Source organism: Nicrophorus vespilloides, unplaced genomic scaffold (genome assembly GCF_001412225.1).
Source record: "Nicrophorus vespilloides isolate i.1.1-1 unplaced genomic scaffold, Nicve_v1.0, whole genome shotgun sequence".
Lineage (NCBI taxonomy): Eukaryota > Metazoa > Arthropoda > Insecta > Coleoptera > Silphidae > Nicrophorus > Nicrophorus vespilloides.
In genome coordinates, this window is record NW_017100104.1 from 76,000 (window position 1) to 359,819 (window position 283,820).

At 31.3% G+C, this 283,820-nt stretch overlaps 41 protein-coding genes and 1 long non-coding RNA gene across 63 annotated transcripts in view; 24 read left to right on the plus strand and 18 right to left on the minus strand.

Moving 5' to 3' along the window:
• Positions 1–2,380, plus strand: part of LOC108568178 (titin homolog) — a 3,626-nt gene extending 1,246 nt beyond the window's left edge. Inside the window, exons 7-15 of one of the 5 annotated variants that reach the window (XM_017929115.1) lie at positions 1–55; positions 120–387; positions 440–609; positions 681–741; positions 830–1,065; positions 1,327–1,505; positions 1,559–1,614; positions 1,739–1,786; positions 1,972–2,059. The exon at positions 1–55 is cut by the window's left edge and continues 8 nt beyond it. In XM_017929115.1, the coding sequence (XP_017784604.1) occupies positions 1–55; positions 120–387; positions 440–609; positions 681–741; positions 830–1,065; positions 1,327–1,505; positions 1,559–1,614; positions 1,739–1,773 (1,060 nt within the window). In that variant the 3' untranslated portion in view covers positions 1,774–1,786; positions 1,972–2,059. Of the gene's footprint in view, positions 56–119; positions 388–439; positions 610–680; positions 742–829; positions 1,066–1,326; positions 1,506–1,558; positions 1,615–1,738; positions 1,787–1,971; positions 2,126–2,258 lie in introns of those variants that run through there. The other 4 variants (XM_017929114.1, XM_017929117.1, XM_017929116.1 and 1 more) reach the window with 4 other exon arrangements.
• Positions 2,381–2,766: 386 nt separating this feature from the next.
• LOC108568172 (cytochrome P450 4c3-like) lies at positions 2,767–6,191 on the plus strand. The gene is made up of 8 exons (XM_017929107.1): positions 2,767–3,049; positions 4,411–4,611; positions 4,667–4,849; positions 4,912–5,282; positions 5,342–5,410; positions 5,470–5,647; positions 5,782–5,961; positions 6,031–6,191. Exons 1-8 carry the CDS (start codon positions 2,890–2,892, stop codon positions 6,189–6,191), a joined length of 1,503 nt encoding a protein of 500 aa, XP_017784596.1. The 5' UTR covers positions 2,767–2,889.
• A 5,455-nt stretch (positions 6,192–11,646) lies between these two features.
• LOC108568173 lies at positions 11,647–16,034 on the plus strand. Its single transcript, XM_017929108.1, is given in 12 exon segments — positions 11,647–11,818; positions 11,869–12,252; positions 12,309–12,685; positions 12,744–12,984; positions 13,041–13,223; positions 13,282–13,443; positions 14,238–14,396; positions 14,447–14,830; positions 14,891–15,273; positions 15,326–15,566; positions 15,619–15,801; positions 15,862–16,034. Coding segments are annotated over 12 exon segments (3,030 nt in total). The 5' UTR covers positions 11,647–11,658.
• A 9,134-nt stretch (positions 16,035–25,168) lies between these two features.
• On the minus strand, positions 25,169–26,992 carry LOC108568195 (cytochrome P450 4V2-like). Its single transcript, XM_017929137.1, has 5 exons — positions 26,834–26,992; positions 26,399–26,782; positions 25,981–26,348; positions 25,687–25,927; positions 25,169–25,629 (listed from the first exon to the last, which is right to left on the minus strand). The coding sequence occupies exons 2-5, from the start codon at positions 26,727–26,729 to the stop codon at positions 25,280–25,282; spliced, it is 1,290 nt and encodes a 429-aa protein (XP_017784626.1). The 5' UTR covers positions 26,730–26,782; positions 26,834–26,992; the 3' UTR covers positions 25,169–25,279.
• A 2,868-nt stretch (positions 26,993–29,860) lies between these two features.
• Positions 29,861–31,484, minus strand: LOC108568196 (chromobox protein homolog 5). 2 transcript variants are annotated; one of them, XM_017929139.1, is made up of 3 exons: positions 31,354–31,484; positions 30,518–30,982; positions 29,861–30,462 (listed from the first exon to the last, which is right to left on the minus strand). In XM_017929139.1, exons 2-3 carry the CDS (start codon positions 30,968–30,970, stop codon positions 30,037–30,039), a joined length of 879 nt encoding a protein of 292 aa, XP_017784628.1. In that variant the 5' UTR covers positions 30,971–30,982; positions 31,354–31,484; the 3' UTR covers positions 29,861–30,036. The 2 variants fall into 2 exon arrangements, with proteins under 2 accessions (XP_017784628.1, XP_017784627.1); XM_017929138.1 differs by having other exon boundaries at positions 29,862–30,462; positions 31,167–31,483.
• Positions 31,485–31,807: 323 nt separating this feature from the next.
• Positions 31,808–34,524, plus strand: LOC108568194 (transcription initiation factor TFIID subunit 5). The gene is made up of 7 exons (XM_017929136.1): positions 31,808–32,012; positions 32,069–32,642; positions 32,691–32,898; positions 32,953–33,072; positions 33,130–33,286; positions 33,527–33,847; positions 33,906–34,524. The coding sequence occupies exons 1-7, from the start codon at positions 31,941–31,943 to the stop codon at positions 34,422–34,424; spliced, it is 1,971 nt and encodes a 656-aa protein (XP_017784625.1). The 5' UTR covers positions 31,808–31,940; the 3' UTR covers positions 34,425–34,524.
• A 26-nt stretch (positions 34,525–34,550) lies between these two features.
• On the minus strand, positions 34,551–38,273 carry LOC108568191 (MLX-interacting protein). Its single transcript, XM_017929132.1, has 16 exons — positions 37,651–38,273; positions 37,494–37,600; positions 37,307–37,380; positions 37,123–37,245; positions 36,923–37,070; positions 36,774–36,866; positions 36,605–36,720; positions 36,239–36,551; positions 36,062–36,189; positions 35,840–36,002; positions 35,603–35,775; positions 35,304–35,540; positions 35,128–35,255; positions 34,948–35,071; positions 34,744–34,873; positions 34,551–34,685 (listed from the first exon to the last, which is right to left on the minus strand). The coding sequence occupies exons 1-16, from the start codon at positions 37,974–37,976 to the stop codon at positions 34,567–34,569; spliced, it is 2,502 nt and encodes an 833-aa protein (XP_017784621.1). The 5' UTR covers positions 37,977–38,273; the 3' UTR covers positions 34,551–34,566.
• Positions 38,274–41,693: 3,420 nt separating this feature from the next.
• LOC108568192 (glycine--tRNA ligase) lies at positions 41,694–44,718 on the plus strand. Of its 2 annotated transcripts, XM_017929134.1 has the most exons (10): positions 41,694–41,814; positions 42,164–42,228; positions 42,284–42,630; positions 42,686–42,851; positions 42,903–43,526; positions 43,585–43,838; positions 43,895–44,019; positions 44,068–44,232; positions 44,291–44,478; positions 44,539–44,718. In XM_017929134.1, exons 2-10 carry the CDS (start codon positions 42,169–42,171, stop codon positions 44,647–44,649), a joined length of 2,040 nt encoding a protein of 679 aa, XP_017784623.1. In that variant the 5' UTR covers positions 41,694–41,814; positions 42,164–42,168; the 3' UTR covers positions 44,650–44,718. The 2 variants fall into 2 exon arrangements, with proteins under 2 accessions (XP_017784623.1, XP_017784622.1); XM_017929133.1 differs by lacking the exon at positions 41,694–41,814 and having other exon boundaries at positions 41,821–42,228.
• Positions 44,719–44,819: 101 nt separating this feature from the next.
• LOC108568198 (prostaglandin E synthase 3) lies at positions 44,820–45,904 on the minus strand. The gene is made up of 3 exons (XM_017929140.1): positions 45,796–45,904; positions 45,429–45,521; positions 44,820–45,366 (listed from the first exon to the last, which is right to left on the minus strand). The coding sequence occupies exons 1-3, from the start codon at positions 45,807–45,809 to the stop codon at positions 44,961–44,963; spliced, it is 513 nt and encodes a 170-aa protein (XP_017784629.1). The 5' UTR covers positions 45,810–45,904; the 3' UTR covers positions 44,820–44,960.
• On the minus strand, positions 45,893–63,734 carry LOC108568175. The gene is made up of 2 exons (XM_017929109.1): positions 63,095–63,734; positions 45,893–45,928 (listed from the first exon to the last, which is right to left on the minus strand). The coding sequence occupies exons 1-2, from the start codon at positions 63,407–63,409 to the stop codon at positions 45,893–45,895; spliced, it is 351 nt and encodes a 116-aa protein (XP_017784598.1). The 5' UTR covers positions 63,410–63,734.
• LOC108568190 (nostrin) lies at positions 46,333–61,995 on the plus strand. 3 transcript variants are annotated; one of them, XM_017929129.1, is made up of 12 exons: positions 46,333–46,495; positions 48,828–48,872; positions 59,183–59,268; positions 59,332–59,688; positions 59,902–59,974; positions 60,033–60,121; positions 60,223–60,358; positions 60,724–60,888; positions 60,948–61,100; positions 61,167–61,319; positions 61,381–61,528; positions 61,589–61,995. In XM_017929129.1, exons 1-12 carry the CDS (start codon positions 46,469–46,471, stop codon positions 61,831–61,833), a joined length of 1,677 nt encoding a protein of 558 aa, XP_017784618.1. In that variant the 5' UTR covers positions 46,333–46,468; the 3' UTR covers positions 61,834–61,995. The 3 variants fall into 3 exon arrangements, with proteins under 3 accessions (XP_017784618.1, XP_017784620.1, XP_017784617.1); XM_017929131.1 differs by lacking the exon at positions 48,828–48,872; XM_017929128.1 differs by lacking the exons at positions 46,333–46,495; positions 48,828–48,872 and adding an exon at positions 56,033–57,607.
• A 378-nt stretch (positions 63,735–64,112) lies between the features above and the next one.
• LOC108568193 lies at positions 64,113–74,622 on the plus strand. The gene is made up of 7 exons (XM_017929135.1): positions 64,113–64,883; positions 64,942–65,236; positions 65,294–65,516; positions 71,370–71,530; positions 73,307–73,723; positions 73,787–74,053; positions 74,437–74,622. Exons 1-7 carry the CDS (start codon positions 64,289–64,291, stop codon positions 74,603–74,605), a joined length of 2,127 nt encoding a protein of 708 aa, XP_017784624.1. The 5' UTR covers positions 64,113–64,288; the 3' UTR covers positions 74,606–74,622.
• Positions 74,623–77,006: 2,384 nt separating this feature from the next.
• Positions 77,007–78,414, plus strand: LOC108568201 (probable dimethyladenosine transferase). The gene is made up of 6 exons (XM_017929146.1): positions 77,007–77,225; positions 77,281–77,467; positions 77,519–77,822; positions 77,872–78,093; positions 78,146–78,252; positions 78,318–78,414. The coding sequence occupies exons 1-6, from the start codon at positions 77,168–77,170 to the stop codon at positions 78,358–78,360; spliced, it is 921 nt and encodes a 306-aa protein (XP_017784635.1). The 5' UTR covers positions 77,007–77,167; the 3' UTR covers positions 78,361–78,414.
• LOC108568199 lies at positions 78,360–81,592 on the minus strand. The gene is made up of 6 exons (XM_017929141.1): positions 81,273–81,592; positions 80,124–80,256; positions 79,972–80,047; positions 78,660–79,913; positions 78,564–78,606; positions 78,360–78,509 (listed from the first exon to the last, which is right to left on the minus strand). The coding sequence occupies exons 2-6, from the start codon at positions 80,174–80,176 to the stop codon at positions 78,445–78,447; spliced, it is 1,491 nt and encodes a 496-aa protein (XP_017784630.1). The 5' UTR covers positions 80,177–80,256; positions 81,273–81,592; the 3' UTR covers positions 78,360–78,444.
• A 1,032-nt stretch (positions 81,593–82,624) lies between these two features.
• On the minus strand, positions 82,625–84,112 carry LOC108568202 (gonadal protein gdl). 3 transcript variants are annotated; one of them, XM_017929148.1, is made up of 5 exons: positions 84,080–84,112; positions 83,897–83,976; positions 83,669–83,829; positions 83,089–83,225; positions 82,625–82,856 (listed from the first exon to the last, which is right to left on the minus strand). In XM_017929148.1, the coding sequence occupies exons 2-5, from the start codon at positions 83,974–83,976 to the stop codon at positions 82,719–82,721; spliced, it is 516 nt and encodes a 171-aa protein (XP_017784637.1). In that variant the 5' UTR covers positions 84,080–84,112; the 3' UTR covers positions 82,625–82,718. The 3 variants fall into 3 exon arrangements, with proteins under 3 accessions (XP_017784637.1, XP_017784638.1, XP_017784636.1); XM_017929149.1 differs by lacking the exon at positions 84,080–84,112 and adding an exon at positions 84,040–84,058; XM_017929147.1 differs by lacking the exon at positions 84,080–84,112 and having other exon boundaries at positions 83,897–84,072.
• Positions 83,538–87,402, plus strand: LOC108568200 (1-acyl-sn-glycerol-3-phosphate acyltransferase delta-like). 3 transcript variants are annotated; one of them, XM_017929145.1, is made up of 7 exons: positions 83,538–83,653; positions 85,485–85,684; positions 86,153–86,325; positions 86,397–86,558; positions 86,608–86,937; positions 87,000–87,219; positions 87,274–87,402. In XM_017929145.1, the coding sequence occupies exons 2-7, from the start codon at positions 85,507–85,509 to the stop codon at positions 87,366–87,368; spliced, it is 1,158 nt and encodes a 385-aa protein (XP_017784634.1). In that variant the 5' UTR covers positions 83,538–83,653; positions 85,485–85,506; the 3' UTR covers positions 87,369–87,402. The 3 variants fall into 3 exon arrangements, with proteins under 3 accessions (XP_017784634.1, XP_017784633.1, XP_017784632.1); XM_017929144.1 differs by lacking the exon at positions 83,538–83,653 and adding an exon at positions 84,156–84,227; XM_017929143.1 differs by lacking the exon at positions 83,538–83,653 and adding an exon at positions 84,519–84,951.
• Positions 87,403–88,034: 632 nt separating this feature from the next.
• LOC108568229 (osteopetrosis-associated transmembrane protein 1) lies at positions 88,035–89,263 on the plus strand. Of its 2 annotated transcripts, none has more exons than XM_017929191.1 (6): positions 88,035–88,188; positions 88,243–88,417; positions 88,468–88,582; positions 88,635–88,861; positions 88,918–89,080; positions 89,140–89,263. In XM_017929191.1, exons 1-6 carry the CDS (start codon positions 88,139–88,141, stop codon positions 89,181–89,183), a joined length of 774 nt encoding a protein of 257 aa, XP_017784680.1. In that variant the 5' UTR covers positions 88,035–88,138; the 3' UTR covers positions 89,184–89,263. The 2 variants fall into 2 exon arrangements, with proteins under 2 accessions (XP_017784680.1, XP_017784679.1); XM_017929190.1 differs by having other exon boundaries at positions 88,036–88,188; positions 88,240–88,417; positions 89,140–89,262.
• A 50-nt stretch (positions 89,264–89,313) lies between these two features.
• Positions 89,314–90,935, minus strand: LOC108568230 (chromatin modification-related protein MEAF6). Its single transcript, XM_017929192.1, has 5 exons — positions 90,852–90,935; positions 90,234–90,346; positions 89,976–90,179; positions 89,883–89,919; positions 89,314–89,677 (listed from the first exon to the last, which is right to left on the minus strand). Exons 2-5 carry the CDS (start codon positions 90,309–90,311, stop codon positions 89,433–89,435), a joined length of 564 nt encoding a protein of 187 aa, XP_017784681.1. The 5' UTR covers positions 90,312–90,346; positions 90,852–90,935; the 3' UTR covers positions 89,314–89,432.
• LOC108568227 (peroxisome biogenesis factor 2) lies at positions 90,311–92,522 on the plus strand. The gene is made up of 2 exons (XM_017929189.1): positions 90,311–90,853; positions 91,804–92,522. Exons 1-2 carry the CDS (start codon positions 90,743–90,745, stop codon positions 92,515–92,517), a joined length of 825 nt encoding a protein of 274 aa, XP_017784678.1. The 5' UTR covers positions 90,311–90,742; the 3' UTR covers positions 92,518–92,522.
• Positions 92,523–93,190: 668 nt separating this feature from the next.
• LOC108568226 (DNA-directed RNA polymerase II subunit RPB1-like) lies at positions 93,191–95,657 on the minus strand. The gene is made up of 3 exons (XM_017929188.1): positions 95,277–95,657; positions 93,763–95,163; positions 93,191–93,564 (listed from the first exon to the last, which is right to left on the minus strand). The coding sequence occupies exons 1-3, from the start codon at positions 95,289–95,291 to the stop codon at positions 93,358–93,360; spliced, it is 1,623 nt and encodes a 540-aa protein (XP_017784677.1). The 5' UTR covers positions 95,292–95,657; the 3' UTR covers positions 93,191–93,357.
• A 12,598-nt stretch (positions 95,658–108,255) lies between these two features.
• Positions 108,256–109,797, minus strand: LOC108568184 (adult-specific cuticular protein ACP-20-like). Its single transcript, XM_017929123.1, has 3 exons — positions 109,105–109,797; positions 108,847–109,035; positions 108,256–108,791 (listed from the first exon to the last, which is right to left on the minus strand). Exons 1-3 carry the CDS (start codon positions 109,114–109,116, stop codon positions 108,501–108,503), a joined length of 492 nt encoding a protein of 163 aa, XP_017784612.1. The 5' UTR covers positions 109,117–109,797; the 3' UTR covers positions 108,256–108,500.
• Positions 109,798–113,720: 3,923 nt separating this feature from the next.
• LOC108568180 (diacylglycerol O-acyltransferase 1) lies at positions 113,721–119,202 on the minus strand. The gene is made up of 9 exons (XM_017929119.1): positions 118,919–119,202; positions 118,682–118,824; positions 115,318–115,446; positions 115,169–115,263; positions 114,955–115,113; positions 114,747–114,899; positions 114,384–114,688; positions 114,055–114,327; positions 113,721–113,995 (listed from the first exon to the last, which is right to left on the minus strand). The coding sequence occupies exons 1-9, from the start codon at positions 119,045–119,047 to the stop codon at positions 113,762–113,764; spliced, it is 1,620 nt and encodes a 539-aa protein (XP_017784608.1). The 5' UTR covers positions 119,048–119,202; the 3' UTR covers positions 113,721–113,761.
• Positions 119,203–123,261: 4,059 nt separating this feature from the next.
• On the minus strand, positions 123,262–125,385 carry LOC108568181 (protein slowmo). Its single transcript, XM_017929120.1, has 3 exons — positions 125,160–125,385; positions 124,914–125,079; positions 123,262–124,007 (listed from the first exon to the last, which is right to left on the minus strand). The coding sequence occupies exons 1-3, from the start codon at positions 125,189–125,191 to the stop codon at positions 123,537–123,539; spliced, it is 669 nt and encodes a 222-aa protein (XP_017784609.1). The 5' UTR covers positions 125,192–125,385; the 3' UTR covers positions 123,262–123,536.
• A 3,536-nt stretch (positions 125,386–128,921) lies between these two features.
• Positions 128,922–147,349, plus strand: LOC108568223 (myosin-VIIa). 2 transcript variants are annotated; one of them, XM_017929182.1, is made up of 15 exons: positions 128,922–129,226; positions 135,084–135,126; positions 136,395–136,655; positions 136,719–137,068; positions 137,229–137,442; positions 137,495–138,896; positions 138,952–139,372; positions 139,432–139,628; positions 139,679–139,896; positions 139,967–141,583; positions 141,639–141,864; positions 143,306–144,099; positions 144,163–144,476; positions 144,540–144,807; positions 147,007–147,349. In XM_017929182.1, exons 2-15 carry the CDS (start codon positions 135,109–135,111, stop codon positions 147,211–147,213), a joined length of 6,507 nt encoding a protein of 2,168 aa, XP_017784671.1. In that variant the 5' UTR covers positions 128,922–129,226; positions 135,084–135,108; the 3' UTR covers positions 147,214–147,349. The 2 variants fall into 2 exon arrangements, with proteins under 2 accessions (XP_017784671.1, XP_017784672.1); XM_017929183.1 differs by having other exon boundaries at positions 139,432–139,619.
• Positions 147,350–150,463: 3,114 nt separating this feature from the next.
• On the minus strand, positions 150,464–152,835 carry LOC108568179 (suppressor of hairless protein). Its single transcript, XM_017929118.1, has 2 exons — positions 151,658–152,835; positions 150,464–151,550 (listed from the first exon to the last, which is right to left on the minus strand). The coding sequence occupies exons 1-2, from the start codon at positions 152,501–152,503 to the stop codon at positions 150,897–150,899; spliced, it is 1,500 nt and encodes a 499-aa protein (XP_017784607.1). The 5' UTR covers positions 152,504–152,835; the 3' UTR covers positions 150,464–150,896.
• Positions 152,836–158,599: 5,764 nt separating this feature from the next.
• LOC108568188 lies at positions 158,600–159,699 on the plus strand. The gene is made up of 4 exons (XR_001891292.1): positions 158,600–158,776; positions 159,020–159,082; positions 159,262–159,349; positions 159,527–159,699. It is a non-coding gene; the product is annotated as an uncharacterized LOC108568188 (long non-coding RNA).
• Positions 159,700–161,065: 1,366 nt separating this feature from the next.
• LOC108568209 (60S ribosomal protein L4) lies at positions 161,066–163,607 on the plus strand. Its single transcript, XM_017929157.1, has 5 exons — positions 161,066–161,140; positions 161,640–161,820; positions 162,276–162,646; positions 162,701–163,231; positions 163,403–163,607. Exons 1-5 carry the CDS (start codon positions 161,138–161,140, stop codon positions 163,517–163,519), a joined length of 1,203 nt encoding a protein of 400 aa, XP_017784646.1. The 5' UTR covers positions 161,066–161,137; the 3' UTR covers positions 163,520–163,607.
• Positions 163,608–170,327: 6,720 nt separating this feature from the next.
• On the plus strand, positions 170,328–174,137 carry LOC108568207 (fibroin heavy chain-like). The gene is made up of 4 exons (XM_017929154.1): positions 170,328–170,453; positions 170,518–170,577; positions 170,636–173,845; positions 173,903–174,137. Exons 1-4 carry the CDS (start codon positions 170,393–170,395, stop codon positions 173,950–173,952), a joined length of 3,381 nt encoding a protein of 1,126 aa, XP_017784643.1. The 5' UTR covers positions 170,328–170,392; the 3' UTR covers positions 173,953–174,137.
• Positions 174,138–174,278: 141 nt separating this feature from the next.
• LOC108568208 (F-box-like/WD repeat-containing protein TBL1XR1) lies at positions 174,279–176,175 on the minus strand. Its single transcript, XM_017929156.1, has 5 exons — positions 176,010–176,175; positions 175,387–175,955; positions 175,181–175,333; positions 174,928–175,119; positions 174,279–174,872 (listed from the first exon to the last, which is right to left on the minus strand). The coding sequence occupies exons 1-5, from the start codon at positions 176,065–176,067 to the stop codon at positions 174,372–174,374; spliced, it is 1,473 nt and encodes a 490-aa protein (XP_017784645.1). The 5' UTR covers positions 176,068–176,175; the 3' UTR covers positions 174,279–174,371.
• Positions 176,176–176,460: 285 nt separating this feature from the next.
• LOC108568183 lies at positions 176,461–177,248 on the plus strand. Of its 2 annotated transcripts, none has more exons than XM_017929122.1 (2): positions 176,461–176,566; positions 176,617–177,248. In XM_017929122.1, exon 2 carries the CDS (start codon positions 176,635–176,637, stop codon positions 177,079–177,081), a length of 447 nt encoding a protein of 148 aa, XP_017784611.1. In that variant the 5' UTR covers positions 176,461–176,566; positions 176,617–176,634; the 3' UTR covers positions 177,082–177,248. The 2 variants fall into 2 exon arrangements, with proteins under 2 accessions (XP_017784611.1, XP_017784610.1); XM_017929121.1 differs by having other exon boundaries at positions 176,461–176,553.
• A 2,987-nt stretch (positions 177,249–180,235) lies between these two features.
• On the plus strand, positions 180,236–242,632 carry LOC108568224 (diacylglycerol kinase eta). 3 transcript variants are annotated; one of them, XM_017929184.1, is made up of 14 exons: positions 180,236–180,887; positions 183,047–183,157; positions 213,893–213,973; positions 223,675–223,817; positions 230,669–230,864; positions 231,249–231,340; positions 236,334–236,536; positions 237,858–238,054; positions 238,125–239,134; positions 239,198–239,613; positions 239,672–240,547; positions 240,609–240,981; positions 241,039–242,014; positions 242,081–242,632. In XM_017929184.1, the coding sequence occupies exons 1-14, from the start codon at positions 180,744–180,746 to the stop codon at positions 242,381–242,383; spliced, it is 5,121 nt and encodes a 1,706-aa protein (XP_017784673.1). In that variant the 5' UTR covers positions 180,236–180,743; the 3' UTR covers positions 242,384–242,632. The 3 variants fall into 3 exon arrangements, with proteins under 3 accessions (XP_017784673.1, XP_017784674.1, XP_017784675.1); XM_017929185.1 differs by lacking the exons at positions 180,236–180,887; positions 183,047–183,157 and adding an exon at positions 200,540–200,787; XM_017929186.1 differs by lacking the exons at positions 180,236–180,887; positions 183,047–183,157; positions 213,893–213,973; positions 223,675–223,817 and adding an exon at positions 224,300–224,322.
• A 4,262-nt stretch (positions 242,633–246,894) lies between these two features.
• Positions 246,895–247,935, plus strand: LOC108568216 (calcium and integrin-binding protein 1-like). Its single transcript, XM_017929172.1, has 5 exons — positions 246,895–247,057; positions 247,187–247,221; positions 247,283–247,530; positions 247,578–247,776; positions 247,831–247,935. The coding sequence occupies exons 1-5, from the start codon at positions 247,007–247,009 to the stop codon at positions 247,850–247,852; spliced, it is 555 nt and encodes a 184-aa protein (XP_017784661.1). The 5' UTR covers positions 246,895–247,006; the 3' UTR covers positions 247,853–247,935.
• Positions 247,936–247,963: 28 nt separating this feature from the next.
• Positions 247,964–248,682, minus strand: LOC108568217 (putative oligosaccharyltransferase complex subunit CG9662). Of its 2 annotated transcripts, XM_017929174.1 has the most exons (4): positions 248,611–248,682; positions 248,451–248,552; positions 248,320–248,393; positions 247,964–248,260 (listed from the first exon to the last, which is right to left on the minus strand). In XM_017929174.1, exons 2-4 carry the CDS (start codon positions 248,491–248,493, stop codon positions 248,024–248,026), a joined length of 354 nt encoding a protein of 117 aa, XP_017784663.1. In that variant the 5' UTR covers positions 248,494–248,552; positions 248,611–248,682; the 3' UTR covers positions 247,964–248,023. The 2 variants fall into 2 exon arrangements, with proteins under 2 accessions (XP_017784663.1, XP_017784662.1); XM_017929173.1 differs by having other exon boundaries at positions 248,451–248,676.
• Positions 248,683–248,974: 292 nt separating this feature from the next.
• On the minus strand, positions 248,975–252,472 carry LOC108568215 (zinc finger CCCH domain-containing protein 13-like). The gene is made up of 2 exons (XM_017929171.1): positions 250,103–252,472; positions 248,975–250,045 (listed from the first exon to the last, which is right to left on the minus strand). Exons 1-2 carry the CDS (start codon positions 252,342–252,344, stop codon positions 249,045–249,047), a joined length of 3,243 nt encoding a protein of 1,080 aa, XP_017784660.1. The 5' UTR covers positions 252,345–252,472; the 3' UTR covers positions 248,975–249,044.
• A 390-nt stretch (positions 252,473–252,862) lies between these two features.
• On the minus strand, positions 252,863–254,124 carry LOC108568185 (deoxyribose-phosphate aldolase). Its single transcript, XM_017929125.1, has 4 exons — positions 254,046–254,124; positions 253,642–253,989; positions 253,335–253,564; positions 252,863–253,276 (listed from the first exon to the last, which is right to left on the minus strand). Exons 1-4 carry the CDS (start codon positions 254,077–254,079, stop codon positions 252,923–252,925), a joined length of 966 nt encoding a protein of 321 aa, XP_017784614.1. The 5' UTR covers positions 254,080–254,124; the 3' UTR covers positions 252,863–252,922.
• A 390-nt stretch (positions 254,125–254,514) lies between these two features.
• On the plus strand, positions 254,515–256,651 carry LOC108568187 (protein regulator of cytokinesis 1-like). The gene is made up of 6 exons (XM_017929126.1): positions 254,515–254,653; positions 254,794–255,126; positions 255,180–255,729; positions 255,785–255,957; positions 256,022–256,298; positions 256,363–256,651. Exons 1-6 carry the CDS (start codon positions 254,586–254,588, stop codon positions 256,576–256,578), a joined length of 1,617 nt encoding a protein of 538 aa, XP_017784615.1. The 5' UTR covers positions 254,515–254,585; the 3' UTR covers positions 256,579–256,651.
• A 1,268-nt stretch (positions 256,652–257,919) lies between these two features.
• On the plus strand, positions 257,920–261,449 carry LOC108568231 (menin). Its single transcript, XM_017929194.1, has 4 exons — positions 257,920–258,922; positions 258,979–259,143; positions 259,200–259,783; positions 259,846–261,449. The coding sequence occupies exons 1-4, from the start codon at positions 258,036–258,038 to the stop codon at positions 260,199–260,201; spliced, it is 1,992 nt and encodes a 663-aa protein (XP_017784683.1). The 5' UTR covers positions 257,920–258,035; the 3' UTR covers positions 260,202–261,449.
• Positions 261,450–263,706: 2,257 nt separating this feature from the next.
• On the minus strand, positions 263,707–267,589 carry LOC108568218 (DNA polymerase delta catalytic subunit). The gene is made up of 11 exons (XM_017929175.1): positions 267,448–267,589; positions 267,124–267,388; positions 266,584–267,070; positions 266,398–266,531; positions 266,155–266,336; positions 265,866–266,099; positions 265,642–265,807; positions 265,373–265,581; positions 265,056–265,317; positions 264,337–264,993; positions 263,707–264,280 (listed from the first exon to the last, which is right to left on the minus strand). The coding sequence occupies exons 1-11, from the start codon at positions 267,504–267,506 to the stop codon at positions 263,756–263,758; spliced, it is 3,180 nt and encodes a 1,059-aa protein (XP_017784664.1). The 5' UTR covers positions 267,507–267,589; the 3' UTR covers positions 263,707–263,755.
• Positions 267,590–267,680: 91 nt separating this feature from the next.
• On the plus strand, positions 267,681–270,847 carry LOC108568219 (GRB2-associated-binding protein 2). Its single transcript, XM_017929176.1, has 8 exons — positions 267,681–267,882; positions 267,993–268,436; positions 268,725–269,197; positions 269,263–269,500; positions 269,565–269,675; positions 269,736–269,882; positions 269,941–270,078; positions 270,140–270,847. Exons 1-8 carry the CDS (start codon positions 267,802–267,804, stop codon positions 270,371–270,373), a joined length of 1,866 nt encoding a protein of 621 aa, XP_017784665.1. The 5' UTR covers positions 267,681–267,801; the 3' UTR covers positions 270,374–270,847.
• A 797-nt stretch (positions 270,848–271,644) lies between these two features.
• LOC108568176 (aspartic and glutamic acid-rich protein-like) lies at positions 271,645–274,175 on the plus strand. Its single transcript, XM_017929110.1, has 3 exons — positions 271,645–273,591; positions 273,647–273,811; positions 273,866–274,175. The coding sequence occupies exons 1-3, from the start codon at positions 271,645–271,647 to the stop codon at positions 274,118–274,120; spliced, it is 2,367 nt and encodes a 788-aa protein (XP_017784599.1). The 3' UTR covers positions 274,121–274,175.
• A 119-nt stretch (positions 274,176–274,294) lies between these two features.
• Positions 274,295–277,210, plus strand: LOC108568233 (G patch domain-containing protein 2). 2 transcript variants are annotated; one of them, XM_017929197.1, is made up of 5 exons: positions 274,295–274,507; positions 275,998–276,198; positions 276,259–276,515; positions 276,571–276,751; positions 276,813–277,210. In XM_017929197.1, exons 1-5 carry the CDS (start codon positions 274,393–274,395, stop codon positions 277,109–277,111), a joined length of 1,053 nt encoding a protein of 350 aa, XP_017784686.1. In that variant the 5' UTR covers positions 274,295–274,392; the 3' UTR covers positions 277,112–277,210. The 2 variants fall into 2 exon arrangements, with proteins under 2 accessions (XP_017784686.1, XP_017784685.1); XM_017929196.1 differs by having other exon boundaries at positions 274,299–274,516.
• A 2,190-nt stretch (positions 277,211–279,400) lies between these two features.
• The window catches only part of LOC108568222 (serine/threonine-protein kinase SIK2), a 22,064-nt gene continuing 17,644 nt past the window's right edge, over positions 279,401–283,820 (plus strand). For all 3 annotated transcript variants that reach the window (XM_017929177.1, XM_017929178.1, XM_017929179.1), the window contains exon 1: positions 279,401–280,119. In XM_017929177.1, coding sequence (XP_017784666.1) covers positions 279,994–280,119 — 126 coding nt within the window. In that variant the 5' untranslated portion in view covers positions 279,401–279,993. The remainder of the gene's footprint in view (positions 280,120–283,820) is intronic.

Here is a 283,820-nt window from a genome sequence, read left to right on the forward strand (position 1 = left end):
ATACAAAGTTGTTATACGAACAAAAAAAGATCTAGAAATTGAAAGAGCGACTAAGGTAGAATTTATTTAATTTATAAACGTTTAATTTTAATTTATAAATATTGAATTTTATTCATTAGAAAGCAGAAAAGGAAGCAGCGGTAGCTATGGAAATCGCAGCAGAAGAATCTCGGATTGAAGCAGAAAGAGCAGCATATGAAGCAACATTAATTGCTGAAGAGGAGACTTATAATGAAATAAATGTTGAAATGAAAGAAGCTAACAAAAATGAAAGAAGAAAATTAGAAGAAGAAGATGATATTATAAATAAAGAAATTACAGTTGAAATAGAACCCGACTACGATTCAGTTTCCGAGAAAAGTGAGGAGAATATGACATATATTACTGGTGAGTCAATTAACGTTATATTATTTTGTAAATAACATATATTATATCGTAGGTACGAAAAAATCAACTTTATCTATAGAACAGCAGCTATCGCAAGTCAAAGAACAACTTTCAGCGCTATCTGATTTACCTCAGACGATTCAAATGACTTTGAGTTTAATAACGCAACAATTACAAAAGATTGCGCATAACAGTCAATCGCACGAAGAAGAGATGGAAAACGTAATTTATTATAAATAGCATTTTGGCACTTGCTAAATAGTATCAAAGATTACATCCATATTATTTTTTAGGAGTTCAGTTGCGCTGAAAACACAGACACGGAGGATGAAATTACTGAACTTGTGATTCTAGGTAAATGTGATGAGTTTGATTTAACTATTTTTTTAAGACTTTAAAATTTATTTGAACTTATTTTAAACTTAATAAATATTTTTTTTAGAATCGCAAGATGCATTAAGTATCGTTGAAGAGGAAAGTGAAAATAGGGAATCAATACAAGATTTCTTAATAGAAGAACAACGGTGTTTGCAAAGTTCTGAATTGGAGGCAAGTGTTCTTGTTAAAACTATGAGCCTAGAAGAGGATATAATGGATCAAGAAGACATTGATATGAAACTTATAGAAGAAATAGAGGAAAAGAAGAACGCACAATTGAAAATTGATAAACAAGCCAAGGTAATTTCAATGGCAGTACCACTATTTAAAATAAACTATGTTTACTATCGAAAATCCGAATTCACAAGGTAACATTTTTGAAGGGTATCCAAATTGGAAAGGATTCAAAACGTGTGAACATTAAATACATTTGCTGTATTTGGAAATTATTATACTCGGTGCTTTCTTTAGTACCAGTCGTTAATTATTGCTTTAACTAAATTTATAATTATACTTTTGAGTATTATTAATTTTAAGCTTGAGGTGGAACATTTTTTGTAGGAAATGAACGAGTTTCGACCCCTGGCACCTCTGGAGCGACCAATAATTTTACCGGGAGGTAGAAAATGGTCTCAACCCGATGACGCAGTTCGATCATTCAGACAACCAAAAATGTCTGATGACAAGATCGATCAAACTATAAGCTCTTATTATGAAGTTGTTACAGGACACACGATTGGGTAGGAAAACAGTTCATGGGATATTTGCTTACAAGTTGTTTTGTTATTTTCAGATTAACCATTGGAATCACATTTGGCCATGGACACATGTCACCCAGCCCATATATAGGTACTGTAAACATGCATCAACTTTAAACACAACACAAATAAATTTTCGTAAAATGCAATACATTTGCTTATTATGCAATATATAAACAAAACAGCATGCTATTTCTAGTTGATCAAATTTTCAGAGAATCCAATTGTTGTTTGGTTCATAGTAAAGTAATCGAAACTAAAAAGTAAGTATTAAAGCAAACAAAACTGTAGCTCTTAATCTCATAAATATTCAATTCATGAAGGTAATTTCATATGCTGTTCATTTTAATTTATTTGAGATTTTTAACAATTAAGAAGCGTATTATTATTTTAATTGTCAACTGAATGTACAAAATAATTATATTATTGTTATATATATATTCCATAGAATTAACTTCTTGAAATTTCAACCACCTCCGAAAAAAATGGATCACCTTCAGCATTCAGAAGTTTATAAAATTATACATGATTTGGAACCACCCGCTAAAGGTATATTAGCCAGACCAGAAATGATTTTATCTGAAGAAGATTATTTTACTAAGGTAAAATGAAATATAAACTATATTATTTTATGTTATAATAATAATATGTATAAACAATAATAATCATTAACAAATGAATTAATTAAAGTAGTCTTAAAAAATATTATCTTGAAGTAATCTTTTTATTTTACAGAAAAACGAAAATAATCAAATATCTCCCCAAATGGAGCGCTGAGATCATAGTTAAAATATATTTTGAACTTACAATGTCAATGAAATATGTTATAGAAAATTGTGTGTAATTAAATAATTGTAACAACCAATATTTTTTTCACTCCCAAAATTTTCCCATAATTAATTATATTGTTTTTGATTAAATGTCAATTTAATCAAAATGTTTTTAATACAAAAAAAGTATTGAAAAACACGTTGAGAATAAAATAAGTATAATCTACCGTTTGTCGTTATAATTTATACAATGCTTTTTATTGATTTTGTTTTCTTTGGATTATGAAATTAATTAAATATACTTAGAAACTGGGAACATTTCTATGTGAAAGTAAGAAAAACATTAAAAAATGTATTTAATAAAGTACAACAAAAACGCCATCTGTTGAATTAAAAGGATAAAATAAAAAAAATCGATGATGTTTACGTTTCATTGATTTTTAGATAATGAACTATATTTAGAACATGTTTCATATAATTAATCTGTATTTTTCTGGTAGACTATTATTTTAAATAATATTCGTCAGTTTGGCGTTGCTTGACACATATAAAGTATCAGTCATTCAAGTTGGATCCAGTCGCTCCCAGTAACTATAATGGCATACATTATCGTATACACGCTCATCATTATCGCAGCGGCTTGGTTTGCGAAGTTTTTATTTGACGTGTTCAGCGTGAGGAGAAAACTGAGGAACGTGAAGACACCACCAGACAATCTGTTGCTGGGCGAATCTTTTAAATTTACATCTACTGCACGTTAGTACATTTTTTATTTCAGAAATAAAGCAACGCTCAAACAAGAAACGAACAGTCGTAGTCCTTGAAATCACAAACGGAGCATCTCTGGTTAAGGTCACTTAGCTTATCAAATTCATTTATAACATTGAATAATTCACTGGTGAAATTGCAATCATGGTTAAAATATAATGTACATTTATATCATGAATTATAATATATAAATTAACAAATGCAATTCGTATTTCATTTATTAACATTTCTGTAATTAATGTTAATATAAGCTGACCAATTACTTTTTGTGCAAAAAAGTACTGATTGATATAGTTACGTCATAATCAGTGGCGAAACTACAATGTTGCCACAAATTCCTTAATGTGAACCAACACTCCATCCCCGGCAACAATTTTTGTAACTGTTATTCTCAAATAAAAAATTGCCTTTAAATTTATTTTTTTTATACGGTACTTTTTCTACCCCCTTTCGATAAAATTTTCTTTCAGTAGCGTACATGTCCGAACAATTTAGTTGAACTTTACTGTTAAAACTGAGACTAGTGTCTTTACGGATGATTGCAATCTTGCATGAACATACTCATCCACAGTTGCATAAGTACCAACTCCTTCTGCCCACGTTCTTTATTAATTCGTAATTTAATAATATGTATAGTATTGCTTCATACAGAAAAGTGAAGGAAGTTGGCTGACCATACTTCAATATATATATTATTTTTATTGTAAATTATATAAATATAAATCTTTAATCTAAGGATTGGCTCATCTGTAATTATAAGTTTATTTAGATATAAACAATTTAAAATATTGCTAACTTTTGCGGCTGAAATATTATCAATTTGTTGAGTAGTTATGTAAAACTTATTTTAATATTAATTAATGTTTTGAATTAAATTTAAACATTTTGGAGGGAGGGGGTTCAGTTGAGTGCATGTGTGTACCAGAAGGGTTTCAACTCTTGAATTATTTTTAAACTAATTGCTTATTTACGACTATTATTTGAATAAATCAATTGTTCCAGTGAAAACATCGGCTGGCTCTCATATGCACCGATAAAATAAGATAAAGTGCGGTAAAATGTAAATTATCTGAGTGAAATAAGCTTTATAAGCACTAAAATACAATTATTGTATAATATTTTTTACCGGTATATATGTTTATTACCAAGGATAGACAGTTTAAATAATAAGTATTTTTAAAGGACGTTTTTTAAATGAAAAAGCAGTAACAAGTCCACAAAGTAGTACGATTGGGTACCTTAATTAATATTACATTTTTTAAATAATGTTTGCAAACTTTTTTTTATTAAGAAAATTAAAAAACATATATTTCATTATTGCATTTTTTTGTTTATATTTTAATTTTTAGATTTTATACCTGCTCTTACAAAGTATTTTAAACATTTCGGAAACCATCTGAACATTTACCATGGGTTTCTATTTTCCTTTATTTTAACTGCTGATACAAAATTTTTGGAACACATCTTGACTTCTACAAAAATCTTGAAAAAATCTGAAGATTATGCATTTTTTAAGCGTTGGCTTGGAGAGGGTCTCCTGACATCGACTGGTAAATAATTAACTCATGTATTCTTAGAGCATAATAATAATTACAGATATTTCAGGGCAAAAATGGTTTCGATCGAGGAAAATTTTAACACCTGCTTTTCATTTTCAAATTCTTGAACAGTTCATAGAAACGTTCCACTCCAAATCGAATATCTTACTGGAAAAAATAGAGAAGATGAATGGAAACTCTTTCAATATTTATCCATTTGTAACGTCTTACACTTTGGACGTTATATGTGGTATATTTACAAATTAACTAAAAATACAATTTACTTGAATTATTATTTCGTTTTCTTTTTAGAAACTGCTATGGGAACTAACGTTAACGCACAATTAAATGCCGAATCTGCATATGTGAAGAGCGTGAGGACTATGGGAGAAATTGTTGCTCGTAGAAGTTTCAATATTTTTACACAGAACGATTTCTTATACTTTTTCACTAAAGATTATAGAACGGAAAAGAAACTTGTTGCAATAATCCACGAATATACAAATTCCGTAATCGCGCAACGTAAGAAAGTGTTAGAATCACAGAATATCGATACAAAAGTTAATGAACTCGGCAGAAAAAGACGTTTGGCGTTCTTAGATTTGATGCTTCAATCTTCAGTTGATGGGCAGATATTAACCGATGAAGAAATTAGGGATGAAGTTAATACGTTTATGTTTGCTGTACTAAGACAAAAAGATAACAAAATATGTTAATTATTTACATACATTATTTCTTTTAGGGTCATGATACAACTGCATCAGCTTTAACCTTTACAATGTTTTGCTTAGCTCAAAATACAGAAATTCAGGTATTACATTGAATATGAGTTTACAAGTATTTATTATATATTTGTTATAATAATTACAGAATAAAGTCCTTGAAGAGTTAAAACTAATTTTTAGAAACGACGAAGATAAATATAGACCTATTGTTTATAAGGATCTTCAAGAAATGAAATACTTAGAAATGGTCATAAAGGAATCGTTGCGATTGTTTCCACCAGTGCCAATTATTGCAAGAGAAGTCGATGAAGATATTAATTACGGTAATTAAAGTGTCCATCTGGTATTTGGTGTTTTGTAGCTTAAATATATTAAGAAAAGATATCACGAAAACTTGACCTAAAAATACACAAGACTGAATTAACAATTGTGATATTATTATTATTTGTTTTTTTAGATGGAGTGACTTTGCCGCCAGGAGTGCCACTGGGAATGTTTACGTATGGTCTTCACAGGGACCAAAATATTTTTCCGGATCCAGAAAAATTTGATCCCGAACGTTTCACCGCTGAAAATCAATCTAAACGGAATGCATTTAGTTATATACCTTTTAGTGCAGGACCGCGAAATTGTATTGGTATGATCATTAGACATCTGAAATGATATCCTGCTCGAAAATATCATTAAAACTTGTTTTTCTTTCCAGGACAAAGATTTGCCATGTTCGAAATTAAATCTACACTTGCTATGGTTTTAAGACGCTTTCAACTACTGCCCGTTGAAGATTTTGAAATGATTCTCTCTTACGAAATTGTTTTAAAATCTAAAAATGGGGTATATATAAAATTTGCAGAAAGGATATTTTGACATGTAAATAATACTTTGTTATCTGGTTATGTTGTTTATACATAATAAAGTGTTCAATAAAATAATAATAATTGCCGATTAATTACTTTCTAGAACAAAACCACTTCTTCGAGGATAAAGTTTTTGAGAATTACTACTATCACCAATAATCAAATAATTTATAACACTAGTATGTACCACTGATCTAGATATCGTGTTTACTTCCTTAATAGATAGTAAAGTGTATTCTCGATTTTAACACAAGTTTTTGTTTCTCGACACGGTGTTAAAATCATGGCTGGATATAGAATTTGCAGCAGATTTACGATTAAAATTATAGCAATATCGATATAGAGGCTGCTTTAGTCTTAACATTGTTCCTAACACTAAAAATATGGAATTTATTGCAATACAGAAAAAAAGCAGATCTATTAATATTAGTAGATATGGTCAATAGCCCTTTGTAGCAGTTGAATTTTATTCTTATTATTGTTTTTTTTTTTCATTTAATGGTTTATTGTTGATAATGAAGAAAATTTGGCAATAAGTAAACAAACTTTAATTACAAAAGTGTAAAAATTTAAAACCAATTAAAAAAGATATTACAAAATCTTGTAAAATTGCTTTCTATTATATATGTAGTATATTTCTTTTTATCATTGGTTATTAATAAAATGTAACCTTTAATTTATACGGTTCTGCCAATATTTTGCGTTATTTGAAAACGGACTTATCATTAAAAATATAATGGCGCAATGTGTACAAACAGATAATTGGATATACAAGCAAGTTAGCGACATTGGCAAGTACTTACGTATCTTAGTGAAACATGAGCAACAGGGTAATCGGACAAAAAGAACACCGACAACACATTTGCTCATTTGGTAGTTATTGCCAACCATTTTCTTTCATGATAATACTTTGTATATCAGGGGTGGTCAAAGCGACGACCGCGTAACTATCCTAGTCATTCGCCTGTCTTATATCTTCACATCTCTTATAACTTATTTTAAAATTAAACTAAAACATTACATATAATTTCAGTTTTCATTTTTTCAATTCACGTAACAGAGACGATTTTGTGTCATGATTCTTATGTTTTTAATTAAAACAATTCATTAATTTTTATATTTTAAGTCTAGGCTCAAAAAAACGGGTTTTAGTTGAAAAAAAAAACACTACTGTTCTATAATAAAAACATTCAGTAAATGATCTGGCGGTTGGGTATGGTAGGGTAGGTCCAGTTGCTTGTGTCACTTCAGTAGCTATGTTGTTAGTCTATTATCCAGAAGATTGACAGCTAATACGTTTGGATGTCTGTCTAGTCTATTTTGGTATCGGCTACTGTTTTTCGTAATTGTTTCTTCTACTGTTTCCATTTGAAGGTCCTCATGAATTCTGTTGTTTGTAATATACCATGGAGCACCAATGATCCATCTTAGGCTCTTCGACTGGAATCTTGTATGGTCGCAATATTAGATCTGCTGCTGACTCCCCATAGCTGTATTCCGTATGTCCAGACAGGTTTTAAAATTATTTTATAGATCAGCAACTTGTTTTCTTTCGAAATTGGAGAGTCTTCCCGTAATAGCCAGTAGAATTTCCTGAACTTAATTTAGTGTTGTTCTCTTTTTGCTTGGATGTGATCCTTCCAGGTCAATCTTCTATCCATATGCATACCCTGATATTTAACTTTATTAGCCGACGGTATTATTTTTCCTTTAAGCGTCACTGGTGGGCATGAGTCCTTTCTCATGGTGAAGGTGACATGTACTGATTTCGATTCATTGACCTTTATTCTCCATTTTTGTAGCCATTCCTGTATTATGTTCAGGTTTACTTGCAGGTGACGTGATGCAACTGCTCAGTATGCATCAACTGATAATATTGCAGTATCATCGGCAAACGTTGCAGCAGTTGTTTTGTCCGTTAAGGGCATATCTGCGGTATATAGTATATACAGGATAGGTCCTAACACGCTACCTTGCGATACACCTGACGTGATTGGATACAAATTCTTCACCGTATCGAATATTTCACTTGAAATAATCTTCCAGTCAAATATGTATTATTTTTGTATTATTTTATGAAAGTTGTATGGTAAAATCTTCTTTAATTTATAGTGCAGTCCCGTGTGCCACACTTTGTCAAATGCCTGCGATACATCTAAGAATGTGCCTGAACAATTCTCTTCCAGGTCCTGGCTAATTATATCTACCATTCTATTAACTTGCTCGATGGTACCGTTTTGACAACGAAATCCAAATCGGTAATTTAGTATTAGCACATTGTTGAGCCTATTCATTAATAATTTTTCAAACAATTTTGATATTATTGGAAGTAGACTTTTAGGTCTATAGAATTTTATGTCTACGTGAGTCTTTTCTGGTTAGGGTATAAGGACGATTTGTCCTCATTTCCTCTCTTAGGATAATTGTCAGGAAAATTATCCCCTTCCTTAATAATGTACCAAGTATAAATTATTAATTTTACCCCCTAAAATTTTAGGAATCACTGATATAGATATATCAGTTATAAAGATTTTAATCTGATCAACCAAATAGTCTATAACTATTTGTATTAACATCAGTGGCGGAACTTTAATGCCGCTGTACCAAATAATACGGTGGGATCCGGATCTACAGGGGGGCCTAATAAAAAAATCATTTAGGGCCCTCAAATACTAAAACTAACTGCTGTCTGCTGGGGTCTACAACTTTTTTAATGTGGCCCTAAGAGAACAAACCTTCGTATTTTTTTTGTAACTTGTTTGGGGCTTTATGATTTTCTGTATTTTAAATCAAGAGTGACCTCAAATACAAATTTGTGTCGCTACTTAAAAATTCCTGAAATTCCTTAGAGGCCTGAATAACATTTTGCGGGAGAGACAAAGATTTGAAGTTCCGCCATTAATTAATATTAAGTTTAATAAAAATAAAAGGAATCGATAGGTCAAACAATTTTGCGGAAACCTCTCTTCGAAGATTGCACATGAACTTTGTCTACAGCACGAATCATGCACATATGATTACGAAAGAACGAAAGCCGGTTTTCGCAAACATAAACGTTACTAAACGAAGATGATGATATGATTTTGAAAGAAGTTGGTGGCCAGTTATTTTCGTACCTCTACTATCTAACATTGACAGAACTACAATACATAACATTTTAAATTGTAAAACACTTTAGGGTAAATAATACACTCACAAACTTAAAACATTATATTTATATAAACCACATTAATTTGAAAATTATTTGCACAAATTAAAATATAAATGGTAAAAATTAAATATTGAGAAAGGTACAGGAAGGATGTTTACTCGTATACGTATACTCGATTTACCTAAGTTACACTTGTTATTACGACAATAATATAGAAAAACATATTTTATAGTGTCTATATCGCAAGCCCGACAACCGAAAGACCGTCTATTGAAAGCCCGATGTTCGAAATCCCGAGTGTATCGAAATCCCGATGTTCGAAATCCCGAGTGTATTGAAATCCCGACGTTCGAAATCCCGAGTGTATCGAAATCCCGACTACCATAATCCCAACAATCAAAATCCCGAATATATCGAAATCGACGACTAGCATAATCCCGACAGTGTCTTTTATTATTATACTATATTTTAATAGGTACGATGGATACTGAAAAAAATATTTTTAAGACCTAGGTCGATGGCTCTTTTGCCAGATTATTAATTGTTGTTATTTATTCTTAATAACAATAAATAATTTTAATTATTATTGTATTTTTTTTTCGTTGACTTATTCATTATAAAACTTAAGAATAAGTAATATTCTATAATAAAATTAGTTTATGTTATTAACAATTAATAATCTTAAGTTTTAGATTGTCGGGATTTTGATATAGTCGGGATTTTGACATAGTCGGGATTTCGATATAGTCGGGATTTCGATACACTCGGGATTTTGAACGTCAGGATTTCAATACACTCGGGATTTCAAACATCGGGATTTTGATAGACAGGATTTCGGTTGTCGGGCTTGCGATTGCCACCGATTTTATACTATACAATGAATGAGAACGTAACGTCATTTATCAGATTGTATGTTACTATTAATAAACATATCCCTTATCACATCCGTTTTGTCTTACAAGAAAGTAATCTAAAGCATAAAAAATACATGAGAGGGGCCGAGGGTCGATAAATATATTTTTAATATTACATAATAAAAGAATAAATATTATTATATCACATAATTCAACACTAACATAGTTTAATAATCTAAATCTTAACTCAAACTTAATTGTATTCTATATTTAATATCTTATGATAATTTAAAAATAACTGTTCGATTATTATATAATGCTCTATGTATTAAATAATAAGTGAACAGATCGCTCATATCTTGATAGTCTAATTTGTATTTTGCGTATGTGGTATTTCCGTATGTAGCTGCGCATATAATTATAGATGGGTCTTGCAATATTGTAATCAACAATTACTTGCTTTGCTTATGGGATCAGCACTATTGAAATTTATATTTATTTTGTTTCTTTTAAGAGCAAAAAAAGAAATATCTGTTATAATAATTTCAACAAATCTGGCTTTAAATTAAATATTAATTATTGTTCTATATACAGATATTTAATTGTATATGTTTAAACCACAAAACGTTTTAACAAAGTTTGAAAAATTGTAGACACTGTATGCGTGTCATAATGTCACTACCATAACATATATTTTATAACGTTTATTAAAAAAAATTAGAAAGAAAATGTTCAACTACATTTTTCAATTTTGAAACATTAAAAAAAAATCAACGCTTATCTCGTATACCATTGATTATTGAATTGGACTATATATTAAATATATAGTGTTTATCTCTGATATATAAATCAAGTGTATGAACCAACTTGTTTTTTAGGTCTGTTGTGTCTATAAGATAATAATGATTTCAAACATAACACGCTAAATTAATTATTTAATTTCAATAATTAAAATGAATTAAATGTTGCTCAATAATAATATAATTTGGATTTTACTTTATCCTTAATTAGGGCTGCCGCAACTAGGTGTGCAAATTGTGCATAAGGGCGCCATGTCAGAATTCAAACATCTGTTACTAAATTGGAAATAAATATTTAAGAAAAACTATATTTCCTTTAAAATCTATGAAATTAAATTATTTTATTATTCTATCAAATTGGATTTATTCTTTTAACATTTTTAAAAGTCAATGTTCTAAGGTTACATACTATCTAATATATGTAATTTAGATCTTAGAAAATACTGTTCTATTTCTTTGGTGGATTATATAATTTTCGATTTTATGTTATCTTAACAAGAAACTACTATGTAGTAAACTGATGTAATTGAAATTATAAGATACTATAATCTCAATTGATCGGAAATGAGTACGTGTTATCTATTACAATTAGCAGATATTGTTGTTATATAAAAGCTAGAGTCAAGTGACGAATAAATTTTATTTAGTAATGGACTAATACCTAAACACACGATGATCTTGGAAATATTTACTATATTGGTGGGGGGTCTTATATTTCTTGTAGCTTATTGGTATTACACATATTTGTGGTACAATAAACATTTGAAGAAAATTGATGGACCAACACCAATACCACTTATAGGAAATGCATTGGAATTTGGAGATTCAGACAGTAAGTTCGTATGAATTCATTATAATGTCAATACAAATTTATTATTTAAGCTTTTCTGCCCATCCAACAAAAACTTACGGAGAAGTATAATGGGATTGTGAAAATCATGATGGGTTTTGAATTTATTTTAATTGTAACCGATTACAAAATGCTTGAGTTCTTCTTGAGTTCCACCAAAATTATCGAGAAGAGTAGATCTTACAGGTATATGCACAAGTGGCTTGGATTTGGTTTACTTACAAGCAAAGGAAGAAAATGGAAGCAGAGAAGGAGGATGATTACTCCAGCATATCACTTCAATATTCTTGAACAGTTCATCGAAGTATTTGATAAAAATGGGGTCATCTTATTGGAAAAAATTAAGAAGGAAGTTGGAAAGAAGTCTACAGATATTTACCCTTACGTAACATTGTGTGCATTGGATATCATCTGCGGTAACTATACATTTACTCCGGTTTACAGTAATTGTTAATTATTAATGAAATATTAGAAACTGCGATGGGAACATCCGTGAATGCCCAGATTAACGAAGATTCAAAGTATGTAAAGTGCGTGAAAACAATGTGTAGAATTATCACCGACCGTGCTTTCCACCCAAGTCAACAGACTGAATTAACTTACCGTTTCAACAAAAATTACCGCAAAGAAGAAGAAGCGATTGGAGTCCTTCACAATTATACTCTGTCAGTTATTAGAAATAGGAGAGATGCTCTTGTCAACAAACAAGAAAACAAGAAGGTGGATACTGATGATATTGGAGCAAAGAAACGAGTCGCATTTTTGGACATGTTACTTCAATCCACAATTGAAGGACAGCCCCTCTCCGATGAAGACATCAGAGAAGAAGTTGATACATTTATGTTCGAGGTATAGTATATATGAAAATGCAAATATGAATATAAACAACAATACGATATTTAATTAGGGCCATGATACTACTGCGTCTGCAATGAGTTTTGCACTTTATTTCCTTGCTAACAATCCAGATGCCCAAGAAAAGGTGATTGAAGAACAAAAATCTATATTTGGGGATGAACCTAACAGATCAACTTCCTACTCCGATTTGACCGAAATGAAGTATTTAGAAATGTGCATCAAAGAAACTTTACGTCTTTGTCCGTCCGTTCCCTTCTTTGCCAGAGAATGCGCCGAGGACGTCAAATATTGTATGCTCGTTGAAAGGAAACTTATAATGAATATTTATTTTTTGCAATAATTTTAGCCGATGACATAATAATTAAAAAGGGTACCACTATTGACATGTTCGTTTATGGCATGCATATGAATGAGAAATACTTCCCTGAACCAGAGAAGTTTGATCCAGACAGATTCTTACCAGAAAACTTCGATGGAAAATTGCCTTACTCGTTCCTTCCATTCAGCGCTGGCTTGCGCAATTGTATCGGTAAATAGTTTTCATTATATGTTAATATTATTATTTTCTAAATATACTTTTAATTTAGGTCAAAAATTTGCAATGTTGGAAATGAAGTGCACCGTATCAAAGGTGATTAGAAACTACAAATTGCATGCAGTAGTTCCCCATCATAAAATATTGTTAAGAGCGGAAACCATTTTAAAATCAGGAAATGGTGTTTTCGTAGGAATTGAAAATAGGCAATGGTAAACGTTCATCTTTGAAGTTATATGTAATGTACACAAAAAAATAGAAAAAAATAATAAATCCAATGCAAATATATATAGCACAATTTGAGAAATGGCCTTATCTTATGATCAAAGTTTCTAAAACAAGAATAACTTGTATTGTTCAACAGTATAGCTAATAAATTAAAAAAAAATACGAAACACTATATTTAAATATCATTATCGTCACACAGTTATAATAATATTAATAACTTTAAAAAAATCAAATAGTAATTATCAATTAGATATTTACGAAGGTATTGTCTTAGGTTATTGAATTAATTGTAAAATATAAATCGTAACACTATATGAATTACTTTTTATTATATGAGTAAGACAAAATAAACACATGTATTAAGAAAATATTTATTTAATAAATAATGAGCATGGAGTATTTATGCAGATAAATTCTAAAAAAATCCATGTAATCAATATATGTGTGCTAAATAAAATAAAACATAAACGGTATTCCGGCACATATACTGGACTTCGATCTCTTGATGATGTCAAACCGGAACACCGGCCTCTAAATACCCAGACAGACAAGCCCACATCTTCAGCCAGTAGAAAACATAAACAATATTATCAATCGAAATAAGGCACAAAGAGCGTGTATACATAATAAACATATTTTCCTTTTTAAAATTTTATTTTGCAATGTTTGGAAGATTATATGAGCATTTATCAATATATAGATAAATGACCATCCGATTTACATATATAAATACTGGGAGGTGTGTCAAGCACCAGCACTTGTAGTTTAAATGATTCAAAATGATCGTTACAGCAATTGTAATAATGGCGACATTCGTCGCTTCCATTATAGCTCTTTGGTACATAAATTGGTATTATTATACTAAAGGTATCAAAAATTGCGTTGGACCAAAACCGGTTCCAATATTGGGCAATGCTTTGGAATTCAAAGGATCTAATTGTAAGTAAAAAATAATAACAAAGTATAAAATTAATTTTGTCTGTACTTAGCTTTCTTACCTTACCAAATAAAATTACAACAAAAATATGGAGGTTTTGTTAGGATGATAATGGGCTTCGATGTAATTTTTGTCGTTTCTGATTATAAACTGTTAGAATTTTTCTTCAGTACGACAGTAGCTAACGACAAAGCGAGAGCATATAGATTTTTTCATAAGTGGTTGGGATTGGGTCTTTTAACGAGCGGTGGCACAAAATGGAAGAAGAGGAGGAGAATGATTACTCCAGCGTACCATTTTCAAATTTTAGATCAATTTATAGAAACCTTTGATAAAAATGCCAGCATTCTTGTACAGCAGTTGAGACAAGAAGTTGGGAAATCCTTTACAGATATTTATCCCCATGTAACATTATGTGCTTTGGATATCATCTGTGGTAAATTAAGATCCAAAATGTAATATATCAAATATATTTATATTTTATTATAATTCTTAGAAACTGCCATGGGATCTTCGGTTAATGCTCAACTAAATAAAGAAACAGAATATGTTCAAAGTGTAAAAAAGATGTGCAAAATTGTTGTTGAAAGGTCATTTTCTGCTCTGCAAAGAAGAGATTTCTACTATCGCTTCCATGAAAATTATCTGATAGAGAAGAAAGCTTTAAAAGTTCTTCATGATTACACAATGTCTGTAATTAAAAGTCGTCGCGAAACGATAATTGAAAATCAAATTGAAAATGAGAGTAATAATGAAGCCGATGATTTGGGAAAGAAAAAACGTTTTGCTTTCTTAGATCTCCTACTGCAATCATCTATAGACGGGAAACCTCTGACTGATGAGGATATTAGAGAAGAAGTCGACACATTCATGTTTGAGGTAAAGTATAAATTTATAGTTGTTTATTATATAATTTATTGGCATTTATTAGGGGCACGATACGACAACATCTGCTATTAGTTTTGCTTTATATTCGATAGCACAAAATTATGATGTGCAAAATAAAATCATTGAGGAACATAAACTTGTATTTGGAGACGATTTTGATCGTATCCCAACACACAGAGATCTCCAGGAAATGAAATATTTGGATATGGTTATTAAAGAAACCCTTAGAATGTACCCATCAGTTCCTTTCTTTGGCAGATCGATTGCGAAAGATTGTAAATACTGTAAGTATTTAACATAAAAAGAAGTTCAAGTATACAAATTCATTTTTTCCAGCTGATGACCTCCAATTCAAAAAAGGAACTCAAATCAATCTGTTCATCTACGGCATTCATTATAATCCAGAATATTATCCAGATCCCTATAAATTTGACCCTGAAAGATTTTCTCCAGACAGATCGACAGGAACTAACCCATATGCTTATGTTCCGTTCAGCGCAGGTGCCAGGAACTGCATTGGTAATAATTATTTACTTGTTTTAATCTACATACTAATTTTAAGTATTTATTCTATTTTAGGTCAAAAATTCGCAATTTTGGAAATGAAATCTACAATTTCGAAGGTCGTTAAAAATTTCATTTTACATCCTGTTATCCCTGCACATAAGTTGGATCTCGTCGCAGAAACTATTTTGAAGTCAGCTAACGGTATTTTGGTACGTTTAGAAAATCGGTATTAAAATATAAAATAATGAATTTCATATATGTAATATATTTTTAATAAATAAATTTGTGTATACATTTATGTTTTTTTTAATTTAAATATAATTTCGATATAAATAATAATAGTTATTGTAACAATAAATTACAAAATAGGAAAATAACTGAATACAATAATTAAAATAAAATTCAACTGTTGCAAATGGCAATTGATTAGAGGTCTTTCTGTACTAATGATATAATTAATATTGTGTAATTAATATTAGGAAGTTTCAAATGTTTTTATTTATATGTGAAATGGGTTACATATTTGAGTTTTACATAAGTAGTCATACTACTTAAGCCTAAGCTCTTTCAGCATGGAGTTTGTGGGTTACAGATTTTGATAAAAAAAAATTACATTATAAGGATAAGAAGCACACATTTGTAGAGTAAGTCAGAACATTCTTTAAACAGGAAGAGATTTTGAACATAAATAGACATTTTAGAGAAACAGATTTAAAGATAAAGTACACATTTAGAGAAATTTAGAGAGATTTAACTGTTTTAAGAATGTTTACTATTTGCGTACATAGATTGAGGCTCCGATGAAGAAAGATGCCGAGATATTTAGTGGTGTCAGATTCTTCGATGTCGACATTCCAAAGGTTGATCCCCAATCTGACGTCTTTGAATCTTCTGCTTCTCCACCTTCTCATCCATAACTCCAGCCGCCGGCAGGCCTCTTGAAGGGATTCGATAGCAATGGCAGGGATCCGGTGTGAAAACCAAATGACCGTATCATCGGCGTACTGTTGTAATTGAGTGGAATCATCATCATGGGTGGGAATGTCAGCAAAGTATATATTGAAGAGTGTCGGAGAGAGAATAGTGCCTTGAGGGACCCCGACATCAATGCACACCGCCTCCGAGAGCGTCGACCCTATCTTGACTGCAGCGCTTCTTTTCTTCAAGTAGCTCTGTATGAGTTCGATTAGATATTGCGGGAAGTTGTCTCTCTCCATCTTCAAGAACAAGCCGTTGTATCAAACGCTAGGTGAATATCGAGGAAAAGTGCTGGTGAGTAGAATTTGGAGTTGATGTTGTTGACTAGCTGGGTGGACAGGTTCAGTAGAGCGTGTTGAGTTGAGGTGTGTTTGGTGAAGCCATATTGATGTTCTGGAATGATGTGGTGTTCAGCACAGTGATTGAGGATCCTTTTGTGTATTAGTTTTTCAAGCAGTTTTCCCAAGACCGGCAGTAAAGAGATGGGTCGGTATGATTCCGGTGAAGTAAGATCTTTTCCTGGTTTGGGGATCATGAGGATGTTGGCACGCTTCCAGTCACCAGGAAAGTATCCAATCCGAAGGCAGGCGTTGTAGATAGAGAGCAACCATTGGAGTGCAGGATCTGGGAGTTTTATAATTATCCTCCATGTAATGCCGTCATTTCCCGGCGAGGAGTTTTTGTTGCAACACGACACAACATCGGACAACTCATCGAAAGTGATGCACTCGGAGTCCGGCATCCTATGAAGGCCACGGGGACGAGAATCCATTACTTCATCAACCTCCCTCCTGAATTCCTCATCGAAGAGAGGATCATCAAGTTGGGTTGAAACTCGGAAGACTTTGGCAAAATTTTCTGCTTTCTCCAAAGGTGTAATTGGAGTAGGATCAGCTTTAAATGGGTAGCTGCAGGCAGGGCGCCTGGAGGTGAGATGACCAAACAGGGACCAGAACTTGGATCCATTTCTGTGGTCGAGGGAGGTGACCTCAGTCCAGGACCTCTCTCGATGTCCAGAGACCCTCCTTCTGACCAGCGCAGCATTGAACTCAGTACGTAGTGTAGGATCACCATTCCTTTTAATATTTCTGTATAACCTTCTCTTCTCCCGAATGAGCGCCAGCACTGATTGGGGGAGACGAGGAGGGCGATGCGTGGAGATTATTACAGGAACATTATTTTCGATGGAGTCGTTGATTGTATTATTAAGTTTGGCTACAGCTAGGTCGACGTCTTCTGTGGAACGTAGTATTCCGAGAGGGGTTGTAGTGTCATCGCTGATATGGGAGGCTGCCCAGTTTCCATGCCTCCAATCTCAAATCCGTTTGACAAGCAGCGGGTCTGGTGGAGCGGCAGCAATGGCGACTACTGGAAGGTGGTTGCTTGCCACTGGTGTACCAACGATAGCCTCTGGTTCGAAGTCGCCGGCCAGGTCCTCCGTGACGATGATGTGGTCGATGATAGACTTACCCATGGTGGAGATGTATGTGGGATTTGGGAATCGGATCCGGATTAAGGCGCATTCGCTGAGGACTGGTCAGAATTACACAGTTTGTGTTTGATCGCGTGTCTTCAAAGTCGACGTGTCGGGCATTTAGGTCTCCTAATATGATGGCTGGAGAATTGTTGGAGTCATACCTGAAGAAGGAGGCTGGGAGTCGATCTTGAGCACAATTATAAACACAGAAAAATTGACAATTTTTCCATTCCAGAGAATGGTAGCAGCTACAGTGTTAGTTAAATTGTGTTCAGGAGGTAAGTCATGAGACATTAATCACCGACGCACGCGCGCATGAACATCAAGTGAGGTTATGTTAACTCCAGCTCCTTTGTTTCAGAATATTGTTCTTTATATTTTTATGGTGCAGTGTTATTAGAGTTCAGTTCAGTTGTCACCCAGTACTATTGTTTTCCCTTCCCCCACGTGTGGGGCCATCCCCAAGGATAAACATCCGTAACGATACAGCTCACGAACCCAACGGACCCGGACCAACACAATGGCCGACCGCAGTAGGAGAGCACAATCCAGCTACCTCAAAACTACCACCGGTCCAACATCGAAACCAACCCGCAAAGCCGCTGCACCCTCGGCCAAAAAGACCGCCGCAACTCGGAGGTGCCTAATAGCGTCGTCAACATCGCCTTCTCCAAGTCCCCCAACATTGCTTTCTCGGAGGCCCCCAACATCGCCACCAACCCGCAAAGACGCTGCATCGTCGGCCACAAAGACCGCCGCAACTCCGAGGCCGACCACACCGCCTTTACAAAGGCCCCCAGCATCGCTCTCTTCGAGGCCGACCACTCCGCCTTCACCACGGATCACCAAGGCCAGCAAGTCTTCCGACCAGTCCCCGCACCTTCCAATGGCGCATCGACGGGCTACCAGCGGAGGCCACTAACCACAGGTACATGGTTAAAATGCTTGTAACCAACGAGTTTCGGATGAATTTCAACCGGGAGGCCGAGACTATCAAAATACGCGGCCGAACCATCTTCGTTAGTTCCAAATCTCTTTTCGCCGCTATGCCGCCCAAAACCCTCCAGAAATTGTTTTAGGCGATCTAAATGCCCGCCACGCCGACTTTGGAGACCACGCCACCAACACGAACGGGAAGAATCTGCTGCTTGCTGGACACCTGCCCCTGATACGTCTTGGGTGCACGGATCCGACCCTCATCAACCACAACGGCCATTCTATCATTGACCACATCATCCTCACCGAGGACCTGGTTGACGATCTGCTCCCAGACGCCGTCATCGAAGGCCCCCCTCGCAAGCGACCATCTCCCGGTCGTTGGAAAAGCAGCACTCCAGCAGTTCCCGCTTCCCGAGGCGATGCGAGCCTGGAGCCATGCCAAATGGGAGGACCTCGTCGCACAGGTGCAACGAGCTACTGATCGCCGTCCAGAACCCATCACCAACGCCCAAGAGCTCGAACACCGAGCCTCTGAACTCACTACCTTCATCGAAACGGCCATTGAAGACAACGTGCCCTACAATCCCTAGGATCTACAAACCGCGACCTCCAGGGCTACCACCCGACATCATGCATCTTGTCCGGGAGAAAAGAAGACTACCGTACACTGAAGGACGAACGATCCGGTCATCCGCACCACCTGGAACTGGCTGGTCGCAGTCACCAGAAGGAAGATCAGGGAGCATCGAGAGAGGGGGTGGAGGAACATCACGGCGACACTGGACTACAGGGACGGTAGAAAATTCTGGGCCTTACTAAACCGTCTCACCGGCAGAAAACCCCCGCCCAAATACCCACTACAAGCGGACACAAAACCGCTAACGGACGCGGAAGAATCGGAAGTCTTCGCCAACGCCCTACTGGAAAGCAGCCGACTAGAGGATCAGCTGTTTGACGAGCCCTTCCATGGGGCCATCAACGACGAGGTGTCCAGTCTACAGCTCCCAGACTCCCGACTACCAGTCGCCGACCCCATCACAGCCGAAGAGATCGCCGAAACCATCGCATACCAGAGGAAAAACACCGCACCGGGCAAAGACGGCATCACCTGGGTGCTGATCCGGAAACTTCCGGAATCGGCCATCGAGTGGCTGCAAGAAATATATAACGCATGCCTAACGCAAGGGCACTTCCCGCGCTCATGGAAAGAAGCCGTTGTACTCATGTTTAACAAACCCGGAAAAGACCCATCCTTCCCAAGCTCCTACCGCCCCATCTCCCTCCTACCGGTCATCAGTAAGCTATTTGAAAAATTCATTGCCAAAAGAATTGGCGACCACTGCACAGCCAACAACATCATTCCCCCTCATGAGTACGGCTTCACCAAAGCAACCTCCACGCAGCATGCCATCCTCAACCTTTCCGCACATCTCTCCAATGCATGCAACTCCCAGCAATACTCCCCAGCCCTCTTTATTGATATTCATCGTGCTTTCGACACCGTGTCGCACAACGGTCTATTTAAAAAACTTGGTGACGCCAAATTCCCACAGTACATCATAAAAATCATTCACCACTACCTCCAGAACAGAACCGCCACAGTAAAAATTAATTCAGCTTTTTCCCAAGCGATCATCCTCAATGCGGGAGTCCCCCAAGGAGTCATCCTCTCTCCAATGCTTTTTAATATCTTCTGCAGCGACATCCCCGCCCCCATACTAACAGCATGCCATCTCCAACAGTTTGCCGACGACACTGCCATCTGGTCCTCACATCGCCGTCCCGCGCAAGCGATAGCCACACTCCAGGATGCCAGCAACAAGCTGGAAAAATGGATGAGAAAATGGCGCGACAAGCCCAACCCCCAAAATTCGCAACTAATCGGCTTCCGACACCCGCGAACTCATCGATTCCGCGACACACACATATCCATTAAACTCTGGGGCGTAACCCTCAACGAAACATGGTGTATTATCTATCTAGGCATCCAACTCTCCCACACGCTTAACCCGCTTCCCACAATAACACAAACCATCCGCAGAGCCAAACAGCGTCTAAACCTAATAATCCGCCTCCGCACATCCCTCGTCGGCTGCCACCCCAAAACCCTGTTCCACACCTACAAAGCGTTCATCCGCCCCGTCCTCACCTACCCCTCCACCATCCACTCAATTGCTTCCCAATCAAGCCTTCAGCGAATTTACAGCTTTGAGAGAAACGTCATCCGTAAAATCCTTAAACTACATTACCTTCACTCCAGCGCGTACCTCCATGACCTAGCCTCACTCCCCAAAATCCCCGATTTCATCTACAAACTTCAAGGCCGACATGCCGCCAAAACCTTCTCCCTGAACCACAACACCCGCACCCTATACACCCGCCCACCAATCTCCACCTGCACCCGCAAACCCAAAAACAAAATCCCCTTCCCACTGGCAGTCCTCGCCCACAACGCACCCCCGCATGACGACTCCGACATAACTCACTTCCTAAACACCATCAAACCCATGTTCCTCCACCCAGACCCAAACCTCCCCCAACCAAACCCTGCCAACTAACTTAATGTCTATGTTACGTATCATACACCACTGTTCATATTTCAGCTAACTTATAAGCACATTCAATAATAACTAAGTTTTTTTTAATTTTTTTCTATCTTATAAACATCATGTATATATTTTATATTTTCTGGCTAAATGAGCGACAAGCTCACATATACGCCACCCCTTAACAATTACCATTCTCTGTATTGCATATTTACACAAATAAAAGTCTTTAAATCGTAAAAAGTCATGAGTTCTGGAGGGATTTACTGCAATGGCAACTCTACCAGAAAGTGGTTCACTGTGTTTTTGGTAAATCCGATGGGTGGGGATTTTCAGTGTGTTGCGCTTAGTAGTGAAGGTCTCCTGAATGGCGAGGACTCCAATTTTGTCATTGACAAAGCTCCTGAGATCAGACAGCAGCTCCTTCTTGTTTCGCCATTCGTTGATGTTGGCTGTTGCAATATTTATTTTTGCCACGGTGAAGTTGTTTGTGGTAGTGGGGGACCTGGGTCGGCGTCCAGTACGATATGGATGTACTGGCTGCTGCTGAAGATGTGCATCCTTCTGCCCGTCGAGTGGAAGATGGCCTCCGGAAGGATCCTGTAAAGGTGTTCTTGAGCTTGCGGGAAGCCGTTGAGGAGGGCGTTGACCAATCCGCTGATCCATTCCACTCTGGAGTCGACTGGACGGCTGGCGAGTTTGAGGGGGGCTGCTAGTTCCCGCTTCCTTCAGCGTCTCCGACAACTCTTCAATCCCTTGAGGACGCTTGAATAGGAAAGGCGCTTACGTGTAGGTTGGGCTGGTCCTAGTTCGCTACGAGGACGGTTGTTGATGGAGGTGATTACCACTGGATATCCAAGTCGTCCGGGAAGTTATTAAGTTTGTCATCAAATGTTGCGTCGGTTGTGGTGATGAAAGCCGTGGTGCCTCTCACTTTCAAGTCCTCTGGCGCCTTGCGGAAGGTGAGTACAAACTCATATGATCTGAGTAGCTGGGTCAAATATCGGAGATTTGATTCTTTGGGTGGGATATTATCCACTCTCCACTTGTAGGATCGGACGGTTGTTGCTGGAGGAGCGTTGCTTCTGTAGTTACTCGATGGTGAAGCCGGAGATGGATGGTTGCGGGAGGCGACGGAGGAGATTGGTGGGGATTCGACAGCGGAGCGCTGCAACGACGTGGAAGGCGTGGGTGTTATATGAGAGTCCTGGTTTGGAGATTTATGTGGAGGAAGGCTAAGGCTAAGAGCACGATTCCTTTGTTCTTACGCGTCACTCGTTTTGCTTTGTAAGTTCCTTGCTTGTCGGTGGACGGCATATTGCTGCGGTCGATGCTCGCGACGGGTTGACTTAATATTACCGACATAATAATTGCATGTACATAAGTGTATAAAAGGATAAAACGTTCATTTATATATAAATAAATGTATTCTATTTTTTTTAGATTTAATTTTACTCAATTAAAATCTAATTTGTTTTCAAACCAAACTATGCAAGGTATTGCTGTATGTGTAAGGTCCCGCGAAGTTTTAAAAAATCCCCCTTTTTAGGAAAAATATTTTTTTCTGTATACTGCAAAAAAAAAGTATACACATAAACCTACTACTTACGCACAAGGTTCTTCATAAATTATGTTGCATACGTATACAATTAAGAATTGAGACTATAAAATTCTTATTATGAGTAAAAAATAATTTAAGTAATTCATATGAAAAGACTAACATATGTATTTCTAATAATTACGTACAAAATGAATAATGACGGGATTCTATACAATGACTGATGCGGAACATGGAAAAATATGATTAGGGCTAGTAGCACGCAATCTCCGAGGCGCCGTAACAAAGAATAATCGCCTTCTTTGTTACGGCGCCTAAGTAATTTTAAATATTTATGTGCTGGTGATTATGACCCTACATATTGCCAATTTACTTAAAAAATACTAAAATTCAAAATCGAATTTCCGAAGAAATGAAGACTTTTTTTTAACTTTTTATTTCTAATAATTTTAAGATCTTTTTTTGATCCATATTCAAAAACTTAATAACTTAAATCGGAGTTATTAAAAATTACATTTCACACAAAATTTCACAATCATAAAAATGTATATTTTATAAGAAGTATATTTTCACCAATATTTTAATATATTTTTTAATTTGTTCAAACTCAAACCTTTATAGATCTTGAAACAAAAAATATCTGACCACTTTCATAATCACAGCCAAAATTACATAAAAATCATTTTAACTTTATTACCTGTTATTGGTGCTCGTGTACTGCAGTCTTTGATTTATGTTGTATTAGTTTGCATATTGTAGTTGTAGTGTTTCAGGAGTTTTTTTGTTTAATTTGATAATATCGTTTTATTCTTATTTATTCTGTAATCTTATTATATTTGTTGATACCATGAGCATTTGAATTGTTTTTTTGTCACCATTTGTTATAAGTTTAGATAATTTTTTATTTTTTTAAACGACATGCACATGAACAAAGATAAGGGTCAAATCCCCATTTTAAATAAGCGATACCAGAACAGATACCACCTTTGACTACCTGTTTAGAATTTATGATTGTTGTTAAAATTTAATTAAGTTGTATTTTTTAATCTGGAAGGTTTTTATTTTATGTATTTCTTACGGTCAAAAATATTTTATTATTGCCAAAATGTGGCATATCGCGAATATGTTATTTGTAATACATATTTGGGTTATTTTCTAACATTATTATTTTAAATTTCGTTTATTGTCAGCGAATTTATGTTGTCTCTTGTTGTATTTCCCCAAACCCCGTGACCGTAACCACAACCTTGGCCATGTGCCATTCTGTATTTCTCTGAGAATTATCTATTTACTTTCCAACATACCCAATGAAAATTTATTTGATTCAAAATTTGCTTAATTAACAGACGATTTTATATTGATGCAAAAATCATATTTAAATCCAAAATTTTCGTCATTTTGATATTTTTACAATATTACATGATTAAACGATAAACTGGAGAACAAAGAACTGAAAGACGTTACTAGAGACGGTTTTGAAGTGGATTTATAATTACAACCTTGAATAACTTTTCCCAATTACACTTATTGCATTGATAGTTCTATTGACTTTACCTGTTTTAGTTACTAAGAGTAAGATGGCCTTGCCAAGTTAAAAGTAATTGAAAATTACCTGCGTTTAAACATTATCCAAGAAAACTTGAATGGTTTTAGAATTATTTTAATTGATAACGATATTGTACAATTAATGAACTTATAATATCAGTTATTTATTTATTTTTGAAAAAATGTAGGCCAAGCATTTGTCGCACAGACAAGAAAAGAACACGCGCTGGGCCTGTTTATAGTAATATATTGTGATAATATATTACTATACTATGTTATTATTAAATATTTAATTGAATAGATAATTAAGATGAATTGATATTTTATTTACTATTTTCTAAACACATATGCAACTAACAAATATGAACTAACAACTATATGTTTAACCTAATAAGGAAAAAATAATTGTTATAAAATATAAATTTATACATCTTCATATTATGTCTATCATTGCCATTTTCGATCGATCAGTTTAATGTATACGCCGTTTGCTGATTTTAGGATCGTTTCAGATATCAACTGTAAGTGGTGTTCAGGATGTCTAGGCAATAATTCATATTTTCTTATGAACTTGGATATTGTTGCTTTCATTTCCAACAATGCAAACTTTTGTCCGATGCAGTTTCTCAAGCCAGCGCTAAATGGGATAAAACTATAAGGATACTTTCCAGTATTATTGTCATGTGAAAACCGTTCCGGATCAAATGAATCTGGATCCGGATAAAACTGTGGATCTCTATGAATTCCGTATGCAAATATATTTATAATGAAACCTTTTGGTAGCTTAATATCGTTCGCTTAAAATATAATAATTAGTATTAGCATTTATGTAATTAAATTCAATGTAATGTTACTCAGATTAATTTCTTCCATTGTTTGTCTGGCATAAAAGGGAACTGATGGATATAATCTTAAGGTTTCTTTTAACACCAACTCTAAATATTTCATATCATTCAGATCCTTATACGTTACACTTCGTTCGGGAAAATCTGCGAATAAACATTTCTGCTCGTCGAAAACTTTATTTTGTACCTCCACATTTTTAGCAAGTTCGAATAAAGCAAAACTCATGGCTGATGCAGTTGTATCATGTCCCTAAAATACTCATTGATAGTAAATTTAAAACGATTTTATTAAGTTAATATTACCTCAAACATAAAGGTTGCCACTTCTTCACGAATGTCTTCATCGCTTAAAGGTTGCTCATCGATCTTAGCTTGTAATAGCATATCTAAAAATGCGACTTTTTTCTTTTCAAAGTTTTCAGATTCTTTCTCATTTCCTCGACTTTTTAATTCCTGTCTGCGTTTTCTAATTATTTCAAAATTATATTCATTCAAGACTTTCAAACAACGTTTTTCATCTCTATAGTTTTTGGTAAATCTATAAAGTATATCAAAATACTGAAGCGGTGAAAATGTTCTATCCATTACTATTTTACACATTTTTTTCACGCTCTGCACATATTCAGAATTTTTATTTACCTGTGCATTAACAGATATTCCCATTGCAGTTTCTAAAACATGCACAATTAATATAAATATACATTTTTCTTGCTTAACCTACCGCAAATTATATCGAGCGCGCATAATGTTATGTACGGGTAAATATCAAAAGATTGTTTGTTACATTCCCTCCTAACTTCGTTAACTAAGATGTCACTAACTTTATCAAAAACATTAACAAATTGTTCTAATATTTTAAAATGGTAAGCGGGTGTAATAATTTTCCTGCGTTTTCTCCATTTATCACCGCTGCTAGTTAACAATCCCTGGCCTAACCAATTATGAAAATAACGATACGGAGTGGCTTTATGCGATAATTTTGTTGAGTTCAAAATTATTTCCAATGTTTTATAATTTGAAACAGTCAAACTTGGCTCCCAGCCTACAATCATTTTTACCAAAGCCCCATGTTCTTTAGTGACTTTTATAAAAGACGAAAGTAAACCTAAAATTATATAATATAATTGACAAAAAGAGATATATAAAAAAAACTTACATGATTTATTTTTAAATCTTAAAGCATTTCCAATGATTGGAACGGGTCTTGGGCCTGAAATATGTCGAACATACTTTGTAGAACCCAGCCAAAAAATGTACCATGCAACAACTAATGTCAAAATTAGTGTAAATAGGATTGCAACTGCTGTTAGAATCATTGCTTGCTGTGTACTGAAGGTTTTCAATGTAAAGCAATAATTAAATTGCAAGGACAACTGTTTTGAAAGTCGTTTTTATTATGTTTCGATTAGCATTGAAAGTGTATCCCGTGGATAGTGAAATATGGAAATATTAAGAAAATATTGCATTATATCAGTTATTTTCTCACAAAAAATCATCATATAAAATAAAAGTCATATATGAAGAAAATCTGTGAAATTGTGTTATTATTTTCTTATATATTTTTACATATATTAACTATATAAATATTATAAAAACGAACTATATAATAGATAATAAAATGGTTTAAAGAGAAAATAATTTAAAATAGAATATATGAAAAATGTGTTGTATTAAATAGGTCCATTTTTAGATACTTTTTTTCTAAACTTTAGCTGCACTCAGTAACCAACCGTCAAATTGAAAGCGGTCATGTTTGAGAAAATACATTACCTTCAAAATACTTATTTTATCGGAACCTGTAAAAAAATCAGAGCTTGAAGGTTCATTGTTTTATTTTTATAGTTATTTCATTTTTATCATAAAAAAGTTCCTTTAAAAGTGGAATTACAGTATCTTATATCATGTATCTCATCATGAATATCTCATCAACAGCAGTAAATTATTTCTTAATAAACAAAATAAAATTTATTCAAAGAGACAATGATTAATAATAAGAAATACAAAATAAGTTTACTATATTAACAAAATAATAATCAAGTCACGTAGACTTATTCAAATTTTAGAAATATTGTCCCTGCAGAAGGGAAATAGAAATTTCATTTCAACCGGTCAAATTGATTTTAATAAGCAAATTCATAAATAACATTATTTGCATATTTCAGGAAAAGTTATAAAAGATCGGTAGATTTAGTTCCTTTACTAATTATTGGAATGAATGAACAACAAGCAGGCTTCATGAAATGGATCTCAAGAGCTAGCACTATACCATACTTTCTGTAGGGCAGTGTTCTTCTACCGGTTTATGACATGAATTAAATTAAAATTTTCGAAAAGAATAATTTCATAATATTAAATTATTTATTTATTAATATATATATTGCTTTTAATTTCTATATAATAGACGGTTATACCGGTTCGCGAAATATTTCTCATATTTTTGCCGATGCAGGTATAAAAAGATTAATAACGCTGATCTTCTTTTCCTGCGCCCGACACAGATACACGTTAGTAAAAAGTTTAATATAATAATAAATTTTAAAAAATAAAATTTCTTTGTACAGTCATGTCTCTTTGTGTGGTTTGTTTTCGAATGTATTTAGTTTCTCGATGGGTGTACTTTCTATATTTATATCATGGGTTTAACCAATTACCCGCACTATACTTGATACTGCTATACTTTCTCATTTATGACCAAAAGTATATACAAAAGTCTAACAAAAGTTCACTAAGTTTGCTGGAAAAAGACAAAATAAATACATTTTTTTTAAATATTTTTAATGTTCATCCTTTTGTAATTTCTCTACTTAATTTCCATTTATTTCGATACATTTCTTAAGTCAGTAGAGTCATCTTTCTAAACATTCCTCAAAATCGACTTTATGTAGCTTTTCAACTTTTAATTAATGATCTCTTCATTGGAACTGAAAACTCTTCAATTATTTTTTATTTTCGGAAACAACCAGAAATTACAAGGCTCTACCTCGGTATAATAAGGTACTGAATGAATTTCATTAATGCCAAAGAGCGCAAGAAAGCTGTTGGTGTTGTTGGTTATTTCAACTAATACTACTTTTGCATTGCTAAAGTAAATCGATATCATCACTTTTGTTGTCTTGATTTAACTGGGGGGATTTGCACCTTTCCATGGACTGCTTGGTTTCAGGGTCGTACTTATAGAAGGAAGATTCATCATCTGATACGATTTTCCTAAAGGTGACAGAATCTTCATTTTCAAAATTTTCGGCAAAACGAACACGTGGAATCCATCGAGCAGATATCTTCGTGTAGCCAGATGAATTAATATTTGCGAAAAAGCCATGACATTCAAGCCCATTTCATCAACTACAATTTCCTGTGTCTTTCTCTGATCTTTGTCAATTTTTGACGTCACCAGGGCTACATTTGTATCATCGGTCAAAGATTTCGGGCAACCTTTACAAGGTTCGTTCTCCACAGCAAAATGTCCGGTCTGAAATCTTTGAAACAACTTGGAAATAGTCACAAGGGATAACGCATTCACTCCATATGCATTTTGGCATTCCTAGAAAATTTGCATAGACTTGTGTTGACGTCGAAATCCGAAGAGAAAGGCAAAACAGACATAAAATAATGTAAATACTTCTCAATACTAAAATTCACAAAATCAATTAGGTAATATAAAAATATAACAAACAATTTTGTTAAATTTTCTCTTTGGACTTGGTTAAGGATGTCCCCTTATCAAAATCTGAATTACATCGACCGAAGAATTAAGCGCGCACCATTTGACGAGTCCAAACAGATCGTATATCAAGTTGGACTTATTCCAAATATGATGTATACCGATGTTTTAGTAAAAGTACTTCATAATCAGATTATTGACTGAACGTAAAACATTTTTTTTTAGGAAAAATATCAGATTACTTTTTTTAATTCGGGGTTTGAAAAGGATAAAATAATGAAGATATAAACGAATTATACTAATATAATAATTATAATAATGTGAGTAATATTAAATATTATTCGTTCATTCTAATCCTTATGTATAAAAATATTATTGTTTATTTCTTCTTACGAACACATGTTTGGTCAGCAAATAGGATTTATTTTTTTATATATATAAAAAATAACGAGAATATAATAATTAAAACAATGGATTACAACTTTTGAACTTAGAATAATATTTTCGAATGTTTAATTTCACCATTAAACATTCGAAAATATTATCATCACTAAATTAATTATTAAATCACTTAATAAAAAAATAAACTGAAAACTAGAAAAAAACCCAATAACTATTTTTGTCAAAATGAATGAAAATTTGACATCATTGGAATTGAAGTCATAGTGAACGGTACTTGTATATATAATTAAAAAAAATTAATCTTCATCTGGTGAATGCCATGCTAATCTTTGCTCATAAAATGCAATTACTACTTGTGGACAAACTACATTAGCTTCTTTAGCTGGTACTAAGTCAGCTTCATCTATGCCTTTCCACTTCATTAAAAATAATAATTCTCCTGTTGTATCAGAAGCTCCAATAATTTTCTCAGCTTCGTAACCCTTATCAAATCCATTCTTTTCAATTGGCTTTTTTGTAATTTTATTATTAATCACTATTTCTGCATCTGATTTTTTCTTTTTCTTATCCTTCTTTTCTTCAATATCACTAGAGGATTTCTTCTTTTTTTCAACTTCCTTTTTATTTTCATCTTCTTGCTCAACCTCTTTATGTTTATTATTAATTCTCTCTTCAGTTGAATCATCAGAATCAATTTTACTTTTTCTTTTATGTTCTGCACTCTAAAACAAAATATTTAATGATTAATTGATTCTAATTATTTCTTAATGTGAATACCTTTTTGACTTCTATTTTAGCATCAGATTCATCTGAAGTATCAGGTGATTGTTCCCGTTTTGTTTTTTTTTTTGACTTCTTACTTGATTTAATGTTAGGTTCAGGAACATCGGATTCTGTTGGAGAAAGGGACCTCTTTCTCTTCTTTTCTTTCTGTTTTTTGCCTTTTTCAGAATCAACAGAGCTTGTAGGTGATGGTGATCTCAGTCGTGACTTTTTTTTTGTAGCTTCTTTAGATCCCTTTACTGTTTTTTTATCTCTAAGCCTTTCAAATTCTTCTATCAATTCAGGGCAATCCAAGTTATCTTCAGGTTCCCATGTATTATCTTCATCTGAATAATTTTTCCATTTAAGTAGATATTCTACATGGTTATCCTTTATTCTCTTATCAATAATCTTTTCTACAGAGTATTCCTCCTCAGATTCTGAATCCTCAACTTTCTTATTGCCCATAGTGGATAATGGCTGAAACAAAATTTAAAATAATTAGTTTTAGATGTTCTGCTGTATATACAAATAAGTAAATATACATAAATTTATTGTGGATAACCTCAAAACAATCTGAAATCAATTAATATAACAATTAAAATACATATATATTTGACATAAGATATCTATAATATATAATCATCAATATATAAATTTATACCTTAAAGTTATTTGGAACTTGATACGCTAAAGTTGTATTTAATATTGCCGGATTTTCGTATCAAATATGGCGATCTTTAAATCACTTAGAACTTACAAATTTAAATATGAAATTGAACACGTATAATTGTATCAAATAAATTAAGATATAATACTGACGCTAAAACTTCAATCACAAATAAACCTACATTTAAAAAATATACCAATAACTGCTTAACAGCCTTTAATAACAAAAAGACCGGGAAAATTGACGGTCAAATCGTCAGCGCCACCAACGAACACTTTAAAAACATGAAAACAAGCACATACAATCACTAATAAAAAAAATAAATACAACAGTGGAAATGCATAACATTTTCTGAATAATGCTATCTTTGTTTGGCACTGATATTACGGTATAGCACTATCTTATTCTAAATGATTACGATAAATACAACGTTGCTTTTTAACTTGTGTAAACTTCTCGTATTTAATATTGATTTTTTTTTAAATTACTATAAAGTTTATGTTTATTATTTACAATATTATCTATTATATTAATAATTATAATATTATTAATTATATAAAGTTTTTAGCTATACATTTATTTTACACTGTTGCCATGTTTTAGTAAAAATGGTTAATGTACCAACCTCACGAATTAATAATAGACATATTCACTAAATATATACATGTTTATGATATTTCTCCGTTTAACCTATTCATTTGTTTACAATATTTTTATCGGTGTAAAAGTGCAAAAGTGCTGGTGGGTTGCTGAAAGAAGTGTAGAAAAATGCATCCACCAAATCCAGATAAAAATCAGCTTCTAGCTGTTCTGCAAGTCCTAAAAAAATATAATTTGAAGGTATTTCTACAATTACTTTATTTGTTTACCAATATTTAATAATATTACTATTTTAGGGAACTGAAGAATTATTAAAGAAGGAGGCTAATATAGATGAAAGTGTAGAAAGTCAAGATTCTGACGTTAGCAGTGTTTTAACTGGTTATAAAAGTGATGGTGATCCTGAAAAGTATGAAGATTGTTATATGGAACTTAAACGATTCATTGAATCCTCTCTTGATATTTATAAACATGAATTGGGAATGATTCTGTATCCAGTATTGGTTCATATGTATCTAGAATTAGTGTACAATGGACATACAGAAAAGGCCATTAATTTAATGAAACGTTATGGCCCTGAGCAAGATTGTTATTATCAAGATGATTTGAAAAAACTTGCACTTGTCACAAAAAGAGATCATATGAGTGGAAATGAACTTACAGATACATTTAAATCTAATCAATTCATTATAAGAATGTCCAGAGACACCCTTTCTCTCTTGAAAAGACATTTGCATGATAAAAAAGCATCTGTTCTCATGAATATTGTTCAAGAGCATTTATATTTTGATATGTATGAAGGAGTTGCCAGGAATAAAATTCAAATTAACGCAACATCAGGAGCAGTTATTGGTGAAGCTACACGTCAAGGTATTTTGAATAATTTATAGTGAGTAAAATTATACAACATAATTTTAGATAATAAGACAAAAGTATATTATGGATTACCAAAGGCACCAGATATACAATCTTTGGCAGCACCAGTAGAAGATGAAGATGATGGACTTGATGCAGATGCTCCAGATAAACCTAAGAAAAAGAAGCCCAAAAAAGATCCTCTATTTTCAAAAAAAACTAAATCTGATCCTAATGCACCACCTGTTGACAGAATTCCGATTCCAGATCTGTAATAATATATTTGTTTATAATATTCACAATACACATTTAATTATCTTTTTAGGAAGGACAATGATAAATTAGAAAAGGTAAAAGCATTGAGAGAAGCTTCTAAAAGAGTAAATTTAAATCCAGAAACATCGCCTTCCATTTGTTGCTATACTTTGTTGAATGCAAACCACACGTAAATATATATTTATTTTAAAGTGATATAAATATTAAGAATATGTTATTTTTATAGCGTTACATGTGCTGACATCACAGAAGATTCAAGTATGTTAGCTGTCGGTTTTAGTGACTCATTGGTTAAAGTCTGGACGCTTGTACCTCAAAAATTGAGGGCTCTAAAAACTGCAAATCAATTAAATGATATTAATATTGACGCAGAAGATGTATTGGTAACTATATATTATTTTGATGTACATATTTGTAGAAAAATGTATGAGACCGGCTTTATATACATTGCCTAGAACTTTATTAGTCCATATCAATCAATGGTCTATTCTTTTATCATAATGGACGGTATAAAAGTCATATAGAATATGGATTATATTTTACAAATTGTTTGAGCATTGTGTTACACAATTTGTTACATATGTAGGCTTGTTGTATAGGTTTTCATAAATTATTGAATTTAGGTTCGAATGATGGACGAAAGATCTGGTGAAACATCGAGATCTTTATTTGGGCATTCTGGAAACGTGTATTCAGTTTCATTTGCGCCGGACAGGACTTTGCTGCTGAGTTGTTCTGAAGATACGACTATTCGCTTATGGAGTTTACAAATTTGGACTTGTCTCGTTGTATATAAGGGACATATGTTTCCGGTTTGGGATGTAAAATTCTCACCGCTCGGTTATTATTTTGCTTCTGCTTCGAATGATAGAACTGCGAGATTATGGGCCACGGATCACTATCAACCTCTCCGGATGTTTGCTGGCCACTTTTCGGATGTAGATGTAATAAGTGTTGAGTAAGAAGTATTAGGAACATATTAATTTAATATTATATTTTTAGTGTATTCAATTTCATCCCAACTCAAACTACGTCGCTACAGGTTCAAGCGACCGAAGAGTTTGCTTATGGGATTGCACAAATGGTAATCACGTTAGATTAATGACAGGCCATAAATCGCCTATCCATGCATTGGCGTTCAGCATTTGCGGCCGATTCCTTTCTTCGGCTGGATCAGACTGCAAAATATTAGTTTGGGATTTAGCCCATGGCCATTTAGTGGCAGAATTGAATGGACACAACAAGCCAATACATACATTAACATTTAGTAGATGTGGCAACATCTTAGTTTCAGGTTCATTGGATTGTACAGTCAAAATGTGGGATTTTTCTAAATTAGCAGACGATAGTAGTTCAGAAGACGTTAATATTTCACATAACCCGGAGGTTAAAATGGGAGATAACTATCTACTATGGAATTACGGTACTAAAAACTCGCCACTTATTCATTTACATTTTACTAGAAGAAACTTATTGTTAGCAATTGGCATGTTTGACGGAATATCCCAAACAAGTACTTAGAAAATATTGTTTTATTTTTAGAACTATATTCATTGCATAATACAAAAAATATATACATTTGTTAAAGGGTAAATATGGCAAGACCTTAAAACTAAACCAATTACCATGAATAAAAATATATAACTCTGTATTACAAATTATGTTACATAGACTGTTGGTTTTGTTTTGAAAGTACAATTTGTTGTGCTTCATCTGGTAACTTTTCTGGTTCTGACAGAATATCTGTTTTTGTACATAAATATCTCAGCGAGTTAAGAACAACTAAAATTAAAAATAGTTAGTATATATGCATACAATATACAAACATAATTGTATTTACCAGGTCTAAGATCCACTAATGTACAATGTTGTTCAATCCAATTTAAAGTAGATCTATAGAGGTCCTCTCTACTTGAAGTTGATACAAAATTGTTGAAAGACGCTAACAATGGTCTAAATAATAAACTAAACTATATTTTTTATAAGGAATATATAGAAAGCTAAAATAATTTAATAAAAATATTTATATATAGGAAAAGGATACTATCCAAAATTTCCAGTCTTCCAGTGTCCTACTACGTACATATTCATCAAACATTTCTTGCATTTTATTGTCTCTTCTTCTTGAAACTGGTGCACCAGTTGCGGGCAGTAAAGACTGGCAGTTGCTAATAGACATTAAAAAGTTTTCAATGACTGTTATCAGAACTTTTTAGAAATTTACCTTATAGATGCATTCAATGTATCTATCTCCTGCCTGAGGTTATCCATCTCATTTTTTATTGAATTCCTTTCTACCCTAAGCTGCTTAATGTATTCTGCACCTTTTTGTAACATTGCAGCTTTACTTAACTAAAAGTATTTTTATATAATAATATTTCTAATAGATATAATATTTACTTTTGCGTTTGGATTCTTATTTAGTTGTGGAATAAGGGAATGGATCATATCGAATCCATTTTTTATGTTATAACGTCGTTTCTGTTCAGCGTGTATATGACCAACTCTTCGTTGATCTCTATTTTGAGGATCCCTAGTTGGTGAGCCCATTGATCCTTGTGACGAAGTTGGTGAATTCAAACATGGATTGTTTTCTAATATGGGACTATTCGATGCACTCATTGTATTCAATAACAACTAAAATATATCAATAATTATCATTACAAAAAAATTCATTATTTCTGGAAAAAAAATGTTACCGGATCATTTAAATTTGCATGCATTGGTGTTATATTAACAGGTGTGGTAATAATAAGTGTAGTTGCCGATGGTTGGGGAAGAATTGGAATTGGTTGCATCTCATCTTTTATTCGTATATTATCATGGGAATTTGTGACCCTCTGATTTTGCTGCATAAAAGAATTATTCTCTTCTGAAATATTAAATCAAAATATTAAAATAAATGTAATAATAATAATAATAGACGTATATCTTGCTTGTAAGTAATTGTGTCAATAATGCGCTATTGCTAGAATTTAAAAGAGATGGATCACTAGCTGCTGATATCAAGGGAGGCTTTTTCGTAGGTTCCCTAGTATTTGATCTTGATCTCGGTCTACCTCGTATTCCTCTTCCTCTTGTTGGAGCTTTATCTTCTTTCTGTATTAAGTATGATAGTAATTACTTATATGCTAAAAATAGCAATTCTTAAAACTTACTTGTGATGTAAATTTTACACTTTGTGATATAGAAGATGCAAATTTCGGATTAGGCGTAGCCGGAGGCATAAATTTGTAACCCATATCTTCAGTTGGGCTGTGATTCAATTTAAAGTCATGAGTTGGTGCTGCAAAAAGTCTTATAAGAAAAATCATTAAATTTTATTTTTAGCTTACTTTGTAATCGAATATCAGGTGTTAAACTATTAGTAACAACTTCAACACCTTGCGGGAAAGCTGAAAATGTATTCTGAATATTTTTTGTGGGATATGTTTGATCTAGTTTCTGCAAAGGAGTAACGTCAATCATTGGTTTCATATTTTTTGAGATCATATCAGATGAATTATATAATAAAGAACTATTTCCGTTATAGTTCTGAACTGATGAAGAATATTGCTGTATCTGTCTATTGTCATCTAAACCAGATTTTATATCAATATTATGAATGGTGTTTCCATAATCATCCATAACATTATTTGATGCTAGCATCTAAAGTAATGAGAATATATATATAAATATTCACAGAATAATTCAATACATACCTGCACATTTTGATTAGACATTAATACCATATTTGGATAATCCCAATTAACATGCTTATACAAATTGTAATTTGTGTTTTCTTCTGGTACAGTTGCTAATTTTCCAGATAGTAATTCTAAAACAGGTTGTAAAATATATACTTATATATATAGTTATGTAGATGCCTACCATGAAATGGTTCAAACGTGTCCATGTAATCATCTAAATTTGGTTGCAATGGTCCCAAACTAGGTTGAATAAAGTCTGCCAAACCTGCTTTAGCTGTTAATATAGAGAGTAATAATTAATTATGAAAATAAACTAAAAATAAGAAATACCAATTTCTCTTGTATCTGGAAATTGAAATGGTTGATTTCCTATTGTTGAAAAGAGGGTGTCACTCATTAAACCCATGTAATCTTCATCAACCATCATACTCTCATCTACAGCTTGTGAATGCCATACTAGAAGCTCCATTTCTGTTAGCTGAAAGTATATTATAGTTTTATTAGTATATTTAGCATTTCGAGCAGTTTACCATGTCTGTAGTGTCGCGCGAGTGACCAAAAGTCTGATTTCGATAAAACATTCGCCATTTTTTGTATTCTGCTGTAACGGCTGCTAATTTTCGTTTCCAATACTTTCCTTCTAAGACTACAGCCTAAAATAATAAAATGTCTTACTAATAAAGTAACTAACATTATATTAATATATTAACAAACCTCTGGTTTATTATGTGTATCAACATCTAGTGGAGAAGCAAATTGGCAAATCAATGTATTTTGCTTTTTAATAACTGTAAATAAAATATAATTAGTAATAATAAAAAAAATATCTTAATTTTATAAATGTTATTGTTGCAAGTTAAAATAATCATAATTTTGGTATAAATAGAATATAGAAACTTACACTGCATGTGCCAACATCTCCAAATAACATTATTTAATCTAATTTTATCTTTCCATCTCAATCGTATGCCTCTAAAACGGTTCCATTTAGGTGAGGTTAACTTTTGTCTAAAAAATATATTCATTAACAAATATCAAGTAATTTATTTAAATATTACCTATAGGCTAAGGACATGCATTGAAACAATTTTGATAAACTTGTATCAATCCCAATCTGGGGCCTATGATTGTTTTTACGTTGCAGCTGGTATTTTTCTTTGTTAGGTTTGATAGTCACAATTTCATGTTTGGGTTCATTTACTTCGGGTACAGGTACAGCTAACTCATCCTCATCATCTTGAGCCTCTGCCTCAAAATGTGAGACCATAAAATGTCCTGAATGAATTGCCTCCTTCTCAGGCTTCTCTTTATCTTTGTTAGCTTCTTTGTTAAACATGTTTATTGTTTCTGTTGGAGACACACAAGAAGGTGAACCACTAAACATTTCTGAAGTTTTAATCAGAGTTATGACACTATCAACAACACACAAAGATCAAGGATTGATATAAGGGTCAAATATAAATTGAACATTATAGCAATGTGTGTATGTATTTATAATTGTTATCAATTCTATTTTTTTTTAATATTTTCATTTTATTTCTTTTTCACCACACAAACACCAACACTGCATCAATCAATGCACTGTATTCTGTATTGGTCAAGTATGACGAGTATAACTATACCATACACTTCAACACTTATGTAAATTCTTGTACAACTGTCATTATTGTGACAATTTCTAACAAAATCGCAATAATAGTAAAATCACTTTCATAGACATTCATTTCATGTTACTTTTACTAATGAATATCGCACAAGCAAAATAAAAAAACTATTGTTGAATTATTTAAGCTGTCACAAGGTGTAAATTAATATTCTTAATGAAAAAAATCGTAAATAATTACAAAATAATCACCGCAACTCTAAATACAAACATAGCTAAAATTGAAATTGTAAATACACAGTATTTGATATAAGACTTAATACAAATAATCGAAATTTATATATTAATACTGTATACGAATAAATAGAAATTAAAAATATTATCTTTGTTATTGGATTGGCAACCCACATTTCATATATTCCAGAAAATTCCATGATACACATGCAAGCGAAGATAGTGCGCAGCTTCTTTTACCGTCAATCACTTTGCCTAGTCATAGGTAAACAGTGCGTAACTGAAAGTATAAACAGCGTCAATTTTATGCTATAGATTTTTATCACTTGGTGGAAAGTTATTTTATTATTAAGATTATATTCACTAAATGCAATGATAATTTTTAGTTTTAAATTCAACAACTTCGTATCGCATAAATGTATTATTGCGATATTATTTCAGTACATAATAGTTAAGACTTTAATCTTATAGACAAGAATCGAAGAAATATATTGAAAATCTATAACTATATCGATAAAGTCTAATGTACATATCATAACCATCATAACTATCAAAAAATGGTTTAATGACCTTTCAAGGAATAATAACAATATATTTTTACATTATATTTATTGGCACAGGAACATGTTGACGATGACTCCGTGTTACAGATTATAATTAAGTTTTATAATGAATAAAAAATAGAATAATAATTAATATTATTTATTGTTATTAAGAATAAATAACAACAATTAATAATCTGGCAAAAGAGCCATTTTTCAGTATCCGTCGTACCTATTAAAATATAGTACAATAATTTAAAAATGTTATTGTAGAAATTATTATAATAAAAGACACTGTCGGGATTTCGATTGTCTTCATTATTTTTGATTGTCGGGATTTCAATACACTCGGGATTTCGAACGTCGGGATTTCAATAGACGGTCTTTCGGTTGTCGTGTCGTGGCCGACCAATTTATTGTCATCTATTGTATAACTAATATGTATATTTGTTAGGGCCATGACTTTCCTGTTAATTATTACAAATCATATTTAATGTATCCATCAAATATACATTGTACGTGATTATTTAGAATAACTTGTGGAATATTCCAAACCACGGTTACACATTAAATCGTATAGTTGTGTCTATTGCATAACCACTTAACAGCCTTCTGCCTTCTGCCCCTAAATATTTGGGCAGGATCATAAAACTTAGATAAAGAAACAGTTGTGTTTTCTACAAAGTCAAACCCTTACTTCCCATGCAGCCCCTTTTTGAAATGAACACATTTTTGTATTATATAATTTAGTCTTAGCTAAGGGGTCGAACTGGGAGGAAGTCTTAGTAAGAGGGTCCAACGTAGAACATGGTCTTACTTGGGAGAGTCCAAGGAAGAGCACTTACTTCATAAAAACTAACTTAAGAGGAGAATGTAACTCTTAGTTAATAATACCTGAGATCAACTATTGTTTAGTTGACTTTTCAATAAAAACTCAGATGTACACAATAAAGTTAAATAAGAATATTGCATTTAATATTCATAAACCCCTCCAAGACTCCGCAACGACGTAACAACGAGATAATCCACGGTGTCCAAGGATTTCTTAACCCTGGGACACGACAGTCGGGCTTGCGATATAGACCCATTTTAATATTGCCATAGACTTGGTTTAACTCCAGTGTTATGAAAAATGAACGAAATTAAGAAATACAGTAGGAACACCATTTTTAAAACTAGTGTACACATATTATGTGTATTTTTGAATATGTTTCACTATACGAGTAAAAATACGGAAATATTGGAACGGATTAAACTCGTTAAGCGAGGTTTCACTGTATATGAGAGTTTGGAAATTAAATTTTATGAATGTTATTTTTAATAGCAATATTTAAACATATATTATTAAGAATAATATTTATTTACGAACATTTTAACATATTCATATGTATTCATTCTTTTCTTTGGGGCAGAGCGGCTGTTCACTTCTATAAAAATATAAAAATCCGCAAACTTTCAGAACCACCACAGTAATTATCACCGACGAAACTCCTGCAGCTAATGTTGCATTATATATCTTCTGATTTGCGTCGTGTATTGTCCTCCAACAACCTCTGGGATGGGGTAGATCGTTATAATTTGTTGTCAAAGGAGCATCCAAGTTGAAGGAACTGCTGTTTCTTCTTTTTTGTATAATCTGCAAGCAGCGTTGTACAATATTCTTTGGAAATGCTCTCATTTTATTTCAAAGTATTATATTTTCAAGTTTATTTATTTTTTTGATTAAGTTGTCATATCAACGTAAGTATATTTTTATTTCATAGTATACGTGATTAATTATAAATAGAAAAACTAATAAAAATCGAAATTATTTATAAAACAAAAATGACAATCAGCCTCTTATTTTTTTTATTATTTACATAAGTTGTTGAGCCGATATAAATAACATTAGCAAATATGTTATATTCAATGAATATTAAACAAATAAACTACATCAATATTTGGTTATTAGTAGTTGGAAAACTGATTTGTCTATATCATATTCCAACAACGATTTTTTAAACCAGGGTTCAGTACAAGGGTGAAAAAGAGGCCTTAGGATGATTATACAAAGATGTAAATTGGGAAGAGCATATTTTGTGGATCTAAGTAGTTTTAACTGGCTATGGTCGCCTGTATCACGAAAATCTGATATGGAAGGACGTTGGTTCGATTCCCAAAAAACCAACAAAAATTTGTGGTGGCTGTTAAACCACCGAAAGAGATTTATATCTATAAATAAATTGATATAAATCTATTTAAATATAAGAAACCAAATTATGATGATCTGTCGTCTTAATACAAATAATTTCATCCTTCTCCATTGATTGTAATGAATGTTATTTATAACTTTTATTTAAACCGAAATAATTTAAAAATGTTATTGGAATTTTTTTCTATATAATCGGGATTTTGATTCAGTCAAATCGGGATTATGGTTGTCGAGATTATAATACAGTCGGGATTATGGTTGTCGAGATTTTAATCTAGTCGTGGTCGGGATTATGGTTGTCTGGATTTCGAACGTGGGATTTCTATAGACGGTATTTCGGTTTTCGGGCTTGCGATATATACTCAATAACAGCATATGAATTATAAAATGTTTTATTTTGCCGCAATTAGTGCTTATGGAAATTCATTTTTAATGATTCATTTATTTCCCAAGATTAAATAATTATATAAAGAAAGATTTTCTATGTCAGCTGTTTCAATTAATAATTTTTTTTTTCTGTGCGAAATTTTGATATGATTTTCGTGTTCGCTTTTTTTATGGAACCAGATGCAAACAGTAGATCGATAAAACGGACCAAACGGACATTGTTGGAACTACTGGAAACTGCTTTCAAAGTGTATTGGAAATTTAGGTTAAGTAATATATTTTAGCTTTTTTTTCAAACTAAACATTTTGATATATGAAATAATGAAGCACATATTCATAGACTAGGACACGGTTTTACTTATAAATTAATATAAAATATTTTTTAATTATTTCAATTACGTTACGAATGCCACGCGGCGTTTTCGAACCAATGAAATTGCTAAGAAGTATACATCATTTGTGCAGACTTTCAAAGACCACTTCTAACTGTACTTTCACGCCTCTTACTATAAACTGCAATTTTGCAAAGCATCTGTGTCTACCAGCTTGCAGCTATAGTACAAAGTGGGGAACAAAGAAAAATCATCGTACAGTAAAATTAAATATATTTTTAGATAGCATGGCTGATCCACAGATTGAAGTAATATTAGCCCCATTGAGAGCTAATGTTAAAGAACAGGTAGGATTTTCTACAATGTGTTTATAAGTTACTATAATTATTTATAATGTCTTAGGGTGATTTGGTTAGGAAATTGAAAGCAGATGGTGCACCTGATCTGGATATTAAAAAAGCAGTGGCTGAATTAAAAGCTAGGAAAAAGATTTTAGAAGATAAGGAGTTAAGTCTGGTTCCTGATGCAGCAACATTTGATCGTGCTAAAATGGAAGATCTGCTCAAACGCAGATTTTTCTATGATCAGTCTTTTGCTATATATGGAGGAATAACTGGACAATTTGATTTTGGCCCAATGGGTTGTGCTTTTAAGGCCAATCTTTTACAAACTTGGAGGCAGTTCTTTGTTCTTGAAGAACAAATGTTGGAAGTGGATTGTTCTATCTTAACACCAGAAACTGTTTTAAAGTAGGGTACTGATATCTATTATATGCACTTTAATATTATAATAACAATTATTTAGGGCCTCTGGACATGTGGACCGGTTTGCAGATTTAATGACAAAAGATATGAAAACAGGTGAATGCTTTAGACTTGATCATTTGATTAAAGCACATTTGGAAAAAATTTCTGCTGATAAAAAGACAAGCAATGAAACCAAAGCTGACTGTTCAGATATTATAATCAAGGTAACAATTTGTCCAGTATGATATTTTAAATTTTAAATATTTAATTTGTAGTTGGATGGTATGAATAAAGCTGAAATGGCTGCTGTAATGGTCAAATTCAATATGAAAAGTCCACTTACTGGAAACGATTTAACAGAACCAATTGAATTTAATCTTATGTTTGGAACACAAATTGGCCCATCTGGTTTGATTAAAGGTTTCTTGAGACCTGAAACAGCCCAAGGTATCTTCGTCAATTTCAAGAGATTACTTGAATTTAATCAAGGCAAATTGCCATTCGCCGCTGCCCAAATTGGAAATGCTTTCCGTAATGAGATTTCGCCCAGGTCAGGTTTGATCCGTGTTCGTGAATTCACCATGGCTGAAATAGAACACTTTTGTGATCCAGATGATAAGAAACATCCTAAGTTTGTCGATGTTGCTCAAACTGAGATGTTGTTATATTCAGCATGTAATCAAATGGACGGTAAAGCTGCTGAAAGAGTAAAAATTGGAGATGCAGTTGAAAAAGGATTAGTTGCTAATGAAACTTTGGGATATTTTATGGCAAGAATACAAATGTTCTTAATTCAATCTGGTGTTGAAACCACCAAACTTCGTTTCAGGCAACATATGGCTAATGAAATGGCCCATTATGCCCAAGATTGTTGGGATGCTGAATGTTTAACAAGTTATGTGAGTTTATGATGTAATCCTACAACAACTAACAGTATTTTAATTTATAAAATTTAAGGGTTGGATTGAATGCGTTGGGTGCGCAGATAGATCTGCATATGATCTTACTCAACATACAAAAGCTACAGGAGTACGTTTGGCCGCAGAGAAAAAATTACCAGAGCCAAAAGTAATTGACGTCGTCGAAGCCATTCCTAATAAAGGCCTATTGGGAAAAACATTTAAAAAGGATGCGAAGATTATTACTGATGCTCTAAATCTATTGAGTGAAAGCGCTGTTGATGATTTTGATAAACAATTGCAAGGAAAAGGGTAAATTAACGATGTAAGTGTTAGTTAAAAAAATTCAATATATATGGTTGTTGCAGGTCTTATGATTTAGTAGTTGATGGAAAATCATTTAATTTGACTAAGGAAATGATTGAAGTTAAGAAATATCAAAAAACTATTCATGTTGATGAAATAACACCAAGTGTCATCGAACCATCATTTGGTATTTATTCAATTAAATATATATAGTTGTTTTGATATACATTTTTAGGTGTGGGCCGTATAATGTACGCAATATTTGAACATAATTTCAAAATGCGTGAAAATGATGAGCAAAGAACTTACTTATCTTTACCATCATCTGTAGCACCACTTAAATGCAGCGTTTTACCGTTAAGTTCCAATGTTGAGTTTCAACCATTCATTAAAAAGATATGTAAGTATATGTACAATACATACTTAACAATATACTAATAAATCTCATTTGAAAATAGCTGCGGCTCTAACCAAGGTAGATGTTTCGCACAAAGTTGACGACAGTTCCGGATCGATTGGAAGACGTTACGCTCGTACCGACGAAATTGCAATTCCATATGGGATCACAATCGATTTTGATACTTTAAAAGAACCTCATAGTGTGACATTGCGCGAAAGAGATTCGATGAATCAAGTCAGAATTCCGGTAAGCTTTTTAAATACTAATACAAAATGATGACTGGTCGTTACTAATTTATTATTTTAGCTTGAAGAAATTGCTCAAGTAATTCACGAATTGTCATACAATAAGACAAAATGGACAATTGTTGAGGGAAAGTATCCAAAGTTTGATCAACAGGAAAATAAAGCCACCTAATACAATGATTGCATTTAAATAATATTTATGAATATGTGAAGGCATTTAAAAAAATAATAGTTTAAACAATTGGTTTTATTTATTGTTCATTCTTAAAAAATAATATAAACCTAAGTTGACAAAACAGAATATGCAGTTCTTATACTAAAGAACAAATCATAACAAAAATCTACAATTAATGCTCTTTATGTATTAACCACAAGAAAATAAGTTACAATGTATTTTTGTTTTATAAACAATTGGGTTTATATTCAAATAATATGAATAGAAATAAAATGATTATATATTAAGTTAATAAAAGAAAGCACAAACTACTCAAGATCTGGCAAAGGTTCATCATCAGAATCAGCTTCACCCATATCGAGATCATCCAAGGAAGGTTTGCCATCACCACCATCATAAAGACCTCCCATCTTTTTCATCATGTCTTGGAAGTCACCATATCCCTGGCCTGCACCTTCATCCTCAGAATCATCTTCATCATGCCACTTGTTGAAATCAGATTTCAACCAGTGATGTTTCACAGATCCAGTTGTGAGTGAAGGCCAATAAGAATCTTCTGTGTTTGCTTTTGTCAAGACAATTTCAATACATCTACCCCTGTTGAAACTGTTGCTCTTCTCAGGATCTATATCTTTATATAAAGAAATTTTGATTTCATAGTTCTTCTTATCTGCACCTCCAATGCCTTTAAAATATAAAGAATCTTTCTCAAATCTAAAATTAGATTTCAGACATTAATACTTTTTGTTGAAAACAAATCAATGTATGATACTTACTTAATAATAGGATCATTTACATCTTCTAAATTTATAGTAAGAAATACTACTGAAGACCTTTGGGCCCACATTATTGGTGGAGGTAAGGTATTCCTGAAACATTTGAGGTTATATATAAATTATTAACATTACTTGCAACTATTTACATTTTCTCGACAAATTTTATAGAGGTAGCTATAAAAACAGTGCATGATGATGTTTGTAAAATAAGTGGAAGATTTAAGAATCAATAAGCATTCGGATTGTATATTCAACATGGCCGAGTGCCGCAAACACGAGATTTTTATGTAGCTACTGTTATAAATGCTACCGATCTCTTTAGGTAGATCATAATTACATTGAAAACGTAGAATTTCACAATACTTACGATTGTTCAGTCATTTTGATGAATTTGTATAAATTTCAAAAAAATGAATAGCCGACACTCGACTCTGGCAACGGAATAACTGAAGTGAATGTAGCCGCTACACCCCCAATGCAGTGTTGCCTTTCGAATGTACCTATAGATAACAATATAAAAATAACTAGAAAGATTACATAGTTTAGATTAAATTTATAATGTAAGTATATGCAACTATCAACTATAAATAATAATTAGAGCATTACCTTTACTGACCGTTTGATATAAATATTTTAATATGTTTTCGTTTGAGAAATACCAATAAATATTTCTATTCAATTCGTTTTAAAGACATGTCATCAACGTCAATCAATTAAATCAATTTGTTATTTTATTTGATAAATAATGTAGCACTCTAGATCTCGTATTTTACCACTTCCATAGCTATTCAAATTCGACCAATTTCCTACTTCGGTTTGCGTACCACGTGACTCCAACCACCAATCGTAATATTGATGTCAGCTAATTAACAATTACGCGGAAACTTTTCCTTTGAAAATGTTATGTTTCAGTTGCATTACAACCTTTCGAGCAAGCGCTTTGTTTTTATTTGTTACAATTTAAACGTCCTATAAGTGTTTTAAAAGACTATTTGTGATGATATCAGTGTAATTATGTTAATCTAATTCTATGGGATACCATGTCTATTTTTAAGGATAACAGTATGGTATGTATTAAAAAATACTCAATAAATGTTATTTAGTGCTATTATAATAATATGTTTTAATGTATATTTGGGTAAATGTTTTAATGTAACATGTTATTAAAACAAAACATTGTACATAGATATAAATAATATAGTATAAATTATAAGTATTATGGATATGACTAAAATAATGTGACAAATCAAGAAAATAGTTTTCTACTCTTATATTCGTTTGGCCTGTTGCATTAATTGACAAATTATATAATTTGCGACCTGATTTCATATGAACCTTGAATGTCTTTACTTTTAAATTGTTTACCTCCCAACAAACTTGTTTCCTTTTATGTTATTTGGATTTTGAGTTTCGACATTTATGCAAGGTTTATATCTAAAAAAATCTATTTTTATCGAAATCATGAGATGAAATTAAATTTTACATATGGTTTACAATGAATTGTTTTAGTTTGCATTGTTAAATCGTTCAGAATGTGACATTTTAAAATAATTTACTTGATATAGCAATAAATTCACGCACGATGCGAAAATGAAGATTGAACATTTTATATAATATTAATGCTAACAATAAAATTCGTGACTTTTGTTAAATGCATATTTATATAAGATTTCCTGTTAATGCATAATGTATTTTACTTTTTCACGGCAGCATTCGATTGTAAAGCTCATTAACATTCACATGTGGATAAGAAACACTAACATAGGCAGTTGATTTCACGCTTATAATACTATATTTTTGGATTTATCAAACTATTCACTGTTATGTCAATTGCATTTAATTGCATTTAATTGATTTAGAACATGCACTTTTATTAATCATAAATATATAACAATATTGCAATTCTAATATTTTAAAAACTTGATATTTTTTTACCTTCATATTTGTATATGCTTATTATGTAATTGATTGCATTAAAATATTGACGTATATTAGAAACGGAATATGGGAATGACCGTGTATAACTTTAAATACGTAGTTATATGTCGGTAATAAGATACTGAAAATTGAGAACGACAAATTACATTTTTACGCTTTCTTGTCTATGCGAAAGGTATATATCTGTATCGTAGTTTCCCGCAGTAGAAACTCAAAATCTTATAGTAACATAGGAGTACAATTTTATTGATATTAATATTGATACAGATCAAGTGACGGGAGTTTTCACTCTGTTAATTAATATGTATACGTGCTATTTTGCAAATCTAATGATATTTATCCAATTAAAAGTAACGACAGCATATGCACATCAAGTATTTGAATAAGAATTATTTCTGACTGAAATATGCTTAATTTGCACGACGAGGAGAATTTAATAATAATAACGCAACCTTCTTGAAAGGTGAAAACTTCAGAATCATTTCAATTGATTTTTGCACGATTTTGTGTTTAACGAAGATCATTTACTGCATGAAAATGTCTTGAGAAATTAATTGATGTATGAACTAAATATACATTTATAATAGTGTTTTGATATCTAAAGAAAACATATTGATGTACAGATAGTCGTTTTCACAAACGAGGATATCTTAAGGTATATATTTGTATTAGAAAAAAAGAATAGGAATTTATATTAATTCTTTTTGTGTAATATTTATACAATTTACAATTTTTTTTTGCAAATAAAGTAGTACAACGACTGAGTTACATTTTCGTTATATTTTGCGCATTACATGCAAAATGTGTTATGTTTTTTTCATCCCTACTTCAACGTCAGCAACGTATTTTGGTGAAGCTGGGTCACAAAGAAAATGCGTAGGGTCGTTATGTACAATGTTATTATATAGAGAGAAAAAGTTGAAATTTTCGAATAGGATATTATTATACTAAATCTATTAAAAAAATATTAATTTGGATTTATAAACATTCAAAATTCCACACTTTTCCGTCCGATTATTCACGTCTAAACAATTTGTAATATAATAGAACAGACATTCTTTGCTTAATCACCACATCAGTTCAGTTGTGAATCATTGACAAACAGTATGAAATATTAATTATGCACTTCTTATAGTGTTTGAAAAAGGCAATTTGCATGTTGTTGACTTTTAATCTACTTCTTTCTAATTTATTCCGCGCATTCTACAATGTTCGGAGCAGCAAAATAATTAGAGCTCTCGCTAATACAATAATCATGATATATTAAATAAACATCTGCTTTTACTTCGAGTAAAAGTACTCTCAATTATCTGTATAGAAGTAAATAACAAACATATATTGTATTACAATATAAACTTTTTTGTTTTTAATAACTTGAATAACAGTTTAAAATTTAAAATATTTTGTTGTTCAAAAAATCGTAAATGAGAATTTCATTTTTTTTCTTTGTTTAATCTGCAGCCAAGTATTAAAAAACTCGGGGGCTTCAAGCAATCGGGCAGCAAGGTACGTCTGATATTTGTCTGTTATAAATTTTGTTTAAATTTGAAATATAATACTTACTTTTTTCATTAATGCAAGAGTTAGTCATACGAGGAAAGGTGAACGTATCTTTTCAATAAATATAAACATTTTAATTACATAATTCCTTTAACATGTTCAAATAGTATACAACATTTACCGTATAGAAGTATTGCAAGCGGATTACTTTTTTTTGATCATAAATGTTCTTTCACTGCGGTACGTGAATGCATAAAAGTATTGTTCGCGGGACCGCTACATTTGGTTAAACTCAACAATATGCGGATTGAATTAATATCCGACGGCTCTCGTAACTTTTAACGGAAACGGAAATAACAATATAAGAGCTGGCAGTTGCGCCCGTTTTAGAGTACTGAAAATAAACAAACGAATTGTTTTTTGAATTTGGAAGTGTTGAACTACTTTTACTCGATCCTTAATTGAGTCTCGAGTTAAAGGCTAGCGGGTATTTTGTTAATTCACATTTGTTCGTATATTATATAATGAACATATATTCTGAATAAATTTGAAAACAATAAAAAAAAAACACGCTATTAAAAATTCACTTTCAATTTTTATAGAATATCAAAATATTGAGTATACTTTTTTTTCCGAAATGTCATTGAATACCATCACCTGCGATATCAACTTTCATAATTACTATGACTGACCTTTCCTTACGTAACCGTATTCTAAAGAAGAATTAAATATATTTATTTATAATTTTTACCTTGACATTGACATAAACACTTATAATATATAATAATATACAGTGGAACCTCGCTTAACGATCACCTCGCATAACGAGCATTTTGCTTAACGAGCAAAATTAATTGTAAGAAAAATGACGAGCGATGTTTCGCATAACGAGTGACGAAAACTTGTTCACACATATTATGTGTATTTTTTAATATATTTCACTATTTGAGTATTTCACTATACGAGTAAAAATCCGGAAATTTTGGAACTGATTAAACTCGTTAAGCGAGGTTCCACTTTATAATATATGTAATTAAAAAAAAGAAAATTGTATAGTTCCTTCGCAATTATTTTATTTATATTAAGCAATTAAAATGCGTGATACAATTAGAATGTATAAGAACTAAGAAATGGATTTGTTTAAAATTAAGAGATGTATCAGTAATCAATACTCACAACAAGAATGTGTATAGCTTAAATAAAGTTAAAAAATACATCAATTATCGTTAGCTGTGCTATTTTTAATAAAGATTTAGTGCATTCACTCACTCAATAAGACGTTTTTTATATTTGCAATATTAATGTTTTGTACCTAAAACTTTCACTCGTACCAAATAAATTAATTCCATCATGTTGCATTCACAAATCCACACTGCGCACACGAACATGCATAACCGCCAAGTTACACAATAATTAAATAAACTGAGCTCTTTGACATTTAATATCGGATTCCGTTTATTAACAAATTTCTTACGGATATTTGGCATTTGCTCGCTGTGTGCATAGCAAAAGTATTTTTAACTTTAAAGTATCTTTTTGCACTTTCATTTCGTTTCGCACCATTTATACTAGAAACACATGCACAAGGACATTGCTTAATTTTACGTGTTTAACAAACTAGGCAGCGCTAAAGCCCATTTCTTTCTCGAAAGAAAGTTCTTCGGAAATTACTTGAATTCTAATTGAATTTAGCAACTTGTTTTTTTATCAACACGCAATTCAACACACGTTTGCAGTTGCTTATCGATTTTCTATATTTTGCAATATTAATTTGAGTTACATCTTTCTATACTTAGCAAGTTAATAAGAAAGGAGAAAACAAAATAAAAGGTTGTAACTGTATTGGCTTGGGAAGTTTATTAAAAATATATACAAAAAGATAACTAGAAAATATGCTTATGATGAAATATGCTTATAAATGGTCAAAAATATATATTCTGTAGCACGCTTAAATTATGTAAACCGAAATTAACCGGAATTTTTAACTGAACCGTAACTGTAACCGGAATGAAAAATTGCTCAATTGAAAATTGAAACCGGAACAAAATTTTAATTACGGTTAATTTTGGTCCAATTATTATTTTTTCATTAAATTAATTCATAATAGCATTCTTTCATATATGTTCTTTGATGGTAGTGTGCTGGTGCTAGTGTTTTGGTTTATTTATATAGTCATTCGAAAAAAATATTTTTTGTAATATAATGTAATATAAAAAATAATTAAGTATTAATAATCAGTGTCGTAGCAAGGAAATCTTGCGCCTGGGGCCAAACATTTTTTTCAATTTAAGAAAACAATACTATTATACTGTAATAATTACAGTATCTAACAGATTAATTGAAACAATTTCAGCTGTTCTCACATTATTCAAACTCTCTCAGGAAAATATTCTGGAGGTGTTTCTCGTATTATGGACCAGGGCCGCTTGATCCAGTGACTGAAATGATTTTAAAAACAATGACAAATAAAAATATTTTTCTTTTTATCTTGTTTCAATTCATTTATTCGATAATGCTTTTGTTCTGTTACTGTTATGTTTACCTGTCTGCTTTGTTCATAACAATTATCAACTTCAAGTTATTTATCATTTTTTATATTATTTTGTCTATATAATTCTTGTGATTTTTGTCACTTGAAATGTGCGTAACTTATATATCGTAACGGTAACCAAGCTTTAGAAAACGCAGTGGATATTTTTTATTTGATGTGCCGCGAAACAAAGTCTCCTCATCAAGTGTGCAGCCGTAAAAAAGTTTGGCAGACACTTTAGTGTCATTTATGGCATGAAAATTCTCACGAACATTCCGGACAACCCAATATTTTCTGTTAAATTAATTTTGGCGAGTGGTAATATTCTAATTTATTATTATAAAATATTATATTATAAAAGTATTTTATATGTCCAATGTCGCGACAATTAAAGGTGTGCAATTTTTATTTTTTTGTCTGAAACTAGTTTTCGTAATGAGAACATTACCAGCTACAAAATCCACATTAAGATATTCTTGTATTCATAAAAAAATCATAAACATAATACAATTAAAATATTTGTGATTGAAATAATATTGAATATGTATCTTTTAATATTAAAACGTATAGCATGTAAATATATTCAATAAGTTTTCCGCTTTGACACATGGTAGGATTTTGCCATTTGGAAACATACGTTACATAAAATATGAATATATCTGTTTTCCGCATGAATTTATAGGAACGTTGCATGTAAAGAAGGATGAAAATAAAAAAAAAACGAATGATAGGCGTATAATGTAATAAGTAGTTTTCGCCATAAATGTTACAAACAAATACACTTAGGCTATTCCAGATATGGGTCGAAATAATCAGCTTTTATGTAACGCAGTTTCCTAGTTCTATACGAAAATGTACGAATACAATTAATGCATACAAGACACGGTTTGTGTGATAAGTTTAAAAATCCACTAGGCCGTTACTGTTGTTTTGTATACGCAGCTAGTCAGCATAATAAGTAGAACAGTTAATGCTCTTGAACTTGTGTTATTGTTAAAACCTAAGTCGTTTTATTTACTGTAATACATCATAGAATCGTCACTGTGCAATTGAATTATAAATAAATGAAATATGTTGAAACCTAAGCTGACTTTTTATAATTAACTACCATTCAAAAGTTTCGAATAATTAATTTTTTTTTCTGATATTTCCTATAATCTTATGTAATAAGACTAACCTTATTAAATTATTATTTAGTATATACAGGTAAACGTCGTTTTACGCCGGGGTTCTGTTCCTACAAAAGCCGTCGCAAATCGAATCGGCGTAAAATGAACCCATATTTACAGTGAGGTAACTATAGGATTTACTTCTATATAAGTGTAAAATTAGCAATAAGCGTTATTTCACAGGGGCGTTATAGTGAATCGTCGTAAATCGAACCGGTGCAAAACGACGTTTACCTGTACTAATAAATGCTCAAATTACTAAATAAACTTCTTTCTAAGACTAGGTATCTATAAATAATTACCATTTAGTTTTTTTAATATATAATTTTCACATATTTTGGTAATTTTACTCATTGTATAGATATGTTTATCCACTAAATTCTATTTTATTTATGAACATTCTTTTCCTTCTTAAACAAATCCACACTCAATGTTTTTTTTTGTGTATATTATAAATATTGTTGTTAGTAATAAAACTGGTTTACCTTAAGCAAGGTCGAAAACTAGTTTATATTTTGTACTAAATAATATACAGATTAAATGGGCGGATTAGTTAAATAATATATTTTTAAACTTTGGATAATTATTATATTTGTATATGCTTATGATTTTGGATAATAATCCTAATAACCGAATCAACATGTTAATATAAGAAAATAAAATTAAAATATCTCCTTGAACACGTCAAACGAAAGTTGCAGATAAAATTTGAACGCATTAATATGAAAGAACCTACTCAAAACGATGTTTCGAATAAATGTGTTATATCATGTAATCGATTTAGTGGAAATAATGCCATAACAGTAATGCCGAAAGTCCGTTAATGTATTTAAATTACAAGTAGCTCCGATTTGTTCTTTTCTAGTTCACATATTTTTGTTTGCACTCAATTACCGAGTGAGGTTTCACGTAGGCCTCTTCCGAGATCTATATCTGGTTTAGCAGGAAGGGAATTTAAAACGTTCTTATTGTAAATATCAACGGAGCATGGCCATAAAGTTCACTAGACTTCTCTCGCCAATAAACTAATTACCTGCAGCGATAGTACTCGCCGATAAATATACAATATCGTGTTCCTTTCTTTTTCACGCAAACTTTGTACAACAATACCTCGCATAGTGCGGCCCAATCAGTCCGATATGAACATTTCGAAAAATAATAAATTAAAAAAAAATACTACACAAAATATATTTTTATACAAAACTTATCGTTTTTGTACAGGTCAAGTTTCTTTTTGTGCAATTTATTTATTATATGCTTTTAAAGTCTTCGATTTGTCTGATTTCAAACAGTCCGAGATGTTAGTGTAACGGATTACCCGGATTATGCGAGATATTGTTGTTGTTATAAAAGTACGTAGTTTTTTTTATTTAAGACCCAAATAGCCCAAATAGCCTAATCTAATATCACTCATAGTTTTGTAATCCTCGGAGATCTAATAATCTTCATTGATTGAATCACTTAACTCATCCCACGCTGTAATTAAGTTCAGTTCATTAGATTATCCTATATTCAGACGAAGAGATTGTTTGTAATAGCCTATTATTTCTGTATTTGCAGAATTATTATTAATAATATTTTTTATAATATAAATAATAAATTTTCATAAAATTATATTTTGCCGAGCAAGCAGATGCTTTTCATCATAAAACAATCAAATCGCATTAACAATCATACATCAGTCCGATAATAATTCTTTACGTTTTAGAAATATTTCTTCGCTTGCTTTGCTTACATTTGCATCCTTTGATCAGGTCTATTATATGCACGTATGAAGTGAGTTTCACTGCATTGTTAGCATATGTCCAAAGCGCGCTAGCCATATGGTTCAGAATACCGGGTAGATTAAGAAGACAAACTATGGTGAGAACGAAACCTAATACTATTTGCGTCAATGGTTTCTTAAATGAGAATATTTTCATAGCGGATGTATGAAAAAAGAAACAACATAGATCAATGAATAACGATTGAAATTATTATAAGTAACGGATCAGTTGAATGAATTTATGTGAATATTTCAATTTTTTGTAACAGTGAATTAATAATAATAGTTATTATTGTAAAGATCGTACATAAATAAATTTAAATGAATACATTCAAATCATAAACCGATGTAAAGGGATGCTGATTATTGTTTTTTTCTGCCAAAAGGAATAATATATTTTTAAATGTTTTAAATAAATTCTATATAAATACAGTGGAACCTCGCTTAACGAGTTTAATCCGTTCCAAAATTTCCGGATTTGTTCTATATTGAAACATATTCAAAAATACACATAATAGTGTACACAAGTTTTAAAAATGATGTAGCAGGCGCGAAATCCGGGATTTATCTTCTTATCGTGACTCGTTATGCGAAACGTCGGTCGTTAAGCGAGTCATTTTTCTTACAATTCATTTTGCTCGTTAAGCGAGGTTCCACTGTATATGGTTTTTGGTTTATAAACGTATGTGAATGGTTCTATATCGAAAAGACGACAATCAAATTTCCGATAGTATCAAAATCCCAACAGTATCTTTTATTATTTGATATAGAGTTATTCATGATAAACCTAAACAATAAGAAATAATCTAAAATACAATTATAATATAGATTTTTGTTATTTATTGCTAATAACAATATATTATTGTATTTGTTTATATTGACTTATTTATAATAAACTTTAACAATAAGAAATAATCTAAAATACAATTAGATTATGAATTTTTGTTATTTATTGTTAATATCAATAAATTATTATTATTTGATTTGATTTTGTTGACTTGTCCTTAAAATTAAGAAATATTCCAAATTAAAATTAATTTATTGCAATTGATAATAAATAGAAATAATTAATAATCTGCTGAAAGGCTATCGACATAGGTCTTTCCGTTAGGGAATTTATTTTTTATGTTATATTATATTCTTTCATATAAACATATGCAAGGGATTTGACCCGGGCGAATAATAAACAAAACCCTACTCCTAATCACAACTCCCACCCAGTAATAATAATAATTTACTTCGTAAGTAGAGGATTTTGATATAGTCGAAATTATGATTGTCGGGATTTTTATACTGTCGGGATTTCAATTGTCACCGTATGTGTATATTTATGACTTGCTAATAATTGAAGAGATTTACCTTTTATATTTTATTTTTTTATCGCTTCTTTTATCAGTTCTTTAGAATCACTGGAACTGGTATTGCGAGTGAGCCGATTGGATTTTTTACTATGTTATGTAATATTATATTATTTTATAAACGAATGCATTAATGTAAATAATTATAGTAAATAAATAAAAAAATTCAATAAAAATAATATAGTATAAATTGATAATTGTTAGTGATTAAAATATGTTGTTAAATAATGCAATTTATTTTGCAATGAAACATAATGATCGAGAAAAAAAGAAAATATTGTGCCACGTGAAAGAAGAACCTACGCAAGTAAAATACGTACTGATAAAAATAGAGGCAGCATCTTAATTTAGTCTGTTCTCTGCATTGGTATAGTGTGGTTCATAGTGATCGCAATTAGGGCTCCGTCAGTGAACATGTCTTAAATAAATTATTCCGCGTATTAATTACCACTTGCATTTAATATAAAATGTTATAAACGAATCTAACGTTCGGTTATGCAAACATCCGCGAATTGTTCGCTAATTATTTGCCGCTTTTACGTAAAAGTTAAACAAGTTTTTTTTTATTATTGTGTTCGCTCGTCCTTGGTAGGTAACAACCGACGTATTGATAATGAAAAATATACACAATTTTACACGTAACCTTGTATTTTGATCTACCTAGTTTTTGAACTACAAAAAAAAAGTTTAAAAAAGATGGTTGCTCAGTGCTAGTATTCTCGCATCAGTGGTGTGGCGCATTCGAATCAAGAAAGTGTAATAATAAAATAATCATGAAGAAGTTTTGCAATAAAATTACAAATCAACAATGGCGTGTAACAGTACCGAACATCACTTTTAGAAAATCATTGACGCACCTTGGTTCTGGCGATAAAATCAACAGAATTTCAAGCGGAAGTTATGATGTGCAAGCGGCACAAGAAGAGTTTGATGCCAAGGGTACCATAAACGCTGAAACAGTATGCCTAAGTTCAGATTCAGAAGAACACTACGAGGATGCCAATAAAGATTCGGAAATTTACACAGAAGTAATCAAAGTATCAAAGAACCTAACCGAATCTAACAATAAGTATGAATATGATGTGCCAAGAATTTGTTTTTCGTTCTTCGAAGGCAAACGCATTGAAAATGAAGACTACGATATCGTGAAATGCGAGTCTATTAAACACAAGAGTGAAGTTAAAATTGTCCTCACACCTCCGATTCCATCATCGAGCGAAGAGTCATTGACAATAAAAAAATCAGACAGTGATCCAAATTTATCCCATTACGAAGATGATGTCGACGACGGTTTCTATAAAGTTCCTAAAAAAATCAAAGAAAATAGATTATCCAAGTCTTTACATGACTTTAAATGCGAGGAACTTGCTAAATCCCATGAAAGCATCGAACATATTTCATGCAGTCAAGTTATCAACACTTCCCAGAATTCCCTAGGCTCTGATTGTAGTAAACCCAAGATGAAGAGGGGCAGTTTACTAAACCTCCAGAAAAGTAGAGCCGTAGATACATGGTCGAATTTCAAAACAAAGTTTAATAAAATTATTGAAGAACATTCTACGCACCAAAAAGTAGGATCATTTCCTGATAAAGAGAAAATCGCTTTAAACATAGAAGAGATGTATAAAAATTCAAGAGAAAAATGTAAGAAAATGTTGAAAAGTACCGGCAAAATGTTTAAAGCAAAAAGGGACCAAGATAAGGAACAAGTATCGGAAAACTCGTCGCAGATTGTTAAAAACGATGCGTTCTTTGCCAAAGTCGAGTTAAAAGCCAGTGACATTGAATATGTTTTTGAACAAATGCCAGAAAAGGACAAGCGGCCGGAGCATAAATTTAGTGAAGTGAAAATTGAACCTTCTGAAAATGAAGGAAAACTCACCAAATTGGGATTCAGAAAGAGTAAACAATATTTAGAGGTAATCTAACTTGTTTTCCATTTAATGCTTTAACTAAGTTTATACGTTGTCATACTTGTTTGCTTCAAATGAAAATATATGACTTGAACATTATTAATAGTTTTAGAATTGTATTTATGGTTAAAATGTTTACATCTATATTTTTCAGATGTTGCTGTACGCTTAGAAAATTTTAAAACAAACTGAATTTAAATGGTGCGAACATAAATTCTAAAAATTTATAAAAAATAAATTTTGTGTACATAACTGATCACTTATCTATGCGGTTATAAAGTCATCGATTAGTTCGGTTTCAAACAGTGCGAGATATCTATTATCCGTACTATACGAGGTGTTATATACACATTTACAAAGAAATCAGCCAACAGCCCTTTGATCCATATAGGATAATACATATTATTTATATTAAGTAACTTTCATTGAAAGAAATTATAAATACTTATAATTCTTGTACTATTTTTTTAACAGACCGAATTATATGAACTTAGAATGAAAGTTTAAACTTCATTCCAATCTGAACTTGACAATATATACATTTTCTCAATACATGTTTAAACCTAAAATGATGATTTTACAGTAAAAAGTAGAAGGTAATTTTATTGTGCACTGGTGCTAATAACAATATAATTGTGTGAAGATTCCTAACGAATAGACATAATTGGTTTAACCTCGCCCATAACCTCATTTATACTTGTTAACGTGACAATTTCGCACTATAAAAGTAAATAACACTCTCAGAAGTTCATCAAACTATATATTGCATTATAATAAGCATGTTATATTTAATATAAACATTTTCAATTTCGGGTCGAAAATTTGTTTACAATAAATTATTTTTTATTAATATTCAATTGTATATTTTCAAATTGTAGTTACTCAGACTATTATTACCTATTATTACATTATATATTTAGAATTCACAATATCTATTTTCAGTTTAGAACTATAAATAAAATCTGGTCAGAAAAGATATGTGTGTGGGTCCCCGAATTATTTTTAGTACATCATTTTAGAAATGGAACTATGTCATTTATCATTTCAATTGTATTATATACAGGTTGAATTAAATGTAATTACATTGTCCTATATGTAAAGTGTGATGATAATAATGATTAATGAATCATTTGTTTTAGTATTTTGCTATATAAATTATATTTTTATATCAATTGGTTAATTAACAATAAAAGTAAATATATTTGAATAAATATAAAAATGTTTTTTTTTTGTATATTTTAAATTGAGAAAATTATCATTATCTTTATTATCTACTTTGTATAGCAGCTATTGATTAGAAATACCTTAATCAAAAGCTGTTAAGTAGATTAAGTAAATAATATCAAAAAGCGATGAAAATAGTACACCTTGGAAATAATATAGTGGAAGTGTTTTTCACAGAGCACCAAATGTATTTAAATACTAACTTTACTATGTGAGTAAAATAGTAATATGATGTTCTTGGTAAGCCTAAGATGTAATAATATCAGTACAATGAAAATATAAATATGTTAAATTGATAATTTCGCAATACATTTAAATAAAAATGTATTAAGTAATAATTTGTATATATTGTTTTAGGGACAAAATGGTTTTGAAGATCTAAGGCGGTATATTAAACAAGGGGGAGATTTTTGTAAAGAATTGTCATATATTCTGCAGGAACGGTAATTGAATTTAGACAGTTAAATTATAAATTTTGACTAATAAATATTCTATGAATGTTGCAGCTCAGAAGCTGAGATTCAGTATTCGAAAAGTTTATCGAAACTCAGCGGGAAATTGTCCCGAATTTGCCGTGAAGGTGTTGGTGGGTTGAACGAAGCATGGAAGAGTATAGCTTTAGAATTGGAGACTAGGGCGGAAGCACACTGGCAGATTGGAAACAGTCTACTGGAGGAAACGGCGAAACCTTTGAGAAATCTCACAGAAAATCAGCACAAATCTAGAAAAAGTGGAGAAACTGTTGTTGATAAATCTGCTAAAACTTTGGCGGACTGGAGAGCAGCTGAAGCCAAAAGCAAGAAGCACAGCCATGCTTGCGCCAGGGATAACGAAAAGTTACAGGACGTAATGATAGAAAATAGGTAAGTTTTTATTAAGCGAGTCACGATTGATTAAGATTCTCATTTATTTTAATGTGAACGATTTGAATGACTCATTGCCACTATTTCTTATTTGTTTTATATCGAAAATAATTGCAAAATATTTCATAAAATTTAAAACAACAATATTTATTGCCATTATACATCTAAAAAGTCATAATTTTAATTTTTTAATCAATGTTATTTATTTTATAGACTATCCAGAAGCACAAGTGTAATACAGCTTCCAAATATAAATAAGCACAATACAGATAAAGACAATGCAAAGGTGAGCAAATATTTGAAATCAGTCCATTCTTGTGCATTAATAACATCTATTGTTGCAGCTTGAGGGAAAGAAAAGAAAGGCGGAAGAGGCGGTCAAGAAAGCAGACATAGAATATTATTCGCATTGTGTCGGATCTGAGAGAGCAAGGTAATTTATTTGCAACATGATTTTAACATCCAAGTTCATGCTTATATTCACTTTAATGTCTTTATTTTTTTAAATTATTTATTGATCTGTTGGAAATATAGACTAGAATGGGAATCGGCTGTATCCCGTGGCGCTATCACCTTTCAAGCTCTCGAAGAAGAAAGACTCAACAACCTCAAATCGATCTTATCGTGTTATCTCAATCATAGTACTACCCTAACGCCCAAACTCACAGATGTAAGTAGTTTGTTAATTTATGCTAACATATATTACCCAATACTAGTATAAATAGAATATTTTGTTAGTTATACAATATAGCTAATCGTATAGGGTCTTACATTGGAAAAATCTGTCAATATTATTTTTAGATTTGACCCGTTTTTGCTTATTTAAAAAAGCCGAATTTGTACATAAATAATAGAATGTTAGTAGTGATTAAATTTTATATAATTGTAGTAATGATATGTCATTTGAAAGCATATTTCATTAATAGATCAATTAGAAATACCAATTAGGCTAACGACGAAACGGTAAATTCTAATTATAAATTATAAAAAATATATCATTTTTTTTCTTAACAATAATTTATTTGCAATTAATAGATTACAAATAAAATTCGTGGACCAATTGAGAGTGCAGAAGCGTCGAAAGATTTATCAACCTTTCTAAGCTTAAGACAGTCTTCACAACAAACAGCAGAACAATTGCTGCCCGATTTTTACTGTGAACACATTACACTAGCGATGAACAGAGAAAGGCGGAAACAGGTGAGTCCTTATTTCACGAATCATTTTTTTTAATTTAATAAAATAAATGTACTTTATAGGCGCTTATTAAATTACTACAATCGATACAATCGGATATAGAACGTGAGACGAAGTCCAAAGATGGTCTCGAGAATCTCTCGAAAGCCATCAGGCATCAGCCCAATTTTGGGTCGGAGGATTCTCAGCAAACAGTAAATGAAAAATTGTATCACGTAAGCGATCTATTTAATATCCATTTAATTGGGATACATTGTATATTCAATTACGATTATTTGCAGATGAAATCTATGCTGCAATATTTAGAAGGGGCAAAGTATAAAGTTCACAATGCATTGGCGGAATTGGATTGCAAACCGCGAGATGTTCATCCTCTGGCTGCTCACATAACAGTAACCAGGGATAAGGCTGGATTGCAACAGAGCATTTTGAAGGTACGTTAGAAAATTTTCGCTCCGTTGGTTCCGTAAATGAAAAGATTCGCTTTTTGTCTAGGTGCCCCAATATTTGCGGGAACAATGGATAACCGCGGACAAAAGCCAGGTCTGCGAGAAACGTGACGATTTGGATTCGGATACCGAGTCGAATTGGATTGACAGAGGAACGGCTGATGGGAATTCTAATCAACCAGACTCCGATTTCGGTACATATATAAATTGAAGTACTTTCTCCAATCTGAACCAATAAATGTTTTGTTATTTAGATGAATTCTCGTCGCAAGGCAGCAGCATTTGTGAAGGGATCTGCAACACGGAAGAGACTCCTGTACAGCCGATAGCTCAATGCAAAGCGATTTATTCTTACACTCCAAATTTGGCTGATGAATTGGCCATTAGACCCGGGGACATGGTTTCCGTCTATAGGAAGCAAGAAGACGGATGGTGGTTGGGCGAGTGCAACGGTTCAGTGGGCATTTTTCCCGCGACATACGTTGAAACGATGAAATGAAATTACCAAAAAACAAATAATTTTGCAGTACTAAACAGAGGATATAAATTATACTTATATGTGATACTATTTAAAATTATATAAAGATATTTTATGTATGTGCGTGTGTCTGTGTAAGTGTGTGCATGAAAGATAATAAGTAATAAATGTAAATATTTTTAAGTTATATTTATCACAACCTGCAAGGATTTGAATTGATATTTTACTTATAAATGGTATTTATATCAATATTTTTTATATTTATTTTGTCTGTAATAAGATTTCAAAAGAGATTAATTTGTTATTACATATATATTTAAATAATTATTATAAAATCTGCAATATTTTTTAATCAATGAGTTATAACAATAATAACATTTATTACAACAAGTTACTAAATAGTAAGTAAATCACAATCATAAATCCGATTCCCAACAAAATGAAGTTAGATGATTTTTGTTCGCTGTCAGAAATCGCTGTGGATATGTATCATAAAAATCCGATTCGAAAAAGTTGGTTCGCATCTCAAAAACAAAAAAAAATGTGGGGGCCGATAAACCCGAAAGGGGGTAGAAAAATGGCCAAGAGAATTGATATAAATCTCTATAGAAAAAAATAATTCAGAAAGACTAATTTGAAAATAAGTATAAAATCACAATGTATAGCAGTAATTTTCAATCAGTTAAAAAAAGTTGAAAAACAAAATTAAACGTTTACCCAGGATCAGGTCATGAAAAGCTAGATCAAAAAAACAAGTTTTTCTTTTCTTAGATTAGATTCTTTTCTAACGATATCTCAACTGTGAGAAGTGTGAAAATAATGTAATATGTTGAGAAAAGTTACAAAAACTCTGAACTAAATATAATAATAATAATCAAATTTATTCACCAAAAAAAAACGGGCATGCACAATTAGCCCATAAATAAAAAGTAAGTGAAACTATAGTAAATAAACAAGGTAAAAATTATATAAATATATAGACAAATACATAAACACAAAAATATAAAATATATAAAAGAATAGCTGCTGCATAAAATCTTCGATAATTGAGCAAAGGTACGGAGGACCTCCCAGCGAGAGTATCCCGAGGTAAAACCACATGCAGTCGTCTTCTACTCCTCATGTTCAAAATTCCCTCACTAATTAACTTGGATGAGACGTGTGCTCGTCCATTCAAGCCATACACAAAAGGCGCACAGGAGTTCTGAATCTTTTGAATTTGGTAAGCATCCCCATAATTAAATACAGATAAGATAAGAGACTCACACAGAACATATCTCACCTCCCTGCTCAGGACATCACGATGCATATATAGTAGACGCAGACCCGCGAACGCTCTCTTGATCAACAGGGAAGTATACATTTTGAATCTTAAGTCGGGCTCCAGTTCGAAACCCAGATTCCTTAACTCACTCGTGAACCCGACCGTCCCATTGTTCATCACAATTTTCATTCCCTCAATTACTACGCGTCTGGACCTGATAGGTCCAAACACCATTGCAGCAGTTTTAGCATGATTCAGATTTAAACAGTTGGACTCACAGAACCTCTTGATTGCTTGCAAATTCCCATTGATCTTAGATTCAGCGTCTCTCATTCATTTGGGATCAAAAGAAAAATAAATCTGAGTATCATCCGCGTAGAAATGCATTTTGCAGTGAAGGACCACCTTAGGCATCTCTGAGACATATATATTATATAGAAAAGGGACAAGAATTGAACCCTGGGGCAAGCCGGACACAACATTTACAATGCCAGACTTCGATTCTCCAGATCTAACCCTGAGTTCTGCCCCTCAAGAATGAGCACATTAGAGCGCAAGCTGACTGACCAAGACCGAAAAATCTCAAAATGGACATCATCAACTCGTGGTTTATGCTGTCAAATGCCTTACTGTAATCCAGGGCTATCAACACAGTAACCATGCCCATATCCGTTGTATATATGTTTAAAAGAAACTGCATGCAACCACATAAACATATAATATATAAATAGCATAATTGAGAATGCCATAACATAATTTTTTTAAAGCATTGAATAAATCTAACAATGCCAAATGCTTCTGTTTGTAGTAATTATTCATAACAAAATTATTAATACATTTATCTTTAAAAGATATAATGTCAAATATAAAAATTATTGATTATAACAACATTATTCAGTTGTACAGAACTGCAGAGTCCCGGTTTGGAAATTGTTTATATTACTTTCCTATGTTATATGTTACATTTAGTCCCTACTGAGCACGCGGCGGAAACTGGCGAAATTGTGCGCGGCACAAGCTAAGTGAGAAGGGTGGTGGAAGGAAGATGAAGAACAGGATTATTGATCAAACTTTGAAATGTATTGTGTAGTGCAATTTCATTTATTAAGGAAATAGTAAAATATTGTATCAAACGTTGTAAAATTAGTGAATATTTGGACAGAAAGATTTACGGTCAATTGCCCTTTGCAGCAGTTAATTATAAAAGTTACAATGTTTTTATCAAACGACCATGAAAAATTGGTATCAGTACCAAACGATTTAAAACCGGTACATAAAAATTATGATATTTATACCAATTCAGACGAGATTATCAAGGACTATCAATTGGATCCGAATCTCAAGCCGCCGGTATACTTACCTCAACCTGAAGATTATTTCCCAGTTAAACTGAACGACCAATTAACACCTATTGATAACTGGGCTACAGGTCGAGTTGAATATGCATCGATTGCAGGCTTAACTGGCATCAGACCAGTCGTTGATAAACACTCAATTACAAGATTTTGCGAAAGGGAATGGAGACATCATAATAAATATATATTACAAAAATGCGACAACGAAAGAGAAGAAGCCAAAGCTTGCGAATGGAAAGCTTTAAAAAGTGTAGAAGATATCATGACCAATTGTGATCTGAACCAAATAGATAATACTAGAAAATTGAAGCAGAGAGAATTGGAAATTTACAAATGGAAGGAGGAATTTAAAGGTGCAATTTCTGCAATCATAGAAGAAATTGGTCTCATGGAAGTGCAAAGACAAAGATTAAAACAATCAATGGAAATTGTTCTAATTCCAGCTTCGATAGGTATATCTCATATTGCTTATTAATGTGATTAATATAGTTAATGAATTTTTAAATATAGCTGGTGAATGTTTAACGAGACGAACAGGACGTTTAGATCGAGAATTGGTACGAGACCTAGTAGAAGACGAATTGACGAAAGAATTGTCGCTTACTTCATTAATTAAAGATCGTTTTGAAATTATATTACGTGATATCGAAAGCCAACAAGCGTCGAACATAGCTTCAAAAAAAAAAATGGAATATGAATGGAGCGAGAAAAAGCAATCTCATGAAATAGAAGCACACGTTTCATCGTTAAGTAATAGAAGTCGGACAATATTATTCAAATCTGGTACCGCTATTTATCAGAATGGGTATAACATAGATTTACAAAGATAGTATTGAATTCACAAGATTTATTTGTTTCTCAGTCAATCGACGTTGCAGTCTTGGAATAGCTTTGCGATTGAAGTTTTAGCAGAAGCTGAACAAATTCGTAAGAAGTCTGTAATACACAGAGGTACTTTGGATGCAATTTTAATGAACGTAGCAAGGGATTTACGAACTCAAGCTGACAGAGTTGATATGGCAGTTAGGAATAGGGTGACAGCTACTCAAGCAATTAAGCATGAGCTTGAAATGGAAGTTAAAAAGGTTTGTATAAAATAACTTTATTATGCTATTACACCACAGTTACAGTGTGGATAATCGGTTCTGCCAATATCCCGGACGATTTGAAACCGGACTAATTAAAGTAGAAATAAACTACAAATAAAATGTGACTTGACTGCAAAAAACAATCATTTATGAATACGAAAATAATTTTATGTACTAATTTTTTAGAATTTATTTTAATTTTGCTGAATTAACATTTAGGTATTGCTTTATATTGGTGTCAATTATTGCAGGTAATGGCGAAAATAGTTGAAATGGAAAGCCTGATGATCAAAATTAAAGAATATATTTGCAAACTAAACATGCCGATGAAAAATGCCCAGACACGCCTATATATCAGAAGACAAAGACCGATGATCGAAAACGTTCGCGATACTCCACAATATGGGTAAAATTAAGTCGATGCATGAGAAATAAAACATTGTTCACAATTATATGTAAATGTTCTCAATTTTCAGATTGATAGAGGAGATTAAATTTATAAATGAAAGTGTAACCGAGTTGAAAGAGCGATTGAAACAAACGGAGGAAAGTCACAGCTCGTTGATCTTGGCTAGAAATGAATTGGAGAGAGAGATTCTGGTGAAACGAAACACCTTGGAAATAGATGGTGGTATTGTAAAGGAAATTCGATCACATTATCCTTCGACAAATGCACTAACCGGATATGTAGATTGAGGCTACAAAAAAAATATACAATTGCAAAATCTCAATTATTTTTCCGATCTACAGGTTTTTTTTTGAGAGAGAACAATCGACACCGAATCTTTCCGTTATGCAATTACACATTACCATATTCAGTTTGAAATTTAAAAACGAAATAATTATAATATGTATTACACAATTCTCTAGCAATTTCTCTTATTTTATATTCATGTTTGTATTGTACATCTTACGAATTAAAAATAAATATATTAATATAGCGGATACACATGCTTTATGATGAAAGAAAGTTATATTTATGTGTGTTCAATCAATTTCTGAGTTCCAGTTAAATGTATTTGTCAATAGAATAAATATGTATTATGTGTATAGAGTGAGTTTATTTCTTTCTTATTCTATTATATCGAGAAATTTTAATATTATTTGAACGCTTGATGTAATATTTTACCTGGGCATCCAAAATTACTGAGATTTTCTTTTATCGATAAATGGTAAATATTTAATAATAATTTCCAAATTTCTTGAATTGTTCAGTAGAGCATATGTAAGATTGTGAACATTCGTGTCTTGCTGATATTGTTTAGATCAGAATATCCGAATTTATTCCAGCCATTTTGTTCTTGAGAAAACAAAATGCATGTCTAATAAAATAATTTTGATAAATGAGCACATCCATAAATCCATCAATTTGTTTCCTAAATGTCTTTATTAAAATGTTTTTGTTTGAGACAGAATACTTAATATTGGTGTGGGCTTCGGGCTCTTGGCAATAATCTCTTTTTCATTAAACGAGAGAGAAGCAAATCTCCTTCAATTAAACAATTTAAATTAGCCTCAGCAGTCCACCTTTATTAAGAGCCACAATAAATTATCATTTTAACACGCATGTGATGAAACAGTACACTAAAAATACAGTTAAACTAATTCGAGCAGATTAAGCTCTTTTGGAAGGTGTCGAGGTGCAATTATGGGACATTCGTCTGATGGCATTATTGTTGTGTCATCTGCAAATGTGGAATACCCGATTCGATGGAGCTCAGTTTGTGCTTCCTCCAATTTGATAAAAAAAAACTTTAGATTATTTAGGTAGGATTTCAACACTTCATAGAAATTATGTGAAAGTTGCATTTTCAGCTTGTAGAGTAAACCTGTATGCCAAACTTTATCGAAAGCCTGTGACACGTCAAGGCATACAGCTGAATATTATATTTTCTCTTCCAGATCCTGGTCGATGCCAGTAACTAGTCGATTAACTTGTTCTATCGTACTGTGTTCTCTGCAAAATCCAAACTGGTGATCATGGGGATGTTGTGTCTAACCACTAAATTATAGGACTAGAAACCTATAAGACCAATATGTAGAATAGACAGAACCCACGGAAGGCTGTGACCGTTTGTAACGCTTCTTCCTATTTTCAACTGATAACCAAACTGCAGAATAGACAGATCCCACGGAGGACAGTAACCTGAAGCGGGGCGACTTCTCAAAACCGCTTAATACGACGGGTGCTATCGCGTACGAAAATGCAAATTATAAAAAATCTTCAAAGCCCGTTTGGGCGTGAGTTTCTGACGTGGGAAGATTCTAGGCGCCACTTCCTCTTCTAAAGACGAAGAACTCCAAATACTGCTTCCTTATTCTATAGCAGGCTCCTTAACCGTATTCTTTCACGGTTCAGGGTTGGCAAATATATATAAAAATCTTCTCTACTGGAGACCTCAACCGTCTCTCTTCGCGGTTCGATTCGGTCTCCCCGAAATTCTGGAGACATCGTTGCACCGTGGAGCGTTGTTTTCAGTGTTGTCAACTTTACCACGTTACAGTGCGATATGAAAATGCTTTTGACATTTTAAAATTTTAGGGATGCGCCGCATCCACATCATCCATGGACGGACGGCCACTGCTATGTTGAAGCTTTCACAAATTTTAGTAATAATAAACAATATTAATTAAAAAATAAAGTAAAGACACTTTGCAAGTAATTTACATTTTAATTATATATTTCAAACTATAAATTGAAAAATAGTTCCATTCTTAAGAGAAATTTCATTTTCAGGGGCTTTTTTCGAATATTTTTTTATTAAATAAATAAATTTGACTCTGAAGTTGATAGTTTATATTGCTAGAAGAAACACAACTTTGACAAAACGTGTTACGATCAGTAGGATATACCGGAATACTGTGTTTAACAAAAAAAAGCTTTTGTTTCAAAAATGTGATTAACAACCAATCAGTAAATAACTCGTTAGTAACATTTCTATTTGCTTTACATATTACAGGTAAATATATTTTTTTCCTGTGTTTATACTGACCAATTGAATATGTAATAGTAAATGAATATTGCATAATTGATTTATTTATAAAATTAGTTATTAAGAAGAAAAATTTTTTTTTTGCACGAAACAATAAGTAGGAATATTTAACTGATTTGTTTGAATAGTAATTTAAAAGGATCTTTGGCTGAAGGAATAGGTATACCTTGAAAATATAAATTATGTATGCAAGGATTTCATCATTAAGTTTCCTGTCTATGTACAAAATAAAACAAAATGTCATTTAATAATTAATCAATTTGATGTGGAAAAGAACAAGCAAACACACAATTGGAATTGACCTTAGACTTTCTTTCGGCTTTTATGATTCATTGACGAATTAAGGCGGCATCGAACTGTAACGAGGACAATGATGTGTGTCTTTTTTTGTGCAAAGGGTGGGTGCAGCTTATAGAACGGAAATAGCTGCAGAGATTTTTGTTTTATTTTTGTTTTTAACAAAAAGGCTTTCGCCCTCAAGATCGTGCAAACAAATTTTATATGATGCGACCATGACCTTAACTCTATACTAAAAATATTCTTCTCTCGTGTTCGCTTTCTAAAAAGCAAAACTCCGAAAGAAGTGTGTGGATGAGATATTCGAGGTACAATATTCACCCATTCACCTGCCAGTAGTAGGTCGTTCTATGAACCATAAAATCCCCACTAGCGCCAATACATAACGCATTGTCTTTTGGTGGATGCGATGTCTGCATGTAGGAAATTGTTATATTGTTGTGTGTCTGGTGGCATGTGTGTGGTTCATATCACGCTCGGGACTTATTTAGCCATGGTTCTGGCTAGTGTTTAGTGTACACAGTTTAACTTCTCGCTCTTACGAACTACACATTTCTAACATGGGATTAACATTTATCACACAAGTAATGTACAGTTTTCTCTTTCGTTTCTTTTCTTTTTTAATAACTTTAACACCACAGTATTACGCAACTTTTAAATATGCAATTAAATAGTTTGATAGTTTAAAGTTTTCAGTAATAGATTATTATATAATAATAAATTACATGATAAATTATAAATAACATTCTTTATATAATAATTTAAAAATATATAATTGTTAATTTCAAATATTTAAAAGAAATAAATCTAAAATTAAAATTATTTTTGAAAGTGGTATATTTTCATACATTTCGAGATATTTAAGGGTTTTCTTTTGAATTTATTTAAAAACAAAATAATAAATCTGTTAAATTTATGATTATAAACATAAAATATCCTATTTTTCCTCTATATCTTACTAAAATTACCATTAATTCATTTTTTCCAAAAGTTAAATTCATAATGAATTAGAAAATAACAAACACTTTATTATATAATATATCAAATATTGTTAAAATGAATATTTTTTTATGTATAATATTATAGCCATTAGAATTTCATTACTTAATATTTTTTTCTGCTAATATTTATATACAAGTACCGGTTCATATTACTCCTCTATAATAGTTCCAATTTTAGTATATGTATTGCCGATGCAAATACTGTATAATGTGTAGATTATTAAATATTTGTGAAACTTAACTTGTCTTAATCAATTAATTAATGCATATAACATAATTCTTAATATTTTTCTTTGCTAATTACCATCTGCGTCATACGCGTTGCATATTACTACATACATTTAGCGAATATTTATTGTATAACAATATATTAAATGTGAATATTTATGTCACAGCAGTTTTAAATGAGCAAAAAAAAAACTATATTACCATATTATAATACATAAATGGTTAAATATTTAATTCGGCATTCTATGCAATGTCTTAGCAATCCGTAGAATGACGAAAACTTTTAGGCGTTGCCTAGAAAGAGTTGTACATTGTGTATCAAATACTCTTTAATTGAATTGTGCTATATGATGAAAACAAATGCTCCGCATAGTTCCGCTTGGCTCAGTACGGTTTAAAACAAACTAAATTTTAATTGAGCAAAATTAGTAAACAAAAAGATATTTTTATATATAAATTATTAGTTTTTTTCTTCTATACAGTTGTCCCGTTTTCTACCGTTTATGCGGTTTATAGTTCTCAATTAGTTTGGTTTCAAACAGTGCTGGATATTGGCGGCACCGATTACCCGCAATCTACACAAAAACTGATTATTTTTAATTTATATATTTCAGTTCGTATCGATATTTAAGAACTTGATTATGTTATTGGAATATTAATAATTTTACAGATCGCGATCAATTTTTCAGTATAAATTTCAACAACAAACAAGTAATTATACAGAATGCCAGATCTCGTGGACATTTTTTTACAGTCCGATAATATCTTATATAGGAAACTATTCACAATGAATATTTTGGAATGTTCAGACCTAGTTATGCACAATTTTCGTATGATGTAATATGAAAGTAAGAGAGACAAATAAGTCAACCAAATAATATTTGTTAAATGAAAACTTCATTTACTTTTTGATTAAATTGTTTAAATATATTTATGGATTTTGCGTTTTCAAACTATTTTATAATATTTTTTTTTAATTTCTCATTAAAAACTAATGGATATACTTCAGGAATTTATCGAAGTGATCGTGCATAATAAAATGTAGATTACAAAAGATTTATTACAAATACAATATTTATAACATGTTTTCTTCGCGTATTCTTAGCATAAAATAATAATAAATATTTTATCAAGTTACGCACACGCCTTCTTGATTTCATTTCGATTGAAAAATATACGCCTTCTTGTAAATGTATAATGTAAAGTGTGTCGTACTTTGTGTGCAATTGTCCGACAGGTTTCTAACATACTTATTCTTTATTCTTTGCTTTTCGTATGCAATAGGAATGTCAATAAAAGATCGACATAACACGGCGAGGTATTGCTTTCAGGTACTTCTGATACTGATTGCTGCACCGATCTGGGCTCACGGCATATGCTCTTCCGTGTATGGTGCCAAACCATGTCCGTTCATCCCTTCGCCGCCAGGAGAAACACCTCCCTGCGCCAAACCTGGACTCACGTACTGCGAATACCCTGCACACTATCCAAGGTAAGACTGAACAGAAAGAATACGTCCAAAAAAATTACAATTTCCTCAATGTTAATTAGTTAATACATGCAATGTATTCCATGAATAAAAATAAAATTACAAATGCAAATGTTGAGTTCGTGAATAACATTACTAACGTGTATATAAATAATATATATAGCAATATACTACATATTCCAATCAATTTATTTCAACATGCAATAACATCATAAATGCTGCTGTTATTGCAACTATTTCACTATTAATATTTATATAATGCAAACCGCAAATCATGCTCTATTGACTCAATCAATCATATTGCAAAGATTAATGAAGTAATTAAGGATATATATGAAAATACGATAAACAACAGTTATTGCATTTTCATAGTATTATGCAATGTATATTTTTACAATTTATAAAATTAAATCCATACTCAATATATTATCTCCATACAATTAAAATATGAAGCCCATAAATTACTTTTTATAATCCTTTTAATAAATGTATAACCTAAATTCATTAAAACTTAAATAATACATAATTTGTTTGTTACATGTCAATCCAGTTTATTGATATTACTTGATTCAAACAAACATTTGAATTCGATCATAGAAACAACTCTGATTAATATAATTTAATTCACTATATTATGATTGTGAAATATAATTATTTACAAATTAAATATATTTTTTAATCAAAATCACTTTCATTTAATTGTTAAATAAATTATTTTTTCTTTATATTATTATCTATATATAATTTATTTTATTTAATAATCATAATTATATCTGTTAATTCGTAATAATCATACTTTTTTTATATTGAAATGACTAGTGCTGTTGAGCTATGGATATTTTAAACAATTTTTTTTTCAAATAGTTTTCTTTTCCTTTCTTGTAAATAAATAAACAGTTTTTTGATATTTTCTCGCTAATTGCGATGAATTGTATTTTGTATTAAGAAACAATGAGCTTTCACTACTTTAAAATAATCGTATAATTTACAACTGTTCTTTTTTTGTTCAGAAAATGAAATTTATCATTTACTTTCTATAAACTGTTTAGTAACAAAATAATTTACGTTTTACTACTGTGGAATTACTCACTATTGGACATACTTTTAAATTGTATTATACAGAAAAAAGAAACGATTAGAAATCGAAATTACCATTTTTATGGCAGCGTCAATTGAATAATAGATGACACACGAACACAAACATACATAAACCACCTGGTTCGATCGATTAATTCACTAAGTAAATAGGAAACAACAATTTAAAATTAATCTTTGTAACATAGTTTGTTTTTTTAAAAGTTATCAATAACTCTATATTATTATTATTATAATAATATGTAAATGTGTATTAATACGTTATATAGAAAGTAAAAATAATATCTCATTAAATTTTATTTAGAAAGTGCATTGAATATAATGTGAACGTCAATAGTGAAATTAAATATATATAAAGAAATGCCATTATATAATTATGTTATTAAAAAAACAAGTGGTGTATTTATGTATGTAATAAATATACTAACTTAACAAATATAGTTACTATTGGACAGTTCTCTCGTCTGCATTGCATAATAATAGTAACTACATGTTAAGAGCATATCCTCCCAACTGACAACTGGTCTCAGATTTATACTCTTAGAGATTTTATGCAATTTCTTGTATATACTATTTTTTATTTTTCAAAAATGTTATTTATTTACTTATTAGCACAGATGCATAAATGTTAACGATCAAAGACTTTCCGCCAGCTAAAATATTATTAATTACATTATGTTTCAGGGAGTTGGTGTATCATTTAATAGAGAGTTGGAAATTTGATCATAAATCTTTACTGATTGATGAAAGTCATCGCGAGATTGGAAACTATTTTATGTCAAGTGATTCGAAATACGGTTTTGGATCATACGGATCAACGCAAAATAACATTCAGCCTAATGAAGCATATTATCCGGATTTAACTTATAGACAAAACCCACAAACGAGTTATACGCCCAATAACAACTACCCATCAAATACATATATACCAAGTCCAATAAATTATACGCAATATCAACAGTACAACGTACCGGCGCAAGAAGGCTACAAGTATCCAAATAATTATGCACAGAACAGCAACAGATACAATGAACAGCAGTATTACAAATCAGTAACACTGGCCGATCTCAACAGACATCCTTTGAATCCTTTCATTAAATGGTATGCAAAATATTATTTTTTAATATATTTATTTTTTAATATTAATAATTTACACTAATTTAGGCATGGTAGGAACGAAAAATACTATAAAAGGAAGAGGAGATCTTTGAACAAACTTGCAAGGTGGTCTAACACTAGCACAAATCAAACAGAAACTAGAAATCGAAAAAAACGACAGGGAAACGTAAGTGGTCAAACATTGTGTCAGTCTCGATCGCAATACATAATGCCCAGAGCTGCTCTTAACGATAAAGGAGATTGGATGTACGTAGTCAACTTACCGGAAGTGAATAACAGATATACGCAGCTAGTTAAAAGTGAAATTTGCACGTAAGTTTATCGACTCAGTTTATAAAATATTCATCGGCAAATATATTTATTCGTCTAATGGGATGTGCTTATAAATAATCAATAAGCGAAAATGAGAAGAAAATATGTAAATGTCGCGCTAATTTGAGAAAGCGCATTTTTTATCTACGCGTCGACGTATCATCATCATTGGTTATTGGCGTTACAACATTGAATCACTTTGGAAAAAATATATTTAAACCTTTCAATTGCTTAATTATTGTATGCAATATAATTAACACCACTTAAAATTCAAATTAGTTAATTGCAGAGTCAACTAGCTTGTGTTTTAAGTGTTACAAAGTTATATAACTGCAATGGATGTACACTCGGCAAAGATATTATAATATTTGTTTCATTGGCAGGTCTCAGCAATGTAACGGACTTTGCAGTCTACCAAATGGATATACATCAAAATGCGAACAGAAGTATGTCCAAAAACGACTAGTTGCAGTTGAACCTGGCGGAAGCAACCTGTATTCTGACGTATTTTGGTTCCCAAGTTGCTGTGTTTGCACAATCACTAATAATTAATTGTTACATTAAATTATTGTTTTAGTTTTTTTTTATACTTCTCGAAAAGTTATTTTGTAATAAATTACACACACAAAAATTCTATAGAATATTAGTATTAGAAAATAAATATACATTTTCTTGTACAATTTCCAAGCGTTATTACATCTAATTTTTTATACGATTATTATAAAACTTAACAACTAAAACAGTAACAACTTTCCATTTCCCTCAAGAAATAAATTATTAACTACCGAGACCGGTCATTTGGATTTGTTTCCGACTATACATTCGGAACAAAATAAATAATTTATGTGAGTATGGCATGATCAAAAGTAGATTAAGTATCTTTCTTAGGAGATTACTATTAAACTCCGAAAGGAAAAAAAAATATAAATAGATCTATTGAAAGTCATGTTGTCACATTGTAGAAAGGAAAGATGCAATTTGATTCCTGTTATCTAAATTCCAAATGTGTTATTAAGGGAAATTAAATTTATGATACAAATATACAAGGTAGGACAATTAGCGTAGCTGAGAAGATTGGAATGTAAGAAACTGGACGTTATATAAATACACGAATTAAAGAAATATATATAAACAAAGATCAAATATAAATTATTAATAAAAGTAACTCGACTGATGAGATCAATATTCACGAAGATCGCCAAAAAGTGTGATTGCGTGAATCTTGTCGTGGTTTATTGTTACTTAATTTTGGTCAATCTGGAAAATTACATATACGTCATGTGCAAAAGATAACAAAAACGAAACAGGTATTTGTCATATATTATTATTATTAATAACAACCCGTTTTACCAGCCAATATTTGATGACAGAAATATTTGATAAGAAATCTTTTGAATGGAAAATTATTTCGTCTGTCCCCAACAATTTTGTTCTTTAATAGAACGTCAATAAGTAATTTAGAAAAAAAATATCTTTGATTTTGGAACTATATGGTTAAACGATTTTATCAATTTAAATAATGTGCTATCAAAAGTCTTTTTGATATAAATATTGAGATTTAGTTTTTAGAACATGAAATTAATATTTGATAGTTTAAATTTTGTCATAGTACAAATTAACCAGATTGATGTAAAGTATGTTGAAATGGTATCTGGTCATTTACAACTATGGTATGAGGCCAAAGAGGTTTTAAAAAGTATGAAATTTATTAATAATACGGCAATAAATAAACGGCGTCGACAGGACCCAGCTAAATGTAGAGGATTTTCCAAATTGTCAGAAGAATTTCTATTTATTAATATGTTTTCATAATATTAATTTATTACACGTTTATTGAAATTAACAAGGCTTAGACAAGCTATTTTCACTATAAGGAGTGAACTAAATTCCATTATTTCTTAGAGATTATATTATGGGTTTAGTTTGTAGAAAAAAAATAGTATCAGAAGAAACAGTTGTTTATTATAATTTCAATCATAATACTACTTTTTGAAGCATCAATGAAATAAGCTTAATATAAGTTTTAACATCCTCCCAATTCACAATTAAGGTCTCATCATTCAATGTATATTTTACATTTTTAGTTAATAAATTGTTCCTCATACATTAATAATATGACACACATCATATAGAGCAGAGATCCCCAACACTGCCCGCTGGCACCATGGCGCCCGCCGACCGTTTTACGTGTGCCCGCCGCTGTGCGGAATTAAATTTTATTGTGTATGATTGACTATGTCAACTATAAATTTACCTTGAATGTGCTCTTCAGTGCAAAAAGGTTGGGGTCCCCTGATATAAAGGAACAATTTCACAATTGCCAATTCTTATAATATTTGCCTTAGGTATTCATCATATATTAACGTAACTAGTCTATCTACAATATTACAGTATTCATAAATGTGCTGTTTCAGTTTATTGAAGATATTATCATTTAAACCAAGATCGATTCTAATTTGACTATCAAATCTCGTAAGTGGTTGATTCTGATGGTAACTTAAAAATATTTGATAAGAATGTATAGCATATCTTACTTTGCTTAAATATACCAAGCGCTAATAACTTATCATTGTAAGTATAAGATTCTCCCTTTTTTTCATGTCAACATTGGATATTTGAAATCTGACAAAATTTTGAACTGTGGAAATGTTACTTACTTGCTTCTGTTTACTTCTGTTCTTCACAATGGCGAAATGGGCGAAATAAGACAAAAGATTTGAAAGTTTTATTATCGCAAAGTAAACATTTGAAACAGTTACCATCGGAACTGATCAGTTCCGAATTCAACTGATTTTGGTTGAAAAATCTTCTTCTCTCCACCAATGTAAATATATATATATACATATAAATAATTCATTGCGCGTGCGTGTGCTGTATAGTTATTTTTCGTTTTTACGTTGGCAAAGAGAATCCCCGTATGTGGCATCACTTCATAGCACTTGATAGCAACTTCAACTTGCGAGCAATTAATGGCATGTGGGGGTATACTGATTTTGACAAATGTAAACATAACCTCATATAATGCAAGTGTATGTATTCAACTGACACGTGCTTTTAAGAATGAAAAATTGATTATTTATGTAAACTATACATATTAAAAATAATTATTTCAACATGCCTAAAGTAAAAGTTGAGAAAAAATCCAGAATTCACAATGAAGTGGCCAAACAAGGTATTTGTATTATTATTTAATTCATTCTCATTTTTTTTCTAAATTTTACTTGTAGGTATTATGTTCAATAAGGATTTTGGTCAACATATCCTCAAAAACCCGATGGTCATTACAAACATGTTAGAAAAGGCTGGCCTGAGACCTACTGATATTGTTTTGGAAATTGGTCCTGGTACTGGTAATATGACAATGAAAATGTTGGAACAAGTGAAGCAAGTAGTAGCATGTGAAATTGATACAAGGTAATAGATTTCCTAGAGTATTGTTTAATTACTTATTTATATAACTTTTAGGCTTGTTGCTGAATTACAGAAAAGAGTACAATGCACACCATATCAATCAAAATTAAAAATTATGATTGGCGATGTACTAAAAACGGAATTACCTTTTTTTAATTTATGTGTAGCCAATATTCCATATCAAATTTCATCACCTTTAGTTTTCAAACTGTTGTTGCATCGGCCTTTTTTTAGATGTGCTGTGCTTATGTTCCAACTTGAATTTGCACAACGACTTGTTGCTAAACCAGGGGAGAAGTTGTACTGCAGATTATCAATTAATACACAATTGCTCTCCAGAGTTGACATGCTAATGAAGGTTGGTATTTAAATTTGGTGTGGAAAAACAATCTATGTTCATCTTTTAGGTAGGTAAAAATAATTTCCGACCACCACCAAAAGTTGAATCTGCAGTAGTTCGAATTGAACCAAGGAACCCACCACCACCTATACAATATACAGAATGGGATGGACTAACAAGAATTGCGTTCACCAGGAAAAACAAAACTTTGGGTGGCGCATTTAGGCAAACTTCAGTTCTAGCAACATTGGATAAAAATTACAAAATTCATTGTAGTCTTCAAAATAAGGTATGTGAATTGTACTTTTGTGTATATGTAAAGTTAACAATATATGTTAAAGGAAATTCCAAGTGATTTTTCAATAAAAGCTAAAGTTGAAGAAATTCTAATTGACGTGCAGGCTGAACAGAAACGAGCACGGACAATGGACATAGATGATTTTATGGAGTAAGTATTTCTATAATAATTTGTATAGGTCTGAAATACTTATTATGTTTGCTTCTTCTTTTCAGAGTTCTTCATGCTTTTAACAAAGAAGGAATTCATTTCTCGTAAATAATTATTTATTGTTATTTTAATTCAGAATACTATATAATAAACCGTTTTGTATATAGCTACACTTTTTTCATATTCTATAAATTACTGTTTCATATTTTCATAGAATGCTATTCTATTTTGAGCATTTGGCCATATATGATTTTCATCTGCAAAAATATACTTTCAAATATTTTTAATAATAATTACCACACTATACAAACCTTCATTGCATTCTTCTTCGTCACTTTGATTACTTGATTCAACCTACAAAAATATATATATTACTTCTATTAAATTATATATAATATTTATATTACCGTGGTACTTCTGTTTTGAAGTGTTTCAGAAAGTTTCATAACATTTTTAAAATCTATTCCAGTATTTGTTAGAAATATATCAGCTGCATAGTCTAGTGACAAATTATTTAAATCTTTGTTGAAGGAATTTGATGTTGTTTCATCAGTTTCATTAAATTGATTAGGTGCTGAATTAACTTCATTTATATCAACTGACTTAGTTTCTTGTGCTTGTTCATTTTTTAAGTCACTTCTGTTTTGAAATGTTTCAGAAAGTTTCATAACATTTTTAAAATCTATTCCAGTATTTGTTAGAAATATATCAGTTGCATATTCTAGTGACAAATTATCTATATCTTTGTTGAAGGAATTTGATGTTGTTGTTTCATCAGTTTCATTAATTTGATTAGGTGCTGAATTTACTTCATTTATGTTGACTGACTTAGTTTCTTGTGCTTGTTTAGCAACTTGATCAATTTTTAAGTCAGTAGATTCAACCTGTTTATGCACAATTTGATTTTTGTTAAAGCTGTAACTTTTAACAAATCTTTCATATTTTTTGTTCTGTGTTTCTAATTGCGGAGCTTTCCAATTTGGAGAATTACTAGATTTTAAAGTGATTTCTTTACCAAGCTTATCATTATGGGATATGCTGTTATTGCTATCTACAGTCAATGAATTAGCTTTTTTGATTGGAGATCTAATAAACAATGGGGTTTCTTGAACACTGTTGCTTCTTCCATTGCTAGTTAATTGCGGAGCTTCCTTTACTACTTTTTCTTGTGAAAAATTCAAACCAGACGTGGATGGTAAATCAATAGATATATAATTTGTGTTCGGCACGATAGTATTAGTATCATCCAGTATCGTTTTTTGATACATGTTCTCATTTAAGTTAATTCTGTCAGGTTTACTTTTTGCGTTGTTATTGATCTGTTGATTGGTATCAAATATTTCATTATCATTTAATTGATGACTTGTTGATAATGATTTTGTTATTTCATCAACTGAGTTTCCTTGAAATTCTGTGTCATCAAATGAACACAAATCATTTGAAATCCACCTTTTAAAATTACACTGGTGTAGATTAGATAAATTCCGAGGTTTGTTGATCACCGGCGTACATTCTTTAACAACCGATTGTGAATCTAGGTATTCTTTAGAATTTTCTTTTGTTTCAAGAGAATTTGGTTCTGATTCATTTATTTCTACAACTGCGGGCACTGCTTTAACAATAATACCTTCTTCGTCTGTAGAAATGCTTCTAGGAAATAGCTAGAAGATAATGAATTGTCGATTTGGGATGCATACGTAGTATACAAATTATACTTACATTTTCATCTTCTAGTGTTTTAGTCTTTGCACCATGTGAACATGCAGCGTCTCTAATTATTTGATTGCGTTTTGATCTAAATTTAATATTAATAAATTTATATGTATTAATTAAATATTAATAACTATTTTTTTTAATAATTTCATACTTACATTGGTCGCTTTTTTTGTTCACTAAGTAAAATATCAAAATACGTTTGGGCCATGGTACTTTTGTGCGTGTTTCGCTCTCAATTAAATCACATTTCACAAATGTGTGCATTGTTTCTCTTTATCGTAAAAAAATCTTAAAGTATATAGATAAAAAGGTAATGCATTAATTAAAAAACAAGAATTAGATTAATTTATCAACCTTTCGCCAAATGTGATCCGATAAGATTGACGTATTTATAAAAATCAATTTTAATTATGTGCCAATACAATACTACGATATTATTATCAACAATCCCATGCAATGGTTAATTTAAATTTATAACAAACATATTTTTATTGTGTATTCTTTAACCCATACTGTATATGATATTTTGACCATAACAATACATATATTTTCTATAATATAAGGCAATAGTGTTTATAGAAAAATCGACTTTTTTTAAAATATTTATAACTAATTTTGAAAACTTTTCAATTTATTTAATAATAAAAATTTCAAAACATAACGGTATAAAACCTTCCAAAGTCTACTCAAAACTAAATTTTAAAAATGCTAGAATATCACATAAAACTATAAAAATAATAAAATTCGCTCCAAAGAAAACTAAAGAGCCAATAACAACGAATTAAATTTGAAAATGCACACAAAATTGCCAGAAATTAAAAAAAAACTGCTTTGCAACTAAGCAACTAAATATTTTCGTTCTTCTCTTTGCTTTCTTATACAAAAAAATATATTATGCTCCAATTTTTTTCATCATAGCAGATAAAACTATAACAGCTCACAGACTTGTGTTGATATTTTTAATCAAATAATTAATTGTTATATTGTATGTTTACACTGATTTTAGAATGATATGCATTTCTTTAAAAATTGATTGAAGCAAAAATTATCGTCACTACCAAAACGGTGGTGTTACTTTTGCTATTCTTTTTATATGTATGTACTTCTTAATGACTTAGTACCAATCACACTTAAAAATATTCCACAATTAATCATTGTGTAAGAATTATTGTACATCTAATATATACATCACTTAATAATTAAGTTGAATCGCTCAAATACATTTTGGAATTTAATACTAATAATGTTGTTAAGTAACTACAGAATGGATCTCTATCAAAATCCCGACAAAATTATTAGTTTACCCATTTTGTATTAGTCTGCTACTTTGGCTGCATAACCATATAATAACAAAGAATGATTTCGTTCCAATAGTACCAGTTCCTCCGATCCGTATCGAATGTTCTCTAAGCCACTGGTCTCATTTGCAGAGTCCTCGGCCTGGTCCTTCCTTACGACGAATCCGAATATCTACCGCAACTGTGGCATATGGCGTCGACAAGACGCAACTAAATGTAGAGGAGCTCTATCAGACTGGGGTTTATTAAAAAGAAGAGAAGTACCACTGTTCATTCAAGCTGCTGAAAGCAAAAATCCAGATTTCACTCTCGTATTTATGTCTGTTTTGAAACTAGTAAAATTGTGCTGTGCTCTGGCGTGAATGCGTGGTTGCATAACTCTTTGTGTAAATCAAAACAAAAAATATCTAAATATTTAGGTTACTTTTTTGAATCCAAGTGAAATAAAATAAATAGAAATGGCTAGTAATTCAGATTCGGATTCAAGTGATTTAGATAAATTCATTTGTAACGGAATCAAAAAATTCAAAAACAACTATACTCAGAAAAATACATCCGATGTGGATTCTGATGATCCCTTATTAAATGAAGGTACGCAAAAGAAAGTTACAAGATCTTCATCCAAACTTACCATCAAAGATATTGATTCAGACAATCCAGTGCAGTGTAATGACTCAAAGAAAGATGAAGTAGTGCAACATTCTAGTGATAACAATAAAAGTGCAATTCATGCAACTAGTACAGAACTACTAAATGCCCGTCTAGATAAATTGATACATGAATGTAATGTAATTGCATCAACAAGCAAGAAGAAAAGGTGCAGAAAGAAGGCTCCATCAAAACGCCAAGCAAATACTACAAACACTAACATATATGAAGTTTCAACAGATGATGAAATATTAGAAGTCAAAGAAGATATAAATCCAATAGTTTCTATCAAAATATTGTGGAAATCCATAGAATATAAGGTTTTTAAAGTAAAGAAATTTGATAAACTTCAAGTTATACTTGACTATTTTGTTAATAAATGCAATATTGATGAGAAATTACTTTTGTTTACAATAGATGATAAAGAAGTAGATTTGAAATGTAATACTTCAATGTCACTTCAATTGAAGGAAAATCAAATTATTGAAGGAGGCATATTACCAGAAGAATATTTAACTAGAACTGTTATTGATAATACAAAAAATACAAATGGAATAAAGTTTAAAGTACAATGCATTAATAATAAAACATTTCATATTGTTATAAGGCCAGAGGATAATATGGATATACTGTACTCTCAGGTAATTAAGGAAACAGATTTGTCTATTGATAAATTCAAAATACTATTTGATGGTGTAATTGTGAAACATGCTGATACAATTGACTCATTGGGACTAGAGGAAGGTGATTTATTTGATGTAACATTATTATAATTTTTTTTTTATAAATCTTAAAATGTTTTTATTAATTTGGCACTGACATTTTACTTATTCTCAATATAAAATCTAGAAGATGCATTTGTACTTTTATTTCTAAACTGTTTGTTGTTATATAAAATCCTGGAACTCCAGCAGTTTCAAGTGTATTTTGTTGATCAGCCACCTAAAATTATATATATATATATTGTAAATATTTTCGTTAATATTCTTGTAAAATAAAAATAAATATATTGAAAGACTGTGTTGGTATTGATCCAACTAGTCAACCCCTCAAGGGCAGTGCAGTATTGATTCCTAACTTCCCCCACTCTATGAACCACTTTGAACATCAGCCAACCATGTTTATATAACTTCCTTTTGAGACCCAACAGGAAAGTGATAACCTAAAATCTTACCTTTTCATCTAACTGAAGAACTAGAGACATGTCAAACTGTTTCAAATCATTCTTTTGTGTATCCTTTAATTCATTCAAAAGTGCTACCTTCTGTTCTGCCCCAATATCCTTTCTGCTGAGAATCTCCTGTTCATCAACTTGAAGAAAAAAAGTATTCAATAAAAGAGATATGATAAATGCATTAATGCATGAAATGTAGTAGATAAAAACAATCCAGTTTTGAGAAATAATAAATCAATACAGCTGTGATATATTTAAATGCTTGTGTTCAAATTATAAATGTATGTGTTTTAAACATAATTAAGTGTTTGGTGATATACAAGTAATAATAATAATAAAAAAAATAATACACTTATAAAGTCTCAAAAAATCTTTACAGTTGCCATGGCAATAATGGCTTAACCACTAAATACACACATAGAATTGTTTTGAAACATGCTTGCAATAGAAATTTAAATATTAGTGTAGTTTTCTAATACATAGTGCAGTGAAAAATTATCATGCAAATTTAGGAATATTAAAGTGACAATATTTAATTTATAAATTATATATATACATATAAAAGGTGAGTTTAACCTACTTTTTTGCTTGTTTATGAATTGCAATCTTTGTTGCAACAAATGTTGCTCTGTTACATGCTGGATTTCCATGAGACCTTTTGCAATCTCAAAAATGGTATCATTTAATAAATAATTTGCTAAACTGCATAACAGCTCATAAGGAATCCTCATTTGGTATTTACTTTAAAAAAATATACGAATTTATGAATATTCCAGAGCATAAACATTTATATCATAAATAAACTTACGGTGGTAAATCTCTTGCCATGTTTTGTAGTTGCTCCACAAGGAAGTACAATTTCTTTTGGATATCTTCACCACCCTCCATCTATATTAGTATGCAAGACAAGTTTTTATTTATATACTTATTATTTTATTTCAAATATCTAACTAATTATAGAGGTACTGAATTCAGATCGAAGTAAACATACATGAAAAAGTATCTAAACTAAACTGTCAAACTGCTTTCTAAAAACATGCAACGTCTCGTGGGTTGCCTAACATGATATTTAGTCCGCTATTTTTTTTTTTATTTTGTAGTGTTTGCATTTGTTGGACTTCAATTTCATAGCCTTCTTGGTAAGTCGGTTCTACGATTATAGTCATTTAAATGTTGTTGATTTGATCTCACAAGTTAGTTATGGAACACATACATATTGAAGCGTTTCATATCGATAGTAATGTTTTTGTTTACATATTAATTTATATCAATGAATAAAACAGATAAGTTCCAAATGTTCCATTTACTAATGCTATAATTTAGAGCTAGCTAGTTTTAGTGAATCAGTTTGATTGATACATTGTAACATTTTCGAAAGATAGCAATTGACTGATTTTGTATACTAAATAAATATGTATATAATCGGTAATCTATAAATAAATATGGTTTGTTAAACACACTGTCCCACTGGCGATTAAACATTGAAACATTCATTTGAAAATTTGAAGTAGTTTTCTGTATTTTTGATCACTAATCGTTGACCTCAAATAGTGTTATACAAAGGCTTGATTAGAAATCGTGAGTATAGAAAAGTGACTGCAGGAAACTTGCTGGTTCATATGTACTTTCTGATACGCACACGTTAGTCGCATGTAGGCTAGCTCCTGCTTAAATATATATCGCGTCGAGTTATATTTATATCAGTCTTGTATATACAATTCAATAACATTGTAATAGTCAAGGATCTATACAATTAGATTAACGTGACCTATCTCAAGCGTCGAATTGATATGTAATTGTGCCATTTTCTTCTATTCATTTAACAAAATTGGCGCAAACTCCTTCAAATACCATTAATTTTAGGTGAGTAGAACAATGAAAATATATTATTGCTGAAAATTAAGTTTTTGATAAAAAAAATCGGTAGTATATTTTGTTTTCTTAAACCTAATACAATAAATACGCTATATACCTAAAAATATGTCCTTTCAATATGTTAAGAAATGTGTTTAGTTTAATGAAAAAAACAAAATATAATTAGGAGTATCTATATTATTTTTTATATTCAGTATGTACAAAGTCCAAATAGTTAATTAGAGACATGCTTAAATTAAGATATTTGTAAAAAGCGTTAATAGGAGTATAAATAAAATATATTACATTCAAGTATGGCTAATGAAAAGTAATCAAAACTAATTGTGGTATTGTTGTAAAGTAGTTATCAATCTATCTCTGAATAAAAAAATACTCATAGAAAAAGTTTAAATGGGAAACAATCGAAAGTCTTATCTAAAAAAAACCTTGAATTTAAATTCATGTATATTAATAACAACATCCTGATTGATTGTGATCAGTTATAATAAATATTGAACACTGTTTTTAATATTTTATTTCAGTTTGGGAATATAGTATAGCATCATGGAGGTCAAATTGAAACTACGAAAGATTATGTATCTTTGTTTCGCGATTTCCTTCTTCGTGAGTGCTGTTGTATCCTGTGGAATTTGCATGACGGCAATATTGGTATTCGTTTGGCCCTTCAACAAGAAAATGTACAGAAAACTTACATCGTATTTAGGATACACCATGTTTGCACGTAAGTTTCAACAGATGATAAAATACTTTAGTCCATTTATTTTTAATATAAATGTACATATAACAATTGTCAACAATTTTTCAATTTATTTTGTAAATAATGAAATCTCATTATTTCGGTTTGCTGGCAATTCGTTTTTTCCCTTTTAAATAGATCAAATTTCGTCGAGGTCATTCATACTTTTAAGTCCCATTTACTTAAATTTGATATAACTGCGCTTTTCTATGTTCATGGAAACCAATTACCAACACGAATACGAAGAAGAAATAATGTGTTTTTTATAGCTAAGAGTAATGGAAAGAACAATGAAATGTTAGTACAATCTGACACGAGAATTGAAAAATGCGCATGTATAGCCTCAATGACCTGATCATTGATAATGTCATATGCATGATATATTCACTCTTCTTTTTTTAAATTAAAAATATGGATGCAACTTGCAATTACATTAATCGCTTTAATTTACAGAGGCTGTTTTTATGTTACGTTGGTGGGCTACAACTGACCTCAAGTTGTATGTAGATAAGGAGGTTTATATGAAATATTTGGGCAAAGAGCATTCGCTGTGTATTTTGAATCATAGCGGAGAATTGGATTGGATTATTGTTTCGTCTTTATTAGACAAATTCAATATTTTAGGGGTAATTATTTTGAAATAAATAGTAGATTATTTTGAAAAAAAAAAAAATGTTTTAATCTGTATTATTCACAGAATGTAAAGGCTTATATGAAAAATGCTGTGAAATTCATACCATTTGTGGGATGGGGCTTTTACTGCTGCGAGTTTATTTACTTATCTAGGTCCTATGAGAAAGATAAGATTATTTTAGAAAAGTCTGCCCGAAATCTATCCGAATATGAAGATCCGATATCGGTGAGTAATTATTAAGTTTTTTTTTCTTACGTTTAATAGAATGTTTTAGATTCTTTTATTCCCGGAAGGTACTAGGTTCAGTCCAAAGAAACATGAAGCTGCTTTGAAGTTCTCTAGAGAAAGAGGATTGAGAGAGCTTAAGCACCATTTGGTTCCACGCACGAAAGGCTTCACGACAAGCGTGCCTTATATGAGGGGCAAAATCCCAGCTGTCTACGATATTGAAATTGCCTTCGATGGAGTCAAACCAACAATCACAAACATGATCAAGGCCAGAAGATTTATTGTCCACATGTACATTAGACGGATCCCCATGGAGGAAATTCCGGAAACGGAAAAGGATCAAGAAGTATATTTACATGATATGTTTTATCGGAAGGTAACGTAAATGCTGATATCTGTAGTGAATACATAAAAAAAATTAAATATATTATATTGCAGGACAAATTGATCGACAGTTTTAGAAATACTGGAGATTTCTTTAAAGAGTCTGGAATTGAACGTTACGAGCCAATTACTATGGAACCACACATAAATTCACTCTATAACTCAATATTTTGGTTTATATTTTCATTATCGCCGATCATCTATTTTCTTATCAAACTATTTCTGAATGGTCAGTTCTTATACATTTGTCTATTCGTAGCTGCAATTGGATTTAGTAAGTCGTTTTAACAAAGTTATTTTATTCAGTTTTATCTAATGTATATTTTAGGTTTTAACGTACTTAATAAAAGTGTGGACAACATGGAAGTTAAGGACACTAAGGTCAAAAATAACAATATGGAAGTAAAAGCCAAAGCCAAATAAAACGTTTTAAACAATATAAAAACATTCTGTCCAAAAAAAATAATTCAAGAAGTAAAATTAAAACAATAAACTTACTGATATTACAGGAAAACCAAATATAATTTAAGTTTAATTATTTTTCGATTTGTTACAATTATATAATCGATACATTTTCAATTTGAGTTTTCACGTAACACTTTATTGTATTAAAAATATGTAGTATGTGAGGAATTGAAGTTATTTAGTTTCTAATGCATATTTTCCGTGTAGAAACATTTATGATTTTATTTATTAGGTATAAATATATTGTGTACTTATCGACTATATATCAATATAGTTTTTACTTACTTAATATTTTTTAAAATAAATACAATATTAATTTAATATAATATTAAGTACTACACTATTTTTAATATTTTCTTATATCTTTATTTGTATTATAATTCTATAATTTAGTTAATCATGGTTGTTGAACAATAAATATATAAAAGATTGCAATATTTATTCCGTAACTGAACCAAAATTATCATTTTCCAAACAAATGCTAACCTTTTACAATTGCAAGTAATAATAAAATTGATATACGAATGTTTTCTATTAAAAAAACGATTCAGCAACAAATTGAGCTCGGAAACCAAAGTACTGTATATGTTTGTACCATGGTGACATCTATGGTTAAAAACAACAAATAGTATTATAAACAATGGGATTGCATACTTGTATTTATTAGTATATTGTTAGTCATCAAAATAAATCTATCGGGAATTATAAAAACGATATAGTTCTTCAAAATGCATTATTCGTTATTACTGCTTATTATGTTAAATGCAATTAGGAGAAGGTTAGTTTTCATTGCAAGATGTTTATAAATTAATTATTATCCTGTGTGCAGTAGTCAGACTGATGGTAATAATACATCTGTAAACTGTACAGAGTATAAAAACAATTTTGCGGCTTACATATCGAATTTCACTGAATGTGCTATAGTACATGCCCGACCAATTACCTTTTGTGAATCATGTGTTGATAAATACATAAATGTCCTACAAAGTTATCACAATTTATCAACAGTAAGTAAAATTTATTAATACTGCAATCAGTGTAATACATATGTATTTAGTTTTCAGATGAAGCAGGAATATGTATAAATGATTATATTAATTTAGATAGACTACAAATTATAGACACTTTATATCACAACAGTTTTGATCTTTGGAATAGAGCAAAGTGTTATGGTATGCAAGTTCCCCTGTTTTTTAAGCAATCTAAACTATTTATACTTTTCAGAATGTTTTGTGATGATCAATGACACAATAACAAACATGCCTTCAGAGGAAACAACAAAATTCAATATTTTATTAAATGATACATCAAATTGCATGCAAGCAACATATCAAGATGAAAACATAATGTGTTTTACTTGCATGGATGTTTACTTAGCTCTGAACGAATATTATATAAGTATCAGCAATATAAACGAAAAAATCGGCATGTGCATGGACATTGTTGATTTGGTTAGTTTATTTTTTGGAAACTGAGTTAATATTGCATTACACGAAATATTTTTCAGATGAATAATACTCGTTCTCAATGGAGCCGGCGATGCTGCGAGTATCGTAAACGAAAAGAATATGTTTTTCTTATCTCGACAGGCTTTGCCACCTTCCTTACATTACTTTTTTATATTTTAGCCAAGTTCTGTACAGATATGCGCACACCAGAAATTTTCCAACGTACGTTGTTTTTTATTTATTTATTCACGTGTCATTTCACAATCAATTTTATTTTGCAGAAAGTCGATTTGCAGAATCCTTGAATCAAAACAATGCGACGTAGGTGAAGACTATTTTTTAATGGAGTTAGTTTATTGAAGTTGTAAGCTTGGAGTCTAATTATATTTTATCATTGTTTACATTAATATAAAATTATGATTTATTTTATATTTATAAATGAATATTGCTTTATCTTAACACACAAAGACAAATAAAATATCCTGAAATAGACCATATAAATGAAGAGAGAAAATGGCTTGACTGAATCAAAGCTACACATCTTAAGCTTTAAATTTAGCAAGTTCATATAGTTTTACCTATGCCTTGCCTTTTTGTTATTCTTTTTTGCGCTATTGTTAAAACTCTTCTGTTTTGCAGAAATATCACGTCCAGGACTAGATCTATCTAGTCCATTTTGTGTGCCATTGCTGGTAGGGTTTGTTGAGTGTTTACCAGCCGTTTTAATGCCTGAATCTATGTGATTTGCCAAAACAGGCGCAATATTAGTATCGCTGGAGTCTTCATTAGTTTGTGACTCTGTATCACTGTGTCTATCATCTATAAACAAATATAAAACACATAAATGGATATATTAAGTTTGATAATATTCTACATAATTTATTTCTTATAATATGATATATAATATTTCTCTAAAATATTTATAACAATCATAAATATTAAATCATATATAACTAAAGCTACACTACAATAAGTAAAGAATATAACAAATTTTAAATAAATAACATAATAATTTAACTCTTACTTTTTTCTGGATTAGAATCAACAATTCCACTGACAGCCTGAAATTGTATAGTTATTAAATAAAATGTATAAAAAAATAATGTATATTACTAACGGCCATAGAAGTGATGGAAGACTTTGAAAACAATCTTTCAGCTTCCTTAAACTTTCGATTACGTTTATCAGCTTTAGAATTTGTTGTTTTGTTACTTGACAAGTATCGATCCCATCCTCTAATAATATTTCCATGCAGTTGTGTGTCCTCCAAATAAGATCCTTCAAATGCATATATTTGCTTCTCTAAGTTAGCCAGGGTTTCCTAACAAAAAATATTGAAAATTGAGATTAAAGCTTAACAATATGCATTACTTACAGCAATTTCGGCTTTACGTTTAACCAAGTCAGCAAGTTCATTTCTTGCATCAATTGTTGATACTCCTTTAGAAGACATTTTAAATTGCTCTGATTAACAAAAATATAAACAACCTACAAAATATGTTTGTCAAAATGTAAATCACAAAATACCCATTTTTGAAGTTTGCAGGACTGCCAACTATTAAATAATGAAATATTAATATATTGAAGAAGAATTATAAATAAATGACGTAGCTAAATGCTAAATAGTGGATGCTCTTCCAGAGGGAAGAAGCAGGAGGAAGAAAAAAAATAAATAAATGTAAAAATGTGTACATTGTATACATAAACACTTTGATTATAATTTTTCAAACAAAATGTTTGTTGATTCATAGTTTTCGTGTATACTTTCCGCCATATTTTATTCCTGAATAAGTTTAATGTAATGTTATTCAGTTATCATTACTAGCCATTATTAAAGTTTCAGGTTATGTTGAGAAGATAATATAGTGTAAATTATTGTAAAAAATGGCGAAAAGCAAGTTACTACGTGTAACACAAATTAATGCTGTTTATTTTGATAAGGAAGTCTTTAAGGAATTTAAACACCATCTTGAGGAATGTTTGAAATATTTACCTGTAAGTTAAATTGCAACTGCACCAAATAATATTACTTTGCATTTTCTTTAGCTTTTATTGTTTTATACTCATTGTTCAATCTAAATTTGACTAAATGGTCATATACTTCTAAATATTTACAATTTTTTTGTAGCAATTGCAGCTCTGATTATTCAATTTGTTAAGTTAGATTTTTTCACTTAAATATTTTTTCTATTTAGTCTTATCCAGATTTAAATTTACCAATTTAATTATGAATTTGTATAATATAAGTTCCTTGTTATGATACATATATACATGTGGGTTAATTAGACCAGCGATTCTCAGAATGGGGGTTGAAAACTGGTGACAGGGATATTTTTCTACACATACCCATTCTTTGAAGGGTCCTTTAATTTTTTTAGGGGGGTCGCGAACTAATAAGTTTGAGAAACACTGAATTAGACAGATACTTCAAATTTTCATTCATTTCCAATATGAATAATACATTTTGTTATAAGCGAGTTTCTTAAAATTGTATCTTTAAATTCTTTTAAAGTAGCTAGGATAGAGATTTTTAAAGTGGGGGTCGCAAAAAATACTGTGGGATCGCAGAAAAATTGATGACAGAAGGGACGGTATGTTTTTTTACACATACTATTTTTTCGGGGGGTCCTTTAAATTTTTTCAGTGCAAAAGAGGGTCGCGGACCAAAAAGTTTGAGAAACACTGTAGATAGCTATCACAAATTGACTCATGTTCGTTCAGAAAATACCTACTCTGATACAATGGTTGTCGAACATAATTCCATTATGCCCGCCATACATTTCACGTATCACTAGATCTTACACAAGTTCAATTATATTAAAAGTTTCATGTACATTTGTAATATAAATATATAAATATATATTTTATATATAGAATATAAATAGGTATTGATTATAATATCGTTTAATCCTTTAAGACACCGTATTTTTTTTTTGTAATTTTAGGTCGACGTTACTTCAAAATTTGAACCGGAATTAAACTTCCTGCTACGAATAGGAATTCTAAGTTATTCAATCCTTAATCATAATTGCAGTTTTGGACAAAAGTTACTTTCAATCAAATATGATAACCTATCGTCAACGAAAAAATATTTTTTCGTATTTGCTAATGTGTACAATTACATGAAAGAAAAAATGGAATCATCGACGCCTTCCCATTTTATTAATACATATTTCCACAAAATTGATGTATGTATCCAATTACTAAGATTGATCAACATTTCCTTATTTCTGAGGGGCGGAGAAAAGCCGCAACTGATTGAACGATTCCTTTGTCTAAACCAAGATTTTAGCAAAAATAACGTCCAACGTCATTATGAAGATAAATATATGACAAGAGAATTAATTTGGAATGGATTTATTGAAATTTTGGTGTATTTGCTGCCATTGATTAATTATCAGAAAATGACAAGAATGATGAGACATTGGAACCCTGTACATAAGAAGCCTAAAGTGGCAAATGTGCACAGAAAGTTGACATTGGAAACGAAGTGTGCAGTTTGCGGACAATTTCCTATTCATCCTTCCCACATGGGCTGCTGTCATATATTCTGTTATTTCTGTTTGAAGGGAAATCAAATGGCGGATGTGAAATATGAATGTCCTACATGCGAATTTTCTACATTAAATCCAATTTGTCATAAAATGAATTGTAAATAAATTATACTTGTATTAGAAACAGATTTTTATTTATATTTCCAAAAAAAAGAGTCAATTGAGCATCGTAACTACAGTTAAAAGTAAAAGACTTTTTCATCATAAAAGTATATTATATAATATTTATATACCGAACGGAACGGAACACAAAATGCGTTTGTAGATCACTTTCTAAATTGGGGCCTCCTTTGAAAACTTGAAATAGTAACAAAGTTATGTAAACTTCAAACCAGTCCTATTTTTATTCTACTTCTTTAATTTAGGGGTGGAGGTGGAACCGCTAATTGTATTATCGAGTGGGCGATATCGTTTGGTTAGAAATCGTTATTTTTGGTGTGCAATGATCATAATTTTGAATGTAAAATAGCGATTCAATATAGAATTTTCATAGGCAAGGCATGCGGAAATCCAACTTTAATTGCAATTTATTTAATGCGGAAAGAGACAATTTCTGCAAAACCTACAAGGAATCGAATTGATATTTTTGTAAGACGCAATAATTAACACGAGCTGAGATTATGTAAAAAGAGGATAGAGCGTCCAATAATAGACGTTATAGGAAAGGAAAGAAATTGAATACTATATAATATTTATTAGTAGATATAAAACATATATAACATATCACATTCTAGTATATATATACACATTCAAAAAGGTAAAAAAATATAAAGTCGTTATTATATTCAATATACATAACAGAGTGATATGAAGTTAGACTAGTAAAGAATAAGATAATAAGTACGGCAAGAGAAGATAAGAGGGAAATGAGAAATGAAGTGCTTAAACTAATTTGTGATGGGGGTGACTTATTGGACTACAGAATATAATCGATGTTTGACATTATTATTGTTTCTTGGAATTCGTGACCTCTGCATGAAATCCAGTTTTCCAGTCAGCATTGTAAGTTACAGTGCGAACATTGCCGTCAGGTTCTACCAATGAATATTGTCCAGTTACATTGTCACCGTCGCGTTCTTCCTTTTGTTCTTTAATGTCACCGGTGTGTGGGTCGTTCACACCATATTTGAATGCGTAGCGTGGATGAGCATCCTAAAAATATATTATATTTAGCTAAAAGTATTTTGAAATGATCGAGAAAATTCTAAAAATAATTATCGAAATACTCAATATGTTCATCAAATCTGGAGCATTTGAAAGCAGAGCAGAAAGTAGAGACCTAAATTTGTATGTCTCGTTTAGAGGTTTCTGCGTTTAAATACTGTAATTATTTTAAAATTATAGTCTTACGTAATATTGACTTTGTTCCTCATGATGGTTGTTATAATGACTGGATCCCGATGAACTGCTGGATTGGGAAGCGTAGATTCCGGAGCTAATTGGAGCTACTTGTACAACTTGTTGTTTTGTAGCAACTGGAGTGGCAATATATTGAGTGGCAGCAACAGGAGTAGAAATTTGCGCGTAACTACTTGGAGTGTAACCGGAAGAATGATGAGAAGCGAATTTGTTTGATTCACCTCCTGATTGAGAGCTTGAAATTCCGTAAGACACTTGAGTCGGAGCTTCATACTTGATTAAAGTTGGAGCTTGGTATTTGATCACAGTTGGCGTTTGGTATTTCACAAGAGACGGAGCTTGATATTTAACTACGGTTGGAGTTTGATATTTGAGAACAGTAATTGGTTGATGTTGTATTTGAGAAGTTGAAGATTGATATTGAACTACTGGAGCATGGATATTACTAGCAATAGGTTGGTATTGAGCAACCGGTGTTTGGATATGAGTAACTTGCGCTTGATGTTGAACAAGTGGAGCTTGAACATGAGATACTGTAGATTGATATTTTGCGATCGGTGCTTGAATTTTAGCATATTGTGGTTGATATTGATTGACTGCTGATTGGACGTGGGAGATAGTAGTTATAGGTGCTTGGGAAACTTGGGTTTGATATTTAACTACTGGAGCTTGGTATTGAATAGCGGCAGATTGGTAATTTACTACTGGAGCGGGATATTTAATAACGGGAGCGGCGACTTTGATGGTTGGAGCATAAGAGGCAATAACAGGAGCGGACTTGATACCATAAGAGCTTCCGTATAAAGATTGAGTTGAATAACCAGAAGAGGAAGAAGCGTCGCTTGAAGAGTATGAAGATTTAGTGTTGATAAAGGACGGTAAGTATCCACGGTTCAATGATCCAATGTTTGGGGTTGTCGTATATTTGATTATAGGATGAGCAACTGCTTGCAGTTTTGTGGCTGGAACGTTATAGGTATATCCGTCAAAATTGGAAGACGCGGAACTGGAGTAGCTAGAACCAGAGTTATAGCTGGAATCCGAGGAATAAGAAGAAATTGATGGGGCTAAGCTATAGGAAACTTTATTTAGACCCAATGAAGCTTTCGCTCCATACAGGCCCAATCCTTCGGATACGGCATAATTTTGTGCGACGATCTTAGGTGTTGGCACCGCGGCTACTTTGGTAGCTGGGGCAGCAGAGTAAATGATTCCAGATGATTTGTAAGCATTTTCAAAACCATTTGAAGCATGACTAGAGGCAGAATAACCACCGCTATAACCTTTAGATGGGGAGAGGCCAAGTGCCAACGCTTTGGCATCACCATTGTATCGGATTAAATCGGGGTCTTCGAGTGCCCAACTGGTTAAAACACAAAGTGCTATAAATACCTGAAAAAAAGAAGAAGATGCTGTATTACAGATTTGCCACTAATATCACTTTTTTTTAACGAAATTCGTTTATAATTCACTCGGATGGCACTTGATTTCCATTTCGTACTTACCAAAGTTTTTGCCATGTTCAATGCCTGGGGGTGGTTTATGTGGCTTTTATTTCAACGATACGCGACGAAAAGTCGCTGGTAGTAAAACTATACTACTACTGATGACTGAATTGGATCTAGTCCGCTTTATATACTAGATCGACTGGTCCAGATATGATAGGTTATGTCCAGTACATCTGACCAGATAATTGGCGGGCGCGCGTATCACTTTCACCTGTTTACGGATTTCAAATGGATTTGTTTGGACCGTCCATGTGCAGAAATGAGTAAGACAGCGCGCGAGCAAGTGGTGTCTGCGGATTTTTTGGAGAAAGGAGAAAGACGGACGGACTGACGACGGCCGATTGCGGTGCATAAAAGGGCCCGGAACAAGTATCCGAAAAAGAAACGATTAAAAAACAAAGCAAGTGTGAAGTGAAAATACAAGCACCGGTAATTGCAAATTTTCGTCAGTTTCTAAATATCATTCCGCTTATTATGCCTATTAGCGATATACATAATTTACATGTTTAATTAGTTTTCTCGTTTTATTTACATATTATTACACTACGTTTCCAATCCCGTTGATACATTTTGCAATAGTTCTTAATATTTCACATTAATCTAAATGTTATTGATCATTAAACTTAATTCTATTGTAGTTGTAAATAACATTTAAAAAAAAGAAATAATAAATTAGGCCGTGAGAGAAAACAATCGAAACAATAAAAATAATAATTACAAAAAATATCAGATCCATTCATGCCGCAGAATATGAAAAAATGATGGTATAAATGTTTTTCCAGCTTTAAAAAGTAAATTTCCAATAGCAAATATAAAAGTCTATCTTCAGTAACGACAAACCCCATGTTATTATGTACAGTTATGTCTTCGCAAAACAAAAAAATATTTGCATTTTTTTTTCAACACACTTAAATCAAACATAAAAACTGTAATGTATACTAAAAGATAGGACAATTTTACATATCTTCTTTAGTAGCTCGTATTACTAATAATTAACTTTAATTAATGAAAAATGAAACAAATATGTCATGTTATAAGTTCTATTAATTTTGGCAATGTTATTAATATTATATGTTCACATTCTTCAATTAATTAAACTATTTTTCTATTGAATTCAGGATTCCTTTTCCTGTTGGTTATTATTAAGTAAATACTTAATTTCTATTAGCATTAATGATTTCTATTGCCGTTAATCCTTATTGAAGTAGTGCAGTTGTATTTTGGTTATTTTTAATTTGCTTGGAGTTTTGTAGATATTTTTCCAGATTTTCATTTCTTCCGTTATATTTTTTTTGTCATATTTCTCGCTTTAACTTAACGAATTATATTATTAATGTTTATTGTTACATAAATTAATGAATAAATCTATTTTTGTTAAGTTCATTAATATGAGAAAATATTTCAGCAATCGATTCTTTAGAATCAGTGATATATTAAATAATATGAGTAGTAAACAAAATTAACAAACATTACTTCCTGAGACTTTTTCTTCTCAATATTTCTATCTAAGAAATATTTATATTTCTCAAATACAAATTGTCGAACAAATTTATTTTGTTTTTTTTGAAATATTAAAACCGTACTATAGTGAAGCAGCACTGTACGAGGTAATGCTGTAATTAAAAATTCCATTATATTTTCATATTATATATATACTAATTATTTAAATGTGTTATCAAAAGAAGAAATTCTTTTGATAACACATTTAAATGGAACGAACTTAGATTGGATGACGTTCTAATATATGCAAAAACTTATAAGTCAACAACTTAATTAGTCAATCCAATATGCCAAAAATGAGGCGGCAGTAAAAAGGTGTTATATTTATTTCTTTTTTTTTTCAATGTCAGTTCGGTTTTAGTAATCTAGAAATATTTAAATGAAAGTTTCTAATTATTGTCAACGTGTAATTAATAAATGACTAGATGGAAAGGTTTTGATAGCGCGTTTGTGTTTCTTTGTCTGGTGCAATACAAAAAAAAAGTAGAAAACAAATCTCGGTCCTTGTAGCCGTAGAGAAGACTTTTTCTCAAATATGCGTTACGACACAAAAACTCGTACAAAATTTGTATAATTATTGATTTGCGCCGGCTTTAATAAATAATAATAAAATGAAGCGAGAGTTTTTTTTAATACGAAGTAAGAGCTAATCGCTACTGCCGAATATCCCGACCCGTCGCAAACATAATTAGAGAAGTAATTTAAATTAGACCAGTTTTGATAATAGGAACTTTCCCTGTTATTTAATGTTAAACCAATATATCAACAAATTTATGTAAGTTGCCTGGAGGATATTAGAATCCCACTACACTAGCATATAAAATATACTTGTATACATATCTAAGCGTCTATTAAAATCTCAGTATTATTAAAATTACGTCGGTTATTGTTTATTTTTATTGCAATATTTCAAAAGGTTATTTATTTAATCTAAATTGATACGTAATATTTTTTTGAATCAAAATATGTTTTTATACAGAAACCAATTATTATTAAAATTAAGAAAATAATATAAATAATTTAAAATTTCTATTTAATTAATTCATTTATTCATATTCCTAAACACCAACTGACATACTACATTCATTAACTAATGAATTCATTGCATTGCATTTCATTTCAAAATTTCAATTAGTTCATTCATTCAAGAGATTTCACTGATGCGTAATATTATATTTACGTAATGTATAAAATAGGGCAAAAAGATCAGTAGCAACTTGAGTTTATTCATGATTCTTTTATTTTTAAATATTCAATTTATAATTATATATGTAATTTTATGGTTTAAGAAGACAATTTCATTTATAATGAATATTTTATTAATTTGTATTATTGAATATACAAGTAGAAACTATTTAAATTCGCAATGCTGTAATGCGAACAGTTTCATGATCAACACGGTTGGTTGGTTGGATTAACGGAGCGTAACATAAATATAATAAAACCTATTCACTACTGACCTACCACAAGATGAGTAGTTTTTCATTGCCAGAATCAATGTCAGATAGGAATATATTAACGAAACATTAACAAAAATCATTAATTCAATAATTAATGAATCATAATTGAATTAAGTTACAAGCGTATAATTATTAATTTCTTCATGTATCTTAATAAGACATGTTAAGTGGACATTTGAAAGTTTAATTTGTAGAACGTTTTGTTAATATACAAAATCAATTCGGCTTTAAAAATTATCATATTAGTTTTTAAATTGTATACATTCTTAGATTTGTATAATTTGTTAGAATTGTTTTCAAAAGTCTTTGAAAGAAAACAGATTTTCATACTTTTATATTACTGGAAAACCAAAAATGCTTCAAAAGAAATAACTAAGATATGCACTGTTTAGTTGCTCTCAAACTGTGGGGTGCGTCACTTGACAGGGGCGGAGCGTCAAATAAATAAACAAGACATATTTAACATTATTCATTTAAAATATAATTTCAATGAAAGCATTATAATAAAACATTTCCAGGGCTAAGATCTAATGACTAAATACTTGACTTATATCGCGAACTACGAAAAATTGAGAACCGGTGCTTTAGTTGAATTAACTCTGCGAAAGCAATTCGCTAAGTATAAATAATAAACCTCGTTATGTTTCTTTTACTATCCTACAAACATTATTAGAGTTAGACTGATTTGTATTAATAACCTTATAAAGATTTGACGAAAAACCTTACAAATTCTGGGAGGATGAATAATTTGTTCTGGGTAGAAATACCATCTGCCAAATGTAACTGGTAAATTGTTGATTTTTTTAATACTTTTTATTTTATTTTAAGTTTTATATTGAATTTATGTTCATTTTAATCAGGCCAATAAATTAATATTATTAAAAAATTTAATTGGGGTAACAAATAGTCAAGAAAACATAATATTATTGCTTGCGTTGCAATAATGGAAAATCTATAAAACTTAAATTGATTATAGTTCACAGAATTGCGAATGTCGATTTTATAATAATATAAAAATAATGGTTACGAAAACCTCGAGTGAAACCGAAGTATCTTATGGATTAAGATAATTTCAATATTTCAACTTCTTTATTTGCTCGAATCTTTATTTTAAAATAATTTATGGAAGTATGGAATGCGTTTTATCGGTTCAGTATAAATGTGGCGAACACTTTTTCCATTTACTCTGTGCTTCTACTCAGTTACGTAAGGCCCCTTACACGTTGCTCCAATTTAACCTACATACACTCTTTATTAAAAGGAAACTGAAATGATTATGCTATGAAATATTTTAAATAAACCTAAAAGTGCTAATTATTAATAAATTAAAATTCTGCAGATTTATTTTTAAATTATGAAATGGATATATTTGATAGAGAATCAATATTTTCAATAACAACCTTTAAATCAATTATACTTTAATTTTGTTAATCTATATGGAGAGAAAATGTAATGATTTATAGTTAAATTAATCTTCAATATAATTTGATTAGATTTTTTCAGGTTTAAGTAGAAGTGGGTCGAAGTCGTTATTAATTTTTATTTGTATTTATTAATAAATAAATTAATTAAGCATAGTTAAAAGCTTTTAAATAGTGCAGAATTAGAACAAACACGCGTTTTATTCTTTTTTTGCACGCCCAAGAAAGAATGTCGACCGTTTCTAATGCGCCCAATAAAAAAGAAATGGAAAGAATGTTTGGAAATATAATATATGCAATACGCTTGCAGTGCCATGTAAGAATTTATCAATCAATTTATCTAAATAAAATGTGTAATTGATTTTAAACAATTCTCATTAGCTCGTTTCCTTTCACTTGGTTAATAATTTTAGGAGAGTTGCTACACCCACATATTCGTTCATCTGTTTTCGACGAATAATATAATGCGACTAGATAGTTTGACTTTGTATAAAGGAAATATATAATTATAAATTTTAATATCAATTAATCAAATTAATTGCTGAATATTTCGTTAGCAACAGTATACATGGATTATATCATAGTTTATAATTATTTATGAAAAAGGCTAGAAGTATGGATGGCTAGTGATTAAGAAAAAATAACCCTTTCACTTAAAAATACCGAAGGTTGTAGTTTACTTATATTTGAAGAAATCGGTCGTATGTATGCAAATATGTAAATGCAAATACATAATAGAACAAGAGCAAATTGATCGCGTTTTCACAATACAATTTTGTAATAATGTTAAAAGCTCATTTGATTATTCAGTTGAATTAGGCTTATCACCAATATATATATATGGAAATAGGACAGAAGGACCAAGGTCGTTAGATCATATGTTATTTAGTAATTATATATTTAATAAATTATTAATATGAAAATCTAAAAATACATACAATATTTTTCTTATGGAATATTATGTACTCGTTATTGTGGTTCATTGCGCAACGTCGAGTGAGGAAAAAGAGGTGCGATTTTAAACATGCTGCCATTGGGGATCTAATGTTGAAGTAAAGTAAAAATATGCGGAGAAAGTATTTCGGTTGATCCGTGTATAACGAACGAACGAAGGTGTCTGAATGATTCCGAGTTGATTAGCGTGGAAAGAAGAAAGCTTATATAATTACACCTCAATTCGGTGTTATTACATGAGACAATTATAATGTAAAGAAGTTGTCGTTGCTCCAATTAGTTGTACAGGCAGTTCTGTTATGATGAAAAAAGAAGATATATACAAAAAAATAAACTTAACTTATTTACAGATTAAATTCGGAATCTCTTATTTATGTAAAATTCTATTTATAAATTTTAAATCAAATTTATTTTTTATTGTTCAAATTTACTACAGTCACATAATTAGTTATACATTATATGGATATAGTTAGCAGGTCACAGAGTTGTTGTTTCTTTATGACAATTTCAAAAATATAGGTAATATATTATAATTTAGAAATTAATTTTAATTGAATTTACATAAAACTAATATTAATGATGATATATGGCATATTATAGGCGCCAGTATGTGCACTTTACACAAACGCAATGAAATAAAGTTTAATAAATTAGTTTACGTACATTAAAAAATGAAAACTAACTGGAGAACCAAATTTGAAAACCTATAGAATAGATATCAGAGAGAGAAAGAATCGTCAAATATCGAGTGTGTCCTTATTAGATATTGAAAAACTTGAGACTTTACAATAACGTTTTACTTTTACTTTAAACCGTTTGTTAGACGCCAACTCCGAACATACACCGGCTCGAAAGTAATATATCACTTTATTTGTAACACGCTGAAAATCGAGAATCGAGATCTAGACGAGATTATTCGCGTCCACATCATTCTTTTCATTCTATTTTTTCCTGTTTCCTTATAACCGTTCGTTACATGAAGCAAACTCGATTTAAATTTCTAATACTAAAAAGTCCAGTTCCAACTAATTAATTGGTCAATTAAATGAATTGGTTTCGTCGCAAGTTAGACATGCATTTGCACAGCTATTAAATTTTGATAAAGAGCCGGACTATCTGCTTCTATACGAAAAAAACTTAATTGCCGAACTCATTTTATCGGCTCGATTGTTGTTTTATTCATATAAGTATTCACTGTCCATAAAAGCAGCGTTATACGCTTACGGAACAAAACCAAGTATTTTACGGGATTAAGTAGATGTTACAATGTTTATTTTATGATGCTAAACAGTTTCAGACTACCAGAAATTGTAACGGTTGATATTGAGATATGATCAATAACCCTTTGCAATGGTTTTTAATAATTGAAATTATCAATATACAGTGGAACCTTGCTTAACGAGTTTAATCCGTTCCAAAATTTTCGGATTTATATCGTATAGTGAAACATATTCAAAAAATACACATAATATGTATACACAAGTTTGAAAAATGTAGCATGCGCGCAATCGGGGACTTCTCTTCTCATCATCACTCGTTATGCGAAAAGTCGCTCGTTAAGAGAGTCATTTTTCTTACAATTTATTTTGCTCGTTAAATGAAATACTCGTTATGCGAGGTTCCACTGTAAATATAATTACATGTTATTTTTTATAACTGTTGCAATAGATATTGTTTTGAATAATAACAATGATTTTTTTATGTCGTATAATTTTATTCACAATCTGTTCATCAACATTCTGTTCAGTGAACATTGAGTAAATTTAAGATCGCAGTTGAAAATAGATGGATAATCTTTCCTGGTGGATAGTTACCATTATGATGATTTTAACATTAATAATTACTTAAATCTATATACTAAATCTAGTGGTTTGCAACGCTTCAGCGAGTACACCAATAGCCAGAACAGCCAGCCAGCCAGCACCCCACAATTGGATACCATACGTCCATACTGGAATAATAACAATGATGAAGAACTTTTTGTTTGAGAATATTTCAAGAAAATGAAAGTAGAAGGAGCAAATTATATTTATACAATTGCTATTTCAAAATGATAAAACTTTTTCAAAAAATAGATTTGAGAATGGTGAAAGTGATCATGTAATATTTGTTTTTGTTCTTTGCTAAGAAAACATTTTTTCTATATTTACAATCTGTCACAATTTGGTAATATGTAAATTGTATATGTTATCTATTAATATTGAAAGGAAATGTATTATAAAAATATGATGATTTTACTTTCTTAATTTGTCAATAGAAACAATATAACCAGATGATTAAAAAAAAACGAAATGATGCCCGCATGATTGTCTTTTTTTAATTTCTATATTGTTTATTTTTATTATATAAGATTATTGTTAATTTGTATATGACAAAAAGCTGCTGTCAATAAATACGTACATAAAACATGTACAATACGTTTTGTTTATTATTATATAAGATAATTTTATATTTCTTATAAAGTTAACATCATGAATATTACCAAATATGCCAAACTTAGTGTTATAAATACAGTGGAACTTCGCTTAACGCGCATAATTCGTTACAGTATATTATTCGCAAGGCGAAACATTTTTTTCCGATATAAATGCCGAAAAAATACTAAATTTGTGCATAAAGAAAATTATATATATATTATAAATTAGGGTGATTGATGATTCACGAGCAATTTTTGTTACAATTTGTTTGCTCGTTATGCGAATTACTTGTTATGCGAGGTGCTCGTTAATCGAGATTCTACAGTACATATTAATATTTTTACTTATTAAATTCCTCAACGCAGAAATTAATTAATTTAAATTTAATTCGTGTAATATAAAACTTGCATATTAACTATCAACTTCGTACGGTTATCTTTTCTTGTTAGACTTGATTTTTGAGATTTCTTTATTCTATAAAAATTTGATGTCTTTCGGCTATTTAGAGTGATTGTCATCTTCCTGGTCGATGCCGTACAAGATTTTTTTTTAATATAAAATTATATGTCAGGGTTTTGCTATATAAGTCATGTGAATAAGAAAAGTGTTCATAGTATGGGGAAAAGTTGATAAAGATTAATATTTTGAAAACCCCTTCTTCATTTTTTCCTGTCTCGCATACTGTTGAGAATTTGCTGAGTTCGGCTGCAAGTGGTTAATTATATAATTTTTATTACATTTAGTTATGTATAATGTCTTTATTCTTGATTATGATTTAAAACATATTACAAATTTGGCTAAAGTTTTGCGGAAACTGTTCGAAAAGTTTTTTTAAAAACATTTTTTTTTTAAACATTATCAAGCAGAATTGTCGAATTTGGGGCAATGAAAATCCTAGAGTTATTAATGAAAATACGATGAACCCACAAGGACTCACGGTTTGGTGCGGATTATGGGCTGGAGGTGTAATTGTCTCAAAAAATGTGGGATCAATTGGTCGAAATGAGTCTCGAAGAAATGTGGTTTCAACAGGATGATACCACATGAGAAACCATCAATTTGTTAAGATAAACCACAAATAATTCCTGAAGTGAAAAAAGAGATCCAACGTGTTATTTCTGAAATTGAGTCAACTGCCTTGCAAAAAGTCTTATAAAATTTTATCAAAAGGGTCAGATTATGCCAGCACAGCCAAGGCCAAACAGAGTATTCCATAATTAATCTCAACATGTCCACTTTATAAATCACTAAAGATTTGACAATTAAATAATAATTTACTTTTTCAAAATTAAATCCGGCGTATCCGATGGGCCACCCTATACTTCTCTACAGCAGTCGTTTTGGTTTCGGCTGGTATTACGAGCATGCTTTGTGTTAATGTTATGTTGTTACTTGTAACATTAATGTTTGTATGGGCAATTCGTCAACATAACATTTTTTTAATGAATTACAAATTTTCCTGTGACGATATCGACTTTCACATGGTTTTATTCCGTTGGATAGATGAAATCTATCCTTAAAGAACGCCTGCATAACGTAAAGATTATATTTTTCTATAAAACAATGGTTTTTCATAGATCTTTTTGGTCCGTATATTTCAGATATTGATTGTGTCATGATATGTATCTATACTACTGTTGTTGATTCTAACTGGTTCTTGATAACATGAGTAATTAAAACCTTTTAATGTTGACTTTATACATGTAATTACATCCCTATTTTTGCACCTTTATGTTGCAATATTTTGACTTGGGGTGCTGTGGAAAAATTCGCTATTAACAAATAATTCAAAAACATTTTTATATCTTCCTCTTTACGCGGTTTTTCCAAAGATCCTTTTTATTTTTCACTTAAAACATATTTGTATATATTGGACAATACTCATCAAGAGTATTAAATATATTTCCGTTCAGGCAAGACAACAAATAAGTTGTTGCTATAAGTCATTTTTATTATACCTCATAAGCAAAGCATTTTATTTTATTGATTCATCAAGTTGACTCAAATATTTTTTATCCTTAATCCAACCCCTTCTTGTAAATGGTATCCGAATCCAATATAACATCTAGTTTTAAACAAACCGCAGCGTTTTGAATTTTAAGTAAGAAATTTCCAATACAGGTCAACATAACATGTTATATTATTTAATACAAACTTGAGATAGGCAACTATTCCATCATTGCCATAATAACGTTAGCATATATAACATAAGAATAACTCTTTTTTACCTTTGGTATGCACCGAAAGGTTGATAGAACCTTTAGCGCATAAAATTTGCATTTAGCTGATTTTTTTCTGTTCCGAAAATACTAGGGAAATCCGTGATATTAAAATATACAAGGTAAGACAAAGTGTATTTTTATAGTACCCTTGAATCACCAATTCACTTAGTTGACACAGCAATGCTTCATTATTAACGCAACAAAGCAAAACAGTAAGGATATATAACATTCTAATTATCACGGCCTGAGATTGTTTGTGGTGTAGGCGTTTATAGCCATTTGGATGAGCTTGAGAAAACAAATAATTTAAAATACATTAAATCATATTACGCCGTACTCTCATAATGTGTTTTTCATATAATTCGGGACAAATTTGCGACAGTCATTTTATAATGCAGTTATAAATTAGTTTGTACTCAACTTAACATCTACTCAACATCTAATCATTAGATTCTAATGCAACATTACTGGTATTTAGCTTTAAAGCTTCTAAAGAATCACCTTTCATAGATGTAACTGTCTATCAGGAAATCTCATTATAAAACCAATGTCAATAAATCCTTTAAGCCCTCTTGTAATGAAAAAACCTAATAATTTACAGTTACTTGTTTTGTGGATATCTAATAAAAAAAGGTTGAATGACTTAAAATTATGTTTGAAATCTGGTTTTATAATTGCTTTGTCCGTGTAGTAGATTATGATGGATGACATCTTATAAAAAAAATGAGTTTTGAAGAACTGAGTCAAATATGTTTGTTTCTATCCTAACTGTACATTATTAATACAATCACTAGACCGAGGAATCATCCGAACTTTAAAAATGTACAATAACAAAAACAAACCATCCTCGGCACATTAGAAAATGATAAAAATCTTTATATAATTTACTATTTTAGATAACATTAGAACTATAAATGCATTTTCGAAATCTCTTTTGCCTCAAATGACCCGGAAATTATATCTCGGTCATTTGGTTGATAATTTAAATTTTAATTATGTGAAATCGGTACATAATAGAAAGATTGACTATAAATCATGTGAGCAAGGTGATGCAAAAGGAGCGGCTATTTATCCTTATTTGTATATTTATTTCATGGAAAATCGTAGTTATATAATAACAGATATCAACAAAACTTTTCAATAAGTAAAGAATTCTTTCAAATGCACAGTAGCAAAATTGTGCATAAATAATGACGCCGTTGCGCACAGTTTTGGAACTCCTGATATAGCAAACATTAAAAATGAAATAATATAGACTATATTTAAAATACCCAGTCTAAGTCCAAGACAAGATGCAAATTTTCATTTATGTCTGCAAGAAGTTACTATCAAGAAGCAATATTTATTTAAAAATTAGAAAAATAATACATTCAACATCGAATTCCTAATATATTGGAAATTATAATTTGATAATTGTAATTATTATTAGATACTTCATACATATTTATAGATACATTTGCTTTCGCCTGTATTGAATTATAAGAATCGCGTTAAATCAAGACTAAAAAAATCAAGTAATTGGCCCAATTACCTTGATGCGTGTATATTTGCCAATGTGGAGTGTTGAAATATTGTGTTTAAATAAAATTTATATTTTACATTTGCACTCCTTAGAAGGAAACTATAAATGGTGTCGTAATGGAATGTGCATGGACTATGCCTACCGCGATGCAATAATAATGGTTTATAATATAAACAGTTATAATTTAGCCAAAATATTTAGATAAAAAAATAAGAGGTTATTATAATATTAATCTTTTAGAATAATATGTTGCTAATATGTTAGAAAATTATGAAATAATTATTGATTCAACTGAGTCTATTGCGCTTTATAGATTGATACTAAATATGTAAATTAACATGAAATTAATGATTAGTTCATAATTGCTGTTACGTTTAAGGCAATGTACAGCAAACTTTTTCTATAGGATCTATAGGAGCCTATATAAAAAATAGTTTACGACCATCAAATAGTAAAACTAACTGGTGTCCGAGGCACACGACTTTCTTAATGTGGTCCTCCGAGGTTCTCGGAGGTTCTCTGTTATTTAAGGCTCTATGATTTTTTTATATTTCAAATAAAACATTGTTTGGTGCCATCAAATTTGTCTGAGTATTCCAAATTCAAATTTGCATCAGACTCGCTACTTAAAAAATCTCGAGAGATTTAGGGGCCCGAATAAAATTTTCCAGTGGGACAAATGGTGAAAGTAAGATGCAAGATGACGAGGAACCAATAGATTTTTGCTATGAAAGTTATTAAAGATCATTAATAAAATAATTTTCGATGGAAATTCAATGCACAATATGTGTTCATATCAAAATTTGGAATCATTATAATTTAAGTGTGCCTTAATTAGGGCGACTAATAGCCGAATGGTTAAGTCGCCTTACCCACGTTCGAATCCTGGTCAAAACCAGGCCCTTTGTGAGCCCTCTCTGTGGTTACAGCAATAGGCCATGGACATCGGTCATGGACAGTGAAATTAATGAGGTTCAGCGTATGGACCTTCAACCAAGTCGATGGACAATGACAGTGTTAAGGATAGCAGCAGATTCACAGTGAAAGGAAATAGTGGAATCGCTGAGCATCAATATACTACTGAAGTTAACCTATAAGACGACAGCCAACCTACATATTAAAAATCATCATAATGGTAACTATCCACTGGGAAAGATTACCTACCTAATGTCAACCGCAATCTTAAATTTTCTCAATATTCACATAGATGAACAGATTGTGAATAAAATTACACGACATAAAAAAAGTGTGCCTTAATTATAGGTTAAAATTTGCCGCAAGATAAAACAAGGTTGAAAACACTAGTTTCAATCTAATGCCAGTTAGAGTTTAGGTATAGGTTGTTAATTGTTGTATATACATTTTTTTTGAATCAAACATTATTTGTATATTGGTTTTCTTCATTTACTTCATTTTTATTAGAAAATCTGATGGTGTATGTGTTTTGAAGGGAGTAAGTGTGAAGTAGAGTAATAAGAGAAAAAGAGAAGTTGTATCTTGAATTCAATATTAATTCAATAAAATATTTAAGAAAACATAACTAGAGTATGTACACATAGTGATAAGGTAAATATAGTATAAGAACCTTTACAAAATAAACATGTCACACAAAATGGCGAATATAACATAATATAATATAGGGTGAGAGAGATGAATGGTTGTATGTGAGATGGAATGTCGATGACTTGATGATTACATGATGATGGTATTTTTGGTTGCAATATTTTAGTGGTAAGATCCAGTACCATATGCGCCAACTCCAATAGAATAGGCTTTGGGCACAGCGATAACTTTCTGGACGATCTGCGGGTGGACAGCGTGACCGGATCTAATCACCTCGGCATTGAATCCGTTCACCTTATCAGCCACATACTTGACAGTACGGATGGTACCATCGGGTTCCACAAGGGAGTATTGTCCCTTTACAACATCTCCGACGCGTTCCTCGGACTGTTCTTTCTTGTCACCAGTCTTCGGATCCTCAACTCCATATTTGAAGGCATATTTAGGCGGAGCCTTCGAGAGGGTTAACTTTAGTAATCTAATAGTAGAATGCATTTGATATACTTACATAGTAGTCGATTACGGGTTCTGCTTTTGCATAGGCTACTGGGGCGGCTGTTAAGATGGCACCACCATATCCGCCTCCATGAATACCCCCAATGCCGCCTCCCAAACCATGAGAGCTTATAGATGAGTAAGACTGCGCACCGTACTCTATCGAATAGGCTGAAGCCGCTAAGACAACAAGAAGAATTACCTGAAACATAGGAAGAAATCGAAAAATCAATTATGTGTTGATCTAATTGTATGGATTTGCTGTAGTTACTTTAGTGAACATGTTGTATGTGTTTTAGGGTAGTTTGGTGTATTTGTTTGAGCTGTCGTTTGATCACTGACTAATCAGAGTGGCCAGGTCCATTTATATAGTCATAGCAACGTTCACTTTGGGATCAGAACGAAAAAATCGTACGGCTGGGGCATGTTTCGTTCCGTTGCATTTATTATTAATTTAAATGAAAAACATTGGGCAGAATAGGGGCAATTGGAAAGTGCTCAGTACTTGTCTGTGCGTTTGTGCAGCAATGCAGAAAACTGGAGCGCACAATTCTGATCCACTCACTCTCTTCCGCGCCAATCCTCAAACGCCCTTGCATCGCGTCAGGCCGGTCCGCAGCGCGGATTATGTAACATGAAAGAAATCGTAGCATAAACTATCAAGGCGCACTTTTATCTTCACTAACTAGTTCGAGGTAGTAGAGTGGTAAAAAAATAGCATAATGAGAAGTGCCGGGACAAAAATCGGAAAGCATTTGGGCCGACCGCATATCTGCACTATAGGAAAAGCTTGCGAATAATTTATGGGAACCATAGACAATTATTTGCCACTAGCACGTTTGTTCTGTATATGTGTGGGTTTCGAATAAATTTCTCCCAACTATTGCAGAAAATTGCATCATGCATGGCAAGTCTTCAGAATGCGGTTTCTGAATTAAAAATTATATAGAAACACATTATTGTTAACGCATCTTCATATTCATTTGAAATCTGAAATATTCATTTCAGTAATATAATCATAAAACATAAATAATTCTAAATTGTTATTAATAATATGGGCGATGATAAATGTTCACAAAAAAATAATAATGTTTACCATTATTTTTAAAGCTTTACCAAAAAGAAGTAATGACAAATGTTTACCAAATTTATTAACTCTTTAAAACAAAGTAATAGAAGATGTTTACTAAATTTATTAAATGTTCCCAAAAAAAATGGACAAAGTTTACAAAATTTAATAAATATTCTCAAACAAAATGCAAGATGTTTCCCAAATTTATTAAATGTTTAGAAAAAAAATGAATTTTTCTATAATCAAAATTCTTATTTTTTTAAAATTTAATATATTAATCATTTATTCTTTTCACTATTTTAGATATTCAATAAATGAAAGAAAAATAGATTTCTGAAAAGAAAACGATTCAGATTAAATAATCGTTGAATGGATGACATTTTATACATTTTGAAATCATATTTCCTTGAGAAAAATACTATATGATAAAAAAAAGTATTATAGTATTAATTTCAGTTATTAGTAAGCAGTATATTTTATCTTAATATTTCTATTTAGTTATAAAATATTAAAAAAATATATATTTATATTCTTTCAATTATATTTTTTGTGTAAAAACAGAAATAGTAGAAATCGAAAAACGATTTGTTAAACCCGAAGTATTGTGTAAAAACACATTTGAGAGTATTGATATTAAATTAATATTTAATTAATATCATTTTTTTCTAAATAATAGATAATACCATTAGCATAAAGACAATTATGTAATATTGGTTATCATTGAGCTAGATTTATTCGAATCCGCAGATTATTATTCAAGTGTGTCAGTCTTATCGAATTCCGTGTTAAGTGAAACGTAAAGCCCACAGTTCGGCCGGCGTACATGCTAATTATTCCATCTAAGACCTCAAAATATTATAAGATGATGAAATTTGCAATACACATTGCAGTTATAAGTGGCACAATTTATTTTAATAACAACGTGCTCCAAACGTTTACTTAAAAGACCGCCTATTTTTTACTGTATCCAAATTCACTATAAAATATTGCCACTAGTTTTATTTTTTCACATGGTTCGACAACATTTGTAAAATATTTATAAAAAAATAACGTACCAATTAGTCTGAAAATCCATAAAAATCATAATCACTTAATTTATTTTGATAAAAAAAAACTCAATTCATATAAATAATTTATAATTCAAGAATATAACTTTTTTTAAATTTGATGATACTGATGTTTACACGTTGAGAATATTCGCACAACTGAAGCATTATAAATGAGGACGAAGCATAAAAGATGCGGCAAGTAAATCGTTAAGTACAACTTTTGTATGTGCACACGATTGCCTTCTTGCATAACTTGTTATAATGCTGCAAACCGTAAATAAAACCGTGTTACCTATGTACGGGCAATAATTTAATTATTGCAAAATTACGTTTCTTCGGTTTTTCAAATTAAAAAAGGTGTTTTTATTATAGTCATTACGATCTTGACGCTATTATATATTAACTTTTTGTATTTCCCGTTTTCTATGAAACAATAAAAAAAAATACTGTGCAAAAAAATACAAATTTCAATTACGATAATGATTAAGTGTATACTTCAGATTTCTTTATTTGGTCTCTTTTATTTTTTATATTTCGTATTGTAAACAAAATAAACATGGTTTTGTGTATTTTAACCATATTCCAAGGAAGTAAATGTGTTTTGTATTCAATTTTAACTTTGTAAATGTATGTATCACTATTATATACTATATTTTAAATAAATTAAAGAGTTTTTATGTAGTCTATTCGACAGAAAATTTAGAAAATTGATTTTGCAGTTAATGTTGCATTGTTTATCGTTGTTATATCTGAAGTATAGAAAATGTAATTGGACTCAAGGCACACCCCTGTGGAACGACCGTTTTGAGGGTACTCAGCTTAGTTTGTATTTCCTCCAATTTAATAAAAAAACTTTCTGTTAATTAAATAAGATTTCATGATTATATAAAAGTTATGAAAAAGATTTATCTTTTTTTTCAAAAGCCTAAGAAATACAACTGAGCAATAGTTCTTCTCTTCCAGATCCTGGTTAACTAATCGATTAACCACTATCAGTAAAGGATTATTTGTTGAAACCTCTTTAGGAAAAGTTTTTCAAACACTTTGGATATTAGTAGCAATAGACTTATCGGTATATAAGATATAAGTTCATCTGGAGGTTTTCCTGATTTTTGAATTATTATTATTTGTGCAACTATGTAGGTCAGAATTACACTTTTCTTCGGTATAAATAAGATCGTATCCAAATGATTTAGTTTGTTTAATGTGCATATTTATGTTATGTATGTAACAATTTCTGCTAGTGATATTGGTTCTATTGGAAGAGTATTCTGCTGAGGTATGTATAATTAAGTTCTTCTTATTTTGGGGTCTACAATTATAGTGGCCTTAAAACGTTTGTTTGTCGAAAATGTTTGAATTGGAAGGAATTAGTATTTGTAGATGTTGGAGCTCCTTTGTAGACTTTCATAATGAATAGAATGTGTCTTCCAACACAGAAATATAATTACAATTTGTGTTGTTTTATTCTGTCTATTTTGTATACATATTATTTCCCAATTACAATTTTAATTTATGTACATACGATTTATATATATTTCAATTATTCATCTCATTTTATTTCTCATCATTTTCTCGAAAAAAAAAATCAGAAAAGTTATCAGAAAGTGTTTCCCAAACTTCGGTTTTCGGCGCTCAAATTCAAAACATTGGTCTATCTCAAGGCGAACTTTATGTTAATAGTAGTTTTTCTTTAATTTTCTCAGAACACCTGTAGCACAGACGCGACTACAATATAATTATTTGCAATTAAAAAACTCTTTTGTCAAGGTTGGATATTGTTAAAATAATCAACAACTAATAATATTAATAATAAACAGAATATATTGTTACTTACATACAAAGGGCTGTCTGTCCGCGTTAGGGTTTATAATTTATATATTTCTTTTTACTTTATTTATAATTCATGTTTCTGGCCAAAACTAATTATTTAATAAAAGAAATGAATTTGTATAAAAACTACAATTTTAAGTATTACAAATTGTCGTCTGTAGATAAAATAAAAAGTTAAGGCAGAAAGACAGGATCTATAGCCTTTGTAGCAGATCAATTTGTTATTTTAATTTTATTATTATATATTTTGTTTTTTTTGAGTATGTATTATGATTTGTTACAATAAATATTGTAACGTGGTAAAATAGACAACGCACTTGCAGCTCCACGTTGCAACTATGTTTCCAAAATTCGGAGAGACCGCAGCGAACCGCGGAAGAAGACGGTTGAAGTCTCCAGTGAAGAAGATATTGATATATATTTATAATCTCCAAGAGGACGGTGTTGGTGCTCTAGAGGAGCTAAGGCCCACCGTCGGAGAAGAAATGTGCTGATCTGAGAAAGCAATTATAAGAGTTCTTCCTCTCGATAAAAGGAAGTGGCGCCCTGAACCTTCCCATGTCACGGACTCACGCCCTAGCCGGCTGAAAATTTGTATATCTTATTTTTTATATACACGAGCGCTATCGTGTTACAATATTATATCTTCTTTTCTTTTAATTTATACATAATGCTTATGTTTTTTTTTAACAATCTTTGCATTCTTTATATTATGGATGCATTTTTTGTTTTCTCTCATTTTTTTATTTAAAATATGTATTATCTTTAATATATAATTAAAGACATCTTTTGAATAATGTTATAATACAATATAAGGTGTCAAGGTAAGGTTAAAGTCTAAAAATAATATAAAACAGTTTCCTTAATTTTATCGATTAAGTTAAAAATATAACATGAATAATATAAAATATATACATATACAAATGCATTAAGATATATTATATAATGTATAAAAATATAAATAGCCAATGCAATTATACATGACTATAATCTTCCATTAAAGCTTTTCCATAGTGTGTGATAACGTAGTCGTGATAGTAAATCATTATGCACAGAGGCTGTCCAATGATCAAGGAAGCCCAAACGACGACGTTTCCCCAACGTGGACCACATTTAATTTCCATAAATTTGGAGATATGTGACAAAGGCACTTGAGCCATCATTCCCATGAAGGCCCAAATCTTGAAAGTTTTTAATGGAACGCTCACCTACGTCAAGTGTTTAATTAATACATTATATAGTAATATTTTTTTAATATTAATATTACCAAGTATTCATGGAAAAACGCACTAACGAAGAAAACTGTTAAACCTCCTACAGTTTTCGGATATCCCATTCCAACCAGTGGGATGTATAAGTGACGTACAGCCCATCTATGGACCGGTAAATTCCAAGAACGCCAGAAACTATCAATGTTATTAGCGTTCCACCAATCGGAATAAAACTTTCTATCGGCGAAATGCATCAATTCGCCAACCAAATTTAAAAACGAATGGAACGTTATATAGAACATGCACAGCCATAATAAATGATTTGGAATCTAAAAAAAATATATTAAATTATATGAACTAAATGTTGAACTGAAGGCAGTGTTACAGCTAATTTCAATAGTCTTTCAGTTGCTTTTGTCACATCCATATTGCTGAAAGGAATCAAAGAGTTTTTGACGGATGGGATAATATACTGTTGAATGATAACGAGCATCAGTTGACTGCCAATAATCACTTCTAGTATTCTCTTTAACAGGAAACGCTTCCTAATTCTTTGCGTTCGAGGGAAATTTAGTTCGTAGCACAGGGTCGGAGCTGCGATAAAGTAGAACAAATCTTTTAAATTTAGATTATCTGGGTATTGCACTAATTGCACCTCCATGTGCTCACTTTCTCCATCATTATCTGACTCTGCAACATAGGAATAATTAATATAAGGTAATCTACGCTGCGATAAATTTATTTTTACTTTTAGGTAAACTACTGAATGACAATGATTGACGCCTGAGTGTGTTATTGTTAACTCCGCGCTGCTTATTTCTGCACCAACTGTTAACTTGAACGTAAGACCACAGTTTCAAAAATATTACACTGTACAGGAAACTGACCATGGAAGCACCGACTAAAAAAGTAATTATTTTTAGTTGAATCTGAAATCTCCTGTTGCATATAATTACTTAATCCAAATCCGTCTCGAACATGGATGGAAACCATTGGAATTAAAACCAGAACCAATAAATTTACGACGTGTGATATCATTCCTAAAGAAACAGGGATTATTTCAACTGCCAGACCTTTCTCGGTAATCAAACATAAAGTGATAGGAACTAATATGTCTAAAAGAGAAATAAACTGTAAATTCTGGCAACAAATAAAATTAATGATTTATACATAAGAGTAAAATTAATGTCGGATGATCGGAACTTCCGCTGTCCATTCCGGTGAATACATAGAACCATTGTATCGGATCGACTCGGATGCCATACCTATAAGAAAAATATTTTTTCTTTTTTCTTCTTTTTTAAGATTTTCGATATTACTTAATAAAGTTTTCTAGAAGTAGTCTGAATCCACCCATTGAGAGTAGAAGGAAGGCCCAGTTGACAAAACCGGTAAAATTGTCGAACCCGGAAGTCCACGAAAATAGCGAATCTTGAGGTCGATGGCATCTAAAAATATAACAATATAAAGTAATATCACTAATATAACTAACAATAATAATTTATTGCAACAATAAAAAAGAACAAAATTAAACTTTTTTATATAATAATATAAAAATAAAACAAAATCAAATGCAATTATAAATGAAACCAATTACAACAATTATAATAATAACTAAATAATACTTTGCTCTATTAACATTATTTCTACTACAAATGCCTGAAAGTACGATTCATTTAATTTATCGAATCACATTGTTCAATAGAATTGTATCAAATTACGAAAATCAACCATTATCTAGAAAAATATGTATGAAATGAACAATATTATTCATTCATTGCTACACAAAATAATATTAAGCATATAAACTATGACAATTTGAAAATCCAGTTATTTCATCAAAATTATCAATTCGTCAAACGACAAATATTAGATTGTTTTAATATTTAAATATTTATTTGAAACATTAAGTTGAGGTACATTCTAGTGAACTTTAGAATTTTTATTTGTTAATAAAAATGTAAATCTAGTTTCATTTTTTGTATTTACTCTTGCTTGATATAAAGATTTATTTTATGTGAGGGTTTGAATTTTCTCTGGAGTTTTCGCATAAACTTTATCTTTAAGAAAAAAAGTCTAATTACTATCTTGAAATTAAGCACATTATTGTTATGCCACACAAATATGGTCAACGACGTAATGGGAATGTAGTACAAATAACCAGTGGCAGCTGGTGTCAATCAGGGCCGTCCTTTGGATTTTGAGGCCCCGGCTAAAAACATGAGATGAGGGCAACTTAATAGAATGTGAGAGTGGGGGGTCTAATATCCGAGAAAAAAAAGTGAAAACGGGGGAGCAATATGTCAGAACGGTTGTGAGAGCGGTTGAATTAAATATCTTTTTGGTAATAGGTAAAAAAGTTCCCCGGGTATTATTTATAACAAAAACTTTTCCACTCGACTTTAAATACGACATACCTGAAAATATTGTATCATTTAAATTTCCTAGACACAAAAACAAGTACACAATGTCCTTTTTTAATTATGGCACTTTTTCGTTTTACGGCCCACAATGTTTCGTGATATACGAAAAACTGCAATGTATCAAAATAATTGATTCGATATACAGTTTTCGCATTACGGGCAACTTTTCCGGAACGTATCTAGGACATAAAGCGAGGTATGTCATTTCTTTAATGGTAATATAGTAGAACGACGATCCTCGACAGCTTTAAAATTCGTCAAATTTTGTATGTAATTAGATGTATGAAGCTACTATACTTCATAATATTATACAAATACATATACAGTGGAACCTCGCTTAACGAATTTAAACCGTTCCAAAATTACCGCATTTTTACTCGTACAGTGAAATACTCGTATAGTGAAACATATTCAAAAATACACATAATATGTGTACACAAGTTTTAAAAATGATGTAGCAGACGCACACTATACAGTGGAACCTCGCTTAACGAGTTTAATCCGTTCCAAAATTTCCGGATTTTTACTCGTATAGTGAAACACGTTTTCCCATATAAACTAATGTAAATTACGATAATGCGTTCCTTTCCGGAATAAAAAAAAGTATAACTTGGTCTCGATTTTTAATGATTTTGCTTTTCATATCTATGGTTCTTTTTATTCTTTGGCTTTTTATTAGGAGACATGCAAATGCTATTAAATTTTGCACAAAAAAACATAAATAACATGTTTGAACACAAGTTTGGAAATTTTATGATCACAAACTGTTTTCCAATTCACACACGGTGAAGTGAGTTCATATTTATTTATATTACTTGCACCAATTCGGGCACTTGGTGGAGTATAATCCGCTTTAAACAAAGATGACAATGAAAATTGAAGATGGTTAATATATTCAAAAATACACATAATATGTGTTCACAAGTTTTAAAAATAATTTCTCTTCTCATCATCACTCGTTATGCGAAACGTTGCTCATTAAGCGAGTCATTTTTCTTATAATTCATTTTGCTCGTTAAGCGAAGTTCCACTGTATTTACATGGAGGAATACGTTTCTTACGCATTATTAAAAATATTATTTAGTACTCATTTTTGCTGACATAAGTTTATCTATTTTTGGTAAATTTGTAACGCTTTTTAATAGTTATATAAATCTCAACTTAACCAATTAGAAACACATTGAGAACTGGAACTCTAATTGAACAAATCTGCATACATTATTTCATTCGTTTGTTAATAAACATAAAATAAATGATTGAAAAAAACTGTCTTGAAATAATTATTGTAAAAGAAATACGAATATCATTCAAAATTCAAATGTTCTGTACTCCAGGGGTTTTCAAAATGTGGTGCACGCCGTAATTTGACGAGGGAGCGTGAAATAAACGAAATGAACGACATGGCATAAGACATATTTTTTTGTAAATTTAAAATATAATTAAAACACACTGAATTACACAGACTGTCCAGGTTTGGTTTTATATTCGAGATAGTCACTCTGAGCTCCCTTTCTATTGGAAGATTATTTCTATAAGAAACTACAGTAAAAAAAAACGCAAAGGTATTCAAGTAAGAAAGGGGGACTAAAAATATGAAATATTGAGAACCGCTGCTGTACTCTATGTACTGTTTTTATTTTAAAGTATAATATAAAGTTTTATCCTTGACCGTAGATTAACGAATGCATAATTATACAATTACATGCACAGAAATATTGCAATTTAATGAAATAATTAATGTTGACACATTTTCCTTCTTGAATTAAATTACATTTCTAAACTTGACTTTATTTAGATTTATTTGAACTTATTATCATAAAAATTAATATAATAATTAAATATATTAATTAAATTTAACATAAAAATCACAAAAAAAAATATTTCAACGTATTATTTGTTTGTGATAGCATCAAATAAACACGGATGAGGCGCAGACTAATTTATATAATCTAATCACAGCAAGTGCACAGGGTTCGAGTGACTTTTCATGTTTCTGTCATGCGTCCAAGTTCAAAACAAAATATGGACCCCTATCCGTTCATATCTATATAGCACGATACCAAACGTGTATGATTGAACGATGGACTCTTTGATACCGCAAAATACGAAGAATCGAACACTATTAAATTTGTGTATAATAGCGAACCACGAATTTATTTGTTTGTTTTTTTTTATATGAAACGTGCCGTAGGTTATGTTTATTTTTAATTAATATTTTTTAGAAATTTGTGGTACCCTTGTAAAATGACCTCATACTTACGGTTTGTCTGGTTGTGATCTTCTCGCTTTTTTTTCTTCAGCCTGTATTTCTTCTGCCCTTGTAACACTTTGAGCACGACGCAAACGTAGACCGTCGCCAGCGTTTTCTCCAATCATTTTAACTTCCAGAACAGAGTTTGTGGTCTTAAATCAAACAAACCATGACCGACATACGCGTGAATTAAAATTGTACTGAATCGACAAAATATATAAATGTATATATTAAAAAATAACGTACATTCAATACCAGATAACGCACTTCGAGATAAGACCACCGACGATAGCAGCCGATAGTATTTAGTGTTTGAATTACAAAGAAGTCGGCGGGAGTGCAGTAAGTATGTGCTGGGAAGGGATAAAAGGTCATTAAACAAGGAGAGCTTTATTTGTTTAATTGGATATTGGAAAAGGAAGCTCGCGTGTTGTTTGTTCGGTAGAATAGATTTTATTGAAATCATATCTGTATATTTGGACCTTTATCTAAAGTGCATATTGACTGTCGTATAGTATTTATCCTTGAATTAATTATTGGCATAATAATGCAAAGAGTAGAGTAAACCAAAATAATATGTAACTATGTAAGATAAGATGTAAGTAGTGACATCACCGTCGTCATAAATTACTTTTCTAATACACATATGCAACCGAATATACAGGTATCTAGTGCAAGGTTTCCCAATCTATGTTTCGCGAAAAGTTAATAAACCTGATATAAAATAATTACTAAATAAATAATGATTAGTCGCCTGTATCACAAAAATCTGATACGAAAGTCGTTGGTTCAATTCCGAAAATCAACAAAAATTTGTGGTGGCTGTTAAACCCGAAAGGGGTAGAAATAGAGCCGGAGAGATTTATGTCAATAAATAAATTGATATAAATCTCTTAAATAAAAAAAAAATAATGATTGTTTTTCTATATTTTTTAAATTTTATTTATTATGTGTTATTACTTACCCCACAAAATAAACATAATACTTTGTTTATTTTGTGTGAAAATTTCAGAACTTACGAAGTGTTTTGTTGCAGGAAAAGTTTGAGAAACCCTGATCTAGATGGTATGGTTAAATCCATGATAATTATAACTGTGCTTCCTGTAATTTCTATTGATTACTCGAAGGAGTCTCTCGAATTTATACAAGGAACAAGCAAATTGTTAAGAAATTAGTTTAACTCTATAATTTAATTATAGTTTATTGCATAATTTCGTATATATTCAGTAGCAAAGTACAGCAATTGCGAAGTAATCCCGGATAACTTGAAAGGAACTAAATAAAATTTAATTAAAATGACGTCTACTATGTTTTTAGAAAATCTATTTTTTTTTTCAAATCGGACTGATCGGAGATTACGTTTTAAAAATTTCTTTATTGTATTTAGTTTCGTACATCGTTTTAGTATTAGATTTGAGACTGTTTGCGAGTTCTCGCTCTTTGAAAATTCCATTGATCGGAAGTGCACTATGCGAGGTATTGTATATTATATTTATTGTGGAAAAATGAAATAACAAAGAAAAACAATAAATTGAATAACTGGAAACAATTACTGAAGGCAATCCTACATCTGGATGCTAGCGTTCAAAAATCATAGAGCTTTCTCGGGAAGAATGAAAGTTCTTCGATCTATTTAATGCTACCACTGTACTGAATAAATTAATTAAATCAAAAGTTGTATGTGGCAATAGCATAAATAATTGGCTCTTAATATAATTATTTAAATTTCGTAATATCTATATTTAGTTCAGATCTACATGCATCACATGCATTAATTGGACTCGTCGTATGGTTCATTAATACTAATTGAAGATTATAGTAGATCGTTTTGGCAAACTATCATCTAGTTGCAAATGTCCAATTTATTTGTAACTTTAAATTTGGTCATTCATTAGATAGGAGAAAAGATATAGAAGTTAATTTATAAATAATAACCTATCAATATGAATATGCTATACATTTTTATAAATTTACTATTATTGTGTATTAAAAACCATTTTCTTGGACATGACAGGATCATTGTTGAAAAAGCTAGGAAGTTTAAACATTAATTGAAATCATGATTTTTTTAATGAATTATATTTTTTTCGATGACAATAACCAATCTACCGTTTTTCAAAATTTAAAAGAATAGCGTAATTTTGTAATTATTGTATCTTGAAAATAGCTGTGTAAAGTTTCTTAACCTAGTTCTAAAGTTTTTCGTATAATAGGAAAAACAACGATTTTGGTCCCATTTCTGCCGTTTCTTTGTGTTTTTAGATTTCCTTTTTATTTTTTTTCTTAAGAATTTCCACATTTGGAAATGTCTTATAGACATCTGAAATGGAGTAGTAAAATTTGCATAGAATAAAATAGAAAAATTGGATCGTCAATTCAGGACAGGAGTATTATTATATTGAGTAATTACATATTTTGGTGGGCACACGTTGACGCCCATTGGACGGTGATTTTTTATATCGAAGTTGTAGTGTAATGTTGTGGCTACATTTTATTTTATTTTGCCATTTAGTTTGTGAACTTATGTAGAGCGAAATAGAAGAAAAAAATAGAATGTTCAGCATTTCATGCAGTATTATTTTCGAAAGAAAGAAACGCAAGCGGTCAAAAAGATATGCGTTGTCTAGACCAGAGGTTCACACACTTTTTCGGTTTACGGTACCCTTAATATATCAGATTTTTTCCGCGGTGCCCCAAATCAGAGATTGATCTATCTCAGGGCGAACTTTATGTTAATAGTAGTTTTTTCTTCGATTTTTGCGGCGCCCTTGTAGCACAATCATGGAGTCCCTGGACGCCGCGGCGCACAGTTTGGGAACCCTTGATCTAGACCAGAGGTTCCCAAACTTTTTTGTGTTGTAGACACCTTGCCCATACTTACCTGATATTGATTTTTTGTAAATTTATTATTAATATTGGGTCATCCTTATAATTATTAAGATCTTTGCGCTGAGACTGCGCGTTTGCTTGTAACAAGATGATACTGGTATATCATTATGTGCAGGTTTTTACAAGTTCATACTTACACAACTTACACAATTTTATAAACATATATAATATTTTTTTACTTCATAGGTACTTTTATAAATAATGTATATGTCTTTATATTATAAGATAGTATAATGTAAGTAAATAGGTTGGTAGGTACTATCAGTGTATGTTGAGATCCACTATCATCGACCACTTTGGGAATCTCTAATCTAGACTCTATTGCAGCGATTCTTAACCGGGGTAATTTGTTAGAAATATTTTAATTACTAACAGAGTAGTTGATAAAGTAGTTTTTTGTTCATTGCATTTCACATCTGTGCGGCATATTGCCATGAAATATTGCTAAATGATAAAAAATCAAATTTGGCCATTTATTTCGAAAAGAAAAATTGGATTGCAAAACTTTTTGTTACTTGGCAGACATCTTTCCCATTCTAAACCAACTAGATGTATACAAGGAAAGAAACACATGTTTTCCATGAGAGACAATATCAGAGTCGATGATAATGAAACTTCGTAAATGGATTAGAAAAACAGAATGTTTTCGAAATGTTTCCAAATTATTATCAAATTTAACAAATATTTTCCAAATAATGAACTTGATAGCAGAAAATTATGAATTGTAGATCCTTATAATAACAGTGATAATACCAATTTATCACCAACCCACGATGACACTGTGATAAAGGATTTAAGTTTGATTTTACTTTTCAAGACAAAAAAAATGGTGCAATTTATTGCCATTTGCAATGGTCAACATTAAAACGAATAGCATTGAGTAAAGCAATTGACGATTATATTAAATATTATTATAAATTTAGTTTTCAGATTTATTAATAATGATTATACCTAGTAGTTATATAAAGCGATACCTTCCCTCTCCGTAAAATTTAAATTCAAAGAATCCAATATCGCCTCCCTCTCTAAATTATGTGCCCCTCGAAACCCACATATCCATCCCATCCCATGATTAAAACCCTCCTAGTTCCAACCCTGCTGCTTCTTTTCTTTCTCACTCTTCATAATTTGTTTACATGTATTTTTTTTTCATATAATTAAATTTATGTTCCTGGACGATAGCCCTCTTAATTATTTTTGTTAATATATGTTAAAAAAAATCAGAATTGTTATTATATGCTTATTATTATTATTGATATTACATTATAAAATATACGTTTTTGTTGTTTATAATTACTGTCTGGTCAATAAATTATTATTAAAATGAATATTCATGATTATTATGATACTAGATGATGGGCCAGCAGGCCCCGAAAAGTAGTAGTTAACAACAACTACTCTATAGGGCATCTGCAACTACGGGTCGCGTCATACAAAAGTGGTATACCCGGTTCAGGAGCAATGAGTTGGAGCTCCCAATATAAGCGTTTGTTCGCTTCTTTGATCAATGATTGAGAATGGTGTGTAGATAAATGTGCACTACTTGCATTGAGTGTTTTTATTTTATTATTTGCATTTAGTTTCAAACTATTTTTTTTTAATTTATAAATTTCAACATTCTGTACATTATATATTTATAAAGGAATGTTTTTTTTTTCTCTTCTTTTTATAAAATAGGTTCATAGCATCTAAAATTGCATTATAAAGTATTGTATTCTGTTTTTAATTTATAAATTTGAATTATATTACACAGAAAACAAAAGGTGGACAATTTGAAAACATACTACATACTCTGTGAAGTTTTTTTAATAAATAGTACTAAACTAAATAAATTAACATACTCTTCACTTTTATTGCATTGTACAATTTGCCTTGGGATGTTGAATAATTTATAAATGCTAAAGTACTCGATTTTGTTAAAGGTATGAATGAAGAAATTGTTTATAAAGGGATTGTCTAGAAAATTCATAAAAACCTAAATCTCTTGATGGTTAGGTGAATTCGCCAAGTTGTGTATATCGTCTAAACTCTTCATAGCCTTCAACGAAATATCGTCCATAGATTTTTTCGCACTAGTTGTAATGTCATCCAACGATTTCTTGGTTTGATGGATGAGATTGCTGCTGGCAATACCTTTCACTTCAGAGTCCAGTTTGCTTATCACCCATTCCATAGCCTGGCGACCTTTACCGGCGTTAAGGGAGATTTTATTTGTAAGAATGTCCTCCATGTAATTATTTAATGGTACACCTTTCACTGTAACCACTGCTTCCTGCTTCAACAGCGTCTTCTCTGGATCTCCGGGGTGAGGGACGTATTTTAGAGTCTCGTTCACGGCTATGTGTCGGCAGAAGGTCAAATTAATTGTGTTCAGTATCATTTCCCTGTTGTTTGGATTCACTTGAGACTTTTCACTTGCATAGCAAACTTTCGCAGAACCGATCAACTATAATATAAAAAAAATATACAGAAAACTTAATAATAATTAAAACTTTGCTTTCATTAAAAAATATTTATACCGAGGTCAATGGCCAAATCAAAGGTCATAATTACATAAAGGAACTGTCTGAATGAGATATAAATCCATACTTTTAAAAATATCGCCTAATAATTTATTTATCCTCTGAAAATGTGTTACTTTCCTATGGGAATTACATAAATTTCTTTGGCAAGCGCATCAGAAATTTCCGACCTTCTAATGAACGTCACTATGTAGACAATATAAATAATTATATACACGTTTTGGCCGCTGCCAAGGTTATAGCCAGGCCAGAAATTTTTTTATAAAAAGAGTCAATCACACGTAATAAAAAATAATGATTGCATTAATATCCAAAGTATGAGTTCGTCATAAAGTCCGTCATAGTTCAAAGTACATTATACAATGGAATTTGATTTGCGCGCAATCCAACCACATGCGCAACATTCAAACGTGCATCACGAGGATAAGATCGGTTTATAACAAAAATTGCAAAAGATAACTTGTGGGCTATCTGTGATGATCATTAAAATTGCAAAATTTTAAATTTATCAAAGTATGTTCATAATGCTTCAAATTATTCATTTAACTGTACTGAATTAACAATAAGTAACAGAGCTCCTGACAGTTGTCCTCAAATAATATTTAAGTACATTCTACAATATTCAGTTCATGGTAAAAACCAATATAATTTGATTTTGAGATAAAACAATAATCAAAATATCTTGTTTAATTGTTTTATAAATATAAATAACTTCTGCTATGTAATATACAATACATAGAACATTTAACTGTTAATTATATAACTATTTTTTATTCAATTATTACTATTAAGACTAAATCAATTGCATTTAATAAAATATATATACTTACAGCTTGTGTCCACTTAGGAAAGTACCACTTTGTGCTAACTAGTCTATGTGTGTGAAGTACCCCATCAACAACTGTCCTTTCGACAACATCAGTTCCTATCACAGCTGGGTTATGTGGGTTGGGGTACTTCCTCCATGCTGCAGTGGCAACTGTTTCCCATGGATGACTAAAACACAATACTTATTACTATTTGGATGTACACAAGCATATTATCCAACACAAAAGGAAATTCCAATTGTGACTCACTTAAATGTATGCTCACTAGTCCAAATTTTCATTGTCAGATATAACGTAACAAAACAAAAATCAAAGATTGGAAACTACTCGTACTATTAACGGCAAAAATAAATCGTTTTAGGACCCACAAATATCCAGCCTGCTCGAAACTAAAGCCTTCAGACCATCAGACCCAATCAGACCGACAGAAGGATACAGGATAGCTCGTAGCGAAACTATGTTTGACGTTTTAGTTTTACAATTGCCTGCGCATGGTAGCACTGCGAATTCCAAACTCAGAAAAAAAAGCTTAATTAACTAATTGACATTATCATGTAAATTATTTCTTAAAACTCAATAAAATGCATACCGTAATTTTAAATTATAATATTTTTTTTTTAAATTTTAATATTGTACACCATTTTCTCGTAATTTTAATACGCTACCATCTATTGGCAATATATTCTACTGAGCTTATTATTACTGCGACATCTGCAATGACACTTAGGAACTAGAATAAAGAAATCTCTGTTGTTTAAATTTATGCTATAAATATAAATGTATGTACTTCAAAAATACATATACTGAAATTGGAACGATGAAGATAATAAATATAATATACTTTTATATCATACTTAAAATGAAAATGTCAAAGTTGTGCTAAGCAGGTCCGGGTGCTAGTTTCCAGGCCGCTCGGTGCACGATATGAATTTAACATTAAAAAGACCTGTATTAATTTATTAAAATTTGCCCGGACATATGCCAAATTTTCCCAACGATACAAGACACGAGAATATAGGACAGGCAGTAAAATATGAAAAAATAACATTTTAATAATGATATAAATTGAAATTTAAATATTTCTGGCACTAAATATTCCAAATATTGGGACAATTAGTTATTATTATTTACTATTATCACGTTATTATCTCCGATTTGATGAGAAGAATGTTGGGTAATTTGAATAGAATATGGTTAATTAATTTACTCTTAATTTTATGATCTACCAAATCAAATGGGTTAATTGTTACAAATCGACTGCATTTGAACAAGAATCTTAACGTAGAAGCCAAAACAAATGTACAAATCATTACACATCAGGCTTTCAATCGACAGTAAGTAGTGTTTATTTGTTGTTGATGAAAACTTTACAACCAAGAAGTATTTCGTCTAATGAAAAATAATCGCCTGATATAAATAATTTATGGATGAGTAAACCATATATCAACTCGGGTCAAATATAATCATACATTAAGAACAGAGACAATTTGTCCACTTTTGAACTCGTCAATGGCCAATTTGGAAAATAAGCAAACATAGTTAAGACTAATGTATACAATTTTGCATAAATCACAATAGGAAATAATGATAAAATAATGTCTAATATAATATGTATTTTTCAAGCTGATAACATAAGTAAAGTCAAATTCTTTTAATAATACATTTTCCTAAAAAAAATCAATATACTAAATTTAATATAAAATATAATGATCAATCATTCAAAATAATTTGTGAATTAATAAAATTATCATCCACTATCTACCTTGATGTTTGAACTATCAAAATATGATACACCTATATACCTCGCTATACGACCGCCTTTTATATGCTGTTTCGCTATAACTGCCTTTTTTAATTTATAGCATTTTTTCAAGTTACGGCTCACAATATTTCATTATACGACCAAAAACACTGGGGGGTTTGTTTCATAACAATTGATTCCAATACTAGGCCGTAAAAAAGGCATGCATTTTTAAATTGCGTGAGTTTGGGATAAATTATAAAGAAATATTGATTTCAATTGATCAATATTCGTACATTCACTTGCGTTTTGTCAGTTGTGTATTGACTCACATAATATAATGGTTTAGCGTTATCTTGCTGAATACAGATAAACTTGTTTTTTTTTATTAGAAATTTTTAATATAATATTTTGTTACATCTTTCTTTTTTTAAACTAATGTTTCTTTTGTTAATTTTTGTTGTTTTTATTATCTAATTCTTTACAATCCTATTTGATATTTATACTTGGAATATTTCTGTTGTTGTGTCCCGGAATTAAGAAAGCTCAGGACACTCGTAGTTATGACGTTATGGAGCCTTAAAGGGGTTTATGAATATTAAATGCTATATTCGTAATTCGTTTTATTATACACATCAGAATTTTTATTGAGAAGTCAACTATACAAGTGTTGATCTCATGGATTATTAACTAAGATTTACATTAGTTAATAATTAGGAAGTGAGTGTTCTTCCCTGGACTCTCCAAGTATGACTTTGTTCTTCCTTTCTTCTTTCCAACTAAGATTAAATTATATAATACAAAAATGTATCAATTTCAAAAAGGGGCTGCGTAGGAGTATTATTTCGGGGATAAGGAATCAGTTTTCATCTTGTGGAAAATACAACCTTTTCTTTATCTAAGTTTTATGATCCTATCCAAATATTTAAAGGCAGAAGAAGGCTGTTGTCAAGGTTTATTGTCAACATTTTTTGAAAATATTGAAAAATAATCAATAAGCGGATGCATTCATCAACATTAAGTATGATATACAGTGAAACCTCGCCTACTCATATAGTGAAACAATTTTCCCCATATAAACTAATGTAAAATACGATAATGCGTTCCATGCCGAAAAAAAAGTATAACTTGGTCTCGCTTTTTAACGATTTTGTTTTTCATATCTATGGATATTTTTATTCTTAGGCTTTTTATTCGGAGATATGCAAATGTTATTAAATTTTGCACAAAATCACAAATAACATGTCCTAACACAAGTTTGGAAATATGTTTTCCCATTCCATACGTTAAAGTGAGTTTACAAGTTTGACACCATTTGTATATATTATTTGTATTGATACGGGGTTTTGGTGGAGGTTTCTTTATACTTTTAATATTTATTTATATAAATAAGCGTACATAGTTAGTTTATATATTATTATAATGGTTGGACAGAATACATTTTTTTTGCTTACAGTAAACACAGATTATATTAAAAAATACACATATTTTGAAAATAATGTAATAGGCGCACAATCTAGGACTTCAAGTAATTTTTCTTACAATGTATTTTGCTCGTTAAGCGAGGTTGCACTGTATACTATTTTATATATCCATCCCTAATAAAAATGTCTTTAAACTGATGTTTTAATAAAAATATTTTGTATTTTTTGATTATTGTATTACACTATTATCATAATCTTTATTAATTTTAAAACATATTGAAAAAATATAGGAAATCTTTTGCATGAATATCACATATCATTGAATTTGAATTGAACCTACTATTATAAAAACAATGCATAAAGTTGAATGAGCTCTTCTTTGAAATGATCTGATGGTACTATTGAATTCCAATCCCAATCTACACAATGGTACTCCAGATTCAATTGAACATTGCATACATTTTTTTACGATTTTATTCGATAGCAGTAGATTCATTTTCAAGTTGTAAATAGGACATGTTTATTTTTTTACTTATTCATTGCAAAATTAATAAATAAATTACGAAGATGATGAGCACCAAACTTAAACCAAAATAAAAAAAAAATCAATGAGTGGAATTGTCAGCCGTAATAATAATAAATTGCAATTAGTATATAAAAAGATGAAAATAGTCTTTGGTAACAAGTATACTTGATTAATATTGTTTCAACTATTACAATATATGAAATATTCACATCGGTTGCGATTAATGCGACTGGTTGCGTTAATAATTTTCGCTCGCGTCCTCTGAGTGTTTCTCCGGTAAATATGAACTGTGTTAGTACAGGTGAAATGTAGAGGCGCTGCGTACATATACACAGGTGGAAACTGTTGACCGAAAGAGCCACCACTTGCTAGAATTTGTATTATTATGTGCGTGCGTGTATGTGTGCCCTATCAGCAGGTAAACTTAAACCGGAATGTTTGTTAAGTGACGTTGAGTGATATTAGTGTGAATTAGTGCCTTACTTAGTGAAGCTAAAATTTTTGAGAAAACGCAACGGCAAAAAAATATTTACGAGCGGGCAGAAATTCCATTCCTCGACAGAAATCTCTAAAATGTATTGGATTATTTGAATTTCTCGAGGGAAATTTTATTTTTGAAATCAAAGTAAGTAGCAATCACATTGTACTCGGTCGGGATGAGATCTTGTGACTTCAGATGTTTCCAACATTGTTTAAGTCTTCATTAGTTTTTACACGTAGCCGTTTCGGTTCCAGTATATAACTGTGTAAACTAGCCACCCGTATAAAGCAAACTCAGACACCGATCACGAAACTATGGCAATATAAATAATACGATAGAATGTTTTTCTTGTTACCTGTGAACCGAAATGAAAAAAGAAACAAGTTTCACCCTAAATATCTGATCGTGAAAATCTTACCGAAAAACATCGGACGATTTTATTGCCAGCATGAAGATTCTTCTTTTTAAGGTCAACGCAACCAGCCAGCCACAGGTTCACTCATTTTACGTCCATCCAAAAGCAGATTTTTTTTTAGTTTATACGAGGAATTGCATCGGGCCGAGATAAACAAGAAAATTTCTAAAGTGAAATCGTTAAAATATGGGGAAAAAAGTAGAAAATGATTTTATCGTGGTGCAAAAATCAGCCGTACGAAGTAAAATATGAATTAGACGATTGTGTTTTGCCAATAAAGTTGGAAAATTGATAAACTCACTAACTTGTCGTCCTTGGAGAAGTGTTCGATCATGAATTGAAATAAAATTGACCACAAATGTATGAGAATAGAATTTTTGTAGCTGTCGACCTTTACAAGTACAAGTTTATTTTAACAAATTTTATTTTTTATCTGTATTAACAGATAAAACATAACATTAACAGTGTTATACAAACTTTTTTTTATATATATATATACAACAAATGGTATCTTCTCTACTATACATTTTCTACTTGATAAGACCAGATTGGAAAGTTTATAAGTTATTCAGCGTCTAATTAATGTTGACGATTTTACTGTTAAATGGAAGAAAATCGATATATTTTCACCTTAATTAATGCATTCAATTAAATGAAACTTAAGTGCGGCGGTGAATCATTTTCCTCTAAATTAATGTAGAGTGTAATATGCAGATTAAATTATTGTGTTAAATTAAAGATATTCAAAATTATCAATGACATATTTTATATACTTTCTAATAAGTGCAATAAATAAAAATGTTTAATATTACCAAAACAAATTTAAGAAATAAATTGAGTACAATCTGAAGAAAAATATGTTAATGACATTCAATTTAACTCTTTGAGGGGCCAGAAATTCTTCTAGACAACTGAATCAACATCGGACGATATGGCCTATCAAGATTCATTTATTCATTCATTCCTGTTTCCTATACATTTTTTAGAAAATTATAATAATGTCCCACTAGGCATGTTGAAATAAATAAATAATTTTCTATTATGTTTGTTTTTCATATCGTTAAATTTTATAAGAAAAATTTTAAATATAATTTATTCACATATAGAATTTTTCGAATTCTTTATAAGGTTAGGAATAATTTCAACAGCTTTTATCAATTCATGTGTTTTTATGGTGCTGTTTACTGTAATCGCTTGAATATTTTCACAATACGCGTGATAAGGCTAAACAAACCAATAAATGACAAGTTTTAATTGCATAATAAATTTGCTGGTACTACAATCTCAACTTTAATTGTTTAAAATCTACTTAGTTTTCAAACAATTGATAAATACAGGCGGAAAGACTTCCAAATAAAAATTATAAATAAATTGTTGTTTATTTACAATTCACAAGTTACTATTTTAACACTTTTGTTAGCGAAATCAGTCTAGCTAAATTAATTGAATGCCAGGTTGTATTTTGCAAGTATTGGAATGTTCTATAGACGTCTCAATAAAACGGTAAATAAAATGTGTAAAGAATACAGAGTTCAAGTAAACCTGCCTTCTATTTCTAACAAATCAAATAAATTCAAACATGTTTTTTCCAAGAAAAACAAATATCAAGTTTTGCATCAGTATTATTTGAAAAATTACACTTTTATTGTTGCAATTTTCTATTCTTCGTGTACAGTTTGTAATGGACCAATTTTCGGATTTTTTTTTAATTTACGTGCATATATAAATATTTATTTTGTCAATTAATAATCTAATTTATCATTTTAATATATTAAATTTCTTATAAAATTACATATTAAAATGAGATGAAAACGTCGTAGTCGTAGTGTGAATGTAAAATTATATATAAAAACTAGTTAAACTTTTTGCTCTGTCTACTTTGTCTGAATGAATGACTACTTGAATGAAAAATTAGCAAATTTAAATTATATTTGTTAAATTTAGTTTTTAATAAAAATTTACATTCATTATATTTCATTTTTTCCGATATGTTTGTACATACATATATAAATGATGAATTCGTATCATTTTATAAATTTAAAATATGAATATTCGAAAGTTTACTACGGATTGTAGGTCGATTTTACAAACAATAAATGAAATGTTTAATTACGAATTCAACAAATTAGTTTAAATGCATCTGTGCTATGTGCGTATAAATTCCACTTTTTTTTTCTATTCTACCGTTATAGGAAGTTGCGAGTGTAGAATATTTATAAGGCGTTCATTAATATTATACGGTGAAATTTACATGTTAGAATCTTAATGTAAATATATCATAAGAAATTTCGTAAATAATCTTTGTTAAGATTTCGTGAACATTGATATTTTATCGTACATAGATGATAATAGCATATTAAATATACTGCAATTTAGAGTACTAAATGTTTTCAATAATAATGGAAAATAAATAATTCAAGTTCTTCTACAGAAAATTGTTATAATGATAGTAGTGTGCGGTTCTTAACTTGATGTTTATATTAAACTGTAATATAAATTAATAAGTATGTTCATATGTGAAATTAAAGAATATCATTAAATTGACAAGTAGATAATTTCATCTCAAAATACTCAACTCATTAACAATTATATACAAACAAATCACGGTGTTCTTACAGTTATCCGCAAATATACATTGTCGGAGAATGCAATTATACATTGTCAATTATATAGAATCATCTGTGGATTCTAAAGCCTACTGCACATATCTGTATCAACACCTACTCTTATATGCAAGATTTTATTAAATGTCATACACAAATTGTCTATTTGACAACAGTTTAACAAACAAATTTAAAGATAATTTGCTAATTATTCAATAATTGCTATTTAATACTTAATTTTTAATTACAGTGGAACCTCGCTTAATCCGTTCCAAAATTTCCGGATTTTTATCGTATAGTGAAACATATTCAAAAATACGTGTACACACCATGGTACACACACATAATATGTGTACACTAGTTTTAAAAATGATGTAGCGGGAGCACAATCCGGGACTTCTCTTCTCATCGTCACTCGTTAAGCTAGTTATTTTTCTTACAATTAATTTTGCTCGTTAAGCGAAATGCTCGTTATGAGAGGTGCTCGTTAAACGAGGTTCCACTGTATTATTATTTACAGAAATCATCGTAAATCCTTAGATATTAGTAGTAAATTAAAACTTTCCGTATTGTTAAAATATATTAATTTAGTATTTACTAACTTTCCAAAGCTATCAATCAGCTTTAACAAATATTGTCATCTTGGAACTTACTGTATTGGAATTTCCAGACGAATACCGTACTTTGAACTTGATTTGGATCAAATCACTTTAATTGGGTTCTTAATCTTTGAACATTTAAATAGTGTCTCTGACTATATAATGTTATAATTTGGGACAAATATTAATATACAGATTCTATATACCAGCGACGACAAACTTGTTCATTCTTAAGATTTACCTGATCTAATGATTTTTTTTAATGTCGTGTAATTTTATTCATCAATGTGAACAAATTTAAGATCACGGTTGACATTAGGTAGGTAATCTTTCCGGGTGGATAGTTACCATTATGATGATTTTTTTTAAATGGCTGTCGTCTTGTAGGTTAACTTCAGTAGTATATTGATGCTCTGCGATTCCACTATTTCCTTTCACTGCGAATCTGTTGCTATCCTTAACACTGTCATTGTCCATCGACTTGGCTGAAGGTCCATATGCTGAACTTCATTCATTTCACTGTCCATCCTATTGCTGCAAGCACCGAGAGGCCTCACAAAGGGCCTGGCTTGACCAAGATTTGAACCTGTGCCCACTAGCACGTGGGTAGGGCGACTTAACCATTCAGCTATTAGTCGTCCTATCTAGTGAAATTATGTTTTATTTTGTCTTGTATTAATATAGCATCATATTCAAAATAATAATAATTTTTAAATGCACGACATCAATTTGTCGGTTCTGAAAATTATCGTGATTTACCTGTAAAATTATTAATATTTTACATAATCAAGTTTCCTAAAAAAATGTATAAACAGAATAACAGAAATGAAGAATAATAAGTTTTTATGTTCATCTGTATGTTCATATGTTCGTGATAAACCAAAAATCGCTTCGCGGTCAACTTATTGGCCATCGCTGCTATATACAAACATGAGAAATCAGGAACTCTTATCGTTTTGTTGTTCTTATTACAAAAATACGTTAACTAGGTCAGTTATTCAAAGTTGTTTTTATTATGTATATAGATAATTATTCAAAATGTAAATGAAATAGCTTGTAAATGAAAGATTCCAATACAAAGTTATGTCTAACCTTATTATTGATATTTAATATTATATTTTCCTGTTATTTTCTTTTTATACATCCCGAAAATAATTGACGACATTGTTAAAAGATACTTATCACTAATATAAAAATGAAATACAATATTACATATTTTTTTTTCAAATTCTTAATTTCGAAAAACAGACTATATCTGATTAGATATAATTATATTAATAAAATGTAATATAATAAACTAACACTGTAAATAATCAGAATGGTCAACGCATACATTTTTAGAACTTCTGGTATATATAATGAATATATCACAATACTTTTACTTGTTAACAAAAAGCAAGATAGTTATATACTAGTATAACTAATAATTCATGAATTATTTGACAAAAACAGACACTTTAAAAACGTTATTTTTGTCCCCTGGCTTCATCTGTTTCTATTGTCACCAGCAGCCACATCTTAGTATTAGACTAAGCAAAGAAACGTTAGAATGTTATTTGTTTAAATTTCTCATCTACATAAAACATAATTTTCATCGCTAAGGATCCGCTACTCAAACATTTACGAAGAACCCCAGCATTCCTCGGAGCCCAGAGATTGCTTAAGCTCACAACAAAATATGAATAAAAATTAACGATTGTTTGTGGAATTAATCAGATTAATTACACAAATGTAATAGAAAAAGGAATTTTGTAATCCATTATTATAAAGATTACTATTTAAATAAATGATAATTTACAAATGTTTATTGTATTTATATTATATTGTATTTAGGTAGTAAAAACCAAACAAATTACTGATGGTGTGGCTATTGACAGTGGCTATTCGTTCCCAGAATTCTTGTTTCACTCTCATAAATTTAACCGTTAGATGTTGTTAAAATTGAAGGTATTTCGTCATCATCAAATTAAAAAGAAAACTTATATGGCAGTATGACATAAATTAACTTCAAATGGAAATAGGGGTCAGACGTCGCTCGAGTTGTCTCTTCTGCATAATATTTAAATGAAGAACTTTTATTGATTGCAGATCAAACAAAACTAATATAAAGTCAATTGAATTTATTTAAGTATATGATGGAACAATGCAGAAATACGTTTTTCAAGAAAATTTAAATAATTTTGTATTTATTTTTCAAAATAAAACGAATAATTGAATTGAATTGGAACTTTATGATACACACGAACTAATATAACATTGTTAATACAACAATAATACAATTATACACTTTGCCGCTATGTAAATAAGATAGAACCAAATTTAGTAAATTCATACATGCTACTTATTAAATGACATTTTATCATCAATTATTTATTTTTTTGCAGATTTCCCAAATAAAATTGGATCAAAATGGTGATAGTGACCAGGGTAAGTTTTTCTGTTAGTCGTTAGGCCAGTTATTCAGAACAATGAACAGTTTATGACATACATAAGTATATGATTTTTTTAAAAGTTTTGGAGGTCTTTAAATATTTGTGGACAACGGCACTTTTGAATCGCATAAACCAATAGGTTTGCTTTATACCAAAAACAAATAAAGCTCTACATCTATTTACCGATGTTCTTTCACATTATATTTTTTTATGCGTGTCTGTTCGGAATGGGTTTCAATCCATTTGAAAACTGTATACAATGGATGACGGCCATGCTTCTAATTCCGGTAAGGTTTTTAGGACAACCTCCGGAAACGTTCTCCACGCATTACTAGCCTCCTCTCTACAGCGACATCCTATTATGAACACCTATATACTTTTATACAAAATCACCTATTGAACAGCAACTGTATATTATTTATACCTGATTTCCTGTCAATACAAAACACGAACATATAATTATATTATAGATTATTTGCTGTAGCTGCACATACGCCTACTTAATTGCATTCAAATGATTCGATATGATTTCATTAAAATTGAAAATAATATTGCAAATAGTTTATAATGTCAATTGTACATATACATATTATACGTCCTTGATTGAAAATATATAATAATTTTATTTTACTATTGTCACTGCCGAAGTGCAGTTGCTAATAAACGATTGTTTATATTTCATCCGTTCTAATTTTATGAGGCCAACGTGGAAAATAATTTTCCTTTCAAATGTATATGAAAATACATCGCATACGTGGAGAAAGTTTGCATAAAAGAAGATAATTACGCGAAACTGAAGAAATACTGGAGGTAAACCTTATTCATTTATGAAGCGGCCGCATGTTTCGCTATTATTTACTTGCACACATAATAAATGTGAAAATTCTCATAATTTTTATTTTGCATATATGTATAAATGCAATGGCAAACAAAAGACTGGTTTCTTAATTGAATAAAATGTAAAACCAAACATTGCTATGTGCTGTCTCAGTCTCAATTGTCACATAATCTCAAAATTCCAAGAACATTTTTAACACCTTTTTCGTTCCAAATTTCTCTGAATCATAGTTCGTCTTTATTTTATTTTTTTCAGAATAATAATCTTTGAATTAAATAGTACTTTATTCTATAAAATATCATGATGTAGATATAAACTAAACAATCATTATTATATTATATAATTTAGATGAATTATGAAAAGAAAGTTTCTTTATTTATTTATAATAAGATATTTAGATATTTATTAATAAAAAACCTTTCCAGGGTGATTACATATGGATTGAGCCAATATCCGATAATGAATTCGACGTGGCTATCGGCGCCAGAGTTATCTCCGCAGAAGGACGCAGGATTGCAGTCCGAGATGACGATGCTCAGGAACATTGGCTATCACCAGATAGACGTATTAAAGCTATGCATGCGACATCCATCAATGGCGTCGAAGACATGATAGGTCTTGGTGATCTTCATGAAGCAGGAATTCTTCGAAATTTACTCATTAGATACAATGAGAATCTCATCTATGTTAGTACTCTATACGTGTATATATGTCTAGTTTCATTCAAATGTTTTTATTTGCAATTATAGACTTACACGGGATCAATTCTGGTAGCTGTTAATCCGTATCAAATACTTCCAATCTATACAGCAGAGCAAATAAAATTATATAAAGAGAGAAAAATTGGAGAACTGCCACCGCACATATTCGCAATTGGTGACAACTCGTATGCGAGCATGCGAAGATATGGACAAGATCAATGCATTGTTATCTCAGGAGAGTCGGGTGCTGGAAAAACGGAAAGCACCAAGTTAATTTTGCAATACTTGGCAGCGATCAGTGGAAACCATTCATGGATCGAACAACAAATATTAGAAGCAAATCCAATTTTAGAAGCTTTCGGAAACGCTAAAACAATTCGAAATGATAACAGCTCAAGGTAAACATATAATTATTGCTAAGTTAAAAAAGTATACAGTCTATCCGGTACTTGATGATCATTTACTAGTTACAAATATGAAGCAAGCAGATATTAATTTCAATACGCCCGAGGGACGGTTGAAAAGGAAACTATACTAATTCTATTAATTACATTTTAGGTTTGGTAAATATATCGACATACATTTCAACAACAGTGGTGTTATTGAAGGTGCTAAAATCGAACAATACTTATTGGAAAAAAGTAGAATAGTCTCGCAAAATCCAGACGAACGCAATTACCATGTTTTTTACTGTCTGCTAGCTGGTTTAAGTAAAGACGATAAGAAGAAATTAGATTTAGGAGAAGCCAGTCAATATAGATATTTAACCTCTGTGAGTAAAACATTATAAATTACAATAAATGATATCACAAATTACTTTTTAGGGTGGCACTATAACATGTGAAGGCCGTGACGATGCTGCTGAATTTGCAGACATAAGGAGCGCGATGAAAGTGTTGCTGTTTTCTGATCAAGAAATCTGGGAAATTCTCAAATTATTGGCAGCGCTGTTGCACACCGGAAATATAAAGTATAAGGCTACAGTTGTTGATAATTTGGATGCCACCGAAATTCCAGATCCTACGAATGTTCAACGTGTAGCAAAACTACTCGGTGTTCCAGCGCAACCACTGATTAATGCTTTGACAAGGAAAACCCTGTTTGCTCACGGCGAAACAGTAGTATCTACTTTATCACGTGAACAAAGTGTGGATGTAAGGGATGCGTTCGTCAAAGGAATTTACGGAAGGTTGTTTGTCTTAATCGTTAAGAAAATCAATTCTGCCATTTATAGGCCGAAAGAACGTCAGTGCAGTTCTATAGGTGTTTTGGATATATTTGGATTTGAAAATTTCAACCACAATAGTTTTGAACAGTTTTGCATTAATTTTGCAAACGAGAATTTGCAACAGTTCTTCGTAAGGCACATTTTTAAATTGGAACAAGAAGAGTACAACTTAGAAGCTATCAACTGGCAGCACATTGAGTTCGTCGATAATCAAGACGCATTGGACTTAATAGCTGTTAAACAATTGAATATAATGGCTTTGATTGACGAGGAGAGTAAATTTCCAAAAGGTACAGACCAAACACTACTAGCAAAATTGCATAAAACGCACGGCAATCACAGAAATTACTTGAAACCGAAATCTGATATAAATACTAGCTTTGGGTTAAATCACTTTGCTGGCGTAGTCTTCTACGATACCAAAGGGTTCCTCGAAAAGAATAGAGATACCTTCAGTGCAGATTTGCTCCAGCTAGTAACTATTTCTAGCAACAAATTTCTTCAACAAATTTTCGCTAACGATATTGGCATGGGAGCGGAAACTAGAAAACGCGCACCGACTCTTTCTACTCAATTTAAAAAGAGTTTGGATTCACTGATGAGGACTTTATCTAATTGTCAGCCATTTTTCATCCGTTGTATAAAGCCTAATGAGTTCAAAAAGCCAATGATGTTCGATAGAAACCTGTGCTGCAGGCAATTGCGATATTCCGGTATGATGGAAACTATTAGAATACGAAGAGCCGGTTATCCAATCAGACATACCTTTAGCGAATTCGTTGAGAGATATAGATTTTTAATACCTGGTATTCCGCCATACCATAGGACAGATTGCCGAGCCGCAACATCAAAAATTTGTTCAGTGGTATTAGGTAGATCTGATTATCAACTTGGTAACACGAAAGTCTTTCTCAAGGATGCGCATGATCTGTTCTTAGAACAAGAAAGAGATCGCGTCTTGACAAGGAAAATATTAATTCTCCAACGTTCAATAAGAGGTAAATAACATTGTAATTTGTATTCTTTTATATTTAAAATAATATATTTTTTTAGGATGGGTATATAGAAGAAGATATTTAAGATTAAAAGCTGCGACAATGATTATTCAAAAGTATTGGAAAGGATACATCCAAAGGCAACGATATAAGAAAATGCGAGTGGGTTATATGAGATTGCAGGCTTTAATCAGAGCGCGAGTATTGTCGCATCGATTTCGCCATTTACGTGGTCATATCGTTGGCCTACAAGCTCATTCCCGTGGATATTTGGTCAGACGTGAATATGGACATAAGATGTGGGCCATCATCAAAATTCAATCACATGTTCGAAGGATGATCGCACAAAGAAGGTTTAGAAAAATTAAATTCGAACATAGAAATCACATTGAAGCTCTTAGATTAAAGAAAAAAGAAGAAAGAGAGTTAAAAGACGCTGGAAATAAAAGAGCTAAAGAAATTGCAGAGCAAAACTATCGGTAGTATTATATATAAATAACATAAAACTTAATAAATAATACAAACATTTATATTTTAGGGATCGAATGTATGAATTGGAAAGAAAGGAACTGGAATTAGAGATGGAGGATAGAAGACGTGTTGAAGTGAAGAGAAATTTAATTAATGACGCAGCCAGAAAAGCGGATGAACCTGTGGATGATTCAAAACTTGTTGAAGCCATGTTCGATTTTCTTCCAGATTCGTCTAGTGAAGCTCCAACGCCGGGTACATTAAGTATATATTATTTATAAATGGTCAATCTTATATTAAATTATTTTTTTTAGGAAGAGAAACATCAGTTTTCAATGATTTACCGGCACAACCCGCAGAAAATGAAATAATAAGTCCGATGCAAATTGCGTCGGAAGACGACGAAGATTTATCAGAATTTAAATTTCAAAAGTTCGCTGCAACCTATTTCCAAGGAAATGTCGGACATCAGTATTCTAGGAAACCTCTAAAGCATCCTCTTTTGCCGTTACACACTCAAGGAGATCAACTAGTAATTCATTTTTTTTTAAATTTCTACAAAAAGATAAAATTTTATGATTTTTTTAATTATTATTGTTTAGGCCGCCCAAGCTTTGTGGGTTACAATATTGCGATTCACTGGTGATCTTCCAGAACCTCGTTATCATTCCATGGATCGTGACAATACTTCTGTAATGTCTAAAGTCACGGCCACCCTTGGTCGGAATTTTATTAGAAGTAAAGAATTCCAAGAAGCACAATTAATGGGATTAGATCCCGAATCATTTTTGAAGCAGAAGCCTCGATCTATTCGTAATAAGTTAGTGTCACTCACATTAAAGCGCAAGAATAAACTTGGAGAAGATGTACGGAGGAAATTGCAAGACGAGGAATACACTGCAGATAGTTATCAAAGTTGGTTGGAGTCGCGACCGACGAGTAATCTGGAGAAACTACATTTCATTATTGGACATGGAATTTTAAGAGCAGAATTGAGAGACGAAATTTATTGCCAAATTTGTAAACAGCTAACGAATAATCCGTCGAAATCTTCTCATGCCAGAGGTTGGATCTTACTATCATTATGTGTCGGTTGTTTTGCACCTTCCGAAAAGTTCGTAAATTATTTGAGAGCGTTTATTCGTGAAGGACCTCCAGGTTATGCTCCATATTGTGAGGATCGTTTGAAACGAACGTTTAATAATGGGACAAGAAATCAACCCCCAAGTTGGTTGGAGTTGCAAGCGACCAAATCCAAGAAACCTATAATGTTGCCCATCACTTTTATGGATGGTAATACAAAAACACTTTTAGCCGATTCGGCGACTACCGCACGAGAACTTTGCAACCAGTTATCGGATAAAATTGGATTAAAAGATCAATTTGGTTTTTCGCTATATATAGCTCTATTTGATAAAGTTTCAAGTTTGGGGAGTGGCGGTGATCATGTGATGGACGCGATTTCCCAATGTGAGCAATATGCGAAAGAACAAGGAGCACAAGAGAGAAATGCTCCATGGAGATTATTCTTTAGAAAGGAAATTTTTGCACCTTGGCACGAGCCAACCGAAGATCAGGTCGCAACTAACTTAATTTATCAACAAGTTGTTAGAGGCGTTAAATTTGGAGAATATCGTTGCGATAAGGAGGAGGATTTAGCTATGATTGCTGCACAACAGTACTACATCGAATATAGTTTAGATATGAATTCTGAACGTTTGCTAACATTATTACCAAATTACATTCCCGATTATTGTCTGACTGGTGTTGAAAAGGCAGTGGATCGTTGGGGAGCACTTGTGGTGCAAGCATACAAGAAAAGTTATTACCTAAAGGAAAAAGTTCAAAGCTTACGCGTTAAAGAAGACGTCGTCTCTTATGCAAAATTCAAATGGCCTTTACTTTTCTCGAGGTTTTACGAAGCGTACAGAAACTCCGGACCAAATCTGCCCAAAAATGATGTTATTATTGCTGTCAATTGGACTGGAGTGTATGTTGTTGATGATCAGGAACAAGTACTATTAGAATTGTCTTTCCCAGAAGTTACAACAGTTTCCAGTCAAAAAACAAATAAGGTTTTCACACAAACTTTCAGTTTAAGCACAGTTCGCGGTGAGGAATTTACTTTCCAGAGTCCGAACGCAGAAGATATCAGAGATTTAGTAGTGTATTTCTTAGAGGGCCTAAAGAAGAGATCCAAATTTGTAATTGCATTACAAGTAAGCATACATCTTCATTATGTTACAAATATTTTAATAAATAACTGTTTTAAAGGATTATAAAGCTCCTGGAGAAGGCTCTAGTTTCCTCACATTCATCAAGGGCGATCTGATTATTTTGGAAGAAGACAGCACAGGAGAAACGGTCCTAAACAGTGGCTGGTGTGTTGGTAGATGTGAACGCACCCAAGAAAAAGGCGATTTTCCCGCAGAAACTGTTTATGTTCTTCCGTGCATGTCGAAACCACCGGCCGACATTCTCCATCTTTTCTCCATTGAAGGTCAGTTTACAAACAATTTTATAATAAAATGAGAATATTGTGCCTTTATTTAAAAATATTTAATTTGAGTAGTTTAATTGTATTTACTTTATTTTTATAGATAATATAAACAATATAGACACAAAAATGCAATGTGCGTTGCTTCGAAAATCTCAAATAAAAATTTGGACATTTGTGGCTGAATTACTTTCTAGCGAATTTGACTTTTATGTTTTAGGACATATAAATTAGCATGCATGTACGTACGCTCATGTAGTAAAATTGCAATGAAAATTTTAAAAGTAATTGAATGGAAAGGTATTCTAGTCGCGCTATAAGGTTATTGTGTTATATCCTTGAATTTACTATTGAATACAAATACTTAAAATGCCAAAAGAAAGTAAACTCTGGCGATCCCCAATCAATAGAAACAGTGTTCTATAGACAGTGCTCATGCAAACTTCACTATACAAAAACAAAAGAAAACAAATATAAAATAATTATGTTTTTTAGCCAGTTCAGTAAGTGAATATATTATAAATTCATATTAATTCAATAATGCACAATAATATAAGTGAAAGTTAATATTAATGTTCATTATAAATATCACAGCATATAAACAAATAAAAATGAAAACATATTTAGAATCATAATCATTATAATAATAAAACTGTTACAAACGGACATTGAGCCATGGAACTTTCCGCCCTGTTAATATCAATTTTAAATTATTTGTTTTATCTGTATTTGTTAGATTTCCTAAACAACTATTCAAACTTACAAATACTCTTATTTACTAACTATTATCTAGTCAATGTGTCTCGTGTAACTAGAATATTATTTCGGAATCTTGTCAACTAAAGTCTCAGTGACACAAGATGTTACTGTTCATTTTCAAACTTCTACTACTTGTTTAATGAAATATGAAAAATATATATTACCTGCTTTTCGGACCATAAAAGTGTGTTCTTTGTAATTAGAAAATTTATATTTGGGACGCATCTTATAGTCCACAACGTGTTATCATTATTATATAGATTTAGTATATAACATATTTAATTTAATTTTGTTTTAAATTTATTTTAAATAATGTTAAGGGTCATCGACCTTTCGACTATTAATTTTATTAAAAATGTCTTCACATTTCCAAGGGTAATTTATCATGCTAATCACTTGCAAGTATTTCGTGATAGATATTGACGCAGCTGCTGAAGAGAAACTGGTTTGTACATTGAAACTTTATCTTGTCAATCTCTGAGTGAAGCATTAATTAATAAATAATCGAGTATGTTACCGACTGGATTTAAAAGTCGCCTGTACTAGAATTATTGCATGCACACAATTTGCATGGACGCTAAATGAGAGCGTGTACATACACGTGCCCGTCACTGTTTGCATAAACGTGCAATAACTGTCTTATTTGTAAATATTTAATTTGTTTTCATTGATTCTTTGATTGCAGGCGCTGAACACGGCAGGCGGCTTTCCCAGCAGTATTCCAATGGCACTGAGACCCGGGATCGTCCCCATACTTTGGTTGATTATTCAGTGGATCATTTTCGGCCCCCTCTTAAACGCACCATGTCGAAAGCCTTGACACTCACTTCTGCTCGCAGGAGCGGCATTGACGATCTCTGGAGGCATTCCCGTGATCCGATCAAACAACCCTTACTAAAAAAGTTATTAACTAAAGAGGAGCTAGCCGAGGAAGCGTGTTTCGCTTTCAACGCTATTTTGAAATACATGGGTGATCTACCATCGAAACGACCTAGAATGGGAAACGAATATACCGACCATATATTTGATGGTCCACTCAAACATGAAATTCTTAGAGACGAGATTTATTGTCAAGTTATGAAACAACTGACGGAAAATAGGAATAGGCTGTCGGAGGAAAGAGGATGGGAATTGATGTGGCTGGCTACAGGTTTATTTACTTGCTCTCAAAATCTCTTAAAAGAACTCACTATGTTTTTGAGATCACGAAGACATCCTATTTCGCAAGATTCGTTACAGCGACTACAAAAGACTCTAAGAAATGGCCAACGCAAGTACCCACCGCATCAAGTGGAAGTAGAGGCTATCCAACACAAAACCACTCAGATATTCCATAAAGTCTATTTTCCGGATGACACAGATGAAGCCTTCGAAGTAGATTCGAGCACCAGAGCAAAGGACTTCTGTCAAAATATCAGCACAAGACTTAATTTGAAAAGTAGTGAAGGTTTCAGTTTGTTTGTGAAGATAGCTGACAAAGTAATAATGCATTCTTCTAACATTAAACAAACTGAAAATTGCATTATCATCTATTATTTTTAGGTAATTTCCGTTCCTGAAGGAGACTTCTTTTTCGATTTTGTCCGACATTTGACAGATTGGATCCGCAAAGCTAGGCCAAGCCGCGATGGTGTAACACCACAATTCTCGTACCAAGTATTCTTCATGAAGAAACTGTGGACGAATACGGTTCCTGGTAAAGACAGGAACGCAGATCTTATATTCCACTTTCACCAAGAACTGCCAAAATTGATAAGAGGTTATCATAAATGCACCAAGGAGGAGGCTTCCAAATTGGCAGCGCTCGTTTACCGAGTGCGGTTTGGAGAAAGCAAACAAGAATTGCAGTCGATTCCGTAATTATAATAGCTTGTGCACATTCACAATGTATGTATTTATTGGAAACTTTTTAATTTCAGTCAGATGCTGCGTGAATTGATTCCGTCTGATTTAATTAAAATTCAAAGTGCCAATGATTGGAAGCGTTTGATAGTGGCTTCGTATAATCAAGATGCCGGTATGAATCCGGAAGACGCAAAGATTACTTTCCTTAAGATAGTTTATCGCTGGCCCACTTTTGGATCGGCATTTTTCGAAGTCAAACAAACGACGGATCCCAATTATCCGGAAATGTTATTGATTGCTATTAACAAACACGGGGTCAGTCTGATTCATCAACACACAAAGGTAAATTAAATTTGTATAATATTTTAATAATATTTACTGACATAAAGCTAAAGTGCTAATAAAAGATTTCGATACAATTAAAATAAAGAGAGTGATAACTATATTCATGTGCTATTAAGAAAATATCATTGAGTGTACTAAAGACAGTTCAATAATAGTTTAAAAAGAGTTTTATTGTTAAAAATATATCCATATACAATTTCGGACTGTACGACGACGAATGAGTGCAATGAAATAATCTATCAAATATATCAGAGGTTGTCAACAAGTAATGTGACACTAGTAAAACGAGATCACTTTTTAAGTAGAAAAATCGATATCAACAATAAACAAGTTGGCTACTCGTAAAACATACACTTTTTATTTTATTTATATTAAAAATATGACTTAGTTATCGTCTGTGACTTACCATCGATATAATTTATATATAGTTTTTAAACTTAATTGTTTATCATTTCAATCTAATATTTTAAACATTATTTTTATTTATAAATCTTTATTACATAAAATATTAATATTATAACATAAATACGAACAATTCAAACTGCGCGCAAATTGGAGAACTATCACTTTTGCGTTAGATTTTTATGTTTGAACAACAAACACATATTCGGATAATTAACACCCTCGATAGTAGTGATATAAAGTTTAAATCTCTTCTTAAATAGATGATCGGTAACGAACAATTCGGGTTGCAACATTATCTATAAAAGTTTTTTAGTGATGAGTTCAACCTATTTTTTTTAAAACATATAATCGTTATTTAAGCCCTTTGGTTACAATTGGTGACTAATAAAGATTTTTTATTATTATTATATTAGTTATTTAAACAAGAAACAATTAAAAATAAACAACATAATAACAATTGTACATAAGAAAATTTGATCATATGTTAGTACTATTAGTATAATATATTTGAATGCTTTGTTTATAAAATTTATAAGTAAAATTAACAATTTCAATAAATAATAGTAGATTCTTTTAATGCAATTAGATACAAATATTTTTTGTATATAATTAAAATTGGGTAAGAAGTTATCAAAAACGAATAGAGTAGCGCTTTGGTCTGCGTCTTCAACATTGCAAATAACTGATACAAATTTAAGGATTCGAGCAAATGCAAAACATTTAAAGCCAATAAGAGTGAATTTCGACATTACATAATTCCTAATTGATAAGTATCGTAATAGTAGAATGAATGGTCAATTATCATAAAACGCATTAAAAAAAATATTCACCGCAGCCTTTCCGGACATACCTCATTATTAAATAAATACAATCAAGCAATACTTTAAAAACACAATTTAAAGTACGTAAGTACGTACGTTTTAGATTATAATATACGTTATTTCGACGATTAAAACACAATTTAAAGTACGTACTTTTAGATTATAATATACGTATATTCAACGACTAATCCCTACGAAAATGTTTTTGTGCACAACTATCGTTTCGATCACATAAACGACATTCACACGAACGTACAATTTTCCGTCGGACCCCCATATGATAATTTTTAAGGACATCTGTGTACAACTTTATTTTAAACTGACTTAGGCATAACTATCCCTGTCTCAGAGGTCTTTAAATAACCATGTACGCAAATTATATTAACTAACACTATAATTACTATTTACTGTACGTGAAGCATTATTTACATTTTGCAAATTCTGATACTTTTTATGCAAATGTTTCCAATTAAATTTTAATTATATTATTATTTTTTATTATAGATTTTGAATCACCTTAATTAATAACAGTGTTAATATATACATATTCTATTCTAAAAAAATACAATTACAATGAATACATGCCTGTCGAAATATAGCTATAGCTTGTTGCAAAATGGGCACTGGGAAATGAACTTATGGAAATAACAGATAGTATTTTTTTCCTTAAGAAAAGAACAGAAAGTCAACATAAATAAACAGGTCTGAGATCGTGAAGACAATGGACAGAGTTTTCTCATGAAATTCCTTTGTGGTTTTTGATTATATGACTTCCTGTTATTATTTTCCCGTGCCGTAATTATTTCGCATGCCGTAACGCCAAACTAATGAAGTCTTGAATCGCATGTATCTAATATTTTTTTGCCATGTATTTCACGTAATATAAATCATACAAAAAAAATAAAATATCATCCATTACATTGAACATAATAATATATTCGAAGAGGTAATTATTTTTCTTTATTTTTAGGAGATCTTAGTTACACATCCATTCACGAGAATATCGAATTGGTCTTCAGGAAACACATATTTTCATATGACGATTGGAAACTTGGTTCGAGGTTCGAAACTTCTTTGCGAAACATCGCTGGGCTACAAAATGGACGATCTGCTGACCTCTTACATTTCCTTAATGCTGACGAATATGAACAAGCAGAGGAGTATTCGCATCAAATAATGACAATCCACATACTGGTTTTATTTTAATATTTATTATCTTACTTGGAAGGTAGTAGAGATCTGTTAATTATTAAAAGATTATAATATATTTATATAATGTATTTATATTTAAATTATATTCAAATATATGTTGTTACTCGAAATTATTTATTCTTTAAAAAAATGCTTCTTTTATAGATCAATATTGATGTAGCATATTTTGCGTTTGGAATATTAACACAATTGTAAATACATTTTTTTTTATATATGTTTTTTAATTGTTCATTGAGAAACAAATATGTTAATAATAGAAGGATGCTTTGGTTTTTCTATAAATAACTGTATATAAACATAAATGGTTACTTGTTTTTATTTCCTACTTATGATACTCTGTATTTTATGCTAGTTACTTAAAATGAAATATATCTATAAATGAAATGATTAATTTTTTTTATTACCTTTTATTATTCCCATCCCATTCCAACCAAGATAAAATAGAGACGATGAAAATAAATGGATTCGAAGAATAGAATCGTATGTTTTCGAAATGTTTCCAAATAATAACAGATAAAGACATACAAATTATTTAATTCAATAGCATCTCCAATAATTAATTGAAAAATTTGACAAATATTTTCAAAATAATGAACTTAAAAGCAGAAAATTGTAGATTCGAGATCCTCATTACAACTGAGATAATACTAATTCATCACCAACGATAACGCTTTGCATGCATTGATAACGGATTTAAGTTGGAATTCACTTTTCAAGAAAAACAAGTAGCGTAACTATACAATATTTATTTCCTTTTGCTTCCATATCTGAGCGACAATGGATGGTTTCATGTAAAATAACATTCATTCATAATATTGTTAAAAGCCTTTTATCCCATACATCGAGCTCCTTCGTGAGACCAACCTTATGCAAATGGGCAAATGGTTCCAAACTGTTTTCTAGCAATAAGTGCTCGTATGCCGGCCCAACATTTTATTTTCGAATTTAGTTGTAGTAGTAATATTTCATTTTATCTATCTATCTGCCTGCAAGTTTCTTATAAAATTTCTTATAAAAATAATTATTTTTTACGGTATTGAAAATTATTATCAGAAATGTCGTGATACAAATTTTACAAAAATCATGGAACTCTACTGTTATACCGGGATGACAAAGTATGGAAACCATTAGTCGTTTAGCTGCAGTAAATTTCATGGAAAGGCATTCAACAGTTAATATTCCATCTACTGAAAGTAGACAAACATGCCAAAGAATTTGCCTCAAATACTGTTCGTTTTGAAAAAAAAGAAAATATGTTACAACTTGGTCTCCCGAGTGTAAAATAGGACATTGTATAAAGCAATCTCCGGTACCGGTCCGTGAATCAAATGGTACCGGACCGCACAAACCCCCAGATGGAACCGTCTCGTTGCAAAGAAACAAGCTCATGGTTCTCATTGATTTAGCGTTCTAGTGAGTTAAAATGTTAAATGACGTTCCCCCTCAGCGGGCCCCGGTAAAATTATCAAATGTTGACCGGTCCGCAGCGATAAAAAGGTTGGGGAGCACTGGTATGGAAAAAAATTTACAAAATGTATCCCACAAGAATAAATTTTTAAAAACTTGAAAAATGTTCAAATTATTTATAATTCAGATTTAGTTTTTCAATTTGTCGTAAAATATGTTTTTGATGATAATATTGTAATAGTTCACAATATACATAAATATATAAAAAAACACATTTTTTTTTTCGCGTTTAAACCAGCCAGTTAAAAACGTGCCGTGATCGACTTTAGAGCATGAATTATGAAAACTATAAAAAATTGCAATCTTGGATACGATGCTGAAATAATATTTTGGAAATAAGACAAAAATAGCAACAGTAATGTTCTCACATTACGGGAGCAAATCAAGTCAATGTTACTACACAATTTGTAAAAATATAATAGTAAATAAATATATATGTTTTTCGATTTTATTCTCTCAATACCACGTTCAAAATTACATTTACATTTATGTAGTGAAAATCGCCTAATTATATTAAACATTAAATTTGAAATAATGGACAATTATTTTTAATATTATTTATGATCGTGGATAAACAGCTTAAATTTAAATCTTGATTAGTTCTGACATTCTTATACAGGTTTTCTGAGAGCTAGTATTAATTTTATTTAATAAATTAATAATAAAAATTATACTTAGTATACAAATTATAGGGCCAGTTACATTTACTTTAATTACATAGAATTTTCATTTAATGTTGGTTACATAATTCTGTTATTTATATTTAGAGTTGTTTTCTTTTCAATTTATTTATTATATTTATTTTGATTTTATATTACAATTTGTTTATTTATATTTTATAGTTTTTTATTTATTTTTTGATAAATAAGAAACAAAATGTATTGTTTTAAATTAATTAATAAATAAAAAAATAAATTTTGTTTGTATGTTGGTTATAAATCTTTCCGGCAAAATTGTTATAAAACTTATTTTTGTACAATTTATGCATTTTTCTCAAATAAAATAATCTACACACGTAATTCACTTAAACTTTCTAATAATTCTTTCTCTCTCCCCTAATTACACTGTGAAATTAAATAATTACCCTCGTTTGAAGTTCTCACACATAATAAAATTCAAATTATAATATACTCGCTGTTCTCACGACTCAGAATGAATGGACTAGAGGCAACAGCGAAATAATAAGAAAAATATTAAATCTGTGTGTTTCTTCTGTTGTTTACATCATCTATGGGAATTGGTTGTCCAACAATAAGGCTATTTTTAATAATTAGATCTCTCTGCTGCATATTTATAAGCAATGGGTCCTCATTCCCACAAGATCAGAGGCAACGCAGTTGAAATGATTACAGTGAGAAATTAGTATGGGAATAATAAGCAAAATAATTATTGTTTGCGCTTTCAAAGTGATAATGAAGTACCACTACCTTGTTTTCAAAGTAATTAATGTAAATATTATATTTGTAATAATGCTGTAAAATTGGGACCAACTGGGTAATTGAAACTATACTTATTTTTTGTTTGAAAATTCATATAATTATATATTATACATTCTCTTTGTAAATACAATATAATGTAAAAATTTGCGCACCGCGAAATTATAAACAGGTGTAGAAGAAATAAAAACATTTATTTGTAAGTGCGCGATGAGCTACAAAATTTGTTCGTTGTTGTCAATAAATACATACAAATAATAATAAAATTTAAAATAATAGCACAAATATTTATATATTTATATATAATACAATATAAAATCACTTGTTCATCAAATGTATTTCTCACAAAGAAAATTTATAATGTCGGAAAAATAAGATCACATTTTAATACACTATTTTTAAAATAAATAAAACATATATATATATGGAAAGAAAAAGGATGACAGTAAACATTATTAGTCAAGAAGTAACTTTGGTGCCTGGTGTGCTTTATGTAATTACCTGAATAAATTCTTTGATATTCTTTGAAATCGAACATGTTTAAACATCTTTGAGAATAAAAACGAAATACACTATACACCATCACTTCACAGCCTTCAACCACAAAGAAATAAAATTTTATCTGATATATGGCGTGAATTTGAGATTCTGCAATGTGGTTAAAAGTTTCTATAGTGCTCTATTTAAATGAAGGCAAATATGAATTTGTTCCAATTGCTTGGACAAGGATTCGTGGTGTCACTTGTCAGTGCATAGAGGACGTGTGGGAATTCCATGGTTGATCTGCTATTGCGGTATTAGGCCTCTGCGATCTCATGATTTCATCAGCGGGAGGACAGTGTGGCCGAGGTCCAGGTTCAGGGGTATAAGTAAAAGTCAATCCAGTAGCGTAAATTATACCATCATTCCGCACTAAGGAAACAGGCACTTGTGTGGGTTGACGTACCCACAGCCATTCGCCACGAAACTGCGAAATGTCGGGAACAACGCAAAGCATACTTTCTTGACATCGATACATCGTCTCTGCTTCTACATCTCCGAACCAAACTTGAAGTGATGGCGAAAAGTTGTCTCCTGTTAATTCGAGCATAGCCACATCGCCACCTCCATTCAAATGGAGGCTGTGGACTAAAGGCACAGGTGTAACTGGAGATCGAACCGGTCCCATACCCTCGTAGAATTGATACTCAGCTTTATCAGTAGAGATAATTGTCCAGCAAGCGCCATCATTTATCATTTCTTTACTAGGATCTTTTGGGCAAGGAGTAGCTTGAAACTGAATAATTCGTTCTTGTGATAAACACAAGTACATCCTATCAGTGTCTTTCATGTAAAAGGCACATTTGTGTAATTGGGAAACAGGATCATCTGCTTCTAATAATGCTTGTTGTTTATCCACCTAAAACAAAGAAAATACTTGATTATAATATATTTAATTCAACGTTTTTATATTATTTTTAACTACATAAAATAATTCATTTTTATCTTATTGAAATTGCAGCTAACCTTTCTTATTATGAGCCGGGGTAGTGCCATGCCAGTGACTGAGCAAACTAATTTTACTGTTGATCCATAATGTATGTATCCATCACGAACTTGAAATTCCTCACTCTCAGATTCATTATCATCTAGTAAATGAATTGTAAATGCACCCCATTGAGTGGAACTAGCATGGAAGTGACCATTCTCTACATGCAAATATCGAGTGCTCACTGTTTGTGATCGCAACCTATTGAATAATGCCACTTTAGTCCCACTAGCTATACACAAATCTGCATTTTTTAAAGATTGTTTCTTCTTGGATGGTTTTGAAATCACTTTAATACGTTTACTATGAAAAACACCAATGTCATGGCCAGAACCATAGAACATTTTCACTGATAACATAAAATGTTTTCTCTTATCTGAGTCAGATATGTATAAAGTTTTTGCTGCACAATACTGCTTGCCATTATTTAAATCAAGCTGCTGCATATCTTGGTCTGAGTTTCCTATTCCTATAAATGCACATAGTTGTGAGGCCTGCTCTGTTTCTCCTTCCCGTAACATTTGTTCCTGTCTAAGCCTCCATCCATCTCCAAATAAATATATACATGGTGGAGGGCAGAAAAATCTTTTCTCATTTCCATATGACTTCTGAGCTACTTTAGCATGTAAAATAACAATGACCATATCAGATCTGTCTCTGAGGTATCTTTCCATTGCTTCCCTTGTGAGTCTCCTATCCTCTCCCCGATAACCCCCTGGAACAACAGCACCAGAGAAGCGAGGGTACATACCCCCATGTTGAGGTGGTGGAGTTGGAGGAGATTGAGCATGGGCTATGCCAGGCAGTCCATACTGCAAAGGCATCTTGATGTGTATTATAATTTGACGAATTCTTCAATCAGAAACTTATCTGCCGCATTTGTTTATATCACCCAAACAAACTTGTTGGAGCACTTTTGAAAATCCGAACTTCGGTTTGTTCTCATGATGCTTTCTGTTTGAAATGTACGTCGTTTTGCACTGGAGTGGATGGAGTGTTTTGTTGTGTGTACTTTAAAGGTCGGCTCTGCGGATTGAATGAATGGTGTAGTGATGCTACCAAGATACGTGAGAATAACCGACCGACGACTCCCCACTTTATACACCAAACATCGTTGCTACCTCATTCCAATCTAAAAACACCTGTTTATAATATGAATTTTCCGACAGTACCGCCAACTTGACGAAAATTCCCACTACCGCCGCCGCAGCTTGCGGTTCCCACGATACTTTCGTTTTATTTTTATTCCTACAACTCGAAACTCAATTAATTTATCTTATTATTACTTGGAATATGAGCATAAAACAAAAGAACTAAATCTTATTTTATTTAATAATACTCTTAAAGCGTGTGAATCTTTCAATTCTTTATTTTCGTTTCTGTGCCGTTTTACTTTTCATATAATATTTCTTATTGTTTATTATATTCCAATATGGAAAAGTTATAGGTCGATTACCATTTGGCCAGATGTTATTTATTTATATTTGTGTGTGTTTATAATTTTATAATTCTTCCCTTCTAGAAGAGCCTCATGCGTCAATTACATTCACAACAATGTTTTTTGTTATATTTCATGGGCAATCAGTTGTTATTATTAATAAGAATGAATAAAAAAAATCAACGTAAATTAAACATGAAGTGCAATAAATTTGAAAATAGAAGAATACAATTCTTAGCGAGCACACTGTGTGACAGTGTCAATAAAGCAATTTATTATTAAGTGATGTACATGAGTGCGACTGAATAAGAAGACATAAAACCTTTAGTATATGGTGGCACCAGCTATACTAACGCTACTGAATAAGTGATGTAGAATATTTCCTCTCCTAAGGTATTATAATAAGAAATACACTATTTTTTATTTATTTCTAGAATGATGCATATAGAGAGTAGTAAATTGAGCTGTACATTTAAAAGTTTACATTTCTATATTTGTCGATTACTTGAATATAAATTGCTTTAAAAACTGTTTTTCATATTATTTAACATTTTTTTTTCAGCAATATCGTTTAAATTTTTCGGTATTGTTGTATCTCAGGGATGGAATTCCGAACAGTTTTAGTAGAGTCTCAGTAGTTAAGAATTAATTTAATCCAACTGGTTTTATAACAACTTTATTTAGACTAATTCTAAAGATATATTCTTTATTGATTTTTGACGATTAAGCGTTCCCACGGGATTCGGCCTGGGTGGTTTTGTTAGTTCTATATCGAAATCCTCACAATCCAATTTTCGACATTCGAAATCATAAAAAATAATGTCGGGATTTTGATACTGTTCGGATTATGGTTGTCTGTATTTCGTATGTCGGGGATTTCGGTTGTCGGAATTTTGATTGCCACCGGGTTTGGTTTGCTACGCGTCCGGCTCAAATATCTTACATTTGTTTATATCAAAAAGTGTCGATTACGATTCTTCGTAGAAGTTTCTTATATGTTTATAAAAGTACTTCTATTCTGAGTATTCATAAAAGTATCTGCATTGTTCCGTATTGATGGAATTGCTTATTCCTTACATCACTTGTTTATATTAAAGTGTATCGATCCGACGTCTTCCTGGAGGTCTCTTATACAGAGTTTGTTTTTATACTATAATAATGGTTGGACACAATAGAATTTTCTTCACGATCATCCATGGTAATAAACGTATTATACTAATAAATTTCAGATTAAAACAACTTTTCACTCGCGAAATCTAACAATTAATAAATATTCCTAATATATTTTTCTGCGATCCATAATCTTAATTAGTTTTTTTTTAAATAGGCCTAATTCCTTTTTAAAATAATTAGTTTAAAAAACATAGACTTCCCGTTATTAACTTTCTAAAATATTTGTCATGTTAAGATATTATCTTTGACATAAGAAGGACAATTATTTGATTATAATATTATTATTTATCAAATATTTCAATTGCTGTGATTCATGGATATCTTATTGATTTTATCCAAATATCATATAATGTTATTATCCTATCAGCCAATTAAATGTTGTTATCTTCAAAAGTTATTTTAATTGTAAATTCTTGAAAATATGATTATTTTTGTCTAAGATATAAGTTTATATTTATAGAATGAATAAACTGCGATGAAATGAAAACAATATTTATTTTGTACAAATAATCGAAAACCATTGATTTTATTGTTATTATTAAAACAAAAATAACAAACTAATTTTTATCATGTTTGTCGGCTGACTACCCAAGTCAAATTCTTATTATCATTAGAAGATTAATTTCTTCTTTTCAAGCTTTTTTTCTATTTACAATGTGGTGTAATTCTCATTACACTTGCGCATATTTAAACATTATTATCAAAATTTAATATTGTAAAATTTAAATATAATTAAATGAATAAACGTAATTGATAAATTATTTGTGAATACTGGAAACGTATTGAATTGCAATAACAGTAAATGAATATTTTGGTATAATATAGGAGTGGGAGAACTCTGCTTCAGTTTAACTCTCGAATGAGTATCCTATTGTGATACTGCTCGTGAATGTGTATGTACACGATGTGCACAAGTGTGTGAGTTTGTGTGTTTGAGCCCCGCGCGTCCTTCTCTCGTAGATGTAACCAGAAGGATGTTTGGGGTTATAGTCAGGGCGTGGGAAAATGATGGTGTGGGAAAGAGTGGGTGGCCTTTAAAACATTTGATACAACCGGAGCGAGTGTAATTTAGATCATACACACTAGCATTCACACACACACTCATACATCCAAATATATATATATATATGTATAAATACGCGTTTGTTCGCATTCAGTTTCCCTTTTCATCATCATTAACGGATCCATTTCCATCTCGCTCTATGACAGTCGGCCGCTCGACCATTCCGAATTCAGCATGGTAGTGTGGTGAGGAGTGGCACGGTGTGGTGAGGAGAGGAGCGGATGATATCGTGGGAATTTACACACTCGCGTCGAGACGGCGTCGAATTGGACGCGCGCGGTCTGCCGCGGCCCATAAGAATTCCCTCCTCTGCCCTGACTTCACACGCGGCCTATCGAGATTTCCCTGAGATCACCTGAGATTCAGGTGGTTTTGAGTATATTCCCATGACGTCTTCCTAGCGTGCAATCACCACCTCGATCTCCACTGATTTATGCGCAAATACATACATTTATTTATAATGCCGCTTCAATCTACCAAACTGAACATGTACATTATCATTCTCACATGCATTTACACCCAATAAACAATCATACAAATTATGCAAAACGATAAGCTAACTACACAAAATTGACGGGGTTGGTAATTATAAAGATTATTCTGGTATTTCTATTTTCATAGAGCGAGCAAAGTCACTTAGGAGCATTCAATATTTACGTCACACAACTAATATGTTTGCATATCAAATGCGGAATGTAAAATAAATTTTCGCTATAAGCGATCCAAATAGAATAAATTTTCTCCAATGACTGGTTTATAAAATATGGTAAACTATAACTAATAATGGTAATTTGTAAGAGGTAGGAAAAGGCGAAAATTCACCCTAGTTTAAATGAAGAATCAAGAGTTTACAGTGTTCCATACGCATTCACGAATACAAATATTCATTAGCGGAGATACTCAGGTATTATAATTCGTATTCCTTTTGAAATACAGTGAAACCTCGCTTAACGAGCATAATTCGATCCAAAATTTGCGGATTTTTACTTATAACAATTATAACAATTTTCCGCTTATAAACTAATGTAATTTACGATAATGCGTTACATTTTGAAGTTATTTCTCTTACAATTTATTTTGCTCCTTAAGCGAAATGCTAGTTAAGCGAGGTTCCACTGTACTAACTTTACTCTCCAATATTTTCGAAGAAACTACACAAGAAAGTGTGTCTTATAATTAGGGCTTCCATTACCGGTAAACGGATAACCGGTTTTCCCGACCATTAAATTTTGTCAACAAATACCGGTAATTTCATAAATAAAATATAGAAAAACCTTACTGATTTAAATATTGAAATTTCATTTTTCTGGATGTGAAATTAATATTTTTAACACGTTGATATCTACATTGCTACCTATAAAATTGGCTGTAGATATTTTAGGTGTTCTTGCTTGTATAGGCCGATATTACCCAAAAATGTATGATTGATAAATTGTCTGCCTAAAATACTACTCGAACCAGAGATTGTCTGATTTGGTACAACTGTTGTTGAAGCAATGCATCTGATAATGAAAGAGAGATTACATTTGGCTAACATCTCAAATTTAACAAAACTTATTAATCAAGTAATAGATGCTAATAGATGAAAATCTTCCAGTGAAACCCACGAGCGTCAAAGTTGAAAGAGCCTTTTCTTCTGCAGGTGCAATATGTACAAATCGAACAAGTCTGAAAGATAAGACATTAAAAACGATTTTTCTATATGAAAATATTAAACAAAAATATCTTGCATTAATAAGTTACTGTTTAGGGCAGAAATAACTATTTTGTTTTATTTTTATTATTGTATTAAGTTTTTTTTTTAACTTTGTAATTTATTGTTGAAATAAAAATTATTATTATGTTATTGTTATTTAACTATTTACACATTACTATCGGTAAATTTTAACCGGTTTTAACTTTAAATATTTAATATTTCAGAGAGATTTGGTACCTCTAGTTTTAAAAATAAACAATCTAAAAATATTTATAAATATTTTTATAAATTTTCTATGGAATTTTTGTTTTATTATAATTGTTGTAAATGAAAATGTTTTGTTTTTACTGTTGCAATAAAGATAATAATTAATATTATAAAATAAATATGGATGGCCTTAGCAATGTTTGGTCGATCTAGAACATATTGAAAAACTATTTATTTCGAATGTAAATCGAGACAAAAATACTTATACAGTGGAACCTCGCTTAACCTCTTAATTTGTAAGAAAAATGACTCGCTTAGCGAGCTACGTTTCGCATAACGAGTGACGAGAAAAAGAAAAGTCCCGGATTGTGCGCCTGCTATATCATTTTGAAAACTTGTGTACACATATTCATGCATTTTTTTAAATATATTAAACATCTAAGATTTTTTGTCATCTTTGTTTATAGCGGACTGTACTTTGCAAATATAATTTGTGTTTGGTGAAAAAGCACAAAGACCCCAAATCGACACAATTATAAACAAATGGAGTCAGACTCACTTCATTATGCATTAGTTTATATTTACACTATACGTGTAAATATCCGGAAATTCTGGAACGGATAATACTCGTTAAGCGAGGTTCCACTGAATTTAATAGATCATGTAGATCGTGATAAGAAAAATGTCGCTCCTGCTATATTTGGTACAGGAGAATAATATTAAATATGAAAAACGAAAAATAGTTAACTTAGAATCTAAGCCTTAGATCAACGCGCAGTGTTTCCTTCTAGGGGGTAGCTTTTTCTCTTAAGAGATATTCTGATCTTAAATATACATTTTCCAATTTATATAGTTTTATTTAAAAAATAATACTATGTGCAAAAAGTGTAGTAAATTTTAGCTTAATTATGATTATCGCGTACAATTATGGAGGTTGTCGCCGTAACACCTAGCTTTCTTTGTTTTTATGTTTGAAACACTTATACAAATTTAGTTTTATTTTTCGTATTATGTTATTTTGTTAAGTTTGTATTATGTAATACGTATTAAATATTGTTATTTATTATTACTAAGTAATTTCTTTCTTTTGAAAGCTTTTGCAATTCGATTTATGATTTTATTCATACAAACATACATTTGTATCTACAAATATTTTTATACATGATCATTAAGTTGCATACTTCCAATTTCAGAAATAATTAACAAATTTGAATTTTACCGGGAATCTCTAACGTAACTAGGAGAGTCGACAGCGCCAGAAAGAAATAGTGCAACGCGCATTAAACATATATAAGAGAGAAAGAAACTCAGCACGGTAGGCAATTTTATGATCTTGTCTTCTAATCTTATTGGTCGATGAAGAAATGACTGGCCTGACACGCTGGTAAAAAACTGAACTAAAAGTTTAGATGGTAGATGTAAGCACGTATATTCATTCCTTTAGAAACAGCGTCGTTGAAGTGGCGTGCCTGACGTATTTTAATATTATATTTTGTTAGTTATTACACTAATTGGAAATGGTAAGAATTTTTGAGAAAATTAGTACATATTTTCAGTAAATGCATACATACAATAGGTATGCTTTAATATTTTTATTTGTACATAACCTATAGAGCACGTGGTTATGTGAAATTTTTCTGATGATACCTGGTCCGTGTTTATGAATACTCTTGATTATAACCGTACCTTTACTGAAATATTTATACTAAACTAAAATATGCTGTATTTAAAGCAACACTTTATTAAAATTCATTTTATTGCAGGATTCCACCAATTCGCAAGCTTTTTGGGAAGGTGACCTGCACCCAAGCTGATTTATTCCTAATGTAAGTATTTGTTAAATTAAAATTAGAAACGTGTTAAATTTCATGATGATTTGCTTTGGTCCGTGTTTCTGAATATTCCTGATTATAATTATTTACCAAGCACTGATTTTTATTTTCTTAATAATTTTTAATGAAAAGTAAAATATATATTTTAATTATGTAATTATCAAATGTTGCAGACCTGAACTAGATGAAAGCATTGCCCAATTATATAAACTATGGTAGCAATTTCTCGATTTCATTGATGCTGAAACAACAAAAGTTATGGTAAGAATTTAATGTTTTATAATATATAATTTAGCAACTTTATTATATGATGATATCTCTTTAGAGCACTGGGTTATGATTAACCATGATTACTTGTTGACACCTGACTGCAAAGACTGTATTATTAAATGAAACTTTATTAATGCAATGTTTAATATTAGTATTTTTATTTTTCAGGATCCATTTGTTCCAACTACCAACAATGAAGAAACATGATTGACCTGGATTGATTGTATTTTACAATAATTTGTTCCAGCAATAAAGTTATTTGTTGGACAGAAAAACCTAGAATGATAACCCGAATTTGGGCCTATACAAATTTGTAAATAAATAAATTTATTTTATTTTCATATTCTTTGTTTTATTTGTTTGTCTTCCAAAATAAATTTAAGGATGTATAGTAAAAATGTCAATTATAAATTCAACCAATTTAATTCGCTTCAGTTTTGCTTTTTCATGTATAATTTAAAGAATAACTTTTGTAAAGCAGTGGATATTTTTTTATATGAAGCATCACTGATGTCAGCGGCTTGAGGCTCAACTCGCATATGTATTTTGAGGCTATATAGTGCTACATGCGGAATAAGAATAATTTGCAGCCATATACACTAGTATTTGTATTGTAAAAATACAAACAATTTATTTGGTTATTCTCATATTAAATATCTCATTTGCTCATTTTTGGAAGGCAACGTCTTGTGTTTTAAAATTGGCTCAGTTCCAAAAAGTATTTTAGGGATATTTTATACTTATTAAAGCCTTAAATGAATTCATTTAAGGCTTCAAATAATGTTTATCATCATACAAGGTCGAGGAAAATAATCAATAGTTATGCTTACATTCATTTTTTAAGAGTTTGAGAAAGAAAAACCGAAGGAGTATTGAGGATGCACTTAACATTTTATAATTTATAAAAAAATATGTGGAGGAGTTTCCAGACGGACGCTCATTATTGGAAGAAGAAGAAAGAAAATAAATCTGGTTGCTTGAGCCTCAAAAATCCGATACGAAGAGACGATTTCCAATCTCATACCCTAATAAACCCATAATTTTGTATGCAGTACTAGTGCCGCAATGATTAAAACGCATAATTAAATATCTATAAGGATATAAGTTTTGTTTTAAATATGCATTTCTATGGACTTGTATTAAATCTTGATATAAACGTCAGTTAATGTATTATTTCCTTTTGATTAATATGATTAATGTTTCTTTTTAAATTGTAGAAAATAAGTCTTATCTCATAGAAATAAAAAATTAATAATTCCCTACTTTTGAAAAAATTATATATTTTTATAACCTGTTAAATTGACTTATTCTTCCCAAATTGCATGTAATTTTAATTGATTAAAATCGATGTAGATCCCACCAGAGCACCAGAACACACTAAATTCTTAATAATGAATATTGACATAACAATATTTTTAAAGTTTTAAAAAAGTTATTGTTAATGTAATATGGTATGTTGGTGACCTATGCTCTAATTATTTTTAGTTATTTTTTTAAATAGCTATATTAAAAAAATAAATTGAAATAATATAAATATAATTGTTATAAATTATATATTATTTATGTATGTACTTAAAAATATTAAGAATAATGGAAATTTTTATTATTACGTTTATATTTTAAATTTGGCGCCGCGATCGTAGCGACAGGAAACTCAAACAGTATCCCCCTAGTTGATATACCTGAAATTACTGTTCGTCCACTTCCTTTTATATGGCGGACGTAGAGTTCGCTTGATGTGTTTGTGTAAGGAATACTAGTTTAAGGAAATAAGAGAAAATGGTAAGTGCATTTAAAGTGATTTTACCAGTTATTATGCTAAAATGAATATAGAAACGGATTAATTTACTGAAAAATACGTATATTAAAAAAAATATAATGAAAATGTGACTTTCTTGTTTGGGGCCACGTGTTTTGGAGTCCTGAACGCCGACATTAATATTAACATAACATATGCATTTTTTATTTTGCGTTTTACTTTAGTTGTGGAAATGTTATTACAATTTTACTTTGTTATTTATCGATATTTTATCGAGCAAAATAATTCAATTCAAACTCGATATAATTTATGAATGTGCGCACACTAGATGGATGTAAATAAGAAATATCTTTAGAATAAACTGTATAACTTGTTTTAGTAAAAATATTTAATGATGATTTTTTGGTCCGTGTTTATGATTAAATCAGGATTTTGATATACCAATAACTGATAATATTTACTTAATTATTTATTTTCTATTTGATGTAACATTTTTTCTAATTATTGTTTATTTTTGTTTAGTCACTATCAAGTGCTCGCCCTTTGGTGAGTGTATACGATGAGATGTCTTTGGTCATCAAGGATAAGACCATTGGTCTCCCTTGTGTATTCAAAGCTCCAATCAGACCTGATGTTGTGAACTTCGTTCATGACCAAATGTCAAAAAACAAACGCCAGGCTTATGCTGTCAGCGAGAAAGCAGGTAAATTGATATTTAAATTACAGGTTGTTTTTGTAACTTTACTTATTACTAAGTCCAAATTATACTTGTTTATAATATATATATATAGCCAGTGGCAATCGCAAGCCCGACAACCGAAATACCGTCTAACAAATTCCCAACTGTATCGAAATCACGAGAATCATAATCCCGACTATATCAAAAATGTCTTCAATAACATTTTTAAATTATTCCGGAGCGTAGTCACTTTTAAATTGTAAATAACAACAATTAATAATCTAATTGTATTTGAGAATATTTCATAATGTTAAGGTTTATTATGAATAATTCAACAAAATCAAATAAATTAATACAGTAAGGATTATGGTTGTCGAGATTTAGATATAGGCGGGATTTTGAACATCTGGATTTCGATACAATCGGGTTTGCGATATATACCCATAAATAACTATTAACGTTTATTTTTTTGTTTTTAGGTCATCAAACTTCTGCTGAATCTTGGGGTACTGGTCGCGCTGTTGCTCGTATTCCCCGTGTCCGTGGTGGTGGTACTCACCGTTCCGGCCAGGGTGCTTTCGGTAACATGTGCCGTGGAGGACGTATGTTTGCCCCAACCAAGACTTGGCGCCGTTGGCACCGCAGGATCAATCTAAAACAACGTCGTTCGGCTCTTGCATCCGCAATCGCCGCTAGCGGTGTCCCAGCCCTCGTAATGAGCAAGGGACATGCTATTGAACAGGTTCCAGAATTGCCTTTCGTTGTATCTGACAAAGTCCAAGAATTCACCAAGACTAAGCACGCTGTTGCTTTCTTGCGTCGCTGCAGAGCTTGGGCTGATATCAAGAAGGTATTTATATTGTGTAAAAAATAATCTTACATTTCTAATATTATTTTTGTTTAGGTATACAAATCCCAACGTATGCGCGCTGGTAAAGGAAAGATGCGTAACAGGCGTCGCATCATGCGTAAAGGACCTCTGATCATTTACCACAAGGATCAAGGCATCACTCGTGCCTTCAGGAACATCCCTGGTATCACCTTGGTTAGCATTACTAAGCTCAACTTGTTGCACATCGCTCCTGGTGGTCACGTTGGCCGTTTCATCATCTGGACCGAATCTGCCTTCTCAAAACTGAATGAAGTATTTGGCACCTGGAAGGCTTATTCCACTGAAAAGAAGGGATGGAAGCTTCCTCAACCGAAAATGGCAAACACTGACTTGGTCAGACTTCTTAAGGCTCCAGAAATTAAGAGAGTATTGCGCGACCCACAGAGGAAGGTTGTTCGTCGTGAGTTCAGATTCAACCCACTTACCAACGCTCGCGCCATGATGAAGCTTAATCCATATGCCGCCGTCACTAAGAGGGAATCGCTTTTGCTTGCGAAGAAACGCGCCCTTCTCAGGGAAGAAGCTTTGGCCAAGAAACGCGGAGTAAGTATTATTTTTATATATATATAACTTTTTATACATTTAAATGATGATATCTCTTTAGAGCACTGGGTTATGATTAACCATGATTACTTGTTGACAACTGATATAAAAGAAGTTAATATCAGATAATGTCGAATTAAAACATGTTACTAATTTATTTTATGTCCATAGATTACTCCAGTGATCAAGTCCGCTAAGATGCAAGAAAGGAGGAAGGCCCAAATTTTGAAGACTAAGAAGGCTAAGCCAGCAGCGAAGCCAAAGAAGGCCGCTCCAGCCAAGAAGTAATCTGTGAAATGCGGTTATAATTTTATTCAAATTACACCTGTGGTATCAGATTATGTTTGTATCAAATAAAAAACATTAAAAATCTCAATCATTATTTTATTTTTCAATACCTAAAAATTTGCTCTATGTAGGGTAATTTTTAATTTCAAAAATAATCTGTCGGTCGTTTGAATCTGAGAAGTATGCATTTTTTGTATTAGCATATGTAAACGTTAGAGAAAAGTAGTATTTTTAGTGACTAACTCTAGCCAATTTGGCATTATCTATAACTTAACAATTGTGTACCATGCTAAAGAGGTGAATTGTCTTGCTTTATGGTTAAAACATATAAAATACATCATTCAATGTTAAACATATATCTACGACGCATACGTCTTTCATTTTGTAATCTTTGGATGGTAATATACTTTGTATACATTGCACCAACATTATGCAATGCTTTTGCCACAAACATAATTTGTTCATTGAGTTTGTACTTTTCAGATCAATAAAAAGTTCACATTAGTGTAGTTAACTCAGTGGAACGAAATATGTTCAAATTAGTATTTCTCAATTATTTCATAAAATTTTACAAGTATAAGTTTGTTATATTCATACTAAGAATAGTAAACAATTAAATTAATTTCTAAACACAGGAAGTGGATGGAATTGAATCATTGCATGATTTTATCAATTGTTGAATATCGTATTGGATGCTATAGGTCCAAACTCCTTTAATTTTTAACATTTGTGTCTAAAACTTAGCGCTAAAATATATTAATCGGTATTATACAGCAGTGTTTCTCAAACTTTTTGGTCCGCGACCACTAAAATATTTAAAGGACCCTCGATGCAAAATGGGTATTAGGGGCGTAAAATTTCGAGCTATGTTTACACTAAATCTACAGACACTTCAGTTTTGTAATGATTTTATAAATAAAATAAGAACAATAATTTCAAAAGTATAATATTTTAAAACCCTAACTCCGTTTCTTTATAGTAATAAGTTTCAAAATTTGAAGAGTTTAATCAAATTTAATTGAATGTCTGGAAGAAGCAATGATTTTTTTACTCTATTACTCATTAACGTGTCATTTAGAAAAGTGTCATTTTTAGTTGCCTTTTGTATCGATTTTGTCCGGTCTTAATAAAATTAAAATCTAGTTACAGAGCAAGTTCCAATTTATGTTAAATAAAGTACTGAGATACAATACTTATTATAATATATTTTTTTGTATGTATTCCTCAGGTTTAACTAGAGTTGAACTAGAGACATCCGCGGCGTCTCTTAGTCGCATTATTATATAAACATATACATCAGCATAAAGGAATCTCTACCGTGATCCCAGTTCGATACACTGTAATATAAACAAAGGGAACCAAGCGTAAACATTCCCATCGATACTCCTATACATTTACTCCGAATTCAAGTCCTTATTATAAACACATAATAATCATTACACGTACAATCGTAATAAATCTCTTGTTTTCATATAAACAAATGCATAGGATTTAGTCCTGGTCTTATAATAAACAAAACCACCAAGGTCGATTCCCGTGGGAACGCTTAATTAGACGTATAACGTATTAATAAGAATTAAGACGAGCATAGTTTTAGTCAATCTTTTAAAGTATCTACATTATCTTGGAAAGTACCCCAAGAGTACCAATTATTATAATAAACTTGTTTAAAACCAATTGAATTATTTAATTCCTACAACTGAGACTCCACAACGACAACACCAGACAATATTCCACTGTGTTCAGAATTCAATCACTGGGACTCGACAAACTTATGTACATCAAAAATTACCGAGATTTTTTTACTGGTAAATATTTTAAGCATAAAACAGGTTGATTGAAAAAATGAAAATTTCGTGAGATAATGTTACTATTCATTAGCAAGCAATATTTTTGTATAAATTAAACAAAATAAATATTAATTTATTTCTTAATAAATAAAGCAAATATTATCATTTGAGACTATAATCAAATTAAATCATTGCAACGAATTGTAAAACAATTAAAATGAAAATATCCATTTATTACTTCATTTTATAAAGAAATTTGTAATTTTTTAAATATGTTATTTTAATGTTGGTATTTTTAAGACGATGACGTTCTTTCTTCTTACACTTATTATGGCACAATGTGACGAATGATAGAATAAACCATAAGTCACATCACAAATACTTCCACACTAATTTATGTCATAAACATAGTTTTAAGAATAGAATCAAGTTTGAAGGAGCTGGTATTTCCAGTCGTTTACACCTAAAAGAAATTCGATTCGAATAGTATACATGAATAATAACATTACAAATTAAATTACAAAAAAAAACTTAATTCAAATAAATATAAGCATTTTTCAATTTGCCTGAACCAGACCTTGTTTTAAATTTTGCATAATGTGTATTTTTAGAATTGATTCTCAAGAAACATAAACTTTATATAAATATTCCTAGCTCGAGCATGTAAACTATAAATCAACTACGCATAGTTGAATCGGTCTTGACATAAATACATGACTTTGAATTTATAAGTTTGATCAATACAGTGTAGTATAGAAGTGTAAAATGTTAATTCCCGAAACAATATCAAAAAATACAATGTCTACGTACACACCAATATTTTACAATAAACAAAACAACAAAATATTAAATGCACACGATTTTCATAAGTGGCATGAAAATACGCCAACTCGTTTAAACATACTTTGTTTAAAATGTCTGGCATCCAATTGGACAGGTAATACCAATAACAAAAAATAGCAATTCATTTTATATAATAAAACTCTACACAGATAATTCTATCATGGACGAATTGATATTGATAGAAGACCGAAGAATACTTATAGATTTATTGCCTACTACTCTTCCGCTTGAACTGGCCATACCAATAATAAACGACGATGTGTATTGGAAAAGATGTTTTAAGCGACGTTGGCCCAATCGGGTGCCTTCTATTAAGACATCTAAAAATGCGGATCGGATCGACGTTAATGAGAAACAGGAGGCGAATTCTGCATCGTCGGCGCATAATTGGAAACGAAACTTTATAGAAATGTTTTTGCAAGATCTTTTAGAAAATTTAAAACCAGAAGATTACGACCCGGAACAAGTTAATTGGCAGAAATCAGATTTCTTAAAAAAAAAACATTAATTACATTGTTTTTCTTCCAGATGCAAATCTTAATTGATCTATTTAGTGAATACGTATATAAATTAAAATTGAATCAAATGCAAGCACCACAATTACATCACGGAAATAATAATCGCATTACGTTGGAGGTTATTTTAAACAGTCTATTTAATTTGGCCGAATTATCAGTGTGTTTTAAACAAGTAAAATATAGTTGAATTCATTTATAGGTAATTTGAACTAAATTATTCATATTTTTTAGTCTTACGTGGGAGAAGCTTTTACATGGCGTGTGATGGAAACAACTATAGATGATATAAACAACTTTGCGAAGGGATTAGAAAATACAAATTTGTTATCTTTAAGGTACTCATAACAATATAATTATTATAAAGTTGTAGTTTAACTGAATTTGGTATTTAATTAAAAATATAATTTTATACAAATTAGAATGGACAATTTAATACAATTTTATGATAACGGATATTAATTAACGACATAATTAATAATTTTAGTGTAATCAATTCTGATGTAACTTGTGACAAAGCTGATATAATACTAAAAGGATTAGCGGCAAACAGAGAATTGAAGAAAATTGATTTTTCCCACTGTAAAATAGGCAAAAATGGAATCAAATCGATCGCTGACGTATTATTAGAAATACCATCTTTGGATGAATTAGTTCTACAGAATAATTTGATTGGTACGGCAATTATTTCTAGCTTAATATATGTGTAAACAGCGTACGTGTTGTTTTTCAGGGCCAGAAGGAATTGAAGTATTATTCATAGCTATTCGCCAACGTGGCTTGAAAAAATTAGATTTGGGTTTAAATAAGCTAGGAACTGAAGGTTGCGAGATACTAGCAAGAAATTTGATGGTCGAATCTTGTTACTTGGAAATATTGGGTCTGGCCGGCTGCGGATTAACAAAAAATCCGCTCTTCTGTGAAATGCTTGAAATAAATGTTGGTTTGAAGTATCTTGATTTAAGCAACAATAAATTAGGGGCGGTAATTATTTCATATTTATATGTAAAGATTATATTTTTAATTGCCTATTCAAAAATGATTGATTATTAAAATATCATATAAAGTGTGTCACATATTTTATCAAATTATTCTAACTAAATCGTTAATGAATTGCTAATATTTTCTGGGCCAATCCTTTATTCTGACGATGCATTATCGAGTAATTTATACTAAGTTTATAAAATCATAAATAATTAAAGACGGACGTACACGTGGTACAGGATTGCTAACATGTTTATGTTTTCATTTAACCTTTTCAAGCTAAAACAGGATTGATTAACTTGCGGTTAAAAGTAATTGGCCAGGAAAATAAAGAATATAAAATAGCTAATGTTATTTTACGCTATCAATAAGAATTCTGTGAAATATTGTTAAATGTCACGCGATGATTAACGTGTGTTTTTGGATATATATTTTTGTAATCTTTTTTATATTTTTGATATAGGAAATGGGGACAATGCTGCTGGCCAGTCTGCAATCGAATCGATTCCTCGAAAGATTGGATATTAGAATGTGCGGGATAACACCTCCGACGCTTCTCGCTATAGAAACAATTTTATCTCAATGCCGAAGAGAAAGAAGCACAAATAAATGCTAATTATGGTCTTCCTGGAAACGTAAATCGTATTGAACTCAAATTTGACCGAAGAACAATCGAATAGCGATTAAAATCATGTTTCGTAAAGGCAATTTTAGTTTTCGTACAGTGAACACGTTTCGTAATAATACAAATATACATAATTAAGCTTTAAATTGCTATTATTATAACTCGTCCGTTATTATTACTTTGCTATAATATAAGATCACACTATTACTTTGCATAAATTATGAACCAAGTTCATCATTGCCCACTAAGAACTTGTTTGTCTAGTTATGTTGTTGTGTTCTTATTAAATAAACAAAAACACACAAAAAATGGTTACGTATTTTGCTAAAACATCTGCGTTAAGTTTACGCATAATATAAGATATTGTGATTTGATATTTATTCTTAAACCCACGCAATCCTTTCGAAATAATCTTCTATAATATCATATTTTTTGAAGATTTGTTAATATTTTAAAAAATATAGTATATTATTTATTCATTTTTTTATTAACAAGATTCATAAATACTATTATAAATAAAATACATTTTATTATGCATAATTATAACTGTTATTTTCTAAAGTGATCTCATTATAATCGTCAATTAATTAAGATCGATGAGCGGATAGCAAAAAAAGATATTAACTGTAAAATTCACATTAGTAAAAATGCTGCGTATGGTAATTAATAATTATCATTTTTTGTTTATAAATAGAGTCAAATCAGTCCAAGTCGTGAGTCAAGATTGCGGGAAATCCAACGAATGCAAATGTTCGCGTCGCTTTTGAAGGTTGGATTCTCGTTAATAAAATTCTCTCGATCCGGGTTCGCTTTTCTGAAACCTCTTGATGTTGCGAGATCATACATGCGTCCCTCCTTCCACGCTTACCTTATATGACACGATTTGTAAGTCATAAAACTGGTGTATTTGTAATTCATTTACATACAAGGTCTTTTTCAATAATAAATATTGCAAAAAGCAGTTACGTGTTCGCTTGCACCTCTTATCTTTAAGCAGATTCAAAAGATGCAATTCACAATGAAAACTTGATTCTTTTTTTGTAATAAAAATTGAGATTGATGGAAATGTTGATTTGATTGATTTATGAATGGATCGTTTAGCACGTTATTGTCATGCAAACACAATACACACAATTATCGTTTTAAATAAATTTTATTGTTTTCCGCTGATAAATTGCATAAGATTATTTTAAACAAGTTGTTTCTAACGGAATTGTATGACTTAATATTCATCTTCATAAATTAAAACCATTATGTTTATTGTTTAATGATAATTAAGAAATTGTTCATAACAAAAGAAGGAAAAAACAACTGTGCAATTATGTAAACCACTATAATCAATATTTGATTAAAAATGACATCATCATTATTTTTATCAATTTTATCTTATGGCAATCGATATAAATTGTTAATTTTGACTCAAAGACTGGGGGTAAATTTGCATGAGACCTTTAAAGAAAATCAATAATCATGTTTGTATTATTTTTAAAACCCAATAAGCGCCAATTAGAAACGTAACCATTAAAACAAGAATTACATTATTATAAAATCTGATTAATGAAGTTTTTTTCTAAATATATGCATTTATAAAAAATATATTATACGTTGAAAGGTAGACAATCAATTGTAATAAAAATTATATATTCAAACGTTGTTTTTATTTATTCAAACAATTACTTTATCTGATCAAGACTACACGCTGCGCTCACGATTTTCTAATTGAATTTCCTCATGTGTAATAAATTGCGATCATTCAAAAGAATGAAATTTATTTTTATTTTGCATTGCTAATATGGTCAAAACAAAAAAAAAAAATTATGTATGCTTGTGGCGTTCGCTGTACCTTGTTATTTTGTGTCTTGTTAAATTTCAAGTTCAAGTTCATACCAACGATATTGGGAATAGCCCCGATGATACAAACAATCTATTAAATGCGGAAGATTCATAACGGATGTGGATCTAGCGGAGTGGTGGTACAAACGGTGGATTTTTTCTTATTTGAATGTCTCCACTTAATAGGAGATTCATATAAATAGAAGGTGGTACCGGTTTCAGATTCAGTTCCTCGCAAACATTCTACCGAGTGCTTATATTAATACCAATACTTTTGCATTGGATGACCATGGAATACAAAGTTATTAGTTGCTGTTACCTGCTATTATTATATACGCATTCATGTAAGAATTTTTATTGTAGAAATTTTCGTTAGGTACGATTTTTAAATTTGATCTTTAATTATAGCTCTTCAACATGGACACGGTATTCATGGATCATCTAGCTTCAGTCAATCTGCATCGTCATGTAAGAATACAATATTCGTTCACTTTTAATAATATAATAATATTTTGTTATTGTGTAGCTTATAGTAGTTCAGGTTCTTCGTCATTCTCCAGTTATGGAAGCGGCGTTGAAGGTTTAAATGAAATTGCTAAAGGGCTCCTTAATAATGGTGGCAGTTTTGCGAATGCTGGAGCATCTGCCGGAGCACATTCTGGTACCTTAGGTGGATGCGCAACTTGTGGTAACAATGCCGGCGCCAACTCCGGGGCATCTTCTGGAGCAGGAGCCAACGGATGTTTGGGTGGATTATGTGGTTCGCCTGTTAAAGGGGGGAACGCAAACAAAGCAGGTGCTGCATCTGGAGCTTCAGCTTCTGGAAGCGGATGTTTGGGTGGATTATGCGGATCGGGTATTAAAGGAGGAACCTATGGAAATAATGCTTTGGCTGGAGCAGGAAGCAATGCCAATGCAGGAGCCTCTGGTAGCGGATGTTTGGGTGGAGCATGCGGATCGGGTATTAAAGGAGGAACCTATGGAAATAATGCTTTGGCTGGAACAGGAAGCAATGCCAATGCAGGAACACTTGGAAGCGGATGCTCTGGATCGTCATGTGGAACTGGTTCTAACGTAAAATATACCGGAACTTTCCCTGGTCCATCTGGTAGTATCTATGACAGTAAACCGGTTATTGGTTCTGGAGGAGGATATAAACCAGTTTCTAATGGTTGTAGTGGATTGGCCTGTGGATCCTTACCTGGACATGCCAGTGTTAGTACTGGATCATTCCCTGACGCATCTGGAAGTATCTATGACAGTAAACCAATTATTGGTTCTGGAGGATATAAACCAATTTCTAATGGATGTATTGGATCATCCTGTGGATCCTTACCAGGACATGTTGGTGTTGATGCTGGTGCTCATGGTTCTACTAGCGTTACTGCCGGAACTCAAAGCAATACAGCATACAGTCATGGAACAGGTTCATTGGTCGGTGTATTTCCACAAGGTAGCATTTACGATAGTAAACCTGCCCCAGCCTCAGGATCTCATAAAGCTCCTGAAGAAGGTTTACCCGCCGTAACAGGTACATCAGCAAATACATATCATTTTCCGGGACCTCAAGGAAGTATACATAGCAGTATCCCATCTTCAACAGCCCACAGCAATGCAGCAGCAACTGCTACAGCAGGAGCAACAGCTTCAGCAGCTGCCAATAATCACAAAAGCCCATCATCTTTCCCACAGAGCAAACAAACTTCCAGTTCTCTGCCAGCAGTAACTGGAACCTCCAGTGGAACTTACAATTTCCCAGGCCCACAAGGAAGTATACATAGTAGCAAACCCGCTTCATCCGTACCAATGCATCCAGTACAACAAAACACCGGTGTACCTAGTTCGTCAGTAAACTACCAACCCTCATATAATGCAGGAACACATGGTACTACAGGATCTGGAAGTTCGTTACCACCTGTGACCGGAGGTACATATAATTTGCCAGGGTCACAAGGTAGCATACATAGCAGCAAACCAACTGGTTCAGGATCTTCTCCATGTGGTTTAAATAATGCTGGACCAGGTTGCAATTCTGGTATATACCAACAGGGTAATAAACCATCCTACAGCTCAGGTTCTCATGGTGCTTCAGGAGCACAAGCTAACACGGGTTCATTACCACCTGTAACCGGAAGTACTTATAATTTGCCTGGACCACATGGTAGTATACATAGCAGCAAACCAGCTGGCTCAGGATCTTCTTCGTGCGGATTAAATAACGCAGGACCAGGTTGCAATTCTGGTATTTACCAACAAGGTAATAAACCATCCTATAGCTCAGGTTCTCATGGTGCTTCAGGAGCACAAGCTAACGCGGGTTCATTACCACCTGTTACCGGAGGTACTTATAATTTACCAGGATCACATGGCAGTATACATAGCAGCAAACCAGCTGGTTCAGGATCTTCTCCATGTGGATTAAGTAACGCTGGTCCTGGTTGCAGTTCCGGTTCTTCCCCACAGGAGAGCAAACCATCTTATAATACGGGTGCATACGGATCATCAGGAGCAAACGCAAATGCTGCAGCAAGTGCGGGAGCAGTTAGCGGAGGATCTGGAATACACTTTAGTGGTCCGTTCCTTGGTACACAAGGAAGCATCCATGATAGTACACCTGTAGCATCTGGTCATACAGTTCCAGTTGGTCCAAGTAAAACATGTGCGGGTGGTCTTAATTGCAATCAACCACAAGTTAGTAACTCTGACGTTTGCTCGCCTGGTACACCAGGATGTACTTCAACTGGTCAATTCATTTTCGGTCCAATTCCGACTAAACCATCTGGTGACTGCACAACTGCGGGCGGATGTTCGAGTTCCGATAAGAAACCAGGACAATCTAGCTATGGCCCTGCTCCTAGCGGAATTCCGGAAGGTTTTCCTACAGCTCCGGGATCCGAATATACAACAGGTTGCAAGGGAGGCAGTTGCAGTCTACCATCTGGCCCATCTTATGCAACTACTGCTGGAGGTCATTCAGATTCCAGTGGCTCCGGATATCAAGGAATTAATATACCATCAACAGAATTAGGGGCACCTGGTTATGGAGATAGCAAGGAATGTAATGGTCCAAATTGTAATACTGGTGTTAGTGGAGCCGGTTGTACCGGTGGAAATTGTAATTCTGGTACTCCTGGTACTGACGGTTCATTTGTCTACCCTGGTAGCGGATCAACCTCTTCGTCTGGTGCAGGTTCTCAGAACGGATGCAATGGCGGTAAATGCGGATCCACAGGTTGTACTTCAAGTGGATGTCAGACAGAAAGTGGATCTGGAACATATGGACATAATGCTGGTGTGGGAAGTGGATCTGGATCATATGGACATAATGCTGGTGGAGGAAGTGGATCTGGATCATATGGAAACAATGCAGGTGGAGAAAGTGGACACACTGTCATTATAGAAAAACCAGGGGACAAAAAGCCAATATCTTATGGAAATGGAGACTTTGTTTTCATCGATAAAGATAATAGTGGAGAAGGCGGATTAGGCCACTTTGGTCATGGTTCTAATGCTAACAGTGGTTCATATTCTGGAGTTAAAGGTGGTAGTCATGGAGGAACCTTTGGAAATGGCCAGGGATTAGGTCATTTTGGACATAATTCTAAAGCAAATGCTGGAGCAAATACAGGCATTAAAGGAAACTCTTATGGAGGTTTTGCCAATGCATTCTCTGGAAGTTTTGCTTCTAGTTCAGCAAATGCCAATGCTGGAGCACATGCCGGATCTGGTTCAGGAAGTAAGCATGTCATAAAGTATATAAATTTCGTATAAATTAATATTTGTTTCTTTATAGGCTATGCCAGTGCTTCCGCTTCAGCATCGGCCCATGCAGGACATTATTGATGTTCATAAAGAAACTTTTTTTAAAACGATCAATTGCTTTGTAATTTATTTATTTATGTTAAGTAACTATTGTCGTAAAGATATTGTTTATGTCTTGTAACATAAAAATAAGGCCATTTCTATTTAATTGTGATAATTTTTTAATAATTTTAAGTCTATAATAAAATGCTGCAACTTTTAAATCACATGATGCTTTTATATCTATAATAGAAAAATATGAATACATTTGTGTCTATTTATTGTAGACTATGTCAATATTATGCTAACTTCGAAATTGCTTTTTTTTTGTGGAAAATATTTAAAAATAAAAGTCTTGAAAAAAAAAATAATGAAAATAGTCTATTGCATTGTAGTTAGCTTATAATATATCTTTATTTAATCTTAATATGCTATCGTATGATTGAAACCATAGCATCAATTTATAATTTACGCAAATCAAGAACAAACACACTCCCATCAGAAGCACTTGCGCCAACTTTGTCACCCCTACTATTCCAACACACCTCAAAAATTCCACCTGTACCTTTGTAGCTGTGTACTAACTGTCCACTCTGTGTGGACCAAATATGTACACATTTGTCAAAACTTCCACTTGCTAAAAATTTTCCATCTGGACTGAAAGCAACAGAGTATACTGGTTCTGTGTGCTTAAGCAAAGTATGTATGCATGCGCCACGTTCCACATCCCATAGACGCACAGTTGAATCAAAACTGGCTGATGCCAATATCAAATTCATATTGGGGTTCTGTGTACCTGGACCTGTGGGAGACCACTTGATTGTGTAAATTTCTTTTGCATGAGCTTGCAAATCATGCACACAATTATCTTGCTTCATGGACCAAATTTTTAATGTCATGTCATCTGAGCAAGAAGCTAACAGAATACCTTGAGGATCCCATTTAATTGCATTTACCTCATTCTAAAACAAGGAATATTATTAAATTAAAATTATTAATATTTAAAAAAAAACTTGCAGTATGCCCCTGGAAGGACTTGATAGGTTTATCTACTGTCAATTTACAAACATGTATACACTGATCTGTAGAGCAACTAGCAAATGATGTATTTGTTTGCCAGTCAACATCCAAAGCTGGGGCAGAATGAAAACTAAACTGTTGTGTACATTGTCCACTTGCAGCATCCCATATTATGGTAGTTTTGTCAACCTAAAAAATCAAATAATTTTAAAATCTCTGCATACTTTTGCATAAAATAAAATTAACATACACCAGCAGATAAAATATAATTTCCCCTTTTGTTCCATTTTAACGCAAAAATAGGACCTTTATGTTGTCCTAGTGTGCTAGCCAAGCGACCATCAGTTGTCCAAATTCTTGCATAACCATCATAACTGCCTGTTGCTAACAAGGTTCCATCACACTATAAAAAAAAGCATAAAAAGAAATAAATATATAAATATTCTTATAACATACATTCCAATCCAAAGATGTAACATCTTTGTTACTAGGCACTTCTGTTCCACCCTTTTGAATGCAATGCCGTAGTACCAATTGGTTTGGAGTTGCATTGTTATCTGACATATCCCATATTCTTGCAGTACTGTCACCAGAACCACTTGCTAATAAATCTGTGGTTGGATTCCAAGCACAAATAAAGACTTCTGATTCATGCCCCCTTAAAACTGTAGCCTTTGAAGATGGTATTTCAATGGAATTATCCACTTCCATATTTTCATTCTTTGTTGATACAACAGCTTCTTCTCCATTTGTATCAGTGATCTCTGTTCTAATAGCCTGCTTTTGTTGATTCTGTTGATTTTGTCTACTTGCCACAACATCTGGCATTACAGCATCTATTAAACTTAAACTCTCTACAAGTTTTTGCTCTGTACCATCTTCAGCTAAACTAATTTCAGCCTCAATATATTGTAACCCTTTCTGCAATATATTAAGTAATGCTGCTGGTGGTACGAGAGCTCCATTTATGTTGGATTGTGATATATGAGATTCTATACCGAATGTATATGCAGAATGTTGAAAACCTAAAATCATATTTTATTCATGTATTTAAAAAAATGAATAATTTATAAATTTACCTGACTCTTGCAAGTATCTGTAAACTAAAAAATTGACTTCATCACTTGAAAAACTCATGTTTAATTATGTAGTATTAAATATTAGTATTTTTTCGCTTAACAAAGTCATAAATAACACAAAACATTTGTATATTTTAGAAACTGATTATAGTTAACACGTTTCTAATTCGTCAATCGTAAATATTTATAAAAAGTAAACCGTGACGCCAAAATATTAACTAGAAGATAATAATTCCGCCATTGTCAATATCAGAAATACCAACCTATCACATAATTTTTTTTTTTAAGAATTATTAATGTATTTAGCCTCCTATTATAACACTAATTATAGTTTATACATTGTATATAGAATGTTAAAAATTAATCATTTAACTAATTTAAATAATATTAAACAATTGTTGAGATATTATTCAACAAGCATGAAAGTGCATGAAAGAAACAACTTCATGAGATACGTTTTGAACATTTCCTGTCATTTTGAAATATGTTTTCGTTTTATTCATAATTTTTTTATTGTGCTGGTTATTATTTCTTCATTCATTCGGTAAAACGCGACCGTTGTAATTTCTTCAAATATAACCACAATTGTATAAGTGTTTAATTTTAGATTTAAAAACGCATAATTATGTCGCAGTTACATAAATCCAATAACACTGGAAGACAAAGATTAATTAAGAAAGGGTGCACTGTTAATGAAATTAAGGGTGAATTAAGAAAGAAATTCCACACTAGAATCAAAGACATACGAAATCAACTTCTTGATTCACACAGAAATATAAATCAGAAGGAATTAATTGATAAAGGTTATAGTGAAATAAAGGACTTAATATTGTCAGATACCTGGAGTGACAATGAATTTGATGAAGCTGAAATCATAAAAGTATTAGATGAAGTTCAAGAGGAGATGGAAGAATATTTGAATCGAACTAGTGAGCAATATGATGAACAAGTTCAGAAAGAGACTGATGCTATAGTGGAAAATTTGTTTGCATGTCGAGTGTGTGAGAGGCTGCTTGATAACAATGCAACAGAAATTTGTACTGGTTGTTTGGAACAACATTTCAATGACTAATTATACTTCTTAGGATATACTTTTTTTGTTTTATATATTTTTAAGGAAGTTCTTTTTTTGTTGTTTAAACATGAGAATCTTATTTTAACAGGATTTTTTTAGACCATCCATTGCTGATTTTATTTATTGTTAACTGAAGTAAAATTAATTTGTTAAAAAACGCTACACATGGTTGTAGAAAAAAAAAACTAGATGTGATATTTGATTTGTTTGTAATAAATTTATGATATAAGATTAAATGCAGATTATTTTAACATTTTTCACTCGAGCGTCGAGTAAAATCCACGGTATCTTACCCAATCTTACCGACGAAGCAACACCTTACTTTTAACGTGGAAAGACAAAAGGACAGTCTTGTTTCAGTATTAGAGATGACACGGGAATGGAGACCGTGGATTGCTCGAGGTGGAGTGGAAATAATGGCCAAGAAACCGAACATTATATTGAATTACACAAAATATATTGTTTACTGCAAAAATCGTTCAAGTGGTGGCGTAAGCTTTTTTTTTTGTACATGGAAATTTGCCTCATCAATTCCTTTATATTGTATAAATTATAAAAAAAGAAAAGAGGGGAAAGGGAACAGTCATTTGCGATTTCTAAAAACGCTTGTGGAGCAATTGATAGGACCGAGCATCGTGATCAAGAGTCGACGTCGGTCACCGATGAACCCCGACTAAACGGATAACTCCATATGCTAAAAGGGACTACAAGGTTTGCTCTGACCATAACAAGCCTGGCGGTACACGAGAAATTTCTTATTATTGTGATAAGTATTCTGACAAACCGAAGATGTTTTTTTTTTATTGTTTCACTAAATATCATACAAAAATTAATTACAGGATGTAATATTTAACAGATTTTGTTGTATTCAATGAAAAATAAATAAATTGGTGAAATTTTATTATTTGTAATACATTCGATTTTAAAATAACTGTAAAACACTTCCCAAATATAGCTGAAATCGTCTTGAGTTGCTGGTTCGCCCGAGCGAAAAAGGCCTCGAGTGCAAAGGATTAATTTATTGTTTCCTAATATCATTATTGATTAAATTATCACTACTTCCCTCACAAAAGCTATGGTACTAAAACACAATTAAAACAATCGAAATATTGTACCTGCAAAGAGGAATTACATATATATATATGTGTCTAACTGTGCCGTTCTTTAGGGAGTCCCGGGGCATATGGAGCTAAAACTTCTACAAAACTAGCACCACTTCAAACTTTAACGTGTTAAAAAAATATGAAATTTTTAATAGATGTAGTTTTTTGTCATATTTATAAAATCGGTTCGCTGTTCACATTAGGAACTTGCTTTGGATTATATATTTAAAGGGTGTACCAACAAGAGTGGAAAATCTAAATTTTAAATAAAACACTTTTTTTTTCGTTAAAATAATAATTGCGTTCTTTTGACAAAATATGTAATGACGTTTTGTCATGGTTTGGGGCTGAATTTCAACGTCTAATCTCTAATATAAATTTGCATAGGTTTTATGAAGCCATACCTTGCTACTTAAGTCTTTGAGTGACCAGACATTTCTGTTCCCAACAAATTTCTAGACAACTGAATCAGTCAACTACATCAACTGAATCAACATCGGATGGTATGGCCTACCAAGATTAATCCTTTGACATACCAACCACATTAAATATAATTCCTCTTTCCTGGACATTTAATAAAAAAAATAATGTCCTACTAGGCATGTTCAAAAGCATGTTCTCAAGCGATTTAGATTCCCGAGATTTGAAGTTCCTCCACTGGGTAACAGCAAAGCAACAATCTTCCGGCGCAATAAGAGAAATGCTGAAATCATGTATAACAGTTGCATCGTGCATTAAAAAGTATCACCCTAATAAGGCACTTTTTCACCTAATTTTGAAGCGTCGGCAAAACAAAAGACTCTAAATAGCTTTCTAGTTAAAAAGAATTAGATATGTATGATAAATAATAAATGATTTTTTTCCTATAAATCGAATTCGCATTCCTGTTTTTTTCATTCCGAGATTGAAGAAAAGATGAAGATGATTAGCGTATATATAATTTTGTGTTAATAAACGTTACACATCATTTTTATTTGAATATTTTTTTCGGCAATAATTTTATGGAAAAAGTTGTTAGGCTTAAGGAGTGTTTTTCGTTACGAGTAAGATTCTGGCACTAATTACGCTAGGTTCCACTGCAGTTTACTAAATATTGACTTAGAAAACGTATAGTATCAATAATAGTTTATATTCGCAGGGACGGATCTAGGCATGGTATATATGGGGTGCAGCCCAGGGTCTCGTCAATTAAAGGAACAAAAAATGAACATAACTAGCTCAAACTTGGGTAAATTCGGAAGGCTCCGAAACAGTATTAGTCAGTGTCCCAAACAGTGTTAGTCGAGTACCCACAAACAGAGTTGGCTCAAGGCTTCCAAAATTAACGGTTCGCTCCTTAATATACAAGTTTAAGCACGGAATACAATTATACAATAAAACTAATTTAAACACATTTTCATTCACAATGTTTAAATTACAGTTTATTTAATTTAATAAGGTAGATTGGTTGATGTTGATAACCTTTTGGTTCTCATAACATCTGTTAATAACATATAAGATTACATATAGTTTTTTAAAAATACTACTTTTGAGGGTTATTTTAGTTCTGCATTTTTGTAGAAAAAAATAGAGATACTCGGGCAGAAAGACTTAGTCGATAGTCCTTTTGTCTAAATCAGTGTCAATAAAAATGTGTAAATAATGAGAGATACTTGGATACTTGTATAAAAGCAACTCTACATAAAAATTGACCATTCCAATTATAAAACATACTAATCTGTTTATTTAATGAGTAATTCATTTATTAATTTTATTTGTTTTTTGAAATGATTATCATTATTAACATCATATTTAGTTAGAATATAATGACTATCATAATTTAAATTAAAAATTAAGCAAACTTTATAAGATACAGACACACTTTATACTGGAATGTTGCCAATAAACAATATATATTTCTATGTAATCTATATTTAAACTGTAACCAAATTAAGGAAAAATAAAATACATTGGAAATACGCTACCAAAAATTTAGCTAATATTAATTCTTTCTTTATACTTTTATTTTCATTTTTTTAATACATTCAATGTGTTAGTAAATAGCGCCGTAAATATATATATATACAAATGGCTTAGGTCAATGCCCTTGCTGCTACACGTTGTTTATATACAGTACAGAACTCGCAAAGTTCTGTTAAACTAGGTGTACTGAAAAGTAGTGAAACAAGAGGAGAAACCATATACTTTTATATAATATGATAAGAATATGAAAATGTTGATAATTGTTTGTACTACAGAAGTGTATTTAGGTTATACTGGTGCATTATTTCTGTGCTCATGGGAATTAAAAACATTTTAAAAGTTCTGATCAGAAATAGATGCAAGATAAAAAGTTGTGTGAAAAGACGGCCAAAAAGATAAATGACTGCGGTTCCATCTGTCGGTAAATCGTGAAAGTGCATGCATGCAGCGTGTTTATAAATAAAGCGGTCAGGGTGCGGGGGCGGCGGAGCTGAGTCCCGGTGGTGGTGGCGGCGGCGGTCGGTCCCAAAACCGGGCTGCGAAAACGTGAGCCTAGAGGGGGCGAGGAATTAAAAATGTCGCTGCTGTAGAGGCATGGCGTCGGGCGGCAAGAGTAGTGATAGGATTTTGGGGACAATTTCTCCGGTCGAGGAGGAATCGTCGGAGAGCGAAGATGAACGGGAGCCGGCCAAATCCTACCACAGACGGTTATCGACGAATAAAGAAATCAAATGTTCGGTATGTCTGTTGTGTGAAGCCAAACAAAAGTATACAATATATTATTTATATACAAATATAAATTAATATAAATTAAAACATAAACAAAATATAAAAATAAAACCAATAAAATAAATATGGTAGAGTAGTAAATTTTTGTTAAAAAAAAAACATTTTGTTAATGACTTGTTGAATAAAGTGCATATCTCTTTTTGGCTAAATTTGTTTTATTTGCCTGGCTGTTGTTTGTTGTTGTTTATAGTCGTCAAGACTATTCCACTCCCTGCATGCATATTATTAAACACACCTATTATTATGTATTTTGTAATGTAATCTGTCGATGAAAGGCGTGGCCTAATTTGCTTAATTTTTCATTTCCTTCTATCTCTATTCAATCACCATTTGCTTACTATCTTTTTATTTGTATAAGAAGCATGTATATGCAATTAAAAGTCATTATGTATATTTAAGTCGGAAGCGGAGAATAAACATTTTTATGGCTTTTCCTCGCTTCTGAATAGCATTTTAACGTGGTATTTATTTAATACTACCACCGCCTATTGCAGATCGTTCAATCTTTACGTGCACTTCATTTATTTATAAGGAATAAAACAACATGTGAATATTGATTCGGTCTGCAAAATATAGCATCAGCAGGTGGTTGAAGTAAATTTGGTTGCCTACCAAGCGTATAAGAATGTAACTATTGCTTAATCGTGAAATATATTTTATCCTATAGACATCATTATAGGGGATCTAAATCGTCTTTGTCTTTATTTTTTATTCGCCCGAATACATTTGCCTTAATAAAAAAAATCAGTATTTTATTTATAGTTATCTGTATCACGAAAATCCGATTCGAAAAAGTTAGTTCCATCTTCAAAAACCAACAAAAATGTGTGGTTGCCGATAAACGCGAAAGGGAGTAGAAATATGGCCAAAGAGATTTATATCAATAATAATTTATATAAATTTATAAATATTTAAAAAAATCAACTAATTTTCATACATACGTTTGCTTGATTTGTGAAAGAGATTCTTTGATGAATACTCAAAGAATCTCTTTCACTGAATCGAAATGAATTTCTTCACTGTACCGAGCTCTGCTGTAACCTTCGACTAGGAGAGCATATTTCAGAAACACTGACTTTCAAACTGTTTTTTAGCTAATTGAATATTTGACCAACGGCACTTTAAAGTGGTGCCCGTGAGCACTTTAAAATTAGATTATTGGCACCATATTACCGACCCCTGCTGTTATACTAACTTTCATATTATTTTTTTCATATATTTGTTAAAGTATGTCTGTTTAGTACATTTTTAATAAACATGTGAAGATCTATACAAATAAACAATAAATTTCAATGGCCGATTATTTTCAACGAAAATAGCAAATTTTATTAAAATAAATATTAACTGATCTCGAGTACCGTTTAAAAAAACAAGACTTCACTTCATTTCACAAGACTAATTTGAAGTTCCTTTACTAATTATTAGTTTTAATTAATAAACTAGTTAAATTTAAACAGGTAATAGATAAAACAGGAAAAATTAATTTACATTTATTATCGTTACAAATACAGTAGAACCTCGCATAACGAGCAAAACAAATTGTAACAAAAAACGAGCGACGTTTCTGCGTTTCCAGCGTTTCTCAAAATTTTTGATCTGCAACTCCTTTTTGCAATTAAATTTTCTGCGACCCCCGAAGAATGGGTATGTGTAGAAAAATATCCCGGATTGATCTGTTCCCGACAATGCCTGTTATGATTTTATACTCTCGGGATTTTAATAATGTCAGAATGTTGATGCTATCGGGATTTTGATCAGTATCAGTATTTTATATTAATTTATCCAGGAACGGATTATGCTCATTAAGCAAGGTTCCACTGTAAGTGATTTTTGCGGCCACAGAAACATATATTGGAATAATGCCAACTTGTTGACCTTTAGCTTTTACTTTTCCGCAATCTTTTGTCGTGCACTTATGTTTATTCTATTATTTGTAGTTTAAACAGTTTCGAAAATAACTGGAAGTATTTACATTTATTATATTTTTTATTATGAAAATAAGAAAACAAATTTAAAACAATTATTACCTATTACCGCCTCCTTGCTGCAGCGCTGAATTTACATTAAGAAAGTATTTTCAATTTAATTGTTATATGTATTATTTTTAGGCTTCCCTGAAGGAAGGATTCCTCCTGAAACAAACTTGGTCTTTTCAGAGATGGAGGAGACGATACTTTAAGCTCAAAGGGCGAAAGCTTTATTACGCCAAAGATACCAAGGTAAGTGCATTTTTTTTTATTGTTTAGGATCAATATAAAGTGAATATATATAATTTGTGGGTTAACTGGTTGTTTGGTTCTTGCAAATATTATCTCGATCGTTGAACGACTTGGCGTGATGTTGATACTAACACTATTTCAATTAGAAGGTTTAACTCGCCAAACAAGAAATTAAGTTACAAGTCACAAGCGGTATAAACGTAGTAATCAATATAATATAAAATTGTCTATGTCAGCGGCATGTGTGTATTTCGGCTTATTTCTGTGGAATATAAAAACCTATTAGACATAGTTTATAACGAGTTTCAAATTGATCCAAATTGATTTTAATTTAATTACTGAGCTTAGGTGGGCCACACATATAAAATAAATGTAACCTTTTATTACCTTATAATTTAGTGTTACCTTTTATTACTAAACAAGCAGATTTGGCTCCCAATTTTTTTTTAAATTGTTGTAATGTTCATATTTGGCTCTTTGGCTAATAAATTTGCCGACCACTGGTCTGGGTAGATTCTTTTGATTTCAATTTTTTAGAAAGTAAAAACAGCATAAAATATTGAAAATGTCTCTTAAATCTCTGGTCTTTGTATTTTTTTAATTATGGACGAAAAAAACATTAATAATAGAGCTTCAAAACGAGGCAACCGGTGACAAAATTGTTTCAATAGCAACGCTACAAAAAAAAGACATTTATTTTTGCTTTACATAATAATATGTTTTGCTTTATATTATAATATGTTTTTATATTATGATTTTCGATATTTTCAAAATTTAATGCAAAATGATAATATTTTAAGAAAGATAATATTGACACGGAAACAAACAACTCTACATGGATCATTTGAAATAATTAAAAGAAGATATCAATGTTTGTTATACAATTTTGAAAATTTAGATATCCGGTCTTGGAGTCACAGCCGATATAGATCTCTCATTGCAAGAAGAATTGACTGAACTAAAGGAGAACTTGGAATTTAAAGTCAATTTTTAAACATGTGAATTTTCCAAATTTGGGAACTGCAAATACATTCGTTAAACATAGGTCGAATTGACAGATATCTCTGAATTCTTATTTTTAAATTATCCTAATTCTTACTTGTTATTACGAAAAACAAGAAATCTATTAAATATCTAATTGTTATGTTGCTGGATTGTTAATACCAACAGCAACTTGATTATTGGTAATATTTGTGCATTACAATATATAAAATTTATTTAGTGAAAAAAAAAATTATATGTTTATATATATTTCATTCATTTACGGGCGTGAAAGACGGTAAATTTATAAGATTTGTAATTCCTCTTTTCCTAGGATTAAAATCGAAAAATCTATGTGAAATGAAACATGTGCATGAATTAATGGATAATTAATTTTCCAAATGATTTTGTTTAAAAACATTGAAAAATTAGCGAATTGATATGCAAATGCAATTTGATCGTTAAATTTCGGTAAATATTTTAGAATAGAGTGGAAATACTTTGGTCGATAGCCCTTTGTTCAATTTTTTTCCCTTTAGAGTTTTTTTTTTTACCTACAACAAAATACAATTTAGACCGCACTATAATATTACGTTGTTTGAAATAAAATATATTTTGCTCTCAGTTGCGCACTAAAATATGATGTGTAACAGTTTGAGACTTTCGAAATAGCTTTTAACTAAATCCCATGGCAAAAGTCTAGACGTGATTAAAGCTCAGCTAAACACCGCAGGCCTTGACGGGTTATTTTTTTTCTAGCTTAGTTCACCGAAGTTTTAGCGGAAGGATATAGAGATAAAAAAGTAACACAGATCCTTTGTGAATCATTTTTGGGATTAATTATCATTTGTAAAGTGTTATACATTTATTATACAATTTATCATTTTATTATATATGTCGGAGCATCAAGATTAAAATCGAGCGGGGCAATACCCTCAAGAATATCCAAATACTATGGTTTACATTGCTACAAGGAATAATAAATAGTCTCGATAATATGACATAGTCAATAACCACCGCACAAACAGCAGCTGACTGCTGCATTACTTTGTCTTGCTTCCTTATTTCCTCAGAAGCGGAGAAGACACTATTTCGAGTATAAATATAAAGAGATGTATGTTTTAAATATTTTTTTATTTTAAATAATATTATTTTTTTAGGAATATAAGATTTCATAGTACGTTCTTTCTCAGAAGATTGAATAGATTTAACAACCAATTACGGGAAATGTATTAAATTTATTTCTATTATTCTAAATTAACAGTGTAACAGTATCTACCTTTAGCAGTATTCGTACGATATAGAACCGGAAGAGAGGATAATTATAAATTTGATTTTAAAGCACTTCACCTTTTACTTTGTGCACATAACAAACGCACACAAGCTCTTAAATCGATGGGTGAGCACTTAGACTCTACTCCGAGTCCCGCTTTTGATCCGGTCCCAACATATATTTTTAATTTTTAATGTAAATTCATACCTGACTAACAAAGACAATGACAATAAGGTAAGCTAACTCCAGGGAATGCTAATCCAGGTTTATTTAGTCTTGTGCAGGCAGGATAAAAATAGATCGAAAACATTTTTATGCGAAATCAAAATAACTTTGATGCATTTTTATGATTTTGTAACCTTGCTCCACTGACCAACAGAAATTATTATAACAAAAATGTAAACATTTTTCAAGGTCATTCAAATATATATGAATTAAATTATTTATATTCCTATTTTAACAAATTGAAGATTTATAAAGTGATAAATAACGTAATTATGATAATACAAAAAAATAATTTAACAAAATAATATTGTCGGTTTTGAAGAACTTCTGTCTATGCTATGATTTCTTCTTTTTGACATTTGATATATGTCACTTTTAGCTTGCTGTAGAAGCAAATTGTGAGTAATTTAGTTTGCAGCTGTTAGCTCAATTTTAACCGGAGTGTAAAAATGAACATTTTCGACATATTGATTGTTTAACAGATTGTAGGTGTCAGAATTGATTTAACAAAAATCGTTCTGAAGATTTTTCAATCAAAGATGACTAACGTTCTGGTCGACCTACTAAAGTTGATGATGACAAAATCAACGTAAAACTTTCACTAATTATGATGATCAGAAGTTTCATGAGCGCGGTATCGTGAAGTTACCAGAAAGATGGCAAAAGTTCATCTTGCTGATTCCAACCATTATTATTATAATTGTTATTATTAATATAGTGTATTAACGAACTAGAGACATCCACGGCGTCTCTTAGTCGCATTATTATATAAACATATACATAAGCATAATAGAACCTCCACCGTGATCCCAGTTCGATACACTTTAATATAAACAAAGGGGACCAAGCGTAAACATTTCCATCGATATAAACACATAATGTTACACGTACAATCGTAATCGATCATCTTTTTCATATAAACAAATGCATAGGATTTTGTCCTGGTCTTATAATAAACAAAATCACCAAGGCCGAATCCCGTGGGAACGCTTAATCATCAATATATACAAACCCTACTCCCGATCACAAGTCCTACCCCGTATTAATAAGAATTAACTTTGTAAGTAGAATAAGTATTTAGAATGAGTACAACCTTCAAAGTCTGATAGAGTCTCAGTAAAACGATGAGCATAGTCTCAGATAAATCTTAAATCGACCAAGTAACGAATAAAGTTATGTAAAACCAAACGAATTTCTTTAAATTCCCAACTATTGAGACTCCACAACGACAACACCAGACAATATTCCACTGTGTCTAGAATTCCAACCCTGGGACACGACAATCTAACCAAAATTAAATAACATGTATCTCTTCCTAATTAGAATTTATAATCTTTATATTGAAAATATAGATGTATAAACATGTTTCATCGTCAATAATCAGTTTGCAATGTTTAAAGCTTCGTAAGTTCTATAAAAAAAAATATAAAGCTCAATTACATAGGTGAAGGACACTTAATTTATGTTGACTTCAGCGAAAATATGTAAAATTTGGGAATTCCTAAAGTTATTCTTGTAGAAAGAAAAATACATTTATTATTTATGCTTGATGAATTATCGTTGGAAGCCGCCCTTTTTTTCAGACAATTCACGTGATTTGATTTACGTTCGCATATTAGATTATTAATCAGGCTTTAATTAAATTGGTCATAAATCATTCTTGCTACCCGTGCTAATATTTATCCGCTGATTTAATGCGTTAATAAAATGAATCGCAGCAGATTTCTATTGGAGGTGTCGTCTGGAAGAATTTGTAACATTGTAATCCGTGGAGTTTTAGTGTCAATTATTCTAAAGACGTGGTATTAGGAGTGGCGTGCCGTAACAATATAGCCTAGTCATTCCTACACGTATAATGACTTTTCCCCTGATACCTGAAACCGGAACATGACAAAGCATGTTTCCTTGGAAAAAACTCGAACGGAAATGACTTGTGTATTTGCAGAAAGAACATCCCACATATATTGGTATGAATGAAAAGAGTGGGTGAATTTTAGTTGGAATATTATAGAATCAATAATATGACGTAGTTTTACTTTACATATAAATGTTGTTACTAGAATTGTCTTGTAGTAAGTTCAATTTAGGAGGTGTATAATATGGTAATAGTGTTTCCAAAAATAAATTGCTTGTGATAAATATATTCTTTTTGTATAAAAAAATATTTTTTTCTTATCTATAATGATTTTTTTCTTAAAAATGTCAAAATCCATTATGTTTTAAGAAATAACGAAAAGTGATGCATATTTTAAATTAAAATATTTATTAATTAATTTGAATCTAGTGACTATGTATAATCTATTTTGATATTTATTATTTTAACATATATTTTATGGATATTTTAAATTTAAAGATCATGCGACACGAATGTTAATAAAGTTATAGAGCGAAAATGATTGGCAGTAAAAGTATGCAGCTATAAACGTAAGTGAAAGGACGCTGTATAATATTAATGTGTTTCTACTGAAAAAAGTTAACAACCAAATATTTAAAAATAGAGCTTCAATTGCCACCAATCACACACCGACTAAAAAGAAAAAAATTGAAGATGAAAGGGCAAACACAAGTCTTGCGCAACTAACATTAGAACAAACTCAAATGAAAGTGACTAAAAAAGAATAATACTGTAAACATGACTGAAGAAAAATTACAAAGTGCATGTGTTGAACTAGTCACTAATAAATTTTTATTTATTTTATATTTTCAATTTTATAATTGAAAACAATAGTAAAAGAATTTTGTAAATAAAATTAAATCAAAATTTGAAATTGGACTCGATTTTAAATTTTAACTAACTAATTTTTCGATGACCTCACTGTGTTGGGAATAGATTTGTATATTAATAATTTATTGTCTTCTGCGAATGTAGCAGTAGTGATTTTATTTGGTATATTGAGATCCGATGTGAAAATGAGATACAGAATATGTTTGAAACATTTTGTTTACAGTGGACCTTTGGTTATCAATTTATACATCCATCGTATACAAAAATAATTGAAATATATAAAATAATAAACAATAGCATAATTATAATTTATCCTGTTTCAATTTAGAGTGAATTTAATTCACAACCTTGCGCATCCACACTAACGGTATGTACTGTACTCCATTGTGTATAAAAAAAAAAGATTTTACAAAACTTATTGCCGTATGGAACTAAAAGTATAAAATAAATGTATTATTCCTTGTTATTCTATATATAGAGTTAAAATGAAAATAATAAGTAATACTTTGATCCTTACACAATCAGAGTTCCGATTAGATACGCTGTTGTAAGCCACCGTTATTAGTATTTCTGTGAAATAAAAATGCATTAGTGCTTGTTTTAATAATAATAATAATAATATATCAGAATTTCGCTGGAGAAAATTTGGGCATTGTTGTATTGTTGGATTTATGCGTGAATATTATTTTTTGTGTGCTCTCGTTTTTTTTGTGACCTTAGTCTGCGCTCGGAGCGCTTTCCTAATATTTTGTTTCGTATACGCACATCGTCGTTCTACGTCCTCCTCCTCTTCCCCTAAATACCCCTGCAGCGTATACATTATTAATATTTGGGGCGTCCCTCCAAAATTTAGTACATTCATAACACAATGTACAAGGGTACAAACGAAAGGATTGACGTCATATTTCCAGCAATTTTACCTTTTCTTATTTCATATTTATAATCCTGACGAAATGAAAGGACGAATTAAGAAGAAAAAGGAAAATGCTTTATTGTCAGCAAATATCTGCGACGTTATACAATACACCTGAGCATATAGGTAACATTAAATTTGAACTTCGAGTAACCTTCATGAATCAAATATAAGTTAGTTTATTACCGTCTATGAACTTTATGAATAATAATTGTATAAACTATATTTATATTCTTCAATTTCTAATTAAATGTTAATTTCACAAGCATTTGTAAATTTGGTGAGAATCTACATATCAGTAAGGGAGATAAATTTCGAGCATGAGTATCACAAAACGTGAAAAAATCTTTAAAAGTAAATATCATAATAACATTAAATAACGTGTAGGTAATTTGTGAATTATCATAGTGTCACATAATGTAATTTATTAAGTTAACACATTAATATCATACATTTTATTTGGTATGTAGTAAATTACTGCATAATTGGCTTTTGTAATTAATTAATCGGCTTTATTGAGTTTGATATCTGAATATTTGTGTAATTCATGCACACAAACATTTTCGAGTTCGCATTTTAATACATTTTTTACTATTATCGGAAAGACCTAGGTCGATAGTCCATTGGCCAGGTGTAAAAGGATACTCATAATACATTTTACATTTTTTATACAAATTAATATACATTTTAGATAATAATTGTAAATAAACATAGTACAGAAAGCATATGTGAAAAAATAGAAACAAAAAATAAATATCACTCTAGGACTCTCATTTATAGAATTATAGAGAAGGAATAATAAAATATTAATTGTAACACGACGGGTGAGATCGTTAGTGTACTAATCAAATGACTAAATCTTCTACTACCAGCTAGGCGTGAGTCCCTGACGTGAGGAGGTTCTGTGTGTCACTTTCTTTTGTTGAGAAGAAGATTTAGTCTCCCCGCAATTCTGGAGTCATCATTGTACTTTACAACGATACATAATATAAAATTTGTATTTAAATTGTATACCTGGCACCTCCACCATTCTATTTTTGTGAGATTGTGTTTTTTATTTTCTCCAATGAAACACCGCAGCACATACAGCAAGAAATATTTCTAAAATGAAAAAGATATTTGAGTAAACTGGTATCTACTCTGTTAAACACTCGCAAAGCGGTTTTACACTCCATGAAGGTAATTTTAATTGGAAATGGTATCATTAGATGGCAAATGATACCATTAATTCTGGTATTGTAAACAATTGGACAGACTAAAGAAAACATTATCGAAAAGTAGTTTTCCACCAAGATAACGCGAGGCCTTACGTATCATTACAAAAATTGTTTAAAAATGTTTAAAGGCAAGATTGATGGCATTATGAAATGGCAAAAAGTTATTTTTTTATTGGTCAAAACAATAGGTTTTGTATAACTGTTCAATATATACTTTTTATTGTCATTTTTTTACATATCTGAACTATTTGAATTATATGAAATAAATATCGTGATATCTGTAACACGACAGCACCCGTGTACAAAAAAACACAAGATTATACAAATCTTCAGCCGGCTTGGGCGTGAGTCCGTGACGTGGGAAGGTTCAGGGCGCCACTTCCTTTTATAGAGAGGAAGAACTCTTACAACTGCTTCCTCAGATCAGCACACTTATTCCCCGACGCTGGGCCTTAGCTCCTATAGAGCACCAACACCGTCCTCTTGGAGCTTACAAATCTACCTTAAATATTTTCGCATCTGGACACCTCAACCGTCTTCTTTCGCGGTTCGCTGCGGTCTTTCCGAATTTTGGAAGCATAGTTGCACCGTGGAGCGTAGTTGCAACGTTGTCTATTTTACCAAGTTACATATCTATGCGTGTTTTCCATTTAAAATGGGGAAAATAATTTGGTGTAAGAAGAATGTAAGCAATTCCAGAAGAATTCCTTACATTCTAGGCGAATATATTAAATCTCTCATGCAGCAACTGTAAAGCAAGAAGAATTTTCTCTAATAATTTGGTACATTTAACATTCGTATAAACATAAAATGTTATTTTTTTTTAGTAAATCTGAAGATAAAACTACATAATAACTACTTTATTTGAAAGAATATAAAATAATATATACATTGAATTTAGAATAATTCATTTGCTAGACAGAGTTACTTCACTTGGTACTAGTTATTTGGTCCAAATAGCGTCAATAAAAATGTGTAAATAAATAAATCATTGTCTACTTATATTTATAGCAGAAAGACTGCGATCATTGGCCTGTTGGCTTAAATGGGTTAAAGTTAGTGAATAAATAATTTATTTTGCAAATATACGAAATACAATACTTTATTATTAGCAATGTATATTATACGTCATTTAATTACAAACATAGGAAGCTTAACTTTTAATTAAATAAAATTGATTGGGCAATTACCGTCATACTATTGACATTTGACATGGGTTTATTGTTAATTATAATTAATATCTGACGTCAATATTAGTTTCTCCCATCAGCGTTTATAGCAAAAACATCCAATAATAATGTATGCGCAATATTTTGTTTTATTTATTAATTTATATTTGCATTATCAAGAAATAAGATACTTTGAATTCGATATATAATATTACTGCTTTAAAAATCAAGTTTTTCAAGTCAGAAAAAGCTAGGAAATGAAAATAAATTGCTTTAAGCCACCAGTAGCATTAAGGTAATTATAAAAGAATCTTATCAAGTAACTTATCAAGTTACGAGACGAAATTATTTTAGATAGATAAAATATCTTATAGGGTTTATACAAAAAACGACTTAAAAACCGGTTTTAGAATCTCAACTTTTCTATAAAACTAAACGGTTTCCACAAAAAATACAGAAAAAATATTTTCACAAACTTATTTTCTTCTTATTAATATACAAAAAATTAAAAAGAATATCTACAGATCTATTGCGCATGCAAAATTTCCTGAAATTGAAGCTAGTGGAAGAAATACGCTAGACGTTTTTATCAAAACGTTCTGTAGATTTTGTAAATGAAGAAGTCTAATTTCAGGTTTCATTTTTTTAAATTCACGTAACAGAGACATTTTTTTGTCCACATTTATATATTTTAAATCAAATAATTATTCATTTCATCTCAAAAACAGTTTTTTTTTGTTGGAAAAACTTATGGAAAAATTTATGTTATCCCAGTATATTTAACAGCGGTTAACATTAATTAAACCGTTATTTTACAAAGTGGTATAAGTCAATTGTTTCATAAATCGAAATATTTAAGGATTTGCGTTTGAATTGATTTAAAAATATTAGCAATCGTTAATCAAGTCGTGTGATTTTATACAATAAAACAGTTAAATTTTATTATGCAATAATAATTATTAAAATTGTTAAAGAAATTATAGTTTAGGTCCTAGTTGACTTATACCACTTTCTTTTTCATTTAAAAAAAATAAAAACAAGAGGAAATTAAGTTCATATTTTTATAGACATTTTTAATGTGAAAAATAGTAATTAAACTGTAAATACACGAATAAACAAGTTTATTATGAATTAATTTATCCTCTTCTTAGTTTGGAGCAATATTTAATTAATAATTCTTCTTCTGCTAATATTCATAATATTCTTATTTCTATAATAAAAAACTCCAATATTGCCGCAAAAAAAAATAGTTGCACTTACTAACATCACTATCCGACGAAATTGAAATATTCCGTTTTTTTGAAATCAATAATAATTGCAATAACAAAGGTGTTTTTATTATGATTATTAAATTGACTTTTCCCATTTCCACTTCAGAATATAAATTACTCTGTTATGGTGGTAAATTTGGATTACATTATGATTGTTATAAATTTAAAATACAAATATCTAATAGTAACATAACTAACTTATCTACTGGTTGATCGTATTAATAAAAACTGTTCACTTTTGAATGTAACCCACATTAAAACACAAAACAGACAAAATTATTGATAACTTTCGTCGTCGCAAGGAGCTTTCGGTGAACGGGCTTGAATTAGATCTCCCTGGGGGAGAACTCGTGCTAATAAATAACAGTAACAACATTTGCAACCGTTCTTTCCCCCAACATCTCATATTTTTCGTTGTAGCTGTATAATACATTTTACGTAAGTACTGTTTTTGTCCATCGCAAATGTAGCAAGTAATTTTTCTTTTTGATGTTTCATTAAATTTGGACGAGTCAACGACTCGAATATAATATTAAAAATTAATAGAAAATATGAATATATTATGTCTATATCAAATTTATTTTAGCAATTGTTGTCAGTTGATGTTCCAACTGTGACAAGCTTTAATCATTATTTCTATGAACAACAAAAACACTTGATGGATTTTCAACGGTGCATTTATTTAATTGTTGACATCACTTTATGAGATGTAGAATGCTTTCGTACATCAGCATTACACGAGTTAGTATATAAACGCTTTTAAATCTTTATAATTTATATAGACACATCACACGTCTACAAAGATATATGATTTACGATAAATTTTTTTGGGGTTTAATTAGTTTGACTAAACTTTGGCAGATGTGCAATGTGTGACTCGGATTTATTACGTTCAAAGAGAAACTTACTAATAAATACAGTAACTTTATAATTTATTTTAACATTGAAGCATTAATGGTAATAACTTCAATTATTTTTGTTAGTAATTAAACATACCATAATATAAAATACGTCCCTGGACAGCATTTATAAATAACTTTAACGCAAAAAGCACGACATGAAAACTAAATATTCAAAGCAATACAGCCAGCATTTTACTGCGTAGTCGTTGATTGCATCAAAGTTTGCGGTATTGTCATTTACAATTACGTTGTACTCCTGTACTCCTGATATAATAAAGTTTTATATCTATGGAATGTTCGTATTATGTTTCTGTTATTGTGATACATTCTTAACAGTTACGGAAACCGGAATTTTTATCTTTCATACTTTGTACAATGTAATATTCCCGTCACATTTTGTTTTATTCGACAAAAACCCAATTTCTATTTGTTATTCCATTGCGTAGTCATTCTATGGTATACGGACAATACGTAATTTGGTAAGTATTGTTACATGGAAATGAGGTATTGCCGTGACGTGGGTTGTATAAATTCTGTGATCAACAAATTTTAGAATCGCATTTGAGTAAGTAGACTTTAAGTAATACTTTTAAAATTCAATGATAATATTAGATTATAGTCATAATTGCATCTTAAATTATATATTTGAATTCCATGAAATTATTACTTTAAGCGAAACATAATTTTCAGAATAATTTGGATATGTTCGTTACTAAAGAATATGAGAAGTACAGAGAAAAGTTTTATTAAATAATGTCAAATGTTATATAAATTGATGTCATATTTTATAAAATGTTAACTATTCTTTGTGCGTTTTTTCCATTTTAATTTTACAATTCTATTGCGGAGTTATTGCATTAAAAACTTAACATTTTTTGCCTTCATTTTCGTTATATTCGTTACAAACAGTTTTATAAATCATTTACTGAAAAATCATTATCTTCTGTATTCAATAAATTTCTAATCCTCTTCATCGTCATTTTCCAGTAAAACTTTTGGACATATTTTGCGGGGCTTGAAATTACGAACTTTTTTATCCAATGTATATGTTTCTTGTTCCTAGTTCACTAATATGTATTCAGTGAATATTTATCGCATATAGTTTCTTTACTAGTCTCGAAAGATACATGGAACTCTCAACAATTCCGTTGTACACAATGGCTATTGTCTTAATTACATATCCCCATAAGTTCATATATATATATATATATATATATATATATGCCGAATCTAGCACAGAGATGCTTGTGATAACTTGCGCGTGTATTTTAGATGTAAGCAGTTCTAGGTAACTAAAAGACGAATTTGAGAAAACTTGAGAAATTATAACATCTATAATTTAAAAGAGCTAATGTTTCACTAATTAATCATTTCTTACCAAAAGTTTCAGTCTTTATACAATTAGTCGTTCCTTGAACCGCCATAGAATCTCTTCCCTGTCGTACAGGAAGAACACCTCGAGAAACACGACAGGGGTGAGAAACGGATCAATGTTCATGAACATCAGATTTGGTATGTACTTCTTGAAAAAAAAAATATTTTTTAACGATTTCAAAAATAATTCACTTCTGGTCTATAACCTTTGCAATATACACTAACTATATTTGTATTTATATTATAAAATTATTGATTTACGTTCTGTCTCTTCTGGGCAACACGCTCACGGTGCTTTCTGAGTTGGTTATTTTATTTATGCATTTAAGATATTTTAGGTCCTTTATGGATCTGATTTTCTAAAAGCTTTAGACACTTGACCAGCAAAGAGCGTATTAAAATCAATAAGCCAAACCGACTTGTTTTATACACAACTATCTGCGAGAAACGTTAACAAATTTATTTTAATGTAGTGAAAATATTTACCTCAATTTAACTAATTATCCTATTACAGATTTAAATTTAAAAATCACATACAATCACATTATTTCACATTTTACTCTTGTTAAAAAAAGTTATATATGTAATTAAATTTAGCATACTATATTGGATTAGTCGAAAATAAGTACTATTGCTAACCAACAAGTTAATAATTTACAAATCCATCCTCAAACCAGTAGTCTTATGGAATACAGCAACTGTAATATCGAAATACCCATCCAAATAAACTAGCTAGAAATCTACTAGTTAAACTGACACAAACATACAGGATTTAATAGTGAAAAATTCTAGACTTACCACATAGATTTAATTATTAACAAAATGATATTATGTTAACCTCTATTTGTCAATAAAATAGATGTTATTAAAAAATGCATCTAACATTAGTTCATTTATTTAAACCATATAATTTGAATATCTTTACTTTAACACTCTTAATACAATCCTATAAAACAGTAGGTTTTACACAAGTTTTGGAAAATATCGTATTGAGGCTTGGGGTGTGTTAATAGGCTATATTTAGAAGTTTACTGCAGACAGTTGAGATATTGCAAATCACCACTATATGTAAGTATTTTAATACGAAATCTAATATTCTTAAATACTTCAGAATAACATTGTTGTTATATTATTTTTTAATAATTATTGTTTTTACATGTTTTTGCGTTTAGAATGTATAACAAACAACATATGAATCAAAGACACATACTTATTCCAAAAATAATTTGTATTTTCTATTTCGATTTATGATTACGTAATTGTTTATGGAATTTCATTCCAAGTATACGACTTCACATTTCATACAAGTATCAAACACATCAAACGCACACCTATAAACCTAGTTGTTAATAAGTAGTTTCGATGAAAAACGTGTAAGCAATAGTGAATGAACTTATTGCAATACTCAAATAAGTCAATTATTTTCAAAATAATTTATATATTAACATATGTTATAAATAATCGTGTAAGTTACATAAATAAATACAGATAAAAGTATAAAATAAAAACCAATGATTCATTGTAACCGTATTGACTTCACGAACAATTATTTACTCCAGCCCACATATTCGTGTTTATCAAATCTATGGAGTACTTAATCAAGTAAATACAGAAACGGTTTCGAGATAGCTAAACTGAATGTTTAATTCAGATTAATCTATCATAATACAGAATACGTGTTTTGCTAAATTATTTTCAACGGTTGAATAACGAATCTACGTGCTATATAAAATAAATTAAATGTAATTTATATACGCACATTATATTAATTAAATTAAAGAAAAATAAAGAACAATCATTTTTATTAAAAATATGAAAGGAACCCAATTTGATCTATGAAATAATTTTCTCTTTAACTCGATTCATATCGATAAACTCGTACAAGACGTTATCGACCTTAATAACTAGATAAAGTGATCGCATGTCGACAACGGTTGGTAGGATGTTATTGTTGGATTCGTCCGAAAATTAAATTTCATACAAGAAGATTTAAAAACATTGCAGATGAAACAGCACAAAATGATGAAAATGTTAGTTTATAATTTATATTACATTTTTTTGGATTTATACCAATAATTTACAATTTTTTAACAACATTATTTATTGCAGAAAAAACAACAAAAATAAATACATATTATAATAAGAAAAATACAATTTTAATAAAGAAATAAAGCTTTTCAACTAAAAGTCTTTGCGTAATAATAAAGATATCGCGTTTATAATACACGTAATAAGTATGCGTGTTGATGGTTTTATCTTGAATTGATCATTCTGTTAATAATCGGTTGGATCATATTGACTGCAATTATTGTGTTCGTGTTAAATTCCAATAGAGCATGTTCCGAGAACGCTCTCATAGTGCAATCGAATTGTAATAATTAATCATCAACGTTCAAGAATTACGTTACAACAATTTTGCTGTAAATTGATACTATGAACAAATATATATATATAAGCTATGAATATGGTGTTTGTATCAAATACATAAAAATTTAAAATAATGTAGTTATACTGGTACCGTGGGATGCGAGCATAATAGTTAAAAATTTATTGATGATCTTGAGGGAATTTCTTTACCTATTACCCCAAAATAAATTAATTTACGATGATGCCCCTGATTTAAAATAAAGAGAAATATGGATATAGGACCGTATTAAGGTTGTCGTAGGCCCTAGGCACCAATTAAGTAAATGATAACGGGGGTAGTATTGGCATCTCAAGAATTTACAAGTACAATTTTGAAAAAACAATATTGTAATTGCTGAACGTGCATCGAAAGCTAAATATGAAAATTTGCTATTTTTTTGGAGAATATTTATGTGATAGATTGAGCCAACTCCCTAATAGGTATTTGTATTTCAGAAATGCTGAAAAGAATAAAAAGTTAAAAATTTACAATGAAGTTCCACAGGGATCAGTTCTGGGTCTCAAAATTTCGAATCTTCTGAGAATCGAACATATTGCAGAAGCTACTGTTATTTTATACATACCAAATGATCTAGCAAACACGATCACTAAGATTAATTTAAATTGGATGGTGGATTAAAGCTAGTATAGTAAAAACATAATGCTGTATGTATGCTACACCTGTATAGGAGAAAGCAATGTGAGCACTGGAGATGGTCCAATGAAACACGTTCTATTAAAATTTTGGTGGAGAAATAAATCAATCTTGGAGGAGGAATCGATGTGATTATATATTCCAGATGAAAAAAAGCAGGAAAGCAAGCAGGGAGGTTACCCAAAATTTTTTAATAAATTAATTTTTATACCATAATATCTTCAAATAAATAAAACTATGTGTCTATATTATTTAATCCATTAAAACAATAAAAGGTAAAGGAGGCGCGAAAAAAAAAAAATTTTCGTGGAGGCGCGGAAAAAAAATTTTTTTTCGGGGAGGCGTAGTAGCTTAAAGTTTGGAAACCGCTGATATAGACTATCAAGATTCATCACTTTACATACCAATCAAATCAAATGGTAATTCCTCTAACTTACATTTTCTAGGAAATTGTAATAGGGCATGTTCAAAAGGTGGTAAATTTACACCGACCCTCAAAGAGTTAAGACAGCGATATTGTTACAAATTAAGTAGAATGGAGCGATGGGAACCTGGACTCCAGAGTTAATCGCGATTATCATGCATGAAAACATGCACTTTAATGGTATTAATGCTTCTGAATACAGTTGTTCATCAGAAAGAGTGCAGATTTTACGTACTGCCAAGAAATCCGCAATCTTGACCAGTGGCGCATTATACCGCGCTTGGATAGAGATGACTATAAAACCGAAGAATGTATGTGTGGAAAATTGACAGAAGTTTAACGTGTCAAGCTGTATGAGGATATTAACCATTCTGAAAGGTATGTCGGCGAGGGAAACGATGCTGGTGTAAATGGCAATTCTTATTAGAGCCCCATGGTTCGTCAGGAATAAACAAATACACGAAGATCTTCATATAGATATGGTCGAGGATACAATACCAACACTTACTAGTAGATACCAAGATCGACTTGAGTCACATACTAATGTTCTGGCTATTGGCCTACTCGACAACAGTGAAACCACAAATAGGCTGAAGTGTTGCAAACTACTAGATTTAAGTAATATTAATGTTAAAATCATCATAATGGTAAACTATACACCGGGAAAGATTATCCAATTAATGTCAACCACGATCTTAAATTTACTCAATGTTTACATTGATGAACAGATTGTCAATAAAATTATACGACATAAAAAAAATGGCAATTAATATTTATTAATAATAAAAATAAATTAAAATATATTTATGTATATCACTATATTTGCTTTATTGCTAAGAGACTAACGTGATTTATTTATTTCTTGTTGTAGATGTGTTTCTTTACTTTGTAGAACAGAATGGTGAAGTAATTTGACGGAATATATCAGAGGCGGCCTCCTTGTTCGTTCTTGAGACAGACTTTTATCTTATAAAATGATCCATTTTAATAATGACACATTCAAAATCATCGTTTTTTTTCATCTGGAATATATAACACAATATTTTCATACATGCCAGACAGCATGTATGAAAATATTGATTCTAATTACTAACTCAACATCTTTGCTAAATCAAGAATTTTACAAGATAAATCTTTTTGTTTCAAAATTAATTGAAAATGTATATCAATTATTTAAGTTGTTTTGGTAGTTTGCTTTGCCAGTTTCTATTGTCACTTTTAATATTTTCTATATTTTGAATACCACTTCCAACGCGCTCAAATTTATTTCGCTACATCATTTGCACGACGTTATTTGAAGAGCTCACGTCATATTTCCTGCTTACTTTCTCTCGCCCTTTACAGACAAGCATTACCTAGAAATCGTAATGAACTTTGCTCAAAGCATTGTTGCTTAGATACACTACCTACAAGATTTTCATTATTACGTTGGGACTCAATTTTCGGCATCGAATAATTAATTATACTTACTTTATTTAATATTGAGTTAGCAAAAACAAATGAAGTCAAAATGAAAACTATGGGAACCCAACAGAGCTCAACTATTGTGCCGAATTATTTCAATATATTTGTAACGAATTGCGATATATGTTATTTAGGTGGGAATAATTTAAGGTATTCTTGTATAGGATGTGGAAACAGAACAATGTTATTATTTTACGCATAGTGGGTAAATTTTGTATTAAATTATGTATTTGCGTATTTTGAGTGAGATTCTATGTAGGCAGGTGGTATTAGTGGGCTTTTGGGACTGCTGCGCCCGCGTTCTTCTTGCGCCGGGGAAAGGTGGGGGGAATTCTGCAAGGGCTTGGGTAGGGCACAAATCAAAAGCGAATGGGGGGGAAACCCCTGAGAGACGACGCTTCCTACCCGGCAGCAGCGGCAGCAGCAGGCAGCAGTGCAAGCGCCGTTCTCGATCTGCACAGACGCTTCCGAGGTAACGCGGCGTCGATACTTCCAGGCCACTCGCACGTTGCTTAAATACATGTGACTACCCGACAAATACCGAGACCAACTAAATCGAACATACCAAAAAAAAAAATATTTGAAAAACGAATCTATAAGATAACGATGAGAATCCTGATCCTACCTACAGGTAGGATTTATTTGTTAATCACATAGAGTTAGTTAGACTCAGTGATGTAGTTAATTAATGTACAAATTAAGTTTCATTCGAAGAAATACATATATAATTTTAAGATTTTCATGTAGGAATTAATATTCTCTGTACAATATACTCGTAGTAAACCGTGCGAAGTGAAAGTTTTACTACGCTTTCACCGCTACCATCCCCTTCGACTCCACTAACTTGGAACGCGCCCAACCAGAAATCACAAATAATTAAAATGTAATATATATATATAGTTATATATACCTTGAACAATACTCTGCAATCCGCATTTCTGCAACCGTTTCAACCTAAATTCGTTATTTACGAAACATTAAACACAATTGTTTCGGAGCGAGCTAGAAAATTATTGCCCTCAGTCCACAAATATTGTGTACGTGCTTTATTTATTTTGCTCATCATAAAAATACTGGTTCATAACTTGATTATTATTGTTTTTATAATAATTTCTGTCAAAATACTACTTTTAAGATATTATTTATTACAAAAAATTTAACTAAATATGATTATTGAGTTCTTATTTGGAAATTTTCTATTTAATATTTATAAAATCTATCGTTATTAAACATATTGTATTAATATTAAAAATATAATTTTACCTTTTTTTCCCATAATTTGCAATACAATCTCAATGCTTATAATAAATAATTAATAACCAGTTAAAATTAGTTTATATGATACATAATTATGTAATAAGTTAGAGTAGCTTGACACGACAACAGAAGTTTAGTGATTGATTGATGACAGGAATATCGAGAAAATAAAGGCGACGAACAAAGGTTTAGGTAATAGTGAGGCGGTTATTAATGATAGTTTTTAAATGCACTTTTTTTTTGTATTTATAAAACAAATCCCAGTTTCTTATTTAAATTACATTTTATGTAGTATGGTTTAAATATATTACGTTGAAATAAAAGAGATACAGTTGTCGCATACAGTAAGCAAATCAATTTACCGCCTCAAGGATCTATTATTTCTTAAAATTTCCAATGGAAAGAATTAAATTATTTCTGCAGTGTTTACAAACCAGATCTCTGATTCTATAAATACACTAAGCATTCTTATATTTTTGTGTGCACAAAGTATACAAGTTTCTTTTTTTTTACAGTAACAATAAGTGGAGAACGTTATCGAAAAATATATGATTACAGGAACTTTGTTAAAACATTTATTAAACTATGATCAATATTTATAATTTATATCATCGACGGGGCGATTATTTTTGGCATGTCAATATTTATAAACCGGCCAACTATCTGCTGTAGACCGTGCAAATGTGCTGCATGAATCGGAAAATATATTGGAAAGTATGTACATCGGGAATATAATCCGTGTGTGTGCAATAGAAATCAATCAAAATTAATGAAATTTTGCATTTGCTTAAGTTTCTGGACAACCAGAAAAACATTATTATTATAATAACTAAACACTGTTTGCTATTGTCCGTCTCTTCATTGCAATATAAACTTGTCAGAATGCATATGATGGATGGCCATAATATTGTTGTGGTATTATTATCATATTATGTGGAGGTCGAACTATAGCCTAATATAAAATAAACACGAAATCTGGAACATTTTCCTCAAATAAATTAATAAAAAATATCAGTAGCGCAAACTACAATGTGTGGGAGCGTGCAATTTTAGGGGGGTCCAAATTAAGTTATTTCATTCTTTTTATATTTGAATTAAAACTAATTTATATATATACTACATTTTTTATATGTATACTACACATTTTAATATATTTGCTACCTTTTTCTCAAAACCAATACAATTTTCATCCAAAAAGTTACTTTAACATCACAGAAATTTGTGCTCTGCACTGATTTCGATTGTATACAATTTTGGATATTTTTCTTTTTCTTTTTTTAGCCTTCGTATATTGAAATATTTTTTGTAAAACTTAACAAGTTGCTTTAATTCATTGGATTGAACGTAATCAATATTGTTAATTGATTCAATCTAAATACAGACGATATTGTATTTTTAATAACATCGTGTTCTATTGAGATAACATTTACATGGTATTTGTAAACAAAAAAAGGCGTATTAGGTCGAGGCTATTAATTTTATTTTATGGCTTAGTGTAGCTTTGCGAATGAGAATTAATAGTTATATTAATTGAAGGATTAACGAGCGCCGAATAATCCGGCAGCACCTGTAGTAGGCTGAAAATTGAAATTATGTGCTCGAACAGGTGCAATTTTTATTACTATAAGCATACATTCTGTTTATAATGTGAATGAAGCCAAATTTCAATCAAGATAAATAAAAAACAGAAGTTCATCAGTCTAGAAAGAGGTCGGAATCCCACGGCTCCGGAGCCGCATGTGGAGAACCAGCGGGCTTTTTGCGCCAAATATGTTGTCTAGAATCAATTGTCGCCAGTATAATATTAAAATATACAATTTTATTATATAAATATATCACATTGTACATAATGTGTTTTATTATATAAAATAAATATTATGTCCATTGATCGAAACTCATGTAAGCTCTTCGCCCACCATTGTTGTATTTGCGTCATTACAAAATACGTTGTGCAATCCATGTCAAATTTGACATATAATATAAATATCATGCAAATAAATAGCTTTCTTATTCTAACTGCTTCGTGTTCATTCATTCAAATGGAGAAATGAACCATATCTTCTACGGAATGTATGTTATGCAATTTTTCATTTTAAAATTTCTTTATAATTCATATTATTTGTATCGCTTAAAAAAATAGCGATTTCAAATTAAATCTGACTACTTTTATCATTTATTTTGAAGAAGTAACAAACAAAAAATATTATTTAATATTATAATTTTCATATTTATTTTCAATAATAATATACATATGGAATCGAAACATCGTTTCTAGAAGTAAAAATACTATGCCCAGAATTTTTAGAAAAACCGGATATAAAATAAATACAGGATGTCCTAAAAAATGTGTGCACAGTTTGAATGATTATTACTTCTGTTTTTATTCGCATATAATTATTATTTCAATTGCAAAACAATGTATAACATTTTCTCCGACCGCAGATGCCAAAACTGTCAGAACGGTAGACGGTAGAACGGTAGACATTGCTGATAACGGAGAACATTCTGTTCACATTTTTCCAGGTACAATTCGCAAAATTATTGTGTTTGGTCTAGATCATCTTCATTGATAGCATGTACCATTGTTGCAATGTAACTTTTTTATTTACAACGTTTTAAATGCGATGGGCACCTGATTTGCTGATGCCAATCTCACGACTATATGTCTTACAGATTTATGCAATAACTTGACTTCCGGAACGCTATTTATAAACATCATCAACAATTCCATTTGTTTAAAACTTATCTTTTATTTGATTAATTTTAAGTCGTGTAGGTAGATCTGCCTGAAACTCTGCCTGAAAAAATATTTAATAATATATTTCCTCTGAATATATATATAATAAAAATCAAATACTTCATTTGCGAAAATTGTACTTTTTGTCACTATGTGCGACTAATACTAATGATGTTTGTTCTGGAGCTTTTAAATATCGATAACTTTTTCACAGTCCCTGTCAAAATTTGTTACAATTTCTGCTTTCACAAGGTCCAACTCCATTCTGTTTGTGCATTGTTTTAAAATATACTTATAAGGATTTCGTATATTATAACAGAGTTCTTTTCAGTGATTTTTTCTTATATTAAAATTATACTCCAAAATATGAATTTAACCAATAGAATTCTACCGGAGCTCAAAAAATATCCCGGAGTCTCCGGGTGAAAATGACCTTTTTGGAAACCCTACTTGGGATACATTTTAAATGTTCCACTAAATCATCATCAAATTCTGTATTAAATATATTTTTAACATCGTCTTCTTCGACATTTTCGTAACCTATCGATTTAGCCATCTGGATTTTCTTCTTCTAGTACAACTTCTGGACATATTTTGTCGGATGATCGTCGAACGTTCCCCATAAAATGGAAGTAATGTTAACTGAGGTATGACTGTAATATGAAAAAATACTTGCATAAAAAATATAATTGTCTGGATATTATAGCGGAGATATATTTTATATCTCATAAAGACTATACATATTAAAATCTAAGCAATCTATATTTCATAATTTGGAATATTTGAATAAATATCTACTTTTCATGTACAATTAAAAAGTTAATATGATCATTAAAATAATAATTTTATCTTTGTTATCGATCAAATCTGCTTTGTTACACATAATTGATACTGCAATTTATAGGGTTGGCAGCAGTTCTAAAATATATTGACAAAGTATTTTTTCTTGTAGTCATAGAGGTTAAATAGAACCCAAATAAAAAAACAGTAACCTTAATACTGAAAGCATATTTATTGTATAGTTTTTGTGTTGCATTGTATTGTATGGGATATGCAGATAAAAGTATATACAAAAAAATGTAACTTACAAAACGAAGATAATGCAAATATCGTTGAGTTATTTTATAACCAAAAGAGACATCCGAATATAAGATTAAGGAAAAACTTATTATATTCGCATCAGAGCAGCACTCATAGTAGCAGCGAGATCCCTGGAATCTCCACTGAATTAATTACTACGTTTCAACTGAAATTTAAATTTATATATTCAATTCAAAAAGGTTTTTACACATTTTTACAGACGTTAAATAAATCGTTTTAATTGTATTTACATTTCACTTTATATTCAGTTATTAATCAGTGTTAGTAATTATAACATTACTACATTATTATTTTGGTACATTTTAGACCTATCTATCAGATTTTAGGCAAGTTTTGATTTTTAATTATTAAACTATTTGCATGATTTCTTGCTGCGGATAACGAGAGATAATTATCACTAATATCTTCGCTTGAAAGTTTTGTAACATGACAATAAACGAACAAGTTGCGCGGGTGAATAGGAAGAAATCGGTTGAGGTTTCAAGGATGGCGTTTATTAAGTACATCTTACATCGCTTACACTTCTATTACTTAGAACTCTACTCAACTAATATCTAACTAATAATGTCACTTAAACTACCGAACTACTACACTAATAATAATCTTCTCCCTGCTTAACTCCCCCGAGCTTAGCTTCTTCGACAACTTCATGGTGTACATTGTTGCCACCTATCACAAGCATTTTTCGCTGAAATACTAAATGACATATATAAATCATGATACGCATTTTTCTATATTAAATCCTGATGACGAAGTCTTTATTAATTTTAATAGATATGCAGTCAAAAATAGCTGTTTTCCAAAAGGAATTGACTTATTTATCTTTTTAACGACTTTATTAACTATAGATAAGTACAAGATCAAATTGCAATTGGAAGTTTTAATTTGAATTATATTTAAATAATTGAATGAGTAAATTAATTTATCTTGAATTATTTTTGTAACTTTCTATTAGTAAACTGTAGCTTGAGTAATACAAAGTGTATTAAATTAAGGGTGTATTAAAGCAAAGGTATATCGAATTATTTGCGAAGTAACTTCAAATGAAAATTGGTAACTTTATTAGCAAATGTCCATTCGTTTCTGTTAAATTAAGTTAGGTATAAATTAATTATTATCAAAGATAATGTGTTTATAAGGTATTTAACAGTACTTATTACACTGCATTCGTCGTGTATAGTTACAGTACCTTTTATTTCTGCAAGCATACAATAATGATGTAACCTATTCAGAAGACATATGAGAATATTTTATAATACCATTTACGTTTACATATTACAACGAAATGACGTACCGTTGATAGGTTTTTGCAATAACTCATTTAAATGTGTACTTATTTGAATTATATTAATAATGCATATAGTTATCATTATATATTAAATAAATGAAATTCTTTTATTGTTAATTCTGCTTTAATTTATGATTCAATTTATAAATTATTAGTGTAATGTGTGTATATTATTATAAAACGAAACCTCAAATAATACCGCTTAAAGTTGGCAAACTTGTCTACACAGACGTATTGATTTTCAGTACAACTCCCATAACACACACACATTTCGGATACCATCATTCTATGCTTAATAATGAAATTGTGATATGCTCTTTTCGAGCGCTTTTCCCTCGTATTTTATTTACGTCAACGGCAGTGCTTCGTTTGCAATTCTGGAAATGAAAAGAAACAAAAGAAAGCCCTACAGTTTATCTTAATTTCGCAATATATTCTTTCCGTTCCATCTCAAATACCTGTTTCTTTAATTTTTAATTTACTTCCTTCGCTATTTGATGGAATAAAGCGCCTTCGTCCGGTATATTCTTTTGTTCTTCAATTCACTCTCATTGCTTGAATTCCATTTAATTAACTTGATTTCTTTATGCTTATTTCTTTTTCACTCCGTTTGCGCAATTTCTTCAATGGAATATTATACACTCGGTAATACTTTTTCGACACCCGCTGATCCGCTTTATTAAATCCCTTGGCTTCGGTGCATTCTCTTTGTATTAGAAAAGTAACCGAATTTCCTGCAAAAATCAATCAATTCCCGTAATTTGCGCACAACAACTTGTAGATCTAGGTACTCTTTTGCTGTATAAATATCGATTTTGCTGAAGAATGAAGTACATAAATTTCGGGGGCGGCTTCGGATTTGGGCGTGCTATTATACATTAAAGTATCATCGATCTTTTTTAGGAGGGTGGTGGTGAATGCTGGGACGGAACCAGAGCCGAACGGAGGTGAGAGAAAGGTATTCTAGTTTGGATGCTGTTGAATATTCAATTCGTTTGCATTTCAATTGTACAGTCCAAAATAGAATCTTAACTTAAAATGGTCGACGACTGCGATGCCTTGATTACATAAATGATTGTCATACAATCTGACAAATCTTCAAGTCCCTTTCGTGTCTGTATTTAATATTATGTAGAGAACGACTGATCACATGTAGTTTACACGTTCTGGCAAAGAGATGCATCTTTAATTCCTAGTAATTTCATTTCAAGTAATTTCTTAAAAAGAAACTAGTAATATAAATTACTAGAATTATGACGACAGTTTCAATAGCAAAGCGAAGATAGATAAGAATGTAATATATTAATTTGTAAGAAGTTTTTGTTTTTTGTTTTAAAAGTTACAAGAGTTATTTTTATGAAATTATGTAATTTCTTTATAAATTTGTTTTTTTTTTATAAAAAAAAATAGAATGGAATTATAATTTTTCACTCAAAAATTCGTTGTTACATATTTTATTCTAAAACTAAATATGGCCCAAAAATATAGTCATGTTTCTAATGAGAGACTTAATCAGATTACATTAAATAATTGGCACAATTTTATTCTATTTTATAGATGAATTGTTTTTTATATCTTATTATATTTATTATTTTTTTTTGGAAAGACAAAGGTCGATAGTCCAGAAGTATTTTATTTGATCTTATTATATTTTATAAATTAAAGAACTCTGATTCTGTAGTACTATTCTACATATTTTCAAAGTATTTTAAAGATACATTAGGTTTTTAGTTTTATTGGACAAGAAGTAGTTAGTTGTTTCTGTGAACTATAGTTTTAAATTACGTAACTTTTAGAGCTTCAATTTGTTAGTATATTTTTTAAAAAAAAATTCGATAAGTCTAGCGCGGGGACAGAAAACTTTTGAGATGGAAGAACCAAATTTGTCAGTAAATTGTTTTAACTGACAAATTAAATGAAACTATGATAGTAAAATTTATAAAAATTTCCTTTTGAGTCACATTTAATTACACAAAAAGCTGCAGTTTACAAAAAAAACCTTTTTATTCAATTATTAAGTATTCTTAGTATTAAGTAACTTTTACTCTTACTTAGATTTCCATGACCAATTATTTTGTGTAAATGTGATACACAATGTTTTTATTGAAAAATTACTATAATGAATGTGCCACATAAAAATATTTTTAAATATTAATATAATATAATTATCTATATTATTAAGAGATTATTCTTTTTTTTTTAATTTATTCTTCAAATTGATATCTTTTATTATTATTTATAAAAACACTCATATGCGAGTATCTAATTGCTTTATAATTATCCCTTCAATATTGTTTAGTTAACATAATAATTTGATATATCCCTTAATGATCAATTAAAGTAATTTCCGTAACATTAATTAATTTCATGCAAGAGTAATTAATTTAATAATAGGAAACTATAAACGATTTTCGCATATAATTTATTCAATTATTAAAAAGATAACATAACAATTTGACTGCGGTCTATAAATCTATGTAGTATGTGTATAATCAATTATGTTAATTATTATAAATTTAATATATCCTTAATGATCAATTAAAATAATTTCCGCAATACTAATTAAATTTATACAAGATTAATTCAATAATAGGAAACTAATAATTTTCGAACACAAATGTTTCAATGGGCGACTAATAGCCAAATGGTTAGTCGCCCTACCCACGTGTCAGTGGACACAGGTTCAAATCCAGGCCCTTTGTCAGCCCTCTCGGTGCTTGCAGCAATAGCATGGACAGTGAAATGAATGAGGTTCAGCATATGGACCTTCAGCCAAGTTGATGGACAATGACAGTGTTAAGATTGCATCAGATTTACAGTGAATGGAAATAGTGAAATCGCAGAGCATCATCAATATACTACTGAAGTTAACCTACAAGACGAGAGAAAACCTAAGAATAAAAAAATAATCATTATAATGGTAACTATCTACCGGGAAAGATTACCTAGCTAATGTGAACCGCGATCTTAAATTTACTCAACGTTCACATTGATGAACAGATTGTAAATAAAAATTACACGACATAAAAAAAATGTTTATATACACGATTTTTTCAGTATAATCGTTTCGTTAACTTAATACATAAAATTTTATTTTTCAAAGCATAAAATACGTTTATTAAGCGACTTTTTTTATTTATATAGTAGAGGTAAGATTTATCCTAAAATATGATTCCATAAAAATGTATTGGTCTCTTTTATGTCAATGTCGTGAATTTTGAAGGGGGCGCATAGCAGTAGTAATATTATGTGACCGTTTAATATTTGGAGACTGTAGACCAATAAAATTAAGCCATTTCGGAACCAATTTTTTCCGTCCTCGGCGGTTCAAGTAAAGTGTTCCTGCAGATGCTTAGGTTCTCCTCAGAAGAGGTATGAAAAATATTTGACTTCCATCACTTCTGAATAAACAGAAGGAAATGTTATTTGCTCGTCGTTCGAGCGGAGCGAAGCGGACGAACATTAGATGGATACATTTCCATTTATTTTTCACGTTATACAGCGCATATAATTTCATGGATCCCCTTATCTCTGAGATGATTTATTGCGAACATGCTAAACTTGTCGCAGGGAATGCGACAGTTTTTGATTGATTTCATTCTAAGTACTAAATCAATTTTATTTTTAATGCAACAAACCGATACCAACAGCTAGATAATTTAGCAATTAAAATGAACAGAAATAACAATTGAAATAGATTTAGGTAAATTGTACAAATATGACAAATACAGTCATATCTCGGCTAACGTTATCTCTGATAAATTTCACATTCTTATTGAAAAAAAACACAAGCGTTTATTGATCAAATATATAATTTATATATTTGAATTAATAGTTCATCGACAATTCATCGCAGTGAATTTTGATTTGTGCCCCAGTCAGTGTTCTTCAACCTGGGCATCATATTTAAAAAAAAAAATTACATTAAATTATTTATTTTTTACTATCTATATTATTTTTTATTTCTATATTAACTGTCTACAAAGTCCGCAAAATATTTCTAAAAAATCCGTAGGTGTAAAAAGATTAAAGAATGCTACAAGATCTACAAATAAATGATTTGGCTAGTTAAGTGCAATATATACGATATGAATTTAAATAACGAATATGATTTATGTTTGATTTGTCGTACAAGTATTTAGAAAAGTATTGATTTTCGTACTCATTTTCAATTGGTTTGGATAAAACAACCATTTTTTAAGTAATATCTTATCCATTTACAAAAAATATTTAGTGATGCCCGATCACGACGTTTTGCGTCCTTTTGTGTTTAGCGATTTGATCCACCAGTAAGTCGCGACCCACAGTTTTGGAAGCGCTGAACTTGCAAAATATGGCCAAAAGTTGTACTAGAACAAGACATTAGAAATGATGTTATCCGGATAGCTTAATCAATAAGTTTTAAAAAGGACGATGAAGATTATGTTGAAATTTATTGAATGCAGAAGATGATAGTTTTTCTGTGGAAAATTAAGAAAACCATGTTAGCAACTAATCGATCAGTGTTAAAGGCAATAATTACGTATTATAAAATCAACTTGATTATTTATTTAAAGAAACTTTTGGTTGTTTATTACAAAGGAAAAAATCTCCATTTTGGCTATAGTATGTTTACAACTGAAAAGTAAGTTTCGTTTAAAGAAGTAATTTTGTGGAACGTATGGATCTGTTTGAGCGCAACAGTGGTTGTGAAAGGTGTCGAGGAAGCTTTGTTCAGATGAGTTAAGCAGGGAAAAGAACAGTAGTTTATGTAACAGTATTAAGATATTATTAGTTAAGGAACAGTTTAAGTGATAGTAGTTGAACAGTATTAGAAGAGTATTAGTGGAGTATAGTTCTAAGTATATAGTGTAAGCGATGTAAGAAGTCTTAAATAAACAAAATCCACAAAAAAACCCATTTTTTTTCCACTCACCCGCGCAACTTGGTGCTTCATCCAAAACAGGATCGTTAATCGAAATATAACTATTCTTAATCTAGAACTTAAAATGGGAGTTCGTGTAATAATTTTATTTTAATTGTTTCATTACATCAGGATGGTGGTACCATATCTCATTGTATTTTTTACAAATTTTATTATTTTGAATTAAACATAATAATATTGGAACTGTGTTGAATGAAACCATTTCATCAATTATATTAATAATGTTCTCGTATTGATCATGTAGTAAAAGTAGTATTATTGAATGTAATATGATATTAATGAATAGTGAATTTGAACACATAAGCATGAATGGTGTGAATGGTTTATTGATCGCGAGAAATTAAATTGCCTTTTAATAAAGGTAGGATCAATTACTGTGGTCAGAATTAAATTAAATGTGGCCCGCTCATTTACAAATAAATTGGTTATTAACATTTGGTAGAGTGCGTCACTTAGTAGCATAGTAAAGGATCTAGGCCAAGGATCTAAAGGCCCGCAATGTATGCTAATGAAGGCGCACAGTAAAGCCCCCCCCTTGCTTAATTATTGTTACATATCTCGTTCTATTGCTTGTACCATTTAGTATCTCCCTCGCTGGTAAATACGCATCAGAACGCAGGGCACACTTGCAGATAATATTCGCATCGATTCACAATTTATCCAATCAGACGATGTTTGATTCAATTAGGCAACAGTTGTAAATTTATAATCTATTGTATATTCAATATGAATTCAAATTATTTCAAATTTGAGTTTCACCATTCCAATTAGTCTCAGTATTACATTTGTTTTTAAAGACTACAAATTGTACAAACTTGTTTATAGTATTGATCCAAACCACACTCCAGATAAGAATACGATTACATAAACTAAAAAATATAACAAATATTTATACATACAGTAATACCTTGATTAACGAAACGCATGATTTTAAAGTTGTTTTGTTTGTCCTTCTTTTCTCTTTAAATTAAATTGCCTATCCTAAATCAGGATAATTTTCACTAAAAAAAATCAAAACGATTTTAATGTCATTTTTAAATCTTTGCTAATTAACATTTTTTGACAGCAACTTCCTTAATATCGTATTCATTTTCTTTGATTTCGCTGTTATTTTATAAATATTTCTAAATCAGGATAATTTTCACTAAAAAAAAATCAAAACGATTTTAATGTCATTTTTAAATCTTTGCTAATTAACATTTTTTGACAGCAACTTCCTTAATATCGTCTTCATTTTCTTTGATTTCGCTGTTATTTTATAAATATTCCACTCAATATCTAACATTATCTTCATTTTAAAAACTGATTATTTCATCTGGATTTCGTGGATGTTATTTTCTTCTTTTAGTACAACTTTTTTCCATATTTTTTAAACATTTCTTAATTACTTAACAACAGCTATAAGTGTTTTCTAATACGTTGTTGCAAAAAGTTTTAACTGTCATTTCCTTAGAATTAAATTGCTCAATGTGTTAAGATCAGTAGGTTTTTCTTCGTTAATCATAAAATTAAGATTTATGTAAATATTCATCTGAAAATAATCTTATTCAAGGATCGTCCAGATCTTTTAATTGTTGTATTATGTTGCCAAGTATCTTTGAATTTGAACAATCTAAATTTAAAAAACTCAAATGTTCTTAACTAATAACAAGTACTTTGAAACCTATGGCAAACAAATGATGTTATATGAAACTTAAAATATACGGCATTAGAGCCTTTGATCTGAAAAGTAATTGGAGAAATAAGATACCGATAAAGAGCTTAACAATGAACTCAAGAGGGTATTTTCTCGGGAGATTTAGATCGATATCTAATTAGAGTACATGCAAACGTACTTTTTTTTAGCACTCTACCTGAAATAACAATAATATTTAATATTTACTATCTATAAATATTTCTATAAATAACTTTTTTGAAGTAATAATTCATTAAATAAATGTGGGTTCAGCTTTTAAATAATTAAATGAAGATTCACTTTCGGTGACAGAGTGTGTATAAAGTTAATATTAATTGGATACAAGTCTACGCATGCAAACGCGCTACCTAAACTTTCTATTGGATAACTTGCTTAGTTTACGTCATCTAAGTAATTCAATTATTATTGCTGCACGATCTCGTGTTGCTTAATTCATACAAAGTTTCAAGTAAACAATGGCAGTTCAAGATGCTAATCTCCAGAAGAGACACGTTGAAAAGTACTTACTCACGCAATTCCCATGGGGAAATCTACTATCCCCCCAAGTTGCCTTTGACGTCATATAAGCTTGCTTGTATCATTTTCTCTTTGTATCTTTCTCTCTCTCTCTCTCTCCAATATTATATAACAATGGACAATTCTAAACCGTGCATAACTTATATATCCTATTTATAATAATATTTTTTACAAATATATTCCAATACATACAATTTACCATTTGTTTTGTTTTTAGGCTGTGATTTTCGATGAAATCGAACTCACCGACCTGTGCCTAGCCGAGTGTTCAACAAAAAACATTAATCACAGTTTTCAGGTAAGCTGTTTTTTTTTACATGCTCCATTTTCATGTCTATCTCTCCGTTTCCCATTTACGTCTGCTGAAACGAAACCCAGTCAGGCACAAATTTTATTATTCTACAAGCATTCACATTTAATATTTCAACTGAAAAGTTATATTGTATTTATGGAATGTCTCGTTCTGCGTACGTACAATATAAAAAATATTAATGTTTGCAGAATTAAACATTTTATTATTAACAAATATTTACAATAAATGTGATGTACATACATACAAAGAACTATTGCAGTTTTTATGTTGTTTTTTTTTATTAATATTAGTATAAAAAAAAATACGCAAGTATTGAAGTAATGAGGTTATACTTAGGTTATACTAGATTTCAAGTAAAAATTAGTTACGGTATTTTTTTTCATTGAAAATGTTATTATCAAGCAAAATTGTTATAGTATGTGTAAAAGTGGAATTATCAATAATCAATTAAGTTTTAATATTAGTTTAATACATTAACAAAGATTAATAAATATATACATAATTTCATAATAAAAAAAGCAAAATTCGTTTAAAGAGACAATAATTAATAATTACATATATGAAATAAGTTTTTTAGAGAATTAAATATGTACGCAGTAAACAATATCTTATAGTTATAACTAATTAGTAGAGATGACGAATTTTTTATTTTATTTAATGTCAAGAAAATTGAATTTATTATTTTTTACAATATTTAATATACGTCTTTAATATGTTGCATCCTTGTAGTTCTGGTATAAGGACTTACAGCAAATGAATACTTCCCATATTAAATAAAGGGAAAGTAATTAATCCGTTCCCATGAAAAGAAATCCTATTGGTTAATACCAATAGCATATTATAATAATATAATAATTAGCATAATAAATGAAAATTATACAAACTTTAATTCTAATTCATCTCCTCCGAGCATGAAAATAATGTATTTCACACACGCAAGTCGTATTCAAAATGAAGGTCTTATATCGAGTTAGACTGAAGGTACCATTGTATTTTGTTATGAAAGTTTAGTATATTACATTTAATTGATGTTGTAAAAAATAAACAATATTTAAAAAACCCTATTTTATAGAATTCATGGATATACGAATTGTCATTGATGACAATCACTCTCAAGTTACATTTAAATTGATGGATTGGAATTAAATTAATACTTTCGGCAACGCTTTTATTTTTTTTTTTAACTTTCGAAATATAAGTTTGCATGTTATGAAATAATAAATATTAATTATGCTCTTTATTTAATCATACAACCTGGAATGATTGAATCTAATATTTGGTAAATTTTGCACATTTTATTTGTTATTATTATTTTAAAAAGTAGCGTAAAATCTTGTTATATATGGTTATTTATAAATCAGAATTGATTAAGGTTTATAATTAAAATGTCTACGTGGGGTTCTGTAATTCTATTGGTGGATGCGCACGCTTCACGGATATTTTATTTAGGCTTAGAGACCCTCAATTGAAATGAAGAAAATCAATCAAATGGTCCTGTTATATAGATTAAATTCTTTCCATGTAATAAGCGAGTTCCATTTCGCCGAATACAAATTGTTTTAATCGGATATAGTACAATTAATTAATTTTCTCTGCTGAATAAAATTTCAAAAGTTTTTATTAAATTGAGAGTTTACGGCAATCCCCCGAGCAGTTTATTAAAGTGGACGTTAATTGTTAATCCCAAAACACTAATATACATTTTTAACATAATTATTTTTTTTAGTACATGTGTATTGTGTTTATACTATAAGTATATATTGAATATTATCAGAACACGATGTAATATTTATATTTTGGATAAAGTCGTCACGTTGATTACGGGTGATTCACGCTAGATAGTCCCTAAAAGCTTTCATTTTTTCACCCTCTTAAACGTACAAATTGAATTTTGTTGAAAAAAAAATTGAATTTACTGATGGTATTTTAGAAAATTTATAAATATCAAATATTTTGTATATATTTTTGTATGGTCTTTTGTTTCTTGAGATTGTTATTTTGTACGAAAGCTTATTATTAAGCTTATTTATTAGTCAAAATTATGGCCATCGATAGAGGTCTTTTCTCCGTACAAAAAATTCGGTTTACGAACAACTATATGAAATGTACGACGGGAGCGTAAATATCCCTTAATCCTATAAATTGAAGTTACATTTCATCTATATTTTTATTCTTTATTCTGTTCATTTTTATATAATTTATGTGGTTATTGCAATAAACGTTATTATTATAAATGTTTTTAAACAGGAATTACCGTTGTATAGGTTTAAATAACCAATTATCTTAGCTTCCAAAACGGAGGTTGCACCGTGCAATTATATAAATTGAAAATTCTTAGAACATAACTGTACCAGGAAAAAAATCTAAATTTGATATTGAACATAATCTTGCCGTCCGAGAATTCATATTTAAATACGTAATAAATAAATAAATTCATAAAAGGAAAATTAATTCTAAAAAAACTATATATAAAATTATTTTTTTACATAAATGATCGGTTTCTTTCCTCTATACCAGGGGTCCCAAACCTTTTTGTATCCAAGAGCACATTCGAGAATGCCAGTCGGGTGACGGGCACTATTTATTTTTCAAGGTAAATTAATAGTTGAATATAGTCAATAATACACAACATGCACAAAAAAAATAATTCCACACAGCGGTCTACTCATATAGTCAAGTCTCTGTTTTTAGCGGTTTTAAGGACCTCTAATATCCGCGCTTGCTATAATTGAATTTCTATATATAAGAACAAAGTTGATGATGACTTATAACTGCAATAACATTTTCAACAAGTAATTTTTCTTCGATTATTGTGTAAATATCGAGTAAATATTAATAATTTTTTGAAAGGTGACATTTCGTCTTTAGAAAAAAACTTTAGTTCGGCTCAAATTATTTTTGTAAGTTTAGTACCATTTACCTACCTTCTTAGAGCTGGTTTCAGTCTTAAAGGTCTGCTAGTAATAATGATGAAATCAAGATATTGGTCGAAAATAATCCGCACTACACGACACGTAATTATCAGAGATATTAAAAATATCAAACCATCTAAACATTGGTTAATTGAACCGTTACGACGTATGAGTTCCGTGCAATTTAATGGACAAAAAATACTTGGCCCTGTTTCTTTTACTATCCCACAAAAAATATTTGAGTTAAACTGTTGAATTACTCCACCCGCATTATACATCAGACAGAGCGCACTATACAATTTCCATTTAATCGGATCTTTGCAAAATTCCATTAAGTGCAAGAACGTTTAATTTTTAGTCGACATAAAAACCACCTAGCAAAGTATTTGACGAAAAACCTTATAAATTCTCGAAGGATGGAATGTTTAAGTTGCGTGAAAGAAGAAAAAAGGTGTATAGATTAAAATGTTGTATATATAATTAAAAATAATATAAAAAAAATATTTATATTTTTTTTTTCTTAATCAACACTATATTTTCGGACGACTTTAATGGTTGTTAAGAAATAAAACAATATTTAATTGCGGTAAATCATATTATAATTTAATAACATACATTCCATTTATGAAATCCTAATGACACTAATAGTTAGTTTGTAAACTTTTAAATAGTTAATCAAACATTTCTAATTACTTAGTTATAATGTTTAGTCTATTTGCACACAACTAATTTAACTTTAATAAATCAGCTTTAATTACTTAAAATGATTAAACAAGTTTGATTTTATCATCATATCTCAATATATATGCAGAAATATAACTGATGCTATATATTTTTTTGCGAGTTAATTTTCTTTCCGTCATACAGAATACACTATTATTTTAAATAGATGCAGACGTTATTCATCTTTTCATTTACATCTGGCAACAAGATTTTTGGCATATGATTTCAATCGCAATAATAATTTGAAATTTTAATTAAATTTCAAAACAAGTACAATCCCTTTATAATTTAATTAGACTAGTGCTCTGCAACCAGTGTGCCGTGAGCCAATACAGACAGGTATGCCGCGGTGAAATAAGACAATATTCTAACTAAATTATTTTTCAAAGGTCCAAAAAAAATCCGATAATACAATTTACACGTTGTTGCATACATCGAGAAGCATTGATGGTCAAGAATTTGCCTGTGGAACTTTTGACACAATGAATGAATACATTCAAATCATAAACATAATTAAATTCGCGAATATTTGGTATAATCTGTGCAGAAATGGAAGCCGAATATGAATCCTTATTATTTTATACTGAAGTTTGTTGGCTGTCCCGAGGCAAAGTTTTGACTAGATTGTTTGAGCTTCGCTACGAGGTGCGTGAGTTTCTTTTAGATCAAAACGTTGTCAAAGTTCCATTAGATGTTTTTTGGATTTCTGTTAAGAAAGAATATCCTCGCATTTCTGACAACATCATCCTAACACTACTACCATTTTCGACCACATATTCAAGAACTTCCGGTTGCGCTGTCAAATATTGAGCTAAATATAAAACTTTTGTGTTCTTTGAAACATGCGTAGGTATCACATTAATTAGACATTATTTTATATTTTTTTTATGAATGTATACTTCTAAAATAAAAAATGAAAATTTATTGTGAAATTTGTGTATCAATATAACATCTATCGTATATTTTATCTTTTGGTGTGCGGCGGAATTCTATGAACAACTTTGGTGTGCCGTGGGTGAGAATAGGTTGCGGAGCACTGAATTCGACAACTCTATAAGTTATTAATTATTATTGATAAACAAAATGTATTATCGTATCAGTTGATAAATAAATAGTTATTTATTTTATACAGACAGGGTACAAATATTTGATGAGAGTTTAATTCCTTTTAAATATTACATATCTTTCATTTATGTTTCATACACCAAATAGCACTAAAAAATATGCAAGTACTGAAAAAGTATTAATATTGTAGCTGGCATATTCATTTTAAAAGATTATTATATATTTTTCTTTTCTAGAACATGATAAATATACATATATATCAAATGTCTATTGTATTTTATGTGAAAACTTTAACCTCAATTTGAGACGAACATTCCGTATAATTAAGTTATATAACTTGCAAAGCTCTCATAAATATTGTCCCGTTGACATACTGTAAGGATATGTTTTAAGTTTTGCCAGTGTATCATGTTATACATATCGAGATTGGAATAGCAGCTTCCTCGTTTTGGTTCTTTCTGCCTCAGTTGTTCTGCGCTCCCAAGTTTTTTTTTTATTATATAACAGCTAGATTCCAGGTCGCACGCATTTCCACATGTTCATCTTCCAGTGCCATTATTCTACACCGCCGTCATTATTTTTTTCACATAAACATACACCAGCAACTGCAATAATTATTACACTCTCATATTGGCACTTTCATGTATCGAGGATAATGCCATTTCCGATAATGTTATAGGGTTATTCTCATGCTGGTTATGGTACGATGAGACGACGTTTCCACCACCACAAAATTGTTTTTCCAGATATTTGTCCTAGAAATTATGTTATCCTTGGTTGAAGCTTTCCCCAGTCATGATTGCACTGTCCTTGAATGTTATTACATGTTATTTACATTTAATGTATTACAATATATTCTTACAAAATTGCAAAGTAGAATGCTTTTAATGGAAGTGATTTAGATTGTCATACAATTTTGAATAAATCATATTTTCGAAATAAAAGTGAAAATGTTCAATATTGTAAATTGGAACCCCATTTGGTACGTGGGGTGGAGTTTACATTCGCGCACTTATAAAATTAAATGCCAAGTACAGCCTCGACATGAAGGGGTGTACACTGGTTTGACATGGTTATTAAATATATTTATAACCTTCTATGTAACCTTTTTTTGTATTTTTTCTACATTTTCCTGCAGATATCCGATTCAAAAATTGCTATATCATCAGCGAATGTTGCAATCATAGTATTCTTAGGAAAATCTGCCGCGAATAGAAGGTAAAACACGGGTCCTAAAATACTTCCTTGTGGCATCCCAGATTCTATTGGTGTATTCGTCTTCAATTTCTATCTTAAACATTTTCCAGATATGATATTATTATTTTAAAATAATTATATGGCAAGTTCTTCTTAAGTTTGTTTTGTAGACCGAGATGATATACTTTGTCAAATGTTTGCGATATGTCCAAAAAGATCGAGCAGTATATTTTTCTTTCTAGGTTTTGGTATATGTGTTTTGGTGTTTACTATTCAATTTACTTCGGCAGGTTTTCCTTATTATATTTTTTTGCAACTTTCCATTAGAAAGTAGCCTCTACGTAGTAGTATTGGGTAATCAATACAACTCCTTTCAATAAATGTTCTTTCTATAGTTTTCGTCAATAACCTGGCTTCTTCTTTGACTTTGATGTAATTTCCGTTGGACATGGACATTTTAAATGGAAAAGATCAAGTTCCTTATCTTCTTCCGTTGAGACTTGCACTGCAAAAATACTATGATACTATGAAAAATACTATTTTTTTTTTCAAAAAAAGAAAGAAGTTTTATTAAAAAAAAACGGTCAACTTACATACAAAGTGATATTACTTTTGAAAATATTAGTCTCAGGTACATTTTTTGTACTTGATTTATCATTCATATAATAATTGTCTATATGGAGTTATTATTTCATGTAACATTTATCTCTAAGCAATAACATTTCTTCCTAAATTAAAATCATTTTCTCTTAAAAAAATAAACTGTTTCCTCCAAACTCTATTTAAGGTCCTTAGAAAGAAGTTCAATAAAATTCCTAATGTTTAGCGCAGATAATAACTTCATTAAATTAAAGTTTCTAAATTTCAGCATTATATTTGCTAATCATTATCAATATATTAATTCTAACGTGAAAGTATCTAGTTGATATTGTGTATTAATTAATTATGGTAAATATAAAACCGAAGTTTGTATGTAAATAGTTAATATTATCTAAGAGTAATGTGGTATACTGAACTTATTTTTATTTTGCTAAATTAAAATTTAGTGAAACTATAATGAATCCGGACTGATCGAAGCTGTAATATTGCTGTATTTTTATTTGTTTTATTATAGACTGTAAACTGTTTGCTACACGTTATTGAATTTCATATTTAATAAAGATATGATAATGTTACAGCGAAGGAAAGTACTTTCAACTAATATTCTAAAAATTAAATGAGGATTTCTTTTAAAATATTTTAACTTATCATTTATGCGAGAACAAAGTTTGCAGCGCTGCAGGGAGTAAAATTTGCTTTGTATACTTTTTCTAAGTCTTCCCAATAATAATACTTTGCAAAGACAACTAATTTGAAACTTTGATCAGCGACCTCTGTAATTTGTCAAATGCGATCTTGCAACAACGAAGATTAGTCTGTTTCCCATTTAGTTTGGTCCTATTTGCGGCGTAAATGGATTCACATCTAGTATGCCCGGTCTTATGCATAGATCAGAGAAAACCTTGAACTGGGTATAATTTGCATTCGACGTAATATAAACAGAAAAACATTTGTGACATTTGCGAAGTCATGAAATCTAATAAGATCATCCTATATCGCGGTTGCTTAATTAACATTATTAATAATACGAGCTTGTATTACCGAGTATTATTATATATTATTATTATGTGTATATATTAAATTTATACACTAAATCCAAGAGTTTATGTCTTATGGTATAACTGTCAGGCTATTTAATAATTATATATATATTTTTTAATAAAGTGACTATCTCAACTTCGACTGACTGATGTAAAATTCATATAACTTTGTATTGTATTTTTGTTTAGATTTTCTTTTTTTAGATCAAAGTATAGTTTATTAGAATTTTTCTTATATGTGAAAAATAATATCATTTAAATAACCTCCTGTCGTGGCCGACCAATTTATTGTCATCTATTGTATAACTAATATGTATATTTGTTAGGGCCATGACTTTCCTCTTAATTATTACAAATCATATTTAACGTATCCATCAAATATACAATCGGATACTTGTACGTGATTATTTAGAATAACTTGTGGAATATTCGTATAGTTGCGCCTGCTGCAACCCCTAAATATTTGGGTAGAATCATAAAGAAACGATTGTATTTTCCACAAGGTCAAACCCTTACCTCCCACGTAGCCCCTTTTTAAAATGAACACATTTTTATATTATATAATTTAGTCTTAGCTAAGGGGCGAACTGAGAAGTCAGTCTTACTTGGGAGAGTCCAAAGAAGGGCACTTACTTCATAAATACTAACTTAAGAAGAGAATGTAACTCTTAGTTAATAATACCTGAGATGAACTATTGTTTAGTTGATTTCTCAATAAAACTCCGATGTATACAATAAATTTAATTAAGAATATTGCATTTAATATTTATAAACCCCTCTAAGACTCCGCAACGACATAACTATGAGATAATCCACGGTGTTCAAGGATTTCTTAATCCCGGGACACGACACTCCATTTTCACGTAATGACCCTTTGTAATGCATTTCTGTCTCCAAATTATATTACGAATATTTTATTTTTTTGTGGTTTATTTTGGTATCTCCACAAAAAGAAGCCAGGTGCTGTTAAATCGTCTTAGCGATGTTTTGTCGAAAAGCAGACACAAATGGATCATCGTTGACACTCAAAGCTTCTTCAATGCGAACAGTACGATGAACATTTCATCGTTGATACATACATACTGTAACAATACATCATTGGGAAATATAATAAATTTCTATAATTTTGACCAGTTCTTGCACTAAGTATGTGCCATTATAAAATTTCTTAAAATTCATAATCTACAACAAAAAAACGGATGTTTATTCTTATCCTTCTTATCAACTATGCAGTAGAAAAATATAATACTATAAAGGAAAGCTTTGCATCAATTCAAACAATAATAGTTTGAATATATGTGCTATCATTTTCATGGGTATTTTTTGTAAATTTCTTGGTTCTTACAAAAAAATATACAGTTTTGGTTAGTAATTTCTTCATTCTACATCTACCGCTATATAAATTGATTAAAGAGACTTAATTAAGAAAATATTTGCAGGTTATGTTAATAAATTATTTTAAATTTTATAAGATTTGCTTAACTTTGAACAACATCGATAAAAAAAAGGATTATAGCAAATATAAACATAAACTATAATAGTTTAATAAGTTGTTAGTAATAAATAAATGAAGCTTTCATATTTGGTATACATTTATAATATGTAGAGGCAGATTTGCAAATTTATACCGACGCCTAGGTAATTTGACGTGTTAGGTAAACTACACCATATATAACCACGATAGATTGCTTAGATGTAAAGTTGACTGATGCAATAACATGTCTGACAGATCACCTCGAAGACGGAGTTTGTAAGTAGTTATTGTCGTTTTGTAATAAAATAAATAAATAATTAGTTGCAAAACTTCTTGTCCTAAGAAAATATTTTCTTTGTCTTTTTATTTAATAATTAATAAAACAAATACATGATTTTGTAAAGAAGCAAAAACTACCTTTATTTAAATTGTAATTGTAAATATTTTTCATTCTCTTTTTTTAAATAAATGTTGTCATTTTCTTCTTCTTTTCCTTTCTCCGGAATACATTTAGCTCGCGTCTCTTGATACCATTTTGCCAGAATCGTGTTACACTTTACACGGTAAAGTTTACAGATTGAATACACTTTAAAAGAGATCTTTGTAAAAGTAAGATTCCTTTTTAATTATAAACTATTTCAATTATTTTTAAATTATGTTTGTCTGTTGTTATAGGTGCTAACACCGTTTAGATCTCTTGTGCTTTGCGCCGAGTCGCGTCGTGAGATGGAAGACTGGCTCAGCGCTCTCACGGCAGCAGCTCAAAAACGCTTCCATGAACCGGATCAACCTGATTGTCTTTCAGGCTACCATCACTGGTAAGTAAAATTTCTCATCTTAAGACAATACTATTAAATGGATGATATATAGAAGCGAGTAATATAACTGAAAATGTAAAGATCTCTAATTTCCTATGAGAAATGATCCAAACTATGTACTATCCAATAATAATAAAATTATAAAAATTGTTATAGCTACTGCGAGAGCGGTAAATCAATCTTCATCGCTATTCAATTTTCTACGACCTTTCATATTGATTGAACCCAATTTAACTCCACTTACCTCCTACAGTATTTTCAGTATCTCCGGCACTCAAATTAAAACCATTTAGCACTTAACATTCAAGGAAATTTAGTTAAATTTCCACTAGTGCACTGTGTTTACGCGTGAGAAAGTGTTTATCTTTCTTGAGACTCATGAAATGGAAATATAATATTTATAAAAATGCGGAAGACATGTTAGCTTAAGCCACCACATAAAAGCTATCACTTTTGGGGCTTTGGCTGTCCAACTTACGAGCTTTTATACACAAGAGAAAATATGGTGCGTAGAAAAAATGTATATAACGTGAAATAAAAATGCAAGACCTGTCGTCTACGAAACTTTAAGCTTGCAGAAGCTTCAACAGTTATTCTGCGAAATTCGCCTTGGAAGAAAAATAATAATTACGTTTTTTTTTAAAGAAAGAACTATTTTAATTAAAAAATTGTTGGAGAAATCCAATGTGCCGAGTTGCACAATATTCCAATGTGATAGCAAATATTTGAATTATTAATTTGAATTCCCGGGCATAAACTCTCTTTCATTTTTCTACTGCGCTACAATTTCAATTAGATTTTCTCATTAAAATGTATGTTTACTTAATTTAATTTCAAAGGCAAGCGCGTCGTTACAAATAAAATAAAGGAGCACTCTTTAACACATTTTGTAAGCTTTTGTATATATTTTATTTCATTTAAAAATAATAATATTTTAACAAGTTTCTGAGCAGCAGGACAGTTTTTATATGGGGAAAATAACAACAAAAAAGGAATTATGCAAAATTTCGTTGAAATATAGTTCTATAGTCCTATGTAAATGTACATTAGATGCCAAATACATACTATATATTTATGAAAAAAGAATAATTGTGGAAATGACTTAACACTAAATATGTCAAGGAGGTCAAACCATTTCGAATTTTGGTGTAAAATTTCTCTATGAAAGCATTATAACATTACTTTTCGGTATTTACTTCTCAAATTATTTTCTACTTTCCAAGTAATCCAGCTTACCTTCTTAGTTCGGTTGAAAAATTGTAAATATTTATTCTTTTAAAATCAATAGTCATTAATGCACATGCATCATTAAAAACAAATCATGACAAGTATTTATACTGTTGGTACCAATTTTAGTTGAATGATACAGTACAAAGAAATGTATCAAAAAATATTGGGTGTTTTTTGTTAGATGGCTTTAGTGAGTCAAATCTCACTATGTATACTTTGCATCTTGTTATTCTATACTGCGACTGAAAGGCGACACAACGCTTTAAAAAAAGTTCTTTGGCATTTTTGTGTTTAGTGAATCTAGTTGTGTGTTAGAGCGTTCCAAAATGAAGGTAAAACAAGAGAAAATTTATTCTTCAATACCACTGCGAATAAGGAGAAAAGCGAAGCAGGCGGCCAAAAAAATATGTGTTGTTTATGGACCCAATACAGTATCGAGTACAACAGCAAAGCGTTGGTTCTAATGCTTCCGTTCTGGACATTTGGATGTCGAAGATGAGACACGCTCTGGTAGGTCAATCTTCGAAAATGTTGATAAAATCATGGAAATCGTCGAGTCGGACCAGCATGCGAGCACTTATTCCATTGCCCAGGAACTGAAAATTAGTCAGAAAACCGTTAAGAACCATTTGCATATGGCTGATCTCATGTCTGGTCTCGATGTTCAAAACAAAACGCCCAGAACTTTTTACTTCACTCAATATTAAGTCAGTCAAAATAAAAAAAATAAAAAAATAATAAGTACAGGTACTTTATGAAACATACAACAAATATGTCGGAAGTATCAGATTTGACATAAGCAAAATGACATATTATGAACGAGAACATGTAAATATTTTTGAAACGTTATTCAATAACGTCCAATTATAACTTTCTATTACTAGAAGTGTATATTAACCATTCTTCAATTATTATTGGGCTATTCGAGAATCTCCAAATTTAGTTTATGTACTTACAGTATAATTTTACTTGAAAAATATTTGAAAGTATGGAAATAGCGACACATGCTTTTGAAGACAAAGTATATGCTATTAATACAGAAACAATTCTCACTCTGAAAGCTGATTTTAGCTGCTACTATACAAATAGAGCCATATCTTTGCAAAAGGTGATACAAATTTTCGAGAAAAGAATAGCATCACAAAAAATCTTCATTATTACTATCGTATTAATGGAACACCCTTTCCTATAAGCTACCTGATAATTTCGTGAAAAAATATATAAAAAAAATGTAACAATAATAATAACTAAAAAAAACTTATTTTAAAAATTAAATTTATAATATTCGCTCGTTGGTAAAAATACACTAAAAGAACCAAAATGTAATTCTTCAGAATTATACTATACAATTTAAAATGATGAAAACTAATGTAAATCAGAAAACTAATAGACGCGTTGAATGAAAATATAAAAAGTAATTTAATGGTGTAATGGTAAAATATCAAAGTATTCAGGATTAATTGAAAATGTTTAACAATTGGGCCACTAGTTTTTGGGTTTACAAAAGGACGAGTGGAAAATTTTCCGATCTGTAAAATCAATGCAACTACTCTGAATCGAATAAATGCCATTTCCCACATAGCTCTTGCTTTTATTTCGAATTCATTGCCTGCTTGCATTGGTATATAAAATATACAATGTACACAGAAAATGCAATCAATGGATCTGGATGTACGTTAATGGATAAAATATTTTCATTTACTGATTTTTTGCATTCATTATTTCATATTGATTCTTTTAACAATCATATTTTGGTGATACTCGTATATATGTTTATTTTTAGTAATCATGGCTAGTTACAATACAATATGATACATAGGATATAAAGGTTTCTTACAGTATAATGAGTCCGAGGATCGAGGGCCAACACAGAGAATACACACGAGATAATACAGAGAAACTTGCATGTTATTAACACACAAGAGTAGCGGAAGTGCGGGCGGGTAGTAGTAGTATTTCAGTTTATTTATTTGGATTGAGATATATTACAATGTTAATTATTTAAAGGTGCATGCCCCTGTAAGCCTTAGCTGTTTTGGTATTAAAATGCGGGCGGGTACAGATATGTGGCCGCTTATATAACCTAACCAGGTAGCCCTTATCAGTCCTTCCCGGAATACCAGCTACGGGCTGGAGTGGGGTGCACCATACTGGGCTTGTAAGTGACGTCATATAAGCTGCTGGAGTGAGCACCACAATATTATTTCCACTGAAAGTAAATATTTTTTTATAATGGTAACAAATGGATTCAAAAAATTTCTTAACTTTTATTTCTACTTATATTTTTTTTTGCCAATTCTATTTTTTTAGTTATATTTTTTCAAGATAGAAATGTAACCAGTATTGCAAAAGTACCTGACGTAAGAAATTGATATACTCTATAATGCAGCACTATTTCTGAAAATACTTGGAGTTTAAATGGAACGGAAATCGAAGAAATCTGATAGAATATTCAAGACGAACGTAACTGTGCATCAGTGATATCTATTAAATAAAAGCATTTGCAGAGATTTCTGTATAAGATTAAACGTATATAAAAGTGGAATATTAAAGATGATATAAATTAGTTTATATTCCAAGTATAAATAATAACGAAGTAATACAACAATATTTAAAAAAAAATAAACGCAAAATTATTGATTTCCTTTCGAAATAACGGTGTCAAATCAAATGCAATTGATGTTCAAGTATATTTATCAATGTAAACTATTGAGTGCTATTTTAAGAATAGATCTAGAATTAACATAAAATCTTTATGCGGAATTTTATGTATGTAAAAACCTCATTTTATCATAAATTATCTTATTTCATCTGTCAGCCTGCAAACTTGCTATTGAGAGATTATATAATCTAATAATTAATTGAACGTTAGGAAAATCTAACCTGTAAATCCATGCCACTGCACACCTATTATGATGCGTGGCATAATCAATACATAATAAACTTATAATTATAATGGTACTCTTACACGATTTAACTTTCCAACGCTAAAAGTTTTTATATTTATAAGTTATTCGTTATTATGAGCACGAGTTTTTAATAAAGAATGCGATTTCTCTACATACATATCTACAAAGTATGATGAAAAATAAGCAATGAATCAGAAGTTCCAAATATAACTATTCGTAGAACACATTACGCCATAAATCTTTATTGTTTTTTTTACTATGTTGTAGTATAATAGTTTTTAATTACAGCTATTCATATTTCTAGCGTTACAAACAAAACAATCAATCAATCAGTCAAAAAATCCAATACAAATTCACCCATCCCAATATAACATTTATTACTACAAAATACAACTTCAGTAAAACCTTTTTTGTGCGGTGATAGGGACCGCATAAAAAAAATCGCACAAAAAAAATATTCTAACTTTTCATAAATTCTTATATATTACAAATAACTTTTTATAATGTATTACAGAAACTTTTTTTATGCGGTGCATAGGGATCGCATAAAAAAATCGCACATAGAAAATACGGCAAAGATTTACGAAATACATGAGAAAACAAAATAAAAAAATTAAATTACAAGTGGAAACGTTTTAAAAAATATTTAATTTTTCATTGTACATATGTATACATTTTCAACATGCAGATACATAATTCACTGCTACTCCTGTTAATCCAAAACGAGCATCTTCTTGTGATGAATTGGTTCAATCGAGTAACAGAATCATTTGAGCAGGCACATACATATGCACACTGATAGAAAACATTATAATGGTGCCAATGTCGTTCGAATTGGTTGGATTTCATTAACCGCATAAATAAAATTATATAAAATAGGACCGCCCAAAAACAGGTTCTACTGTATTCATATAGCATCTAAACTATATATTAATAATTACCAAAATGTACAGATATGATTAATTTTTGTGTAGGATTATTTTTTCATATTTAGTACGGAGAATAAAGCTGCTTACTTTTCCACTGAATTCATACAAAACTATATGGTAGAGAAGTCTTCTTTAATAATTCCAAACTATATAGAACATCACGAAACGACTACATTGAAGTTGTATGCAATTAAATATTTAATCCGCTTAAAAAATAAATATAATTTATAAATACATAAATATATTTGTCAAACAAATGTCTAGAATTTAAAATAATTTGAATGTAAATTATTATATACTAATTTAGGCAAAATGTAATGGCTTTATATAATTTCTTCATTTTCATTCTGTATTTTTTTTAATAAACATGTTGAATATTAAATAAAAAAAATATTAAAGGTATGTTCATATTATATATACGGATTTAAAGTTGAAATATATATTGCTACTACGCTCTGGTATGCAATGCAATTTTAATGTTCGTTTTATGAAATAAATATAATCTGAAATCATTGCATGTATTATATATTTTACAATTGAAAATGAGAACGCAGATACAAAGCATATAAAAAATAATTTGAAAGTGAGTTAATGGTAATTTTAGTAAGTTTTTTTATTTATAATCATACAATCAATGTAGCTTGATTTCTTGATAAATTGATTCACGTTTGCCAATATTTTGAAATTAATTCAAACGCAAATATCTCGGTGTATAAAAGAATTGACTTATACCACTTTAAAAAATAACGGCTCATTTATTAATATTGTTTCAATTAATTTAGTACCAGTTTGTTTACCTGCGTAAATTATAAAACTCACCACTGCATATTCTATACAGTTATACGTTTCTTGTAGTCGTACTATTTATTGTGTTTTGCATAGAACCCATCTAGATGGTTGCCTAGAACAACCGTCGCCAACCTTTTTAAGCTCACGGATCACTAAACTCAAATTCGAATCTCGAATAAAAACAAACATTAGAAATATATTCAAATTACTCTGCGGACCACCGGTTGGCGACCGCAGTGATTCTCAAAGTAGGGGTTGCGAAAAATATTTGGGAGTCCTTTACAAATTTTAAGTGCAAAAGGGGGTCGCGGACCGAAACGTTTGGAAATATTGGTCTATAAATGCATGTTATAATTTCTCAACGAAATAAATATTGTTTTGAGTATAATTTATCGAAAATATAATAACCACATTATTTAGACTTATTTGCAAAAATCAATGTTTGAAACAAAGCTCCAAGAAAAAAATTACACAATTGTTCAAGATATAACAATTCTTTTAGGTTTCTAAGTTAAATTAAATTTGTTTGAATCTTCATTGTTACGTAAAAATTTTCAGTACATTTCTAATCTACAATTTTTGGATGAAAGTAATATATCCATTTTTGCAGCCATTTCCAAGTTTATATAGTTGGCTTCAGTCATGTAAATTATATCTTAAACAAACAAAAACTAAGTCGGCTGTGGAATTTCGAGGAGATTTAAGGTTGAAACTTACTAATTTTGATCAAAATATTACAAATCTTGCTAAGAATCATAAAGTCTCACTGATTGTCAGTCAGATAAAAGTTTTAAAATTGTTATTATATACATATAAAACCAGGAGGTTTTGAAATTCTGTAGTGGGTCGACAATCAAACACAATTGGCTACCCCTGATTTATATATAGTTTTTTAATGATTACATACATATCTACCTACTAGATCAATGGATTGATTATTTTTCTATTTGAGTATATGTAGCTGTATTATATATTTTTTAAAATTTAATTTCAGGTACGCCACTTCTCATGCAAGACCGACATATTGTAATGTATGTCGAGATGCTCTCAGCGGAGTCACAAGTCACGGCCTAAGTTGTGAAGTTTGTAAGTGCAAAGTACACAAAAGATGTGCTGCAAAGGCCATCAACAATTGCAAATGGACGACACTTGCTTCAGTTGGAAAAGATATTATCGAAGACAGCGACGGGGTAAGCATATAATATATGTGTGATATTTTGTGGAGTGCTGAGATACTCAATTTCAGTTGGATTTGATATGAACTTGAAATCACCGTTTTGCACGAAACTCGTAATTACTCGTGCGTTGTGTGCTAGACAGTAAAATTTCCCTCGTTTACTAATTAAATAAAACTTCTTAAAGTTTGCTAAATTAATTAAATGGGTAATTATGGTAATTAAATAATCTCAAATGTTAAATGTATTCAATGGTTAATGGCTATTGAATTATCAAATTATAATTAGAATTGGGGATTCGATAGTAATTGTGAACTGAGAATAAATCTTTAGAGATTTAATCCCATTGACATAATTTAGTAATAGCAGTTGCATTAAAGATTATCCTTGATATTACAGAACATAACAATGCCGCACCAATGGATGGAAGGGAATCTTCCTGTTTCTGCCAAATGTGCCGTATGCGATAAAAATTGCGGCTCAGTGCTCAGGTGAGTCTAAACATCGACCTTACTCGTTACATTTAGCACAATGCTTTTGCCGCTTGTATAAGTGTGTGTGCCCTATTTCTACTACTACATAAAAATATTGCGGACTTTTACACTTTACACGTTCTTAAAAATGAATTGAAATATTAAAGTAGTAGAAATATTGTATACAATCTTTTCTTTTAATTTGCAAAAAGTTAAACATTGCATTATAATTTATTAAGTCTAAATTTGAATAGTCTTATAGTTGTTTATGTAAAATTATTTTTAATTGTTTAAAAAAGAAACAGATTTTTTGTTTCAGTCTAAATAAAAGTCGTATCGTTTTTTTAAAAAATAATCTATTTGCCAATTAAACTATACAAATAGACATAAACGACTTAAACACAAAACTCATTATAGGTCTTACTGTATACGTTGGTATACAACATTCTAGCGTTGCGAAATATGTCTTAATTTTACTTCACTTAACTACGGGCACTATGTTACAAATGGGTAGAGTTATTTCTTCATTTTAAGTTTAATGATATTCCGTACAGTTATATAAAGAAAATTGTGGAACACGTTATGTATTTACCAAGAACTAATCTTAAATAAAGTATCGTCATCCGATAAAACTCAATTAACTCTTGAGACTATGAAATTCGCGACATTATATTTTTAAATATAATTTAACAATAATCTTAAATCTCCACTTTCTGATATATTTTATTGATTTCTTGTTTTTTTGTAATACATTTTAACATGACTAAATCCTGACTCAACCGAGCAAGAACTAGGAATAGCCAATTGTTATAATGATTCGTTGATATTTGTTAATCTAAAGTATTTATACGAGTGTCTTTGCAAAATGCAATTGTTTTAAAATTGATTTTAGATTCCAAATTTTCTTTTAGTTCACATTTATTCGAGAAATCAATATCGGCTGTACCGCAAATGTAACATTGATTTCTTCTTTTTTCCTTGCAATTTTGTTTGAATATTATTAAATAATGAAAATCTGTAAATAAATTATATTCTTTTTTCATTCAATCAATTATATTATCATAGGTTTATCAATTTCCTAAAGGAATTATATTGTAGAATGAAATATTTCAATGAGAATCTGTAAACAATTGTCTTTCAACAATCAACGAACTTCTGCAAGAAGAAGGAAAAGATGGTCTATGCATATCTATATTACATTTATACGTACTAAAACTAATATTGGTTTAATATGTTTACAAAATAAATTAAAACGGAAAATATCTTCATAGACATCATCATTTTATTGGTCGTTTTCAAAATTCCATCCACATGGACCCCTAGGAATCCCTGGTCTATAATCTAGATCTATTCTAGTAAGAATAATTATTGATTATTACGAACTATAATTGCTTACATAAATTATATACATATAGATTATATAGTTCATTGACTTAATTCTTGAATATAACTTTTGTTGTATATCATAAATACATGAAGTTATAATAAAGTAAAAACTTGTACAAATAAAGAACCTCAAACTTCTCAAAGTTTATATCGATTAGAAGTTGGATGCTTTCGATGTTCACCGTTGTTTACCTTTGTGTTGCAACTTTGCAAGAACGCTTTTAATTACTCACCGCCTAAATCAAATCTGAACCCTCATCCGCACATCCAGGATGCCGCAAGAGATTCAAGTTTATAATTAATTTATATATTCAGGGCCACCGTACTCATTTTGTACGTCCCGAATATAAAAAATAAATAAACATCGCGTAATTTAGCTTAAATTATTTTTTAAATGTTATTAATTTAACTTACACATTATAAATTAATTAATTATTGATTATTAGATGATTACATTTAAATAACATTAATTGAACGTCCGCATTTAATTATAAATATAATAGAGATGTTTTCAATTATAAATACACCGAAATGAAACGAATGTTATTTCTATTTGTATTTACTATGTCGAAACATTAATTTCATTCAGTGCTTGCGCCTGAATTGTTTATTCATCAGTAATGATGTAGAGAATGTGTTGCAGAATGTGCCTGTAAATTGGCTTATGCGAATTTCAATCGCGGCGGCAATGGAGCGTAGTAGCGTGGTGGCTCTATTGAATATCTGTCAAGCGGATGAAGTTATTGGAATTTAACTATAGATTGTCAATGTAACCCGTCCATTCCTATTCGGGCATTCAAACTGAAAGATTCTACGTGAAATCCGCTCATCCGGGATTGGCATGAAATTAAAAGAGTCGAAGGTATTTTCAAGTTTCACCGTGTAATTGCATTTCCAATTGGCTCAGACTCTCCATTATTCAAACTAAAGTTGACCCCTGTAATCGATAAAACATATTTAGGCCGAACCTTTGTTTGTTCGAAACGATGGAAATAAAATGGGAATGTATTCTTTTTTTGCGACATTGGGTCACTGAAAACACGGAACATGAAACCCAACAAAAGTGCCAACTTTTATCGCTAAAGAGTTTTTAATGTTGTTAGATAAAAAACGTGTATAAAAATATTTGTGCATTATAAAATGTATTCAATTTCTTAACTGTATTTAACAAAATATATTTTCTCCTAATTAATATCACTGTATAAAATAATTAAATTGAAACCTTTTTTTATTTCGACTCCTTTTTCCTACTTTTCAATCGATCCTTATTTTTTATATTGTAATGGACAAATATCGCATAATCAAGTTGCTGTTAGTATAGACCAGTAATTCCCAAAATGTGATACGCATAACCCCAGGGGTACAAGAAGAGTTTGATATAGTGAAAATATTTCAATTAATAATAACAAAAAATTATGAAAAATAAAGATGTAATTAGAAATTTTGCGAATTTAAAATCTTTTTTTTCTTTCCATGTTGAAAGAACAAATTAGATAGCCCTCAAGTCAGAAGAATATATTTACTTATTAAGAATGGTTATTTTTCTTTCATATATTTTATAATTTTTATTAAAGCTCCATTTTAAGACAAACTACAATCAATACAAAGATAAACCAAACTTAATTATTTAAATCAATCTTGAAAAGTAATTTTAAAAGGTAATATGTACATTTTTATTGTATACTAAACAGCAGCTTTGCTTATAAAATAAACATTAAGACGGTGACCACGGTACATTTACACCCGGATAAGCGGCCGTTCACTGTAATAGACAAAAGCAATAAAATATTGTCGTTCATAATGGGTGAGCGTCCCATACATCAAGCTTCTTCGTGAGACCAGTCTTATGCAAAAGGTTCCAAACGGTTTTCTGGCTAATCTTCAGTTCCTGGGCAATGGAATAAGTACTCGCATGCCTGCTCAACTCGACGATTTCCATGATTTTATCAACATTTTCGACGATTGGCCTACCAGAAATGTCTAATCTTCGACGTCCATATTACCAGAAAAGAAGCATTGAAACCATCGCTTTGCTATTGCATTCGATACTGTATTGGGTCCATAAACAACACAAACATTTTTGGCCGCCTACTCCGCTTTTCCACTTGGTCGTAGTGGTGCAGAAGAATGTATCGAATTGTCTTTTTTTTACTTCTATTTTGGAACGTTCTAACACACAACTGGATACATTAAACACAAAACCTGCAAAGAACTTTTTTAAAGCGTTATGTCGCCTTTAAGTCGCAGTATAGAATGATAAGATGCAACATTTGCATCGTGAGATATTGCTCACTAAAGCCATGTAACGAAAAACACTCAGAACATTTTACTTTACCTATTATATAAATACATAAGTGATTTTATTCCGATTTTGTAACAAACGGCTGTAACAAGCTTTTTTTTCAGTTTCAAAACGGAAAATACACATCTTAAAAATTGAACTTCTAATCTGAGTTAAGACTGTTGTAGATTCTTGCTTCTTGACACTTGCTTTTGGATATTGTTTGATACCTTGATACCTTGAATATCAACTGGTATTTTATCCGACGCGCATCGTAGTTGATTGGTCGTGTTTTCAACGATTTACAGCGATCTGTAGTCCAAAATGCTGTAATGCACATTGCCACATTCTTGAAATTGAGGACGCTTCAATGAATTGTTTTTAATGGAAATAATTATCTTGACAAAAACTGACATCACATATTCAATACTTGTGCACTTAGATTCTCGAGGTGAAGAAAGCAATGACAAATGAACATTTCAAAATCATTTGAACCAAATGCTAACATTTTTTCCAACCACTGAATTTCTGTCGGCTATTCTTCTTCCAATAGATTGACGTGAGAGATCAAATTGAGTAAAAAGATTCACTTTTTGTGGACAGATTTCTTCAACTGCGGCAATTAGATACTCTTTGATGTAGTCACCGTCTGTAAAGGGTTTCATTTTCTTCGCAATAATGTGAGATACTCAAAAGCTCACAAAGACGGTACCGTTACATTGTGCAGTTTGTTTGTGAAATATGTGTTGTTGAGTTTTCAGATTGATTTTTAATGATTGCAACTTAGATTTTCGTTCGCCAATAGAAAGTTTATCAATTTCGCTATGTTGTATTTTCAAGTTGTATGATTATAATATTGAAATAGAATTGCGACAAACCAAATATATAGCGTTGTCATTTATTTGAATGAAAAAGTACAAATCTTACCATTCACTCCGGAACTTACTGTTCTCTCAAGTCATGATTACAACAAATTACAACTCCATGCAGGATAGGGCTAACTTTTGTTTTGCTTCCATTATGATTCTGCCATCTTTTCGCCTTTTTTCAGGGATTTGGGAGGAGTATAAGAAAATAATCGGATGAATTCGAAACTATTCGTAACTTTTGCAAATGTTTGCTTTGCTATAAAAACTTTTATGGCAGTTTACCATTCAAATCTTTTGTTTTATTTACGAGAACGCATTTCATTTCAAAATTAAATCCGACGTACCCGATTGGCCACCATATATGTATAAACGAGACGAGCTAAACATAGATAGTAATAAAAATGTACATTTTCATTACAATTGTTATTTATATAAGCATTATTTAAATACGTGTTTATTGCATGATTTATTTCAGATTACAGGATTGGAGGTGTCTATGGTGCAGAACTACGGTCCACACGCAATGTCGACCGAATTTAGCGGCGGCTTGTCCGCTGGGGGTAGCGAGGGTTAGCGTTGTGCCCCCAACGGCTTTACATTCAATTCAGGACGAAGCCTGGGAGGCGGTCAGACCCCAAGCTTCATCCCCTCTTCTGGTTTTCGTCAATTCTAAATCTGGTGAGAGACAATACATTTCGAGAGAGAAAGAAAAATAAAAACCTACACTCAGGAAATCCTATATAGCACACACGCAATTATATTCTGTTTCTGCTAGTTTAATTGAGCTTTTACTCGCCGTATACCTCATCCTGTGACAGTGGATTTAAAAATTAACTTTTTTAACGAGAAATTGTATGCTTTCAAAACCAGCGGATCCCATTTATATTTTAATTTTCTCAAATTATAACGATTTTTGCTTGTTCCTCTTAATTAAACGCAAATATTATTTCAAATTATTAATCTTTATTTAATAATTTTCGAGGATTATTTCAGAATAACCATAATTTTAATAATAAAAGAGAATATATAAAAATATTTCAGTAAAAGTAATTTTTAATATTGCTTGGTAATAAATTAATTACTATTCATATTCTAAATATTTATATAATGTATTTTACGAATTAGTGCAGACAGAAATGTATTGTATGAATATCAATAATAGGATTAAAATCCATGAACAATGAAACTGGTTTCAAACAAGGATTGTAAGACAAAAAACATGGGCGAGTAATTTCAAGAACAAACTGATCTAGCAGCCATTGGGATTGCAAACATTTCGAGGCTTTGGGAAAAGCATCAGACAAGGATCAAAGGTAAAACTTTGAGAGCTTACATACGCAGCAATTTATTAAATGTTAAATCATGCATTAATTTAATCAAGGTACCTCTAAATAATTATTTTGAATTATTATCTATTGTTCTATTGTATTTATTTTTGCATATTATATAAGCTTCATTAAGTTTTATCTATGATGACAGCATCTTTTCTACAATGAATAATATCTTTATTATTGATATTTATACTGAAATTAGACATAACATTTAGGTAGTGAACAATTAAATAATATTCTACAATATTAAATTTGGTGCTTTTACTAAATTTTTGTGGAACAAATAAATACATTATTTTTTCTTTTTTTAACAAACTGTAGGCATATATAACATTTCTTATGAAAGGTGATTGGAATAATTCAATTATTCTGTATTTTCTGCCATTTATTTAAAACACTATTATGTATTTTTTTAGTAATAATATTTATTATTTAATCAATTAACATCTACAATGATCATCTATTGATTACAGTTTTTGGAAACAAGAATAGATGATATGAAGTATTTTGCTTACACATATTGAAAGACTAGAATTTTTATATAAATTAAATGTCACATTATATAATAATGGCCTTTCATAAATTTATGTTTTTTGTAAAGTTGTAATTGTTAATGTTATACTTTCAAATTCGAAAAGAATATTATAATAATTCTTATACTATTAAAGGTGATAACCAGGGAGTAAAATTCTTGAGACGATTCAAACAGCTACTTAATCCAGCTCAAGTATTTGATCTGATCTCGACAGGCCCACGTTTAGGATTGAGACTGTTTAGACATTTCGATCCTTTCCGAATATTAGTTTGCAGCGGGGATGGATCCGTTGGATGGGTTCTCTCAGAAATTGATAAACTTGATATGCACGTAAGTTATGCAATCATTAACTATTTCATTTTTATTATATATTACTGACATTATTATTAATATCAAATAGAAACAATGTCAAGTGGCTGTTCTACCATTGGGAACTGGCAATGATTTAGCTAGGGTCTTAGGCTGGGGATCGTCTTGCGACGATGACACACATCTACCCCAATTATTAGAGAAATATGAAAAAGCCAGTACAAAGATATTGGATCGTTGGAGTATTATGACATTCGAGCGTACAATAGCAATGCCGAAACTGTCGTTGACACCCGGACAAGGGGAAGGTGTTTTGCATACACAGATATTACAGTATGAAGATACTTTAGTCTTGCATCTACAGAATATTTTGCAATCAGACGAGACTTCTGTAGTCTTAACATCTGCTAAGAGATTGTGTGAAACCGTTAAAGATTTTGTCACACAAGTGGGAGAAAGTTCTTTGACGCACGGTGACGACCAGATAATTAAGAAGTGCGACATTCTCCAACAGAAACTAGATATGCTGCTGCAAACATTAACTAGTGAACAAATCGACGCAATGAATATTGAATATGACGATGAGGATAATCCGAAAGCTAATGATACGGAGAGTGAAATGTCATTTGAGAAGCGTTCAGAGAAATCGGAAAAAGATTTGAGTAACTTTAATTTTCGGAAACATCGTCGAACCTCTCGGTTTGTGGAACGCGAAAAAGATGCATTAATTTTAAGGGCAAACAGTTTGAAGAGAGCTATTCGAAATCTAGTTGAGCATACAGAGCAAGCTGTTGATGATCAAAATAAACAGACTGAAGACATTGTTATCCCAACTGTTAACATATCCTTGAGCTCTGATCTAGATGATAACAAAATGGACAATCTGAAGGTATTACCGACGATTGATTCGGGATCAAATTCCGATATTAGCTCGTGTCCAAGTCCTAGCAGCCAAACTAGTGTATTGACGACCAGATTAGTCAACCTATCTCCGATGCCTGATATTCGCAGGGATTCTGCAATCGACGATACCGATTTGCTAGATTTACCCGCACCGCCGGACTTTGCAGACAGCCGAAGGGCGAGCCAAATTCAACAAGGGTACAAGTATTTGCTATTTTTAATCTTAATCTATTACTAAACATTACTTTCTTGTGATTTTAGTGTCACCACAGATATAACAGAGCAAATCTTACGTGAAACGTGCCAAACTTTAACCAAAGAAATAACAGAAAATCTCACAAAAGACTCGATTTACAAAAAATATTCAAATGATGAAAAAGTGCCAAATAAGCCCGATAAGTCAAACATTGAAGATGATCCATTTAAAGAAACCGAAGCTTGCCAACATTATGATGAGGACAAAGAATGTAGCAGTATTCTATCTGCTATTTCCAATGAAGAGGCAAGCATAGTATCTGAAATTGCTGATCATAAATCATTTTGTCCTCTAAAGGATAGTGACGGTGAGGATATGAACGGACATATTGGACATATTGATTCACCAGAAACTGATACTAACCCTAATTCCGATGCTCTTCCAGGTGATTCCTTACTTGAAGACATCAGTTCGATGCTTGGTAGGTTTTGTATGATTAATTTTACTGAAAAAGCAACTATGTCCTCATATTATTTCAGGAAATGATATGTACGGTTTAGATTTGGATAGTATTGAGAATACGTATACGGATGAAGCTGCTATGCAAACGGGAGAAATGGGAGAACGAAGACGCAGTTTCAAAAAGAATTCTATGGATCGAAAACGTAGACCGTCTAGACCAAAAATCGAAGATGATGCAACGCAATTTGGCTTTGAAAATCGTGCATTCATGTCTCAGCACGTTTATTTAGAGAACTGCAACGAACACGAACCTATACGATACTGTAGCTTAGCGAAATTTGTGGAAGGCAACGACATTGCCAGGCGTTCTTTTAAACGCAAACCGACAACGAAATTAACAAAAACCGAAGTAAACGTAAGCAGACAGAGTATTTTGTTAGAGGAAAGCGAAAATAGTAGGGGTTCGAAAAGCAGTTTAAATAAAATTGAATTAGAATTGAACGAAACCAAACAGGATAAATCCGCCGAGGATTCGGTATTTCCGCAAGTAAGCGTTGTGGTGGAGCCGCCTTCACCAGAAATCAATGAAAGCGTGAGGGCTCAAAGATGCGATAAAATTTGTATAGAAATTGAGCCTGATTACGATATTAAGAATCTCTTGGCCAAAAGTGAAATATCTACAAGCGATGTAACTAGCAATAATAGTTCTAATTCGAATCTCCTTGGAATAGACAATGACAATTTTCTGACCTGCTCACCCGCAGCCACCAGACGAATATCCTGCTGCAGCATGTTAAATCCAAATGAAGCAGCTGCAATTGCTGCTGCTGCTGCGGCCACAACCAAATGTTTTATGGAACAGGACAAGCAACGTGACAAAAAGGAGGACAAAGAAAATGAAAATAGAAAATTGCCAATCATTAATCCATTAGTACGATTGCCTTCGTGGCCTAGTAAGTATATTGCTTTGAAATATTTTAATGAACTGAATTGCATTATTATATTCCATTTCAGATGTGAGTTCAGGGGCTGGTTTTATTAGTAAATGTCTCTTGGCAAATGCTGATACATTATGTGCAGCAGTCAGTCCTCTTATTGATCCGGATGAAACTCTTTTAGAGGGATTTTCTGAAGTTTCGGTATTGAATAACTATTTTGGAATAGGTATCGATGCTAAAATTTCGTTAGATTTCCATCTTAAACGAGAGGAACATCCTGAAAAATGTAGATCGCGTGCAAAGAATTATATGTGGTACGGAGTATTGGGCAGCAAACAATTCTTACAAAAAACGTACAAGAATCTTGAACAAAGGGTGCAACTAGAATGCGATGGTCAGCGTATTCCATTACCGCATCTACAGGGCATTGTTATTTTAAATATACCAAGGTTTGCATAATTTAAAATACATAATAAATGCATTTACTACCTATGTTCTTAATTTAGTTTCATGGGTGGAATAAATTTCTGGGGTGGTACCAAGGAAGGCGATATATTTCTGGCACCTTCTTTCGATGACAAAATTTTAGAAGTAGTAGCAGTGTTTGGATCTGTGCAGATGGCCGCATCGAGATTAATTAATCTTCAACATCATAGAATTGCCCAATGCCAGAGTATCCAAATTAACATTTTAGGTGATGAAGGTGTTCCAGTTCAAGTGGACGGAGAAGCTTGGATACAACCACCCGGAATTATAAGAATTCTCCATAAAAATAGAATGCAAATGTTGTGCAGAAACAGAGCTCTGGAAAATTCATTAAAATCATGGGAAGAAAAACAGCGACAGAGTATTGCAGCGCAGGGCAGTAAACCTCGACCATCGATATCAGCACACGACAAGGCTCGCTCCAGTTTAACGAGGCAGAGTATGCCAGTACATGAAAAATCTTTCTTGGGCGTGCACATCGAGAAAATAAGGCAACATTCGTTCAGTGGACCAGTTGTTAGTCACGAACCTCGACATTCCACTGTAACTTTTGTTGAAAAACCAATCTCTGGTAGGGAACCGGATATTCTGTTCTCCGAAGAGGAGCATCATTTACTAATTAGTTTCATCGAATGTGCAACGACTTTAGCAAAATGGATTAAAATTTTAGCTATTAGTTATAGTCTCGAATCAGATTTATATAGTTTAGCAACAAAAACCGATAAGTGCATGGAGCACATTCATCCAAATGGCAAAATATTAACAGGACCGGCACTCCGTGGTGAATTCACCAAATTGGTAGCTGCTCTAAAAACATTATACGAAGAGAGTTGTTGTTTACTTCATGATCGTGGCGATAAATTAAAACTTCGAGACGATTTAGAGAACAAATTAAGTGCCAGTTTAGCAAACACCGAATTAGAATTGAAGAAGTGTGTTATGTACGAAACGCCGAATGGAACGTTCGTATACTTGCAACCAATACCAGACGATCAGGTGGGAAGACAATATTTCATTTTTATTCAGTTGTATGGTTCTCATTTACATTATTTTCGTTCATAGATACAGCATAAAAGGAAAGGATTGTTTTGGCTGAAATTCCGTAAACAATCAACTGCTCATGCTAGCCAATTGCCAAATCGCGGCAGGGTTGGTGATGTGGCATCTTGGGGTACCCAAGAGGTAGCCACTTGGCTTGAAACTCTTCAGTTAGCCGAGTACATTGATAGTTTCGTAAAGAACGACATCCGCGGCAGAGAGCTACAAACGTTAGCGCGCAGAGATCTAAAAGAACTGGGTGTAACAAAGGTAGGTCATGTGAAGCGTATACTGCAAGCAATTAAGGATTTGAATCAAGGAATTTAAACGTTAGAAATTACACGTACAGTAAGAATATATGTTCGGTGTTTAACACTTGTCGTTGTCACTTTCTATGTATCTTCCACACTTCTCGTTTATTATTCAAGTAGATAACAAACAAATATTTTTTTATCCAAATATCTTCCTCTTTCTATAAATTTTTATTATATATCTCTTTTAGTCGTGTTACGGAAAACTTTACGATTACTGTGATTTAATATTTAAAAATTTAAAAACTAATGTAAAATTTGTATTTAATATTCTCGTATTAAATTAATTATTTAAACTATTAAATAAATGTAATTCAGTAATAATACTAATTCATTAAATATGAAACGAATAAAAATAATCGATTAAAAAATACAACTAAAGAAAAAAAAACTAGATTCGACACACCTTTTCCAAAATGGATATATACCTTCTGTTATAGTTTATAAGAAGTACAACGTATAAGAATCACAAACACGTATTTACATGGATATATAAATATATATATTTATTTTAATAACTATTCTTTAAATACGCGTTTCTCTAAACATATAAGAAACATTACAATTTTTGGGTAGTATTAGATGAACCTAATATAATATATATGAAACAAAACTAATATTCTAAATATAAAGCAATTATCTATCTTAGCAATACACTATCTTTTCATACTATACCTATAGTGGATTGTTTTGATAAATACTTCTAGTTAACACCTAGTTTCTATTAATATTATTCACTCTAAATCTTACAATGTTAAATTTATCATCATAGATCGCTCACAATACTAATTAATTATGTTAAATTCTCCAATTATATTTAATAGAATAATTTCTTCTTATTTTATCACAGATATTTTTTTTATAATTAATAACGACATTTTTTAACGAAATTTTTAATATCTCTATTTTTACGAATGACCATTTTTGCTTGTTTTGATGTTCTTGCTAAATTAGAAAAACGAAATTAAATATTTGATATATTAATATTTTAATAATATATAAATTGAACAGATATTTTTGAAAACATTAAATAAATTGAAATATCTAACATATATAATTTCACTAATTAGAATGTTAGTTCTCTGATTAATTATTATGAAATATATTTAAACTGAATACATTCATAGCAAAAATAATAGATCGAGAAAACAAAATACAATAATAAACTAGTTAATATCAAAAAAATAACTATGATAATCATTGTAAATTGCCTTTTTAGGTGTTTCGTAGAATAGAATGAATTATATATATACAGAAAAATATATGTCATTGATGTTGTGGTCTTTATAATTAATATGTTTGTTTTTAAATTTATATATTGACACTAATTTGGGCCAAAAGGGCTATCCTTTTTTTGAATATTTCAAATACAAATGATAATTTAAAATATTTATAAATATACTAACTATATAATGCAATCATTCCACACGTTCTTAAATAAACTTTAAGGAACATCAAGTATTGCACAAAATTTAATGCATTTAATATTATTATTAACAAACATAAAATATAATATTGTAATAAAAAAACATTATGTTGCTTACATCATATTATCAAGACATATTGGCATTATGTTTCCAATGATAATAATGGTATGTAATATTCATTATTTACTTTGAATATTTTATTGTCAAATACCGAATGATATTGATGATATATAAATTATCATATATTGTAATGAATACTAGTTAAAAACGCATGTAATAATTGTATCAAACCGTGTATGACACTCCTACCCTTTCTATTCATTTAAAAATATGTATTTAAAATCCAATGATGTAACTGTGAAAAAGTAGTTTATGAAAATGGCAAGAGAAGTAAACTAATTAATATGAAAACACTTTTTAAACGATATGTGGACCAAAAAGGAACAAAATTAGTTAAATTTAAATTATTGTTCATGCAAAATGATCAATATAAATTGATATAATAAATAAATAATAACGTTAACATACAATAAAAACATTCCAAGATTTGATTTTTCAATGATGTTGAAATATTGAATGCATTCAATATTCATTTTTTAATGTTTCGCAAAAAAATTGGCATTTTCTTATATATATAATATGTTTCTGAATTATATTACTTATTAAAGACTACTGCATTAAGAAAATATTGTGACTGTTACTGTGATACACAATCAATTTGCAGTCTGTTTGTATGCGTACAAATATGAATTTAAAAAATAATATATCTATATATACATATACAGAAACATTTTTAAAAATCAACGGGACAACAACTGATGGACAGCAATATGATATGTATCTTTAGTTTATAATTTATATGTGTATTTCATAATATTAAATTTTTTTACCGTTTTAATTATAGCACACTTAGTTCATAAACTGACTTGCTGTCTTAAAACAAATGAAAATTATAAATGGAACAATGTATTCAAATCATAGATATTTAAAATAAAATATTTACCTTCATGTGATTTGTCTTTATTTTATGAATTACCCGCTTCCCTCATTAGAGTTTTCCTTAATAATTTTTAAATTGAGTTAATTGTTATATAATAAAAGGGTAGAATAAAGAAGTCAATAGTCGCAAAGTGGTCGATATATTCTTATTTGTTAATTGACACTAAATATATCGACTAATTACGTATATATATACATCGGTCCGTCCATGGATGCTGTGGATGGGCCGCATCCCTAAAATTTTAAAATGTTAACAGCATTTTCATATTGTATCATATTTTAATGTGTACTATTATTTTTTGTTACGTACTTATCTCATATATAAAAGAAAGTTATCAAAAGTATTCGATTCAACGGGCGACAGATAGGGGGGGGGAGATATGTCTACTGCTCATATACAAATGCCATATATTCTAGATGTCGTCTCAAGTTGACAACTGCTTCACTACTACTAGTAGATGTGGTTCCTGACTTAGCTTCCGCGGACTAGAACCCAGTGTTTATTGAGATACCATATAATTGTTTGTTATTTACTTTATATGAATTACGTGTCTGAATTAGATTAACTCTATTTTCACCACATCCGTGTTAAAATTATCATTTATGGCGCTTAATATGGAAAACCAAAAAAAGTATCAAGGTGGACTGACCGATGAGGCTAATTGCAATTGTTTAATTGAAGATATTCTTATATGCTTCTCTCCCGTTTAAGGAAAAATAGATTATTGTCAAGAACCCGATGCTCGCACCAATATTAAGTATTCGAACTCAATCAAAAACAATTAAAAGACATTTTAAAAGAGAAATGTGCTCATTTATCAAAATTATTCTATTGGCCATACGTTTTGTTTTCTCAAGTACAAAATGTCAGGCATAAATTGGGATATTCTGATGTAAACAAAATCAGTAAAGCTCTCAATCTTACATATAGTCTACTACAATTTAAAAAAAATGGAGCTCATATAGATTTTTTTAGTGCGCAACTTTTTTGAAATTATATATATTTATTTTGTTCTCTGTATGTTTTTTTTGTACGACTGATGCAATAAACATTATTATTATTGAAATGCAATATTATCGAAATTAATAAATATTTTGAGCATCACGAATTAGATTTTGTTGAATATGTCGGATAAGATACTTCTCAAAAAAATATGAACTAGTGCTTTACCGGATTTTTACTTCATCCAAAATTGACCGATCAGCTAAAACTGAAATCTTAAAATGTGTACTGCACTCTCATCATCTACCTAACTGATGTCTAGAGCCCACGACATTCTTAATATGGCCCACCAACCAATAACCGATATTATAACCTTATCCCTTACCTCATTTTTTTTGTTGATAAAATACTTAAACTGATTTAAACCGGTTTTGTAAAAAAGTTGGTTTTTGAACAAACTAGATAGAGCAGCAACAGGTTTAATGCGTTGGGTCTGAAATCTCATACTCATACAAAATCAATCGATTTACTTTTTTTCAGCCATCTATATCAGAAAGTAAAGAAAGGCTAGAAAATTGTAATGGATACACCTATAGGCGTAGAAGTGAAGTGTTTCCTTTCCTCTTAAAAAAAGGCTTTTACTGCCTACATAGATCGCAAGGTTTGAGATACTCTCTTACATTTTTTTTTCTTTTGAAAATAAAGATATTTATATCAATTTATTTATTAATATAAATCTCTTTCGGCCGTATTTCTACAAATTCTGTTGGTTTTTGGGAATCGAATCAACCACCTTTCGTATCAGATTTTTATGATACAAACGACCATAGCCACACGGCTACGGCCGCCCTTTTTTTCCTTTTTTTTATAGATAAATAAAATATAAAGATTTGGGTTGAGATACACTGGTTACTTGTCTTATACATTCGTCGCACATAACTCCATCTACATATAAATAGCTGGAATTACTATTACAGAGTTAATTGGTGACAATAATAACTGTATTTAACTTCAAATAATGGAATTTAGGAATTTAAACAATTTATTAATTTAATTTGACTAAAGACATCTCAAACAAGATAAATTGTATTTTAGAAATATATGCTTTTCTTTCGATTATTTTCGTTATACTCCGATTGTAACCGAAGTTAATGATAATTTGTGACAGCTAGGTCAGTTTGGGCAAGTTTGGGTCTATTGTTATTTATTGTGTTTCAGTAGATTTTTTTTTGTTTAACTTCTGATTTATCTGCAATTAATAATTATCAAAATGGGACAAGGAAAGAGTCAATTCTCTGAAGAGGAACTGCAAGATTATCAAGTATAATATAAAAACAATATAAATAATTAAATGCAATTATAGCCTTATTAATTTAAATTGTTTGCAAAAATTGTTACTATTTAGAAACTTAGTGTGCAATAAATAATATGAAAAATATTTTAATTTCAGGATCTTACTTACTTTACAAAAAAGGAAGTTTTGTAGTAAGTATTAATAGGGAGGTATATATAACTAGAAGTATTAAAACAAATAATAATATTTTAGTGCTCACCAAAAATTTAAATCACTAGCTCCAGAAAAAGTTGGCCATAATAAGAATGCCAAATTGCCCTTGTCGAAAGTATTAATGTATCCAGAATTAGGGGTTAATCCATTTGGCGAAAGGATTTGCAAAGTATTTAGCTCTGGTCATGATGGTGATTGCACATTTGAGGATTTCTTGGATATGATGTCTGTTTTTAGTGATGGAGCACCAAAAGCTGTAAAAGCTGAACATGCTTTTAGAATATTTGGTAAATAATATTATTGATATTTTAAAAGTTTTAACATTGATTTGTAGACTTTGATGGTGATGATATGTTAGGAGTGTCTGATCTCCGTCAAGTAGTGGAACGTTTGATTGGATCTAATGAATTATCAGAAAATGAAATGCTGCATCTGATTCAAAACATTCTTGAGGAAGCAGATTTAGATGATGATGGTGCCTTATCATTTGCAGAATTTGAACATATAATTGATAAATCTTCAGATTTCTCAAGGTACAATAGAATAAAACAACTTAAGTAATAATATTAAATTTTTTTTTATTTCAGTGCATTTCGTATTAGACTATAATATTAGTCACAATTAACCAATGTTATCTGCAGTCATTTAATTTTAATATATTGTAATTATATTTAAATAAAACATTCATTCCATTTTTTTTTATTTTCAAAATACATCAGAGATTCTGTGTTATTAAAAGTTATACATTAAATTTTTAAGTATTATTTCTTATATAATAGATTATGATTGCAAGTATCCTGGTAATTTCATTCTCATAAATATCCAAGTAGTGAAAAATGATACCAAAACACATATAAATCCTACAGCTGTAATAAGAAGTCTATTTAATTTTGGTGTTAATGGTGAATGTATTTGATCTAAAAGAATAAATCCTAGGCCTCCCATAGAGAACAAGAAACTAGATGCCAAACCTTCCATAATATATTGACCATTTACCCTGTATGGCATGAATGCAACCTGAAATAAATCATGTAATATAATATTAGTTAGCACAATGAAAATGTTTTAGAATTTACTGGTCTCGAATGTCCATGCTCATCAGTAGTTGATCCTACACTAGGAGGTTCCACAATTACATCATATATTATACCTACAAAATAATTAATAATAAATGAATTTAACTTACTTCAATTTAAATTCAACTTACCCCCAGTCACCAAGAAGTATGAAACCAATACAATTGAAAACATAGTTTTTGCAGATGGTTGTTGAACCCATGAGGGTTTTTTTAATTTTATGTTTGGGCATTCTAAAATCAAATAAGGTAATGCAAATAATTGTTCCATCTTCACTATAATAAAACCAACTGTGTTGACGTTAACAAAATATCAACACCGGTTTTAACTTTAGTGGGCGAAACGTCAATGGGATGAAATTTCTAATACAATTTAGTTATTTTGTTGGCAACAATGATTAAAATAAAGATAATGAAATTCGTCTGAAAGTTCACCTAGAAACATGATTTTGTTGTATTTATCGTTCCATAATATATCTATTTTGCTCTACGTGGTTTATAATGTGAAACTTAACATTAGAAACCAAAATATAAAATAAATTAATATATAATCAAAAACTTGTATAAAGCATTAATACTAATTACTAATATACCCATGATATAATCTACTATTCTTGCATGTTTATTAAAAACAATGAAAAAATCAACTTGTCAATTCCTTTATTTACTGCCAGCTAATATTAAACAATTACAATAACTCTAAATAATAAACAGTATTAATAAAAATTATAAACTACGTTGAAATAGTTTAACAGCAGATTTAAACAACTCAGGATCATAATTCTTTAGTGGTTCAACATAAGTATCTTTTAAAGGGAAATTACATAAGTGTCTACGTATCATAAGATCCCGTCTTGCTGTCAATGCTCTCTTAAAAGGTCCAGCGCTAGCAAACAAATTCTTACGAATAACTTGTTTATCCCTTAAAACTGTTTGTATTCCAGCTACCGAATGCGGTACTAATTCGGGGTTTTCTTTAATATCTTCTTTAACAATACCATTACTAATTGGCTTCCCTTCATCTTCCTGTTTAATCTCCACATGATCAGGTTCTTTACTAGCGATTTCCATTATTTTAGCGTTAGCATAGTCTTTATAGATTTTCTCTACTATTTTCTCGCCAGCCAAATGTACCGAAATTCCCGAATTAACTAAAACATTAGTACTCTCCCAACGACGTTTAGCAGACGTCATAGGCAGAACTCTTGGTTTTGATTCGGCTACTAGGCTGGCCCAATCAACACCTAGCGCATCCCCTAATCCTTTAATTCTAGCTTCTTCCTCTAACTCGTCTTCAGATATTTCTTCAAAATCTAAATCCATATTTTCTTCTTCGATAGACTCTTCTTTAGCATGAGGCGGCGAAGGGGGTTTTTGGACTATAGAAGGTTCTTCAACACAAATTGTTTCAGATGTAACATTTTTAACATCAGCTTCATTATTTTTTTTAGGTTCATCTAGAACTTCTGGAATCTCTTCAACCATATTTAAAATTTCATCTGCATCATCACTGATTTCGCTCAAATCGTCAGCAAGAGGCTCTTCAATACATATTTTCTTCACTTCAGATACTTCTTCTGGCGCCGATTCTGCAGGTCTTTTAGCGGAAGACGTTTCCTTTTTAGAATCAATTACTGGCACGATTGCATCATGCTTTAATTCAATAGGTTCTGCCCTAATCAACGGCGTTGGTTCCTTGCGACGACCGTCAACAATAGGATGCTCTTCTACAAAAAAAATGAATTAATTTTATTTGGACAAATATAATAAAATAAATATATCACCTTCTCTATGTGATGTTGCACTTCTTGGTCTGGAAACTTCGCGTTCCCGGTCCCTCCAATTACCGCATTCATTCCATCTTCTCCTGTCTTCAATATTAGGCCAACTGTCAACAGGCCTATTATAATGTCTCCAGTCATCGTCATGTGGAGCTGCATCATGCTCTCTGTTTTCCCAATTTTCTCGTCCTCCTTCCCAATCAAGCGGAGGTTGTGGCGGCGGTCTTCTATTCCTATCCCATTCATGTTCTTGATATTCTTCGCTCCATTGTTCACGTGACTTAATATTGGCAGTGGAAGTAGGCGGCGGACCTCTTGTTTCATCTCTATATCTTCTAGATTCTATATCTCTTGCATCAATATCTCTATCACGCTCATCCCACAAGGGTCGCCGATCATCTGTGTAGTCTGTTCTTTCAATATTACTTCTGTCATCGCTATAGTGATCAATATCCAAGTACCTCCGATCATCGTGCCTTGCTCTATCATACGGACTATCATACCGCTTCTCATCATGTGGTACAGGAGGTGGCGGTGGTGGTTGTCTATGATCATCCCGGATTCTCATATATTCTCGATCATGCTCTCTATCGTAATTTCTATCTAATGAACGATCATAATTTCTATCAAGTCTTTCGTGAGATTTACGAGATCTCGATCTATTTCTGGGAGATCTTCGACCCTGTCGTTCTTTCTCAATTGATTCTTTTCTAGCTGGTGGAATACGATCTTGTGGTAGGGGTAACAATCGTTCAATCCTGTCGCCTGATGGCTTATCTAAGCCACGGTCATCTCTGCGAGGCCTATCTTTCGCTCGTCTCTCATCTTCTTTTTTAGCCAATTCTTTTAAACGTTCACGTTCTCTCTGCCTCTCTTGACATCTGGCCAAAGCTTCCTCACGTTCTTTTTCTCGGGCTGCTTCGCGTTCCTCGCGGGCTTGACGGCGTTCTTTCTCACGATCACGTTCTCTGTCTCGAGAATCACGTTTTTCCTTGCCACGAGAAGTGGACTCCTTTCTATCTTTACTTCTGGAATCTGCTCTCTTATCGTAACGTCTGTCTTTCGATGGACTTGAAGCTTTGTGTACATCCCGTTTACTGCTACTGGTGCTTCCTCGTGATCGAGTAGGAGATATTTTACGATCTCTAGAATGGCTTGAATCTGGAGAACCTTTCTTAATTTTTAAGTCTTTAGGTGGCCGAGACTCACGCTTAGGTGAGCGCTCTTTCCTCTTCTCTTTATCTCGTTCCTTCAAACGTTGCCTTTCCCTTTCCCTCTCGCGTTCTTTTTCTTTTTCACGTTCTTTCTCTTTTTCCCTTTCTCGCTCTTTATCGCGTTCCTTTTCTTTTTCTCTCTCGCGATCTTTATCTTTAATTATTTTTGGGGATGGTGTACGATGTTTATCCTTTCGCTCATTTGAATGGCTGGGTGGATGAGGTGATTTTGACTCTGATTTTACTTTACTTTTAACTGGAGTTAAAGTTTTTATTTTAGGTGGGGGAGTTTGTGATAATTTCTTTGATTTTATGGGAGGGGGAGATTTTGGATGAACTTTTACCTTGGTCAAACTTGAAACTGTTTTCTTTTTCTCTACTCGCACAACACTCTTTGAGGTTTTAACCACTTTAGCTTTGTGCTTTCTCCGATCATGTTCAGAAGATGAAGAACTATCTCTCTTTTTTATTTTTTTAGTTTTCTTCCTTCTTGTTTCCACAGATGATGAACTACTTGAAGAAGATTCATCACTACTGGAGCTTGAATCAGATGAACTACTTGAACTTTCTGACGAAGGACTGCTTTCCTTTTTTACTTTTTTTTGCTTCTTATGTGCCTTGTTCTCCATTTTCATTTGTAGCTCTAGTTCTCTTTGCAGTTCTAAACGCCTCTTTTCCAGATCATCAGCATCTGCATCTTCTAATTCTTCAGGGTTCCATTGGTGCTCCCATTCCTCACCTGGAGCTGTGTGTAATCGTTTATGGGCATCCTTGGAATGCCTCTTTTTAGAATCAGACTGAGTTTTTGCAAGCCTTTGTTTTGATGGACTTATTAATGTATGAGTTGCAGAATATTTGCAAGATTTTCCATAAGGACATGTACCGTTTTGGGCCCAATGATGGCAAAACTCTTTCTGTGCAGAGCCAGCCTTTGTGCCCAACCTCTCAAACACACTCGGCCGGCTTTTTTGAAGACTCTTTGATTTCGGCGACAAATTCACTGTTATTTTTCTTTTTACTTGCTTAGACATTTTGCTTTATACTGATTGCAATAAAAGTTCGCATTCATAACAAATAAAAACACACTTGAGCCTACCATATTTACGTTTTCTATTTATAACAAATGTCAATTTCATTTCAATAATAAATTAGCAGATGGCGCTCATTACTACTCTTTACCCGGGTCTATATTGCAAGCCCGACAACCGAAAGATGAAAGAAAGATTGAAATCCCGACAGTATCAAAATCCCGGCTGTATTAAAATCCCGACTATGTCAAAATCCCGACTACCATAAAAAAGTTATTGTAGAAATTTATAATAATAAAATACACTGTCGGGATTATGGTAGTCGGGATTTTGACATAGTCGGGATTTCGAACGTCGGGATTTTGAGCCAGCCGGGATTTCCAACGTTGTAATTTCTATAGACGGGATTTCGGTTGTCGGGCTTGCGATTGACACCAGTTTACCCATTATACTATTGATTTCAGTAACCGTACTTGATATATTTTTTCATACTTTTAAATAAAATACAATAAAAATGATTCTCCTTTAATAATAACTTTTTTTAATCAAATATAATTAACACAAAATATTAATAATTATGGTTAACCCATAGTAAAATTCAATGGAACAGCTTTCAATCCAGTTGCATACTCAAACAATGCATGTTCTATATCTGTTAGTAGACCTGAAGCACCAAATCTAAATAATTTTGGACTTAGCCATTCGTCACCTAGCAATTCTTTTATCATAATTAACCAATTAATAGCATCAGCACTTGTTCTTATTCCACCTGCAGGTTTTAAACCAACTTTAAAACCATATTTTACATGATATTTTGAAATTGCTGAAGCCATAACCATACCAAAAGGAAGTGTTGCATTAATAGATTCTTTGCCAGTAGATGTTTTAATAAAATCTGCTCCTGCCATCATAGCAACCATTGATGCCATGTATACCTAATTGAATATAATAGTTTATGGTATATAGAATAATAATTAAAATTAATATATTTACATTTGTTAAGTTTCCAAGTTCACCTGTGGCAAGAATAGCTTTCATATGGATTTCTCCACAAACATCCTTCATTTTTTTAATTTCATTAAACAATGTTAACCATTGCCCAGTTAAAACCAAACTTCTGTCTATAACAATATCTATTTCATTAGCACCTTCTTGTATAGCATACCTAATCTCTTCTAATCGACTTTTTAAACAATACTGTCCACTTGGAAATCCTGTGGCAACTACAATAATTTAATAATAGTAATATATACATGCATATAACATATATATATATATATATGTATATATACATTAATACCTGATGCAATATTAATTTTACTAATCATCTTCATTTTCTTCAATGTGTTATATGCATCTATAACCCTTGAGGGATACACACAGACAGCAGCTGTATGAATAACAGAATAATCTAAATCATAAGTTTTTAATAAATCTGCTGATATAGGATGTGCTGCTTTGAAGCACAATCTAGCTACATTGCTCTGTGTATCATCACCTCCTAGAGTTGTTAAATCAATGCAAGTAACTGCCTTCAACAACCAAGCAGCTCTATGGTAACTGCTTAAACATTTTGAAGCAACCAAATTAGAAACATTTTCCTTAACAGCATTCAGGTTAATGTTTACATCTTTTATTAAAGACCAATCTGAAATAGAAATATAGTGTAATATATTGAAACTATGTAATACAAAATATCCTTACCAAATTTCTCAATTCCAGGATTTAATCCAGCCATAATTTTCACACCTTAATAATTTAATCTATCGATGTCGATGAACAAGTATCGCTTATTTCAGATAAAATAGAGAAAAAAAATACAAGATAATATCCAGCAAAAAATAACATGCAAAATATATGCAACTCTATTAGCTTGATTTTATAATAAAATATCAAAATTTAACATATTTTCTTCATATATGCGAAACTTTATTAAATATCTGCTACATTATTAATCGAATTTAATGGATAATGTAAATTTAATTATTGTAAGATATTTATTCACACTTGATTCAACTTGCAAACAAAAGCAGGTAACAGGTGGAATTTAAACCAATCAGATTGTTCAAATTTGTTTGGAGTTGTCAGGTTTGTCAGGTTAGCGTTACAGGTTGATGTTTTCAGAATAGAATAATGCATTATAATATTCAATAATTATATATTCTTTAACTTATACAATAATAAATTATAACTCTCAGGTGGTACTATAAATGTTTATATTGTGTTGTGCTACAAATATTTACGATGGCTATGGATTTCTTATCAAGTACATTAAATTCCTCTTACGAAGATAATGATGGAGTAAATGAACGGTAAGCTTAATATAAATGGGGTTTTCAAAATATAATAAAAAATATTTCAATTTATTAAATTGTTGAATACCGATAATAATAATTATTAATATATAATATTTATGAATTATTAATATTTGTATTACTTTTTCTTAATATAGAATTGAAATTTGGTATAATGATTTATTATCGAATATACAGAACATAACATATGCAAATATGAGAAAATGGATTGTGATAGTCTCAAAGTTGGGATTAAAAGACGATAAATTAAACAAGTGTGGTCAGAGTATTGTAAAAGAGTTTGAATGTTTTATGGAAGATTTGGTGAAACAAGCAATGGAGAGTCAAAATACGTTAATAGATAAAATAACAGATTTATTAAAAAAATCTGAAATACTTTGCAAACAACTTGCAATGAAGATGCCTGAATATGGTAAAACAAATATGGGACTGTTTGATGAAGAACTTTCCTTAAAAGTTGCTGTTAATAAGTATAAAATCATTATATATTAATAAATATTATATTCATTCAAATATATTTTAGATTAGAAGATCAAGTTCAAAAAAGGTTGCAAAAAGTGGAAGCTTTAAATGAAGAGTATGAATGTACATGTAAGCAATTGAATATTGAAAATTGTAATAAACTAAATGAAACGCCGTTACCTTCCTTGAAGGAAATCAATGAGTTTAATTCTCTTAAATTACACTCTCTAAAATCGTTGTTAAATAAGCGAGAAAATCAATACAAAGAGTTAAGAAAAAATATAATACATACAATCAATGAATTAAAAATTAAATCTCCACTGTTGGAAGATGAAGATTTGCTCTTGGATCATGTGAATTTTATCTATAGCGAAGAAAATATGCTTAAAGTAGATAATTTCCTTAAAACACTAAATGATAAAAAGCAAAATATCAAAATAGAAATTGATGCTTTAAAACTGAGTATTATTAAGTTATGGAATATGTTGGGAGACGCTTACGTGGATACAAAATTGGATCTAAATAATTATTCGCAATATAATTATGATACCATAGAAATACTGCAAAATGAAATAAAGAAATGTAAACAAATAAAAATGGATAATTTAAAGGTAACATTCTAAAAAATTAGTTATGTCTATATATATAATCCTGTTTTTTGTTTAGATTTTTATTAATAGATTGCGTAAAGATTTAGTTGATCTTTGGGATAAGTGTAAAATTTCTGAAAATGAAAGATCGAAATTTGAGTATATACAACACACAACTTTAACCGAGGAATTATTAGAATTGCACGAAATAGAAATTAGAAAGATGCAAAACTATTACGAAGAGAACAGGTATGTGCGAAATTAACTTCGGATTATCAAATAATTCTAAATATGGATTATTACTAATTTGTAGTCACATATTTGAGCTGTTTAATACTTGGGAAAATTTATGGACTAAAATGGTTGATTTGGAGAAGAAAGCGAAAGCTCCTAATCGATATAGGAACAGAGGAGGTCAATTGCTGAGGGAAGAGAAAGAGAGAAATTCTTTATCGAAGAAAATTCCTAAAATCGAGGATTCGTTATTGGATCTCGTCGCTAAGTATAAAACTATAAACAAAAAAGAATTCTTATATATGGGTTACTCCATTCAATGCACAATACAAAATTTCAAGGAAAAATATGAAAATGCAAGTATATGATTTGTTTAACTTTTACGGTCTATGTTTATAATTGGCAATTTTATGCTTTTAGGAGAAAAAAATGGAATTATCCGTGAAGAAACAGTTGAGGGATTTACCTGGGACGCCGAGTAAAGGGATTAGCATAGACATGGGAAAGTTAACACCAATAAAAGTTTCGAATTTAACGGTTCTGAAGCAACATCCTGGAACACCATCGCCTACGAAACGAAAAATGCAATCTCCTCTGACTATAATAAAGAAAAACAGAGTTAATGATATATCTTAAAGTGGCATTAGCGATATTTATTATGTGAGCATTCTTATTAAAACTAGAACTATAATTTATGTTTAAAATTCTAATATATTTCAATAATTATTGTTTTGTTGATATGAATAGATATTAAAAATTTACTTTGTTAATGCTGCTCTATCATTTAAATGTATATGCATGTTATTTTATACTTATATAATTTACTTTTGATAATGTTAATAAAATTTATATTTTTTGTATGATTACACATGAAATACAGTGGAACCTCGCTTAACGTGCACCTCTCATAACGAGTAATTCGCATAACGCACAAAAAAAATAAATTAACGTGCGAATTTTCACATAACATAACAGTGACAAAATAGAATATCGAAAAAAAATATTTATTAAAAATCTAGTACAATATACATATCAAATAAATATAAAATTCAGTAATTTTCTAGTAATAATTAGGTATGTACCAAAAATAATAAACTGAATATTTTGATTTTTTTTTCTGGAAATCGAATTCGCATTACAGGCTGGCATTAAACGCGTTATAGTATCTTACATTATGTCGACTACTTCCCCCCAACGCGATCTCATTTTTTTCGCGGAATGTCTGCCCTTCAAAAACCCATACATTTTTTAACTAATATTTGAATTGGAAATTTTTAAAGGAGGGCCTCACAATTAAAGTGCGCCTGGGGCCTCTCAAGTGCTTAATCCGCCACTGGTATAATGGTAATATGGAAACAGCGTTATAGGAAACTTATAATTTAGAATTTGGTTATTTAAACGTCGGGCACCACTTGTAACTCTTTGAAGGGCGGTTGGACACGCATTGTCCCACCTTTTGAACACCTTTTGAGTTTTCTAGGAAATGTCCAGGAAAGAGGAATTATCATTTAATTTGGTAAGTATATCAAAGGATGAATATTGATAGGCCATACCATACCAAGTTTATAATCTAATAAAATTAAATCAAGCTTTAAAAAACACATTTCCTTGTAAGCTATTCACAAATTTCACAATCATAAAAATATTTACTTTTCGAGAGTAAATATTTTCAGGAATATTTTATTATATAAAATACAAATATTTTTAATTTGATTAAACTTAAACCTGCATATATAATATGACAAATTAATAAATATAATAACTTTTCATATTGCATTTTTTTTAGGATTTGTTGATGTCTCTTTGACCGGATGTAATTATTTATATTTGTATATATTTATTACCATTATTATTAATAATTATATAAATATTTAATTGCATTTCAAAACAGGACAATTTTTATTATTAACAGTTCTGTTTTGTTCTATTTCTATAACCAACTATTTACAAACAGCGCATGCACTATTGTAACCCTGGTTTTACAGTTGGTAGTGGCCATCATGAAGTTGAATCTAGTTGAATCAATCACTTTTATTTAATACGCATCTTGGCCCCCCTGCAGCCAGCAGAGGAAAATATGTGAAGCATCAACCATGGCGGGTTTCGAAGATCTGGACAAGACCTTGTTCCCGCTGAAGGACGTGAGTTCTGTGATCGAGGTGTTCAAGGGGCAACTGGAGGGCGGCGGGGAGCCCGACCTTGCATTGCTGTCCATCATCGCCGGAGCCTTCGAGAATTCCCTGACATGCCGGTCGGTAAGCGGTAGCAGCAGCGTCGCCGCAGCAACATCACAACATAGCGACCCCATGGAGCAGGCCCAGTCACAGCCACCTGTCCTCGAACTGCACAACATCCAGACCCTTTACGATAAGTTCCATGCCATTATGAAGACAGCCGTCGAAGTGTCCAATAACAACGGTACTAAGCACTACGCCACTCGCGAACTCGTGAAGAAGGTGTCGGATGTGGTGTGGAATTCGCTCACCCGCAGCTACTACAAGGACAGAGCGCACCTGCAGAGTCTCTACAGCTACCTCACTGGTCGCAAATTGGACTGCTTTGGAGTGGCATTTGCAGTGGTTGCAGGCTGTCAAGCACTGGGCTACAATGATGTGCATCTTGCTCTATCTGAGGATCATGCATGGGTGGTGTTTGGTGAGACAGGCTTGGAAACAGCAGAGGTGACATGGCATGGGAAGGGAAATGAAGACAAGAGGGGTCAGGAGGTTGGCAAAGGCGTTGATGTCAGGTCGTGGTTGTACGTGAATAACAGACCTGTTATTTGCACCAGGGCAATGGAAGTCGCCGCTCTGGTATCCGCAATAAATCCATCGCTAAACGCGACCCATGACGCATTTGAAGTTGCAGTACTTCAACAAGAATTATTATGGTTACTTTATGATTTGGGTCACTTGACTAAATATCCTATGGCCATAGGGAATCTGGGAGATCTTGAAGAAATTTCAGCAACGCCTGGCCGGTAATATTAGTCAATACAAAACATAAGCATTTTTAATCAAACTTTTAAAATTCTAGAGTCCCATGCAACACATTGTTCCAAGAGGCTATTGTATCTGCAAGAACATTTTACAATAATCAACATGTGTACCCTTACACTTATCAGGGAGGTTATTTTTATCGCAACAAAAAGTACAAAGAGGCTTTTGAGAGTTGGGCAAATGCTAGTGATGTTATACGACTGTGAGTATTGCATCCACTTTGACTGAATACAAGTTTACTAAATTAATCTTTTACAGATACAACTATTCACGTGATGATGAAGAGATTTATAAAGAATTCTTAGAGATTGCAAACGAATTGATACCTCACATAATGAAAGTGGAGAGCTCCGGTTTTAGTGCAAATACGATACTCAAGAAACCTGAATGCTTCGCAAACCTGTTGCGCTTCTACGACGGCATATGCCAATGGGAGGAAGGCAGCGCCACGCCCGTCCTGCACATCGGTTGGGCAAAGCCACTCGTGAACACCATCTCCAAGTTCGATGCGAGTGTCCGAGCCCAGGTACATATTGTCTGCGAATCTCCGGAGACGACCGAATACCAGCACCATCATCCGCACCACCACCACAGCAAGCAGGAACCTAGAGCGCAGACTAGCTCGAATGGAAGCGGTGCAGGCGGAAATTGCTTGAACAACAACAACTACAGCGCACCGCCCTGCAAAGAGAATGGCAACGGTACCGCGGGGTCAGTCGATGCCAGCAGCTCTGAGGAATCTGGTAGTTTGCATCCTAGTATCGAGGCTCTTACCGCCGGATGCTCTGAAAAGATCCTAAATCCGGAGTACCTTCTTCAAGGAGGTGGCAATCCCTTTGTTGGTATGCAGTATTTGTAAATCTACGCTACTTGCACTTATTTATAGAAATTATGATTGTTTCAGGGACGGAAGATTGCGCTATGAAGTCTAACGGTTCCTCGGCGAGCACCTCGAAGCAGCTAGAATCTGATGGCGACAGTAAAAAGGAAACGTTGAAAGAGGACGAGAAGATTGAGGACGACGTTGACGATATTCTTCCGAACAGAACGGCCAATCCAACCATCGTTCTGCACAGTCAGAAGATGAAGGAGTTGAAGGATTTATTGTTGGCGGAGAAGTTGAACACGCACGCGATTTCCCTTCACCTAACGGCCCAATCTCAGGTGCAAGTAAGTAAAAAGAGTCGCGGCTGCTCCAACGTTGAGAGCGACGGGGGAGGCGGTATGAACATGCGGCCGAAGCGAGCACGTAGAGAATAAAACCTTTAGAATAAAAGAAAAAGGGAAGCAGAAAGTTGCCGACGAGACGAGCGATTGAGTTTTACTTTCTATTGTCTCTACGCTTTCCGCTTTAGTCGGAGGTCCGAGCAACAAGTGGGTACTTAAAGAAATTAACCAGATTTGCGTTTTGGCGGCGGCAGGTGTGGGAGGGGCATCCAGTACAGCAAACAGGTGTGTGATAATACGGAGAACGAATGTGATTTATTAACAAACAAAATAATAAGAGAAGATGCCCAATTTGAATTATTAGCAAGAAAAAAATATATATATATAATATAGCAAGAGAGAAACTTACGGGTTAATTCCCACATGTATATTTATGTACAGGATGCGTTCGCAACTTGCACGGAGATGATGCTCACTTTACCAGACACAATTATATGTACAATATATGTATTAAAGTGATTAATTATCAAACAGTGTCGATGTACTTAGTTCTTAGGTCAACTAATCTGAGGATACAATTATTAAACGAAGTAAAAACCAGATAAAAACAAAAAATGGGAGTGCAATCACTAAACTTAAAGCATTAAATATAGCACTTTGTATGTGCGTTTTAAGTAATTAATTATCAATTAATAAAGTAAAGTACTTTGTTCTTTAACTATTAATTATTAAAGCGTTTGAAACAAGCATACTATTTCTAAGTAGATCTGAGCAACATCCCTCAAATAATAGTGAACATCCTGTATGTGAGATATATATATATATAGAGATATAATATATTGTGTTTATATATATATATAAATATAGACATTTGTTTTAGCAATTCCTTGCCATTTTCAATTCAGGTCGTTAGTTAGATATTATATATGTTTTTTTAAATAATTAATTCGCTTCTCTCATGTCCAAGTATTCCAAGTTTTAACTAATTTTCATCCTTAATTATTTTAACTAACTTATTTATTTTCTAATTTAATCTCCATTTTTCATTTTTTTTTTTATTTAATTGCACTCGTTTATTAATAGACGAACAGTATTATTACGATACGTTTATGAATTATTTTTCTTTTATTTTTTAATGATTTTTATATTTTAACACGTTATGCACTTCTTCGATTTTGATTGATTGACTGATCTGCTCAAAAGATGAATGGATCTCATCTTTTAATGGCTTACTGCACGCTTACACACATTTTGTTTATTAATTTTAAATCGAATAATCCGAGTGTGCACTTTTAATAATTACTATTACGATTATTTACACATTCCTTTTTTGATCGTGTTTGTTTTTCCACTGTTACGAATATTTTTGTTTGTTTCTTTTTTTAATATTTATGTAGAATAGTTTGTTTATTTTTGTATTAAGTGTATGAGAATCAATCAAAAAGAAAAACAACATTTTTTTTTGTTTCCGCTCTAATTTAATTAGATTTTATTATATTGATTATTTGTACTATCTATTGTTATATGCATTTTATGCAGATTCTAAATGTTTTTATTGAGTATTTATTAATATTATCGTTTAAGATAAAGCAAAAATGGGTTATTTAATTTACGCAACGCACGCACTTTTTGCTTTTAATCGAGCGAGCTAATATATGAACTTCTTTAGTTTGTTGACTCATGTAATCAGCTGTGCAATTTTACGTATCCACACTTACATATATACACATATATTTTATTATGTTATCGTTTAATCTTTTATCGTATTTGGATTAAGGTGGAAAAGATGAAATTGCGACGAAAGTGTTGCCTAGGAGACAATCAGTATGTTTATTTCGTTGTTTGTTATTGCAATACTACTTCCGCTTCAGTGTGAATAGGATAATGTCCCTGACAAATTTTTTATTTATAACACGCATCTGGTTGTCGTAGAGAATAGGGTGGGTGGGTGTTCCTTTCTCCATCCTCCAATCGGAAGTGATGAAGGGCGTATCCGTGATTGTTTCTTCTGTTCTTTGTCGTTCGTAGAGTGCGACGAACGATGTGTAGATTTGTTATTGATCTGAGCTTATAGTTTATAGTCTGTTTTAGAGTAGATTCGTAAGTGATATAAGTAAGGTAGTTCCAATAATGATGACGACCGTTGAGAGAAGTTAGAGCGTGGCGTGGCTTGCAAGAGCTGGGCTGTATATTATTTTTGTAATTGGGGGGAATGTTATACATAAATATAAAAATATATAAAAAATATTAAAATATATACACGAAGAGAGAGGATGAACATACACAAAAAAGGGGAGATTTATTCAATTATTAGATCATTTTGAGGGAAGAGGGTTGTGGAAATAGAAAGTTAATTATTTATTGTTTTAATCTGGATGGATTCATCGAATAGTTTTTAAATTTACGCGGAAACCAAAATTTAAAGACTGTCTTATTCGAATTTGATACAACGTTTACAAATGAAACTTTTTAATTAGACCCGGGACGTTGGGGCAAAAAGTATTGTGATGGATCCATCTCTTGGAGGGACTCCCCTTCAACTTCTAAATTTAATCTATTTCATAACTTAGATTTACTTTTCAATAAATCAATGTTAAAAATCGAAAGATATGGAAATTAATTATTTTTTCATTTTCCTTTAGTTGAGTTTTGTTGATGTGAACTTGTCCAACTCTACTAATTATGTGCGTCTATTATAAATATCTTGTATATTTTTTTATTCGATTCGATCGCGTTTCGTTCTATGTTCGGTTGAATTATTGTAGTCTGTGATGAAATAAAGGGTGTCTAATATTGTATTTATTACTACTATACGAGTGTGTGTATATTGAGGTATTTTTCTATCACGGTGAACGATGTAATGGAGTAGAGAAAGAAATAAAACGATAAGAAAGGTGTAATAATAATAATGATGATGTAATGTATTAGCTTCCGTTTGTTGAATCGATTGAGAAATAGAGAGAAAAGTTTAACTTTGTCGTTTTTGATCTACATATAATTATACTGTTATAACAAATATATTGTGTATTACACTAGCATTTTTTGGGTAATTGCTATTATATATTAATTATTACATATTATATGATTAATTCAGATTAAGAGAAAGTATATTATATATAAATATGTATGATCTACATCACGATTTTAGAATATTTAAAGTTATATTGTGTAAAAATAAACGACAACAAAATATGAACATATAAATATATATTATGAAGATGTATACAAAGTGATGTGCGATCATGACAGGAAAAATAGATCCGAAGAGAATATATGAAACAAGTTATTATTATATTTGCCCTCAATAAAACAAAATGATATATGATGAATTTTTGTTTTAATTAATAAATTACCTTGAATTTCCTCCCCAAAAGTATTACGAATATGTACGATTTGATTCTTTAAGAAATGAAATACGTTTTTCATATTTTATTGTTTTGCATAAGTTTTCGGGAGAATTAATTAAGTCAACTTTAAAAATAATCTCATCTATACTTAATTACGCAATTTTACGAGAAACGAAAAGTAATTGTATTGATTTAAAAAAAAAAAAATATATATTAAAATAGTTTAATTTTCTAAATAGAATTAATGTAACACATCTTTTTTTGTATAAAATCAGTAATTTTTAAATTCAACAACAGATCTTAGAATAAATCTTCGTCTTCCTCTTCAACCAAAGAAGAGCCGAAACGGTTGATCTTTGCAGTGCTTCGCTCTAGCTCCATCTGCACTTTTTTCCTGATGTAGAAGATCGGGCAATCTCGACTCGTGCACAACACCTCTTCGTGCAAAGAACCCTGACACCTCTGGCATTCGGTATATAGAACCGAAAACCTATCCTCCAGCTGCCTGTGATGGCTCAGCTCCTGTTGATATAGAACCGGCTCCTTGTGCTTGCAATATTTGCATAGAGCTTCGTTTTCCTGTCCGGAAGCTAGAACGGATTTACACCCTAGACAAGTCTCCTTTTTCTTTGTGAACGCCGCCAGTGCTCCCACTTTCGAGGTGACAACAGTTTTCTTCAGAGTGTGAGATCCTCGCAGCAGGATGGACTCGGCACTATCCCCCAAGATCGGCTGGAAGATGCGCACCAGAGGTTTCGAAAGTTGATTCTCCAAATAGTATTTGACGTCGATCGGTATGTTGTTTTCTAGCACGTAGATGGGATCCTAAAATTAATGAAATTACATTACGATTCTGTAATAGATATACCAAAAATACAAACTTCTGCTTTTTCGTAGGCTTTGGCGTTTTTCGAGGAGGCTATGAAGACATAAGGGATTCTGTCACCTAGCTTTGGCGCCTTTCCCGGATCTCTTTTGGCTATTTTCGAAGCTAATTCGACATGCGGTTGCTTATTTGCGTACTCTTCTTTCGAGAGTTCTTTGGTAATAACTAGCTGGGATATATCCACATTGTTTTGTAGCAGATCCGAGATAACCTTCTTTGCGTAAGCGGATGCGCCATCTGGGTCTCGGTCTATCAAGAGCTTCTGAAGACATGTGTTGATCACGTCCACCACTAATGTGCAGTTGTCACGACGCACGGTTTCCAGCCCTTTGCAGTCCATCTTATCGTATGTATCGGTTCTGGTGAAGTAAAGTCCTGCGTATCGCTTCTTCTGAATGAGCAGATACGGGAAGTAAACCTTTTCGAATTCCAACTTTATGGGTTTAATGAACTTCGCGCTGATGTATTCGGCCGCCTCCCTTCCCAGGTCCATGCTCTCCTCTAGCGTCTTCACCTGGAAGTTAACCATCACCGAATCGGTGTCTCCATAGATGACCTTCGCGTCGTGCTTGTATCCATTGGCCACGCAATACCTCTGCTCTACTTCCTGTCTCGTCTGCTCTATCATAGTCCTACCGTAAGATGTTACACTCTATAAAATATCCGATAATTATTTACTATTATACTAATTGAAAATCTTTGACAATCACTTACACCGGATATTTCCAGGCACGGTAATTTCCCCTGCTGCGCCCCGGTGAATCCATACACGGAGTTGGCGGATATTTTGTAAGCTAACTGTCTACCATCCAGCACAGCTCTCATGGAAGGATCCGTGGTTTCCTTGAGCTCAGCTTTGGTGCGTTTGCGGGCTGCAAGAAGATGCTCCAAGATGTGTGGTAACAACCCTTTCCGCACACTAGATTTCACGAACATGCAGTTCAAAGGCGTGGTGGATACCTTCTCAGTCGTCAAGCTGCACAAAAACAAGTTAGTTATTCTCCCTACTATCACAAATGCAATTGACGTACTTTAGTTTCTCCTTCATTTGGGGCTTGAGCAACGTCGTGTAGCAAAGATTATGTGCAATCATAATACTGGGATATAGAGAGCTAAAATCCAATGTAGCAATTGGATCCGTGTAATAACCTCGAATGGGCTCGATGACCGTGGCTCCCTCGTATTGCTCGGAACTCGGAGCACCGCGATGTACGGGCATAAAATAATCATGTTGTCTAGCCTAAAATAATAATTTAGCTATTCAATCTTCCAATTTTAAAGTTTTTTTTTTTCAAATTACGTGTCTCAAAAGTTGCGCTACGACTTTGGATTGTTCTCCCTTGGTCAACAGGATGGTGATAGGTACTCCCGTCACACGGGACATCTCTATATCGTTGGTGAAGCTTTTAACGTGATTCAAAAGCTTCAACGGCAAATCTGCGTCTTTTATGCAGTAAACAGCAAGCCTAAAAGTGCAGTGCATCATTTAATACCCAAAACTCATATTGTTTTTAATATGCGAACCTCCTTCTGGTTTGCTCATCGCCGTTCTGCAAATCTGTGATTATACTGTAATGCACGTCCTCCTTCTGTTCGCCCAAAATTTCATTGGACACATTGTTGAGGGAATACGAACGTAATTTGAAGTCGCGCCTGATCACGCTCAACATATCATAAGTAACTCTTCCCTCGAAGTTCGTTTGTTTCACAACCCTACGACCTATCTTCGTCTGCGTTGAGGTTTCTTTAGTGATAGACCTATAATAATCCACGTTAAAACAATTTAAATAAAAGCAGGAATTAAAGAACTGACTTGATAGTGGGAATTCGACCCATGAAGCCGAAGTTCTTAAGCTTCAAGTGGTTCGCCCGATTGATCAAGTAAGGTATATCGAAATCGATTATATTGTAGCCGGTCAGAATGTCGGGGTCTAGTTTACGCACAAAATCAGACCAGGCCATCAGCATTTCGGCCTCCGTTTTGTAGCTGTGAACCTGGAAGCAAATAACGTAATCATTAAAATATTCTAAGAGATAATACAATTGGATATCGTACAACTGCGTGACCTATCGGAGCGCAAGTATTCAAAGTAAAGATGTTGCACACGACCGGCGTATCGTGTCTTCCATGCAGATGGACCACATTTGCGATTTGGATGACCGGATCCACTTCCGGTTCCGGAAATATACCTATAATATATATATTAATATAAAATAAATTTGATTGTCTTTCGGGAATCACCTTTGCGACCGGCGCATTCTATATCGAAGCTGTGAAGTCTAAAGGGTGCCACAGAGGACCATTCCCCTTCGGGTGCATGTGCGATCAAATCGGACCAGGCTACGTCCACCTCCAGCTGACATCTAGATGTTACTGGGAACGTAGTTTTTGCTGATCTTCTGAACCATTTTCCTGGAGGTAATTCGATCCAGGAGCAGCCCAAAATCTTCACATCTATTAAAAACCTCATCTCAATATCAACGTTCGATTCGTAAGGTACGAAATTATGATGCGCTGCTGGTTGATACACTGTCGTAGTTTCCAGTAATCTTTTGGTGGCCGCAACAAGCTTAGGCAAAGCCACTGTGATCTTGGCAAAACTCTTATATTCATCTCCCTGATACTCCACCAATGATTTCCCTTGGACTATTTCAACCATCAACACAGCCTCTGATAAGTTTTCCTTGTTGGATTTTATATCTGCTAGAACAACTTGGTTCAATTTATTCTGAAATTAACTTGTCATTAACTTGTTATTATTCAATACAATAAGCAACTCACTTTAAATGGTTGCAAATCAGCTGTAGTGAAATTGTCAGGTAAAGACACAAATAAGTATGGACTGAATCCATGCACATGGCAGCAAACACTGTTCTGATCTGGTGTTATGCCGAAACATCTCATGACTGGTACAGGTCCACTTTGCGCTCCTGGCATACCTGGAAACACATTACCAATATAATGGTCCAATTCCATCTGTTGAAAGACCAGTTTGTCCACTTTGGGATCAATGGAAGCCACTTTGGGTCTCTCAACATTTTCATCTCTGAAAATATTAAATATATCAGTTAACGCTAGTATTTGTAGGCAGATTTCTATGCTTACTTGTTCCTCTTAGTGGGACTAGTGCCGGGAGATTCACTGTTCTTCCTTTTGTGACTCATGACTTTAAATATTTAACCACAAATATAAAACTCAAAATAAATGAAACAGAAATTCCCGCTTCGCGCCACTAAAAGTGTCAAAGTTAAAAAAATCCAATTTGTTGCCAACGGTATTACGAATGTGTAGTGTTGCGCCATCTGTAAACATGCAAGGTTATCCAAAATGTTGGTAAACATGAAAAGAAAGGTAGATTATTTTTGACATGATACACATTAGTCATCATCGCAGTCATATGCAATCTCATATGGTCCATTATGTGTTTCTGATAGTGCAGTGTTTTTGTATTGTGCGAAGATGCCTAATGTGAGCGGACCAGAGATTCTGAACGAAGGATGGCTCACGAAGTCACCACCTACGAAGAGGATCTGGCGCGGGGTAAGTTATTCTTGAAAGAGACCGAATAATACACGCACCGATCTTTTTTGTTTACAAAACAAAGCGCCCAGTGGTAACTCGATTCCTATTGATTCTTTTGTTGTATTCAGCGCTGGAGGAAAAGATGGTTCACGCTGCACGCAGGCGAAATTCCTGGTCAGTACATACTCTCGTACTACACAGACAGAAAGAGCAGGAAACTCAAGGGAAGCATCAACTTAGACCAGTGCGAACAGGTTGACAGGGGCTTCAAGTTTGAGGATAAGAACCTAAAGTTTGACTACATGTTCAACATAAAGACGCCCTCACGTACTTATTATTTGGCTGCAGACACTGAGCCTGAGATGGAGCTCTGGGTAAAGTGCATCTGCAAAATATGCAGCCTCCAGGTCACCAGTGAAATAGATGAGTGCACCTATCAGGATGAGCTTGCTGAGATCCAGGAGAAGTCACTGAATACAGATGTATCATCACCCATCAGTTCCAGTCCTTACATTTTGGTCTCTGAGTGCATTACAGGGAAAACGCCAATTCTACCTAACCAGCCCATTGAGGTAATTAACAAATCATATTCTAATTTTTTATATAACCTTGAATTATGAGAATCTCAGTAAATAGATGCTATTTAATTACTACTTATAAATCACCAGCAAAGAAATTATTTGTAGAAGTAAACAAAAATAATGTTTAGTTTTTAATTAAAATAAATAATATTGAATGCAATCATTTATAATTTAGAAAATCAATGATATTTTGTTGGAGATTTTAGTTATTCAGTAACAGACTCAATTACATTGGATATTATCGTTTTCGTAATTGTGATCTTTGTTTGTGTTGATTAGGAATACAATGCGCTACAGCAGCAGAATATAAAATCGTACTATGGACGTCCACGGAATCACGCGAACGAAAGCTACGATTCGTATGATCCGGTGCCGGCGCCCACTTACCTGAACTTCGGACCCAAGGCTTATGATACTCCAAGGCTGCTGCAGGCTCCACCCAAAGGATCTCAGGAGGAGGTGAACTACTGTTACTTCATCAAGAACAACTTCGGATCACCACTTCAAAGCCCGACCGACACAGAGAGCGTCTTCACCGACGACGACTGGTCGCACAACGTATCCGCCCAAACCGATTCTAACAAATCGACGCGACCGTCGAACAGTTCATCGGTGGATGTGGACTCTGCCAGTCAGCAGTTGAACAACTTCAGGATTCCCGACGTCGTGCCGCTTGCTCCGCCCAGGCCTCCGAAGCCGTCGCACATCGCGATACCGCAGACATATCATAATTTGCAGTGTAGCAAAACAATGTATGAATTAGGAATTGATTAATGTTGGGTCTTTTATATTGTTATTGATTTTGTTGCGTTTGTAGCAAAAGCGATGGATCAAAATCTGGGACTCACAGCAAATCGAATTCAAATTCGGATCAGGTTGTGGCTCCGATCAATGACGAGATGTATGACTTCCCCAGGTCGCACCACCTCGAAATGACGAACGATGTCCGCGGAACGCTGTCTAGGCGGCATTGTTACAACAATGCCGCGCCTAGTAGCATAGACGGACATATTTTCACGTACGACGCTTCCCCAAAACCGAGCACCAGCACCAATGTAACCCATTCAAAACCGAGTCCAATCGGACGATTGATTGATTTTTGTGCGTATTTATTTCCAGATATTCCAATACGGAGATGACCTGGTGGACGAGCCGGCGTCCCCCATATCGCAAAATTCCTCGACGACGGCTTATTCGAATTTGCCCAGTCCGATATTACTAGATACACCTGTGAGTATTTTAATTGGAGATTGACAAAGTAGTTTTACGGGAGCTTTTATTAAATTCTAGTTGATGCCGCCACCAGTTGTGAATCGTTGCCTGAAACCAAAAAGGAAGCTCTCCGACACTCGTTCGATAGCCTCGTCGACGGCGGAACCTCCGTCTCCGAGACCGGCGCCATGCGTCGATCGGAAATTGAAGCCCACCATGACTTTCGTAAGTCCTGAACTAAATATTTATTATAATGTTGTTTGATTTTTATTTCGATCGTTAGGGAACGATGCCTTGCCAGAGGAAAGCTTTCGAGGTCGAATACGACAACGTGAGCCGCAGGCACCGCGCAGCCCCTAGTCCCACGCCACCTAGCTTGGGAAGATCCTACGAAAGCCTGGTAGACTATGATAATGAACAGGTCAGTGGAATTAAAAATACTTTTCTTTATTTTTTTTTGTAACACTTGGTTGGATTTTCAGATTTATCATTCGTTCCCCGATCTGAACAAGTCCAAGATACTGGAATATCTCGATCTGGATTTGGACAGCAAGAGTAACAAGCACGTGCGCAACGCGAAGGCTGAACCGTTGCGATCGCCGGGCGCGAACACCGTCTACAAAAAAGTAGATTTCATGAAGACGGAGGCCTTCAACAACACGCGGAACGAGCTGGAAAAGGAACGAAACAAGAATGTGCCGATACTTAAGAAATGATAATTACGATGATGACTCTTTTCCCCCACTATTCTCACTCATATCCTTTTCTTTACTTACATATCCAACTACGCTTTGCCGAAGCGCACAAACACATTTTATAAAAAAAACACAAACATTACCAGCTTTACATACCGTTCATGTTCGATGCATTTTCAAGTTTTTACATTTATATTTTTAATATATGAATATTAGTTTGTAACAAATAACTGAAGTGAACGCGCAATCAAGAGACACAGATTATTACTTTATTATTATATATAATGTATAATCCATATTTTATTATATTAATGTTAGATGATGATAATGGAGAAGAATTTTTAAAATCATGTACATATAAAAATTATATATATATATATCTATATTTCTATCAGTAATTTGTTGAAGATGATACAAAAAAAATACACACACGTTTTAATATTAGCTAAATTTGTAGAGATTTTAAAGTAAATAAATGATTATATTGGTATCCGATTATACAGGGTAATAAAAAAACACATTCTTTATTGTCCCTATTATAAACCTATTGCCAACATAACTGTTATTTTAATGTGATTAACAAATATTATTAATAATAAAGATATTAAAATATTCCTACATCTGAATTTCTTATTATTTTTAACATTATATTGGAAGTAAGTTTTTTTTTATATTAGTGTAAATGAAAAATGCTGGTAAAGGAAAATAATTAACAAAAAATAAGTCAATTTGTTATAAATAAAAAAGTGTTTCAAGAAATTTGTTAGAAGTGAAGTTCTGAATTGACCAAAGCGTAAAAAAATCTATTGTCTATTTTGGTATAAAAAGTCGCAATTAGGCAAGAATATTTTAAGATCTATAGGAAGAAATATTTAAGTTTAAGCATAAACATGCGAGATGTTAGGAAGATGCTTTCATGATGAATTTGAAACGGTCATCGGCCTACTGCATTCTTCAGTTGTTATTCTTTTTTGTTACGGTTTAGTGATCTAATAATAGTTTGTGAATTTTGCATATAATTCGGCGAGGATAGTGAAAGTACTTGGGTTTGGGTCGCATGAGCTAGTGTGAAGTAATATAGAAAGTTCTAATGCAATTAATTCCACCACGCTCGACGAATCGATCTTTGCAAGGATCATTGAAAAAACAAACCAAATCGCCCAACGTTATGCACTTAATTACATAAAAAAGAGCGAACGACGGGGGAGCAAAAGGGGCAGACCGAATGTAATATAAATAGAAAATGAATGTTTAAAAAGAAGTCCATTTCATGGGAGCGCCGGATAACAGCAATGCTTCTCCCGGTTTCGATCTTTGTCTTTAACTTGTGCTGCTGTCTGCTGGTCAGCGGCGGCCCTGTGGGAAGTGGGAAGACGCTCCAGAGGCCGATAGCGTTCTCGTATATCGGAGAGGAACCGGTCGATACCAAAGTGCAAACGAAACGTAACAGTGAGCAAAAGTTGGAACATCCAAGGAAGCCAAAAAGATCTGAGCCTCAGTCTTTTCTCATCCACATCAACGACGACGCTTTGGAAGAGAACGTGGAGAACTACGAAGATAAATTCAGTCCAGTGAAAACGACACGACTTCTAAGGACCGGAGGAAGAGGCTCCAAGAAGTTCGGTGATTTGAATGAAGAACGCAGGAAAAGTCATGTAAACCCCAAAGAAGAGGAAGATAAACAGTATTTGGAGAGCGAGCGACGCGAAAGCATAGTGAAGCATCTGAAAGATTACGAAATTAAACAACCTAAGGTAGAAGAAAAGCCGCTAAAAGAGAAATCAGAAAACAAAGATAAATCTTTAAAAGATTATTACGAAAAACCTGCCGTTTACTACGTTCAACAAAAGCCATCGGATGAAGTGCATTTCGAAAAATCGATCCAACAAGAAATCACACCTGAAATCAACGTTAACTATTACAAAAATTTGAAGAACAAAAAAGATTCGTACGGGAAACCAGTTCAATACGATGAAGGAGATTCTGAAGTTAAATTAGATTATTTGCACAAGGATAAAACTGATTCTTACGGAAAACCACTTCGTGTAAATATATCGGAGGACAAAGCAATCAATAATGATTACGAGGATTTCAAGAAAAAGTTGGATTCTTACGAAGTACAGGGTGGAGATGATGTAACCAAAGATGAACTCGAAAAAGGAGACGATAAACCAAAGTTTGGCGAGAATTCGTACAAGGAGGTAGAAAACTATAAGGAAAATAAAGATCCATATAGAAATTCAAAAGATAATCAATCTAACGAGGAAATTGAATATAAGCCAGAAAATAGAATAAAAAGTAAAGATTATTACAAAGAAAAAAACAAGGATGACTTAGATAAATCAAACTTGAAGGAAAATAAATATCCATATTCAGAAAACAATCGACCAAGTAAAGATACTGAAGATAAGTTTGAAAAGAGAGTGGAAAATGACGAAGATGACTCTGATACAACAACTTCGGAGGAGTCCGAGGAAAGCGTAGATGCAAAAGTAGACTCAGGAATTAAGGATTTGGATTATCGCAATAATGATAAAACAACAGAAGACTCCGAGGATGATAAATCATCATCAGAAGAGATCGAAGAGATACCAGTGAAGAAGGAATATTACGTAAATGATTCATACGAGAAGCAAGCAGTAAATTTTGACGATGATAAATCGGAAGAATCCGGTGAAAGTGTGGATGCAAATATAAAGGAAATTAAGAATTCCAAACCAGCTTATTACAAAGACGACGATGAGGATAAATCTGAAGAAATCGAGAAGCCAAGGTATTATATTAAGGATATAGTGGTTGATAAGAATCCCAAGGGAAAAGAGGAAATTAAGGATTTGAAACAGAATGTGAAAGAGGAAATTAAGGATTCGAACGAGAATGAAGGAAAAGATTCTAGTTACTATGAAGAAGTTGTAGATGCTGATGCGAAGGAGCAAACTGTTGGAGAGCTGAAAGCAGCTGCGAGTAAAGGAGTACAAGAGAAAAAAAACAAAGATGTAAAATTCGAGAAAGGCGGAGGAAAAGAACACGACACAAAACATGCAGGATTCCTTAAGGAGACTGGAGAGAAAGGCTACAAGGTTGAAGGTAAAAATTATAAAAAGGATTCTGGACACCACGACAAAGTTGGCGATGAGGGAAGTTTCAAAGTAGGCGGAAAGAAGAATGAGAAGGATGAACATAATGATGGTTATTACGGGGAGAAGCACAAAGGGGATAAGGGAAAGAAGGGCGCTAAGGTATGTTTATTGATTCGTATTAGTTTTATTTGATTGTTTAATAATTATTTAACAGTACGATGAGGATGGTAAACACAACAAGGGCCACAGCACAAAAGGAACACATAACGTGCACAAGAAAGACGAGTACGAGAAGATGGAAGAGTTCTATGATGAATATCACGAGGAGGATGGAAAGGAGAAGGCGGGCGGTTCCTTCGAAGACGGAGACCATAAAAAAGTGAACCAACTATTACACTAACTAAGCAAAAATTTCAGCAACTGTTGTTTCCAGGGAGACAAATATAAGAAGAGTAAATTTCATGGCGATCATCACCATGACGACTACGGTAAGATGAAGCACCATCATCGTGGAAAGTCGTACAGCGAGGATAAAGGCCATAAAACCGGAGCGGGACATGACAAACATCACGACCATGTCGACGAGCAAAAGAAGATGAAGTTCGTCGAGGCGAAGAAGAAGTGGAGCTTCAAGCACGGCCCGGACGGCACCTACAAAGTGGTCGAAGAGCAAGATAAAAAGGAATGATCGACGATTAAGCCTAAATTGAGATTTTTTAAATTTGTACATAGTTCAAAAAGTTTAAAATAAAAATAAATGTTTTCTGTTTAACCGGCGTGCGCATCTTTGGAAACCGTTACCAACCTCAATATGCTCAATATCCGCACGTTGGCACCTCTGAAGGATCTGTCAAGTTGACAGCTGTGTTTTGTAATGTTTATATATATTTGGATCGTGTCTGTGACATAGAAAATATCGTGCTACTTGCTGAGTGTATTTTTGTAGAAAAAGCGAAGAAAATGGAACACCTTGCCCAGGATCTTTCCGTTGCTTTGGAAGAGTCTGAGTCTTGCGGGCCTATCGCCCTGCAATCCGGCAGGAAATGGGGTATGCGACGTAGGACCAGATCTGCTGGTAATTTGCGTAAGTCCATACAACACACACAATTTGCAAACAACAACAACAACAAAAACAAAATAGTGTATGTTTAACACTGCACTCTGCGAATTTACAGTTTTGCACTATTCCAAGTCGAAATTTCAGTTAAGACAATATATACAGTGATGCAAAACGTATATTCCGTAATTGATTTTCGTTCCAACAACCACCTTATTTTCGTGATAATAAAATGTCCTATTTTCTTATCCAATTACAGCCAAGGACAGTTATTTAAAAAGCTCACAGCAAAGCAATTTTACAATTTAATTACTGAAACATTATATTTTCATCCAATATTAATGAATATTGTTATTGCTAAATAATGTTAAATTAATAATAGTGTATTTTATGTATTTTCTTTATAATCTATTAAATCCAATACAAAAACATAAATATTAATCTCATCTTAATTAAATAAGTTTCATGAATAAATTTATCTATGCTCTGAATATTTGGTTTTTTCTTTGAATTGTCACTCAAAAATTAATTTATTAACTTACCTATGTCAAGTTTTACTCTTGCTTACCTTTTATTTTCTATTGATGTCAACATCATTAGTCATACTTGATTAGTTAAATATTCATCTAAACTTAATTAAATATTTAGAAAATTTCATAAAATAATATTTCGTTTAGTTTAGAACTATTATCTATGTAAATATCAAACTAATTTTTGAATTCCTCCAAACTTTTTCATTAAGTATGCTTTTACTAACAATAATAACTCATATTGTTAGTAAAAGCATAAATATTTGTGAAAAAAGTGATTGTTCACTTTTTTTTTACCATAAGAATTTTAACGATTCTACAACGCGCTTTTTAGGATATTATAAAACAAAATAGAATGGTAAATTTGGTATTTTAATAGATGTGTGCTTTTATTTTCATTGCATCAAGGAAATTGCTGTGGGGTGACTCTCAATAATTCATATTTTGTATTTGAAACAAAAATGAAACTTTTTAATTGTATTAAGTTATATTAAGGTACATATTTTATTATTAAATTCATTAAATGTAAGTAAGTAAGTTGAAAAATTAATATTGTTTGTAGTTTTAGTATGCTGAAGAGGTGTAAAATCTGTAATTATAATATATTATTTTAATATCTTTTTTGTACCGAACTTAAGAAAGTTGTATTAAAATAAAACGTAGTTTGTATGTAAAATATGTGCGATAAAGATGTCCATTAGGCATTTGGTTATTTGATTTTGTTAAGTTTGTTGCGTAAACTGTGCCATTCCCTTGCACACCTGATATTTAAATTGGAGTCAATGGACCGCGGAAAAAAAGTGCAAATTCACAGTAGATTTATTATTTTTTACGCGGAATTACGGAAATCGATTGATATATTTCGTGTGGTTTACACAGCTCGAAAAAGACCGATTTTCCGCTCTGATTATCTGCACAAATAGTGTAGTTCTTTTGTACGTTGCTAAAGCTGTTACGTAATTGATCTTTTTATTGTAGGTGACGATGGCTCTGAAGGCAGCTCTAGCAGCAATGAGGAGGCGCACGACGCCGAGAAGAACAAGGTCAGTAAGGGCAAAGAGGATAACAACCAGAATCAGTCCGATTCTGATGACGTCTCGCTGAGTTTCACCATGAGTCACATGCTGAAGATGAAGCATCCAATCAATAATATAATCCGCGGGCGATATAGGAAGCTCGGTGAGTGTTTTGGTATTGTTAATTAAAGATGGTAGATTTATTGTTTATTTGTTTGAATAGGAATGAGTCACAGTTTGGAAAGTGACTCTTTTAACGAGCATTCACCGGCGAGGCCGAGTATGAGGAGGAAGCGCAAGTTGAAGAGGATGAGCGTGGACGAGACGCCTATACCGCCCGTGGGGAAACGGAAACGGCCGCAGCGCTTTGAAATGATTGAAAATGGAAGGAGCATTTATCATGCGTGCAGCAACCAGAAGATCAAACCTCTGCATCAGAGCGTCGTGGATAAGATTGAGAAGTTCTGCCAACCTCTGGATGTGAGTTTATTCGGAGATAGCGTTGGAATGTAGTTCATTTTTTATTTTTTTTCAGTGCGATAGGATGGACACGCAGTTCGTGAGCGATTCTTGCGAATTGGCGAGCGAAAGCAGTTTGAGCTGGAGTGGCGGCGAAGGCCACGAAGGAGACGACGAGCTCACCGATTGGGCTCCGACCCAGGACACTTTGATGGAGACTACGTGGAACGACAACGATTCCAGGGAATTCCGCGCCGGTAAATAGCGTAAGTAATTAAATGTGAGCGTGTGATAATTGGGGTTTTTTGTTTGATTCAGGTTGCAGGAGATTGGGGGATGAGCGTCCTGGCTTCAGCATAAATACAAGCGCCAATGAAAAAGTGGCGCGATTCCTGCAGGACACCTCCAAATCTGAGCTGAGACTTTGCGGGGCGGAGCGAGAAAAGCTTAGCCAATTGGCAGCTCTGTATTCCTTAGATCTGTGGTTCGAGAGTCCAACGTCTTCACTACTGGGCAAGACAACGAGGACGCCATGTATGCAACCCACTCAGCGCCATCATTCCGGTCACACGGCAGGACACAAGAGGATCCGTACGCAGGACCATGTCATTATCTAAACAACCATTCCTTCTCCATAAATACGTTTTCTTTTTATTTATTTGACATTATTGCAGCTACAAAGCGAATAATGGTTTCGTTTGCGTTCTGTGCCAAATTTCGTTTCTAGCCCATTTATCGTTATTTTGTTAAGAATTTTTCGTTTTTACTTCTATTTTTATAGTCAATTCTAGTTTTCTTTTACTTTTTTTGCGGTAGTACAAAAGCACCGCATCCACTCGATCGGCATACACTAATACTTATTAATTGTACATACATGTTTAGAATTTAGTTGATACAAGAGTAATATGAATAAAGTTTATTTCAAATAACTTTACTTATTTTCATTCAAAAAGTAAGAAAAAAATATTGAGAACCCTTTTCGCAGAAAGCAACAACATTTCAAAACATTTGTTATATCGATGATAATAACTCGCCACTGACAGATGACAGAATTTTGGTTACAAAGTATTTTTTTATAACTTAAGTGAACAATGAAATGAACAATATAAATATAAAATAATAATAATAATTTATTGCCCAAACATCAATACATAAGAAGAAAAAAAAGTACAATTTATACATAAATACATTTTAACATACAATAAAAAAATATATATATTAATAGGCTGGCCAAAGGGCTAACGATCGAGGTCTTTCCGCCCCTTAATAAATATATATTTTGTTAGTTATTTTAATTTTTTTAAATTCATTTAATAATAATCTTTATTGCAACATTAAAAATAATAAAAAACCTTTACATACAATAATAATATAAAACAAAAAGTTAACTGCTGTGCTTTCTTCTTACATTTACTTTAATATCCGCCGTACTTTTAATTCTACCAATTATTTTGTTTTCAAATAATAAATATTTGTTTATGTCAATCATCAAGTATTTAAATTACTGTACACAAATCTTGACTGTCATTAAAACTGTAGATTTCTATTTTAGAAAAAAATGTCAATAAACAAAAATCCAATTTAGTTAAATAAATTTACTATTTTCTATTAAAAAGGGTTATTGTTACTACTTTTTTCTCGTTGTCTGCAGAGTTAATTGAATCAAGATAATGAGCTTCAATTATTAACGCTCGCCTTTGTTCTGTCTCTGTAGCTTTAGAGAACTTAATTAAAATTGATAGTATTTAATCCTAGGCAAAGTTTAGAAGCAAAACAAATAATGATTTTGTCAGGGGCTTCGTTATGATTGTCATTTAACTACGAAAAAAATAGTTTCAAATAACTTTGGGCAAGAAAGTTTCAAATTTAGGAGCTTTATCAATAATGTTCCCCAGAAAATTGCATCGCGTTTTATCGATGAAATGAGATTGGAAAGGAAAAAATATGTAAATAATAGACAAAGTCAACAAATAATGAATGATTACAGATAGTATCTGTTTTTGGTGTTGTATGTGCGTAAATGTGAGCTATCGTTCGACGAGTGTAAAGGATTGTGAAGTGTCCGTGTGCGTCATTTGTGGAGAAGACACGCGTCTCTCAAACATGAGGCCGAATTCCCTTACTTCTAAAATTGAAATACTATTGCTTAATTTACTGAATTAAACTCTTCTTAACGTATTTATAGTTTCTTTTTTAATTTTTAAATTCAAATAATTAAGTTACGAATTGGTTGGTCGAAACAAATATAATTATCCAATCTTGTGTTGACACAAAACTCAAGTTATAAACTTAAATATCTCATTTACATTATCAAAAGTAAACAAAACTAAACTAAAATATTTTTTTACATTTCTCGTTAATTAAAAAATAATTAGTGGAAGTGTATGGAAAGCGTGGATCCACATCTAGGACAATAATAGTCGAATAGTTTATTTCAATTTTTGAATTAATTTAATTTCACTGATTCTCGTCCAATTGGATCATTGAAAAAAAATATGTAATATATGTAATATCTACAATAGTACAAACATAATATGTATTCAGTAAAGATTAAAATTGATTAAATGTAGTTACTTTAATATAAAATAAAATCGCATAAACAAAATATATTTTTATATGCAATATATTTTATTCCATTTTAATATTCGTTGTATTCGTTTCTAGAGTTTATTATTAATCATTCTTAATATTATGGATTGTTAATATGACTATTATTAGTTTGATGAATTTATAATATTTTTCGTTCTAGGTCTTAGGGAGGTTTTCTAAAGCGTTTGTTTGAGTTACAAGTTTACTGTTTCTATTTTGTTGGGAGTAGGAGTGCGCGGCTTCACCTGGGGATCTGTGCGGAGGATAGGCGATGTCCACGTTTCGCTTTTGCGTGGAAGTGACGAGCAGGAGCGATCGGTTCGTAGGTTTTCGTACAGTCTGCCGAGGTCTGGGCGCATACACACTGGACGTGTGTGAAGGCGCGTGGGGCTCGCTTTGCTACTACCACTACTAACACATCAGCATCATCATCATAGCAGCAGCAGTAGTAGCGGAGGCAGTGAGCAGCCCAAAGACCCAGTCTAGTGTTCGGGCGTCGCTCGAGACACACACAAAGTCACACAAACATTGAAAGACCCGGCGTCGATAACCGTCGTCCCGACGCACAACATGACAATACATCGAATCATCTAGCAATAAAACACATACATTAACAAAGGAGGAAATCGTTATTTTTTTTCAATCGTTCGCGAATTGATTAACAAATTTTATATTTATTATTAATATTTTTTTGTGAAAAACTTTTGCCAACCGGAAATGCTTTTATCCGGGATCCCCAAGTGATTGTTTACCCAGTTGATGATGATGTTGGTTGTATCGTACTCCCCTTGTTTCTTGACGCGCCGGTACAGCGACTTCAGCTGAAGTTCGATAGAACTAATCGGGTGGTGGAACTGGAGGAGCAGTAGTTTTAGTTTGTAGTAAATAGTATTATAGAGAGCACAACAATATGGGTGAGCGTGAGAGGATTACGAAGGCCGCGATCCGCGTAGGTTTCTACGATATCGAGAGGACGATCGGCAAAGGAAACTTCGCCGTCGTCAAATTGGCGCGACATCGGATCACCAAGACAGAGGTAAGCCCAAAACAATAATAAAAAAAAAAAGCAATTCTGAGAAGTGAAGGTCTTAGTTACATCCATCTGCGAGTGATGTCCCCGACCTAGGTTGATTGTAGCGCCACGCGTTCCTTAACAGGCGCTTCTCGGCTGTTGCCCGACGTCTGCTTGCCTCCTCTCTCATCTCATCTTCGTAGCTTCCTGATTCCCCACATTCCCAAATCTAAATCGATAATAAAGATCAAATTTCATTTTCTACATCTATTCTAATACAAGTATGTTTTACAGAGTAGCTTTGCTTAACGAGCAACAAAAGTAAATTGAAATTCATCGCTTTGAAAGAAATAATTTTGTAGTTTACACATTCATAAGAAATTATTTAAGTAACTAAAACATTATTAGGTTCTTGTACTAATTTTTTTTAGCGATTGTCACCTTTACGTAATATCGATTCCATAATAATATCAAATTGCTAAAGCCCCTAACCTAAAAGTACCTAACCTGCAATAACATTTTTTTTTAAATAAGCAAATTAAAAAAAATAGTTTTGTAATTGCGTCTACTAGAAATATGTAAAGTAATAGTATTTAAAATGTATGAATAGCAACAAAATATATTAAAACCTAACCAATAAAAATCAAGTTATTTATATGCGTATATTTCATTTGTTTTCAATTCTTGCAATTATTTATAATTACTTATAATATGATTTTTTGTAATAATAATTATCATTATAAAATAATGGTGTGTAATAGTTCAAGGACAATTGAACACTAACCTAAAAATACCTAACCAAAGTATCAAAATATACCAGTCTGAAGCACTGGTCTAGTAATAATACTTAGAGCTTAAGTCTTTAATCTTGTTTTTACGATTGCGCGTCAAATAAAACAATTCGTTTTATAAAAAAAAATATATTTTCTCTTTCCGTTGTCTTCGTAGATTTGTTCATTGTTAAACTTAAAACGATGTTTCAACAATAATGCACAGCATTATAAGGACAAACATCGATTCACGAAATGCGACTTTCGAGATACAATTTCAAAATGTTTGCTCAACTTATTCTTATCAATTTTTACGAGCGCGTAGTGTTCCTGTCGATAATGCGCGTACAATTTTAACATAGTTTCGAGCAGAATTCGCATAGTTTTGATACGTTCAATTTTTCGAACTCTAGTTATTGACTAAATTTGAGTACAAGATTCTACATTTTGCATAGAGAAATCGGTTTATTTGAATTGCATATCAATTATATATTCCTATTGGATAAAAAGAACGTCTTGGTAAGTGGTGGCGATATCAAATTATCGGATACGAAATCGGAAACGATTACTGAAAACAAATATGTTTTTTTTTTCAGTTTGGAATATTTTCTGTGATGTGATTTGAAATCTTCTAGAGAGTTTCAGGAAAACAATTTTCATATTCAGCCTTCCTTAATTAGTAAATAGTGCGCAATCAGCACCGTCGCAAAATGACAACGCTAACCTTCGTTGTTTAACTTTCTCGGAAATACGCTTATGATTAATTTCCACGCAAATTGTGACCGACAAAACATTATTTTAATTAATAAATTAAATAAATAAATGGACATGCTAATTATAACGTTTTCCTTTAATTCAGTATGAATCATTTTCCGACGGTAACGGAAACATAAACATGGGACTTTTTTTCTTTCAATTTGATATTTCTGCTAATCCTAATTTTTGTCCGAAACACATAATGTTTCGGAGATTATACCTGATTTATTTTTAAATTTGGTTTTGGAAAGTTTCCACTAGGAAATTGATTCGACAATAATGAAGGTTCTCGAGTGGCGGATCGAAGTTATTCCAATCAATTCAAATAATTAGAAGTGAATAGTGTAATACAACATTTTTCGAAAAATGCGAATATATTCAATTTACAGATTTAGTCAAATATACTTTACTTCTTTTAATTTATCAAAATTGAACTAAAATTTGTAACATGCAAAAAAAAAAATTCTTTTCATTACAAGTTCTATTTTTAACTTATTTATTGCTATTTCTATATTTATAGTCATGTAAATTTCTACTTTGTATATATATGATTTTTTTTTAAGTCACAAACGTTTTTTCTTCATATTTATAACTTGTAGAACACTTAAACTGTGTATGTTACTATAAATCTTAGATTTTATAGTTTCTCGACGATAATTGTTTTTTGACTGAATCTTCTGTACTTCAAGTTTATCAGCTACTTATCAAGTTTTAAATACATTTAGTTTTTAGAATAGTAATTATACTTTTGGTAATTTATTAAAATGATTTTAATTATATCCTTCCAGCAATTATAACTTGCAGAATACTTATAATTTAGTCTTTTTATTTAAGTTATATTTTTGATTATTCATTATTTTTTGTATTGGTCAAACCTTGACCAAATGGCAATTTATTCACTATTATTTCGATAATTATAAGAGATTAAATAAGATTTAATTTTTTTTTACATATTTTTTGCCAAAGTTTAGAAGCGTTTTAATAATTTCTATAAATTTTATATAGTAAATAAATTGACACATTTTAGATAAAATGAATAGACTTTCAAAATTCAATTTAAGTTTAGCTTTATTATAGATTTTAATTTTTTCTAAAAAAAATATTGGCCACACTTAGGCTAAAGGGCTATAGACTGAATACTTTTGGCGCTTAGATAGATTTCATATTTTATTGTTTATATTTCATATATTTTTTTTCAACTTTTAGCGTTTTAGGACAATTTTTAATTTCATTCATGTTTAGAAAAGATTTTTTAATTCATTTGCATTATAAATTCTATATGGTATTTTATATAAATGTGTTGTCTGCTTGTTTGTTTCCAGAATTAAGATATTTTAGTTTAAATTTAATGATTTTAATTATTATCGTATTATTAGTAATAAAGTAATCTGTTTTTGATAAATAGTGTACAAAAACTTTTAAATTTTATAAAGTAACGAAATATGTTATTTGTAATCTTTAAGAAACTTTCTTATTTATTATCGTGTGTAGTAATATGTAATTAATTAGTTTATACGCTTCTTGTTTTTTAACAGTAACAATTTGTTAGAAAATAGAAGAACGGTGTTAATTAATTGTTAACGAAATGGATAAATATGGAAAGATTCCACAAAATCGGATTTGATGCAAGTAAATAAAATGGTCGGCTATTTTTCATATAATTCTTTTGAAACGCACACGCACACAAAGATTTTATTTTAGCTCAGGTAAATTTATTTTAGTAAAAAATTTACGTACGCTAGTGTGCGAGTATACATGTGTATATATATAATAAATGGTTCAGATAGAATGATGCAGCTGTATATAGACTATATTTACGTCAACGGGCCCCCAGTTTGACGTCAGCCGCGTCTTTACGGAGACAAAATTCGCCGTAACAACGGTTTGCGCAAACCGCAGACTCGCATCACGGCTGTCTGTATACATTGCATTCGCATATCAAAAAAATGATCGGATGGATACGTAGATGGAATTCCATCTTATAGTTTCTGGAAACAAGGTTGAATTTATCGAAAAGAAGGGAAAAATAAGATGATATGGATTAGCGTTAATTGTTTGCGCCAATATTTGCGTAAGTTATTTAGGCAAACGGCTTTCGCTGCCACGGTTTTTCATTTCGCAGTGAAAAACCTTGGACGCCGCGCGGCGGACGTTGTTTGTCGTTTGTTCGGATACTGTAAATATGGAAATCTCCGAAAA

Excerpts from the sequence above, each read along its gene's own strand:
- LOC108568229 (XM_017929190.1), top strand. The coding sequence starts at position 88,139 with ATGCATTATTCGTTATTACTGCTTATTATGTTAAATGCAATTAGGAGA. Across the intron at positions 88,583-88,634 it reads GAATAGAGCAAAGTGTTATG|AATGTTTTGTGATGATCAAT; the intron begins GTATGCAAGTTC and ends TATACTTTTCAG. Across the intron at positions 88,862-88,917 it reads GCATGGACATTGTTGATTTG|ATGAATAATACTCGTTCTCA; the intron begins GTTAGTTTATTT and ends AATATTTTTCAG.
- LOC108568199 (XM_017929141.1), bottom strand. The coding sequence starts at position 80,176 with ATGGCCCAAACGTATTTTGATATTTTACTTAGTGAACAAAAAAAGCGA. Across the intron at positions 80,048-80,123 it reads GAACAAAAAAAGCGACCAAT|ATCAAAACGCAATCAAATAA; the intron begins GTAAGTATGAAA and ends TATTAAATTTAG. Across the intron at positions 78,510-78,563 it reads CGAAGAAGAATGCAATGAAG|ATGAAAATCATATATGGCCA; the intron begins GTTTGTATAGTG and ends ATATTTTTGCAG.
- LOC108568179 (XM_017929118.1), bottom strand. The coding sequence starts at position 152,503 with ATGCCTTTGCAGTATGGACTGCCTGGCATAGCCCATGCTCAATCTCCT. Across the intron at positions 151,551-151,657 it reads CCCGGCTCATAATAAGAAAG|GTGGATAAACAACAAGCATT; the intron begins GTTAGCTGCAAT and ends TCTTTGTTTTAG.
- LOC108568180 (XM_017929119.1), bottom strand. The coding sequence starts at position 119,047 with ATGACCTTTTATCCCTTCCCAGCACATACTTACTGCACTCCCGCCGAC. Across the intron at positions 114,689-114,746 it reads ATTCAGTAGTTTACCTAAAA|AGTCAGATAATGATGGAGAA; the intron begins GTAAAAATAAAT and ends CCTATGTTGCAG. Across the intron at positions 113,996-114,054 it reads CGTTTTTCCATGAATACTTG|GTGAGCGTTCCATTAAAAAC; the intron begins GTAATATTAATA and ends CACTTGACGTAG.
- LOC108568193 (XM_017929135.1), top strand. The coding sequence starts at position 64,289 with ATGTTTTTATCAAACGACCATGAAAAATTGGTATCAGTACCAAACGAT. Across the intron at positions 64,884-64,941 it reads TCTAATTCCAGCTTCGATAG|CTGGTGAATGTTTAACGAGA; the intron begins GTATATCTCATA and ends TTTTAAATATAG. Across the intron at positions 65,517-71,369 it reads TTGAAATGGAAGTTAAAAAG|GTACTTCTGATACTGATTGC; the intron begins GTTTGTATAAAA and ends TATTGCTTTCAG.
- LOC108568190 (XM_017929128.1), top strand. The coding sequence starts at position 56,462 with ATGAAGAAGTTTTGCAATAAAATTACAAATCAACAATGGCGTGTAACA. Across the intron at positions 57,608-59,182 it reads AGAGTAAACAATATTTAGAG|GGACAAAATGGTTTTGAAGA; the intron begins GTAATCTAACTT and ends ATATTGTTTTAG. Across the intron at positions 60,359-60,723 it reads TAACGCCCAAACTCACAGAT|ATTACAAATAAAATTCGTGG; the intron begins GTAAGTAGTTTG and ends TGCAATTAATAG.
- LOC108568192 (XM_017929133.1), top strand. The coding sequence starts at position 41,956 with ATGCCACGCGGCGTTTTCGAACCAATGAAATTGCTAAGAAGTATACAT. Across the intron at positions 42,631-42,685 it reads ACACCAGAAACTGTTTTAAA|GGCCTCTGGACATGTGGACC; the intron begins GTAGGGTACTGA and ends ACAATTATTTAG. Across the intron at positions 43,839-43,894 it reads AAACAATTGCAAGGAAAAGG|GTCTTATGATTTAGTAGTTG; the intron begins GTAAATTAACGA and ends TGGTTGTTGCAG.
- LOC108568230 (XM_017929192.1), bottom strand. The coding sequence starts at position 90,311 with ATGTCTTCTAAAGGAGTATCAACAATTGATGCAAGAAATGAACTTGCT. Across the intron at positions 90,180-90,233 it reads AACGTAAAGCCGAAATTGCT|GAAACCCTGGCTAACTTAGA; the intron begins GTAAGTAATGCA and ends ATTTTTTGTTAG. Across the intron at positions 89,920-89,975 it reads CTTCCATCACTTCTATGGCC|GCTGTCAGTGGAATTGTTGA; the intron begins GTTAGTAATATA and ends ATACAATTTCAG.
- LOC108568209 (XM_017929157.1), top strand. Across the intron at positions 162,647-162,700 it reads CTTGGGCTGATATCAAGAAG|GTATACAAATCCCAACGTAT; the intron begins GTATTTATATTG and ends ATTTTTGTTTAG. Across the intron at positions 163,232-163,402 it reads CTTTGGCCAAGAAACGCGGA|ATTACTCCAGTGATCAAGTC; the intron begins GTAAGTATTATT and ends TTATGTCCATAG.
- LOC108568196 (XM_017929139.1), bottom strand. The coding sequence starts at position 30,970 with ATGGGCAATAAGAAAGTTGAGGATTCAGAATCTGAGGAGGAATACTCT. Across the intron at positions 30,463-30,517 it reads CTAAAATAGAAGTCAAAAAG|AGTGCAGAACATAAAAGAAA; the intron begins GTATTCACATTA and ends ATTTTGTTTTAG.
- LOC108568218 (XM_017929175.1), bottom strand. The coding sequence starts at position 267,506 with ATGAGTCACAAAAGGAAGAACAGTGAATCTCCCGGCACTAGTCCCACT. Across the intron at positions 266,337-266,397 it reads CTCCGATAGGTCACGCAGTT|GTTCACAGCTACAAAACGGA; the intron begins GTACGATATCCA and ends ATTTGCTTCCAG. Across the intron at positions 265,808-265,865 it reads GATGAGCAAACCAGAAGGAG|GCTTGCTGTTTACTGCATAA; the intron begins GTTCGCATATTA and ends CTGCACTTTTAG.
- LOC108568200 (XM_017929145.1), top strand. The coding sequence starts at position 85,507 with ATGGAGGTCAAATTGAAACTACGAAAGATTATGTATCTTTGTTTCGCG. Across the intron at positions 86,326-86,396 it reads ACAAATTCAATATTTTAGGG|AATGTAAAGGCTTATATGAA; the intron begins GTAATTATTTTG and ends TATTATTCACAG. Across the intron at positions 87,220-87,273 it reads CGTAGCTGCAATTGGATTTA|GTTTTAACGTACTTAATAAA; the intron begins GTAAGTCGTTTT and ends TGTATATTTTAG.
- LOC108568201 (XM_017929146.1), top strand. The coding sequence starts at position 77,168 with ATGCCTAAAGTAAAAGTTGAGAAAAAATCCAGAATTCACAATGAAGTG. Across the intron at positions 77,226-77,280 it reads CAATGAAGTGGCCAAACAAG|GTATTATGTTCAATAAGGAT; the intron begins GTATTTGTATTA and ends TTTTACTTGTAG. Across the intron at positions 77,823-77,871 it reads GAGTTGACATGCTAATGAAG|GTAGGTAAAAATAATTTCCG; the intron begins GTTGGTATTTAA and ends TTCATCTTTTAG.
- LOC108568194 (XM_017929136.1), top strand. The coding sequence starts at position 31,941 with ATGCATCCACCAAATCCAGATAAAAATCAGCTTCTAGCTGTTCTGCAA. Across the intron at positions 32,899-32,952 it reads AGAATTCCGATTCCAGATCT|GAAGGACAATGATAAATTAG; the intron begins GTAATAATATAT and ends TTATCTTTTTAG. Across the intron at positions 33,287-33,526 it reads TTGACGCAGAAGATGTATTG|GTTCGAATGATGGACGAAAG; the intron begins GTAACTATATAT and ends TATTGAATTTAG.
- LOC108568227 (XM_017929189.1), top strand. The coding sequence starts at position 90,743 with ATGGCGAAAAGCAAGTTACTACGTGTAACACAAATTAATGCTGTTTAT. Across the intron at positions 90,854-91,803 it reads AATGTTTGAAATATTTACCT|GTCGACGTTACTTCAAAATT; the intron begins GTAAGTTAAATT and ends TTGTAATTTTAG.
- LOC108568181 (XM_017929120.1), bottom strand. The coding sequence starts at position 125,191 with ATGAAAATTTGGACTAGTGAGCATACATTTAA. Across the intron at positions 125,080-125,159 it reads ACTAGTGAGCATACATTTAA|TCATCCATGGGAAACAGTTG; the intron begins GTGAGTCACAAT and ends ATTGTGTTTTAG. Across the intron at positions 124,008-124,913 it reads TTCCTAAGTGGACACAAGCT|TTGATCGGTTCTGCGAAAGT; the intron begins GTAAGTATATAT and ends TTTATATTATAG.
- LOC108568223 (XM_017929182.1), top strand. Across the intron at positions 137,443-137,494 it reads AATATAGATATTTAACCTCT|GGTGGCACTATAACATGTGA; the intron begins GTGAGTAAAACA and ends ATTACTTTTTAG. Across the intron at positions 144,808-147,006 it reads TGATTCATCAACACACAAAG|GAGATCTTAGTTACACATCC; the intron begins GTAAATTAAATT and ends CTTTATTTTTAG.
- LOC108568176 (XM_017929110.1), top strand. The coding sequence starts at position 271,645 with ATGCTTCTCCCGGTTTCGATCTTTGTCTTTAACTTGTGCTGCTGTCTG. Across the intron at positions 273,592-273,646 it reads AGGGAAAGAAGGGCGCTAAG|TACGATGAGGATGGTAAACA; the intron begins GTATGTTTATTG and ends ATTATTTAACAG. Across the intron at positions 273,812-273,865 it reads AAGACGGAGACCATAAAAAA|GGAGACAAATATAAGAAGAG; the intron begins GTGAACCAACTA and ends TGTTGTTTCCAG.
- LOC108568172 (XM_017929107.1), top strand. The coding sequence starts at position 2,890 with ATGGCATACATTATCGTATACACGCTCATCATTATCGCAGCGGCTTGG. Across the intron at positions 4,850-4,911 it reads CACTTTGGACGTTATATGTG|AAACTGCTATGGGAACTAAC; the intron begins GTATATTTACAA and ends TTTTCTTTTTAG. Across the intron at positions 5,648-5,781 it reads CGATGAAGATATTAATTACG|ATGGAGTGACTTTGCCGCCA; the intron begins GTAATTAAAGTG and ends TTGTTTTTTTAG.
- LOC108568207 (XM_017929154.1), top strand. The coding sequence starts at position 170,393 with ATGACCATGGAATACAAAGTTATTAGTTGCTGTTACCTGCTATTATTA. Across the intron at positions 170,454-170,517 it reads ATTATTATATACGCATTCAT|CTCTTCAACATGGACACGGT; the intron begins GTAAGAATTTTT and ends CTTTAATTATAG. Across the intron at positions 173,846-173,902 it reads TGCCGGATCTGGTTCAGGAA|GCTATGCCAGTGCTTCCGCT; the intron begins GTAAGCATGTCA and ends GTTTCTTTATAG.
- LOC108568187 (XM_017929126.1), top strand. The coding sequence starts at position 254,586 with ATGGCTATGGATTTCTTATCAAGTACATTAAATTCCTCTTACGAAGAT. Across the intron at positions 254,654-254,793 it reads AATGATGGAGTAAATGAACG|AATTGAAATTTGGTATAATG; the intron begins GTAAGCTTAATA and ends TTCTTAATATAG. Across the intron at positions 255,127-255,179 it reads TTAAAAGTTGCTGTTAATAA|ATTAGAAGATCAAGTTCAAA; the intron begins GTATAAAATCAT and ends AATATATTTTAG.
- LOC108568183 (XM_017929122.1), top strand. The coding sequence starts at position 176,635 with ATGTCGCAGTTACATAAATCCAATAACACTGGAAGACAAAGATTAATT.
- LOC108568224 (XM_017929184.1), top strand. The coding sequence starts at position 180,744 with ATGGCGTCGGGCGGCAAGAGTAGTGATAGGATTTTGGGGACAATTTCT. Across the intron at positions 236,537-237,857 it reads TTTCGTCAATTCTAAATCTG|GTGATAACCAGGGAGTAAAA; the intron begins GTGAGAGACAAT and ends ATACTATTAAAG. Across the intron at positions 239,614-239,671 it reads AGACATCAGTTCGATGCTTG|GAAATGATATGTACGGTTTA; the intron begins GTAGGTTTTGTA and ends ATATTATTTCAG.
- LOC108568175 (XM_017929109.1), bottom strand. The coding sequence starts at position 63,409 with ATGAGAGACGCTGAATCTAAGATCAATGGGAATTTGCAAGCAATCAAG. Across the intron at positions 45,929-63,094 it reads GTGATGTCCTGAGCAGGGAG|GTACATTCGAAAGGCAACAC; the intron begins GTGAGATATGTT and ends TGTTATCTATAG.
- LOC108568226 (XM_017929188.1), bottom strand. Across the intron at positions 93,565-93,762 it reads AGGAACAAAGTCAATATTAC|GATGCTCATCCACGCTACGC; the intron begins GTAAGACTATAA and ends ATATATTTTTAG.
- LOC108568184 (XM_017929123.1), bottom strand. Across the intron at positions 108,792-108,846 it reads AACCCGTAATCGACTACTAT|GCTCCGCCTAAATATGCCTT; the intron begins GTAAGTATATCA and ends ACCCTCTCGAAG.
- LOC108568202 (XM_017929148.1), bottom strand. The coding sequence starts at position 83,976 with ATGGAGGGTGGTGAAGATATCCAAAAGAAATTGTACTTCCTTGTGGAG. Across the intron at positions 83,830-83,896 it reads ATGGCAAGAGATTTACCACC|TAAATACCAAATGAGGATTC; the intron begins GTAAGTTTATTT and ends ATTTTTTTAAAG. Across the intron at positions 83,226-83,668 it reads ATTCATAAACAAGCAAAAAA|TTGATGAACAGGAGATTCTC; the intron begins GTAGGTTAAACT and ends TTTTTCTTCAAG.
- LOC108568215 (XM_017929171.1), bottom strand. The coding sequence starts at position 252,344 with ATGTCTAAGCAAGTAAAAAGAAAAATAACAGTGAATTTGTCGCCGAAA. Across the intron at positions 250,046-250,102 it reads TGCAACATCACATAGAGAAG|AAGAGCATCCTATTGTTGAC; the intron begins GTGATATATTTA and ends TTTTTTTTGTAG.
- LOC108568233 (XM_017929196.1), top strand. The coding sequence starts at position 274,393 with ATGGAACACCTTGCCCAGGATCTTTCCGTTGCTTTGGAAGAGTCTGAG. Across the intron at positions 274,517-275,997 it reads CAGATCTGCTGGTAATTTGC|GTGACGATGGCTCTGAAGGC; the intron begins GTAAGTCCATAC and ends TTTTTATTGTAG. Across the intron at positions 276,752-276,812 it reads TTCCAGGGAATTCCGCGCCG|GTTGCAGGAGATTGGGGGAT; the intron begins GTAAATAGCGTA and ends TGTTTGATTCAG.
- LOC108568191 (XM_017929132.1), bottom strand. The coding sequence starts at position 37,976 with ATGTTTAGTGGTTCACCTTCTTGTGTGTCTCCAACAGAAACAATAAAC. Across the intron at positions 36,721-36,773 it reads CACGTTTGAACCATTTCATG|AATTACTATCTGGAAAATTA; the intron begins GTAGGCATCTAC and ends AACCTGTTTTAG. Across the intron at positions 34,686-34,743 it reads ATTAGTGGATCTTAGACCTG|TTGTTCTTAACTCGCTGAGA; the intron begins GTAAATACAATT and ends TTTTAATTTTAG.
- LOC108568217 (XM_017929173.1), bottom strand. The coding sequence starts at position 248,589 with ATGGAACAATTATTTGCATTACCTTATTTGATTTTAGAATGCCCAAAC. Across the intron at positions 248,394-248,450 it reads ATACTTCTTGGTGACTGGGG|GTATAATATATGATGTAATT; the intron begins GTAAGTTGAATT and ends ATTATTTTGTAG. Across the intron at positions 248,261-248,319 it reads AGCATGGACATTCGAGACCA|GTTGCATTCATGCCATACAG; the intron begins GTAAATTCTAAA and ends GATTTATTTCAG.
- LOC108568231 (XM_017929194.1), top strand. The coding sequence starts at position 258,036 with ATGGCGGGTTTCGAAGATCTGGACAAGACCTTGTTCCCGCTGAAGGAC. Across the intron at positions 259,144-259,199 it reads GCTAGTGATGTTATACGACT|ATACAACTATTCACGTGATG; the intron begins GTGAGTATTGCA and ends AATCTTTTACAG. Across the intron at positions 259,784-259,845 it reads AGGTGGCAATCCCTTTGTTG|GGACGGAAGATTGCGCTATG; the intron begins GTATGCAGTATT and ends TGATTGTTTCAG.
- LOC108568219 (XM_017929176.1), top strand. The coding sequence starts at position 267,802 with ATGCCTAATGTGAGCGGACCAGAGATTCTGAACGAAGGATGGCTCACG. Across the intron at positions 268,437-268,724 it reads TACCTAACCAGCCCATTGAG|GAATACAATGCGCTACAGCA; the intron begins GTAATTAACAAA and ends TGTGTTGATTAG. Across the intron at positions 270,079-270,139 it reads TAGACTATGATAATGAACAG|ATTTATCATTCGTTCCCCGA; the intron begins GTCAGTGGAATT and ends TTGGATTTTCAG.
- LOC108568208 (XM_017929156.1), bottom strand. The coding sequence starts at position 176,067 with ATGAGTTTTTCAAGTGATGAAGTCAATTTTTTAGTTTACAGATACTTG. Across the intron at positions 175,956-176,009 it reads CAGATACTTGCAAGAGTCAG|GTTTTCAACATTCTGCATAT; the intron begins GTAAATTTATAA and ends ATATGATTTTAG. Across the intron at positions 175,120-175,180 it reads ATTATATTTTATCTGCTGGT|GTTGACAAAACTACCATAAT; the intron begins GTATGTTAATTT and ends TTGATTTTTTAG.
- LOC108568185 (XM_017929125.1), bottom strand. The coding sequence starts at position 254,079 with ATGGCTGGATTAAATCCTGGAATTGAGAAATTTG. Across the intron at positions 253,990-254,045 it reads TCCTGGAATTGAGAAATTTG|ATTGGTCTTTAATAAAAGAT; the intron begins GTAAGGATATTT and ends TTTCTATTTCAG. Across the intron at positions 253,277-253,334 it reads AACTTGGAAACTTAACAAAT|GTATACATGGCATCAATGGT; the intron begins GTAAATATATTA and ends ATATTCAATTAG.
- LOC108568195 (XM_017929137.1), bottom strand. The coding sequence starts at position 26,729 with ATGATTGTAGGCTGGGAGCCAAGTTTGACTGTTTCAAATTATAAAACA. Across the intron at positions 25,928-25,980 it reads TGGCAACCTTTATGTTTGAG|GGACATGATACAACTGCATC; the intron begins GTAATATTAACT and ends TGAGTATTTTAG. Across the intron at positions 25,630-25,686 it reads AATGGAAGAAATTAATCTGA|CGAACGATATTAAGCTACCA; the intron begins GTAACATTACAT and ends TTATATTTTAAG.
- LOC108568216 (XM_017929172.1), top strand. The coding sequence starts at position 247,007 with ATGGGACAAGGAAAGAGTCAATTCTCTGAAGAGGAACTGCAAGATTAT. Across the intron at positions 247,058-247,186 it reads AGGAACTGCAAGATTATCAA|GATCTTACTTACTTTACAAA; the intron begins GTATAATATAAA and ends TTTTAATTTCAG. Across the intron at positions 247,222-247,282 it reads ACAAAAAAGGAAGTTTTGTA|TGCTCACCAAAAATTTAAAT; the intron begins GTAAGTATTAAT and ends ATAATATTTTAG.
- LOC108568198 (XM_017929140.1), bottom strand. Across the intron at positions 45,367-45,428 it reads GTAAATGATCCTATTATTAA|ATTTGAGAAAGATTCTTTAT; the intron begins GTAAGTATCATA and ends ATCTAATTTTAG.